The sequence below is a fragment of the Cyprinus carpio genome, chromosome B8, assembly GCF_018340385.1.
Source record: "Cyprinus carpio isolate SPL01 chromosome B8, ASM1834038v1, whole genome shotgun sequence".
Lineage (NCBI taxonomy): Eukaryota > Metazoa > Chordata > Actinopteri > Cypriniformes > Cyprinidae > Cyprinus > Cyprinus carpio.
In genome coordinates this window covers 6,694,046-6,942,669 of record NC_056604.1, presented here as the reverse complement: position 1 = coordinate 6,942,669, position 248,624 = coordinate 6,694,046, and the positions used below count along the sequence as shown (strand labels likewise).

The 248,624-nt window shown below is 34.9% G+C and overlaps 8 protein-coding genes and 1 long non-coding RNA gene across 23 annotated transcripts in view; 5 read left to right on the top strand and 4 right to left on the bottom strand.

The window, feature by feature from the left end:
* Positions 1-10,127: 10,127 nt before the first annotated feature.
* On the top strand, positions 10,128-38,845 carry LOC109063390 (rap guanine nucleotide exchange factor 1-like). The gene is made up of 25 exons (XM_042729423.1): positions 10,128-10,300; positions 14,284-14,429; positions 14,566-14,744; positions 14,846-15,002; positions 15,150-15,238; positions 15,428-15,580; positions 20,321-20,441; positions 21,452-21,621; positions 21,755-22,149; positions 23,994-24,178; positions 26,001-26,165; positions 28,500-28,592; positions 30,234-30,310; positions 30,416-30,521; positions 31,219-31,294; positions 32,025-32,109; positions 32,207-32,299; positions 32,665-32,850; positions 32,930-33,014; positions 33,099-33,193; positions 35,696-35,774; positions 35,847-35,948; positions 36,518-36,615; positions 36,718-36,846; positions 37,061-38,845. Exons 1-25 carry the CDS (start codon positions 10,273-10,275, stop codon positions 37,209-37,211), a joined length of 3,243 nt encoding a protein of 1,080 aa, XP_042585357.1. The 5' UTR covers positions 10,128-10,272; the 3' UTR covers positions 37,212-38,845.
* A 2,852-nt stretch (positions 38,846-41,697) lies between these two features.
* LOC109062117 (anaphase-promoting complex subunit 7-like) lies at positions 41,698-48,485 on the top strand. Its single transcript, XM_042729422.1, has 11 exons — positions 41,698-41,892; positions 42,060-42,249; positions 43,189-43,308; positions 43,399-43,510; positions 43,615-43,768; positions 44,654-44,796; positions 44,887-45,004; positions 45,083-45,279; positions 45,517-45,741; positions 46,616-46,766; positions 46,846-48,485. The coding sequence occupies exons 1-11, from the start codon at positions 41,792-41,794 to the stop codon at positions 47,033-47,035; spliced, it is 1,701 nt and encodes a 566-aa protein (XP_042585356.1). The 5' UTR covers positions 41,698-41,791; the 3' UTR covers positions 47,036-48,485.
* Positions 47,869-82,360, bottom strand: LOC109062062 (sarcoplasmic/endoplasmic reticulum calcium ATPase 2-like). 3 transcript variants are annotated; one of them, XM_042729421.1, is made up of 22 exons: positions 82,155-82,360; positions 81,887-82,041; positions 78,052-78,069; positions 77,843-77,925; positions 75,020-75,124; positions 74,682-74,820; positions 64,979-65,059; positions 64,808-64,893; positions 64,259-64,723; positions 60,878-60,966; positions 60,647-60,749; positions 59,760-59,891; positions 59,557-59,676; positions 59,253-59,471; positions 57,704-58,039; positions 54,204-54,424; positions 53,927-54,129; positions 53,714-53,799; positions 52,447-52,580; positions 52,221-52,338; positions 50,241-50,361; positions 47,869-48,464 (listed from the first exon to the last, which is right to left on the bottom strand). In XM_042729421.1, exons 2-22 carry the CDS (start codon positions 82,002-82,004, stop codon positions 48,451-48,453), a joined length of 2,991 nt encoding a protein of 996 aa, XP_042585355.1. In that variant the 5' UTR covers positions 82,005-82,041; positions 82,155-82,360; the 3' UTR covers positions 47,869-48,450. The 3 variants fall into 3 exon arrangements, with proteins under 3 accessions (XP_042585355.1, XP_042585354.1, XP_042585353.1); XM_042729420.1 differs by lacking the exon at positions 47,869-48,464 and having other exon boundaries at positions 49,890-50,361; positions 81,887-82,037; XM_042729419.1 differs by lacking the exon at positions 47,869-48,464 and having other exon boundaries at positions 49,891-50,361.
* Positions 82,361-98,228: 15,868 nt separating this feature from the next.
* LOC109073306 (intraflagellar transport protein 81 homolog) lies at positions 98,229-102,844 on the bottom strand. The gene is made up of 11 exons (XM_042729418.1): positions 102,701-102,844; positions 102,333-102,436; positions 101,945-102,125; positions 101,012-101,101; positions 100,864-100,929; positions 100,324-100,434; positions 100,104-100,188; positions 99,521-99,684; positions 99,001-99,096; positions 98,665-98,811; positions 98,229-98,318 (listed from the first exon to the last, which is right to left on the bottom strand). The coding sequence occupies exons 1-11, from the start codon at positions 102,842-102,844 to the stop codon at positions 98,244-98,246; spliced, it is 1,263 nt and encodes a 420-aa protein (XP_042585352.1). The 3' UTR covers positions 98,229-98,243.
* Positions 102,845-104,053: 1,209 nt separating this feature from the next.
* Positions 104,054-127,205, top strand: LOC109073301 (formin-binding protein 1-like). 7 transcript variants are annotated; one of them, XM_042729413.1, is made up of 18 exons: positions 104,055-104,364; positions 105,943-106,058; positions 108,136-108,192; positions 111,268-111,415; positions 113,312-113,374; positions 113,747-113,851; positions 114,593-114,607; positions 116,762-116,890; positions 117,002-117,148; positions 120,670-120,849; positions 121,633-121,815; positions 122,049-122,063; positions 122,320-122,429; positions 122,684-122,816; positions 122,932-123,059; positions 123,271-123,428; positions 124,740-124,898; positions 126,259-127,205. In XM_042729413.1, the coding sequence occupies exons 1-18, from the start codon at positions 104,290-104,292 to the stop codon at positions 126,264-126,266; spliced, it is 1,929 nt and encodes a 642-aa protein (XP_042585347.1). In that variant the 5' UTR covers positions 104,055-104,289; the 3' UTR covers positions 126,267-127,205. The 7 variants fall into 7 exon arrangements, with proteins under 7 accessions (XP_042585351.1, XP_042585350.1, XP_042585347.1 ...); XM_042729412.1 differs by having other exon boundaries at positions 124,740-127,205; XM_042729414.1 differs by having other exon boundaries at positions 104,058-104,364; positions 123,286-123,428; positions 124,740-127,205.
* Positions 127,206-134,733: 7,528 nt separating this feature from the next.
* On the top strand, positions 134,734-136,339 carry LOC109073302. Its single transcript, XR_002014843.2, has 3 exons — positions 134,734-134,889; positions 135,604-135,692; positions 136,059-136,339. It is a non-coding gene; the product is annotated as an uncharacterized LOC109073302 (long non-coding RNA).
* A 1,660-nt stretch (positions 136,340-137,999) lies between these two features.
* On the bottom strand, positions 138,000-216,886 carry LOC109107960 (tight junction protein ZO-2-like). Of its 7 annotated transcripts, XM_042729411.1 has the most exons (23): positions 206,046-206,064; positions 169,393-169,446; positions 167,213-167,337; positions 166,462-166,564; positions 165,281-165,902; positions 163,517-163,620; positions 162,303-162,456; positions 156,358-156,469; positions 155,951-156,069; positions 155,215-155,278; positions 153,624-153,774; positions 153,134-153,242; positions 150,075-150,294; positions 149,666-149,847; positions 147,885-147,980; positions 147,014-147,093; positions 146,696-146,906; positions 146,170-146,270; positions 144,901-145,136; positions 142,906-142,909; positions 141,184-141,492; positions 140,435-140,520; positions 138,000-139,142 (listed from the first exon to the last, which is right to left on the bottom strand). In XM_042729411.1, the coding sequence occupies exons 2-23, from the start codon at positions 169,435-169,437 to the stop codon at positions 138,971-138,973; spliced, it is 3,405 nt and encodes a 1,134-aa protein (XP_042585345.1). In that variant the 5' UTR covers positions 169,438-169,446; positions 206,046-206,064; the 3' UTR covers positions 138,000-138,970. The 7 variants fall into 7 exon arrangements, with proteins under 7 accessions (XP_042585345.1, XP_042585340.1, XP_042585342.1 ...); XM_042729406.1 differs by lacking the exons at positions 138,000-139,142; positions 140,435-140,520; positions 141,184-141,492; positions 142,906-142,909; positions 206,046-206,064 and adding an exon at positions 216,726-216,886 and having other exon boundaries at positions 144,299-145,136; XM_042729408.1 differs by lacking the exons at positions 138,000-139,142; positions 140,435-140,520; positions 141,184-141,492; positions 142,906-142,909; positions 206,046-206,064 and adding an exon at positions 186,304-186,412 and having other exon boundaries at positions 144,299-145,136.
* A 13,457-nt stretch (positions 216,887-230,343) lies between these two features.
* Positions 230,344-234,547, bottom strand: LOC109069647 (frataxin, mitochondrial). The gene is made up of 6 exons (XM_019086267.2): positions 234,379-234,547; positions 233,894-233,980; positions 233,423-233,499; positions 232,757-232,877; positions 231,626-231,723; positions 230,344-231,386 (listed from the first exon to the last, which is right to left on the bottom strand). The coding sequence occupies exons 1-6, from the start codon at positions 234,487-234,489 to the stop codon at positions 231,248-231,250; spliced, it is 633 nt and encodes a 210-aa protein (XP_018941812.1). The 5' UTR covers positions 234,490-234,547; the 3' UTR covers positions 230,344-231,247.
* Positions 234,548-234,989: 442 nt separating this feature from the next.
* The window catches only part of LOC109084662 (phosphatidylinositol 4-phosphate 5-kinase type-1 beta-like), a 38,065-nt gene continuing 24,430 nt past the window's right edge, over positions 234,990-248,624 (top strand). The window contains exons 1-4 of the mRNA XM_042729404.1: positions 234,990-235,168; positions 246,453-246,562; positions 246,772-246,840; positions 247,777-247,907. Of these exons, the coding sequence (XP_042585338.1) occupies positions 246,772-246,840; positions 247,777-247,907 (200 nt within the window). The 5' untranslated portion in view covers positions 234,990-235,168; positions 246,453-246,562. The remainder of the gene's footprint in view (positions 235,169-246,452; positions 246,563-246,771; positions 246,841-247,776; positions 247,908-248,624) is intronic.

Sequence of the window (248,624 nt, the reverse complement as noted above, 5' to 3'; positions counted from 1 at the left end):
CCTTGTTTGGAAATGTTTCAGTTGGAAACGTTCGTCCAACATTTTTTAAAACATTTTCCAATATTTAACATATTAAGATTCCCACAATACTTGCAAAAATATAAAATGGAATGTTCCCTTTGTATAACCAACAAAAACACTTTTAAAACATTCAAAAACAGATATTTTGAACATTCAAAAAACATTTAGAAATTACATTTCATAGCTTAATGTGAACATTAGCAAAACATTCTTAAAACATAGTTTTTACTAGATAGTAAACTATACCACCATTAGCTATTATCGACCGGATGGTTCAAGTGATTTTGTCTTAATAAAAGGGTTGTAGGTTTCAAAGCACTAGTGCAGTAAAATAAAGTGAAAAGAGTGCACATTGTGTGTAACTGATGCTTTATCTACAGTAAATATTTTTTATTCTTTTGTGCCTGCAGAGAATTGTGGGATTTGTAGTGTTGTCGCACAAGAGTCCTGCCACAAAAGATGGCTAAGTGAGTTCTATTTTTGGACAATATTTGTTGCTATTCTTCTCAATCACTTTTCTTTCACTACAGTTCTTTATTTACACACCCCTAATTCAGAAAACTAGGAATAAATATAATCCCACTGCTATACTGGTGTCCATCCACTTTTACTGGGTCACTGACAAGACTTGAAGGAAGCATTTAACCTCTGTTTGTAACTTGTAACTTTCTTTCGACCTCCAGGTTGTAGTTTACGATTCATTTTCCCAGTTTCACATTCTTTGAATTCCTCATCATTTATTTTTTTTTCTTTATTTTTTTCGTTTTTTGTAAAACATCAATCTGTACTTCCATTCAACCACATGTTTATCGATTGTAGTTGAAACATTAATCCTTGCTTTAAAAACTCTCAGAAAAATGATGTAACCCACTCCATTTTCCACCAAGCTCTTGTGGCTGAAAGCACATTTCCTTGAAAAGGAAAAGAAGACAAATGCAAGAACCCACACGCACACAAAACAAGAACTAATCCCTGACCTGACAGGAGGGAGAGGAAAAGCTATGAATTAATCTTAGAGAAAGATCCCAAATAAAATCAGCCTAGTGGTGACCGTTCACTGGCAGGCAACTGTTTCCCATATGTCTCTCTTCCTTTGAAGAAACGGAATGAAATTGCAGAGCGCTATTGAATGTAATCATACATTTGTTAAAGAGTGTGAGAGAGGCAGTCACATCCCATAACAGACTCATCTATATCCCTTAAACGCTGCCCGGCTGTCAAGAAAAAGAGGAAACGGGGCCGTTTAGGAAGTTGTGCTGAGTCAAGTGATTTCCTCCATAAAAGATCCACGCTGAAGAGCTGACAGCGATGACCTCCACCTGTCACCTGTTATGACAACCAGAAACAGAGTGTTTCTTATTTTGCAGCTGTTTGAAAACGAGTCATGCACTGATTGAAAGCACTAATGTGAAAAAAATCAACCGTGATTCTTTTGTTGTTTCACCAGCACATAAAGTATCATCTTGGACCTTTTTACCTTACACTAGCTAGTTTACCAGTGTGAATTAAAAAAGTGTTACTGGTGCTAATAATGTTGATCTGTTCTTCACACAAAGCCATCAAATTCATAAAAAAATAAAAATCAAGTATTACAGAAGGGCATGTTTGCTAAAGTTGTTTTATAAGAAATAATGTACTTATTAGGAAAAGTTAGTGATGAATATTAATGTAGTCATAGTCATTAAATGTAGTCATTTTTAATGTAATTTTAATGTAGTCATTAAAAAGAAAAAAATAAAATAAAATGAAAATATATATTAGTATCCATCCATATCTACTGGCAGGTCTCCCTCATGCAGTCCCTAATAACTTGTTACATTGTATTTAAAGGGTTCACTGAAAAATAAAAAATTCTGTCCTCATTTACTCACCCTCATGTCATTTCAAAAGACTTTCTTTCTTCTGTCGAACACAAAGGAAGATATTTTGAAGAATGTTGGTACCTAAACAGTTTCGGTTCCCATAGACTTCTATTGTATACAGGTTTGGAACGACATGAGGATGACAGAATTATCCTTTTGAAGCATATGATTTAAACATTGAAACATTATGACATTGAAAACACTTGAAGTGTAAATCGTCATAGATCAGATAAACACAAAAAAAAAAAAAAATCACAATTAATTACAAAGAAACGGCATAACATAAAATTCTATAAATAGAAAGATTAACAAAATATTTTCTTTTAAAATGTATTTTGATCATCTTTGTTTTATTTACAACTTTGAAAAGTAATTTTTACAGTGTGTGATGGAAAGGACACATTACAAAGCCCTATAGAGAGTTTTTACATAGAATGTGAGTTGTGTTAGTGTACAAACTGTTCATTCGGCCAAAAGCGCTGCCTCATAATTGTACTTTTTAAAGGTGAAAATGTTTCAATGTTCCTCTGCACTATGATTACAACATGTTCTCCATCATATCCGTACTGAACAGTGAGCGGGGAGTGAAACCAGCCCTGCAGAGACGGCATTCTGATAAGGGGGAGTCATTACAAATTCTTTTTGATAGGAAATATATTTGAATATCTTTCAAGCTGTCCCACTCACACCCCACACCTTTTATTTTTTCGCATATTATTTAATCATAAGTTTGTCGTTGCAGGGTTTGATTTTGCAGTATACAAAGAATTCACGCTAAACAAGCATTTTCCAAAAAGAAAAATTACCTCTTGGCCTCATATACATTGGAATGTGGTTATGATCTGAAAGCAGCCGCCCACACTGTCTCCGACTGTGATTTTAAACTTCAGGAGATGAAATGTGGGATTGTGGGTGTTTGGATTGAATCCCTGTCCATGTGTCTAATCTTGTCATTTTTAGCTCTGTTTTGTTTTGTTTTTTTTATAAAACACAATCAACTAAATGATGCCATCAAAGAAACATTAGGTAGCATTTAACACTAAGAATAAATACCTGAAAGTAAAACAGTATTAGCAAGTTTGTGTGATATTTACATCACATGACATCAGCCAAGCTGAAGTTTTTGCATTATTTTAACTTCAACTAGCTGTGTAGATTAATAAAAAATTGATGAAAGAATTAACAAAATTACAAATAGCGAGTTATTTAGGCCTACAGTGGGGTGCAAAAGTGACCTTTTTATGTACCTCAGAGTTAGATGTATTGCCTTTACATGACAAATACAGATGATTTATTTAAAATGCAATAACTGATATGCAATATCATATTTTAATTATGGTTTTATTACTTTTTTGGCACACAAAAACAATATTTTAGCAGAAATTATATTTTTTATTAGTGTTATTTGTGCTTTTATATTTATGTAATTTAAAAAGTATTTTTATTATATCTAAATAACATTGTGGGCTGTTTTTCTTTGGAGAACCACTAAATAGTTGAATAGATATTACAGAAAAAAAATTTAGATAACTAGGTAAATTATTTTAAAAAGGTAAATGTCAAACTACTATACTTTTAATGGTCTGCCTCTACTTGAAATAAATAGAAATATTTCAAACAAAGATTTATGATGTGTCATGAAGAAAGAAATATAAAAATAAAACAAAAAATAAAATATAAATATTGAAATAATAAACAACTGTTTTAGATGTTTTTATATGTAAAATGAAGAAATATTAAAATAAAACAAAAAATAAATATAAATTTGAAAATATGAAACTAAAATATAAATATCTGCACTATTTTTATGTCACTAATTCTACTTGAAATAAATATAAAAAATAAAATATGAAACTAAAATTAAATATCTGCACTATTTTTTTGTCACTACCTCTACTGGACATAAAAATAAACCATAACATATGAAACTAAAGTATAAATATCTGCACTACTTTAGGTCACTATCACTACTTGACATAAATATAAAATTATTGAAATAATACAAAGATTTATGATGTGAAATTAAGAAATATATAAATAATTATATAAAATCTGAAACTAAAATATAAATATGTGCACCATTTTTAGGTTACTACTAATAAAGCAATAATAATAAAGCAAGTATGTTGCACTGACAAAAAAGGGGACAAAACCAAGAAATTCTAAAATGTGTCTTAGGTAAATACTGTAGGAGACAATTCCTTGTATGTGAAAGCATACTTAGCAATAAAGCTCATTCTGATTCTGATTCTAATGGTTTCTAACTATGTACTTGAAATGACAACAAACATTCACTTTTAGACATGCTATTTCAGAAAAGAAATACAGCACATAGAAATCAGGTAAGTTTTATATAAGTCAGCCAGGTAAACGTGTTTGCAGTGGTGAGACACAATAGACATAGAACTATATCTAGATGTAATTTTTGGGGGGCTCGTCATTATTATCAGTATCCAAAAAGCTAAAGTAGGAGCAGCCTAGACCTTCAATCTTGCCCTGCGTGCTTCTCTGTAAATGAGCTGCCCCGTGGATCTGCTCTCTGTCTTTCCCAGAGTTGCTAAAGGAGAACTGTTCTGCTCTGTCTATCAAATCCTGTTTAATCTCTCTTTAAGAACACAGCCTTTCATCTCTCTAGCCCCTCATGGGAAAAGCCCATTTAGGACCATCACCACAGGGTCATTCCTTAAGGTCAAAGAAGACGTGCTGTTCGATGCACACCGCTCTCGACAAAGTGACAGTAAGGACGGCGTGTGTCCTGGTTTTAACCCGGGACAAAGGACACCTGAAGTGCCATCGGTCTGTGTTCTGATGGGAAGTAAAGGTCTTTTCTGTGCATTTCAGCAATGTGCATCTGAAAGCTGTTGTAGATTTATATATTTAGATGTGGTTGACAAACACAATCTGATTTTAAACGGTTTCCGCTGGTCTTAAAAAGTCTTCGTTTGCACTTCCACAAATTACACCTTGAAGGGATAGTTCACCCAAAAATCTAAATTCTGTAATCATTTATTCAAGGCTGTATGAATTTTTTTCTTCTGTTGAACATGAAATATATATTTTGAAGAATGTGGGCAACCAAACAGTTGTTGGTCCCCATTGACTTCCATAGTATGAAAAAAAATATTATGGAAGTCAATGAGGATTAGAAACAGGTAACCCAAATTTAAAAAAAATATTAAAAATATAATTTTTTGTGTTCAGCAGAAGAAAGTTACAGCAATAATGAATATCTTTATCCATATTTTTGTCTTACCGTAAAAACACCCAAAAAAAAATACAAAAAAAACAACATATAAACTCTTTTTTTTTAGAAATAAAATGAATACAGTTAAGTGAATTTATGCTTAAAACAATAACAAATATCTGTCAATGGGATATGAAAACTTGTTTTCCATTTGAATAAGGTTGATTTTTCTTAGCCTATTGGGAGATATTAGATTTTTTTTTAATTGTAAATTCACTTAAATAATAAATAATGAAATCATGTCAGTGTATCACATAAATACACTTTTTATAAATCATGTAATTTTGCCATCTATCTTAATTTAAGAATTTTTTAATCCATTTGCACTTGAAAACTATTCAAAAATACAGAGGAAGAACATTACTATTGTGTAGTTTGATCAGAAGGTACAATAAAAGTTATTTCCATATTTTAATGAAGCAATATTTTTTTATGGAAATTGAAATTTGTTGGAAGTTGTATTTTTAAAATTTGCTCTTAACTCATTATGTTCTGTTTCAACATCTACATGTAGAGAACATATTGTGTTCCCTTTGATTTATTCATTTTATTTATTTATTTATTTTTATTATTTTTTATTTTATTTTTATTTTATTTTTAAAAGGTCCTAAAAGTCTTAAATTTACCTTCATAAAACTTGCATAAACTGTGTTTTAAGACATTTAAGATCCCTTTCTCATAGGTAGCTCACTGATCATGCGTCAAAAACTGCATTAATTAAAAATGCACTGGAATTTCTCCATCTGAAAGGGTGTTTTTACATTCTACGGATTTGCAAGAAAGTACCTGAGGGACGCCATAGAAAACGGAAGCAGAGAGAACGGGCTCTTCATTCATTTTCATCACCAATCAGCACTCCGCCTCTTAAATAATGCATTGATCTCTGGGCTTGCTGTTAATTCCCACGTTATCAAGATGTGCAAAATGGACGTGGCAGCGCTTGATGGATGAGAGGTACAGGCCAGCTGTCTATTTGCTTTGACAGACATATTCCCACTGCAGTGGAAGCACAGGCAACCTTTGAGTATCAACGCCTTATCTGTCTTTCAAAGTGGAGCAGAGGACAGTGCCTCATTAAACCACAAGCAGTGCTTTTCAAAAACAACTTACAAGTTATAATAGCAATTTAAAGCTCTTTCCTGGCAGATGCAAAGTTACTGAACTCTGAGCTTTATGCAGAAGGGGAGTATGCATATTCAGTTATCTGTATAGACAGCTGTATTTTGTACACATCTGCCCACAAATGAGATGATCATGAGAAGTAATGACTGTGTGAGCATTATGGTTGAGACTAATGAATACTGAGATTCTTTAGTGTGCAACCAATGAACACTTTTCTGTCCCATGAGGCGAAGAACTGAGGAGTGTCAGATTCAAAGATAGAATAATGAAACATTCAGAAAGTTTTGAGGGTGGTATGAATTTTGGTAGCATTTTTGAAAGAGGTCTCTTATGCTCACCAAGGCTGCATTTATTTGTTTAAAAACACAGTAAAACAATATTATTGTGAAATGTTATTACAATTTAAAATGACTGATTTGTATTGCAATATATTTTATGTTTTTTTTTCTTGTGATGGCAAAGCTGAATTATTGGCATCATTACTCCAGTCTTCAGTGTCACATGATCCTTCAGAAATAAATATGTGATTTGGTGTTCAAGTGAAAGTGAAAGTCGTGACATTTGCCAAGTATGGTAACCCATACTCAGAACTGGTGCTCTGCATTAAACCCATTCAAGTGCACACACACAGCAGTGAGAAGTGAACACACCGTGAACACAAACCCGGAGCAGTGGGCAGCTATATCCAGCGCCCGGGGAGCAACTGGGGGTTCAGTGCCTTGCTCAAGGGCACTTCAGCCATGGGTATTGAGGGTGGAAGAAAGCGCTGTTCATTCACTCCCCACCCACCTACATACAACTCCTGCCAGCACCGGGACTTAAACCTGCAACCCTCTGGTTACAAGTCCAATTCTCTAACCATTAGGCCACAGCTGCCCCTCAAGAAACATTTCTTAGCGGTGTTACATTAGTAGCGGTGTTAAAGTGGCATTCTTTGCATTAATTTGAGATATTAACTTGAATAGATTTATTTTTTGAAACAATGTATAAGTCTTTACTGTCTCTTTTGATCAATTTAATGCATCCTTGCTAAATAAAAGTATTAATTTCTTCCAAAAAAGACTCCAAATTGAAACGTAAAAAATAAATTATGATGGAGAGCTGTGAGGCATTTTAAAGTGTAAAAGTGCTTATATGTGGTTGAACTGTACTTATTTAACAACACTAACCAATTAATATTATTATATTATTATTATTTTTGCGTTTTTTGTTAGTAGGCTGTCACAAGCCAAAGAACATACAGGATAACGGGACAATACATTGCATAACGATGACCTGAGAGATAACAGACTTGGACTAAAAACAAAAAAAACTTTAATTTGATTTTCATGGGGTCATAACATTTTTCAGATCATCCCTACATCCCTAAACATGAAAGAAAGATAACTACACACAATATACAGAGACAAATGAAAACAACTGGTTTAGTGCCTCATTTGATTACAGGTATGACATCAATACAATCTTTTGTTTTGTGTATATATATATCAGATTAAAAGACACCAGAAACTGACATCTCAAACCCTTCCATAATTTTGCATTCAGTATTACTTCATGTTCTGTGTGCACACAATAGGATGAATATGATGCTGATGATGTCATTATTCAAGAGAGCTCAGATGTGGTGAAGTTGCGTCCTCTGCTGGCCACAGACTGAAGCTACAACTTCTGTTTCTGTTGATTTTTAATTTTTTTCTCTCAGTTTTATTGATTCACATTCGAGATTCTTACAACAGTTATCAAACAATTATCAGGAATTATATCTTCTAATATCTCAGCTGGTTTCTTAGACAGCAATTATATTAGGAGGGAGATCAAATGGAGACTTTTGCTTAAGTCTCAGTGCTTCTTAAACTTTTTGCCTTAGAAAATAAATAAATAAATAGTTAATAATGGGAGAAACAATAAAATCAATTATTCCACAGAAGTCCTCAAGAGTTTCAGAAAAGAAGTCAAAAACAGTTCAGATTTGTCAAGATACCAAATTCAGTTTCATGTCAACAGTTGACTTATTTGTGTTTATATTTTGAGGAGTTTTATGAGAAACAAAATAACATCAAGAACACTTCCCTCAAGTCTCTTGTGCTATGAAAGAGCAACCTCTAATAATAAGATTGTCTTCTGGCATTTCGTCTTCATTTGTTTACTGTGAAAGACATTAATAGGCCTTTATATGCTCACAATGATAATGCATATATCTAAAAATGTATCAGTTTATTTGTAAATATCACTGTTTGTTATATCTTTCTAAATCCCAGTAATTCAAAAAAATATATTTCACATAATTATTATAATTTAATTTAATTTAATTTAATTTAATTTAATTTAATTTAATTTAATTTAATTTAATTTAATTTTATGTTATTTTATGATATATTAAATAAAATATAAGGGGATTTATGTAAGATAAGATAAGATAAGATAAGATAAGATAAGATAAGATAAGATAAGATAAGATAAGGTAATGTCAAAAAATTTAAATGTCTGACAAAAAATCTAAACCTTTGTTTCAGTCGCTTATTTCACAAAATTGTGTAAATATCACTGTTTTTTTTTTTATTCTTTTTAAAGCCCATTAATACAAAAAATATATTTTCACATAATTATTATATGTTATGTTATGTTATGTTATGTTATGTTATGTTATGTTATGTTATGTTATGTTATGTTATATGTTATGTTATGTTATGTTATATGTTATGTTATGTTATGTTATATGTTATGTTATGTTATGTTATGTTATGTTATGTTATGTTATGTTATGTTATGTTATGTTATGTTATGTTATGTTATGTTTGTTATGTCATGTTATGTTATGTTATGTCATGTTATATGTTATGTTATGTTTGTTATGTTGTTATGTTATGTTATGTTATGTTATGTTATGTTATGTTATGTTTGTTATGTTTTGTTATGCTATGTTATGTTATGTTATGTTATGTTATGTTATGTCATGTCATGTTATGTTTGTTATGTTATATGTTATGTTATGTTATGTTTGTTATGTTATGTTATGTTATGTTATGTTATGTTATGTTATGTTATGTTTGTTATGTTATGTCATGTCATGTCATGTCATGTCATGTCATGTTATGTTATGTTATGCTATGTTTGTTATGTTATGTTATGTTATGTTATGTTATGTTATGTTATTTTTGTGGGGATTTAGATAGAAGGTAAGATGATGATAATGTCAAAAATATAAATGTCTGACAAAAAATCTAAACCTTTGTTTCAGTCACTTATTTCACAAAATGATATTATATTATATCTGTGGGGATTTATATAATATAATATAATATAATATAATATAATATAATATAATATAATATAATATAATATAATATAATTAGGGCTGTCAAATGATTAATCACGATTAAACACATCCAAAATAAAAGTTTTGTTTACATAATATATGTATGTGTACAGGGTATATTTATTATGTATATATAAATACACACACATAAATTATATATTTAGAAAATATTTACATGTATATACATTTAAATATTTATATTCTTATATTTTATATTATATATAAATATATTTAATATATAAATGTAACATATTTTTCTTAAATATATACATGCATGTGAGTGTCTTTATATATACATAATAAATATACACAGTATACACACATATATTATGTAAACAAAACTTTTATTTTGGATGTGATTAATAGTGATTAATCATTTGACAGCCCTAAATATAATACAATATAATTGTATTCTTTCCACTTTTGCTTACATTGTCAATGTGTTGTTTTCACCGTATGGAGGCGACAGTACTGCAGAAATCACACACTTCCACTCACCATCATCATCTATTGCTGTCCTGTCTGTGTGTGAGTGTGTGAGTGTGAGGATGGAGGAGGCAGAGCCAAACACACACACACACACACACACACAGACACACAGACCAGGACCACACCGACCGGTCTGCCTCCTTAAGATGCTGGAATAACGGCGAGAAACGAATATCTTTCGATTGCTAATCGTGACCAGCACACTTACTGTCACCAAAATGTCTGGAAAAATAGACAGTAAGCAAGGTAAGTGTTTGTATTTGTTTACATTTATTAATAATGTGAAGATGAACTTCAGTTAGCCGCGTTAGCATTAGCGGCAGACGAGGGTTCAAGGCCACTGACACGATTAAAGCATCTTATCATTATCTTATTTTTAATAACGAAACGCGATATATAAATGCCTTAGATGATATATTAGGGTCTTTAAATACATTTATAAGATAATCTGGTATTAATGTCTACACGAGTTTGTCTCAGACAGCTGTATTTGGGTGTGGACGGCGCTCTCATAGCGCTGTTGTTGACTTTAGCTAGCTGTCAGACTTCTCGTTTTCATCCGTTTTCTCCTATATGCTGTTTATTTTAATATTTAGTTTGCGTTATGTGGCGCTAGTTATCTATATAGAGTTTGTGTTACAGTTTTTGTACTGCTGTCTGGCCCTTTCTGACCGTGTTTTGGTGTGTTGTGATGGTCTGTTGTTCACAAAATGTACTATTCTGTGTATTTAAACGTAAGTTACTCAAATTAATAATCTGAACTGTTTATATGACATATTTCCTTATATATGTTGTATAAGTGCTCGTATAGTTTAAACGAGCCTGTGACAAATTATATAGATAGAGTTAAGTAACGTTACAGTCGAATCTATATGGGGTAACGTTATACGTTATACAAAACTATACTGTTAACTTCAAGATTTCTACTCATGTTTTTGTGACTTGATGAAAGAAGTTACACTGACAAGTCAGGACTACTACTGTCACTTCCTTTCTCGGAGGTTTTAGAGAAGTTTAAATCATTTACTATAGGTTGACAGTTCACTTAGAGAGCTTCAGATAGATAAACGATTTGGATGTTGCGTTATATTTCATGCGCAAAATACTCTTGAGATGCATTATGCCATTGCATCATCTTATCATAAATAAATAAATATATCTGCAGTTTATGTTTTTATTTTTTTTTTTTTTTTTTTTGTGCAAGGGCAATACTTGTAACAAAATGTTAAAGCTGTAATTTAAATAAAGCTGTTTGGGCTCTCATTCAGACGGCACCCATTCACTGCAGTGCATCCAATGGTGAGCAAGTGATGTAATGCAAAATTTCTGCAGATCTGTTCCAATGATAAAACAAACTCGTCTATATCCTGGATGGCCTTTGGATGAGTCATTTTCAGCAAATTTTCACTACTCCTTTAATAAGTTTTGAATCCCTTGAGTCATGTCAGGCTAGATTAGAGAGAGTGGTGCAGAAACTGTTCAGTGCAAGTTTTTTGTTTTACTTTTCTGCACTCAGTCAGTGTACGTGTGACTTTTTATGAATAAGGCTAAATGTCTGTTAACTACTCTGTGAGGTTGCTAGCATTGTCACTTCCTTTCTCTGAGGGTTCAGAGAAATTTGAATTACTTGTGTGTAACTTCTTGTTATTCTTCTTCTTGTTCGTTTGTTCATCTGTATGGCCCTGCGATGTAGATGCTGGTTTGTGTAGGAGGATGTTGGCCAGTGTCTTCTGCTTTCAGACATCTCTCTCGAACCGTTCTCGTTTTAGCTGGTAGAGGTGTTTGCATTATTTTAGTAACAAAAGAGTCAGAGACTGAAAAGAGAAGTTTCTTTGCGCTTTTCAAGTTTATCAGGTCATGCCGACAATTTTTTTTATCTTCAGTTTTCTTTGTTACTTTGCCATTTTTATGATTTAAATATAGCCTAGAGCTTATTGTGAGATGCAATGTTGCACAAATCTGATTGAGAGTGATAAAACACAAAGGATCAGTCAAAATCAATGCAAAATTCAGTGCAAATTCTCATCTAAAAACAAGTTTTTGTTTAACAGACAACTTTACTTTAATGAAGCTTTCGTGGATTGATGTTTTAAACCCAGACTCCGTGTTTGGTAGCAGCTCATCTTGTTGGTGGAAACTTTAGGTAAAGATGTGGCCAGAGGTTGAGGACGGTTCTTGAAAGCGTGAAAGGGGGGCGGGGGGTAACTCAGTTCAGAGGTTGTGGTCAACTACTTTGTTTCAGAAGAGGATATGCAAAAAAAAGAGGATCTGAATTAGTAGACTGCACTTCCCACTGCGTGAGGATCAAGAAGCGGATGGAAAGATCACGTCCTCTGAAAGCACATGCACACCTTATTAGTTTGCCGTGTTTTTATTAGCAGTGCGTTTTCTTAGACAGTGTTTCGGGAAGTTGGCTCTCATTTGCAATTTAACCTGTTTAGATTAGCAGTCACATCAGTTACTGTGAGATAAGACAGATTAGACTTCCATCGTCCTGGGTAATTCCAGTCCTGCGCAATTTTAAATGCATTTATTTTCAGTAACCGCTGAATCTGCTGTTGTCTTTTTTTTAATTTTTTTATTACAGGTCAGATTACCAATAACAAATTTAAATGTACATTTACAATCTTTTTGTTCCAGGAAATTGGTCCTAAAATATTAACAGCGACTCACCCAATTCCAGATTTTTTGTTTTAAATCAGAATGTCTTTCATGCTTAAACCAGCTGGTTCTGACTAGCTAGTAATTAGTAAATCATGTTTGCGCATAAGATGTAAACTAAAACCCATCGACTTTGAAACCCATAGATCACAGAATTCTCACAAATTTCAAAACTGTAGACTTAGTATTTTTCAGAAAGTTGTTTCGTCAGCCTAAATAATGCACACCCAACTTTCAAAGCTAATATCCACATGAGTCAATCCTGACAAATCTCCATTAAACTCACTTGTCGGATTCTTTCTTGCTTTTTCTGTACCATATTCACAGAGGGCCCTCGCAAACCCCGAGCACTTCATTTCTTTAATGTGTGTGAGGATAAATTGCCCCTAAATGGTTTTGTGGCCTGCACAATAGTGTCATCACCAGAATTCGTTCCAGAGCGGCACGCTCCAAGAGAGCGGTAAGTCCCACTGTGACCAATTCAGTTTGTAGTCGAAGAGGATTTCACTGTACACAAAGGCCTGCGTCTCATCTCACATATTCCCAAGATAAAGAATAAGGTTGATGTCTCATAGAGCAGTGAACTGGAAAGCTGCTGCCTAAATTACTGCAAGATGACATGAATACTTTGAGTTAGTGTAGTTATGTTTAGCTAACAATAAAATTATTAAAAAAAATAACGAAATCATTAAAAGTTTTTGCTAATTAAAATATAAAACAAATAAAGTGTAAATATTAGATAACAAAAATTACAAATGTTGCTTAACTGAAATAACATAACTTTAAGTTGAAGTTAGGGCTGCACAATTAATAGAATTTCTAATCGCGATTACAATTATGGATGCCACAATTACGTAATCGTTCAAAGCTGCAATTAATTGTTCACTTATGTTATTCTGTGTGCTTAAGATGAGTTTTTTTTCTTACTTATTATCTTAAGGGTTTTTCCCATTATTTTAATTTTAGTTTTAGTATAACATTATAATACCATTAATATTTTACATTTTTTATAATTTAAAGAAGAAACCAATCCCATGTATAGTCGACTTTTGAGGCTTAATACTATAGAAAAGAACTAAGGGTTTTTCAGTTAGAGTGTTTTCAGCTTGTTTATTTTCATATAAAAATACGGCATGCAGTTGCATCAAACCATGGTAGAAACATCATTCAATCTAAATTGTGATAATCGTAATTAATAATCGCAATTACAATTTCAAGGGAATAATCGACAATTACATTTTTTTGTCATAATCGTGCAGCCCTAGTTGAAGTTATAAAATGACTAAAACCAAAAAAACTAAAAATAAAAAAAAAAGAATGAAAATGACAAACCACGTTAAAAAATAATTACTAAAACTTAATTCAAAGCTAATTCAAACTGTCAATAATATATAAATTTTAAGTGTCTATCACAGAGTTGTGTATCACAAAATAAGTCACTTTATATTTTGGTAACAGTGTGTAAAATAAATAAAAACAAAATATATATATCTGTATATATGTATGAGCAAATTAACTTTTTTGAGCTAATTCACCTGATAATAATGTGTGTTTTTGTCTTCTTTCAGAATCCCAGCGTTCTCACTTGACATCATTTACAATGAAACTAAAGGACAAATTCCACTCACCCAAAATCAAGCGGACACCATCAAACAGAAAGTCCAAACCACCACCAGAACAGCCCGTGAAGTCCCCAGAGAAGACCGTGACCAAGGTAGATGATGTCAGCTTTATAAACAAAGCTTTTGGTCTGAAAACAAGGGTGATCTGAAGGCAAATAAGCACGTTTTTATTATCTTTGGATGCATTGAAGACATTGGTTTTGGTGACTCTCTGTTTACCACATTTAGAGTCTGAGTCGATTAGAGGAGCATGAGAAAGACGTGGTCAGTGCTTTGCGGTACTTTAAAACGATTATCGACAAGATGGCGGTGGACAAGAAGGTCTTGGAAATGCTTCCTGGTTCTGCTAGCAAAGTTCTGGAGGCCATCATGGGCTTGGTACAACTTGATGGCAAGATACTGAGCAGGTAAAAATGTTGAGAGAATTAGTTTATTGTTCAGCTTTCAAACAACATGTTTTCTGCCTGAACTGTATAAATATTTTATTCCCCCGTCCATCTGTCACCAGTTCAAAAGTGTCCTCCTGTCTCAGTCGACTCTATCAAAGTCTTGCAAACCTCATTCGCTGGTCGGACCAAGTGATGCTGGAGGGGGTGAATTTGGAAGATAAAGAAACAGTTACAACTGTCACCACTGTGATCAAAGCAGTGCTGGATGGTGTTAAGGTATTAATAGTCTATAGAACTCTGTCATGACTTGTCTTCTGTCTGACAGCTATTTTCTGCCCATATTCCAGCTGTATTTAGCCATGGGTTTTGTTCTTAGTTGATAGTTTTGTGTGTAAAGCCGACTTTGCCTGTGGTTTCCTGTAGGAGCTGGTTAAAGTCGCCATTGAGAAACAGGAGCACCCCTCCCCTACGACACCTGTCAAAACCTTGCCTCCTGTCGCCAGTCCACAACGGTAAATGGAAACCTTTTTGAAAAACATTATGCCTTGAGAAATTCTTTAAGATTGAGGTGGGTGATGTTGAAAGCCACCTTCAAATTCAGTACAAGTCACCAGCTGGGCTGTCGACCTACAGTATAATACAATGTTGTGTGTCAGCGCTGAAATGCTATGTCATTCATTTCTACCACTTTATTATGGCAGTGTTCCAGAGCCCCCTGTCATTGAGTTGAAAGAAACCGTCTTGAATGATACTCCTACCCCAGCCGAAGTCACAGAGACCCCAAAAAATGTCCCTGATGAGGAAGTGGCCCCTCCTAAACCTCCTCTACCTGGACTCAAAGTGCCTGAACATTGGTATGAAAATGTCCAATTAATTCTTTATGGCATTTAGATATAAAAAAAAAATAAAAATACACATTGTTTTAAAGTTATTATATTTTGAAAATTAAATATAATTTTCACATTTTATATTATATATATATATGTGTATATGTGTATATATATATATATATATATATGTGTGTGTGTGTGTATATGTATATGTATATATGTGTATATATATATATATATGATATATATATATATATATATATATATATAATATATATATATATATATATTTATATTTATATATGAAAAAGTCTCAAACTATATCTGCTCCTATTGTTACAAATTGTTAAAAAAAAAAAAAGACGTCAGGGTATTAAACTGCTTTAAGATATATCCTACATTTTGGGGTTTAAAAATGGCAAACCCTATAGAAAAAGAAAAAAAAATCTACATAAAATGTCATGCCCTGTTGTGTACTGTGCTCCTGGAAATTGCTGTTTATTTAGTATTACAAGCTTTATGCAGTGAAAAAAGTTAGTGCACGTCTGTACCCCACAAGGTGAGCAGTTTACAAGAGGAAATATGAAGTATGCTGTGTTGTCTTATCATGCTATCTTATCTGGATTACATGCAGTAAACATTTAGAGATCACAGGTGTGATATGGTTTGCAGCAGCATGTCGTGTATGTTTTAAGTGCTGGTCTTGGCTACAGATGATTGCACAAACCCATCTCGGTTTGTGGGATGCCTAAAAAGAAAAGGTGTGAAAGAGAGATATAAATAGTGGTATTCTTGAGAAATCAGGTTTTTTTTAGGGTGCAGCAAGTGAAGGCTCGGCTTCCTCTAGCAGAGAGTCATTGACATATGGGCTGTTTTCAGAGAAATGAACTTAACAGTGTCAGCTCTCCACTAAAGACTGAGAGAGACAAGAAAGAGAGATAGAAACAGCAAGAAGGGACATTCTGATACCAAGTCTAGACAGGAGAGGATTAGGTTATGCCGCTGGCATAAAAGAAAGTTTGCTTTGTACTCTGAATTATTTGCTGGCATTTCCATGTTTTTGGCATGTTTCCAGCCTTCCGACAAGTCTGTCTCCGAAATATAAGCTTTTTGTTTGAGATTATTTTGTTGCCAGGCTTAGCCTACCACCTGGTTTGTTCACTCAGCACAGCAGCAAGATTTTTTGGTCTATAATTTAAAGCCAGCTTGATTCTTAAAGGCACAGTATGTAAGATTTTTTGATTAAAATATCCAAAAATCAAAAAAACATATATATATCTTACTTACTTACTTACATAAACCAAAACAAATGTTTCGAAGCATGTTTAAATCCTGAGATATTTTAAAAAGTGCCTCATCCCTGGTCATTGCATTGCCTGCCAATGACATTATACACCCTCAATTTCTGGTTTTGTTTTGTAAAAAACATGGAAACACCAATTCTTTGATGCTTTAATATGCTAATCGTTTTATTAGACAGGAGATGACCACACAGAATATCATTATAACGCTAGCCGCACCGCTTTTTTCTTCTTTTAAAAAAAGTGCTCGGTAGCTTGCGCTCCAATTGCATCTTCTGTTGCTAAGCGACCATGACCTGCACTCTCCATGATGACGCGGAAGTTTCAGCAAAAAGGGTAAATGGATTTCCAGCACTGAAAATCGCTTGCAGTAGCTCTGCTACTAAATTTACACTAAATTTATTTAAAAATGGCTATCCATGTACAGCTATGATCAGCTGTTCCTCCGTCTTGGCTGAACTTTCAATGTTGTTATAGAAAGGGTGAAGGTGATTGGTTGGTTCTTATCATATGACCTGCGGTGCGTTTGCAGCATTCTGAAAAGTTGAAATTTTTTTATCTCGCTGCGGTGCTGACGCACCTGGAAAAAAAGAAGCGCGTCGCAACAACGCCGCTCTCTATTTCCTTGAAGTGCATCTACATTTGAAATAACAAACTTGTGCGCACAAAAGATGCGATATGTGAACGGCCCCTAACAGAACTTTCAGATGTATCTAGTATGATAAAACAACTCTGCTTCACCTGAAGGTGGCACGATCGGAAGGAGCGGAAGGGGTCATCTGTGGCATAATAAAAGCTCCGCTGCTTTTGAGCCGTGTGTCACGCTCGTTCAGTGGCCTCATTTCGCTTTGACGGCTTTCAGCCTCACCCTGCTTCATACTACGACGTTAATAAATCTTTAAAACATTAGCTGATCCATGAACATGATTTCGGACCGAAACCCGTTGGATTGCATCAGCTGTGGGGATGAAGACGACAACTCCCATGATTCCAGACTCTGTGACGGCGTCATCAAACTACATCTTTGTTTTTTTGTTTTTTTTTGAATATGCGCCCTCTAGCAGCGAAAACTTACATATAGTGCCTTTAATAGGGTTAATTCACATAAAATGTAAATCTGCATAAGTGCAAATGTTATTTTGATTTGTGCTATTTAGATTTAGATGCAGCATTGTACATTTCAATTATTTGAAACCTAAATTTTGATGTACAGCATTATCAAAATGATTACACTCTCTTTCACAGGGTTAGTCTCTTTTCACAGTCTTTCACAGTCTTAAAAAAGTCTTTAAAAGTCTTAAAGGGTTAGTTCACCCAAATATTACAATTATGTCATTAATGACTCACCCTCATGTTGTTCCAAACCCGTGAGACCTCCGTTCATCTTCGGAACACAGTTTAAGATATTTTAGATTTAGTCCGAGAGCTTTCAGTCCCTCCATTGAAAATGTATGTACGGTATACTGTCCATGTCCAGAAAAGTAATAAAAACATCATCAAAGTAGTCCATGTGACATCAGAGGGTCCGTTAGAATTTGTTGAAGCATCGAATATACATTTTGGTCCAAAAATAACAAAAATTAAGACTTTATTCAGGATTGTCTTCTATTCCGGGTCTGTTGTGAACGCGACTGCTGTGACTGTTGACGTACGACGCTGCTGATGTGTTCTCTGGTGCGCCCAATAACAAAGAAAACACGTCAGCGGCGTCACTGCAGTGTTGTGAAACGCACTCACAACAGACCCGGAAGAGAAGACTCAATGGAGGGACAGAAAGCTCTCGGACATTATACCACAAAAACATACTCAATATACTTAAACAAATCCCAACGAACCCTCTGATGTCACATGGACTACTTTGATGATGCAAATGCAAGAATTAGACTCTAAAGATGGTGCACACTTTTAGAAAAAATGGCTTAAAAGTAAAAATGGCCATTAAACTTGTTGGAAATTATTCATTTCTATTATTGCTGTGAACTTACCACACAGAAGATGAAGAATATCAAAAAATTCAGGAGTCAGTTGTTAGCCCAATTAGAGATAAGATATCAGCACAATAACACACTCTATAGCAAAATATTATCTAATTACCGTTATTGATAAAATCCCAGAAAATTATTGAGATATAATTTTTTGTTGATATCGCACACCCCTAATTTATGTTATTTAATTGATACAATATTTTATTGATAATAATTGTTTAAATTATTATAATAATCAATAATTTTGACATCCATTTCCCTGAAATGTAAAGTTTAGCATTTTGTAAAACATTTTGTTTTTGTGAAAACTTGTATCTGAACTGTAAATTAGGCTTTTTACAGTAATTTTACAGTTTAATATGGTACTATAGACATTGTCCTACCCAGCTCATATGGTGTTCATTTTATTTGTGCAGGTCTTAAAAAGGTCTTCAATTTGAGCTTAAAAATACTGCAGAAACCCTGCTTTCAGTAACAAACAAGTATTTGCACAGTTTATCAAGTATTTGACATTGAACAAGACTGCAACATTTAAATGCATACTGGAAATACTGGAAATTGGAAATATTCACATTTATAAGAATATAACCATAAAGTTGTGTTGTGGTGAAAAACCACATTGTTCACATTGCTCACATAACGATATGAAACTATATAAATTCAGCATGCTCACATGCCTCAGACAACTTGCATCAAACACTTTTTTTCCCCACTGCAGCTCACTGTTTTTAATTAAAACAAGTTTTTTAAAATGGCAAATTACATCTCTGATGAAAAATCTGCATGCGCAGTGCAACACCCTGATTAATAATGAAATTTGTTGTTGTCTGTTTTCAGTCGTTGTTGCAGCCCTAATATCCCAAATGCACTGTGAAGCACAGTTAGCTCACTGAAATGGCATGTAGATGCTTTCATGGCCAACAGTCTGTCGGCTCACAGCCGAAAATGAGTTTACATCAGTCAGACTGTTAAAATAAATGACCGTGTTAGAACTAAGATGGATCCTCCAGGTATTTTATAGTTTCCCTTCATAGCGAGAAGCTTATTTAATCTCCATTCGAGCCTCTCATCTGGTGAAACAATTTAATACTTCAAGAAAATCTGTCTGACCTGGTATGCTGAGACTGCTTATTCAAATATTAATCGGTATTTGTAAATGTCAGCCAGACATACTCTACATACACTATGAGTCAGTTCTTCTGCTGGTCGCTCTGCTGTATGACTTCACAGTTAGCAGCTGTTTTGGGGCAACTGAGCAACTAACCAGACTGAGTGAATGACTGATTTATGAAGTTGTGGTTTGTGGTTCCAGAGCTGGATTCCACTTTTCCTTTGCAAAAATGTTCCTGGTCGCATAGGATTGGTTGCAGATTTTCTTAACACATAATTTGTCTGTAGGTTTCTTGATTGACATCTTACCTGTCAATATGACATCTGTTTGGATGCTAGTATTGGCTAAACAAACTCTTCCTTTGCAGTCCACCGGCTCTTCCCCCAAAGAAGCGTCAGTCGGCACCATCTCCCACAAGAATTGCTGTGGTTGCGCCAATGAGTCGTACCACAAGTGGATCAAGTCTTCCTATTGGTATCTGTCGACAGGTGAGATTTTGGTGTTCCCTTGATGCTCCAATCTGCAACTTAAGAGCCTAATGTGGGCCTTAAATGACAGTGTTGTGGCTCACAAGACTTCTTCCCCTAAAACTGATCGTTAGTGACCTCTCAGAATTAATCTGCTTTAGTGCAATGAAGGGTTACTGGGTTATGATGTCTAAAGATAGCCACAGATAGTTCATCCAAAAATAAATAATTTACTCATCCTAATGTCTGTTGTTGTCAATAAAAAGAAAGTCATTTTGGTCCAAAACAAGATTGCACTACACTGACATATATTATATAGATAAAAAATAAATAATAATAAAGTCAGTCAAAAGTTTATTGGTAATTACCAACCAACATTCAGTCCAAAACTAGCATACTCTATATATATATATATATATATATATATATATATATATATATATATATATATATATATATATATATATATAAATATAAAAACACATATAAACAAATAAATAAACAATTGGTAAGTTGTTATACCCCATGTGAGCACCATGGTCTGTCTGAATACTGGACTCATATTCTCTCACATATACACAAAAAACCCTTAAAACACACATATATCCAAAAAACATTAAAAACACCTCCACAATAATAATCTCCTCCAACAAATGAACAACACTATCCAACCCACATCATTCGCACACACACACACAGAGAGAGAGAGAGAGATCGCAGATTGCACTGCACACACACATAAACAAGTTTTTAACACTTCCCCGCGATTTTTATTTATAATACTAGTTTATTTATAATATTTATAATACTAGATTGCTACATTATATTCCTCAACAACGATGGGAAAATGGCTGTTTTTGAAGTAATTATTTGTAGAGAGAGATGCACAGATGCAGCATGCAGGTACACACAACTTTAAAAATGTTTTGGTACCGAAGAGAGAAAGTCATACCGGTTTGAAACATTAAGGTGAATAAATATTTAATGTTTGATTGTTTCTTGAGGTTAACTGTTCTTAATTTCATCTAAAGGAATATGAGGCAGATGCCTTACAGAGGCGTTTTTCAGGAGGCAGTCACTCCTATGGAGGGGAATCGCCACGACTGTCCCCATGTGGCAGCATCGGCATATTGAGCAAGTCAGATGAACAACTTTCATCTTTGGAGCAACACAGCTCACATAACACCAGCAACAACACCCTAGATAATCTATTAAATCATTTAAAACAAAGCTAATAAAAAATAATATCAAAGGATAGCTTGTCAAACAGGCCCAAGAGTGGTTTAAATATATCGATGAGTTTTATCTTCTCTATTCTGTTCCCTGCTTTACTCAGACACAGCAGAGAGCTACGACCCCGACTATGACTTCCTGCATCAGGACCTGTCTAGCATTGACCAGATCCCTCCCGCACACACAGGGGGTTGTCTGAGCCCGCTCCCTGAGTCTCATAATGAATCATCCTCCTTCCCTGTTCAGCTTCAATCGATACCGCCTGCTCTCCCGAAGAAGGAACGGCGACCCCCTCCGCCTCAGGTGGAACGACTGTACTCTCAATATGACAATGTTCCTGATGAGGACATGCAGGCCCCAGCATTCCCCCTATTTCCTTCAATGCCACCCTCGAACCCTGGAGAATTTATGGGACGCTTTGGCAATGCTGAGAATGCACAGATCCCTCAGAGCCCTCAGAGCCCTCCACCCCTGCCGGAGAAGAAGAGTCGCCATAGTGAGTATGAGGAATTCAAATGTTGATTGTAGGATAGCAAGTCAGAGTAAGAAACGCTTGTCTAGTTAGCTCTGACAATGTAGTGCTGTTGCACTTTGGGAAAATCGAGTTAAGACCCATTCACCACAAGAACTATAACTAAAACTATATTAGTGTACATCAATGCATGATATTGTTGCTGTTAATTATAAGCAGTTTATCATAAGCAACTGTACTGCAGTTTTGTCGTCTGTCATTTTAAATGTTCTAGCTCTTCAAAGTAGGATGAATAATGGTTTATTGTTCATCATCTGGAAAAATTCATTCTAAAAGTGATTCCAACGTTTCTTACAGTTATGGTGTAGACTTCCATATAGAATTCCTTCGTTCATAGAATTAGAATGATTAGTAAAACTTTTAAGTTATCATTCCCAATCACGTGCCCGCCTCTCTTTTGCTTCCTGTAAAATCTCTATATTGTCCTGTCCCAGTAAAGGCAAAAATATAAAAAAAAAGAAAGAAAGAAAAGTTTGTGTGTGAATTAGCAAATGTGTCCTAAATTGTAGTGAAAAGGTTACATAAATTGTGAACCTCTTTTACAATTTGTTGAAAGTAAATTGGCACATAATGTATTTAATTTGATTTTCTGAGGTGCTGGGGGGGAAAAAAATCATTTTTCGGTTGTTAAGGAATAGTTCATCAAAAAGTGAAAAAAAACTACAAATAGTAAAAGTTCAAACTTAAAAGTTGCCGGTGCCGGTATTTAAATATTTGAATTCCTGACGAATTTTAAGGTCTTTTCATCCATTGTGATATACATCGAAGTAAAACAGATTATTAAAAAATAAAGAAATGTAGGGCGGGACTTGGTTCTATCCATCGGTTGTTGATTAAATGGAGGTGACATTTTGATTTAAAAATCAATTTAACTACATGCACCGAATCGTTCACAATAAGATCAATAACATGCATTTAGAAAATAGGGTGAATTTTAATTTCATGCCAACTTTATAAGCAGCAGCATTTAATCTTCGATTGCAATGACCAAACAAGTAGTTCAAGCCCTGGCTTTTGTCTTCAGACTGAGCTGCTTGCACAGTTCACTTAATTTCTTGTGTAATGTGTGACGCAGTATGGCAAAGCCAGTTTTTCACCAGTTTTTCTCTGCAAAGCCCCTCAACTGTAGGGTAGGGGTTGGGAAACAGTGATGTCAGCTTCAGTGTGAGGTCAGATGGAATAATGCCTTTGTTGGAGAAATCTCTGACTGAATACAGTTCAAGGCCTCACCCAAGCCAGCAGGAAATGAGCTCTTGCTGAAAGACTCTTGTTTGGAGGGAGGGACGATTGAATCATGTCGTAATTTGCACATGAGCTGTGTGTGGCTTGATAGATGAGATTATGAGAGGCCTAACAGAGGATGCTGTACTGTTTTTCTCTTTTAAAATTGATTAACTCAGAATTACAGACCATTGCAGACCTGTTCAAGTTGTGGGATGGAATGAATTTAAAAATATAGGCAAAAATGCTTTTGTCATCTCTGCATGATTTAAAATATAAATAAATATTCAATAAACAGATTTTACAAATAACAATTTCTGGAAATTGTATACTAATACATTTGTATGCCAGCTGATTCATTCTAGTTAGCAGGATATTGAAAATAAGTATTCATTTACACACAAAATGGAAATATGACCAAATTCTGCTTAATTTCATAAATAAACCAAATAAAATGTTAAATTCACACAGTCTCAGAGCCTCTTGGCATTATAACCTTTATCCTCTCTATGCATGTGCCAGTGTTCACCACCTGTCTGCCTGTGTCTTGATTTAACCTATTTACGTTTTGCCCTGTTTACCCACAGTTCTGAAGTACATGCAGTTTATGGAGGACTATTCTGAGCCACTGCCTTCCGTTTTCTACCAGACACCTCAGAGCGAAAGCATTTACGAGCAGCGCAATAGGAAGCGTTTTCAGGAAGTGTACGGTCTCAGCAGCAGCGATGGGACCCTCCCACCGCCAGCGCTGCCACCCAAACAGAGACAAATGGTGAGAGCTAGATCACTGCCGTCAGTGCTGCGCCCACACACACTGTACACACTTTCTGTCTGTCTCATTCTCACCCTCCCTAAATGTTGATGCAATGTTTTTCATCCTACTGAGAGTCACCATTAATCATAATGGTAGCGGTATTATATTTCCCGTAGAGTCAGATTATTGCTTATATTAAGTTGCTTGAAGCAAAACATTCCTTCTCTGTTGGTCTTACTGAAGTTCAAGTGTTGCCTTGGGCCTTCAGTGTCATATTATACCAGTAAAAGTACGTCTTCATCTTACATCATCCATTTTCTCATTGCATGTTGTGTGAACATGTCTGATGTTTTTTCAGCTAATGCCTATGAGAAACAGCTCAAATAAAGATAATATGTGGTAACATCCTTTAAATCTTGTGCTATTCGTGGATGCGTGTAGCACCTGCCACTCTGCACATTTTTTGTGGCATCCAAATGTTAGAAACTAGCGACTGATGTTTATTTTTAACAAGGTTCTTGGTTATTTTTGTGACATTTTAGAACAGAGACATTTTGTGATTTTCTAATGCAGATTTACAAAGATATTATGTGTAATAAATTATTAAATGCATATTGGACCCAGAGGGAAGTCTGACAACCAAACAGTCTTAAGACTCTGTATCTTATTTGACATGTAAAAAGAAAATTTACATAGAAGTCTTGAAGGCACAATGCAAGTGTTAGAAATATAGTTTGTTATATTATACTTATAAGTTTATAAGTGGGCACCAAGGGAGAAAAATATATATAATTAGGAATATAATGCTATATATTTATATGGGGTGACTTTAAACTTGAAACAGTACAGCAGCTGTTTCAATCACAGATATAGGCGATATGTAGATGCCTCATTAGCGAATGTTTCTATAAGGGATGCATGATTTAATGCGCATCTCATCAGTAAAGCCGGTTCTGTAATCAGCTGTAAATCTCTTCACGTGGAGCAGCATGTACTACACAGAGCTGTTGTTCACTGACAAGCTGCGCAAAACCACGATCATATTTTGTGCATGTTTTTTGCGCAGCTTGTCAGTGTGCGTCTACAGCAGCAAGTTATATGCTTGTATATCTTTGAATATTCATTGATTTTTATGGTGAATGACATCAAGTTGACCGTTCCAAGATGGCTGATGCATCAACGTATCTGGAGCGGTCGAATAAGGCGTCTGTACATATCTATGGTTTCAGTGCTTTGCTGTTCTTGCTTTTGTCCTCATTCTTGTCTTGCTAACCCATCTACCTCATTTCATTTGTCTTGGTTTCCACTGTTTTCTCTCCCATTCCACGTGACTGAGCAGAAGGATTCACTGAGGTGTGTTGCTTAGTTTTAAGCTCAGGTATAAAGTAACCTTATGTGCTAGTAGCTGTATTACCCACAAGTTTAACCATTTGTTTCTGCTTTTAGTTTTAGTGATTTCCTGTTTTTGTTCCCACGCTCTGACTAGCAAGCACAAGCAGTTACCAGGCAAAAAATAGAAACTTTTGTCTCTCAGTATTTTACACAATTCATTCACTTAACGTTGTTCTTTCATGCTGCACAGTCTTCAGTCTGAATAGACGTCATATTTAACTGGATGTGATTAAAAATAGCATCCAGATAGGGCTTTTATGGTCTGAGATCATGTCTAATTTTTACAAACCATGATTAAAAATATTTCATTTGCGTCACATTTAATATGCCGTCTACTCTGACTAAGGTCTATTTCTCCATTCAGCTCACATCTGCTCGATAATCTACACTGTGCATGAATCTCTGGCCTTTCTTCTCTTCCTTCCTCTGCTCTTCTCCTCCCTCCTAGGCTTCCTCACACTCTGCGTCTCCTTCCTCCTCCTCTTCCTCCTCTCTGTCATGTCAGCTGCAGCAGTGTGCATCTGGGCCTGGCCCTGGTGAGACAGAAACCGCTCTCAGCCTTTCTGCATCTTACTCCTCTCTGAACCGCCAGGGCTCCCTGCCTGTCCCTACGGTGAGTCCCACTTGGCTTTCGCTGGCCTCTAACGCATTTTTCTTGTCTTTTTGGACTAATAAATTAATATCTTAATATCTTCTTTAAAGCCTAATTTAACAGCAGTGCTTGCATGTTGTAGTGGTTAAGAGTAATAGTTCACCCAAAAATTAAAATCTTGATAATGAAATTTTTTTTTAACCTTCAATCCGTCCATGATTTAGATGGGTTTGTTTCTTCATCAAAACAGATTTGGAGAAATTTAGCATTACATTGCTTGCTCCTCTGCAGTGAATGGGTGCCGTCAGAATGAGAGGCTAAACAGCTTATAAAAATCGCAACAATACACACGACTCCAGTCCACCAATAAAGCGCTGTTTAAAAGCTGAAACAGCCCAAACAGCAAATTTTCACTCCTTTAATACTATGGTGCAGCGTTTCAAACATTGCAGTTATGATTCTGTAGTTTTTCAATTCGTCTTCACATGCTGAGAAGTAGCACAAACATGCAAACACTGCTGATTGTCTAATTATTGACTCTGTGTAGGTGTGTGTGCCAGCGGCTACAAGAGGAAACATGTTCATAATAGCTCACATGAATCACCGGTTCTGTAGCCTGTAGGCAACAAATAGTTCACAACCTCAATTAACGGCGGCACTGCCTTGTTAGGGTTCAGTGATTTTTTTTTTTCTCCCGCACACGCCTCGGAGATCTAAAGATTTAAAGAGTCAAAAGCATGTACCACACAGGGGTCCTGCAACTGTGACCTGCTGAAAAGCTCAGGTTAAACATGCATCATCCCACAGGGACTCGTCGGCTCCCTGCTGTTAGGTGACTGAGCTGCCTGTTATGATGTTATGTCTGCTGAGCTGTATCTTCTGACTAAGTATACTGAATCACAGGGAACTCTTTTTGATACCTCATATTGGGAAAGTGACTACTAAATATAGGTGATCTGTCTCAGAGTTAGTAGCTGGTACTTTGTGTCCCATTTCTATATATATATATATATATATATATATATATATATATATATATATATATATATGGGACACAAAGTACCAAAGTAGTGGCAGTAATTCAGTGGATCAGCTTTGGGATTTAATGTCTATATTTATTTAATTATGGTGATACTACATTTTTATTATAGTTTTTTTGTTGTTGTTGTTGGTTTATTATTCTTTTAATCATAATCATGGATAATTATTTTTAATGTCTTATTAACTTTTTAACTTATTTTTATTATTTTTAATTATAATCTGAAAATATAATAAATAATATCACAGTTGGAATAGTCATACCCAATACATTTTCATTCAATACACAAAATGCAATTATTTATAATAAAAAAATAAAAAAAGTTCATTTTATACGAGTATTGCACCTCAAAGTGGCTTACAAAAAATGTGATCTAGATTGTTAAAGATTGTTACAGAACAAATCTCATCATTAATATGACATACAGTAAGATTAAAGATGAAACCCACAATAATAAAAGATGAAATTAGCCTGCATAAAATGATAAAAATAAGTAATACTAAAAGAAAGCATAATGCATACAGTGCTTCAGAGAAATTATCGCTAGTTAAAAGCCAAAGTAAAAAGATATGTTTTAGCTTTTGTTTAATTTTTTTTTTCCTTCACCATATCAAAACAAAATTAAAAATCATCCAGTCATACCACAATAATCAAATAGAATTAAACGGACTTGGACTGAATTAAATGTAATAAAAACCCATTGCAATCTACTCTAAATTGGCAGAGAAACAGTTACTTCCTATTACATTAGTCTGCACTGGAAGCACACAGCTTATTGCGACTGCTCACATTGTAATCAATGAAGCTGTCTGCTCCAGAGTCTGACGTCAATACACTTGTAATGTAGACAGCTATGTTGATTAGAATGGGAGCAAAAAAGTTTTATTACATGATAAATGATGCTTGCTTCCTGTTTAGAGACTGTTAATGATCTTATTTGTTGAAGGAATTGTTTATTGTTATAGTTATGAATAAATATAATCATGTATTGAACATTTGATGGCCTTTATTGTATTTCTTCTTCTGCTGCAGTTGAGCAGGGAGTCACCTTGCATTACATTGATTCTACCACAATTAAGAATGTTTTAGGCAGTAAGTAAACTCACTCTAATGCACAACGTCTTGCCAAGTTTCCAGAGGCTGGTCGTGCTATATCTTGCTTTGCTACCAAATGTCCTTGGATTTCAGGGCCACCAGAGGAATAGATTCCTTCTGCCAAGTTTAATTCTTCATCTTTGTGGGCATCAGCTCCAAACCACACCTTTACTCCGACGCCTATCAATGCTTGTGCTGTCCTCCCTCTTGTTTTCCTGTAGAGTGAAAGTGCTAATGATGAAAGTGGGGAGGGTGAATATGTCAATCTGTATTCATCCAACCAAGCCAATGGAGATGTGACTCTCTCCAATGGAGTAAGTAACAGCATGTCAGCGTTTGCAGCCGACATGTCAGTGCCCTCACATTCTGCACTTGTGCTGTTTGTCACTGTAATGCTTGGCTTTGCATCATGCCACTGGTTAATTGCAAATTTTGCTTAGCACCTGCCATTATGAAGTGACACATTATGAAGTGTCCCAAAGAAACAAACAAGAAATCTCTTGCATGCTAATCTGAGCTTTTGTCATAACCAGCCGTGACTCAGTATTGTTGCATAAGAAATTTTGCCGTTCCATGCTGGGTTGCTCTGCCCACAGTAAACTCAGTTGGTTCAAAATCCTTCTCTGTGTTGTTGGACATATGTTTAGTATGGATTTTTGTGCAAGATTTTGCATGCAGTGTGGCCAGAAAAACTACCTGGGCAAAAAAAGAGGCCTGTAGTTTTTCAATGACTTTGTGCAGACTTTGTTGTGAAATCGAGTTGCTCTTATAGAATTCGAGAACTGAAAAGAGGAATTGTTGATTTGATGATTGTGTGGTTTCCAAACAATAAAACCTGCAGTTGCAGCAGTAATTATTAAAACTCTTGAACAGATCATCACATTTGTCCCAATATGGTATAAAGTCATGTCAACATTACATTTTTGCAAAATTTCATTTGACATTAGCTTTAAAATATGGCATGACTAAAAAACGTTATTTGGTGAAACAGTAAATGTGCAGTCTAATATTTTGGTGTTTGCATGTATGTATCTGTAATTATCTGCTACAGTGAGTGTATATACATATTTACTATGTATAGACAAAAACTGTGATTGGAAGTCACATAAGCATATTTGATTATATTGATTGTAAATTAACAGCTTTGCGCCAATGATTTATCTAACCTCATGTTTGATAATCATCGATAATCACTTATTGATGCATGTCATGGGTATTAAGGCACTTTCTGTGAAGCTGATATATATACTACAATTTAAATGTATGGGGTCAGTAATTTTTTAAACAATAAATTAATACTTTTATTTAGCAAGGATGATCAAAAGTGACATGAAAAACTTTTACATTTCAGACGTGTTCTATTTTAAATACTTATCTTTTGACGTTTCTATTCATCAAATAATGCTGAAAAATGTATCACGATTTCCACTGAAATATAAAGCAACACATAATAATAAGAAGAAATGTTTCTTGAGCACCAAATCATATTAGAATCATTTCTGAAGGATCATGTGACACTGAAGACTGGAGTGATGGCTGCTGGCAGCTTTACCATCCCAGGAATAAATCACAATATTACAGTTTTTACTGTTTTTTTTTTCTTTTCTTTTTTTTATCAAATAAATGCAGCCTTGGTGAGCATAAGAGACTTCTTTAAAACAAAAACAAAAACTTTCTGACCTCAAACTTTTTCACAGTAGTGTATATAGTTATTCAGTGGCTATACTAAATTGTGATGTGTTATCAATGTGCCCCAATCCTTTGTTGAATATTTTGTGAAATGCAGAACTATCACCTTGTGCTCTTCCCTGTATTTTGCATTTTATTAAAATGTAAAATCCTGCTGTCCTGTTACTGTGAAGCATTTTGCCAGATACCTATCTTTTTCGCCCCATTCTGCTCTGGATGGAATCATGGTCCTAATAGTCCTTAAAGATTTTTTCTGTCATTGCCAGGACTCTTCTTGTGGTGCTGAGGACTCACTCCAGGACTCAGCTTCAGAGCACAGCAAAGATCCGGCTGACAGAGAGGGGTAACATTCATTGCTTTAAAGAAACACCTCAGAAATCTTTTTATGATATTGTGTTTATTTTCTTCCATGTTTTGTACTTTTGATAACCTGTCCTCTTATTCACAGCTGGAAGCAGAAGTGTGTGGACTCAGAGTTGACCTCAGAAGAAGTGGATGAGCTCTACCTGATAGACCACGACGAGATAATGTCTCGGTTAACACTAAAGCAAGAGGTAAAACTTGTGAGAAACAGAAATGACCATCTTTAATTTTAGAAGCTTGTATCTTGATTTGCATGATGATAAGAGCGCTAGTGTGCTCTCTGCTGCCCTCTGGCTGTGAATTAAAGCCGCTGCAGTGAACCCCAGTGTTGAAGTACATGTGAAATATTTACATTTATGCATTTAGCAGACGCTTTTATCCAAAGCGACTTACAGTGCATTCAGGCTAACATTTTTTTTTACCTAACATGTGTTCCCTGGAAATCAAACCCACAACCTTTTGCGCTGCTAACGCAATGCTCTACCACTGAGCCACAGGAAATACTGCTGTTCACACTGCAAGGTCAGACCTACTGCAGAGAGCATCTCCGCTGAATGAATACATGAGAGAGTTAATAAGTGGACCACTTGTATTGTGCAGTAAGACAGGAAATATGACTCTAGTGAGCAGACAGGCTGCTTCCTGTTCCATTCTGCTTTTGAAAACAAGAACGTGTCTTGAAATGATTCATCCTGACATCTCAACATGTGTTGGGGTTCAGCTGACCCTAAATATATAGTGCTTCCTGAGGACCAACTGGTTGTTCAATTAATACATTTTAAAAATCACATGCCTCTAAGAAGTTTTATTTAGGAGCTGATTACATGAAAAGCTTTAACTTTGACCTGCTTGTGAAAAAACTGCATAATCCTAATCTGTGTTTCTCAGAACGATGACGGCCCTGATGTCAGATCTGGATCAGGCGATATTTTATTAGTTCATGCCACCGAAACAGATCGCAAAGGTAAGAATAAAATGTAGAATAAGAATAAAACGCATCATCCAGGTAGATGCTGCTCACTGGTGGTGGTTGAGGAGAGACCTCCTCATATGATTGTAAAGCGCTTTGGGTGTACAGCAATACACAATAAAGCGCTATATAAATGCCTCATTCATTTATTCAAGAATAATCTTTTCTAATAATAAGGTGTCCATAATTTTGTGTTAAATGTTTATTTATTTAATAACACATGGATTAAAAAAAATGTAGCATTTCAACTACCGTTCAAAAGTTTGAGGTCAGTCAAATTTTTTTAAAGAAATTAATACTTTTATTTAGGATATATTTAAATGACCAAATGTGACCATAATGATTTTACATTGTTAAAATCCGTTTCATTTAATGTATCACGGTTTCCACAAAAATAATAAGCAGCACAATTTAATGTTTTCAATATTGATAAAATTAAGTAATGTTTCTTGAGCAGCAAATCATCTTATCAGAATGATTTCTAAAGGATCATGTGACACTGAAGTCTGGAGTAATGATGCTAAAAAATTCAGAGGAATAAATTACATTTTTAAATATATTAAAATGTATAATATTGCAATAGTATTTTAAAATATTACTGTTTTGAATGTAGTTTTTGAGCCCAAATTTTGAACGGTGGTGTCATTTATTTCTATTTCTCATTTTTAAATCTTAACCTATAATTATGATTAAATAAATGTATCTTATATGTTCTCTTTTGTAGATCGAGTTTTATACTGTGAAGCTTTTTTGACCACATACCGAACATTTCTAGCCCCAGAGGACCTCATTAAAAAGCTCCGCTATAGATATCCTTTCTGAAGGTGCATGAGGGCACTTTATAGATCTTTGCATTGCTAACCTTTTTTACACTCCAAGCTTCCTTTCACCCTTAACTCTGAACACATTTACCAGATTTTCTCTCAGCTCTGACATAATCAAACAACGAGCTAGTAAAGACACCTTCTTCGTGCTGGTGCGTGTCGTGGATGAGCTTTGGTGAGCTGGAACTCTGATTTTCCTTGATGATATGCTGTTTTGCCATAACGTTAACAATCTGGCCACATACAAGGTTGGAATACCATCATATAAGAAGATTACAGCTCAAGTTCTGAAGGCACTTACGCAGTTACTCCACACTATTTACTCGTAGGCCCATGTGATCACACAAGAAACTGTAAACACATAAGATGTAAACATTTACCACAAAAATGTAGTAGATGTAAACAACATTTCAAATATTGTTCTACAAATAATTGTGCCTCACTATTTTTTAAGCTAGTAGTTGTTTATGGTTTCATATGTGAAGTTGTTGTTGCTTGTGAAGCATATTTGAATATGAACTCTTCTTTGTATGTCATCAGTTTGGTGGAGCTGACAGAAGACATCCTGAAGCAGCTGATGGAGCTTGTGTTCAATCTGTTGTGTAACGGTGAGCTCACCCTGGCCCGGGTTCTGCGCAAGAACATCCTAGATAAAGTCCAGCAGAAGAAGTTGCTGCAGTACACTAATTCCCTCAAAACGCTGGCTGCACGAGGTGTGGCCGCCAGGTAATGCTCGCCTAAATCATCTTTCTTTTAAAAATGGATCATTTAGAGTGAAGTTAACTGATTTGGACTTTGTTAACAGGCCTGGCACTCTGCACGACTTCCGTAGCCATGAGATCGCAGACCAGCTGACTCTCCTCGATGCAGAGCTGTTTTATACGATAGAGGTACGACTTCTTAAATGTCATTCATCATGCTTTCTATCTTGAACGATTCAAGAATTTCCAACATGTTTTTCCTGTCGTCTGCAGATCCCAGAGGTGTTACTTTGGGCAAAGGAACAGAATGAGGAAAAGAGCCCCAATCTGACCCAGTTCACAGAGCACTTCAACAACATGTCATACTGGTATGATGCTCTGATTCTCAAGCTGCTGTAAAACTTTCAGCGTTTAAGAAAAGAAACGTCAGGTGCCACAGCATAGCTAGAAAACTAGTCTTACGAAGCTAGTCCATATTACAGCTTATTCTGCAAGAGCCTCGCTTAGACACTGTCTATTTTGTATATTTGTGTTTTTAAAAATTAATTGCTCCAGTCAAAAAAAAAAAAAAGGTGACAACTTCCCTATATGATAAAATTTTTTTTTTCATTGCATTCATATAAATCTCAGACTAAAATCTTATGTTGTGTGTTAAGTGTTTATGGACATACACTGCCAGATCAGTAAGACTTAAGAGTAATGATTTTTAAAGGCGTCTCTTATGCTTATCAAGACTGCATTTATTTGATCAAAAATACAGAAAAAAAAAAACATAATCTTGCAAAATGTTATTACAATATAAAATAATGGTTTCTATTTAATATCCTTTAGAATATTATTTATTTCTGCGATGCAAAGCTGAATTTCCATCAGCCATTACTCCACTATAAAGTATCACATGATCCTTAAGAAGTCATTGTAATATTCTGATTTAATAACACACTCTCCCCGCGGTCTCAAAAAAAAATTAAAAAAAAATAAATAAATCAATATAAAAAAAATTAACTTAAAAAAAAAATATTAAAAAGTCTTAAATGCCATTTACCAAAGTATTCAATTTTGGATCATTTTTTCATTATGTATATTTTTCCGAATAGTGGGGTTCTGTGTAGTTTTACGGAATCCCGCAAGATTTGACGTCATCTGTTATGGTGCTCACTGAATGCTCGGCTGCGTGATAGCACAGGGCTTGTTGATCCCGCTCTCGCTGAATTTCTGACCATTACCGCATGCTCCCAGTCCCATCCGCTCCCACAAAAATTCTAATATTGTATATAATTTTAGAACATCATGGCGCCGCTATCAATCTGTGGGGTATTTCAATCCCTTTTTAAATAAGCGCTGGCAGTTCACTTTTGATTTCGCGATCGTGCATGCACTGTGTAAAGGGAGCACATCTGTATGTCAATGAGCTCACGATCTGTTGAGGAGAAAATCCTCCAACATCTTGTCAGTCATCTCTCCTTACTTTTGACCTGTGATCAGTCAATCTGACTTCTGCAGCTCATGTTGTTTTTTTTCCATGAAATTGGACTGCTTTTAAACTGTTGCAGTGGGTTGATTTTTCCCCAGTGGGGTTTGAAATTTTGCATAAATTACATTTAGTTGAAATGCTTGCACTGAAACATTTTGCATTCTACCTGTAATAAAACTGTGCTAAATGTTTTGGGCCACACTAGCAGGAAGCATTTGAGCTGTGTTTTTGATAAATAATAAAATAATAGTGACTGTAAATTATGTATTTTAGGGATGGAAATTACCTTTTTATTTTTGGGACGTGGTAATTGCGCTACTTTGGGGTTTTTTTTTTACTGGCATGGGCTTGGGATGCACAATTAAAAGGATGTAATAGTTGTGATTATTATTTTACCTTCCATGATCATTCACACTTGATCAGGTGCAGTACTGACACTATCAAATCAAGCACTCCGTAATCACAGGTAAACTGTCTGATCAGTCAGATCTTTGTCATGAGAAGTGTTCCACAAAACAGCTATGGTTTGCAGACAGTTATAAGAGCTGATGTTACAAATACATATTTTGAATATGATGTATGAACTCATTGTCCCGTCAGCTTGGAAAGCTTTATTTTCCCTCCTCAATAAGTTTTGTCAGTTATTTTGTTTATTGGTCTAATTCTTGTTTCTTGGTTTGCATCGGTTAGTCACTCAGTTAATTATCTTGTGCTTCATTCCCACCCTTCTGAATTATGTTGTATTGATAAGGAGTTATCACAAAGTCGGTCTGTTTAGTTGTGCCATCTTACAATCAATATAGGCCAATAGTAAATGTAAGTTAAAGTGTCGTCGGTGTAACTGGTTAAAACTTGGAGTGACGATGAGGTCTTAAAATGTATGGAAAGAGTCTTGAAAAAAATCTTAAAAGGTATTACATTTTACTCCATGATTCCTGTATATACCCTGTATGAGAATTATCAATGTTGGCAACAGTTGCACTGCCAAATATTTTTTTGGAAACTGTGATACTTTTTTCAGAATTCTTTGATGAATAAAAAGTTATTATTTATTAAAAATATAAATCTTTGCTATCACTTCTTAACAATTTAACACATCTTCGCTGAATAAAAGTTTGAATTTCTTTCAAAAAATTACAATTTAAAATTCAGCTTTTCATCACAGGAATAAATTTGATTTCAATGTATAGTAAAGTAGAAAAAGGTTATTTTACATCATAATAATATTTCACAATATTAAAATTTTTCCTGTATTTTTGATCAAATAAATGCAGCCTTGATGAGCATAAGAAACTCCTGTAAAAACATTAAAAATCATTCTGATCCCAAACCTTTAACCAGTAGTGTACATTAATAAGTATACAGTACATTATATATTTTTAATCTCTCTTTTTAAGGTTCGATCCTTAATAATCCAGCAAGAGAAAGCCCAGGATCGGGAAAAACTACTTCTAAAGTTTATCAAAATAATGAAGGTACAAACTAATTTCATTCTTCCAAACTTAAACTAATGAATGATAACTAATGAGTGTCTCTTTGTAATTTAGCACTTAAGAAAACTCAATAACTTCAACTCCTACTTGGCAATATTATCAGCGCTGGATTCAGCGCCTATCAGAAGACTGGAATGGCAGAAGCAAACATCAGAGGTAAATCCCATACTCCAGAGCTGGCTAGATTACTTACAAATTGTAGTTCATTAATAATTACAGATCACATGATGAAAACTCTAGTTAGTAATGTCTATCTAGTTTATTCAGTTTAGGTAATGTATTCAGACTACTTTTTAGATTACTTTTTTTTTATTAAACTTGTTTTAATTTACCATTAAAAGTACCATACTGATATTAAAAAAAAGCAAAGAGAGAGAAAATATATTCCTAAAAAATTAAGAAATATGTCTATACTGTCTTTGTGAATGTAGTCAAAGCTGAATGGGATTTTTTAACAGAAAATTTAAGACAAAAAAATAAGAATTAGGGAGAATCAATCAATTATGAATAATTTACTGCCATTGTGGGAATAATATGTAATCATGTAATCCATTAAAAAAGTAACTAATCGGATTATGAGCGTTTTAAAATGTAATATACTCGAATTACAAGTACTTAATTTTTGGACTCTGATTATGTAATCCAGATAACATGTAATCAGTTACTACCCAGCACTGCCTGTCTCAGCCGATCGTCACAGGAACTGATATCTGTTATCTTCACAGGGTTTGGAGGAATATTGCACTTTAATTGACAGTTCCTCCTCCTTCCGGGCGTACAGAGCAGCTTTGGCGGATGTGGAGCCTCCATGCATACCGTATCTGTAAGAACGGATGTTAAGCATTAAAAAGCACATTTTGTATTGGTTGTAAAATTTCATATACATCTTTAACGACTCTTTCCCCTATTTTGCCACAAAATACAGAGGTCTCATCCTCCAGGACTTAACTTTCGTTCATCTTGGGAATCCTGACCTCATTGATGGAAAGATCAACTTTTCCAAACGCTGGCAGCAGTTCAATATCCTGGACACTATGAGGCGCTTCCAGCAAGTGTGAGTACTTGGACGACATTGGACAACCCCTTTGACATTCATAATCAAGTGAAAACAAAATATTCAGGACTTGATTTTATCTATTCAAATTGTATTAGATTGTGAAAATGTGGCTGGGACATTGTTGTCTTTTTAATAGATGTCTCGTCACATTTTATATTTTCTCAGCTTCAAATGAAGCTTTTTGCATGACTTCTACCTCTCTTTCTTCCAGGCACTATGACCTCAAACACAACGACGACATTGTGTCATTCTTCAACGACTTCAGTGACCATCTAGCTGAAGAGGCATTGTGGGAGCTCTCTTTAAAGATCAAACCTCGCAACATCACTCGCCGGAAAACAGAACGAGAGGAAAGGACGTAGCGCGCTCGGCTAGAACAAACTGCTTTTAAAAGCCACTCTCCTCTGAAGTTGCAAGACACAGCAATCACAAGTTACTGTAATGGCAGCTAAGAGACTGGAAACGATACTGTATTTCTGTTACAGTTTACTGAAACCGATTTGATTTGATTTTGTAATTGCACTGCGTCTGAACCTGTGTGTAAATTTGAAGTGGAACAGTGGCAGGTGAGAAGACAGAAAACATAACTCTGATTACAGGGTTTGAGATCGTAACCTGGGATTTACGGTGATATTCCAGGACCGTCTCGCCATCTGGATGAATCTGGACAAACAATTGCGGCCCCAACTGCAAACTAATACCACGATGCCTCAGTGGGCACTTTGTATGTGGAAGCTTCTTGAAGACTGATATTTTTATTTATTTATTTTGTATGTTACAAATGCACATAAAGACTCTTTAGGTTTAGGTGGATTGCTGTAAATTCAGCTGCTGGATTGAACAGCTTGAAGCATGTATGATAGTAGATCATTATGAGGAGACGCAGTCTCTGTTATTAATAGCACTATCAGGATTTTGTTGCTTATTTTCTGCAAGATTAACACAGGATTCAGCTGAACTCAAAAAGGAGCTTTTCTGGATTTGAGTTTCTAAATTTTGTTACTAAAATTCAGTTTGAGTGTGCCAATTTTAATGTGTATCAAGTTCCCGTTTCCCACATGGGATAATTCAGACTCTTTATCCCATGATTTGGACTTTGAAAAGTCAGAAATGCGAGAAAAAAAAATAAAAATCTGAATTCTGTTTATATATTAAAATTCTAACTTTTTTTTCTTAGGATTCTGAGTTCTTTGTTTTTCCCTCGGAATAAAAAATTTAAAAAAGCTAACTGTGACTTTTATCTCACAGTTATGAATTAAAAATAATTACAACCAAAAAACCATTTCCCCCATAAACAAGTACATTTTAATGTTTCTGTTTATATATTAAACTCATTCATATTAAAAATAAGGCCTATTTAAAATCAGTTGTCTTCCGATTACAAATAATTGTTAATCAGGGAACTCATTATTTTGTTAATCATGCATGTTATTTATTTGTGTATTTATGTGCGTAGATAAAGAAAGGTGTGTGGTTTTTGCAGAATTGTTACAACTGTTTGTAAGGTACATTTCAGTTCTTTTCACTTTGCACCACATTTTTGTAGATCTCGCAGAGCCATCGCAGTGATCAAAGACCTACTATCAAGTGCTCGAAGCTGTTCATAAAGTAGTGTCGGTGTGATTTATTTTATATAATGCCGTTTTCCTTTTGTTTTTGAAAAGGATTTTACTTGGACGTTTGCAGAGAGATTTACTCTGTTGTTGTGAGATGTGATCAAATGTGCACTTTGAAGTTGATTGTAGGAAGCAAAGATTAAAAACTGTTAGGTAACAGTTTGAAGTGGACATGCGTATGAGCCTGAACCCCTGCAACGACGCTTACACGGAAACCTTTTCTTACCTGCGAATTGGACTGAGGTTGGTTTCAAAATTCCAAAGACCCCGGACCATATGTCATCACTGTTTGATGATGATTCAGTTGCATATAACATACAACTGACATGTACCTCTGTACACATAACCCTGTGAAACCTGGTAAAATAATATACATATCATCAGTGTCTTTGTTTTGTGTGTGAGTGATTGGGGGGGGGGGGGGGGTGATTTGTTTTGGTTAGGGGACACATAGAATTTAAAGCTGTGACAAAAAATCTGTGCATGAATAATTAAATATGTATGTAAGGTATATAAAAAGATTTATTTTGCAAGTAGTTTGTTGTATAAGTGAACACAATTACGTAGATAGCATTACCTAATCGAGAATTTCTCAGATAATTAACAACTTAATAAAGAGTCCGACCTTATCCCCTAAGCCAATACACAATGAATAATCAAGTTATTAGATGTTTCTTACAAGCTGAAATAAATAAATATTGATTGTTCATATGAGTGCATTTAATTATATTGATCTTAAGATAACTAATTACAATAAAAAAAATTATAGATATTTTTTGTAAACTAGTGTAGATTTATACATTTAATGTATAAAAAATTGTAGGTAACAGCTAAGATCATTTGTTATTGTTTCATTCAAATTCATATTGTGATATCTGACTTAATATTGCAGACTTGACTATCTTGGCACATATTTAAGATTACTTCTGAAACTTTACATTAGACATGCGATTACTATTTTTATTGATTTATCTATCTCAAGAAAACATGTTGAGGTAGGAGAGTAAGTGTCCAAAGGGAAAGTCTACATTATCTCTCTGTTTCATTGAGTATAAGATAAAAAGTCTCAGTGATTTTCTATGGTTCTGAAAGCATTAATTCAAACACAAGTATAGACTATTATCAAAGGCCGATATATCTGCCGATATTTGGCTTTTTTCAAATATTGGCATCGGCTGATTAGTTTTTCTGCTTGGCGGATGTGTTCGAGGCGGGACTTTTATTTTTTCCCTCTTGTTTACTGTTCTTAACAGTTCTGTCTAATACGGATATAATCAGATAGAATGGTTAAACAAAAGAATTAATGTATACAAAAAGTATTATAACGATTGCTTTTATATTATTAGTAATAGAAAGGCAAACATTACAATACTTTATCATTTGCCGTCAGCATTAAGCAAATACGCATTTATATCATTTAAACAAATCTTTGAATGCCTATAATGAACATTTAATTTAGCAAACTTAGTCGAATCCAGCTGTGAGATCTTGTGAAGTGTGCAGTTTTATCCAGCAAGATCGCGTGTTCTTTGTGATGGTCGGTCCGTGCGAATTGAATGCGTTAAACTTTAAATTTGTGATTTCAAATTATGCTGCGCTTTATGCATTTGCCCACTGTCATATTCATGTCATTTTCTCTGTGTGCTGTTTGTAAAATGAGTGTTACCTTGGCTTTATTTAAAAATATGATTCCCAATGCACACAAACTTCCCAGAATACTCTTTTGGTTACAGTGTGTACTTCCTTTTTAATTATATATTTTTTTTAATTAAATATAGCCTATATATATATATATATATATATAATATATATATATATATATATATATATATATATATATATATACAGTACAGGTCAAAAGTTTGGAAACATTACTATTTTTAATGTTCTTGAAAGAAGTTTCTTCTGCTCATCAAGCCTGCATTTATTTGAACAAAAATACAGAAAAAAATGTAATATTGTGATATATTATTAAAATTTAAAATAATTGTTTTTAAATTTATTATAATTTATTTCTGTGATGCAAAGCTGAATTTTAAGGATCATTATCACATGATCCTTTAGAAATCATTCTAATATGATGATTCATTATCAAAGATGGAAACAGTTCTGCTGCGTAATATTTTTTCAGAACATGTGATACTTTTTTAGGATACTTTGATGAATAAAAAGTAAAAAAAAAAAAAAAAGAAGCTATGTTTTTAAAATATAAATATTTTGTAATAACAATATACACTACTGGTCAGTAATTTGGGGTCAGTAATTTTTTTTCTTTCTTTTTTTTAAATAAAATCAATACTTTTATTCAGCAAGGATGTGTTAAATTAATAAAAAGTGATAGTAAAGAAAATATATTATTAGAATATACATTATTAGAATTTTTTTTTTATTTTGAATAAATGCAGTTCTTTTTAACCTTTTATTCATCAAATATATTAGACAGCAGAACTGTTTCCAACACTCATAATAAATCAGAATATTAGAATGATTTCTAAATGATCATGTGATAGACTGGATGTTACATGTGACACTGAAGGCTGGAGTAGTGATGCTGAAAATTCAGCTGTGCATCACAGGAATAAATTATTTTTTTTAAAGTATATTCAAATAGAAAACTATTATTTTAAGTTGTAATAATATTTCACAATATTACTGTTTTTTTTCCTGTATTTTTGATCAAATAAATGCAGGCTTGATGAGCAGAAGAGACTTCTTTTCAAAAACATTAAAAATAGTAATGTTTCCAAACTTTTGGTCTGTACTGTATATATAAATACTTGTCATCTAAAGTATAAGTATGTTTATTTTACAATTTTTTTTTAATCCATTGTCAAATGATTTCAAATTTCTTAAATATTAATTAAAATTTTTAAAAAAAAAAAAAAAAAAAAAAATATATATATATATATATATAAAATAAAAAACTTATATCGGCTTTATATCAGACCCCCTACTTCCCAACATATTGGCATCGGTTGTCAAAAAAACAATATCGGTCGTCCACTAGTATTCTAACGTATGTACATAATCTTTTAATTCACTGTTAAAACTATCATACTGCTAAATCTATTTTTTACAGTCTCCGTTTAAAACCACAGCTGTCAATATGTATATATTAATGTCCAGCAAAAGCAGACTTAAACAATACTAATGTATAATAATTAACGAGACTTTTCGTCTGGCGATTGAGTTGTCCCCAATCCGACTTTTATTTTGAAATCGCACAATTTCCTGCCGTCACTGTAGCACTGCTGCATCTTCCGCTGTGTCGCAGCGCGGTTATTAACCAGAGCTGTGTTTTGAAGTTGAAAGCTGGTCGACTGAAGATGAATGTGATCGATCATGTGCGGGATCTGGCCGCGGCCGGGCTGCACTCTAATGTCCGGATCATCAGTAGTTTACTCCTGACCATGAGCACCAACAACCCGTGAGTGTCTCCGAGTTAAACACATTTGGAAGCTGAAGTGTGTGACAGTCCAGTCATGATATTAAAATCCAGCGGTTTATTTATTATGTGCACAACAAGTCATGCAGAAATACAGAAATGTGTTGTTCTGTAAAATCGACCGAGGTAACTATAGTTTTGTTTTTCAGGGAGCTTTTCTCGCCGTCTCAGAAGTACCAGCTGCTGGTGTATCACGCTGATGCTATTTTCCATGATAAAGAGTACAGGAACGCAGCCTGTAAGTACAACATGGCTTTACAGCAGAAGAAAGTGATCAGCAAAACATCTAAAGTGCGTCCATCCAGCACAGGCTGCACAACATCTGCTCTGCAGGCGCAGGTGAGCTGCAGTGAGGGGCTACACTTCCACAGCCTGCTGCATTAACACTAGCTTTCTTTGAATTGTTTTTGCCTTCGTTTAGTCAGGTTGTGTTCTTAGGTAAGTGCATGCTAAATTAACGTTGTTGTTGTTTTTTGTGATTTCTTTTTATCAGCCACCACTGTCATTAAAAAGTATATTATATTAAAATACAGAATTTTGGTCGGTACGATTTTTATTTATTTATTTATTTATTTATTTATTAAAGACGTCTCATGCTTTCCAAGGCTCTGTAGTATTATGAAATATTATTACAATATAGAATAACTGTTTTTAATATACTTTAAAATGTAATTAATGTATAATGTAGTGTAATCTCAGCATCATTACTCCACTCTTCAGTGTCACATGATGTTCAGAAATCATTCTCATTTGATGATTTGCTGCTCAATAAACATTTCTAATTATTATCAATGTTGAAAACAGCTGTGCTGCTTAATATTTTTTTGTGGAAATCATGGTGCATGTTTTCTAGATTCTTCCGAAGCAAATGCAAAAAAAACAAAAAAACACCATTTATTAAAAAAAAAAAAAAAAAAAAAAAAAATTCAAGTCACTTTTGATCAATTTAATAGAAGTATTCAAAATTATTTAAATTAAAAAAAATGTACTGACACCAAATTTATGAAACCTAGTGTACATAATGTAATATCTAAAATAATTTATATTTAATTTTTATTTTTGTCAGAAAATATAAAGATCATGAGCAATAGTAATAGTGATACTTGTCTATGCAAACACTAATTATTATGATTTTACAAAATTGATCAGATTTGTAGTTGCTGGAGGAAACTGTGGTTAACATGGTGATTTTTGTTATGACAGTCTGCCATATTTCTCATGTTCCTGTTTGAGTGAATTTTTAATGTCGTTAACCAACTCTTCGATCATCACCTACAGAACTTGCCATCAGAGATTGAAGTGAAATATAAAATCGCTGAGTGTTACACTATTCTGAAGCTGGATAAAGATGCCATATCAGTGCTGGAGGGGATTCCTTCACGCCAGAGAACGCCAAAGGTGTGTTTTCACACACTGTCATTGGGTTCACAAGTGTGTGAATTCTAAACATCTAAAACTGACGTAAAAGAGCACTTTGTTGAATTCCAGATCAACATGATGCTGGCGAATCTTTACAGAAAGGCCGGTCAGGAGCGCTCAGCTGTAACCAGCTATAAGGAAGTGTTGAGACAGTGTCCTCTGGCTCTGGATGCTATTATTGGTCAGTAAGAATACTGCGGTGTTCCTGTGATGCTGCTTATTGAGCTTTTTTTTTTTGTCGTCTGAACCCAACATTAAAGCTCGGTCCTGTCTGGTCCACTGCAGGGCTTCTGTCTCTGTCGGTGAAGGGGGCAGAGGTCGCTTCCATGACGATGGACGTGATTCAGAGCATCCCGAATCTTGATTGGCTGGCTGTCTGGATTAAAGCACATGCTTTCATACATGGAGGAGACAATCAGAGAGCCATCAACACTATCTGGTGAGGATAGGACACTATCAATAAAAATATGTTTGTAGTAATCTTTATATTAATACATGTTTTATATATTTGTTTAATAAATTGTTTTTCTGTTACTTCATTATTAGCCGCCACTGTCATCAATAAAGATCAGATCCAGTGTTACTGTATTATTTATATGCATTTGTAATATTTATTAGTATTTTTAATTAGCTTTTATTTATATATTTTTTTTTCTTTCTAATTTTAGGTTTAAGTAATATTCTGCGCTTTTATCATTTCATTAGTAGTATTCTTTATATTTCTATTTCTGTCTCCGTCTAGCTTTAATTTTCAGTCATTTCAGTACCTAAATGTATTTTCTGTTAGTTGCCAATGCTACATTTTTAATTTTTAAAGTTTTCATCTAATATATATATATATTTTATATCAGCTTTATTTCGATTTCCGATTTTGTAATATATTTATTTAATAGTACCAATGATTAGAAATTTCTTGTATTATTTATATTAATTAATATTAATATTTATTAATATTTTGATTTGCCTTTTATTTTAATTTTTTTTTGGTTTTCTTAGAAATTTTTGCTTATAGTAATTTTATGCCTTTTTTCTTTCTTTTTTTATATATATATTTCAGTTATTTGCCAAGGCAATATTTCATTTTCATATGAGTTTTTTTTTTTTTTTTTTTTTTTAAATTTTAATCTAATGTATTATTTTATTTTATTTTTTATTTCAGCTTTATTTCCATGAACTATTACTTATATTATATTAGATTAGGTTACATTATTTTCTATTATATTATATTTATTATGTTGATAAAATAGCAACAAAAAATAGTTGGCCACCTCTGCACAGTGTGAGGAATCACTGATGTCTATAGTCTTTGTATATCTCTCCTCAGCTCTTTGGAGAAGAAGTCACTCTTGAGGGATAACGTTGATCTTCTAGTCACTCTGGCGGATGTGTACTTCAGGGCTGGAGACACCAAGAACTCCATCTTGAAGTTTGAGCAGGCACAGATGCTTGACCCCTACCTGATCAAAGGTACATGGCATCAACCAATCCTTCAGCAATCTAGATGCATTGCTTTATGATTCTTGTTGCTTTGAATGAAATGATCTTGCTGTTTTGCAGGTATGGATGTATACGGCTATCTGATGGCCAGGGAGGGTCATCTGGAAGATGTGGAGGTTCTCGGAGGACGGCTGTTCAACATATCGGACCAGCATGCTGAGCCCTGGGTCATATCTGGGTGAGTTTGACCTTCACCTAATGTGTCTCAAACCTTTTCAGAATCAAAAGCATCTGAAAGCTCTCATGTTGTCCACAGATGTCACAGTTTCTACAGTAAGCGTTACTCTCGTGCCCTGTATCTGGGAGCTAAAGCCATCCAGCTGAACAGCAACAGCGTGCAGGCGCTGCTCCTGAAGGGGGTGGCGCTGAGGAACATGGGCCGAGTGCAGGAAGCCATCATACACTTCAGAGAAGCCATGAGACTGGCGCCCTGTCGTCTGGACTGCTATGAAGGTAAGAAAGACTTTCATGATAATAGAAATAATCATTTCCAGCTATTATGCGTGTTTTGTAGGTTTTTAGGAAGGTTGTGATATTTTTGTGCAATAAAAGATTAGAGATATTTATTTGCTGAACAGCTGTTAGTTACTCTGGTGTGTTCTTGTATTCAGTCTGTCCTGTTTTCTAAAGGTTAGACGAAGCCCTTAATCATTTTCTGTTGTCTCTGAGTGATGCGTCCTTTGTTTTCAGGTCTGATTGACTGCTATCTTGCCTCTAATGGTATCCGGGAGGCTATGGGAATGGCCAACAATATTTACAAGACCCTGGGAGCGAACGCCCAAACTCTCACCATCCTGGCCACAGTGTGTCTGGAAGATCCCATGACCCAGGAGAAGGCCAAGACACTGCTGGACAAAGCCCTCGCTCAGAGGCCCGACTTTATCAAAGCTGTCGTCAAGAAAGCAGAGCTCCTCAGTATGTCACAAATTCACACTCCTTTCTTTGTTAATTGTAAACTGTGCCCATAATATATTATTTTATTATGATTTATTTTATATTTTTCTATATTTTTATTATTATCATTATTATTGTTGTCGTTAATTTATTATGATTCAGTAATTTAATATAACTAATGTATTATAAATAATAATATTAATTATTTATATTATTATTTTTATTTTAATTATTTAATTTATTATTATTATAAAATTATCATTATTTTTTTTATTAAATTATTATTATATTATTATTAAATTATTATATTATCACATTATTTAATATTTTTAGTTTTATTCATTGTTTTATTTTATTATTTTAATTATTATTTATTTTTCTATTTCATGTTATTATTACTTATGTTTATTTAGTAATTAAATTGTTTTTTTTTTGTATTATTTGTTTTATTCCGTAATTATTAATTATATTCTTATTTTATATTTTTCTAGTTGTTATTACTTATTTATTCTTAATCTTTATTATTTAAAATTTTTAATAAACAATAATTTGTTATTATTATAATTTTATTTTTAAATGCTATAATTATTATACATTTAATTGTTTTTCTATTTATGAACTAGTAGTAGTAGTAGCAAATTTTTGTTTTTCCATTAATCATTATTATAAATTGTTTTATTTTTTAAATAATATTATTATACATTTTATTTATTATTAGTAGTAGTAATTTATTTTTATGTATTTGTTTTTCTTTTCATTATATCGTTTATTATTTTTGTTGTTGTTCATTAACTGTTATGAAAGTTTGTTATGAAATAAAACAAATTGTTATTCTCTTGACTTAAGCTTCAGAAGCATATATTTTGGTGTAATGCCTAAATCATTTTCATTACAGATCGAGAACAGAAGTATGAGGAAGGAATAGCACTTCTACGGAACACATTAACCAATCAGAGCGACTGCGTGCTGCACAGGATGCTGGGGGATTTTCTTGTGGCTGTTAATGACTATCAGGAGGCCATGGACCAGTACAGTATAGCGCTAAGGTAACGTCATCCACACTGTACGGTAAAATCTTAAACATGAGAGTCGAGCAGACTTGACTGTTCTATTCCTCTTCTGTAGCCTTGATCCGAATGACCAGAAGTCTCTGGAGGGCATGCAGAAGATGGAGAAGGAGGAGAGTCCCACGGACGCCACGGTGGAGCTGGACGGTGACGATATGGAGGGCAGCGGGGAGGAGGGAGATCTGGAGGGCAGTGACAGCGAGGCAGCGCAGTGGGCCGATCAGGAGCAGTGGTTCGGCATGCAGTGACCCTCAGCACTCGCTAAGAGACTCTGGAGCTTCAGCACTAATACACACGATTCACACTTAATGTGTTTTCCAACAGTAGTTAAACATCATGGGTTTCATGTTTTTTTTTTTTTTTTCTGTTTTGGGCCAAATACAGGACTAGGTAACTATGCTACTTATTTTTTTTTTTTATAAAGGTGTCAAACCTGTCATTTATTTTGCATGCTCTGAGCTTTTTTTTTCCCCCCCAGTAAAAGTGATGATTGTTAAAGAGGCATCTTTTAATGAACCACAATCCCACAAAATCTGATCTTGTGTGTAATAAACATGTCAAAGTCATATTTCACACCAAAATCGAAAAGAAAATTTGTTCCTGTTAGGAATTTTCCACATTAGCACGTTTCAGCCATTTTCTTTACTGCAATGTTATTTTTACATTTGTTTAACACTTATTCAAAGTGGGGATTTCCATAAAAGGTAGCACTGCATTATCTTATTTAATAAAAAATAATATAAATACATTATATATAAATAATATTTGTTGTATTATTATGCAAGTGGTTTTATGCCTTTTTTTCTCATTTATTTTGATTTGGTCTGAATATAAACCAGACACGTTCTTGAGCATGTAAGCGACGCAGTCATCAATTTCTGTAGCCATATGTGCATTTTTTTTTCTTTCAGTGTTTGTCTTTTAATGTTTCTATATTGTTGTAAATAAGACTATTTTTAAAGGTTTTGGAAATAAAATCATGGCATGAAAAATGTTGACGTATTCACTTTTACTAAACAGAATATCTCTTTTCCAAATACAAAATAACTCCAGCATTGACAGGGTGAAGAAAGAGCAGTAAAACCATGTAATATCATTTTATTAACCACAAGTCATTGTGATAATTACAACACTGATTCAGCAGCACCCGCCCTCCGTTGTCATGGGAACTGCTGGAAAAGACCGCCTGTCTCGCAATGTCACACATACACACCTAACACCTGAAATGAGCCTCTGCTTTAAACCATATTGCACATCCCTGTGCAAAGCAACAAGAACAATCAGTTTTGGTTAATTTACATATCTCACAAAAGATCTGAGAAAAACGATGCCTTTTCTCACTAATGACATTTTTTTTTCCAACTACTGCAGTGCTATACAAAAGTTTCTAACATAAGGGGACATGCACCATGAGAACTGCTGTAATGTTACATTTTAAGAGTATTTTCAAATTTCACTGGGTTTGACCTGAGCGATCTGGTCTCAAATCATTTTTTTCCACTCCTAATGCTTGAGCTTCTTCTAAACTAATGACGCAAATGCTTCGGTTTAGCACAGTTGACATGCAGGCCTAGAAAGATGTGTGGAGCTGCTGAAAACAACACATGCACTAAAGTCACGAAAACCTCACAGCTTCTGCAAGGAATACAGAGAGCAGAGCAGCTTAATCATCCCGAGCTGGAGAGAGAGAGAGAGAGAGAAAATAAGGACACGTTTGATCAAACAAATAAAGAAAACGGAAAGATATTTTATACATACAGAGATGTGACGTCATGCAACTGTGGTTAGACATGATTAAAAGCATCTTTAGAGAGTTACATACAGTTCCTGTAGAAGCAAATGCACATAATTGTGTGTATTACATCAATCAAACAAACACCAGGTTGTGATGCTGTATTATGTGAGCGGTACTCACTCGCTGATGCACACAGGACTAAATTAGTTTCAATACAGCAAATTCAATCATGCATGTCTGTTGGTCACCTGAAAGAAGACACTCTAAAAAAGGAAGAAAAAAATGACCCCCAAGAGAATAAATTGTGCCATTCATAGACTCAAAGATATCATGTGTATTAATGTCAGAGTTTAATCCCCGAAGATATTATAATACAAAAAAGGGATCATTTGTACTCAGTTCATTTACTCAGAACCTAGTTATGTACATATACACATTACAGTAAAAAATAATTTGTCTATAATATTAGAATCACTACGCTGTCCCTATAAATACATCCAGGACATGAAAAAGTAAACATCTTCAGAGAATTCGCACAAATCAAATCCTAAACACACTGTCAGTTTCATGTTTTTTACTTAAGCATTAATAAAATAAAACTTTGAACAGCTAAGGTTTCTGTACGAGGGAACTAGTGCATTTGGCTAGTCATCTATGGAGCAAAAATAAAAAATTAAAGTCAGGAAATCGATACTAAGAAAGCAACCGACGGAACTGAGGTAGCTGCAATCTACTTAACGCAGAGAGGAAATCATTTTGCTTCAAGCGAGGAAAGGAAACAGAAACGGCACGGCTGACGTTACAGTGGAAAACATCTAAATATAACCCAAATGCACATTCGCTCTTTTTGGCCCAGCGGATTCAAAAGGCTATAAAGACAATCTCAGAGCTTTGAGCCAAAAATATCCAAAGCAATCTGATAAATATTGCATCTCCTCACTTTAAGCTTCTAAAAAAGGCCATAAGGGGACCTGAGAAAATATACAACTTTAATAAGAAAAAAAGTATTTAAAATGGAATGATTAAAAAAAGGAACATACTATTTTTTGACAACAATATGCCATATATGAAGATAAACATTATGTGTGACCCTGGAGCACAAAACCAGTCTTAAGTCGCTGGGGTATATTTGTAGCAATAGCCAAAAATCATTAGGATATTAAGTAAAGATTATGTTCCATGAAGATATTTTGTAGATTTCCTTCTGTAAATATATTAAAACTTAATTTTTGATTAGTAATATGCATTGCTAAGAACTTCATTTGGACAGCTTTAAAGGCGATTTTCTCAGTATTTTGATTTTTTTGCACCACAAATAATACAACATCTTGCAAACATATCACAAACCAAACAAAAAAAACATCAATGGAAAGCTTATTTATTCAGCTTTCATGTGTTGTTTAAATCACAATTTCGAAAAATTGACCCTTATGACTGGTTTTGTGGTCCAGGGTAACATACATACACATTTAAAAAATATAATTAAATGCATGTGCAAATGTGAACTGGTGACTGTTGTTCCTTGTTAATGTTGTGTTAGCTTGACGCCAGCTCTGGGATCAGTCAGGAGGACCAGAGCTGCTGGGTTATGTTAGTGTCTGTGCTGTACAGCCACACCACTAGAGGGAGTGTCAGAGCTACGAAGGGCCAGGAGACGCCCTCAGTGCATGCAGAGAGGGACCAGCCTCTCTTGTCGGGCTCCTCGTCCAGGTCTTTACCGGGCTCCAGGTAGTTCCTTGCGATGAATTTGAGCAGCTCGTCCAGGAGGATGACAGGCAATGAGATCTTCAGCACTATCAACCACTGGGTCACGTTCAGAGCGGTGATCTGGAAGATGACCTGAGGAACAACAGAGGGTGAAGCAAAGAAGAGGAGTGACACAAGGCTTTCACACACACCAGTGCACCACAGCCTATGGCCTTCAATTAAATATCATTTAAAATAAAAAGTAACTGTATTTTACTGAATAAATAACAATCAATAAACTATTTATTAAATATGAAACATTTTATAATATAAATAACATAAAAGTAAAGCAATAACATGTCCACACTAGGGATGCACCAAAATGAAAATTCTTGGCCGAAGCCGAACAAAATGAAACACTGGGATGAGGGCCGAATACCAAACACAGTGTCACAGTTACTTTAAAAAAAAGTTTTTAAATTGATTTCTCTGGGTAAAAATTGCTTTATTCAAATAGATTTATTGTAAAATATTTATAAAAAATATAATAATAATAATAATAATAATAATAAGTAATAAATAACTTATTTTATTATATAGATATTTCTAAGTGAACAGCCTAAATATTTAAATAAAGAAATCAGTTTTTATTCATTTATATATAAAAATAACAAATTCAGAAGTAAAAAAAAAAAGATGAAAAATATAAAAATAAATGAAACTATAATTTATTATTCAAAAATAAAAATAAAAACAAATAAATATGAAAAAAAGTTAAAAAGTATTTTAGGTATAATATATATATATATATATATATATATATATAATATATATATATATATATATATGATATATATATATATATATATATATATATATACACACACACACACACACACACACACACACACACACACATATATGCCTAAAATACATACCTATAAATGTATGCCTACAATAATTTTTCACTTAGAAAAAAAACAATAATTAAAAATATAAAACTCAAAAATACTCAAAGTAGTTTTAGTAGTAGTATCAGAAATTAATGTCTGTCACTTATTTACATAATATTTATTTTTATAATTTTATCATTTTTATGCAGTACACACACACACAACCTATCTTGAATAGAAAAAAAGTATATCTATATCTATATCTATATCTATATATATATATATATATTTATATATATATATACACAGTACAGACCAAAAGTTTGGAAACATTACTATTTTTAATGTTTTTTAAAGAAGTCTCTTCTGCTCATCAAGCCTCCATTTATTTGATCAAAAATACAGAAAAAACAGTAATATTGTGAAATATTATTACAACTTAAAATAATAGTTTTCTATTTGAATATACTTTAAAAAAAAAATTATTTATTCCTGTGATGCAAAGATGAATTTTCAGCATCACTACTCCAGCCTTCAGTGTCACATGTAACATCCAGTCTATCACATGATCATTTAGAAATCATTCTAATATTCTGATTTATTATGAGTGTTGGAAACAGTTCTGCTGTCTAATATATTTGATGAATAAAAGGTTAAAAAGAACTGCATTTATTCAAAATAAAAATAAAAATTCTAATAATATATATTCTAATAATATATTTTCTTTACTATCACTTTTTATCAATTTAACACATCCTTGCTGAATAAAAGTATTGATTTTATTTAAAAGAAAGAAAAAAAAAATTACTGACCCCAAATTACTGACCAGTAGTGTATATTGTTATTACATATATATATATAGTCTATAGTCTATCAACTCTGTCCACAAAACTGTTAATCGAACCATTTAGAATTGTATTATAACTCGTTGATGTTTGGATTCATGTAAAAAGTGAACCTGGAGTGCAGTCTGGGTCTACATTCAGAGTTTGTGTGGAGCAGTAGTGGAGAAATAAACGTTCCATTACAGATATAATTCTTTTCTGGGCCCCAAGGTTATTTTTGACATCCTCATCTACATTGAGCACTTAATGATCTGTAGTGTTTAGGGTCCCGTACCGGCAGCGGGTCTACATAGAGGATGAGGAAATGCAGAGACATGGAGAGGCAGATGGCTCCCAGCAGCCAGACGTTCTCCCAGGGAGGCATGCGCAGCAGAGACTGATTCTCTGACAGACTGCAGGAAGAAGAAAAAGAAACCATGTTTACTTGGGTTCAGCACCAACACAACGCTATTTTATCACTGCCATGCATGAGTCTGGATGTGAGGGGGATGCTGGCTGACCTGTTGAGGGCGTTACACATCTCGATGGTGACCAGCACAGACAGGGCCATGGTCATGGGGTAGGGAGACTCAAACACGTGGCACTCCAGATCCTGGAAGTCAGGATTATCAGGAGAACACTGCAGGAAATGACTCTGAGAGGACAAGAGAGAATGCATGCTTAGTTACTACTACTATAACAACAAAATAATCAAATTAAAAATAAATATGACTTACATAATTATGTGAATCAATTACACTTAACAAAAACAATTCTCATTATATAATAAAACTGTATTAAACATTATTTACATAAAATCATATACACGTTATTATATACATTTTGTTACTATAAATACCTTAAACGAATTAATAGATTAATACATTATTATTATTAAATACAAAGTTATACATACAAAATTACATTTCTTTATTAAAAATATTTACAAAAATATATAATAACTAATTATTATATTCTAGTTCATATAGATTCTAAGTGAAATTCAAATATATACAAAGAAATCTAGATTTATTATTCATTTATATATAAAAACAATAATAAAAGCTATTATTGTTGTTATATTTTTTATATAGATTTTTAGAAAATCATACACATACATACATATATACACACACAAACACACATACATCCATGCATACATATACATATACGCACACACACACACACAGACATATATGTATATAGTACACACACACACACACACACACACACACACACACACACACACATATATATAACACACACACACACACACACACATATATATATAAATATATTTAAAAGAAATCTCTATTTTTATTCATTTATATAAAAAAATAAATGAAATAAATAAGTAAAACATTATGAAAAATACAAAAATAAATATGAAATACATCACAGACATGATAAATGACTCATTTTAAACTAATTTTGAAATAACATTAATTTCTATGATATTACTACATCTCTCTCTCTCTCTCTCTATATATATATATATATATATCCATATTCAAAGGGACAGTTAAGACTTTTACATAGTTACAATAAAATAAATATATTATATAGAAATGTTGTTCTTTTAGAACTTTTTTTTTTTCTATTCCAGAAAAGCAGAAGCTGCAATCTGTCAAAGATAGGTCAGTTGTTTAATTGTCAAACAATTAATTTAAATATGAAAAAAGTCTAGTTTTGATGTGAAAAACTGAGCATTTATATGCTATTGCATCAGACCTAGGGCTATAGATTTAGTCACACACATGACATTTATTTAAAAACAGAGATGTATACCAGCTGGTAAAATGTGATCATTGGACCATCATCAGCAGAAATGAACCACCAGGCTGCAGCTCCTACAGTCGCAGCACCCACATAACCTGAGAAACACAACACACATGAGATAACACAACACTTAACAGACCAGCAAGACTGGATACGTTAATAGACGACAAGCTTTTTTTTATTTACAGCCACTATGCTACATTAATCATGTTTGTGACTCACAGCCGATGGCCAAGTATCTGAAAAAGAGCCATCCAGAGATGAGCGGCTCTTTGGCGTTGCGGGGGGGCTTGTTCATGATGTCCAGGTCAGGAGGGTTGAAGCCCAGAGCGGTGGCGGGAAGACCATCAGTCACCAGGTTCACCCACAGCAGCTGGACGGGGATCAGGGCCTCAGGGAAACCCAACGCAGCGGTGAGGAAGATACTGCAGAGGAGACCAATATATCAGTAACAGACAAAACCAAATGAAACAGAATTGAAAACCACAACCGGACTGACCAGACGACCTCGCCCACGTTGGAGGAGATGAGGTAGCGGATGAACTGCTTCATGTTGTTGTAGATAGCTCTGCCTTCCTCAACGGCGGCCACAATAGTGGCAAAGTTGTCATCAGCAAGAACCATCTCCGAGGCTGTCTTGGCCACGGCAGTGCCAGAGCCCATGGCGATGCCAATCTCCGCCTTCTTCAGGGCAGGGGCATCGTTCACGCCATCTCCTGTCTGCAGAGACACAACCGCTCAGCCAATCAGGACAATCAAACGCAGTTGTGCTGCATCCGTTAAAGGGATAGTTCATTTAAAAATTTTAATTCTGTCATTAAAGGGATAGTTCACCCAAAAATGAAAATTATGTCATTAATGACTCACCCTCATGTCGTTCCAAACCCGTGAGACCTCCGTTCATCTTCGGAACAGAGTTTAAGATATTTTAGATTTAGTCCGAGAGCTTTTCTGTCCCTCCATTGAGAATGTATGTACGGTATACTGTCCACGTCCAGAAAGGTAATAAAAACATCTTCAAAGTAGTCCATGTGACATCAGAGGGTCCGTTAGAATTTTTTTAAACATCGAAAATACATTTTGGTCCAAAAATATCAAAAACTACGACTTCATTCAGCATTGACTTCTCTCCCGGGTCTGTTATGAGCGCGTTCACAACACTGCAGTTTAGTGATATATCCACAAATAACTAAACACTCTAACTAACCTAACATTCCTGAACCAGTTCACCAAATCAAACTGAATCGTTTGAAACGGTTCGCATCAACAATAAGCATTAATCCACAAATGACTTAAGCTGTTAACTTTTTTAACATGGCTGACACTCCCTCTGAGTTCAAATAAACCAATATCCCGGAGTAATTCATTAACTCAAACAGTACACTGACTGAACTGCTGTGAAGAGAGAACTGAAGATGAACACCGAGCCGAGCCAGATAACGAACGAAACATTGACTCGTTCTCAAGTGGATGCTGCAGTGTGCAGCATCCACTTGGATATATTATATATATATATAATGATAAAAATAATAAAAGCCTTATATGCACATATATTACATAAAAAGACACGATCAACGGACTGTGGGATGGATAAAAATATTTGATCAATCTCTGATAATCTCAGGTTGCTATGGTCACGCCGGTTTGTTTATGCATTAAACTCGTGGCAAAATTAAACCAAAAAAGATTCGAGCTTCATTTTTTTTTTTTTATCTTACAATGACAGTCATTTATTAATTTATGCCAGGAGTTAGGTAAATGAAAAACGAAGACGAGATCGATATAAAACTTGAGTTGTAGACCTCTTTAATGATGTACGTTATAGTTTTATGAAGTAAATTGCATAATTTTACATTAAAACTAGCAGTAACTCTGAACTAATGTGAACAAAGAACGCTTCTGTGTGCTGGTGTCCTCCCACTGGTTAGATCTTAAACAAACACTGTTAATACACATGCAGTTAACCAAATGAAACAATACACATTTTAATGCTATAAAAGTGTGTGACTGGCATAAAGTTGGCTTGACGTTGGACGTTCAATATTCGCAAATCTAGGGACCGTCTCTAAAGTTACATGCGAAACTACTATACACTTCTCTAACGTGCAAGGAGAATGACTAACAGTCATGAAAACAACTGTTAACTGTTCATCTTTCACCTTTTATATTTTTTGATAATTATTAAAATAAACTGTAAATCATATGTAAAATATTGCTATTTTTCATTTGAGCTTTAAATTAGTGTTTACGTCCATTTGGTAATGAAAAGTAGCAATGTTTTACATATGATTTACAGTTTATTTTAATAATTATAAAAAAATATAAAAGAACAGCATTATACATGACACCTAGACAAACAGTTAACAGTTGTTTTCATGACTGTTAGTCATTCTCCTTGCATGCTATTGACGTTAGAGAAGTGTATAGAAGTTTCGCATGTAACTTTAGAGACGGTCCCTAGATTTGCGAATATCGAATGTCCAACGTCAAGCCAACTTTATGCCGGTAAAAGTGTGCACATCGAGAGAAATAAACAGCAGATGTGCATGGTAACAACTTCTTTAACTTGAGCAAACGCTGCTAATACACATATACATTTGTTAATAAAGTTAATAAAACGAAACCATGCATGTTTTAATGCTAGTGAATAAAAGGAAGCGATCCACTCGTATGCATCTGCTCATCATGACAGTACCTGGATCAGTGAGCTGCGTCTCGGGCCGATGACGTCACTTCCAGGGAGGCATGTTGTACACGCCCCTGCCCCTTGACTCCACCCCCACGTCAAAAAATAGACACAAACCCAAAATAAAATAAAATGAAGCGCACAGGAAAAACTGCAGCGCAAGCTCAAACTAGACCGACACGCAAAATAAAATCAGTGTTGCAAATAAAATAATAGATATGACCATGGAAAATATGTATTGCAAAATCATTTCTTTCGCGCGGGTATCATTTATGTTTAGCAATTATTTATTTTTGTTTGCAAAAAGCAAAATTATTTTCCTCAATACTTTAATTTTTGTTTGCAAAAACTTTATTTTCTTTTGCAAAACTTTATTTTTTTGCGTATATATATGATATTACTTTGACTCCATAGATATCACTAAACTGCAGTGTTGTGAACGCACTCACAACAGACCCGGGAGAGAAGACAACGCTGAATAAAGTCGTAGTTTTTGATATTTTTGGACCAAAATGTATTTTCGATGCTTCAAAAAATTCTAACGGACCCTCTGATGTCACATGGACTAATTTGATGATGTTTTTATTACCTTTCTGGACGTGGACAGTATACCGTACATACATTCTCAATGGAGGGACAGAAAGCTCTCGGACTAAATCTAAAATATCTTATACTGTGTTCCGAAGATGAACGGAGGTCTTAAGGGTTTGGAACGACATGAGGGTGAGTCATTAATGACATAATTTTCATTTTTGGGTGAACTATCCCTTTAATTACTCACCCTCATTCCGTTCCACAGACCTTGGTTCATGTTCAGGACGCAAATAAAGGTCTTTTTTGATAAAATCCAAGTTTTCTGACACTGCATAGACAGCAACAGAACTGCCACGTTCAAGGCCCAGCAAGGTAGTAAGGACATCGGTAAAAAGGTCCATGTGGCATCAGTGGTTCAATCGTAAGTTAATGAAGCTACAAGAATTTTTGTGGGAAAAGAAAAGAAAAATAACGACTTCATTCAACAATTTCTTCTCTTCCATGTCAGTCTTCGACACATTGTTGAATAAAGTTCATTATTTTTGATTTATTTCTCATAGCTTCATAAAAATTAAGGTTGAACCACTGATGTCACATGGACTATTTTAACGATGTCCTTACTTCCTTTCTGGTCCTAGATCATGCAGGGTCAGAAATATCTTCACTTGTGTCCTGAAGATGAACCAAGGTCTTATGGGTTTGGAAAGACATGAGGGTGACTTTATTGACTATTTTTATTTTTGGAGCAACTATCCCTTTAACACCATATGGCCTCTTACCATGGCAGTGATCTCGTCAAAGCCCTGCAGGAACTCCACAATCTTGGACTTGTGTGAAGGCTCGACACGTGCAAAGCAGCGAGCACCCATGACGGCTTCGCGCTGGTCGTGAGGTGAAAGGTCGTCAAATTCACGGCCAGTGAAGGCCATGCGGTTGACGTCATCTTCCTCTGAGAAGATGCCGATGCGTCTGCAGATGGCCACAGCCGTGCCTTTGTTGTCGCCAGTGATCATGATGACCCGGATGCCGGCGTGGCGGCAGAGCTTGATGGAAGCAGCTACTTCCGTACGAGGAGGATCCAGCATGCCCACGCAACCCACGAAGGTCAGATCCGACTGGCAGATTGGGAGGAGAGGAAAGTTAAGGAAAAAAATAAAAATAAAATAAAAACTTTAGTGGGTTTCTTTCAATTCCACAGTGGATAACCGTTAGCTAGAGAGACACAAAGATGCTTTATTAGATACCGTAGATAATTACATTTCTATATAGCTAGATAGTTAAATACTTCACTAGATAGCTAACTAGCTAAATAAATTTTGTACTTTATAGAAAGCTAGTCAGACACACAAAAATTATATTAGATGCTGGATGTAATTACCTAATTAGATACTTTATTAGACTTCTAACTAGCAGGATCAACATGATTTTATTAGACAGCTAACTAGCAAGACAGTAAAAGGTTTATTAGACAATATTTTGTTAGACAGAAAGCTAGCAAAACAAAAAGATAATCAGATACCTATATGCATTACTGACGAAAATGAACCATGGGTTTATTGTAGTAAATGTGTAATAACCATTTTTTGGCGTACTGATTACCATTTGTATAACCACAGTTTTACTACAAATACCATGGTTAAACTATGGTTAGTGCATCAAAATCATGATTAATTTGTGGTTACCATTAATCTGAAAAACTTGACAGTTTAACTATAGCAATCATGGTTCTTTGGTTTTATTTGTGGTAAAACCATGGTTCATTTTCGTAAGGGTGAATTGTTTAATGAACAGTTAGTTAACTAAATGGATTAAAACTTTCAATCTAGCTACAACTTTAACAATCTGATAGTTTATTAGATGGCAAGCTACCAAAAAAAAAAAAAAAATACAGGTGCATCTTAATAAATTAGAATGTCGTGGAAAAGTTAATTTATTTCAGTAATTCAGCTCAAATTGTGAAACTCGTATATTAAATAAATTCAATGCACACAGACTTAAGTAGTTTAAGTCTTTGGTTCTTTTAATTGTGATGATTTTGGCTCACATTTAACAAAAACCCACCAATTCACTTTCTCAACAAATTAGAATACTACATAAGACCAATAAAAGAAAAAAACATTTTTAGTGAATTGTTGGCCTGCTGGAAAGTATGTTCATGTATATGAATAAATAGTTATGAAACAGCAAACAAGTTAGTGGGACACAAAGACATTTCGTTAGATACTAGATAGCTATTTAACTATTTGGATAAACACTTTATTCTATAGCTGTGAGCATGACAAAAGATTGGCATAGGACAGTATTGTATAAGTTCAGTAACTCAGTCACCTCATACTGTGCAAAGCTGGCCGTATCTGACAGGATCATCTCATCTTTCTTCAGCGGGCTATCACGGGTGGCCAGTGCCAGGCAGCGCAGGGTATCGCGGCCAGTGCCGTACTCTTTGATCACAGACATGATCTTATCCTTGATGCCTTGAGTCAGGGGAACCCTGGATCCACCCACTCGCACATATGTGCACCTGTCAATCACTCCCTCTGGAGCTCCCTGTAGAAGACAACCCAAATTATCAATCTGAAAAACTTGCCAATACAACAACTCCGTAAACAACAAACCAGTATCCAGTTATCACCTTGACAAACATCTTAGCAGAAGAGGATCTGGCCTTGTTTGGGGAACAGTACACAGACATGGACTTCCTGTCTCTGGAGAACTCCAGGGTAAACTCCTTTTTCATCAGCTGTTTGATCACCTGCACACACACACATATTGAGTTATTAAATTATGTTTAAACAAGTGCTCGCATAACGTTTTATTAATTGTATAATTTTTTACTGAGTTGCAGGCGTTGGCTCTCTCGATCTTAGACAGGCTCCTGACATCAGTGTCAAAAACGTTCATCTTTTCCACCAGGCAGGTCAGAGCTGTCTCTGTGGCCTCTCCAACCTTCTCATAAACACCTTTAGTCTGAAAGAGAGTTGGCATTTATAATTTATGTGCATCCTCCATGCGTGGAACTGAACTTCTGCTAAAGCTTTTCATCATGACTGTTCTACTGCCAGCAATCGAATTAAGATCATTATCCAAGAATGATTCAGTAATATCTTCATATTAAATTGCATTAAAACATGACACTGGCCAGAGACATTCACGATGAGGACATCTCACACTAGTGTCCAAAATTTAAAAAAACATATTTTTTAAGAAATTAAATACTTTTTATATAGCATAGATGCATTAAATAGAGTGAAAGTATGAATAGTCACAACAAAATTATATTTGAAATAAATGCTGTTCTTTTGAATTCTGAAAAAAGTTTTCCATAAAAATATTAAGCAGCACAATGGTTATTAATATTGATAATAATTAGAAATGTTTCTGAGCAGCAAATCAGCATATTAGAATTACTTCTGAAGGATCATGTGACACTGAAGACTGGAGTAATGATGCTGAAAATTCAGATTTGCATCACAGGAATAAATAATATTTTAAAATATATTACAATAGAAAACAGTTCTTTAAATTGTAGTAATATTCCACAGTATTGCTTTGCCAATTGTTCTGCTTTGAATGCATTTTTTATATATAATCAACCTATATAGAGACAGACAGATAGATAGATTGATGAGAATTTCAGTTTCATTTTGAATTTTCTACATTTAAAGTAATGGACATCATTGCTTATATCATCCAAGTTAAGAAAGGACAGTTAGTAAACATACCTCATTAAAATCCAGGGAGGAATCATTACACAAGGCACAGATGGTCGCCAGCTCCACCAGCCCGTCATACTGGGAGCTTTTCACTACTCTGTTATCAAGGAATCTGAGCAACCAAACAGAATGATCAATAAACCACCTACTAAAACAGACGCTGACAAAAATGTGAAATCATGGGCATCAGTTTGACTGCAGTACTACAAGTAAACATGAGAGCAAAGACAGAAAACTCACACATCTCCTTCAGGAGCGTATGTGGAGCCAGAGATGGTGAATTCAGTCAGTGAGCAGTTTTCTCCCTCAGCTTTCTCCATGATGAACATCTGAAAGACAGACACAATGTTAAAGGGGTGCTATTATGCTTTTTCACTTTTTCAACTTTAGTTAGTCTGTAATGTTGCTGTTTGAGCATAAAAAAAGATCTGCAAAGTTACAAAGCTCAAAGTCCAATTCAAAAGGAGATATTTTATTTAACAGAAATCACTTTTAAAAAACTACAACGAATGACTCGTTTGGACTACAACGCATATTTGTGATATCACAAATATCGACGAATAGGATGAGACCTGTTTGAGCTGCACTAGAGAAGGCAAAGAGTGTTATCATTATGTCGGAGACATGCTAGCTTTCTCAAGGCAGATGAACTTAGAGTGGTTACAATCATCCGGGTTTAAATCACACTCAAATTGATTTGATTTTGACGCAATATTTACACTGAAGCTCAAAGGCGTGGTTGGTAAGGGGCATTACATTTCCCGACCAGGCGCCGAGTGCTGCCAATCACAGCACACACTGGCCCAGCTAACCAATCACAGCACAATTCATATTTCAGAAGACAGGCCTTCATTTGATACAGGAACTATTCGAGCCCTTAATGTCAGACTGGGGAGAGAGGTGTTGTAATAATGTAAAATATGTGAAAAATAATGTGTTTCTCAAACAAGCTAGTATGAGAGCCTGTTCTAGTACACCCCCAAAACAAAATCAAGACCTTGTAAAAGAGCATAAAGACCCCTTTAAAGAAACAGTTTGACATTTATTTTCTACAATGCAGTTCCAAACTGGTGTATTTACAAAACCTATAAGTAACAGAATTTTGGGTGAACTGTTCCTTTAAGAAACCAGTTGTTAACTAGATGCGTCAGTGTGCTGTCAGTTTTGAAGGAATTTGTTGGAAAGCTAACTGACAGAAGATGGCAGCATAAGCAAGTATTGGCCTAAGAAGATTATATGTATGCAATGACTCAGGGTGCTGTAATTCTGTCCTGTGTGCTATTATGTTTAAGTAAATACAGAAACTGGCAGAACAGCAGATGGGGGGGGGGGGGGTGCTGAAAGAGACAGAGAGATGAAACACTGCTTATTCTGCCTTTGTGTCACATACTTTAAGTTCAAAATACTCTAACATCCGATGGAGAGAAAAAAAAAAAAAAGTAATTCGGACACTACAGCTATCCATCACTGAGCTCATTCCTGCATTTCTGCAGAGCGAAGCAGCCCGGTCCGATGACAGAGATCTTTATCGGTGCAGTTCAGGAAGCTTCACCAAAACACTTCATTTCCACAGAATGGCAGAGGATTTTTAACTGACCAAAAAAACCCCTCAGAATAAACAGATCTCCTGACTGAGTACTGTGGGAAATATGCAGGAGGACAAAGATGGAGTGCAATCAGCATGTGTTTACCAATGTATTCAAAGTCTCAGTGACAAGCAATTTTTCCATCCACATTGAGCTTTAATAAAGGGTTCAATGTTTATTTAAAATTTATACTGTGATATTGCTTTTATTAAATCATATCAGGCTGCAATTTAATTAAATAAGTATATGTGCAGCACGTTTCAGAGCAAAGTTTTCTGGTGTTTTCAGTGTCAACAATTTGAAAAATGACCAACAAATGAGAAGCTTAAGGGCTTCATACAGGTTTCCATAGCCTTACTATAACAATATAATAGTATTATTATATTTATTGTAATAAAATACAGAACTGGGTAGTAGCTGATTACATGTAATCTGGTTAACGTAATCAGATTCCAAAAATTAAGTACTTGTAATTAGATTAAATTGCATTTTAAAATAATTGTAATCAGACTACAGTTACTTTATGGATTACATGATTACATTTACTCAATAGCAATAACTTATTCATAATTTATCGATACTCCCTAATTACTCTTTTGCATCTTTTAAATTTTCCTTTCTAAAATAGAATACCGCTTGTATACACTCAGAAAGTTTTCCAGTTTTGTGGACGTTCACACAGAGAGCAGTCACTAGTCCGGTGGCTACGCAGCATTTGACCATTTCCAAAACATTAAAATGCACAAATTCACCAACTTTTTTCTCCATCGGATCCTTCTTTCATCAAATATATTATAATTTGAAGTACCCCTGAGATTTGATAATTAATATTTTAATAATGAAGTATCACATTTGCATGTTCACGGTTCCCTGACGTTGGTTATAGTCACATGCAGGTAAATCTTTCAGTATTTTATTTTATTCATTTTAAAATATTTTACATTTTTCATCAAACTCATACACCCCCTGCAGCACCTTCAAAAACCCAGTTTTATGTCATATAAAGTTTATTGCACTATATATGCATATATATGGAATATATTTTCTTCCTCTTTGTATTTTTATACAAATATGGTACAAGATTATACTATTTAAATCAATGTGATAAATTTAGTTAGTTTGATTATATAACCTAAAATGTGTAATGTATTGATTACATTATGAACTACAATTTGTCGTCAAGTAATTTGGAATCAGTAATGGATTACAATTTGTAAGTAATCTACCCTGATCTGAATAAAAATAGTATTATTACAGTAGTAATATATCTTGTATTGTTTCATATTTTTGTGATTATCATTTATATGTAATTTGGTGTATTTTAGATTATATGTGACCCTGGAGCACAAAACAAGTCACTGGGGTATATTTGTAGCAATAGCCAAAAATACATTTTATGGGTCAAAATGATTGAGTTTTCTTTTATGCCAAAAATCATTAGGATATTAAGTAAAGATCATATTCCATGAAGATATTTTTTTAATTTCCTACTGTAAATATATTCTTAATTTTTGATTAGGAATATGCACTACTAAGAACTTCATTTGAACAACTTTAAAGGCGATTTTCTCAATATTTAGATTTTTTTTTGAACCCTCAGATTCCAGATTTTCAAATAGTTGTATCTCGGCCAAATATTGTCCGGTCCTAATAAACCATACAGCAATGGAAAGATTATTTATTCAGACTGACGTATAAATCTCAATTTATGACTGGTTTTGTGGTCCAGGGTCACATATACAGTACTATATACACAGGCTCGCCTATTTAAATTCCCAAATGAAATGTAAATTTGATTTTATGTGGCTTTTAGTGCATGTTTATTAGTTTTTGAGGTCATCTATGTGCTAGTGTACTCCTAAAAGTTGATAAAAGTCACTTATATGCCTGATATATGCTATTAAATTTTTTTAATACTTTTTCTTCCTGAAAACAGGGTTGTGTGCAAATTTGTGCATGTTTAATGGAGCTATTAAGTGCACTTAACCTTCTGTACAAAGCCTAGGAAGACTAAACTGCAAAAGAAAGGGCTCACCCTGCAGACGGACATCTGGTTGGTTGTGAGGGTGCCAGTTTTGTCAGAACAGATGACGGAAGTGCAACCCAGCGTCTCCACAGAGGGCAGGGAGCGGACTATGGCGTTTTTCTTGGCCATACGGCGGGTGCCGAGAGCCAAGCAGGTGGTGATGACAGCAGGAAGACCTTCAGGGATGGCGGCCACGGCCAGAGCAACGGCAATCTTGAAGTAGTAAATGGCTCCACGGATCCAGGAGCCGCCGTGGACGGGGTCGTTGAAGTGGCCGATGTTGATGATCCACACGGCAATGCAGATGAGAGAGATGACTTTGGAGAGCTGCTCACCGAACTCATCCAGCTTCTGCTGCAGGGGAGTCCTCTCCTGCTCGGTGGAGGCCATCTCGTCACGGATTTTACCGATCTCTGTGTTCACACCTGTGGCCACCACCACACCTATTGCTTTTCCCGCAGCAATGTTGGTTCCCTGAAATGCACGCATTTAAATGTACAGTCTTTTGCACCAATAAGATTTGTGAATTAAAGTTCAGCTGAAGTCTAATTTTCTTACTGAGAATAACATGTTCTTCTTGTCCTGATTGACAGCACGGGGATCTGGCACAGGGTCGGTGTGCTTAATGACAGAGACAGACTCGCCTGCAACATGAACGAATTAATAGTAAAACAGCTAAGATACCTGACATTTAAAAAACACATACAAGTGAACCAAATCTTTTGTTACCTGTCAGAATAGACTGGTCCACTCTGAGCGTGGTGGACCTAATGGCACAGAGACGGATATCAGCAGGTACCTTGTCGCCCACTACGAGGAGGAGAAGAAAAAAAACTAGGTACTTAGAATAAATAAGTCAAATCCTCAGTTTCAGAACACAGTTAAAATTGAAAATAAATGCACAAACTAAAAAAATACTCCTCAGTGGGGTCCAATGTTGTTTCGAACAATAATGACCATCAATAATGACCGCCAAAAACAATTAAAAAGTTTCCAGTGACAAGCAACGAATTTTTCCATCCACATTGAGCTTTAATAAAGGACTTAACATTTACTCTAAATAAAATTGATATTGTGTCTATTATATATAATGATCCACGACCTATGATATTGTGATATTGTTTGAAATGTCTTCTGAAATCTTTTCCTGACTGATGAATATGCTATGCAAGATGAACCATGGAAAACCCAAATCAAATTATGATCTTTAATTAATCAAATCCACTAGTCCCTTTTGTACAGTCATAAAAAAGAATTAAAGGACTTAAAAAGAGAACCAGCGAGAGAAAGAGAGAGCGTGTTCACCCATCAAGAACAAAGTAGTCATGTAAGCTCATCTGCGCCTTTGAGGGTGAGAGAAGAAAATAGCATGGGGAGCAACAATACACCACGCCAAAAATGGAGAAACTATTTTGATATGTTCGGTGATGTGCTGATCAGGTTTAAACACAGTGGCATGACAGCAGCTGCCCCGCGCTCGACAGGAAGAGTGATGATGTCAATCAACCGGGAGGTGTTACACTCATTACTTATAACAATGGTATTCAAGAGCACCTCTAAGGAGCACGTTTGAGAAGCTTTCTTAGGTCACACTTTGCAGGATAACGTGTCTATTTGCTGATCTGTCCATGTTAAACATTAACATTTCCATCAGTGAAAGTCTGGGGAATCTGCTCGGCCAGCATGTGGAGTGTGGCAGCATGAGAAATGGCAGGGCATGATAACAATGGATGCTGCTTGGCCTTGGCACCGATCATCACATGTGCGTGCAACAGAATCTCTGCACTGTGGATTAACAAGCTGTGCTTTCGCCGCGATCTGTGAGGAGCTACGGCGACAAGGTCACACACGAGACAATGACGGCTTTTCTCAGAAAGACTTAATGGAGCTCAATTGCAACTTTTAGCCACCTAAATCGGGAACGAATGTCCACAATGAAGTCCAGTTCCCAGAAGGTTACCCAGCACTGTTCGCTGGCAACAAGAAAACGAACAAGATCAGCCAACAAGTACTCTCTTGTAGGAATGAACACCACTAAAAGGTTGTCTTATGGACAAACCATGTTTTGTAGGAGGAAAAGTGTAGATAATGCTATAGATTATTGTTCACAAATTGGTGTTAATGCAAACAGGGTTGGGCAAAAGTCAGAATTAAAGAATTGTCTGCTTTTCAATTTATGAGTGTGAATTTAGCCACACCGCAAAGGAAGATTAATTAAAATTTGAATCAGGAAGAAGAATTTAGTGAATTGCAATTCAAAGAAATTTCAACACAGAAGATAGTTTATTGAATATAAATATGAGTAAATAAATACACAATTACATCAATTACAGCAAAAATCATGCATTTATGTAAATTATGTAATTATTTAAATATTCATTTAATTAAATAACTATAAATAAATAAACAAACAAACAATAAGAAATACATGTATATTAATGCATGTAATATTTAATAATTTAATTATATAAAAATAAATACAAACAAATAAAAGACAAAAAGTTACACATAAATGTTTTTCTGTAATTTAAATGTTTAATAACATAAAATGAAAGTGCATAATTTGTCATTTATTAGTAATGATGTATTTATTTATTTTATGCAATTAAATATTTAAATTACATATACACAAATAAGTTACATAAACATTTATTTTGTTTAACAATTTTTGTAATTTATTTGCATTTATTTTTATTCAATTAAATAAATATACAATGAACATAAATATATGTATTTATGCAATTTGTGCATATGTAAATAAATAAATAAATAAACAAAGTAGCATTACAAGCCTCCATCCACGACTTATAAACCATTTTTAATGTATTTTTTGTAAACTGCTTTTAAACCTTTTTCAAAACTTTCAAATAAGACCTTATAAAAACAACTTTTCCTTAAACTTGGCTGTTTTAGTAAAAAAAAAAAAAAAAAAAAAAAAAAGGTCAGTTAAATGAATATTAGTTATTTTTAGAATTTTAATTTTACCTACTTTTCAAATTTGAATTATCTTCATCTTGTTTACTACCTCATCTCAAATTCAGTTCAAATTCAGGAATTAAAACTAAATAAAAGGCTTCTCGATGCGGTTTTGAACGCTTCACAATGCACACCCCTGAATGAAACAGTGGATTAGATGGAGAGGAGCTTAAGAATTTTTCTTTTTTTTTTTTAATTAAAGGTCCATACTTCAAATTACATGGACACGTTTCAATGAGATGCTTAATTGTGCTGCTGACTAACGCAGACCTGTACCACAAGGTGAGAATGACGTGTCTATTCAATTTGCTCTAGCTGAGAGCTGATTCATGACTTAAGAGAGGCCCGATGGCACAATTCACAAGTGCGTCAATGCTTTCCAGAACATAGCAGCATTTATCAGTGGGCACATACAAAAAGCCCCAGCGATGAGCTATTTCAGGCGTATCTGGCCTCCAGGTAGAAGAGTGACCTCCAAACCCCTGAGTTGTTGGAGTTATCTATCCACCCACTGTACGAACACCGCCTCCTCATCGGCCCTCGAAGAGCACGGAGAGCCCAGAACAAACCCAGCAAAAAGGCCCTACACAACACCCACACAAGAACTCACCACATATTCAGCTCAATACTGAACTACTAATGAAACGTTCAAGTTCAAGAAAGAACACATTGGAAACGAAGATGCAGCATATACATGTATTTCAGCTGTCATATCATAAAGCACTTTAGTATCTTAAAATGCCTTCAGCATGCATCAATCAGCAGGGTAAGATAGCTCTCACCTAACTCTCTGCAGGAGGATGCTGGAGGACGGAAAGTGGAATGGTTTCGTTTAAAGGTTTATGCTTCCATCAGTCCCCCAGCAACAGAGTCACAGCTTTCATTCCTCTGCTCTTTATAGCGATGCAGGACGCAGGGGTCAAACAGACATGCCTGCTCTTTACTTGCCACATGTCATCACAGTATAGCCATCAGATTGGCAGGGAAATTTTGGATCGTGAGGGTCTCGAGGTTATTGGATCAAACTTAAAAATGGCTAGTGGTTGATCGATATATTGCCAAGGCCGATATATCGGCCGATATTTGACATTTTTTTAAATATCGCATCAGCGATACGTTTTTCTGCTTGGCCGAAGTGTTCGAGGTGGGACTTTTATTTTGACTGTGCACCAGATTTATATTTTGAAAGTGCTGAGAATAGCAGCGCCTGAAAACCCAGTGTTCACATTCTCCCTTCTTTATTGTTTGCCGTTACAGTTTAACAGTTCTTTCTAACAGGGATAGAAGTTTATCTAATAGTCAGATTAAAAGTTTAACAAAGGAATTGAAAGTTTAACAAAGGACTTAAAAGGTATACAAAAAATTATTATAATGATTGCTTTTATATTAATAGTAATAGAAAGGCAAATAATACTTTCTCGTTTACTATCAGCATTCAGCAATTTAAACAGATCTTTGAATGTCTAATTAACATTTAATTTCACAAACCCTGCAGACTAAGTCAGATCCAGCTGCAAGGTCTTATAAAGTGTGTATTTGTATCCTGCATGATCGCGTGTTATCTGTGTGAATTGAATGCTGAAAGGAGGAGAGTTCAGCTTCACTGGAGATGCATGATCGACAAACTTTAAACTCATGATTTCAAACTATGCTGCGCTTTATCCATTTGCCCACTGTCACGTTCATGTCATTTTCACTGTGTGCTATATGTAAAATATATGCATGTAAAAAAATTATTCCCAATGCACACAAACTTCCCAGATTACTGTGAGTCCTGTTGGTTACAGTGTTTACTTCTTTTTATTTATATATTTTTTTATATTTATTTGTGAAAAGTATTGTAATAGGATTATATTTATTTTACACATTTATCATTTTCAAATTACTTCAAATTTCTTAAATATTAATAAGAACAAATATATAATGAAATATATAATGATTGCCATATATATTACATATTGTTAAATGTTCTTTTTAATGTTTCAGTCCCTTTTGAAACTTGTACTGTATTTCTCTGCCAACATTATGTAAATTTCGTAAAATATTTTCTTTGGCCCATGCCAATTTTATTACAGCTTTTGAGGATGCAAGCATGTCGACATCACTTGATTCTCCATTCCATTTGTTAAATTCTGAAGAACATTTAAAATATATAATATTTAGTAATATTTGTTCAAATGTTATGGACTCAGTTGCTCTATTGATATCCAAATCCATAAAATCAAACCCTCATCCCTGGATTAATAATAGTAACATTCACGCTCTTCGTCAGATCTGTAGGAGGGCAGAAAGAAAATGGAAAAAGGACAAGCTTCAGATCTCTTACAAGCTCTTAAAGATTTGTTGGCCAACTATCAGAAAGCTGTAAGAGTAGCTAGGCATAAATATTTTTCTAATGTCATTGCCAAAAGCCAGCATAAACCTGCTGTTCTTTTTGCGACTATCAATGACGTGACTATCTTTTTGCGACTATCAATGACGTTCAATAGAGTCCAGCACAGTACAGAAACAGCTCTTCTTAAAGTACTAAATGACATTCTTTCGATTCTGTGGCTCTAGTACTTCTCGATCTAACAGCAGTGTTTGATATTATTAATCACACTATTCCCGCCTAGAACATTTTGGTCTGCAGGGAAATGTTCTAAAATGGTTTATATCTTATTTGACTAACCGATCTTTATCAGTTAATATTGCTAATTTCATTTCTTCTACAGCGCACCTCGCTTATGGAGTTCTGCAGGGATCCATTTTAGCTCCAATCTTATTCTCTTTATATATGCTCCCATTATGTGATATCCTTGAGAAACATGGTGTATCCTTCCATTGTTATGTCGACGACATGCAAATATACATGCCGATCAAAAAAGGAAATGCAAAGGCTCTAGAAACCTTGACATCCTGTCTTCGAGATCTTACAAAGTGGATGTCTTTAAATTTCCTTCTTCTTAATGAATCCAAGAATATGAGATTGTGAGTCAAAAATTGGGGCATCTGAATTGACAATGAGCTTAAATGGATGAACAAATTAATTCTGTGGTTTGGTCATCTACGTCAAATCAACAAAGTTAAGCAGTTTTTAAATTTTTCAGATACTCAAATCATTAATGCGTTGATATTTTCCCACCTAGACTACTGCAACTCACTCTACTACGGTATTAAAAAGTCAACTCTGGATCAACTGCAACTAGTCCAGAATGTTGCTGCTAAACTCTTGACCCGGACACGAAAATATGAATGTATATACACACACACATATATAAAATCACTTGTTATTATGTTATTATTATTATATATGTAATAAATATATGTAAAAAGTGGTTTTATATGTGTGTGTGTGTGTGTGTGTATATCAAAATAACCTTTATCAGTCATAAAAAGGCAATTTCCTCAATCTCTAATCTACAAATCATTGGTTTTGGGCATGCTTGGCCACATGCTTGGTTAGGATTACTGGACACCTGTTCCACCTATTTATCATGATATATAGCAATAGCTAGTATCTCTTTTACTCTCATTCATATTAACTCAGCCATTCCTGTATCTTTGCTGGCAGGCTAGGGGCATCAAACACCTGCCGTGGCCCTGCCACTTGCCGTAAGGCTCCTCGGTGATAGGCGATGGTTACAAAGTCCAGCAGAATGTTGCATGCCACCCTGGGTGCTTGAATTCCCAAAGCATGCATTGTGCTGATGGGTAAGGCCAATGTGAAAGCGGCTGCATGAGGGGGAAGAGGGGTGGGACACCATGGGCACTTCCCTATAAGGTCATCTCTCTGAGTGAACAATAGAAACAGCTGTTAGAGCTGGACCCCTTCCACTTGACAATACGGCTGCACCATACACACTTCAAACAAACTGCATTGGTTTCAAGCATTGTTCTTTCCTCAGACGATCAGCAATACATAAAAATTACTGATTTTTGATGAGTGGAACAATGTTTAAAAAAAACATGTTTGGCTAGACAAGGTCTTTCTGTTTCAAGTGGCTTGATGGGTGTTTGGGCAGAATAAAATAATTAATAAAACCTCTAAAAAATAGGGATGTAATGATTAACCGCGAGCTGGTTGAAAATCAATTCAAATATGTGACGATTCAAATCGGTTGAGATCCTAAACAAATTGTGATTCATTTAGGGGAACTTACTGTCTTTAGAAAAGTTTAGATGGTATTTTTTCTTTTCATCTTGCCTCTGTATAATGCATATTAAAGTTAAAGGGATAGTTCACCCAAAAATGAAAATTATGTCATTAATGACTCACCCTCATGTCGTTCCAAACCCGTGAGACCTCCGTTCATCTTCGGAACACAGTATAAGATATTTTAGATTTAGTCCGAGAACATTCTGTCCTTCCATTGAGAATGTATGTACGGTATACTGTCCACGTCCAGAAAGGTATTAAAAACATCTTCAAAGTAGTCCATGTGACATCAGAGGGTCCGTTAGAATTTTTTGAAGCATCGAAAATACATTTTGGTCCAAAAATATCAAAAACTACGACTTTATTCAGCATTGACTGCTCTCCCGGGTCTGTTATGAGCGCGTTCACAACACTGCAGTTTAGTGATATCCGGTTTCGTGAACGAATCACTCGATGTAACCGGATCCTTCTTGAACCAGTTCACCAAATCGAACTGAATCGTTTGAAACGGTTCGCGTCAACAATAAGCATTAATCCACAATGACTTAAGCTGTTAACTTTTTTAACATGGCTGACACTCCCCTCTGAGTTCAAATAAACCAATATCCCGGAGTAATTCATTTACTCAAACAGTACACTGACTGAACTGCTGTGAAGAGAGAACTGAAGATGAACACCGAGCCGAGCCAGATAACGAACGAAACATTGACTCGTTCTCGACAAAAGAGCAATAACATGCAAGTGCTAAATTAGTATATTATTATAGTGTTATATTTAAATTTCACAAAGAAATGTGCAGCATTTTGTCCAAGCAATTAAAATGACACATTTAATTTATAATTTGTCTTAAATCTCATTTTGTAAAAAATAAAATAAAATAATAATAATAATAAATATCATGTAATATATTAAATAATGAATAAATAAAATAAATAAATAATGTAAAAAAAAAAAGGTAATAAAAAAAAATAAAATATAAAGTAATAAATAAACCGAGATGCAACTATGCACACCGAGCGGGCTGAAATTTGATACAAATATGTGATGATTCAAATTGATTAAGATGTTAAATTAATTACGATACAATTAGGGATAGAAGTTTATATGAATGCATCTCTTAAGGGAACTGACTGTCTTTCGAAAAGTTTAAATGGTATTTTCTTTTTATCTTGTCTCTGTATAATGCATATTAAAATAATTTAACTATGTGTCGCTGCTGTTCTACAAGCGCCACCTGCTGGCAGAGAGTGAATCTACATTCTCATTCAGCAAGTCTGTGGTTTTGGTTTCGTTCAGATATGTTTTATGTAGTATAGTTTCAAAAAGCTAAAGTCAAACCATTATGTTTTTGCTTCAAATTTTGAAATTATACAGTCTAATTTAGATTAAAAACAGCTCAAGTTGCATGTAAGCACATCTTTGTTTGAACTGTGGTTAAAACGCAGTGGTTGCCACTAATTATGAATGCAAAGAGCACAGATAAAGCCTTAGTTTGTTTAAATTAAGAGATTTCTTTAATTTGTGTTATTTATTTGATTTGGGGTTTGTTTTTAAAATTTCAGTGTAGTTTTGTTATTTGACATATTTCAATTTCACAAAGAAATGCACTTTTGAAAATCAGTATCATGAACTGTATCACATTGTGAGTTGAGTGAATTGTTACATCCCTATAAATAAATCATGCATAAAAATAGAAAAAGTATAAGTAAAAAAAATAATAATAATAAATGCATTAATAAACAAAACTATGAATACAGTGAAAAATAAAGAAATCTATCTATTTGGGGGAAAATGGTTACACAGAATTTATTTTTCCCACAATATTGGGGGAAAAAAATATTGTAAAATATTGGGGGGGGGGGGGGTTGCACAATTATATAAAATAATAAATAAAACAATTAAAAAAAAATAATACCGCCAAAAGAAAAAAAATCCACCTTTAGAAGTACACAATAGCATGTGGATGGTCTTAAAGCTATAAAGCTGTTTTTTTTTTACATTTCTCATAAGTCAAATTTTGATTTCTTAAAGGAGATTCTTGCAAGGCTAATGAAATTGCTGCGTTTATCATTGAACAACCATTGCATTTAAAATGCCCGAATACCATATCCTTACATCAGGCATTCCTCAAAGATTACACCTGACGTTGTCTTATACACCAAAGCACCTTGGTTTGGAATATGAAAGAGTGTTGTAAGTTATGCTAATTAAAGCATCAGATGTGCGCTGAGAGGACTGTGAGGTGGCCCACATGCTGAGCTCGCCCCTGTGCGGAACTGATAGGCTGTCAGGGTGCTGCTGGCAGCATTTGTAATTCTGTTCACGACTAAACCGGTTACAGTCCCAGAGTCCTCTGCAGCGGGTGTGCCGAGCCGAGGCACGGACTGCGTCATGCTCACAACCCACAGCAGGAGCAGAGACAGAGATTCAGAGACAGAGAGAAAGACCACAGGAAAGCACTTTAAACGATCGGCGCAGATGTCACACTATGAAATGCTTTCCAGATTCAGCCAAAATGCTCTAGGTGACCCGCTCTTCCTAAATTAATCGCATCCAGTGTCGGTCGAGCAAATGTTATCACATCCCTATCTGCAAGAATGCATTGTGCAAAATTACAGGACTTCAAAACAAATGCATTAGTGGACAATTTACCCATGTTCAGTCCCAAGCACCAACCCCAAAACAGCACTATTCCACAAATGACCTCTCCAAGGTGACATTGCAGTCTGTCTGGATCATATCTGACGTCACAGGCTGCAATTCTGTGGGTAGCTGCAGAAGGGATGGGCGGTGGGCCCAGGGCCGACACCTGTCATCTGCACCATTGTCAGTGTGAGTTATAATTAAACCATTCCATAATTTGAAGAGCCTATCAGTGCTAAATATAACATCAACCACTATGCACAAAACATACAGCACTGGCTCTACTGCAAAGATTCAAAGGTTCTGTCAGACATTCTGTCAGTTCTTTCATGTATCAAATGACCACATCCATCCCAAAAAGATGACCCATGAAGATGCTTTCACGCTTTAACATCACAGGTTTCATCTTCAGAAACACTTATTAATTCTAGAAACCAGGGGCCTCATCTATAAAACAAGCATATGATTAGATTTGATCCTAAATCTGAGCGTGAAAAAAATGTAGTCAAAGATTCTCAATGACATACACAGTCCATTAAGAATCAACAGGTGCAACCAAAAATACCTATGCTCCTATAGCGGCGCCGTATAGGGTCCATACAGGGACTGGAGAGCTGAGAGGCTGTAATTACCTCATAAAAACAACCCATAAGTGCATATAAACGCAGCACTTACCAGCGACCTCCACAATGTCTCCAGGCACAATGTCTTTGGCTTTGATTCTCTGGACGCTCTTCCTGTCCTGACGGTACACCTTGCCCATCTCTGGCTCGTACTCCTTAAGGGCTTCAATGGCATTTTCTGCATTACGTTCCTGAGATGGAGAGAATCAAATGTGAAAAAAGTAGATTGTATTCACTTGCAAATTCAGCATTTGAGATTAGGATGGGATTTTCTGTTCGACAGATGTGAGAAACCTGTTTGATAACAGTCATTATTTTCCCCAATTGTGCAGAAATTACACACTTCCCCTGTAATTATTCAAAATTCATAACTTTTCATGCTCTACTGACCTGCCAAACACCTACGATGGCATTAGCTATAAGAATCAGTAAGATTACAAAAGGTTCCACGAAGGCAGTGATTGTTTCCTCTCCCTCCTCGAACCAGGCTAATACCTGCAATAAAAAAACAAAAAAAAAAACAAGTCAAGTCACGACACATCCCGTTAGATCTAATCAAGCATTTCAAATTCAAAACACCCTGTGGATATTTCAAGACCAGTAGATCAAGATTCTAGATGAGACACGCCAGTGACATTTGCCTTCTCATAACAGATTCAACACAGCCTGTTTGGATTCCATAATCTGCATGATTTTAAACAAAAGGTTTAAACACAGGAAAAAAAACTGAACAAGCGGCATGATGAAAGCCAAACGCAGCAGTATGTTTTAATGACTGGAAATAAAACTCCTACAGCTCACTGCAGCCGCAGCACGACATCTGTTATTTCCCTCATTTAGATGCATTATTACTGATGAACTCCTCCTAAAATAAGAAGCAGCAACATTATTTACTTTCCATCACATCAAGCACAGACTTTCTTATCAACTTGGAGAACAGTTCTGCTTTGCACCTTTAAAAATGGAGTTGCATAATCATTCTCAGACACAAAGTCCTTAGATGCACTGCTTGAAGGTCAAATGCAGAGATTGAAGCCCTCCAATCAACATTTTGGTGGAGTTCTCACGAGACACTGGAGTTGCTGGTCTGTCTGTGGTAATGAGAAGCCTGCAACTGAAGGTCAGAGGCCCAATTTGGCCTGCAGAGATGCCCTCTTACACAGCCAACTACGAGACAGCTGTCAAACCACAGACTCCAACACCTCAGTATCACTCCGCTGGGTGATGCTGGCATGCCTCTCTCCTTCCACCCAACCAGCCAGTTCAATCTCTTCAGCTATGCAGATGCATTGTTAGTGATGATTTTGGACAGCCAAAGCATAAAGATCCTTACTTTTTTATCTATATTTTAAAAAATTTATATTAATACAATATTAAAATGAATTGCTATATATACACACATAGTCTATACACACACACACACACACACACACACTTATATATATGGCTTTTTACTGGCTGGGATTTGACAAATTTTACGATTCAATTTGATTACCAATTTAATTCGATTCGATTCAATATCGATTATTTGGATATATATCAGGTACAGTTCATGACAAATTTTCTCAAGGAAAAAAAATTATTATAAATATGTTATATAGACCTAGTGCATATATTTAGCAAAATGCCCCTCTCTTGGGTTTATTTTTCTGGCTGAATACAATGGACAGAATTTGAAATCTGATACTTTGTTTCATATTAAAGTACCAAAGCAAAATGCTTTTTGCGATTTATTGGATAGGAAGTACCCTTTAATGTTCCATCCATTACCTGAAAACAGGCTAGACTAATCGATTCTTGGGATTTAAGAATCAATATCATTTCGTAAAAATGAGAATCGATTAAAATCGAGATTGATATTTTTTACCCAGTGTGTGTGTGTGTGCGTGTGTGTGTACATATATATATATTAGTGCTGTCAAATGATTAATCGCGATTAATCGCATCCAAAATAAAAGTTTTTGTTTACATACTATATGCATGTGTACTGTGTATATATAAATACATACACATACAGTAAATATTTTGAAAATATTTACATGTATATACATTTATATATTTATATTCTTATATTTTATATTATATATAAATATATTTAATATATAAACATAACATATTTTTTCTTAAATGTATACATGCATGTGTTTGTAATCATATATATAATAATAAATATACACAGCATACACGCATATATTATGTAAACAAAAACTTTTATTTTGGATGTGATTAATCGTGATTAATCATTTGACAGCACTAATATATATATATATGTATGTTATATATATATATATATATATATATATACACACACACACATATACACACACACACTTTATCATATATTTTGTGAATAGAAATAAAAAAACAGCTCTTTAATTAAAATGCTTTAATTTATAGCAATTCAACATAACTCAAATTAAATATTGATTATAAAAGCTTTATTCCATTTTATTTTAACTTTCTTAATAATTTACAGTAAATTTTAATAGTATTTTTTAATAATTTGATGAAATATAGAAGATATTAAATTAAATGTTTGAATGTTAAATTATATATTTAATTAATACATAATTGAATTGACATTTAATATAATATCTTCTGTCATTCATATAGGATATGAATTACTATACAGACAAAAGTATAGTTCATAAATTAACCCATGTGCCGTTTGTACCAACAACCTATACTAGCTAGGCTAAACAACCACTATACTAATCACTGATCCCATACATAAATGTGACTGACAGCCTAACTACACAACCCTTTTCATTCGGTGGTAAACTATCTAGGCTAATTAATCAAGAGGTCTTTAAACCACGACTGTAAAACAGCAGTGCACTAAAACATCTTATTTGGCAGCTAGTGTCAGACACTCAATCTCATTGAATGCTGTTGTCACCATTCCTAAGGAGTTCCGCTTCCTCAGCTGTTTAGCCCTTCTAATCTGTGAGTAACCCAAGATAAAGCATGCAAGACTCAAGGAGCTAACAAGACATCTTCACTTTCACAGCCCTTCCGGATAGCAGTCGGTGTTTATTTCAGTGCATGTATCGCTGTGGTTGGTTCTAGTGTAAAGCAATTAACACCTGTCATAAATCTGTGCTGTATCATGTCTGAGAAATGCCTATACTGACCCTATTTGTACTCAAGGAATATTGCACAATAACAATAACTGCAGAAACATGCCAGAACATGCTACCAAAATGTACTTACAAAAGATATACAAGCTGCCAGAAGAAGAATCCGTACTAGTAAATCTTCAAACTGCTCAAAGACAAGTTCCCATATAGATTTTCCTGTCAAATATCAAAATTAAATCTATCAGAATCACATGAGGAGTACAATGATAACATCATGTTTTTTTTTTTTTTTTTTTTTTTGTTTAAAACAAAAATACACCGTCAAAACATTCGTTATATTACCTTCCTCAGCAGGCAACTCTGTGTGGTTTATTGAAGGATATGAAAAAGACAAAGTATAAGGTTACAAAAATACACCGTCAAAACATTCCCAAGCAGAGATTTGAAAAATTGACATTGACTAAATCACAATAATCCACTACATCAAGACCTGTGACCTTGTAAGAAACAAAGATTAAATTTGTCTTAGCTTAAAAAAAACAATGCATAATGTTACTCTTCAGATGCCATATAATATTTCAGCAGAGATTTTATGCAGTAACTATCTTAATGTATAAGCAGCACCACCCACTCTGAGAGGAAAACTAAAAATGTGAATGAATATTTGGTTTTAATCCAAATTAGTGAATATTTGGCCCCTTCTTTGAGTACATGCTGTGAAACATTTACAAGCTGTTTCTGAGCCGGGTGCTGACAGGAATGTTTTCATCTTGTCTTCATGAAAACATGATTCTGTATAGCTGAAGAAAGTGGAAGACTGGAGACCAGCCTTAGCTATGCTCGCTTTGATTGTCCAACAACATAATAAAGCGGAAGGGATGTAACCAGCTCTTTCAGCTTATTTCTGGCCTGTGTGTGCCTGTCTTCCACCTTGTCAAAGTCTTATGAAAATGTGTATGGCAAGCTGTTTTAACATTTCTCCCTTAAAACTAAGCAGCATCCATTTTTATGGTTTCGGCACTTACTAATCCAACTGTGAGTAGCATCATAGGTGGAGCATGTGTAAGGCTTGTGAAGGTGACTTGGAGCAAAAAGGCCACTAAATTGGACAAAAATGCCCCTGCACAAATAAATTAAATCTATTACATCTGTTGCTAACAAAGTGTAAATGAATGGAAAGTGTCAATTGCGACATTAAATTAAGATCTGTTTTAAGCGTTTTTACAGTGTTGCGAATTGTAAGCAGTCACACACAATTCTGTTGAGCTAAGGAATGCAATGGCCAATCAGAGGCGCTCAGATGAGTCATCGCTGAAACTCAGTTTTATTTAAAAAATATTTGATTAGCCTACATGACACCCATATTTGGTTCTTGCATAAAAAATGGGTTTATGATGTTCGTAGTTAATAACTGATTAGGCTTTAAACTACTTTAAACCTAGGCTTTAAACTGCTTTAAACCTTACCCTGTAGATGGTTCACCCTCCGCTTATGACAAGCATTTTTCAGTTTCACTAGAAACTAATCATTAGAGTGGTTACTAGTGAAATAGTCACTTATCTGTATTCAGTTAATCACGCATACATATTCTTTGGCAGTAAAGACAAGTAACAATTCCACTATTACTGGGAACTATTTAAAAATTTTTGCCATTAATTTCATTGGAATCTGTGGTTCTGACTAGTTTGTAGTCCAGATGTTGCTGGAACCTATTCTTGTTTTACTAGTAGCTATTCATTAGTGGTTAAACCGATTGTAGTTGATCCGTGATCCGTACGGACCAAGCCCCACGGTTCGGCATGCATGTGATCTCCGGATTAATTGCAAAATTGAACCATAATAAAGTATAAGTTTATCATTTGTTCGTATTTACACAAGCAAGTGAATTTTATACAATTCCAGAGAGAAAAGGCGTAAGGGAACTCGATTCGTTACTCACACACACGCACAGCCTGTAACATGCGTTTCAGACAGCGTGCAAACAATGAACTGAATCCTCTTCTGAATCCTCTAAACAGACACATACACATAAAATTATGACAAAATACCCATCTTGATAATCTTTCAGGTAAACGCAGCCAGTTATGTCTCAAGTGAATGAAAACAGCTGAGAAAGAAATCGGATGTGATGTGTATCATTAGATCGGATCCATGCATCAGTTCTTAAAGGGACATCGGCCTGTAAATACTGCTGCTGTCATTAAAGATCATCAAAAAACAAAACAGCTGTGATAAAAATCTATATTTACACTCTGCGGTGTTATTTTCCCTAATTATTACATTTCTGTATTTGAATACTACCAACCTTATTTTTAATTTGTAACATATTCTGTTGTATTTATCTATGCTTGTAATTTGTGTATTTGTTCTTATTTTTTACTGGCTGTTATCTTGTCTCTTTAATCATTTTTAAACTTTCTTAGTTAATCTAGTAGTATTTACTGTGGTGTCAAAGAAGTACTTCGCTTTAAGTAATAAATGGAAAGCAAGTTAAATTGAAATATTTTTCTTGCTGATCCGAAAAATGATCCGATCCGTGGGTCAAAAACCATAATGTGATCCGAACCGTGAGATTTGTGATCCGTTGAACCACTACTATTAATAAGGTGCTAATACTTTTTTTCTATCCCAGTAATTGCTTCTAGGCATATTCAAGCTTTACTTGTACATATTTATTAGATTGTAATATCTAATAAATCCCAGTTGTTACTGCACTGTAAAAAATTAATCATGGGTCTTGTAATTTTCATTAAAGAAATTAAGGTGATAATTAAAAATAATGTGTGGATTTCATTAAAAAAAAATTGTGATTCAGTGTTGCATAGAAAATAATGAGGACTTTTTACTAATAAAACCAAGAGATAAGTTTTCCTCAATTTTTTAAGGAGACTTTTTCAGTTTGGTGCTTGAATTGGGGAACTGATTAAACTAAAATAATTAGAAGGCTGCCTATTTATTTTAAGAGAATTAGCTCAATTTTGCCGTTTTATTTTAGAGGTTATTGTTAGTTCCCAGCATGCTTTGCATGTGGCTGGAAATAGAGAGTAAATTTTGAAATGAAATGCTACTTTATGTTTTTTTTGAGTGAAGGGAAGCATCTATTAATGTTTAATGTTCAGTTACGTTTGACATTTGTAAGAGTTTCTTTTACATTTAAGTTTCCATTGCACAGTGCAATCATTACCACTGTGCAGAAGAGTAGAGCTTGTGGTTATGGATACCACTCCTCTAAGGCATTATGCCTTGCTTAATGAGCAGTAGCTTTGCTAGTGCAAGTGCAAGTACTTTCCAGCATTTCCCAAGTAGTTTCCTACTTGAGCTGATTGGCTGTATACAGTCTTGTAAATGTATAAAATAACAGAATACAAACAGACCTCATTTAAAATCACAGACTTTTGAGAATAAACTTAAAATAAATGAGCACATTTCCCTAATAATATTAAATTCATTGTGTCATAGATTAATTAATTTAGAAGATTTCACATAATTTATTCAGGTAGATTCCATTATAAAATTAAGCCTGAAAAACTACTCAAAAAAATTATGTGTAATATTGTTACCTTAATTTTTTATAAAAAAACACATCATAATATTTTTAGGAGATTTCACATGATTTATTCAGGTAGATTCCATTATAAAATCAAGCCTGAAAAACTACTCAAAAAAATTATGTGTAATATTGTTACCTTAATTTTTTTAAGTAAATAGCTTATTAGATTTTTTACAGTGTGGCATCATTTCTATAGTTTATCTCACTAGCTGCAATTGCTACTTTACTTGTCAATGACTAGTCAGAATGACAACTATTAACTATCTTTACCAATACACATAAAAACACTGAAAGTAACAGCTGGAATTCACAACTAGTGTCTATTAATTTAGGAAAACTGAAAGCAAAATAGTCAAAGCAAAACAAGCACTACTACACATAAATAAGAAATAAACTATACAATACACTACTGTATACTTTACATTTAAATAAAATAAATACTAACCGATACTAGTTTGATTTACTAAAATGAATGTTATAGCGGCTTGCCATAAAAACATGTTTCATGACGTCAGCTGTTTCGAACGCTCCAGCCGGCTGATTGCAACAAATGTAACAATTTCATATCAACTTCAAAGCGTCTGTCGAGCGTCGCTGGCCGTGAAGAACAGAAAGTATCAGACGTACCGTTCGGACCCCATTTCTCTCTCTGCCGTTTCACCTGGTCTAAAGTCAGTCCCGTGCTCTCGTTGACGTTCAAATAACTATAAACTTCTTCCACACTCTTGATGTGAGCGTTCTCCATGGTTAGATGGGAAGAGAATCCCGCTCAAGAAATCTGCCTTTGTCAAAAAAATAAAAAATAAAAAAATTTGATACGAATATGCCTATGAGTGACACATGCATTGACATCCAATGAAGAACATATGTAGAAAGTTGAGACGGACAAATGCACCTTCCAGGAGTTTTATCCAAACACAGGAATTCTTGTATCTTCTTCTTGTTCCCCAAAGAACTGGGAGTCAGCAGAAGCCAAAAGAAAAGATCCTTGCTTAGTACATCACATTCACCCCCCGTCCAAGCCTCTGCCTGCCTGGAAATGTGACGGTCGAACCCGTCCTACTCTCCCGTTTAGTGGTGAATGATGGAAGCGGCGTTTACTCTTGTTTTATCGCAGGAGACTCACTACTGCCTCTCTGCCGCATGTGGAGGACGCTGATTGGGCAGCGCGTGTCCAGGGTGGCCATCGACATCCAATCAATCGTCTTGGCCTCGAGCAGCACTGACGAAGATTGAGCAGCCGTTTGCTAATTGGTATAACAGACTGTCACTCAATGCAGCTGATATAACTTTTGTCCCGCCTCTTCAGTCTTCAACGCAGGTAGACGCTGAACCCACAGGTAAACGTGTTCTTGGAAAGCTGTCTGCACGTGTATTTATACGAAATGACTGTAGTATATATATATATATATATAATATATATATATATATATATATATATATATATATATATATATATATATATATATATATATAAAGAAATTTTAGCATAGGTTTAAGCTTTTATTGAACTTTGAAAATATAGCCTATATCTACAGGTCCTTCTCAAAAAATTAGCATATTGGATAAAAGTTCATTATTTTCCATAATGTAATGATAAAAATTAAACTTTCATATATTTTAGATTCATTGCACACCAACTGAAATATTTCAGGTCTTTTATTGTTTTAATACTGATGATTTTGGCATACAGCTCATGAAAACCCCCAAATTCCTATCTCAAAAATTAGCATATTTCATCCGACCACTAAAGAAAAGTGTTTTTTTAATACAATAAAGTCAACCTTCAAATAATTATGTTCAGTTATGCACTCAATACTTGGTCGGGAAATCCTTTTTGCAGAAATGACTGCTTCAATGCGGCGTGGCATGGAGGCAATCAGCCTGTGGCACTGCCTGAGGTGTTATGGAGGCCCAGGATGCTTCGATAGCGACCTTAAGCTCATCCAGAGTGTTGGGTCTTGCGTCTCTCAACTTTCTCTTCACAATATCCCACAGATTCTCTATGGGGTTCAGGTCAGGAGAGTTGGCAGGCCAATTGAGCACAGTAATACCATGGTCAGTAAACCGTTTACCAGTGGTTGTGGCACTGTGAGCAGGTGCCAGGTCGTGCTGAAAAACGAAATCTTCATCTCCATAAAGCTTTTCAGCAGATGGAAGCATGAAGTGCTCCAAAATCTCCTGATAGCTAGCTGCATTGACCCTGCCCTTGATAAAACACAGTGGACCAACACCAGCAGACTGACATGGCACCCCAGACCATCACTGACTGTGGGTACTTGACACTGGACACAGTGCATGGCATTTCCCTTCTCCCCCAGTCTTCCTCCAGACTCTGGCACCTTGATTTCCGAATGACATGCATAATTTGCTTTCATTCCGAAAAAAGAAGTACTTTGGACCACTGAGCAACAGGCGCTTCTGCCGCTGTTTTCTGGTTCAAAAGTGGCTTGACCTGGGGAAATGCGGCACCTGTAGCCCATTTCCAATGCACACGCCTGTGCACGGTGGCTCTGGATGTTTCTACTCCAGACTCAGTCCACTGCTTCCGCAGGTCCCCCAAGGTCTGGAATCGGTCCTTCTCCACAATCTTCCTCAGGGTCCGGTCACCTCTTCTCGTTGTGCAGCGTTTTTTGCCACACTTTTTCCTTCCCACAGACTTCCCACTGAGGTGCCTTGATACAGCACTCTGGGAACAGCCTATTCGTTCAGAAATTTCTTTCTGTGTCTTACCCTCTCGCTTGAGGGTGTCAATGATGGCCTTGTGGACAGCAGTCAGGTCGGCAGTCCTTACCCCATGATTGCGGTTTTGAGTAATGAACCAGGCTGGGAGTTTTTAAAAAGCCTCAGGAATCTTTTGCAGGTGTTTAGAGTTAATTATTTGATTTAGATGATTAGTTTAAATAGCTCGTTTAGAGAACCTTTTCATGATATGCTAATTTTTTGAGATAGGAATTTTGGCTTTTCATGAGCTGTATGCCAAAATCATCAGTATTAAAACAATAAAAGACCTGAAATATTTCAGTTGGTGTGCAATGAATCTAAAATATATGAAAGTTTAATTTTTATCATTACATTATGGAAAATAATGAACTTTTATCCAATATGCTAATTTTTTGAGAAGGACCTGTATATATATATATATATATATATATATCATTCAAATATTTTTATTTTATTTTATATTACACACACACACACACACACACACACACACACACATATATATATGTGTGTGTGTGTGTGTGTGTGTGTGTGTGTGTGTGTGTGTGTGTGTGTGTGTATATATATATACAGTACAGACCAAAAGTTTGGAAACATTACTATTTTTAATGTTTTTGAAAGAAAGTCTTCTCTGCTCATCAAGCCTGCATTATTTGATCAAAAATACAGAAAAAACAGTAATATTGTGAAATATTATTAAAACTTAAAACAAAATTTTCATAATCAAAAATACATCAAAAAAATAATTTATTCCTGTGATGCAAAGCTGAATTTTCAGCATCACTACTACAGCCTTCAGTGTCACATGTAACATCCAGTCTATCACATGATCATTTAGAAATCATTCTAATATTCTGATTTATTATGAGTGTTGGAAACAGTTCTGCTGTCTAATATATTTGATGAATAAAAGGTTAAAAAGAACTGCATTTATTCAAAATAAAATTTTTTTTCTAATAATATATATTCTAATAATATATTTTCTTTACTATCACTTTTAATCAATTTAACACATCCTTGCTGAATAAAAGTATTGTTTTTGTTTAAAAAGAAAGAAAAAAAAATTACTGACCCCAAATTACTGACCAGTGTATATTGTTATTACAAAATATTTATATTTTAAAAACATAAGCTTCTTTTTTTTTTTTTTTTTTTTTTTCACATGTTTTTTTTTTTTTTTACTTTTTATTCATCAAAGTATCCTTAAAAAAGTATCACATGTTCTGAAAAAAAATATTAAGCAGCAGAACTGTTTCCAACTTTGGTAATGAATCATCATATTAGAATGATTTCTAAAGGATCATGTGATAATGATCCTAAAAATTCAGCTTTGCATCACAGAAATAAATGATAATTTAATATATAATAAATTTAAAAACAATTATTTTAAATTGTAATAATATATCACAATATTACATTTTTTTCTGTATTTTTGATCAAATAAATGCATATGTATATATATATTATATACACACACACACATATATATACACACACACACACACACACACACACATATATATTTATATTAATGTGACAAGAAAATAGAATAGAAATAACCCCCTTAGTCTTTTGGCACTGTCATCAAAAATATCACAGATTTTTTAATGCATTATTCAGATATGTAAATTATTTTTTGCATTTAAATATCAATGTTACTCAAATGTGTGAATTTTTATAAACCTTGCAAATAATGATTAATGTTCACTCACATGTATTCAACTAAAGCATTTTAGTACTTTTTTTTAATCAAAAGTAGAAAACGGTATACAAATGAAATCAGAGTGAATGTGAATATTACATTTTTTATACCTTGTCCCCAAATGACTACAGTCCCACTGACTCCCTCTGCCAATGTATTGATGAAAGTAACAGGATTTGCCAAAACTTTCTTCAGTTAAACAAGGAGAAAACTGAAGTCATCACATTTGGAAACAAAGATGAAGTTCTCAAGGTGAATGCATACCTTGACTCTAGGGGACAAACAACTAAAAATCAAGTCAAGAATCTTGGAATCTGCTTTTAGCTATTATGCTGCCCGCAGTTGGAATCAACTTCTAGAGGAGATCATATGTGCTAAAACATTAGCCACATTTAAATCCAGACTCAAAACTCATCTGTTTAGCTGTGCATTTATTGAATGAGCACTGTGCTACATCCAAACTGACAGTACTGTATTTTATGTATAATCATTTTCTATTCTTAACTGTTTTAATTAATTTTAAATCAAATTTTAAATCATTTAAAAAGCTTTTAAATTCCTTGTTTATATTGTTGTGATTATTTTTATTATTTTATTATTCTTTTAATTTATTTTTATGTAAAGCACTTCGAATAACCATTGTGTATGAAATGTGCTATATAAATAAACTTGCCTTGCCTTTTAAGAACTTCAAATTTTTTAAAAACTAGATTTTAAAAGATATATTCTATTTATCACCTAATACATACTTTTGGAATGTAAAACTAATAAAACTTTAGCAATTCTGTTCTAACTGCTAATAAAATCAAATCTAATTGTGAATATGATGAGACCATTTTGAATGAGACTGACTCAGTATTAAATCATTTTGGTTGCCAGATGTCCATTATAATGCAGACGCACTGCTACGCAACAGTATGCCAGGATGCAGTGCTTACACCTACTCAGGTTGATCTATGCATATTATTATATTATTAATATATGAATAAATGAATGAATTACTACCCTGGAGCTCTAGCATATCCATTTTTATAGAAAGGATCCATTTATATGTGCTTATGGGTATGCTGTGGTCAAACTGATTCTCATCCAAACATTCTGGATGAATGGATGCACCAGGCAGAGAAAGAAAGAGAAAAAGTTCTACTGGATATATAAAAGTATCACCAGAATGGCACCTGTAGCTGCAGGATCAATATACAGGATCCAACTGCTAAATATTCCACATTAGAATGTTAAAAATCAATACAACGACTACCTAACTGTTTAAATCTTTAATTTACAAGATGTATGACTTTGATACATTTTGTATAACTTTCAAAAAAAGTTGCCTAGCAGACTTCTCACTTGTCCATACAGTGCAAAAATAAAGAAGGTTAATAAGCTACTCACGCATGATAATTAGACAAGTCAGTCTGTTTACTACTGTAGCACTACCCTGACAGAGCAACAAAAGGAGATCCAACTGAATTCCTAAATTGGACAGCTCTTCTGCCCAAGGTCATGGCTGTTGTTTCCCAAAATAACCTGGAGCGCAGACACATCTAAAGTGTAGCACTTTGTAGGGCATTATCTTTGGACACATAGACTGGAGCTCTGTTCTTAAAGATGTGTCAAACCCGAGACTAGGGACTTGTTGGATGTTAGCAGACAACCCTAAGGATTCTTTCACTGAAGTTCTTTCACTTCAGAATACATTTATATGCACTAATATATGGTTTTAAAGGAACAGTTCACCCACAAATGAAAATTTGGATCTGCAGTGAATAGGTGCCGACAGAATGAGAGTCCAAAATGCTGATAAAAACATCACAATAATCCACACGACTAATTAACTTCTTGTGAAGCAAAAAGATGCTTGTTTGTTAGAAACAAAAACAACATTAAGACGTTTTTAACTTTCTGATTAAAATACTAGTCCTTTATTGATAGTTTAGTGATCTTTTTATCAGCTGATAAACTGCAGAGTATCCATTGGTGAGCAAGAGATATAATGCTAATTTTCTCCAAATCATCTTGGATGGCCTGAGGGTATGTAATTTTTCAGCAAATTTTCATTTTTGGGTGAACTATATACAAATTAACATACACACAACTTTACATACTAAATAATGTATACAGTAATTTATATAATCCATATAATAATGACCAGAAAAACAACTTTTACAAGGGAAATGGCTTCACAGAACCAGCATATCCTTGCCAACATCCTGGATGATGTGCCCAATAGGGGCCTGGCTCTGAGCCTTGAGGTAGCACTGTTTCTTGCACTCCAACAAAGTCTCCAGGTCCTTCCACATATCCATCTCTATAATATTCTCCTCCTTCTCCCCCACCTCACCCACCTCACCACCTAAAGTAGAACCTGCAAGCCCACAGTGACACAATGTTCCTCAGCTTTGTAAAAAAACACGTCTAGTGCTATATGTTCCAATGCTAATTGGAGATAAAAGCAATTATTTACATATATTCAAAGCATGGCTGGTGCAATAAAACTGACCCATGATACCTGATCTGAATTTCAAATTCTTGCTGAGACATTAAAATTATTGTACCCATATGCCGGCCCGGCAGTCAATGTTGTTGCCGTAATTCTTGGATTCAGAAAGCTTGTAAAGTAGCAGCAGTAAACAGTTAAAGGGCAGGACGGGGAGTTATGGGAGAGTTTGGCAAGCTGTCGTCTCTCCTTCCACTGTGCTGAGAGGGTGGTGCACTGGATGTACATCAGGGCAATGATTACACAAGCTTTGTTCTAACACTGGCACGATGTGGCGTGACACTGGTCGCATGCTCCGCACGGTTTGGCAGAAATATCGGAGACCAGGCCCCCGCTCTTAACTAACACTAATTTGACCCCGGCAGATGAGATAAAGACAAGTAAACAACCTGATGGAACTAAGTCATTTTTTTCATTTACTTTGTTTCATTTACTGTGTTTTTTTACCATGGTAAATACATGCTGAAGTGGCGTTTGTTCTCACGTTTGCCTATCGCGGGACTCCCCAGTTTCGGTCTGCTAAATAGTAAGACGTGGCCAAAGCCAGTGAAAGTACTTAATTACCTGTTTTGGAAGTCCTTGTTGGAAGAAACAGTCGAGCAACAGAAAAGGACAGCAGTTTGTAAGTGTTTTACCTTGTTTTATCATTAGACTACAGTGCGGGTCGTCGTTGCTAGGAAACTTTGTTTCATTAACTGTGTTTTTTACTGTGGTAAATACGTGCTGAAGTGGCGTTTGTTCTCGTGTTTGCCTATCGTGGGACTCCCTAGTTTCGGTCTGCTAAATAGTAAGGCGTGGCCAACTGACTTCAATAACAGGTACTCAGACAAATATAAAAGTGCGGCAGCCCTCGTGTGAAGCCTCCTCGTGTGAAGCCTCCTCGTGTGAAGACCGATGAGTGTAAAGACCATCGACTCTACCTGCGCGACTCCACCGAGCAAGGAAACCGACAAGGCACTTGAGTATAGCTTTTCTTCCCTTTCTTTTCTTTTTGTATAGCTTGTTCTCACTATGTGCTTTCAGATCTCCACTATTACTACTAACACTCGGAGAGCACGCACTGTACGTCGGAGGCAGGCCTATCCCAAAAATCTACGGCCTGTACCTCTGACCTCTACTACTTTACTCTTTATTCCAGTTGGTCTCTGGAACTGCCAGTCTGCTGTTAACAAAGCAGATTTCATTTCTTCTATTGCTACTCATTCCGGTCTCAACCTCATGGCCCTAACTGAGACTTGGATCAAACCTGAAGGCACTGCCACTACCGCAGCCCTCTCCACTAATTTCACTTGTTCCCACACCCCTCGTATGATCAGGAGGGGTGGCGGTACTGGTCTCCTTATCTCAAAAGAATGGAAATTTGATCTTCAGCCGTCTCTTACAGGTAACAGTTCATTTGAATCACATGCAATTACTATGGTTCTTGTCTTATTTGTAAAGAAAACTGCAAAGTCGTCGGTTGTAAGAGTCGATGAAGGAGGAGGTGGAGGCGGACTAAGAAGAGAAGAGAAAGTTTTGAAAAGTGTGCGAGAATCAGGACAGTTGTTCATTTTGTTGTGGTAGTATGATGTTTTAGCAGTGAAGACATTTGCAGAGAAGGAAGAGAGGAGAGACTGATACACACTGAGGTCGGTAGAGTTTCTTGATTTATGCCATTTCCTCTCTGCAGCCCTGAGTTTAGAGAGATGTTCACGGAGAACATCGGACAGCCAGGGGGCAGATGGGGTGGTGCGTGCTGGTGGAATGACCTCCCAATCTCAATTCGAACATCCAAGTCTTTACTCATTTTCAAAAAACATCTAAAGACTCATCTTTTTCACCAGCACTTAACCAACTAATACTAGCACTTACCTTTTCTTGTCTATCCTATTCTTAAAAAAAAAAAAAAAAAAACAAAAAAACCTTGCTACGAGTTCTGTGCTAGACTAATTGAGACTTGCCATGGCACTTGTATACTGTTGTTGTTCTCTCGTTGGTCTGATTGCTTCTAATGTTCTCATTTGTAAGTCACTGTGGATAAAAGCGTCTGCTAAATGATAAAATGTAAATGTAGATGTAAGTCATTAACCATACACAATTAACACATCTCCAAAGACAGTCTCCTCACCTTGCCCAAGGACTCCTGCTCTGCCGTGTTCGCGATGTACTTCTCTCTGTAAGAGATGGATATACAGTGATTCCTTAAAGGAATACTTGTTTTCTTTCTCATGTTTTTCCAAACCTGTTTCAATTTTTTATGTCCAAGCTGCTCTTTTCCATCACTAAAACCATATAGTGGCTACTTTTCATACAGTAAAGCCATATAGTCAAGCTCTAAAAAAAGTTTTAATAAACATAAAAGTACCATAAAAAGTCCACATGCCTTGTGCACTATTTCTCAAGTCTTTCAAAGCCTTATTGAATGTGCATATGCGAATGATATTTATAGCAGGAAATTAAATCAATCAGTGAATAACAACTCATTATTAGTCTGTTACTCACACAAAACTATTGTATAATTTCTAAAGAGTTGGAATGTAGTGCATGAGTCATATTGTCAACTTTAATATATATATTTTTTTTTTTTTTTTTTTTTGAAGAGTAGGGGCCCCTGTTCAGTGTATGCTTTTCATTGCATGCAAAATAGCAGCATAAACGTTCTGAGTATCACATCTGAACAGCAGAATAAACATCATTCTGTCCTTAGTAATTATTAATATTGTGAATTAGTTTTTATTTTGCCTTGAGTAATTTTGCCTTGTCATTTTTTTAATTTAAAGTTGATTTTTTTTTGCATTTTAATTTAAGTTTCAGTTTTAATACATTTTAGTACTTCAACATAAATTAAATGGAAAACTAAAAATGGTCTCTTTGAAACTGAAAGAGTTCAGTTATAGCTATTTACATAGTTTTTTTGCAACTATTTTACAAGCTATTTTTTAAATTTCGGGTAACATTTAATTCATTTAATATTTTTTTTTTCTTTTACATTTTTAGTTTTAGTTTACTACACTGGTTTGGACGACTTTAGGGTGAATGAATGACAGCATTCGTTCATTAATTTGACATTTAGTAAATTAATGACATTTAGTAACATTCTATTGAACAGTTACCCAAATAAACTTTTATTGCATTGCTTGGAAGAAAAAATAATCTAATCTGACAATAGTAAAGTAACTTATGACTTATGATTATAGCAAGTTCTCCAATTCCTGAGTCACTCCTACTAAAGATTGAACCTGCAACCTTTGTGTTAACAGCTTAAATCCTTAACCACAAGGCTATCGCCCGCCTCCACATTTAGCAGAAATTCTGCTAAACTTTTCGAATGTGTAGGCTGCATGGATCAGGAATGGGTGAATAGATACTTGAAGCATAACTGAAACAAAAGACATGACAAAAACAACCATTCTGAGCAGCAGGCAGGCAGGCGTGCTGAGAGCTGCCAGCTCAAAAGAGCCTCTCGGGAATCATTTGTTTGTCAGTTATGAAGCATGAATTCATGTGTTGTGTACACGTCTGTCTTTTCACTGGAGCTTTTAGGTTTATCTAGAGCAGATATATCTTCAGTTTCTTACCTGAGAGCCGTCCTCCGCACCTGTATATCCATTGACTGATTAATCTTACTCTGATCTGCCGCCCTCTCCATTTGACTTTCAGTAATCTGTAAAAAGAAAGGTAGGGGAGGAGAGAGTGAAAGAAAACCACAGGACTAGAAATCTCTGATGTCTAAGAGGAAGATGGTTTTTACCTCTCTCATGCAGTTAATGTGATGATATCGGCTTTCTTCCTGTGCCGTCTCTTCCCTGAGCATCCTCACTTCCTGCATAACATCAGGACATTAAATCACTGTCCGCTCTTGTATATTCAATATTATTTCATAAGATGCTAAAACAGTCAAGTTGAGACCAAGGTTGGCTGTCTTTGAATATGAGTTAGAATTTGAACATCCACAGAATGCTAAAATTGAATCTGAAGAATAATTGAGGTTCACATAAATTCAGCAAATTTGAGTCATAAGCCTGCTTAATATTGTTTGTATATCTATATACAAAAATCACAAAGGACTATATATTTAATTTTTCTAATATATTTATGTGTGTGTTTGTTATTTATTTATTCATAATGTAATATTATTTATTAATTAAATATAATTGTATGCTTTAATGTTGTTTGGCTCCATTTTTAAAACAAGAAAAAATATCTCATTTAAATTTTTATTTAAAAAAAAAAACTTAAAATTAAAGATATTTTTTAAATATAATAAAATACAGTTATTTTATTACAATGAAATTATGTAAGATTATAGAGAATTAAATTTACATCTATTTATAATATAATCTAATATAATCTAATCTAATATAATATAATATAATATAATATAATATAATATAATATAATATAATATAATATAATATAATAATTTAAATAAATAAATAAATAAATATATATTTAAAATATATAAATTTAAAGAAACTCTCAATTCAGTATCAATGTTATAAAACCCTGGTAGAGCCCCATAATACCTGTTCCAACTTGGACCGATTGCTCTCCAGTCCTGCAGCACAGGTGTCATACTGAGCCTTCTTCTGCTCAAACTCTGGAGCGAGCTCCTGTTTTAACAAGCAAAACAAAAGAGAACACAATTCTGACAGATCTGATATGCTGATCGGCTCTTGGTAGTTGATAGTGATTCTCAGTATGGGGGAAAGAAACAAATGGCTTTGTATCTTCAGTATCTTGCTTGACGTGAAACAGTCACTCACTGCGTGTTCCTGTCTCAGAGCTCTCAGGTCCTTTATCAGAGGAGACAGAGCAGACTTCTTCTCTGCTATCACTGAATTCAGCTTCTTTACCTGAAATAAACACAAATCTTCATGACAGATGATGACCCGAGAGAGAATCAACCAAATGCATACAAATGAGTGAGTTAAAGAAACTCATCCACAAAAAAGTTTTAGTATTTTGTTAATATATGGTATTTTAATCATAAAAAGCATGTTTGGGAAAAATGGTAACACTTTATTTTAAGGTCAAATTTTAGCCATTAACTATGACTTTTGGCTCAATAAACACCTAATTTGCTGCTTATTATTAGTTAGTATGATAGATGTTAAGTTTAGGTATTGGATAGGATTAGGGATGTAGAATATCATTCTCCAAATCTGCTTGGCCCAGCTCACCATTTCAGACATATCGTCCAGCGTTCGTCCCTTCATCTCGTCCAGCTCGCTCTTGATAGCGGAGACTCTCTCCAGCTCTTCCTGAGTATCGCTGTAGCCCGAGATCCCCCGCTGAGCCTCCAGAGATTCCTGAACACCAGAACACAAACAAAGCATAAATAGAACAAATGTTTATTCGCCTTGTCAATTTGATTAGATTACATACTGAAATGTTTGATTTTTTGCACACAGTAAACAATCAATGTTACTGAAAAACTGCCAGCTGCATAATTTCAGCCCACAAATCAAACAAGATCTGAACCATATTAGCCAACGTTTGTAGCGACAATCTTATAATGAAATCAAAACTGACCCTATTTACTTCCATAATAAATATCCCTGGTCAATGTGCATGATTCATCGGAACATGTTGTTCCAAAATAAAAGCTTTTCATTATATTTCATCAAAATGTCATAATGGTCTCTGCCTCTTAAATGACTTTTCATGTCTGCTTTTGTGACTAAAATTACATTAACCGATGATATCACAGGCAGCCAATAGCAATACGATCAAATCTACAGTAGATGGATAAAAACAAATACCATCTTACATTATATGCTAATGAATATTCTGATTATTGCATTGGAAAGTAATGAATGCATTTTGATTTTCTAAAATATGAAATAATTGTTTTTTCTGGAATTCTGTGTTTATATGTAAAAACAATCATCCAAATTATGAGATCTAAACCTAGAATTCTTTATCCCGTGGTGGAAACATGCTTCCATAGGATGTATCTGCAGTGACAGTGTGATGTTCAAACAGAATCCAAAGCCATAAATCGCAGTGCAAAGCACTTTATTTTCTTTGTACAGAGGGAACTTCACAGGTCAAGCTGAAACTAACGGCTATGGGTTTTATAATTGGACAAAAATGTGCTGAGCATTATTTCTGGGGAGATTACATAACTAATCACATTTTGACACTTCAGTACGGCTCAACTCAACTTAGCTTCATCTAGACATTTTGGACTAGTCAGGGAAAATGAGGAACTTTGCAAATATTATGGGTAAGGCTGAAGTGGTACAACCCTTTCACAATTCAATTTGTTTAGGCTCTGTGGTCAGTTTCAGTTTGGTAAATCTATTGAAGGTGCACAGATTAGTAAATTACCAATACTGATAACTTTTTTTTTAATCACTGTAATCGATATCACTGTAATTCTACCTATATCATCTTAATCCTTCATTTCAAGACGTAAGGACATATTTTATAGGCGGATGCATTTGTAATGCTCTTGATACTGATGCACTTTGCACATGACACGACATGTGGAACGAGTGCGTTGGCAGGGGTTTGACTGATGCCCAGGCCGTTTGAGAAGATCAGGTGCCAAAAGGAGGGGTGGCCCAGGCTCGTGCAACCAGACACAAAATGGAGGAGGAAAATTCCCCTACTCAAAAAATAATAGCATAGGATGCAGACAGGGAGCAAATGCCGGGATCATAAATAGCCCAAGCTCAGCCTTTCTGCGTCAAATGGGCTATCAGCAGTCAGAGACAGGGAGGGTTCAGAGGTGTGAAGTCATTTCCAGGAAGGTGCTGTTACTTCAGCGTTAATGCAATTTGAATAGACGGGGACGGGTACAGGGAAGGTAGATTATGTCCCAGTGCGTATAAGATGGTGAAATGATACGCTAAAACACCAGTGATGTTTGAAGAACAAAGGTAGCCGTTAAGCAGTGCACTATAACAGGATGCAAAATTGCAGTTTGGATTTGAATGCAAGGAGGTGGAATTAAAATAAATTGAAATAAAAAACAAACAAACATTTGAGTATGAAGCAAGTTGTAAAGTTTGGCTTGAAAAACACATTTGAAAGTTTTGAAAAACATTTGAACAAAATATCAACGTTAACAGACAGAGAACGACAGAATGATGGATAAATGTGTGTTTACCAGCTGCTGTTGTCCAGCTGTGTGTCGCTCTCTCAGGATCTCTTCAGTCCTCTGTAGAACACCATACTCCACCTTCAGCTCAGCGATCTCCTGCCGTTTCTTCTTGTAAGTGCTGCTCTTGCCACGCATCTTGGCCACATATCGCTTAAACTAAAACAAACAGGATAAAAACACAAAAAATCTTAAGACATGAAAAAAGTACATTAAAAACTGAAAAGAAAACCCAACAATAATAAAATGAAAAGGATAATAAAGTAAAAAGGGACAATTAAAAAAATCTTTAAAAAAAAAGCAAATAAATAAAATTCAGAAAATATCTAGGAAAAATACTCATGGGTATACTCTTTTTTTGCGAGTTTCATGCAAGTTTTCACTATTTGAATCTCCTTTTTTCCTTCACTAGCACTCAAGTAGTTTTGCAATTAATCATAGATTCATTTTAGATCATCAAATCCACATGCATAATAATTATTAAAAACATGTGAAATGCTGTTTAAAATTGTTTTATGTCAAGTCACCATTATTTATATAGCGCTTTTTACAATGCAGATTGTGTCAAAGCAGCTTTACAGTATTAAACAGGGAAACAGTGTATCAAAATAGTTTTCAATTCAATTCAAGTTTATTTGTAAAGTGCTTTTCACGATGCAAATCATTGCAAAGTAGCTTTACAGAAAATTGAAGTTTCCACATTATAGTTTAGTGCGTGTGCCGTTCTCCTCTGGCCAGACGAGACCAGCTGTTTAATTCTAGGTTGCGACAAAGTCAGATTGTGCAGAGGACTCATCTTGAAGTATGTATGAAGTATAACGTCACACAGCAGGATATTACCAAAAAGTACATCTATTTTATGTCAACTACTCATTAAATATTAAAAAAAAACATGAAAACTTAATTAACAGTAAGTACTTAGAAATTATGGACAGTAAATACTTGTATGTAGACAATAACATGGACGCTCAATAAGTAAAAAAGGAACTGCAATGAGACAAAGTCAGGTGAACATTGTGGCCTTGGCTCCATCTCCGGTAAGGTGAGAGTCTCTAGGAGAAAACAGCTCTAAGGAATAAAGGGATGTGAAGAAGGGGCAAACCAGGGTGCCGCTGGGACATCTCAGTGGATCTCCACAAAAGAAACCTGAGACTGCAGGCATGCAGAAAGGGACGAAAAACATCTTATTCTGGCAGCTTGTTCGCTCAGGCTATTCTTCTGTCAGTACTGCCAATGGCTATAAACGTTGAGGGGCACCGGAGAGCAAACTCAGAAATCACACAATGTGCCGTATGTCACTTGGGGCATGCAGAGATTGTGTGTGAGAGTTTATGCTTTGTGTATTTTGGGACAGCAAGGGCAGACAAGGTTGGTGCGGTTTGGGAGGGGAGCAGCACTAATGCCTCGCTGTGTTCTCGAGTTCCTTCACTGCAAACAACTGAAACAGGAACACATGAGCATTTTACATGCTTTCTTATGGGTTCAATTTTATTAAGCTCAACAGACAGCATTTGTTGCATAATGCTGATTAACCTACTAATAATGTTACTTTTTCGCTTATATTAATTATTCAGTTTAGGCTGAGTCATTTTATAGTTTTTAAGCAGCGGTCACATTAGACTATTTTGATACTGCAACATTTTATGATATGAAGTCATGCTCTGTGTTGTCTTTTTTAAAACTGTATATTCAACATTTAACAAATATATCAATATAAATACACACAAATGCATATATATATTTCCGGAAAAAAAAAAGTTTACATATGAAATATATTTATTTATAATATAAATTATATGAATATAAATATAGACATGTAAATATTTTCAAAATATATACTGTATGTGTGTGTGTTTATACAGTATATACATAATAAATGTACAGAGAACACACACATATACAGTATAATGCAAACAAAAACTTTTATCTTTTAATCGCGAATAAGTGCTGTCAACTGAGCTGAATTTGTATTGAACTGCCTCCAACTTATCTAACGCTGTTGCTTTCAAATATTGTAATAAAAAAAAAATCATCTTCTGAATTCCTTTTAAAATTTTTGTTAAAATAATTCATTTTATTTATTTATTTTTTATTAATTTTAGAAATCACATTTAGAAATCATAACCCTAACCCTAGGAACTCTGTTCCCTCTCCCCATTATCTGTGTTTAAGTTAATTTTATGTCATATCAGTGTCTCCCACTGCACCAAAAGTTCTTCTGCTTCCTTCTACATTGTGCCACAAGTTGCCCATACTTGGTTATTGTCTATTTCTGAGGCTCAGGCTTGCACATCCCTATCACATCTATAGACACACACTCTCTCTATAGTTTCAGCTATCCATCACTTGGCTGCTGCTGTTCACGGTTGGATGAGCCATGGACAAAAGTGAATGTTATCATGGAGAGGCTGATAAAATCGCAGGAAGTCCAGAATTGGGGGAGGAATGGTGGCTATTTTAGCCAGGGTGCCACTCTATCTGCTGGGCCTGCCAATATCTCTGCCCAAGGCCAGCCAGGGAATGGAACGTCTGCTTGTTAAAAAAAACAAAAAATGCAGACAGACAGCAAAAAGTGAGGACAGGATAGTTCGCAGGTCTCAGAAACAGACAGGCCTGTTCATCACTGACAGTTACTCCGGGAAATCTCCTGGGAAAAAACATTACAGCTCTGGCTCCGGGGCCAGTGTGAGAAAGTTCGTGCCAGATGACATAACTGTCACCTGCCCTTCTGGAGCAGTGCTGCATAAAGGGGTAATTCACCGCTGGCAAGATGGGCTTTTAATAAAAACTTGCCTGTCTATGAAATAGAAACCTGAAAAATGGTTTAAAATAGAATACAATAAAAACATGACCAGAAAAAAAAGAAAGAATGACATTGGTGTTCTCTTTTGACAAAAACTTTTAATTTTGGAGCCATTTTTCTGTCCATCCAGATACGAATAAACAAAATGCAGAAGTTTGATCTATAGTTTTAAAATAAAATCTGCAAAATTCCACCTGATGGTGCAAAACGTGCATCTGGCAGACTTTTCCTGACAAATAAATGCTACACATAAAACAAAGAAGTACACATTATTCATTTACATATGCAAACTGCCATTGAAACAATACAAAACTGGTTGAAAATCTGCAAACGTATCCTTTAAGTGTACATACTGTATGTTTTTATGCCTTGCATATTTGGTTTTCTATGATGCACAAAACAAGCAAATTCTGATAATTTAGGAATACATTTCAAAAAGTAAAGTGATCTAACTGGTTATTATAGTAGTTTTAACACAACAAATGTTGTAATATTTCTAAATAGAACAGGATGAATTAGTGAGCCAACCCTGAAGCACTTGCAGCTGTGCTTCTATGTGTTGTGGATAGTGACTGAGTGTTTTCAGTACCTCATCTCCACGGATCAGCTTTGCTCCACCCCGCTCTTGTGCCTGACTGCTCTTCATGTTCAGTTCTCTCTCCACAGCCGCCAACTCCTCACGGGCCTCCTGCAACTCCTCCACCTTGGTTTCCTTTTTACGGACTATAATAGCAGCCTAAACACACAAATGTACTTTTTACACAAATGTATTTATTTTTTAATAACTTTTTGCTGGTTTATTGACTCCCACATTTTCTTAATTCAACAGAAATCTCCCTGCCCAAAATAAACTTGACCTCTCAGGTAAAAAGAACAACACCTGTTCAAGCAAAGTCAAGTAAGTGATGAAGTCATGACACCTTACCTGCTGTCTGAACAAAGAGAGTTTATCATCCATTGGGTCGTTACGCATCATCTTCTTCTCAATCAGATGGTTGATCTCTGTGTTGGTTTCTCTGATCTAATAAACAAAAGACAGTTCATTACTACAGTGGTGGCTAAAATTATTAGAACACTAGTATTTTCACCAGCTAAAAATGGTTTGAAGTCAGTTATTTCTATCTTTTGCTGTAGTGCGTCAGTAGGAGATATCAGTTTACATTAAGATCCAAATAATAATTCAGATCCAAAAATGTTCTATTCTAAATAAATGCTGTTCTTTTAAACATTCTATTCATCAAAGAATAACAAAAAAAAGCTGTTTAGCCGTTTTCACACTTTTTTCTTTAAACAGCACAACTGTTTTCAACACTGATAATAATAAGAAATGTTTCTTAAGCAAAGGATCAGCATATTAAAATCATTTCTGAAGGATCCCGCCTACACGACTTTATACTGTTCTTTGTTCAGACTTTAACATTAAGAGTCCATGTACACGGACTGACCTTGTCCTCCAGCTCCCTCAGTTCTGCTTGGCCCAAAGCAGGCTCAGACGCCACCTTCTGTAAGTACTTTACCACCTTTCTCGTGTTCTCCAGCTCTCTGGGCAGCTTCTCAGACACCATGTAGGAGTTGAACTTAATGTCCTCTTCGAGTCTCTTCATAAGGCCTGTGATTAGGTTGCATTTTATCTTTACAAATAAAAGTACTAAATTGATCGTGCTCTGTGCCACAACACGTGTATATTGCAGTGAGAGTGTTATAAGATTCAGTGGACATCATAAAGAAAGTGCTCTGAAAGAGTTCTGAAACTTGCAATGTGAGAACACAAGAAATAAATGCACTATGAATAATTCCTTGAAAGATGAGTAAAAGGTGCAAAGAGGTCACAAAACAATCAAAATCACCATTACGTATACATAACATATACTTGAAATATACAGTACATCTTTTATTTAAAAATAATGTTAAGGTATCACTCACATACATATTTTTTTCAGTATGGGTGTGCACTGGGACTTGAACCCATGATCCATGCTTAAACTCTGAGTGATTCTGGGACAGGTGTCTTTAAGTATAGTAACTTACTCTCTGGCTTTTCATCTGCAGCGGCCTGCTGCAAGTCTCTAAGCTGGATCTGACATCTCTGCAGTCTCTGCTCTGCCTGGAAGAGCTACACCAGAGATGAAACACAGCCTGAGCAATCAGAATATCCAGGAGACAATAACTGATTCAATAACTGGTCATAGAGCTCCAGTGAGGTTCTTCAGATATGATGTATTTGTGCAGGTATACAGACGGTCTCTACCTGGTTCTTCTGCTCCTGTTTCTGATGAGCAAGAGATTCTTCTCTTTCTTTTTCCACTCTTAGCTGTCTGGCCAGTTCCAGCATGCGTTGATGGTTTGACACTGCCTCCACCTAGTGGAGAAGAATAGTATCACAAAAACCACGAAACCAGAATAAGTAGAGCTGTTTCTCATTTACTATGCTAAATAAGTGAATTGTCTGGAGTGGGTTTAAATATGGTTAAAACTGGGACTTGCAAGGAGTTACGATCATGTGCGTATATGGAATTTTCAGATCCAATTTGAGCTTCAGAACTTTTGTAATTATTTTATAATTGTTAAATAATTAATTAACCTAAACCTGTTTTGTTTTTATTTCACATGCCGTGGTGGTCCTTTATTTTGTAGATTTAATTGCATTCATTATTCCATTTAAGCATTTTAAACTGTGACCTTTGCATTTCAGTTTGATAGTTCTCTGCAAATATGTGTGTTTGCTGGTGCGATTCCATCATTTTATTTAGTTTCACAAAAATATTCTATAGGATTCTGTCTTTCTTACCCTCTTTTTAAGCCGCTCCACCCTTTTTATGAGTTGATCCTTCTCCTCCTCCATTGCAACAATGTCCTGCAGCGACACATTGTTATTGTGTATATAATGCAAAACTCTGCATGACCAGATGGGACTTCAGCAACACTGGCTTTCTTACCCGTCGAATCTCAGCAGTGGAGAAACCTGAGCTCTTCAGCTGCTCACACTCTTTGTGGATGTTCTTGAATCCCCCCACCAGCTCCTCATACTATGAAATCAATAGAAAGAAAACATTAGAATAAAGCACAAGAAAAATAAACATCAATTAATCTAAAATGATGCACAAACAGAATCTAAAGTAGGTACACAAACGGTGCTAAAAAAAGGCGTTAAAGTTCACAACAAGTAATGAAAGGTTTTTTTAAAAGAAAATAGTAAGCAACCATGATTATGTGCACACAATTTATCATTTAAAAATACAACTTCATTCATCTACCTCTAAATATTATATAAGCTCTTTTTACTTAGAATTTCATTATTTACCAGAAATAAACATTTCAATTAAATGTTATTTAATTTCGGATATATATGTAAACTTATAAAAGACACCACTCCACACTCTCTTTGTGTAAAGTACCAGAATGCGTGTTATAGAAAACAAAACAAAATAGAATAGAATCTAAAAAACAATGTTTTTTTTAAGACTTAAAAGAATAGTTCATTCAAAAAATGTAATTTGCTAAACATTTCCTCATCCTCAGTCCATATAAGATGTATGAATTTGTTTTTTCATCAGAGCATACTTGGAGAAATTTAGCATTAAGGTACATCACTTGCTCTGCAGTTAATGGGTGCCGTCAGAATGAAAGTTTGAACAGCTTTTCACTTCACAAGTTATTATCTGATAGTTGTGTTGCGGATTATTGTGATGTTTTTATCAGCTGTTTGGACTCTGATGTTCTGACGGCACCCATTCACTGCAGAGGATCCATTGGTGAGCAAGTGATGCAATGCTAAATTTCTCCAAATCTGTTCTGATGAAGAAACAAACGCATCTGAATCTATTAAGCTTAAGCTATTCCTTTAAGCCATATGTTCAGTATAGTAATACCTGGTGGAAGGTCTCAGCAATGACATCATCTTGGAGAAACTCAGCAGGAACCTCTAGTTTGACGAGGAACCTGGCCAGGTACGCTCTCTTCTTCAGCTCTGGAATCCTCTGTAACAGCCAGTGCAAGATGGGGTGCACCACGGGCTTACTGCCTATCACCAAACCCTGACGAAAACTGCTTCTGTCGAGGTATACACATTTCAAAGCTGATTAGACATTTAAAACTTAAAAAGTGCAAGAGCAAAAATAAATCTTTTGAATCCATTTCATCTCACTGTTTCTTTCTTCAGAAAACAAACCTGGCTGGCACCCAGCTAAGCTACTGTATGATACCCATGTGACCACTATTTGACATATTCTGTACAGTTTTTCACTATTTCTATCTTACACTTCAGACATTCCTCCAGGAGGTTTGTATTTCAGCATCCCCAGAAGAGTAAACATTCTCTTGGCTGTCTGCTCAGGCATTTCCTCACGTATATCAATGGCTTGCTGAAAGAAAAGATGTGGATCGAGACAAGATAAAGTGTAAACAGCCGATTAGAGGGAACACACAACATAAAAATAAACCTGACAGATAGGGTCTGTATAACACACCAGTTTATGAAATACAAATGTAATGTAATATGAAATAAATAAATAAATAAAACTGTTCACAGGGACACAAAGAATACTGTTATTTAAGGTTACTTATTTTACTTTGTATTTGGATTAATAAAGATGTAATTTGTATTAAAAGATCCTTTCTTCACTCACCTTTGGATCAATTTCAGCCAGAGCATCATTTAAAGTCTGCAGTAACTGCATTGGCTCCAGAGAGTCGAATGTAATGAGATTGAAGTTTTTCTTAAAAGGCTCTCTGTTCAGCTGTACGACAAAAAATATCAGCTCCCCCATCATCTAGAATATTTTGTTTTCAAACAAAAAAAAAACAACACTTGATTGCGATGTTTAGAATTTCTTTTTATACTAACGTTAGGTAATTGTCGAGCTGATTATCGAATTTATTCGAAATTTTATCGAATTATTATCCGAGCGCTGTCACAGAACGTCGTTTTTATATGACTTTAGCAAAATGAAAATGATAAATACCTGTATACGCTGTGTAGCTGTGTGTACCGCTAACACATCAACAAATTCTGCCTAGGAACCGTTGTCACGCAAGGCCTGGTTGCTAACAGGAAGTTGGTCAGCTGAAGAGCTTTCTTGTTTTTTAAAATAAAAGTCTTTTAATGGTTTCTGCACTGCAAAAGAAAAAAAAAGGTTTAGTACTTGTTTGAAAGAAAATATCATAAAGGATCATAATATATAAAAAAAACAATTATAGGGCATTTTTTTTTAAACTCTTCAAAGGTGATATATAATATCAATTATCTGTGAATGACAGAAATTCGTCAGTGGATAGTTATGCATTTTATTTCTTTATTTATTTTATTTATTTAGGGTGTTATTTTCAGTTAGTTCCAAATATCCACAGATTACTAAATAAACAGACTGACCTTATATATACTTAACTTAACTTAGACTTAATAAGACTTAACTTACTTCAGGCGGTCCATGGAATATATATTAAATTCAAGTAAACACTACATAATGATCTGATCTGAATGTTAAAATGTTAGTTTTTTAATAAAAACGTTTGCCTATTATATTATAGAGGAAAGCTATCTTTTTACGTTGTCTCAATTTTTATTATCATCATAATCATCATCATTATTAATATATTTATGTAATATTATAATAATACTAAGTATTATTATTATTAACTTGTTATAAGTTACACATTATTATACAACTGTTAAAACTGTTTCAATCTAAAACCTAAGTACTGCTAATCTTTATAAGTACCTTTTCTTGATTTTTTTCTTGAACCTTTGTTTTTCTTTATTTTCCAAGAGCAAATTGTACACTAGATAAACTAGAAATGACTAGAAAACAGATAGTAAAATAGTACTTGAGTATTATTACAGCTGGAATGGAAGAAATGAAATGAAAAAAAATGAAATAAAACATTTGAAAATATCCTTTCCCATTAATGTGTTGGAATGTGTCGCATGAATCCACTGACACGCATCTTAGCAGTTTATCTGTGAGTAACTGGTGTTGTGAGGTGGATTTGGTGCTGCTTGCTGCTCTGCGCGTGGCCGAGCTCAGTCTGAGGCGCGTGAATGCACGAGTACATAGGCATTATCTTCATTTCAGTTCCATCGGCAGTTTACAGAATGCGGAGGTGAAAACGGACGTTCTCGCCGATCGAGGCACAAATCCTTGACGGTATATGCTGGTCTTACACCAGTTAGTATTATTTTTCTTATCGGAAAGCTGTTCCTGGGCGAGAACCACGCATGCATTCAAACAGAGGATTATCGCGGAGGAACTGCCTTGAAACCATGAGCTGCAGTTGGGGGACGGAGCTGTGGGTGAGTACAGCCGCGAGACACAGAGGCGAATGCATCTGCAAGATATTAAGCAATATAGTGCACGAAATGTTTAGGCTCTCCATTAGTAACATGCATATGCCCATTAGTGACTGATAAATAGCCCACCGCACCACCCATTTTACAGTGATGCAGCCCGCAAATTCCAGCTACTGTTACAGAAATCTTTCATATAGCACCGAATCTTTTGCATGCACGTCCAAATATTTTAATGCAAGTAAATGCATGCTCTCTAAATCTCGTTAAAGGCAATTATTAGCCGTCAGCATTGACTAAATACCCTGGATGGCAATAATCCTGGGCTAATACTGTCCCTAACCACATGCGAGGGAATGGAGCAGGTGCACAGGTTTTCCCATGCATGTCCTTTTTTCAGCTTTGATGTTGCAATGTGTATGTAATCAAGTAATAGTGTAATATTGTTGCACTGCACTTCTATTAAGATCTTAAATATGTAATAGTTTCAAGACTGTCCATTGCTGGCTGTAACATCATGCAACCTTAACCTAGTAACAGCACCTTAATGTAGGATAAAATATTTAAGGTTGTGTAAGGCTGTGATTAAACATCTGGGCTGGTAACCAAAAAGTTTAGACTTTGCAAGCTTCCACTTAATCTTAATTTGTTGTAATATGTGTAGAAGAGACCAGGGAATGTGGTAATATGGGGTAAATTGTAAGATCAGCAGTTTAACCAGTTAGAAATAAGTTGGCCACCACCCTCTTCAGGTGACAGTAGAAGCTTGTAAGCCTTTGTAAAATATTATGATGGTAATATTTTAAAAGGATTTATAGGACTAAAACCAAGTTTATAATTTGATTTGTGGTCGTGTTAATGGATGTTAAGTGACAGAACTTGTATCATCCGAATCAGCAAGTTTTCATTTAATTAAATTAAAAGCCTTCCATCATCATATTTAATATATATATCTGGATTGGTATGGGATGAGATACATCTTAACTGTATAAAAGTTTAAGACATTGTGCATTAAACACAAAGTTACAGACATTAAAAATGTTGCTGACTGGATAAAATAGTTAAATGAGTAATAATAAGTAATAGACTGATCATTATTCAGATTGACTATTTATAAATGGTCAAATGCTCTAAAAGCTATATTATGGATGCCACAGGAGATTCAGATCAATATGTTTTGTAACAGAAACCTAGTGGTTAATAGGTTTCAAAACAAGTTAAATGCTCTGTGATGGATGAAGTTTGTACTGTGTATATAGCGATAAGCACTAGGCATGTTACGGCTGGAGGGCCAGCAGTGCTGAATAATGGATCTGACACGTTGCCAATGTCAGAGAATACTGCAAACTCGTGAAATTATATGATTCTGAGGGTATTTTGATATCTCTCCTTTGGGCCCTCTTTCACAGTTATATCAAATCCATCGAAGCAAAATCTATAATTTTTATCTCCTAAAGTGTTCTGTTGGCACTCTACCTTCATTGCAATTTCATATTTTGTCAATGTTACATGAACGTGAGATGCTCTAAATGGTTAGTTGTTCATATGTTAATTTTCGGTCTGATGTTTTTCTGTCTTTTGCAGGATCAGTTTGATAATTTAGAGAAACACACTCAGTGGGGCATTGAGTTTTTGGAACGCTACACCAAGTTTGTGAAGGAACGGTCTGAAATTGAACTGAGCTATGCTAAACAGATCAGGTAAGATAAAGACAGATTTCTGGCTCATATTTGTAGTTCTTAAAGTGATAAGGTAATGTTATCATGAATTAGATGCTAATTTTTTGTCAGTTGAAGTTGTCTATACTAGTGCTTTATGCAGTACACATTGTTTTAAAGCAGCTTCACAGTAATAAACAGAAAAGTAACTGTTAATGTTTCAAAATGCATCAATTATGAAACAGCTTCGGAAAACAATAGTGTTATTAGCCAGCTCAATTCAGTTCAAGTTTTTTGTTGTAATATAATCAATAATATTTTCTGAATGTAATAAAATATTAATAAATAATATAATTTTGTAGAGGTGTAACACCAGTAATTATGTATATAATAATTATTTTTGGTGGAAATTCAATAAAAAAATGGAGAGAAAAAAATGAATGAACCATGTGGCAATTGCTATTTTTAGATAATCCAGTGAATTAAATACTATTTTTGATCCTCACAGATTTGTGTGTCACTGTATCAGCAGAGTACTTAACTGTCAGTAATGTATCAGTTTAATGTATCAGAGAATACAAATATTCAAAAAGATGGTGTTTTATGAGGGCAAGGTATTATGTCAGTGAGGACAAACATAAACCGGGTCACATGTCCGACGTGTATTACCATGGATACTGGGTTTCCATGGCTCTGACCCACATTCTGTTATCTACCACTGATTCTGTAATATTTCTTGCTGGCTGTATTTTGGAAGTTTATTAAGCAGCAGTTTCCACTGGAGATGTTGACCCTGAGGACACCGGATGACTTACCAGCATCCTCCGCTTAAAGAAACCTCAGCGTTTATAATAAACCCCACAGCTGGAGCTCAACAAACAGGCCCTTTCAGTTTGTATTTTCTGATCACATAAGAGAAAATCCTCTTTTCGTAGCCGTTCGCTCAATCCGTGCATTGTTGTTATTTTTAAGAACTGTGTCAGACTGTATTTTGCTCTCAAGAACGAGTCTTTAATTCACAACATCTCCCAGAGGCTTTTTTTTTGTTGTTCAGATCGCAGCCATGGGTGAAAGATTTATTAAGTGCTAAGCACATGTTAGCAGATAAACGGCATCGACATGGATCTGTCTGACCGAAGAATTATAGTCCTTTAAAAACCGCTGGGTTGGGTTATTCTAATGAGGATTTATTTATGGATTTATCAACCTTTTTCCCATTTGCCATTGCGTATTGACGCATAGGGCGGCCCATTTAAGCCAATCGTAGGGAAACCAGCAGATGATAAAGCAACTGCATCGGTGTGGTCTTGTCAAGAAGCTGCAAGATGGTGATCTGCCTAGCAACACGTCAGACTCCTGGGAGGTACCGTTGGGTGTGTGCAGAGAGAGAGGGAGAGATAGAGTGAAGGAAAGCTGCAGGAAAAAGCATCGAGGGGGCGGCACCATCAGCATGCGCTCTCACCATCGTAATTGATTTTAAGCCATTTATAGGCCCTCTTGAAATTAATCATATTCGTATGAAAAAATCATATTCATGTATAAAGCAATGGTTTTCTCAGTTTCACTGTGTCAGTTTTCGTATTCATGTACTCAGTTTTCCATTCTGATTGAAAAGGTCAGCCTCATGAATTGGACGCCTTATTCAGTGGGACGGTACGATTATTCTGATGGTGACAGTATTAGCTTTTGTTTGCACTGGAGTCCGTGTTGCGCCACAAGCACCATTAGATCTTATTTGTCACTGACGTGCACAATTTCACTCATTCAAATTATTGGGAAACAAAGACACCTTTGAAATCAGTGAAATGGTTTGCTTTGCTTTTTTGATGGGAGAAATGTTTGCTAAATTGCTGTTTTTTATGTTAGAGTAACTATTTATTAATTCAAATTTAAATTGCAATTTATGCACCACTACTTTCCAAACGTAATTGCAAAAATAATGACCAAATACTCTCTCTATCTGCCATTGTTTGAACAAACAGATAAAACTCACACCATTGGTTCAGCCAATATTGTGCTGGTTTAATCAAACATAATTTACATATTACTTGTTTATAGTTGCTTTATAGAATAAAGTGTTTTAACATTTTAATAAAGTGTCTTATCTTTCTTCCTATAGGAATCTGTCCAAGAAGTATCAGCTCAAGAAGAACTCTAAAGAGGACGAGGAATTCAAGTGAGTGAGAACAGTTTGGCATATATAAATCATACACGTGTATTTTAATATCTTAATGTAGCCGTTTACTTATGATATTTTAAATTTACCTACACAAAACAGTTCAACAAGGTTTCATTTATTTGATAAAAAATGCAGTAAAACAGGAATATAGTGAAATATTATTACAATTTAAAATACATTTTAAAATATATTAAAGGGTTAGTTCACCTAAAAATGAAAATTAGCCCATAAATTACTCACCCTCAAGGCATCCTAGGTGTATATGACTTTCTTCTTTCAGACGAATCCAGTCAGAGTTATATTAAAAACCGTCTTTGATCTTTCAAGCTGTTTCATGCCACTCAGCAGGTGTTGCATTGCTTCAGTCCAAAAGAAGTTAAATAAAAATCGCCAATCCATTAAAAAAAGTGTCTCACACAGCTCCGGGGGGTGAACAAAGGCCTTCTGTAGTGAATCGATGTGTTTTTGTAAGAAAAATATCCATATTCAAAACGTAATAATCACTTTAATGTAGCTTGCGTTCAGTGTTGTACATGGAAGCAGCTCCGGGCGGATGACGTATGAGTCAAAAAAAGATCAAAGACATCTTTTAATATAACTCCAACTGGATTTGTGTGAAAGAAGGAAGTCATATACACCTAGAATGCCTTGAGGGTGAGTAATTTATGGGCTAATTTTCATTTTTGGGTGAACTTACCCTTTAACATAAAACAATTAATTTATTTCTGTGATGCAAAGCTGAATTTACAGCAGCATTAATTTAGTCTCTAGTGTCACACGATTCTTCAGAAATCATTCTAATATGCTGATGTACTGCTCGAGAAACTTTTCTCATTATTATCAGTGTTGTTGATATTAATTTTATGCACACTTGCTGAGGAAAAATATTAATTTCTAACCCAATTCAACCCAAACTTTTGACTGGTAGTGTATATGGGTCAAAGACGAAAAAGTGTTTAAGCATAAAAAAAGTGTAATACTGCTTTAAACTGTTGTAGTTTTTCACCCAAAAAATGCAAAACTTTTCTGTTTTATTTAATTGCAATTTTGTTTTTTGTTTTTTTTTTTAGAAAAAAATAAATATCATACATTTCCCCCTGATTTACAGAAGACACCCAGTAAAATGTCATTCAGTGTAACAATCTTGTCAGGCAAATTTACAACAAAAATCAATTTATGACATATTAAAAGACTAATTACTTTCACCCCAAATACTAATGAGTTGTAATTTTACATTTTTAACATTTGCCACTATCCTAGGTTTTGCCCAATTTTTACTAATTTAAAACACAATAAAATTTAGTATGCTCCATTATTCTTTTAGATATTTTAATATGTACACGTCAGAATAAGCATGTTGTTTGAATTTTTGTTTAAATATTGTGTTACACTGAATGTAACATTATTTCAACCAAATTTTGACATTTTATTCTCCAAAAACTTATTTGAAACCTTAAAAGTAGACATTTTGACTTACATTTAATGTGCTTTCTATGGACACAAAATCACTTTTGTACATTTCTTTTGATGCGGACATCTTAACGTCTTTGACCCGTATACTAGTGCCATCAAACAATTAATTGTGATTAATCACATCCAAAATAAAAGTTTTGGTTAACATAATATATGTGTTTGTACTGTTTATTATGTATAAATACACACACAGTATATATTTTGAAAATATTAATATGTATTTACATGTATATATTTATATGCATGTAATTTGTATTATATGTAAATATATTTAATATATAATCATAACATATTTTCCTTAAAAATATATACATTCTTTTATAAACATAATACATAGTAAATATACAAAAACAAAAACATTTATTTTGAATGCGATTAATCGTTTGACAGCACTAGTATATACACAAATTAGTTTTTGTTTAGATATAATCAAAGTTGTTTGATTTAATTAAGTTAATTTTAAGGATCTATTGTGTGAAAAATGTTTTGCTGTCATAAAATTTCATTATTCAGTGGCCCTAAAAGTATTTAGACACTTAAGCCACACTTGCTTGAATGCAAAATATCAAACTAAAGAATAACACACTTTTCAAGATAAATCTTTCCCAAAATGAAATTGTTGATGTTACGAGTTGACACCAGTGGGGTAAAAGTGACTTTCAGACATGTAACTTAAAGGGATCGTTCACCCAAAAATGAAAATACTGTCATTAATTACTCACCCTCATGTCGTTCCAAACCTGTAAGACCTTTGTTCATTTTTGGAACACAAATTAAGATATTTTAAATGAAATCCGTGAGTTCTTTGACCCTCCTATAGACAGCAAGGGTACTACCACGATCAAGGTCCAGAAACGTAGTAAGGACATCGGTAAAATAGCAAAAATAACATAGAGGTCTCAACCGTAATTTTACAAAGCTACGAGAATACTTTTTGTGCGCAAAGAAAACAAAAATAACGACTTTATTCAACAATTCTTCTCCTCCTCATCCAGCCTGCTGTGTCACGTGTCTATTGTGGAGAGTATCACGATGCACGCACTTCCTGTAAACAATGTATGCGCTTTGCTCTGCTGCTTACGTGAATAAAGTCGTTATTTTTGTTTTGTTTGTGCACAAAAAGTATTCTCTTTGCTTTGAAAAATTATGGTTGAACTACTGATGTCACATGGATTATTTTACTGATGTCCTTGCCACGTTTCTGGACATTGATCGTGGTAGTACCCTTGCTGTCTATGGGAGGGTCAAAGAGCTATCGGATTTCATTAAAAATATCTAAATTTGTGTTCCAAAGATTAACAAAGGTCTTACGGGTTTGGAACGACATGAGGGTTAGTAATTAATGACAGTATTTTTATTAATTACTATCCCTTTTAAGGTCCAAAATGTTCATATTTATGTATTTTTTTCATTATATCGGTCAGTATTGATATCAACACCAGTATCAGCCATTGAAAAACCTGACCACTATTGTGTTGATTTTGCTTTTGAATTTATTTTATTTTTCTAATTAAGCAAGAGGAATTACTTTTTGCCACATCTACGATGTTTCATCTTGCTTTTTTTGTCATGTATTAACGTTTTCACATTTGCCATCAGGTACTCCACATGTAGAGCGTTTCTAATGACTTTAAATGAGCTGAACGACTACGCGGGTCAACACGAGGTCATCGCCGAAAACCTGTCCACTCAGATAACCGCAGAGTTGAGCCGCTACACTCAAGAACTGAAGGCTGAACGGAAATCGGTACGAACATGTCTTTTCCACACTTTCGTTATGATGACGATAACCAAAAAATCCTGCTCTCAGCTTTCTAGAGATCATTTAAAGACATCATCTTCCGAAAAAAGCATCAAATCCCTCAATAACGTAAATCGCCCGTTAAAGAGATGTGCAAAACCACAAAAATAATTCCTTCTCTGCTCTCCAGCACAGCACTCACCTGTTACAAATCCAGGGTTAATCGCATAGGAATATGGTATTATTTTGTTTATGATTTCTCCCAGCTCCGTGGAATGAAGCCAGAACCAATGTGGGTCATGTATTCAGGTCAGAGGAGTTTGAGAAGGTCGCCCTCCCCCCACTCTCGGCCTCTATTGTCTAAAGGTTCTCGCGCGGGTTCAGGAGGCCTCTGTCTGAGGCTGCTGGCTGGAAGTAATATGACAGCGGAGTAAAACGCCACCACGCTCGAGCTGAGGGAGGCTTCTTTCGCCTCCGACCTCCGTTGATGCATTTTGTCTGTCTTTTGTGTTCAAATGTCACGCCGAGAGAAAGTGGTCTTTATGTATTTTTCATAAAGAGAGTCGTGGTATGCCGTGAGTGGGTAGACACAAGCGAACGCCTGTGCTGGGTTGTCAGTGACGTGTACACTAATGAGAGCCCCTAAATAAATGATTTGTGTTCCAGTGAGGAACTCTGCAGTTAATTAATATTTATTGTACATGAGTACGTCTTTGCTTCCGTAATTGAATTCTTTATGGAATGACGAGGGATTTGGATTCAGCAATAGCTCTGGAATATAATCTTTCTAGCAGCTGCTGTCTGGCTTGATTGTCTCACATTTCATTTAATCAGCTAAAATTTCAATTAAATGTCTCTTCAGCGTAATATGTTAAAAGGACATGTCAGTAACACAATAATAAGTCAAAATGTGATAGCTGTCATGACTCTGCAAGAACTGAAATAGAATTTCTTAAACTGAAACGGAGGGCCTTATTTGTTAAAAATACAATCTCTCATGGTTTGTTTCCAGTAGGAAAAGCCAAATATTTAACAGCAATGATGAAAAAATAATTTTCAAAATTAATAATAACCAGATTAATCTCTTTTACCACCAAGAAATGCAGTTAATTAATCTACTTGGTGCTTTAAAGGAATAAAAAATGCAGTTCACCCAAAAATGAACATTTTGGAATATAATGAACAAGTGGTATGAACTACTTTTATAACGCTTTTTTTGCTCATGGTCCAGTTTGGATGGAAAATAACTGCTTTGCTTTATATCTCCTTTTAGCGATAATCTGTTTCATGAAAAAAAGAAAATAATGGGGTTAGGAACAACATTGGAATTAGATAAAATGTTCATTTTTGGATGAGCTGTTAATGTAATTGCTGTCAAATGTGCAGTAACTATTTGTTTTCTAACAAATATTAACCTAATGTATCCATTGTTATGTTCTGTTCTGTTTTTATTAACCCTTTTTGTTAAGAGGTACAGACTCCATTGCAACTTTGTTTTATGTGCTTGTTTTTACAACGAGTTGTGCACATTTTCCTTACATTTTCTTCAGAGAAATGAAAAATGTAAATATGCAAAACTTTCTAGTTCCACAAAAATATTAAGCAGCACAGCTATTTTTAACATCAATAATAGTAAGAAATGTGTCTAGAGCAGCAAATCAGTATATTAGAATGATTTCTAAAGGATCATGTGACAGTGAAGACTGGAGTAATGATGCTGAAAATTCAGATTTGCATCACAGGAATAAATTACATTTTAAAATATATTCACATTTTACAATATCACTATATTTGCATCATATAAATGCACGCTTGGTGAGCAAAAGAGATTTAAAAGAAATCCCAAATTCTGAACAGTAGTGTTCTAAATTTTAGATCTATTTCTTGTCTTTTCTTTCCTCACATTTCCATGATGGCCGCAGAGCGCAACAATACATTGAGAATTCCTGGAAGCAGCTGGAATCGGTGAGTCAGTTTAACTGAACAGAACAAAGTGTGAATATCCAAATTTTTCCTGATACTGGCCTCTCTTTCATCACCTGTCTAAGATATGAGCTAGAACTGGGCAGCATTGTACAAATAAACACTTGTGCCAAATGAGCCACAGGTGCCTGTAAAAGACAAGTCACTGCTATAGGTTTTAATACATAAAAAAAATATATATATATATATTAAAACTAATGGTAAATATAGAATAGGGAACTAAAAGTAGCACTGCTACATTTTTCAGTCATGTGACAGTGGCATACTTTTTTTTTTCAGCAATATGTTTCGGTATAAAATCTAAAATTTTAATTTCTCATTTTAATGTAAGGTTTTTTTTTTTTGTCTTTTCAGAGTAAGAGAAGATTTGAGCGAGACTGTAAGGAAGCGGATCGCGCTCAGCATTACTTTGACAAGATGGACGCAGACATTAACGTGACTAAAGCAGATGTGGAAAAGGTATGGGTCACGTGTGTGCGTGAGAAGAGACAGATCCTATCACAAACCCTTCATTCTCCATGACTGCTTTCATCCTTTTCTGTGAGTCTGTGTGGATGATACCTCTTTGGAATGGGGCGGTGGTGACGGATGCTGATAAAACCAGTGTCGAGTTCGACTTTCTGAAAGTTAAAGTGAATCTGCCCTCCTCATGTCTTATACCTCACCTGCTCCTACCTTGCAGTACCTTCCCAGTATTGCAGAAAATTACCTTTTTCTTTTCTTTTTTCCAAAGGGAAGTCGGACAGTAAGCCCCAAAAAAATCTGTGATTATATTGGAACCTGCTAATTTTGATTTTTTTTTTTTTTTGGCATTTGGGTGATTAGGCAGATGTTTAAAGTGTAGAAAAGCGCTATATTATTATTATTACTTACAATTTATTAAGCCATCTTAAAATTCTATAATTATAAATACTTAAAAAATATAAAAAAGCAATTTCTGAATCATTTAAATCAGGAAGTTAATATTTAAATGTTCATTATTGAAAGTAATAAGCTCACACGCCGCAAAAACAAAGGCAGCTTTGACAATAGGAAACAAAGACAACTAATATGGCAGCAGCCATTTGTTTTGAATCTAAGGCCAAATGAACAGATTTGGATTTGGTTTTGCCCATGTGTAGATGTCTTCTTAAGTACCTTCTGTTATTAGTGTGTCTGTGACACTAATCGACTCTCTTTGTTTTTTAACATGTCTTAAAGCGGTGTTCTCTCAAGGTAGGTTTGATCCAAGAGTCGTCTTTGTCGGTGGGGAGTTTGTTAACTTGTTCGGTGTATTACCCATATCAGCAAAGAGTGTTTGTCGTAATTTTGGTTGTTTTTCGTTTTTAGCTTTTGTTACGTTCACGTCTATGCTTGCAGCGAATCTTTCCTGTATACACCATGTACAAATGTACAGAATAAGACTTGTCATGGAAGACGTTAAAATGCATTACGATTGCGAAAATGGGCTACGTTGTAAGGGTTACAGCGGAGACTGATTTCACAAAATCAATAGCTATTACCACACTATTTACTGTCAGCCACAAAAAGTCCTGAGTCTGAGAGTCTGTGCACACTGTCTGGTTCATGTACATGCAGTTGTTTATGTACAGTGGCCCCAAAAAGCATTTTGACACTTAAAAATCAATGAATTTCATTGCATTAAATTAAGTGGCAGAAGCACAATTTTCAAGCAAAGATTTCAGTTTATTGAGTTTTAAATAATTAACTATATTTAAGTTGTTCACAATGAATACAATAAATATTGTGACACTTTGTGGTTGTAAAATTTTACTAGAGCGTGTTCATAATTAATGTGATGAGCTATGTCTGTGGTTACTTGATGAGAACTTTAGATTAGTTAAATAAAGCAATAATGGTTTAGTAAGTTAAGTTAGTTCTGAGAAAAGCTCTCAACTATTTTGCATATGCAACTTGAATTTATATTTTGTGTTTAATGCAATGACGTTCACAAATTTATGCGCTTTACTTAAGTGTCCATATACTTTTTTGGTCTGCTGTATGTGTTTAGTTAGTATGCATGATGAATGGATGTCTGGTGTGGTTCATTTGGACCATTTTGTCTTTTGTTTTGGAACAATGTTGAACATTCATTGTCATTCTTGTGTGTGTATGCGTGTTTGTTTTCTCACACACTGTTGGTACACAACCATGTTCCTCTTGTCAAAGTCTTCTTCATACTACCATACTACTCATACTATTTGTTTTTATGTAATGGAGTACCCAACCTACATTACCCAAAGTGTGCCATATACAATCAGAGCACAATAAGTGCGATATCCCACAATGCAATGCATTCAACTTGACCTTCCATTTCTACAGAGCCTGCACATGAATGGACAAAAAAATATTTATCGAGTCCTCATTTTAGTAAATCGTGGTCATGTTGTACTATTTTGTTTCCTCGTTTTGATTTCATTAAAATTAGTACAACATGGCCACTGTTTACTAAAACGTGGGAACGAATTTTACACTTAAATTTTTTTTTTTTTAACCAACCGTATTACAGTTGCTATGTCAGATATAAGTTGAACCGCGGTGCAAGTGCATGCACAGTACGGTTCGATTTTTTACCGAGTTGTTACATCCATTGTGTGTATATATGAAAAATATACAATTACTAAATTACTATTTTATTTTGTATTTTTTTACATTAGAAATGCATTTTTATAAGTGTAAAGATTTATGTAGCTGCCTCACAGCTAGACAGTCATAGTCATAGCTAGTCAGGTTAGTCATAGACAATACAGTAAATCACCATTCTGTGATTAACGCATCATTTGATAATTTCTTCTTCTTACAGTATGTAAATAAATGTACTAACACCACCATATATCAGTACAGCAGTAAAATAACCGACAACCTTGTTATTGGATAAGGCACATTTTCTGTTTCCATGTATTGTTGAGTGGACACTTACTAAACATTATGTAAAGTAAATTATTTACATCTCATACTAATATCTGGATGAAATTGTCTACTAAAAAAATCACTCACATATCAGTTAAACTGTATAAGATACTATGACTCACAAATCTGCTGAATAAATTATTGAAAAAATAGGTCTTCAGTTGTGTTATTTTCCCTGAGTACATCATTTGATTATATTTCTGTGTTTGATTTGTGATGTTTGCGTTGTTTGTCCTCTCTCACTCTTGCACAGAGTGTGTAGATCACTGACTGTATCGATCTGAAGTTGACACCAGGCTACGCTTATATCTTTCTGTAATCTGCTAATTGACTCTGTGTTGTTGACTTGTGTCATGTCATAAAGGTGGTCGTTTTATTTGTCAGTCCTTGCCCTTTACGTTCTGAAATGATCTCGATGTCTTTTTTGCTTTCTGTCTCTTGTGTTTTTTGTCTATCTAGGCAAAACAGCAAGCTCAGATGAGGCATCAGGTAGCAGAGGACAGTAAAAATGAGTACCTGACCTACCTGCAGAAGTTCAACAAGGACCAACATGAGCACTATTACACGCTTATACCACATATCTTTCAGGTGAGAGTCTCTCTTGGTCAAAGTAAAATATTCTAATCTTGATAAATGTTCATTTCTGTGCTAGATGGACCATACTGAGTGTTCATAATGTTTTTAAAATTTGTCTTGCAGAGGATACAGGAGATGGAGGAGAGGCGGGTGGGCAGGGTGAGGGAGAGCATGCGGGTGTACACCGAGGTCGAGCATAAAGTATTGCCCATCGTCAGCAAGTGTCTGGACGGCATGACCAAGGCAGCTGAATCCATCGAGCCTAAAATGGTACGTTAAGTGCTGCGACTCTTTTGTGCTGAAAATGCACTGTGGTTCTGGATTACACAGCCATCTGTTGATCAGCCTACTGCCCAAAAATCCCATTCAGCCAAAATCTTTTAGAAAGCCATAAAATACTTTTATTTTTTTAATCAGAGTGGATGAGAATCAAGGTTATTGTTAAGAATTGTTTTTTATTTAAAACACACACACATGTACTCAATGCCCAATCAGTGATCATCTGAGCTCATTAACTAATGACTCTTTTGAGTTAAGGAATCTGTCAAAAAGGTTTGCAATTCAGTCTTAGACTCAGATTACTACTTAAATCTGAAGTGTAATATTTGTGCTACAAATTCCTGTCCATAAAAATCAGCAGTTGCTAAGAAGCTGTAATAATTCATTTGGTTTGTTCAAGTCCTTTTTATACACTACTGTTCAAAATGTTTTTTATTATTATTATTTTATGCTCACCAAAACTGCATTTGCTTGATCAAAAGTACAGTAATACTGTGAAATATTACTACAATTTAAAATAACTTTTCTGTTTTAATATATTTTAAAATATAATTTATTCCTATGATGCAAAGTTGAATTTTTAGTATCATTACTCCAGTCTTCAGTGTCACATGATCCTTCAGAAATCATTCTAATATGCTGATTTGCTGGATGTTGGATAAAAATATGAATAATTTTCTGGAAACCATGATACATTTTATTCAGGATTCTTTGATTTATTTTAAACAAATATTTTTTAAAATTATAAATGTCTTTATGATGCATTCATTAATGCATTCTTGCTGAATAAAAGTGATAATAATAAAAAAAAAAAAAAAAAAAATCTTTTGAACGGTAGTATACTTAATTTTTTTGAAAAAGTGAAAAATGAAAAAAAATAGTGGGAAAATAATAAAAATTCAGTGCAATGACTTATGGATGCACTGCGTCACAGATAGGACTATGATTTGTAAAAGCAGAGTTTTCCAGCTGCGGGGTGAATGAACTTTTCCAAATGAAGCCAGCAGATGAATAATATACCAGTTCAAAATGCTGACTGGATTTCTGTGATTATTGCTGGCCCACTTACAAGCTAACGAGTGGTGGTCGTCATGGAGCGACGTCGTCCAGGTTACCATCAATGATTTACAGCTGCGGGGGAATCGCTGGCAGCTAACGGGGCAGATGTGTTTGTTGTTTATCTCATCTCCTAAATCCCAATCCAGCGCTCATGTGGCCATCGCCATCATGTCCAAATATGGCAGATGGGGAGTCTAATTTCCACCGCAGCACTAATTGACTCATACGAGCTGGGTTTTGCAGCAGATTTGAAGTGGCTTAGCAACAAAGACTTAAGCCTCTCTGTGGCTTCTGGACTGTGTGTGTGTGTGTGTGTGTGTGTGTGTGTGTGTGTGTGTGTGTGTGTGTGCGTGTGTGCTTTCAGAGATAGTGTGCTGGCCATATGAAGTGGACCAGTGGATGTGTGTGTGTATATATATATATATATATATATATATATAGATTCTAAAAATAGTTTCTTTTTCTGAACTGAACAGCAGCAGTGGGATTAGATGGAGGTGATTTACAGCAATCTTATTTCTATAGTGGATGTGCATTTTATTGTCTGTACTACATAATTGCTGCAATTATGATGTCAGTTTGAAGGTGGGGTCTGAATTTCCACACTATATTAAGTGCTTTTAAACTAGTTTAATAACTAGATAGATAATGATACTTTTACTTTTATTTATAAATATTTTATTTAGAATATAATAATATTATTAATTTAATTCTTTATAAATCTTTAAACCGTTCGGTACGAGGCTTTCGCATTTGTTTTTGCAATACAAACCGAATGATTCGTTGGACTAATCCTATTACATTTTGAAAATAAAACAGCATAAAGTGTGTAAAATATAATGTTCTCCGTGCCACTGCACTCAACAAGACAGCACAAATGATGTAACAGGCAACACGTTGTCTGGCCCGCCATAACCTCCCCTTGCTGGGGTGCGTCAAAACAAGATGATCTTGTATCGACGATAGCCAGAGATATTGTCAAAAACATCAATTGTTGGCAATATTAAGATATTTGGCATTTACAATTAATGTAGGCCTGTTACATTCTTATTTTTATTAGGCCTATTATTATTATTGTGAAGTTACTTTTATTAGGCTTATTAAATTAAAATTACAATTAATTTGTCCCACAATAATTATCAAATAACTGACATGCTGCGAGGATAACAAACGATTAGGCTATATATGTACTCCTCAATTAAAATGTTTTTTTTTTTTTTTTAAATGGTATTTTAATACAGGTCTATTATACAATGATTTATAGGCCTACAATTAAAATATTAACAATGCAGTTATCAATAAAAATCAATGAAATAACAAGCTTTTATTTCAAGCACCGACTTTCAAAATCAACCTGTTCAACACAAAATATTTTTCTTATAGGGATGTGCCAGTACGAGTATCAGTACCGAACGGTTCACAGGGCAAATTCCAAATGGAACTGATCATCCCTATCCCCTTGGAGTGGGGACTTTGGAGTGAGCAGGGCATGTGTATGCCATTATGTAGTCGTTAGGAATGCACTTGGCAAAAGAGCCACATAATTTCCTCATTATCTTCAGCTGGCATGTTCCCGTGACAACGCAGCATAGTGTCCGTCAGCAGATGCCGCTGTTTTACTGTCATAAATGTCTTTTTATTGTTGTATAACTAATTAGAATAAACTTTAAAAAAAGATAGAATAGAATAGAATAGAATAGAATAGAATAGAGATTTAAGTAACATTGAATTAAAAAAGTAGACAAAGTAGGGCTAGGATTTAATTTAATTGAAATTTTAATAATGTATTTTTAACAGTTATTTTAAGATTAAAAAGAAAAAGCCAATTAAATACATGATGTTTCCAAAGTCAGTGAGTCATCGTGTTAAATAATCATGATCTCAGTATTGAACAGAAAAATCTTGATTATGATTTTTGTGATAATCGAGCAGCCTTATAACAAAGTAGGGGGCCATTTACACAGAACAGGTTTTTCCATTCCAATGTGCTACTTTTCCATTGTTTTTCTATGTAATGGTGCTAGATGGACGTGTATGACCATTGCGCGTGCTCGCTTCTTTTCTACTCGCACTTTGTCTTTTAACTTGACGGCATGTCAAAAAATTCAACGTTTACACGCAGCACCGCTTATCAATGTCAGTTCCAAACAGTGGACCAATCAGAAGACCCCGGAGGCAGGGCAAGCGTTGCAAGCTTTTGTTTACATTAACAAGTTGGCATGGCTACTGTTTTATTTGATGGAAACATGGGGAGGAGGCATTTTGCGCTGAACTTTTATACAATTTTATAGCTTATTCAAATGTATCTTGTAAAAGGTGTACATTACAATGAACAGAATGAGCTAAGTGACATCTATCTTACATACAACAGTGTCAGTAAATACAGTTATTCATTTGGGTTCAGGTTTCATCCTAAAAAGCCTGACATTTTTTATTACTGTTTTTAATCTCAGGACAGTAAGCAAGTTGTAGAATCATACAAGTCGGGCTTTGAGCCGCCGGGAGATGTGGAGTTTGAGGACTACAGCGTGTCGATGAAGAGGGCGGTGTCAGAATCGAGCTTCCTGAACGCTCGCGGAGAGAGCAGACGCCGGAGCAGGAGCAAACTGTGGCCTTTACTCAAGAGAAATAAGGTACGGGATCAGACAGATCACCTGCTTATGTCACAAATAAGCAAATAAAAGAACAAAAATCTACACTATTTATATTTATCCATGCTATTTATATTCAAGTAGTTTTATTGCTATTACAGAGTGTTTGCAGTGGCTATTTTATACAACTAGTTTCATGCAGCTTGTTATGGAATCTTGTAGTTTTGATGATATTATTCATTATCTGTTTATGCATTAGGAAAGCAGTTGTTTTAATAGTCCAACTGTATTTAAGCTTGTAAATATTAAGACGGGATAGGAAATTGCATGTATAGGATGGATCTGTGGATTGTGAACACCTGATAAAGTCACAAATAAGCACTTAAAAGAATAGAAAACTATGTTGCTCATTTAAGCTCATTGCGATGCAGTCATGTAGATTTAATGGCCAAATATAAATCATGTTATTTATATTCAAGTAGTTTTATTGCTATTAAGGAGTGTTTACAATGGCAGTTTCATGCAGCTTGTAATGGAATCTTGTTATTCTGATGATTATGAAGATTAATAATCTGTTTTATATGTTAGTGATTGTTTTGATGGCACCAGTCTTAAAACTTGGAAATACTAAGATTGGATAAAAGAAAGTCATTTTTCAAAAAACTGACATGCATTCCCTTTAATAAAGTTTGCAGTAAGTTTTTTGTAATGCAAGAATTTCTGAACATTTTCATTGCCCTTGAAATTTTGTCTCGCCTCATCTTCTCTCTTTCTGTCTTCCTCCATTCCATTTCTCAATGTGCTCCATCACACCTTCATCTGTAGCTTATGTCTTTGTTAGCGTCGCCCCGCCAGCCCCCTCCCCCTCCCCCCACATCCCCGTCCCCGGACACCCTCCTCAACGGCCCCCAGTCCCAACAGCAACCCAAGGAGCCCCTCAGCCAGCGGCTCAATGACTTCATGGGCACCAAACACAAAATGCACTGCCTGCGAAGCCTGAAACGTGGGGTAAGTTCACGAGCCGCCACGACACCGCCACGTTTCGTGTGGATCTGATTGGACGACACTAAAGGATAGAGCACAATCAGCTCAGTTTGGTTATAAAGTGATGTGTGGATGTGTAACGTTTCTTGTTTTCATGCTTTTTATCCACACCATCCTAAACACGTCTGTCTTAACAGCTACATAACTGTGTATTAACTGTTTCCCCTAACACGTCTTTCTTGTCTTAACATTCACAGCTTTCTCTAAAGCTGGTAAGTCTGACTTGCTATAAAATCCACAAGACTTTGGCTTTAACTATTTTCAAAATAAATATTTAAGAAATTAAATTTTATTTTAATTTGAGAATTTTTCCAATTTTAATCGCTTGAAGACAATTTACCATTTTTTGAATCTAATATGTCTATCTAATAGGTTATATAGTATTTATTTAATGTTTTTAATGCAATATTTGACTCTGTTTGTGTTTGATTTGTTATTTTAGACTCTCAACTTTCTGTCTGTCTGCAGGGAACAGGTCAGGAGGACTACAGTCATCTGCCCCCTGAGCAGAGGAGGAAGAAACTACAAGCCAAGCTCAATGACATAAACAAGGACATCCAGAAAGAGATGGATCAGAGGTAAATCATCCAGCAGCTGCCATGCTGGTAATAGCATCAGCCTTTATTTCTGCTAAATACCTCATCATCATGCACCAAATTGTTAATACAATATACTACAGCTCAAGAGTTTGGGGTCAGTAATGATTTTTAAAAAGAAATTAATACCTTTATTCAGCAAGGATACCTTAAATTGATCGAAAATGACATTTAATGCAGTTCTTATACACATGCCTCTTGTTTTCACTAACTCTTCTTCTTGTAATTATTTGTAGGGACGCCCTGACTAAAATGAAAGATGTTTACATTAAGAATCCTCACTTGGGGGATCCAGACAGTATAGATCCACGGTTAGAAGAAATCACACAAAGCTTGGAAAAACTGCAGCTTGAGGCACATAAATTTGAGGTGAGGCCCCCACAAATTCAGTCCTCAGATACCTTCAAAAGTTGGTTTAAATCATGCTATTTGATCATTAATGATTACAAATTAACAGAAGGATCTGCTGGATGTCTCTTTTCAGGGCTGGTTGACGGAGGTGGAGAGGAAGTTACTTGAAAAGGGATCCGAGTCTCAGAGAACACAGAGCAGTCATTTTGACTCGCAGGGCAACACGCCTCTTACAAACAACTACGGTCAAAACCGAGAGAGGTACTTCAGTCCCTAGACAGCAGGGCTACCGAACATGATGCACTGAATGGGATTATATAAATATGACTGACACTGTTACATCGCTCTTCATGCTGTTTAATGCTATTAATACTTAATCTTATTTTGATAACCTCATATGAGAGGGTCTAACATTAACTGTATAATCTGACTATAACGTCAAAGTTAATTTAGTCTGTTTTACGTATTGCATGTCTTCTGCACATAGTCCGGATGGCAGCTACACGGAAGACCCCAGCACAGAGACGACGATGCAGTTCAAATCTCGCAGTACTGAGTTCGATGACGAATTTGATGACGAGGAGCCTTTACCCACCATTGGAACATGCAAAGCACTTTATCCATTTGAAGGTAACAGAAAAACACTAACTGGATCATCTTCCAGAAAGAAAATTAGTTAAAAAAAAATGGTCAGGAATTTATGGTTCTGGAGCATATTTGCAATTCTTGGGAAAATAAGTTTAGCTTATAAGTTTTTGGTCTACTAAACCGAAATGTTTTTTTTCTTCACTTCTATTTAAATTACAAAACTAACTTTTGACTGGCGCTAAATTTATGTAGAAAATGTATTATGGATAAATGGCACAAATATAAAAAATTAAAAGCTGAAAATAAATGAATAAAAAAACTATAAAAATTAAAAATTGTAAACAATTTAACTGAAAATAAAATAACTTACTAAAATAACTTTTTTTTTTTTTTAAATGTTACAATGAGTAAAAACACCTTTTTTAACATTATTATTTACTTTTTGAAAGACATTTAGGATGAAAGTAACTACTAAATTAATGTACTCAACATTAACTAAAACAAATGCAAAAATGTTGCATTCAAATTTTAGGTGTGCGTCAGACAGCTGCCTTATCAGCGGCAAACGAGATGCGATGATGATGAAGTTGTCATTGCATTTTTAATGGGTTTTTTTAAGCCTATCCAGTTAAACCCACTAGATGCAGCGCTGCTACATTGTTCATTCAAAATATTGCAGAAAAAGAGAACAATGCGGAGAAAATGTTGTTAGCATCAAAACTGAAACCAAACCATTCACACAGAACGCATAATATTGCATTTACTAGAGGGACATCTATCAGCATTGCACCCGTGTCTTGCACAAGAGAGCCACATGTTTAGAAAGCCATGTAAAATTAATGCAAGTTCAACTTTGAAAAAACATATCTCAACACTTTATGGCAGTTTTTCCCCATCCCACTTCATCTCATGTTTTTAAATAAAAAAAGTACTATTTGTGAGTGGTTTTCGATCATGCCGTTTTGTTTCTAATTGTTTAAGCAACTTAATTAATTATATACGGTTTATAAACATTATTTTAAAAATTATGCACTTTTTTTCAAGGATAGTCGTGTTATTTTATTGCTTTGAAGAAACGTGCATTAGTAATATTTTGCTCGATGCGCCCTCTTGTGGCCTCGAGAGAAGCTAAAAGATTTTTTTTCCGCTTACTGAAATTATGCCTTTTAAATTCGAACATAGATAATATTTAAGTACAAAATTCGAATTTCATTTTTCAGCCATTTAGACAGCCCTACAAGGCTGGTCGAATAATAAAAGTTAGAATTACAAAATAATAACATTTTTATTGTAATTTTTATAAGTTGGCATGCTTGTTTTGGAAACCCACATTGCCAGTTTTTGTGTCTGTAGGTCAGAATGAAGGTACCATATCCATGGCCGAGAGTGAGATGTTATACGTAATCGAGGAGGATAAAGGTGACGGTTGGACCCGTGTCCGCAGAAACGAGGACGAGGAAGGATACGTGCCCACATCCTACATCAAACTCTTTTTGGACATGAATGCCAAAGGTGCTAAGACATACATATAATCCCACATCACTGAACACCCAGAACGCTGTTTAACTTTACATACAGTAGAGCATCATGAAAACGGCAGCGCACTTCCTGTTTTTACAAGTTCAAGATGCCATGTGTCATTTCTCTCTTTTTGGTCCTTATTTACGTTTTTAATTATTACTCCCTTAGACCTTATCAGTGTTAAACAAGTTCTGCATCCTTAAGGGTACAGTGAATTAGGCAATAAAGACAGCTGCTGTGTCATTTTGATATATCTGATGTAAATGATTGCTTTACCAACATATCATGTTCATGTTTATATTTTGGTATTATGGTGGTTTTCTGCTATAACCAAGATATGTAGATACTCATGTTCATATTTTAAATGATCTACAAGCAATCAGATACTTTTAGATTAAGAAAGAAATGATTAGAAAATGTCAAAAGCAAATATTCTAAAACCTTCTGGCAATAAAAAGTAATTACTTACTAACATTTTGACCTCAAAGCTACAGAATAAGTAGCAATCCTGCATTTTAAATATAGTTAAAATGTGTTACTAATTATAATAATTTTTTAAGTCTTCAAAATGAGAGAATCTTTTGCTTTTGAGAGATGGAATAGAATATTTTCTCAGGTACGTTTACTTTGGTGTACATCCTTGTACCTCAAAAACTCCTGAATAAACAGGATTTGTTTTCTTTCCCCACATTTAATTTCAATGCAAATCATTAAATGTGAAGAGATTAAGTAATTAATGCATGCATCTTCAAGACTTCTGCTAGCTTTGCATTTACTGCTTTAAAAAAAAAAGATCAACTTTAGAAGTAAAAAATATACTCATGAACCCATAGTTAACACGATGCCTTTCAGTGTAGTGAGCGTTGAAGCAATAATTCAAAAGATGCATGTTATTCGTAGACTGACCAGCATGGAAAACTAACAGTTAACGTGAAGTTAAATAAAAAAAATTCCAGGTGGTCATCGCAGTGTGTATTAGAAATGCTTACAGCAGGAATACCGCTTTATGTGCATGCTCTAAAACCAGACAGGCTATTTATTGCTGCTTATCAAATTCATCATTTATCCATAGCTTTATCAGCAGCTGTTAAATATGCTTGATAATGTCGCAAGCTAAATATATGAAGAATTTTGTATGGTTTTATACTGTCCCTGTCTTTAATTCACACTTCATAGTGGGGCTGCGCTCTGACGCTGAGCTTCCGTGGTTTACTGAACGTTTTTAACCCATTGCTGTCTGTGAATCAACGATTGTACAGGAGTTCTTGTGCAACATCTCTAACATTTCCTGTGTGATTTTTTTTTTTATTTGTTTCTTTTTTGCTTTTTGTTTCTGTTCCTTTCTTTGCAGATCCCTAAAAGTGTTTGGCTGGCACAGGAGTGGCAGGGCAAGCGTCCTTGCGTGAAACGTCCTCCTCTTGTAACTGTAAATGGGGGACTAACTGAAAGGATATTCCATTTTTAACGCAACCACTTTCACTGAACCCTCTCGTCTGCCATAAGAATGCAAACTGATCTTTTTCATGACTAGCGTGCTGATTATTTGCAAAAGCTTGCTTCTCGTATGGACCTAGAGTATTTAGCCTCGTGCCGTAGCTGCTTGCCGTCAGAGCCGAGCCTTTAGGTTAGTTTGCTGAGGCACAGAGTAAGTGCCGTGTACAGTACATGTCTTGTTATTGCCTGGCTTGCTTCAAAGCCAAGAGGAGTTTCTCATGAAGACATTAGACTTAATGAATATTTGTCAGTGCAGACTGTTCAGTTATATGAAAAATGGGACTCATTTTATACATCATACGCTAGCATTGTTTTTATGTTTTTTTTTCAGGTATTATTACAGTGTTTGCAAGGTGGCAGTGTATTTAAATCCTGCTTTTTCTTCTTCTGCCACAGTTTTCACGTAGATTAGTTCATTGAAATATAAGATTAAGATTTTTTCAAAAAGTATAAAGATATCTTAAAATGGATTGATAAATGCAGTTTTCTTTGCTATGATGATGTATTTCCTGTTTAAGTCAGGGATGGACATATCAAAAGGCTTGTCTTTTTGCAATTAGGTATGCTACTATTCAAAAGATTGGGGTCGGTAAGATTGAAAAACAAATAAAAAGTAATAATTTATTCAGAAAGCATTAAAGCAATGCTTTGAATTGATGAAAAGCGACAGTAAAGGCGAAATAGAAATGTTTAAAAAAAAATCTAATTTTAAATAAATGTTGTTCTTTTGAAATTTAAAGAAAATGTACCATGGTTTTAAAATAATAAATGTTTCTCAAGCAGCAAATAATTATATTAGAATGATTTCTGAAGGAGCATGTGACACTGAAGACTGGAGTAATGATGCTAAAAATTAAGCTTTGCATCATAGGAATAAATGACATTTAAAAAAAAAAATGAAATTGTAAAAATATTTCACAGTATTACAGTTTTTTAATCAAATAATGCAGCCTTTGAGAGCATATGAGACTTTTTTCAAAAACACTAAAAAAATCTTACAAACCCTAAATGACGATAGAATGTTAAAAAAAAAAAAAAAAAATAGACGAATGTGATTAGAATATTTGCACAGTGAATTATTTCTTTTCAAGCTATAATTTTACTTTAACACTTTTGCTGCCTTGCAAGCGCTGGTATTTCCATCATTATTATTAATATGATGATGAATGCATAATCATCCCCTACATTTTGTGTGAGGTGCTGTTGTAGATGAATAGTTCTCTATGGCAGGTGAAGCGGTAAGCATCTTTTCTGGTTCTCTTACCTCACTCACTCACTCACACTTTCTTCCTGCGATGTGCACACACGCCACAGCTGCTCTCTTTCTCACCTCCTCTTCTGTTTCTCTCACTGTCGCTGTCTCAATCTCACTCATTTTGCCTCTTCTCTCTCAGGCATATTTTCTCTTTCTCCTCTTTGTCTTTTCTCTTTAACCTGTTTTGACAGGCTGAGATTAGTGTTTCACAGATTCATTTAATCACATCTGAATAAAATCTTTTTTTCCATTCAACCACAGTAAAATTTCCAGAAACTGTTTGTCAGCTAATTTAGTAAATCTAATCTAATCCGGATACAATATATTATTTTACAAATAACCTAACTGTCCCATATACTCCACTGCACCCCCTTGTTGTAAATGTAAACTTTTAGTCAACTTTGTAGCTAAACAGTGTGTAAGCTGATTCAAATTTGTAATAGTTAATGCTTGCTAGAAAAACCATGAAAGAAAAGAAAATGCCACCCACTTTCACTGCAAACAAAAATTATGTAGGATTCATTTGACTTAGAATTTCTAGTAAATATCAGAGTTAATTACAAAGAAATGGCAAATAACATTGAGATTTAAAAAAAAAAAAAAACTCTGTACTCTGGTCTAAAAGCAAAGACACAACCATGCAAAGAATAAATTTAAAAAATATATATATATATATATCTTGAGGAATTAAGTAAAGGATTAAAATGGATTTAAAGGAAAGGAACAATAACAAATAACTTTTTGAAATTAATTTGAACTATTTTGAACTAATTGCATTTTAAAATACAAAATAGTAGTGCATGTGTGCATAATATGTTGAAAACAAAATGTTTCTCGTCTCGCCACATTCAGCTACGAGTTTCATGAATCATGTAAATGTTTCATCCAATATTCAAACCAAAAACAGTGTAGTTTGCATCACAGGATATTACTGTTGTTTGTTCTACATTTCTATCATAAAACATAAAACAGTCAAGATATGAAATATTTAGCTACTTGGATCTTTAGCCTTATTTAGCTGGTTACTTAACTCACACTCTTTCAGGCATAAAACTGAAGCGTCACACTGTAAATCTCACTGTGAAACTAAAAAATTAAAGCCTTCATTCTATAATATAATACTAAACTTCTTAATCCTTTCTCCTTTCATTCTCTCTCTCTCTCTCTCTCTCGGCGCGGTGGATGTGGCTGTGTATGGTGTAGCTGTAGTGGTGCAGTCCAGTAGATGTTGATGGTGGTCCTCAGCTGGTGCTGTGTTTCGACGCATGCATGCTTGCCCTGTCTCTGTGTGTGTGCCAGTCTTAGGGGGTCCAATTCTCCATAAAGTTCAAGCCTTCGGTTTCTGACGGTTGAACTTAAGCTTTTTAAATTGTGTTTGTGCCTGTTTTTTTTTTTTTCTTCTCTACTTTTATCTTCTTAAGTGTTTTATTTCTTTTGGAAAATATATGCATGGTCTTGTGTCTACACATCCCCCCTAAGCTATTCTTTTCAATTGTTTACACTGTTTTAGATTATTTTGTTGAGTCTCTGAATGATTGCTATCCAGGGTCCAATATTAACAATCACCAAGGCCACATGCAGGAAAAAAAACTGGCTTTGGTGAGTGAATAAGGTTACTTGCCTGTTGGCTGGTAATTAATGGGTTAAGTTCATAAAACATGCTGGATTTAAGTTATTTATTTGTGATTCAAAGACAAATAAATGCTTATGTAACCCATATTACTAAGATTTCTCTTTTTTTCTAGTACTATCTGTTTTATACATCTTGCACCAAAATAAAAGAAACCAAATCACAACTGTTCTTTGTAGTTTTTACAATGATCTGCCCTTTCTGTCAATATAAAATTGGGGGGGGTGGCGGGGAGGATAGCTCAATAATTCCATTGTCATAGGAAGGAAAATGTATTTTGAATAAAAATATCACAAAATAGAGTCAGTTGTTAATTTTGGACCCTGTCAATATCATTCTGATTTCATTTTTGATGTTAAACACAAGTATTTACCTCATTCAGGATAAATTTGGGCTGCTCTTCAATAATAGGTTCTGAATGTGACGAATATCGTCATGTCGGTTCATGAAGAAACACTACAGCAGAGCTGAAATGTCTGTGTTTTTCTGTATATTGTGCTTTTGAACTTGCTGGATCCCTTCCTTCGAAGACCTCATTAACATAAAACTGCCAAATCGAGTGTGAAAGGCTTGTGACTTTTTTGCAAATGCTAACCTGTATAATAGACATTGAGTTGAGTTTTATTTCAGTTCAATGCAAATCATTCATATTGTAAAAGTCAAAATTGTATGTCTGTCAAACTGGGCAGTTTTTATGTAGAAGTTTAACAAATTAAAGGTCATTTTAAAATGGTTCTATCTGTCCTGTTTATCGTCTTAATTTGCATGTTACTTAACCTGTGTATGTACTTCTACTACTGTATATCATAGTTTGATTCACCCTGTGAACAGTGTTTTTTTCTTTTATTTATTTTGCTATCTTAACTGTTATATGTGTTTTATTATTTGTATTAGCCAGTGGTGTTAACTAAAACTATTGAAAAATGTTTGAATATTAACTATATATTGAACCGTTAAAAATTGTAATTGAAATAAATCTGAAATAGATATAAGATGGTAAAATTTTAATGAAAATTAGAAATTTTTATGAAGTGGAATAACTTTGAGCACTAAAATTACTAAAACCAAAAATGAAAGTAAGCTAAATAAAAATATTTAAAAAAACGACTTGAATGAATGGACTTAAAATTACTAAAATTCAATCTATAATAAAAACTAACAATATAAATTAAAGAAAAAATAAAATATTATAAAAGTATAAAATAACAAACATAAATAATACTAATTGACTCTTGAAAATAAAGGTGCTTAAAAGGTTCTTCACAGTGATGCCATAGAAGAACCATTTTTGGCTCCACAAAGAATCATTCAGTTAAAGAGCACCTCTTTCTTACCTTTTTATAATCTGAAGAACCTTATTTCACCACAAAGAACCTTTTGTGTAACAGAAATGTTCTTCAGATGTTAAAGGTTCTTTATAGAACCATTTACACAAAAAGGTTCTTCTATGGCAGCTGTATTTTTAAGAGTGTACAAGCATTATTTTTAGCCTACTGTCTGCAATCCTTTCAAAAACAGACCTGCTACTCATTTTCAGGTCATGACCCACCAGTTTAGAACTGCTGTTGGCAAATGTGACCACAAGGGGGCGTCAGATCCCAAATCAAGTTTAATCAAATTCCTAAATGTGTTACTGTTTATTGTAAAATGTGACATTTGACTGGAAATGTGGCGTCAAATTGCAGATACAAGGATGGCTGATGCTATTTTCCTTTCTGAATTTCTTCAGAAAATGTCATTTTGAGCTCTTCAAGTGAACGCATTGCTAAAGTCTAGGAATGTTAACTTGTTTTAAAACGTACAAATAATGAATGCTAAAACATGACAAATGCCACAATACGTTCCATATAAGCAAGAACAGAGATAATAGATGAGTAGATGAGATGTTGTGGGACAACAGCAAGAATGTACACTCTTAAAAATGCTAGGTTAAAAACAACCCAGCGCTGGGTAAAATATGGACAAACCCAGCGACTGGGTTGTTTTGACCCAGCGGTTGGGTTACTGCCCAGAAGGCTGAGTTAAACATTTAACCCAGCTGTTGGTTGAAAACAACCCAATCACTGGGTTTGTCCATATTTTACCCAGCACTGGGTTTTTTTTAACCCAGCATTTTTTAGGGTTTTTTTAAGGGTCTGTTCTGATGGTCTGTTAGATTATTGCACCAATGCAAGGTTTAAAAAAAAAAACAGTATGCATGTTATCCAGTATGGCGACTGTGCTGGAAGTACAACTGAAGATGGAAGAACAACTTAAACTGAGAGCAAGAAGAGCTGTGTGATAAAACAGCCATTAATTTGATTGGATTGGTTGCAAAACACATAACATAAAATCTCAGGAGATCTCAGCCTCTTCTCACAGTTGTGAAGAAACCCTTGTACACTGTGTAACAGGTCATATCCTCAATCATCCAGCGCGGGAACGTAGCTTGCTAAGCAGTGTTTTGCCTGAGCGCTCTAACAGGAACCCAGAGCTTCAGAAGAATGGCTTCCTCTCACTACTAAAAACGTACTCGGCCGGTGGTCAAAGCTCAAAGTAGAGGGGGCTTCAGGGGGAAGAGGGGGTGTGATTGGTTCAGCAGGTGAGGGCTGGGAATGCCAGATAAAGAACAGAATTTCTTGCATCACTTCCGCTGTTTGTTCTTCTCTCTATTTCTAAGCGATGGAATGCTTTGCCATTCAGGAGGCGAGGAATTCAAAACAAGTTCATTAAGTTTGAATAGCGTCTTCTTTTTAAAGCCGAGTTTGAGCACCCCACCCAAATATCACAAAGGCCTTTCCACAATACACATCCTTCAGTGTCCAGGAACTGACTTCCTGTCCTGAAACCCCTCTTCATTTGAACATATCTGCAGCAGACTGTTTGTCAGTGATGTGTTGGTGCCATACCGACGGGAAGAACTAATGCTTGTTCTTGTTGTGGGATTTTTTCACATCTACTGTAAATAGGTGGGGTGGGTAACAGCAAATGGCACTGCCAAGTGGCCAAATCCAAACTTATAGTAGCCATATTGAGGATAAATATATAGATACTCGGCGCCCCCTGCTGTTAGGGAGGAAAAAGTACTATTTTGTAATGAAATACTAGCATTTCTAATGAATTATTTAATTTTTTTAATTGAAAAAAAAAAATACTATGTGAAAGAGTATTGTTAATTAAAGATTGTCAGTTAAAACTATTAAAAATTGTTTTTGTTGATTAAAACTGTAGATGAAAAACTATTACTGAATAACTGAATATAATAATTCTATTCTATTTTATTCTATAACTGAATAAAATAAGTTTAAACTGAATTACTAAAATTGAAACTGAAATAAAAAACCTCAATAGAAATATTTAAACTAAAATGAAAATATTAAACTAAAAGCTCACTGAAAATGTTAATACAATAGTAAATAAATCATACTAAAATTCTCAATATCACCAGGTAACAAATAACTCATAAATTAAGGAATTATTAATTAACATTAAATTAACTAATATAAGTGTATCCAGCTTTATATAGTAGCATATTTCAGCTGCTTGATGTATCATCATAAAATGTGAATTACAGGCTTACTATACAGTAGCCCAGCTCTAACCGGCTAAATGACTATAAGGCATGAAGATATTATAAACAAATGAATATGATTTTCTGTAAAGCTACTTTGAAACAGTGTGTATTGTGACTATTTAAATAAATAAAAAGATTGATGTGAACCAGTGTGCTTTACAGTAAACATTCCAAACAGTAACACTCTTTATTCTTGTCATTACATGCATGTTTAATTTCATGATTGGCATATCTGAAATACAAAAGGTTATTTTACATTTTGAATCCAATTTCATCTTAACTCTTGTCAGTCTGACTGAATAATTCAAAAACTGAAGATGGTTAAAAGATTAAAAGATAGTTAAAAGCATGAATTATACTACTTATGATTCATTTCTCACAATGGAAATGAAAAACCGAATACAATGCATTGTGGGATATGGTACCCAGCACAGAGTGCTCTTTTTTAGTTATAGGTCGTCCAGGTATATGCACACAGAACATTTGCAGAGGCCTGCTACACACATTATAGCTATTCTATAGCCTACTGTACTAAGTATGGCAGCATGCTATTCCATAAAGATAAAATAATAACTGACAGATGTTCCAACCGAAATGACAAGTCAGAATTCTTTGTTTTTATTTGTTTTCTTCCTTTTCAGTGTCTGGGGTCTTAAGTGTTGCTGTGTTTTGTTTTAGCTGCTGTTTGTGTCATATTTATTTTTTAGTACTTTGGGTCTAGTTTTAAGTGCTTTATAAATAAATGCATTATCTTTTCTCAGAACTAACTTTACTTTTCCGTGTCCTTTTTTTAATGTTTAATCAGCAGGTTCACACGTGATGACTGACAACTATAAAGTGTTCAAATACTTGCCTTCATTATGTACGGGATTGTTGATGAAAAAACGAACAAACTAACTTGCAAAATGTTTCGCTATAAAAATAGTTTGATATTTTGTTATCTATTGCATGGAAGTCTATTTTAAGCCTAATTTAAGTGTCCACATACTTTGGGCGCCTATTTAGGGTGTTAAAAGTTTTAAGGAAAGGGTTTGTATTTGAGAAATAATGTTCGACCCTGCCCACGGAAGTGTTTCAGAACAGCCATTCCAGAGCAATGTGGGATCTACTTTCGATGAAATGTAAGGAACATGCCATTGTGCTTTAGAGGTCTTTAAGTGAAACACTGATTTTTCTCCCGCCACTTTGGTTTTGGCACCATTTTGTCTTTCTAAAATCTGTCACTCACTGCTGACGCAGATCCTTTTCCTGAGCAGCTGAGATTTTTATTGTTCGGATGAAGCAGACCCTGCTATCTTCATCCACCAGCAGCTTCCTGTTTCCTCCAGAACTGGAAATGCTGCATTTCTCTGCTAACCTTCAGGCATAAATTAAAACCCTTTGGCCACTTGTTTTTACTTTATTTACAATGGGTTTCTTTGTGTTCATGTTTTGTGGTATTTTATTAAATGGATATATACCATCCTGACTTCTGATTTAAAACTGAATATAAAAATAAAGCTAAATATAAATAAAGCAAATTTAAAATGAACATTGAAAATATAAAAATAAAACCAATTCAAAAAATTAATAAATACTATAATGTGCATTTGTTTTTGGAGGACGGCTTTTCGTTTTCCATATTTTAACAGACCCAAGCATAAAATGTGCTTTGTAAAATTCATAGCTTATTTTTCTTAAGTGTGCCTAATTTTCCACTTCAAAAGCATGCTAAATTCTTCTCAGAGTTCACTGACAGACTCCAGCGGTTCTAGAAGGATGGAGTTTGTTCTTTACAGCAGTTTTATCAGCTCCAAACACACACAGGAATTCCGGTTTGGGGAATGACCATCCTGATTCCTCACTTCCACAGGAAGGTTCAATAAAAAGAACCTCTAACACGACAAAAGCATTTCATTTCTCACTCGTCCAGACAGAGCTGTATAGGCAACAATGACCACATCACTGAAGTCCTGTTCCTGGAGCTCAAACCTTCATCTATGGACCTCCTCGTGTCTCAGGCTCACCAGCTGGACCAGCACATATTCGGAAACAGATCCATAATTTTCAGGTAGAGTTTATAGAACTATAGAACTTTTTTTTTTCAAGGATTTTGGGTCACACTTTACATTACATGCTACTTTGGGATTCTAATGAATTGGAATGAATTAATTACACCAAGTTATTGGTGATATTTTAGTTAATTACAGTAATATTTAATATATATACTGACACTGCAATGATAAATATTGTGGTATTTTTCAGTTGGCCATTGGCTTTACTCCCAAAGTTGTCCTAATGCATAATCTAGATGTCTTGTTGGCAGTATAATGCTATCATTATGTGAGACTTTCCCTTTTTCATTAGATCACATGATTGATCGAATGAAATCACATGATCACATTAATAAATCATTTTTTTTTATAAATTATACAAAAAAAATAGAGCATATTTATTAAAAAAAAATAAAAATTTAACCTTTTAGAAACAGTTTTTTGTCATTTTTAATCCCACTACGTCAGCTGACCACGCTATATAAAACTGCGCCCTCTATTGGCAAATTGTAGTATTAAGCAGGGCGTTGAACTGTTTAATGATTTGTTTCCTGATTGTGTTTATCTTCGTATAGAATGGTTTGTGTGCTGCACGTTTAAAATCGTTTTGTGACCTTTATTAGACTGGAACTTTTCGATGTCATTTCTGAGAGAGAAGTCTCTGTTAATTAGTCTAACAATACTGCATTGTTTGAAGTATTACATCATGTTTTTCTACTCCATCACTGCAGCAATGGATGGATTTAACCTCTCATGATTAATGGGGCACCTCTGAGGGCCACTTATGAAGAAAAGTGAAGACTTCTTAAGTCTGCAGAAGGTAAAGTATGCAAAATAGTAGCAAATCACAAATATGTTCACATTCTGCATGTTTTAAAACCAGATACTCCGTTTAATTTTACAAAATCGTGCCTTGATGAGAAGAAAGGAGCCCTTTTTATCTGCTTCACAGTCCATTATTACTTTTGGTACGCGCTAGGCCAGACTCAAACTCGTACCGTGAGTAATAATGCACTGTGGCAGTGTGTTTATCAGCGTGGAGAAACTCAAAACAGGTTTGGAAGCAAATGAACGAATAGGAAACATTTCAATATGTTTCCCTTGCATAAATGCACACTTTACACTTGCATAAAAACCCAACCATGAGGGGCCCTCTGATCTGACATCTGTATTGTTTTCATTTTAGGTTTGAAATGAAATAAACTGCATACAATCCAAGGAGTGGAAATTCTGGATGACAACTGTTCATTACATTTCTGTATGCAGCATTTAAAACAGTCAAGTGGTTGGAAAATTGCTGAAATTAAGAGTTTGCCTGGCTGTAAATCTGGGTTTTACTATTATTTTCTATATATATAAGACAACTGCTCTTGTAGAAGTGGTTGCATGATGTACAGTATAGGCCTACTGATAAATAAATAAATTTATGAATAATTTATTTTGTAAAGAATAAAAATGGTTGAATCAGTTGTTCTTTCATTGTCTATGGTGGACGTCTGACAAACATGCTCAAACTTCAGTGTGCATTGAAATCTATTTGCTTTTGTAATAAAAATAATTTCATCAGTGCAATACAGTTGGGGGTAATGCAAGTAACACAAGTTAGGTAATCAAATTACTTTTGACAAGTGACTCAAGTAACATATTACATTTTAATTTAAAAGAAAATATCAGTTACTTTTTCAAATAAGTATGCCAGTTACTCTTTGTTTTCCCATTTAGGCTGTTGACTGACAGCTCTGGTGTTGCCAGGTTGAGAGAAGTCAGGAGTAAGTGCAGAGGCGCTGTGTGAACATGATGTTACTGTATTCTAGACATTTACTTTTCTCACTTGCACAAAAACAGATTCAGTATTCCTCAAAATTAATAAAAGCAGTGAAATGCAAACTCAGACTATGACACAAACCTGCGATAGGTGTTAAATAAAACAAATATCCTTTATGTACAGGCTATCTCATTTTATTAAGCTGTGTCTTTGCAATGGACCTTTGATGATCCAATTCAACCGTGCTAATAAGCAGAAATGACTTTAGATAAACAACGTATTTCATTTTTAAAAATGCGTTTATCTATTTTTTTTTTATCTACTGTACTGTGAATTTGCCATAAAAATTGAATTTGTAGGCCTATATAAAAAAAAAAAAAAAAAAAATAGCCCAGCCCACATTACTTTCAATAAAAAGTAGCCTAAAAAAGTAACACAATTACTTACTTTTTTATGGAGTTACACAATATTGTGAAATATTACCTTTTTTTGTATTATTATTAAAAAACTTTCCCTACAGCTGGTGCAATTCTATGCAATTGATGCAGATATATTAAGAAAATGTAATGCGTAAATCATGTTTTAATGTGTTTATTATTATTATTACTATTAATGTAGTTCAGGTATTGGATTCAGTCTTGAACTTGGTGTATTTTCTTATGAAACGGTAAGTTTAAACTGTAATGACACTATAGATATATATAGGCCTACGTAGATGCCTCATTAGCAACTGTTTTTATGGGCCACGATATGTAAGGCGCCATCCGCCATTTTTGGAACGTCCTGCTTGGAAGTTGCTGATTTTTCAAAGAACCTTTAACAGAAGTCATCGGAAGTTTTCCGAGCATCTTCTGAAAAGTGGTATGTACAAGGAATAATGGCTTTAACACGGCGCTGAACAAGAGTCGACTCACTGGACCCAATGAAACCACTGCGTTTCACCACAGTTTTCATTATTTATACCACACGGATGGGAAATCGCAGTAAAATTACATCTCTTTTTTTGTATATAATAAACCAGTCAAGCTAATACTAATAAAGTTTTGATTGTCAGGGCTTTGTTATTGGGTTGTTACAAGGATAGTTACTTTACCCTCATGTTGTTTCAAATTCAAACGTGTATGCCTTCTGCGAAACAAGACATATTTTGACCATTGTCCATACAAAATCAGTGGGCTCCAATGTTGTTTGGTTCCCAACCGTCTTTGTAAATGACATTAGGGTGAGTAAATGGTAACCAAATTTAAATTTGTGGGTGAACTATCCTTTATATTTGAGAAAAATTGATACCTTCAGCCCCTATAGACCACTGGATGATGGATTCCAACCTGTTGGATTAATAAAAGCACACAACTAAGTCAGTAATGTCAATATAGTTTATTTTATTTGGTGTAGTAGAGTGAAATTCCACAGTAGACCTGAACGTAAATGTCCAGGGAATATTCTCTGGGCTTGTGACCCTCACACACAGTGGAAGCCATTAAAATATAATCCACAAGTTTTAGAAGCACTTTGAACCAATATGTGGAGGTAAAGCGGACCAATGTACAATCAAGCTCGTTAAAAACATAATGCGGTGGGGTTGAAATAAGACAAACCGTGACCACAGCAATTTCAATCACTCAAACCAATCAGCATCAACCTGATTGGTGAAGCGTCCCTTTGGAAACTCGTCAGTCGTTGCTGTCGCTACACTGAGGATACGGGCGGACGGTATTAAGGGTTTTGGTGTTGACGTTTCCCTGTTTTTCCTTGGAGCTGTAAGCAGCAAAAATATTGTCCAGAGGGCTGGATTGTCAAGTCCACAAACCTCCAACGTTATTCGGAAAGTAAAAGGCACTTCAAAACGTTGTAACAAAATCCAGTGTATTGTCTCACATCATATACACACATGATCAGAAATGAAGGAATGCAAAGATAGTATAAACCTTGAAGAGAGTGACATTTCAAAAGAGTTTTGCTTCATCAGGCTTATAAAAAGAAAGTAACAAAAAGCTGGTCTGTAGCACATGACAGGTTTAAGGTTTTCATGGAGCGAAGAGAGAGAGAGAGAAGTTTCTGTTGCGTTGCAAAAACTTAAAAAATTGCATAGGCAAGAAAACATGATTCTCTGATCACAAGAAGGGAAACAAAACTAATGCAGATATATATAAATAAAATAATAAGATTCTATCCTCGTGGACAGAATGTTGAACTTCTCTGAAGTGAAAAAGACAAATATATGCATGGGAAACTTAAAAGCAAATGGGACTTCCAAGTCAGCAGCAGTTTTGGTGCAGGGCGGCGCCCCGGTGGAATGGTGAAGCTGTGCGGTGAGCCGAAGCAGAGCAACTCTACAGCTCAGTGTCCTGATACTTTTGTGTGGTGGTGTAATAGCCGCGCTTGGTCTGCTCCGCCAGCTGATGTCGAAACTCCTCTCCGGGCTCCTCGCTGAGGCCGAGCGGGCGGCTCTCTGAGTATGGCAGCTTGCAAGGAGGCGTCTGGGGCTCTGGTCGCGCACTGGAGCTGGACGCAAAGCAAACGCAGCAAGATCAGGGAAAGATTGTGTGCACATTTATCCTGCTAATTTTTGCGGATAAAATCCAGACAGTTCAATAGGAATGCACATGATTGGGATTTTCACATAACAGCGTGTCCTAACTACACGCGACGCAATGCCGCAACACGCGAGAAAAGGTATCTTTTCCATGTTAATCAGAGTTTTTGTCCTAACTAGCTGCGACGGCCACACACAAAATTTCTAATTTAGAGATGCTTTCTATTTCGCGACGTTGCAGCTGATACAACAACATACAGTAGAAACTATATGACAGTAGATAATCTCAGGTTATGTGCTTTATTCAAAGTTAAACGTCTCTAAATTTAAATATAATTCTAAAACGGATAGTTCCGGTCCTTGATTCTGATTGGTTGAACCGGGTCGAAGCTGTTGTAAATTACACTACAAACATACACCTTTGTTTACTTCTGTGTGTTGCTAGCGCAAACACTTTGTTGGAACCACAACTGTTACTGAGGAACTACATTGTTTGGTGGAAGAATACCGTTTATATTTAGATCTTTACTCTTTATTTGCTCCGTTTTATTCTGTGAAACCTTACTACGTATATGGAATAACCGTTTTATTAAAGCAATAAGCCCTGTGAAGCTGTGATTTACAGTGAATTTATAACAGCTAAAGGGGTTTAAGGGGCTAAGGGGCTTTGCATCGTGCCTAACAATGCCCCTTAGCTGTTATAAATTAGATGTAAACCACAGCTTCTTGGGGCTTATTGCTTTATTTTGTGCAACTTAATAGCCATACTGAAAGCAACAATAGATAGTTTACCTCAGATCTTAAAGACTGAAATTAAAGCAAAGATGACTGTTAAAACTGTGGACTTACTGAGAACCAACGAGTGTATTCCATGACCAAGATGTTATCAGTCACTCAGTATGTACATTTAATGATGTTAAAAAGGTTTAATATTTATGAATTAGATTATAAACGTATCCATTTCGTTGCAAGAGCAGTGTGCTTGAACAGAGAGCACGCCCACACATGCTTCTGACTGGCTGTGATATTTGATTGATTCTGTCACTTCGCAGTGTTTGTCACTTCCAAATTGCTTGTCGCTGGAATCTTGTCGCGTCGTGTGTGGTTAGAACACTGTGTAAGATTTCACAAGTCTGAGTTGTGAAAAGCTGCTTGGTTTGAAAGTAACTTCTGTGTGAGCTGTGCTTCATACATCACTACATTATTGACAAAATACCTTTGTTTATGTGACCACACCTTCAGATCAAATCCAGACTCTTACCCGATAGGTTGTGGCCTACTGTGGTCCAGTTTCTGAGATTTCATGGGGACGGCATAAATGTCTGGATGTTTCTGTGCAATCTCCAACTGAAAACAGACAGATCAAACACATTAGAATTGCACAAATATTTAGGGTTAGGATTAGGATTAGGACTAGAAAATGAAATAATCAGAACTATGATTTGCCACATACAACTGGTATTTATAATGTGAAATTAGTAATAATTATTAGTAAATATTCAAGAATAAAAATATTGTAAATATTAAAAAAAAGAAATATTATAAATATTAAAAAAATTTTATAATATAAAATTTATAAATACAATAAAAATATTGTACCATAAAGATCAACATTCCAATTTTCCAGTTGTAAATAAAATGACTTCTTAAATTGAAATGAATTTTTACAATAAAAAAGTTTTACAGTACATAAATATATTGTTCCAAAGCATCTACAGACAACAGAAAAATATAGAGGATAAAAGGAAATAATCAATGAAACAATGAATTCAAATAAAATAATCTACCTCTACTGACTTTTTCACAAAAAATGAAAAACAAATTTATGATGTGCTTCTTTTGCAGTAAATGTAGATCAAATTTATTTCTGACTGATTAGAAAACATGTAGGTCAAGTACATTTCAGATAGGGACAAGTTACTGGTTGACAAATACAAGGGAGGAAGAGTTATGAATTGTCATTTTGTTGTGTCATTGTTCATGCAAAGCCTAAAGATGGTGAACACTCACCCTGGCGTTCTGGGCCTCTTGGATCTCCAGGACTCTCTGTGTCCGGGCCAAGTGATCCATCTGCTCAAATGCCTTCACTTTGCCCAGGAAAGTCCTCTGAGAGGGATCGTCAGGGCTGTGCTCCAGAGGTTTGCTGTCCCGTGCCGGGGGGCTGTTTACGAGGCCTCTGGAGCTGCGGGACACGCAGGTAGGTTTGAGAGCTTTGGGGGGAGGCAGGGGTTTGGTTTTTGCAGGAGAGTCCTGGCTGCGCGGGTGCTCGCTGCTCACGGGACTGCTTGAACGAGAGTCGTAGTTTCGAGAGGGGTCGTACTGCCCCCGCGACGCCTCCACTTGAGACAGCATTTTTACCTGAAAGACAAATGAATATGAAGGAGAACAGCACTACCGAACTGAATCACAGGGTTTCCTACTACACTTCTCTTCCTAAAACACAGGTAAAGGCCAGCCCTGGATTATATCATCACCACTGCATTTTTCACACTGAGCTCCATGATTCCAAACACAACACTACCTACTAGTAAAATCTCAAACACTAACTAATTGCTCCAGTTTTTCTATAAACACTGACAAAATACTAAAAACTACCAGAAACACTTTATAAATAAGGTGCATTTCTTTGACATACATTAATGCATCAGGAAGCATGAAACAGTTATACTACACTAAAACTAACCTATTAAACTTTTAATTGCAATAAAGTGGAAATAAAATAAAATATAAATATTACTTGAAAAACCAAAATGTAAAAAATAAATTTTAAAATGTTTCCTTGGCAATTAACTGAAAAAAATAAATAAATAAGTTTAATTAACTAAAATTACTAAAACTGATATAAAAATGAGAGCTAAATAGAAATAGAAATAGAAATGTTTAAAAACATAAAAAAAAAAAATTAAGGTAACAAAAGCACATAATGATTAAAATTTAAATTAAAATCAAAACGAAAAAGTATAAAAATAAATCTAATTACAAATTTAAAAAAAATACCACATTAATATGTAAATAATACTAAATATCCTTAAATTCAACAATAAGCAACAATTATTTATCTAGGTTATCTATGCTGTTAATTTCTACATATATTAATACATTTTTAACATATTTGAAGTTAAATCAGGAGTTAAGGCCTGTTCACACCAAGGACGATAACTATAAAGATAACGGTAAAGATATAGTTCTAAAAATTGTTCTCAATATTTAAGAACAGCAGAGACCGCAATAAGGAGAAAGGCACAAAGAAACTATATCATTGAAATCACTTTCAGAACAATTTTTGACACCCAATCAGAATCCATCCTGCTATAACGAGCTTGAGAATTTAAAGCAGCCGACGAGTGTGCCCTTTCAATAAACAAACAACGGGTGTGAACGCTAATATCGTTATAACTACATTTATAGTTATCCCTCTTAGTGTGAATGGGCTTTAATGTATTTTGAAAATATATGAATTAATAATAATATAATAAATATATAATAGGCCTATAATAAAAATTGACACTAAACTAGATTTAAAAAGAACCTTCTAAAAATACATTTTAAATTAACTCTTGTAACTTATTGTAAAAGCTTAACTACCTCCATTTAAGGTTTTTTTTTTTTTTTTTTTTTTACATGGTCACAGTGTATGTGACTGGTAAAATTAGTTCAAAATCATCTAGATGCTGACAGTGGTTTTCTAGTACACTATACTAGTTATTTAGCCAACTCGGTACAACAGTGAACACGGCTCTACAGCGTACCAAAATGTGTCACTGAGCTGCTGCGAGAGGATTCTGAGCTGCTGGAAAAATGGTTGTGCAAAATCAGGCCGTTCTTCTGCATGAATGAGGGTGCGGTCAGGAGAAGAGTTGTGTTAGTCAGAGTCAGTTTACAGTCTTTACTGCAAACAGTATTTGTAAACTTAAAAATGGATGCATGTCACATAATAAAATATCAATGCATTTCATACTTTTAAAGTGTGGCATAAGTGTCCACTGTATATGCAAATCTCTAGTCTCTTTTTAACACTATTCAGATATCTTGATGAATGGTGTTTTTAAGAAAGGAAAGCCATTGGGGATCGTGACACAAGCTCACCTTTGCGGGGTCAGGCAGGAAGGTGGACATTAAGGGGGGACTAGCCCATCACATCACCACCCCCCACCCCACCCAACCGACCCCGAATCTAATCACTAGACTACACGACCATATGATCAGAAAAAAAAAAAACAAAAAAATGATACAGATAGAACATTAGGCAGGGGAATGCCTTTATGCATACACACACTACAGAAAACAATGCGTTCGTCTTGGGCCAACAGTATAGTATGCTTCTGATTTAACATTAACGTCCATCCACTTTTGTTTTGACCAATTAATTTTCTTTACTTTTCCAGCTCTTTATGATTACTTTAAAAAGCTTTTTAAACAAGTTATTTTATTTTTTATTTTATTACCATTTTTAACAATTGATTAATTATATTTATAAGGCCTTTTAAATCACAATTTTCCTAATAGTATACAAACTTTTAGGATTATTTATATACGGTTTTAGTATATATTTTTGTTCTAATATCTATTATAATATTTATTACTATAAAAGCTCATTTTGAATTAACCTTTATTTTTTATATTTTGAAATTTTCATTTTAATTTTAGTTAAAGTTAAAGTCACTATTATGTGCCTTTGTCATTATAAGTCACTCTTTTTCACTTTTATTATTATTATTTTTAAAATTATAAATTATAAATTAACAATTTCTATTTAGTTTTAATTTGTTTTTATTTGAATAAGCTTTTATTTCTATTTTTACTTTTAATTTTAGTAATTTTGTTATGTGCTTTTGTAATTTTTGTTAAAATTAAAAATATATATTTATAAATAAAATGTAATCATTTTTGAAAAAAATATTTATATTTAGCTTTAATTTTTACTTCAGTTTTAATTTTAGTAATTTTAGTACTTCAGTTTAAAAAAAATTTTTTTTTTTCAAATAGTTGCCATTTCTAACATTTCTAATTTTTCATTAGGGTTTTCAAGTCTTCATCTTATATATAACATTATATATTGATGTACATAGCTTTTTATTACATTTATAACACTTCATTTAACAAAAACATTTTAGTTTAAATGATCACAACACTGATTCCCTGTTATTTCCAGTTTTTTCATAACCATCGAAACGCTGTTAATGATATTTGCTAGAATAACCATCATTTATGTTAACTCTATTCAATACATTTTTAGTGATCAAGAATGTTGTAGTTCCAACATCTAACAGAAGGGGGCAGAAGTGGCTGCATTTTGCATTTACAGATGCACTTAATATTCATCTGTTTTTGGAAAGCATTGCCATGTAAACTCATTACCATGCACTTCCTGCATATACAGCATGTAATGCTCACATGACAAGTGTGTGCTAATGTCTTGTTCTCAATGTGGAAATGTATTTCCCTGCTGGCTGGACCTCTGCTGTCTTTCCTTGAGCTGGCGTTGTGCTGATCTAGGCAACTGTGAGGGATGCCATTGCAGCAAGCATATTTAAGTGTGTAGATGTCAGTGCATGTGCAAGCAGTTCACCCATCACTGTGAAAGATGTATTATCCATATGTGTCTTCAGGCATAACAAATGTTTTGGAATTAGCATGCATGCGTGTGTGTGGAACTATGCACATCCTCTCTGATATCTCCAGGTTATCCATGGCAGTGGGAACCCTGTAGAAATGTTAAACGTATACATGTGTGCTCTAACCTCCTCTGGCATGACTGGCTCAGAGGAGCGGCTAATGGCCGACACCAGCTGGCGATCGAGTGGCTCGTCCGTTTCGTTATCTGTGTAAGTCCCGGCCTCATCCGCCGTGTCGTCATAGTCGCTGGTCAGCCGGCTGTCCATGCTGAGATAGTCAGCACTCATGGCCGAGAGATATGACATGCGATCGCCATGAACGTCAAGGTCCCCCTCCGTCCCGTCCAGCTAAAAGAGACACATGATGGATCTTGTGTACAGAGAGGAGCGAAAACAAAAAAACACAAAAACAAAACAGAACGAAAGCTGTAGAGCACCACCGAAGAATGATGAACAGTAAAAGCACAGAAAAACAGGAGGAATGAATATCATGACTTTCAGAAAAGGAAAGCATGCATTAGTAGGTTTAATTCAGGAATACTGGGAAAGATAAAGTGGGAAAATGTGAATGAAGGAGTCTTAAAGTAAAGAGATGTAATATGTTGCATTAAAGTCAACATGAAATCAAAATGGATTTCTTCTGAATGCACATTCCTGATATTAATGTACTGTACATGATTCATCGTGTTAATGTTTTAGATAAATTTGATTATACTGTCATGAAAACAAATGTTTTTTTGTTTGTTTTATCTTAAGATCATAATTTAGTAATCATGGAATACATTTTAAATAATTTTACTGTTGTCTTGAGGGGATGTTGCTAGGTGTGAAATATTGCATATATTTTCTTATTTAGTCTGTTTCTAACTTTAGCTCTTCATTTTCATCTTTTACATAATAGCAAAAAAATTACTTTTTTTTTTACTACTACTACTACTATTATTATAAGCTATAATTTTTAAGCTATTTATGTATTATTCATTTATTTAATATTATTACTATAAGCTGTATTTGAATATATATTTTAATATATCCATATTATACTTTTTATACAAACAAACTTATATAATAGCAATATTATTATATGTTTAATTAATATTAGAAAAATCTTGAAAATGTAAAACCGTGCTGCATCTCTATTTTTAATTATTTACATTTAGATTTATTCAATTAGCATATGCTTTTATCCAGTGTGATACACAATTGGGGAATACAGCCATTTAAATAATGTCCCAGCATGCATTTCTTCTCATTTTAGACTCGGTTTGTCTCAGAAACACATTAGATGCCAGAAACAAAATGGTTTGTAAACAGTGTTTCATGTTGACTTTAACAGAGTGGATAGAAGGTGGTGGAGAACTATATGGACTGTTGTTTTTACCTTCCCCTCTGAGACCCACACAGCATGGGTCTGCTGGTCTCGTATGGTCTCCTTCAAACTGCCGTACCAGGCATCATTAGCTGAGTTCAGATCGATAACAGCTATCAGACCGATGGGGGAGGGACAGAGAGAGAGGAAATCAAAACATTTCCATTTGGGTCAGCTGTTCTCTAGGTTCAACTTGACCTATTTATCTCACAGTGTTTCAATCAGCTGCTTTAATCACTTGGAGATTTTCGAATTGGAATCTGTGTCAAAGTCAGTTTATATTGATATGTGCCAATTATGATATATGGTAGCTTCTCTTTACTGCACTTCCCCATAATTCAGTTTCTAAGCTTTCAATTAACAGAATCATTTTATAATCTATTTTTTAACCCACCCAAGCAAAACTTGCTTCTATAATGCTAGGATCTTTAATTAAAATGAGCAAACAATCAAATAATGTGAATTTAGACTTTAATGATCCAGAACAATATAGGGTTGAGAAGATAATGACTGAGGTGTTTGGACCCCCAGGACCGACCGGTAAACAGGTGTGAGCAGGTTTTCCTGAGCTTCAGAGCCTGGTCGTAGAGTTTGCGGGCACTGCGGTTAGAGCTGGGGATGATCCTCTGTCTCATCGCCTTCACCCCATGTTTGCTGTCCGGGCTGAAGAGGATGACTATGGGGTACCACTGCGTGTAGTTTAGGGTGTCCACCGCTTTAGGGGTAACATCCAGGAGAGCGTGCTTGTCCTGCATCAATTACAGAATCGGTCACTGTTCAATACTGGTAAAATGTTTATGTCAAACAAAAGAATGTAATACGCTTTGATTATTAATTTGTGTGCATACACAATTACCTGTTCAATGATCTGTCGGATAGTGTTGAGACGAACCACTCCTGAGGATTTCTCTGACCCAGCATCTTTGGGTTCTGTTTCTGATGTGCCATCGAACAAAAACAGTAAGTATAATCAAACTTCAAATAAGAATACTTACTAAACATAAACAATGCAATACAAAAGACACATTTTTATTCAATGTTAGCTAAAGCTCTGGATGTTATTAAACTATAGACTTTATCATCCATTTGCCTCTATTGATATGCATGGAATGTTTTGGAACATGGAAAAGCAGGTATGCAAAAATATGCATTCAAATATTATTATTATGATGATCTTTTTTTTTGTATTTCGAATATATATTTTTATATATAATATCAGCTATTTTTTATATAAAAAATTATAGAAGTACTTCATAAGGATTGACCCCCCCCCAAAAAAACAATCCTTTATATAAAGATGTAAATATATAAATAGAATTTTAGAAAATACCTTTTATATGAAAGCAGTAATATGCATTATTAGGATTATATTTATTATTAGAATAATTTTGAAAATGCTCCATCTCTACTTTTGACGATTTATATTTAAATGTATTAATTTAGCAGACGGCAAAAATGTTAACTTGGCTGTCTGAAACTCTCATTCACATGACTACGAGTTTAAAATATGCAAACTTAATATGTGGTTATAATATTTATATACTTATAAATTATTTATTCATGTAAAATTAAATTTTTTATATTTTTATAAAATGAATAGCATGACATGATATTGTCTCGATAATATTAATTAGAGAGTTTTGCACAATTTTGCATGCTTAAAATCCAGTGTGAGCATCCCTTTGGACATTATTGATGATATGGCAGAGACAGCAGCATCAACTCACTGGCAATAACAAACTCGTCTGGAAGCTCCGTGACCAGTTTTTCACTGGCAGCATCAGCGATTGGTCCAAACAGCACAACCGGCCTTCGGAATCCCGCTATGGGAGAAGACAAGGCTTATAATCAGGATTTCACAGCAGAGTTTATCTGTTTTAGCCTGACTAAATTACAAAACGGTTTATATTAATGGTAATAAATGCTCTTTTAGCTATGTAAAAAGGGTTTAAAGAAGAGTCAGAGGAGTCTTGAATGATGATTCTTTTTCAAATTCTCGACTGGTTTTTGTCACATAAATCATGATTTTATTGGGTGATTTTTCTTGAACAGTGTGTAGGGAGCAATCTCCTTCTGTGATGATGAGCCCATTTTTCATACATATTAAAACTTTCTCAGCTGTATGTGTGGGTATGCAGAGACTCTTATTGGCGGTATTAGGCCGGTCCGCTCCAAGATGTGACTAATGTTGTGTGCAAGCAGCCATCACGTTATTAAAACTGTTTATTGTGTAAATGACACAGGTACCATGATGAGTAAATTACGATCTTTGCCCTTCTATTGCATCAGATGTTTGGGATGTGTTTACCTTAAAGTTTCTTTTTCTGGCTGCTTTCTGATTACACACACATGTTGGTATGTTTTTTTTAAGCCTTTTGAATTACGGGGACATAGGCAGTGTCCTCATAAACGCCTTCATATTGTAATACGTCTGTCATACCCATGTCATTATACAAATTTGTGTCCCCATGAACCACCCAAACCATTGCACACACACACACACACACACACACACACACACACACACACACACACACACACACACACACACACACACACACACACACACACACACACACACACACACACACACACACACACACACACTACTAGTCAAAGGTTTGGAATTATTAAGACTTTTTAATTATCTTGTTATTTTATTATCAAACTATTATCTTCTTATTATCAGTTGAAAGCAGTTTTGCTATAATATTTAGATTGTGGTACATTACCGTTCAAAAGTTTGCAGTAAGATTTACAAAGAAGTAGAAATTAATAATTTATTTTAGCAAGGACGCTTAATTTAAATGGATTATAGGAGACAGTGAAGACATTTATTAAAAAAGTTTTTTTTTTTTTCAAATAACTGTTGTTCTTTTGAATTTTCTGTTCATCAGAGAATCCTGAAAAACGTGTAACGATTTCAACAAAACTATTAAGCAGCAAAAATGTTTTTCAACATTAATTATAATTAGAACAATTATTAATAACCATGTGCCAATAATAATTAAGCTCTAAATCAGCATATTAGAATGATTTCTGAAGAATCATGTGACACTGAAGAGTGGAGTAATGATGCTGAAAATTCAGCTTTGCCTCAATTATAAATGATACATTATAAAACATATTCAAATAAAATACTTTAAACAGTAATAATGGTTCACTGTATTCATTTTTTTATTAAATACATGCTATTGTTAGCATAAAAGACTTTCAAAATCATCATCAAAAAAAAAAAAAAAAAAAAAAACATTTGATCTGATCTAATATTTAAAAATACATAATTTGTGTGTATTTAACTGAACAAATATTTAATTTGTTAAACTCAACCCCCCTAAAATGTAATAATAAATGACTAATGTTTACTACTATTTGGTTAATACACAGTATCTTTTTTGGACTTCGTAACTGTTAATAATCTTGATTCACACTGCCTATAATGAGAAAACCACACTGAATTGTTGAATAACCTTTAAAGTACACTTTCGGTTTTGTTTGTAGCACCCACCTTCTCTCAGCACCACCCTCTCATAGGCAGGGAAGCGGGTGGAGACGGCCGCAGAACTTTCCTCTCGGCTCTTCCGCACATCTTTCTTCTTGGCCGCCCTCTGACCACGTAGCCTCCAGAAGTCGGCCCTGTCACTTCCTGAGCCCTTATGCGTGTTCTGGACATTTGCCATCTGCTCGGCTCTGATCAGCACGGGACCAGGGGTTATGCAGCAGCAGGGTTATGCAAAGAAAGCGATATACAGTATGATTATAGAGCAGTGGTACATAGAAGCAGAATCCGCTTGCTCTCCAATATAAATACGGATTCATATTCTATTTGATGTTTGCGCTGTTTCCGACTTAAAGGATTAAATACTATTTATCTTTTAATCTCATGCAAAAATTGTCCGCCCCCTCTATGTTCTCACCTGCTCTTGCTGGGAATGATGCCCTTCTCCAGCAGCTTGTTGTCTTTGCCCATGCGGATGGCCAGCCAGTTTCCCAGCTTGCCGTCATATAAGGTGTCCACCACTTTGAAGATCTCTCCCCGGGAGAAGGCGAGACAGTGAGGCAGCTCCTTCTCATACTCAAAATGAGTTCGGATGAAAAATGAGTCCCCTCGACCGGACACCAAGATGTCTTCATAAACTAGGACACAAAACAGAAACATAAGCCCCCAAACATGTCTCAGGCTTAACTGGTAGAGCATGATGCAAGCAATGCCAGGGTTTTATCAATGTGGTCAACTCAAAAATGCATTATATTTTGTGTTCAATATGCATCTCAGAAGGCTGAGACTGAGATGTGAAACAAGACTCAAATTAATAGTGCTATTATAAAAATAAAAATAAAAAAAAAGCTTTATATAAATAAAAAAATTAAAATATATAATAATAGAACAATAAATAATAGGTAAATAAATGAAATCAATAAATATAAAATACAAATAAATAAAATGCATAATTACAATGAAATAATCTAAAGGGACTGTAAATGTAAAAATAAATTAAAATAAATAAATAAAAATAAACAGATAAAATAAAAAATAAGTAGACAAGAATAAAAATATAAAAATAGATATAATAATTATACTACAACTCAAAAGGTTGTGTAAATGCAAATATAGATAAAAATGAACATAATAAAATAAATAGTTAAAATAAAATATAAATATACCAATAAATAAAATACATAATTACAATAAAAAAAATTAATCAAAATTCTTCCAAATCTTTAAAAGATTCTTTAAAAAGTAAAGAAATGCATAAAAAATCAAATAAGAGTAAATAAATAAACATAATAAATTGTGTATATATATATATATATATATATATATATATATATATATGTGTGTGTGTGTGTGTGTGTGTATGTATATTTATTTATTTATTAATTGCTGTGATTTTCTGTCTATCAAACTATTAAATAGTTGTATTATTTTATTTATTTATTTCATTTTAGATGTAAAAATTTAATTCACCACTCTAATTCAATAATTTATCACAATATGATGCAAGTTTTCCTTGGTTGATGTCATTTAATCATTTGTGAAGTGCTAAACCTGTCAATGAATAGACAACTTCAGTGCTATTTGACTTAGGATTCACAGTGTCAAGGATAAAAGTTTCAGCGGTCAGATTTCCTGCAGCGGTGCCGTCACCCTCTTGATTAAAGCTCTGACACCACATCTGTCTCGGCTCAGACCAAATGAGCTTCAACCCCTGACAGCGCCAGACCTCGCTTTCCCACGAGACACCCACACCGAGAGGAGATGGAGTATGAGAAATAGAGATGAAGACAGGTAGAGAGAGTGATAGAGGGATGGAATGACAGCAGAAAAAGAGGGATAGAGCAGAGAGAGTCTTGTGTTGGGGTTAGGAACTTGTTTTTGGTTTCTGGACTCCAAATCCAATAGACTCGACAGAAGTTTCTTTATCAGGATTGAACCAATTAATATCAGCATGGGGTTTTCATGAGGCATTTAGTTCTTCAAATAACAGGCAAGAGAAAGCAAAGCTCACAAACATGAAAATCTGGATTTTGGCATGTTTGCGCATGTAAGCACATGACCACACTTGACATGGCAGTCCCTGGAAGAGCCAAAACTGGCTACAACTGGTTTTGTAGTGATGAGCAAGAAGCCGAGGCCTCTCGACAGGCTCTGTGTGTACAGGGGGAGGGGAAGAGCAGAGACACAGTGCTTCTGGGCCCATTCACACATACACTGATGTAATACTGGTCACTAGTTCTCCCAATGGATGCTATAATGTAGGGCTTTTCAGGACCCCCAAAATATCCTATTGCAAAGGACCCTCCTCCTAAAATAATGTTAGCTATATATTTTAAGACTCATTTATACTGTGTGAGAAAACATAGTGAGATATAACAATTTGTTTTATAAGAATAAAATAACCAGAATTTACATGTACTGGAGATTGTACTAAATTCAATATAATTATTAATATTATTATTATTAAAAAAGGTGCCTAAATAAAAAATAAACAAATAAATAGAAAAAAAAAACATTATGTAATTAAAATAAAAACAAAAGGTGTTGTAAAAACACACACATAAAAAAAAGATACAAATAAATAAATAAAATATAAATAATACAAAACAATATATTGTAAACAAATAAAAATTAAATAGATAAAAAATGAACAAATAAATACGTAGTAAATTATTTAATATATATTATTAAAATGTGTTGTAAATAAATTAACAATAAATAAATAGATAAAAATCAATAAATAGAAATAAATAAAAATAGTATGTAATTATAAAAATGTGTTTTGTAAAAAAATTCACAGATTAAAAAATAGATAAATAAATATATAAATACATTATTATGTAATATAATAAAAACAAATGATGTTGTAAACAAATAAAGAATAAATAAAAAGATAGATAAAAAGTAATAAATGGATATATAATACAATATATAAAATATGTAATTATAATGAAAACAAAAGGTGTTGTAAATAATTAAATAAAATAAATAAATAATAAATACAAAACAATATATAGTAAACAAATAAAAATTAAACAGATAAAAATTAACAGATGCATAATAAATTAATATGTAATTATAATGACAAATGTGTTGTAAACCAATAAACAAATAGATAGATAAAAATCAATTGATAGAAAATAAATAAATAAAAATAAAATGTAATTATAATAAAAAGCAGGTGTTGTAAAAAATACACAGATTTAAAAGATAGATAAATAAATAAATTATTATGCAATATCATAAAAACAAAAGGTGTTGTAAACAAACAATAAATAAATAGATAAGTAATAATAAATGTATAATACATAAATAAATAAAATGTAATTATAATGAAAACAAAAGGTGTTGTAAATAAGTAGTATAAATAACTAATAAATAAATAATTTAGTGTTTTTGTGTGTCCTGAGGTGAAGCGAGGGGCAGTTTTGTGTGTTTAATGTGTGTGGGGTGAGCAAGGCTCGTGTTCGCTCTCACCCTCAGTTTTATTCTGTGCCAAAATGGTCACGACCTCACCCCGTGGGATCTCCAGCAGGAACAGCACGGCCTCCTCTCGCACAATGCCCCGAAAGTCAACGTTATTCACCTTTAGGGAGAGAAAGATAACAAACAAATACAGTTGAAAAGGAAATGTGGCAAATGCAAATCAAATTCAAAGCATTTTCTCTCCTCATAAAGGGGTCATTACATGGAAAACTGTACTAATATGTATACGTAATGTTGACTTAAAGCTCCCTCCCTCTCCAGTCCACCCAGGCTATTTCTGAAAACTATGAAGACTACATAATAAGCATAATAAGGTTACATAATCGTAAGAGTGGTCATTTACATACAGAAGATTTAAAGATACAGTAACAAAAACAGCTTGTATATTATTATAAAGTCAAAAACAAGTGACCCAAAATGATAAGAACACGAACATTAGGACATCATTCAGCTAAAGTCAACAGAGCTGTTATTTTTGTACCTTCATAATCTGATCCCCAACACGGAGACCTTCTTCTTCAGCCGGACTGCCCTCCTGAACTCCTGCTATGAATATTCCCACATCATTTCCTCCAGCCAACCTCAAGCCAACACTCTCTCCTTTCTGAAAGCTCACCATCACTGTGTTGGGCCTTAAAAAGAGAGGCAGAGAGTTAGGAATTTGCTAACATCTTATCTGTAAAACTGGGAGACCGTTTTCCTGTGACATCACTTCAGGAAGCACAACACACCAATCATAAAAATGACAATATAGGCCTTAAAAAAAAAAAAAAAAAACATATATTCTATAAATATAATTATAAAATATACCATTGCATTATGTGTGCATATAAATATAGAATAAATTTGAAATTAAATATTGAAGTTAAATAAATGCATTAAAAGAGGATAATTTATCTGTGATCTTTGATTAGTGAATTTATAGGAATTAAAGCTGCCATTTCCCATCAGACTCAAAATATTAATTTTTATTAGCTTAGCTGAAATGGTATTTTGAATTAGATTTTATTTTCACAATTTCAAGTTTTAAAATTAAATTTTAGTTAAAGTTTTAGTAATTTTGCCATGTGTTTTTGTCCTTTCTAATTATGTTTTTAAAGTCTATCTTTGATTTATTAGTTTTAACTTGTTTATTTATTTTAGAAATTAAGTTGAACGAAATGAAAAAAAATGTAACTATAATAAATTTTAATATTTCAATTTATATATAGATATATATATAGTTTCAGTTTTTGTTTACTATAATAATGGATGGTTACAGTGCTAGTTATTAGCATTTAAGTCATACTTTAATTTCTAATAATTTTGCCTAAAAAAAAGGTTAATTTCGGAAAATATTATTTTCCAAAACGCAACAAACGCATTTAAAAAAATGACGCCCATATAATATATTTGGAGAAAAACAGGCTTTTTTTCTGTCCCACTTCTATTTATCCTTTCCAGATGCACCAAAAGCCAAATGCATCCTCATGGCTTGTGATTTTTCAGCAGGGTTTCCCTGCTCTCCAGCTGAAAGCACACTGGAGCTCTGGTCTTAAAGCAGAGTGGCTCTGTAAGCAAGAGCAGGACACAAAAATAACCTCTCCCAGTGGATACGAGCAGCAGCAGACTGCCTCTTCCTCATGAATATGGAGGAGCTGACAGAGAGGATGATTAAGGGGGGAGGGGATTTCAGAGGTATCCAGCCCGCCTGTGAGGCTGTGATGCAGATGACCCTCCACCTCTCTTCCTCTATCTCAATTTCATTTCCTGTGAGCTCATCCTCCAGTGAGAGAGTTTAAACAGACAGTTCACCACAAAATTAAAATTCTATCATTATTTACTCATGCTTATGCTTTGTTTGGAAAAGATCAATCACTGAAACATGAGGGTAAGCAAATAATTACTTTTTTTTTTTTTTAGTTGAACTATTAATTTAAAAAACAAAGTGTGTGTGACGAGCTCTGTCTCCAGATCGTAACTCAGCCCTCAGTGAGTCCTCAGGTTTAGTTGGTGAATAAGATCTTAGTTCAGTGAATAGGATCATGTGTGAGGAGGGCTGAACCTGCGGGATATTAACAGCATCCACTCACCCATAAATGGCCTCGTCCTCTGGGCTCGGTCTGAGCAGGATCTTGGGTGTTGTCTTTATTGCTGCTGCACATTGAATAAAAAAATGATCTAACATCAGTTTCAGTCTGAAACAACTGAAAGCAGACAAATTTTATTTTAATCACACATCCCACAGGCAAGTCAACAGAGAAATATACTGATCAAATGTTTGGGGTCAGCACATTTTTTTTTTTTTTTTTTAAGAAATTCTGCCTCGTGGGCAGTGTGCTGACATATATTGCTGTTGTGCCATGGCCGAAGTATTCCTGTGTGCCATGGGCGAAGTATTCCTGTGACACTGAATAAATGATCCCAGGAATATATTACATTTTAAAAAATATAAAAAAAAGCAAACAGATGTTTTAAATTATAATAATTTTTCACAATATTACTGCATTTTTTTATCAAATAAATGCAACCTTTGTGAGCACAAGAGACTTTCAGAAAAAATATAAAAATCTTACCAACCCCAAACTTTCAAATGTTTCAAATATATATAAAAATGTGTTCTGTGATTTTTAACCTATGTAATGTTGCTGTTTCTTACTAAAGTTTCTAAGTAACTTCTTTTCTGATTTAATTAGTCAGCAAAGCCGCTTTTTACTCTTATTTCATGCTTGACAAGCATTGCCAGTCCTCTGATGCCTTATTAATAAACCAGAGGTTTGTGTCTTTATCTACTATCAAACTACAAGGTATGCAGAATCTTGTTCTTACGTGGTGGTTCTTCTTCCTGTGGTTCTACTCTCTCCTCGTGGGCTGGAAGTGGCTCCTCTGGAGTTTTGTAAGGAGATGATGAAACAGCAGTCTTTGCCAGTCTACTTTGAGGATCCTCCCTGAAAATACAACAACAGTGTATTGCTAACACAGTTTCTGACTGAGAATATACATCTGACAACCAGAAATTGCTTGATAGTCATACAGATCATTGGTTTCCAAACACTGGTTCACACTTACTTTCATTACATAGACAAAACACACTTTTGTGCAGACAATTTCCTTTTTTTTTTTGATGAACTATCCATTTAAATGTCAAAAGACTTTTTGGAGCCATTGTATTATTATTATTATTATTATTATTATGTGTTGAACATATCAGGAGCTGATCTTCAAGCGGTCCTCACCTGGCGTTTTCTCGTGCTACATCATTGGAAGAGTGTGAGGAGAGGTCAGACTGGCGTGACCTTTGGTCATCTTGAGGTGAGTAGGAATGGTACGACTCCATCTCAGAAATATCTGAAAGAAAGAAAAGTCTACGATGAGAAGCAATGGACTTTGCTTCAACTCCTAGGACAAGAAAGAGATGAGGCCCAGGAGAGACAGAATTAAATGGACCCACAACCACAGAAAACAGACCACCGTGTTACTGTTGACTTGGTGTTAATTGGCCAAGATCTGCCCCGTTATAACAGTCACTTCTGCTTATACTGTATATACTGTGGTTTTATTTGATCACAGCATATCCATGCTTTTTTGACCAAAGACACAATCCAAATCATAGAGATTTACAATGCCTACGTGACTCAAAAGCCCAGAATTTCATAAGCTGTTGTGGAGACACTAATAGCAGCGTTATACAGAGGCAGAAGGTGTGTCGGACAGGAGTGATTAATCTTTAGGAACAGAACTCCCTGAGAGAGGCAGAGAAAAAGGACAGATGAAAGTGACATCTATAGAAACTGTCTTGAAAGCAGAGATGTGTGTAAAAGCAGCTAGTGCTTGCTTACATTGACACTATATTGATAGTTAAAAGAATAGTTCACCAAAAACAAAAAGGTCACCATACAGATGCCATCCTCATGTCATTCCAAACCTGACTTTTTTCTTCTGTGAAACATAAAATTGGAAGGATCTGAAGACTTTACGGATTCATTTTTAAACCAAAAATCATTAAAATTCACAGAGTCAGTCAAACAGATGAGAACCTAATCAGTCTGTTGTGAACAAATCATGCAGTCTGATTTTGAATGATCAGCTCAAAAGAATGACTTACTCTTGAATCAGACATTCTCAAGTTCAACTCAGTGAATCAATGACTCAATTTCAGCATTTCTTGAGTTAGCAGCTCATATATATTTACTACTTTTCTTATGTTTGTGTCATGTTCATATAGAAAGTTTTTCCTACACAAAAGAGAGTATCACAGGTTTTGTAACAACATGAGGGCAAACTATTCCTTTAATTTGCCATTCTAGAACTCTACTTTGTCCAGGATAGTTGGGAATTATTTGATTACAAGTAAAACCAACAAGAAGCAGAGCAAGGAAAATGAAGTATCTCCCTGAAAGAGAAAGCAGGACAGAAGTAGTGACGGCCGGGGAGAAAGAAAAGAGTTACTGTGTGGTCTGCTGGTGATCTAAGTGCATGTCCAGTGCATGGCCGCTGGTGGGCGGAACCCCACGACTGTCCTCCAAATCTACAACACACTCCATCCATAACAGAGCAAAAGCACACTGCCGCCCACCTGCTTCAGAGCTTGGTGGGCTTAATGCTCAGTGCTAACAGAGTAAACACAGACAAATATGCTCAAAGCACTGTCTGCAGATAAACAGAATTTAATGCACAAAATTGGTAACATTTTTGACTGTAAGTGATGCATGTTTAATCGTTTAGATCTTATTCGATTCGAAAGAATGCTTATATATATATATATATATATATATATATATATATATACACACACACACACACACACACACACACACACACACACACATTTGATAAAATAATTATATATTATATAATATAGAATTCTGCACTATTTAAAATATAAATACATTTTAAAAAATGCATTAAATAAGACAATGCAAAACAGAAGACTTTTATCCTCTATGTTTACATGCACAAATTTCCCTTCCTCCAAATTAAATTCCATCTAACTGCAGATTCCATATGTTATGTTTATGCACCCTAAAATCCAAAATATGATGAAAACATCTGTTTACATGTGATAAATGTGATCTAGGTCCACAAAACCAGTCATAAGGGGAAATTTTTTGAAATTGAGATTTAAACATCATCTGAAAGCTGAATAAGTACGCTTTCCATTGATGTATGGTTTGTAAGGATAGAACGAATATTTGAAAACCCGGAATCTGAGGGTGCAAAAAATTGAATTATTGAGAAAACTGCTTTTAAAGTTGTCCCAATGAAGTTCTTAGCAATGCATATTACTAATCAAAAATGAAGTTTTGAAATATTTTATGGTAGGAAATTTACAAAATATCTTCATGATTTTTGCCATAAAAGAAAAATCAATAATTTTGACCCATACCATGTGTTTTTGGCTGTTGCTACAAATATATCCGTGCTACTTAAGACTGGTTTTGTCACAAATATATTCAAAACTAAATCTCTGAGCATGTCGTGCAAGAGCGGCATTAAGTATCATGATATCATAATAGCAAGAAGCTTGTAAGTCCTGTAAAGAAGATTCAGCATCACTTTAGTGCGTAACTGGAATTTTTGCTTTTCTAAAATGATCCCAAGAAAGCTTTTTTCTCATGTTGCTAAATTTATTTAAAAGGAAAATCAGAAGCAGCATCCAAATATATATTAATAATTTATTCAGATGAAGAAATTTGATCTTTTTCTCTAACTGTTTACTTAAAGGCTTTTCATTTTGATTAGGCTATCATTCAAATTTTTTATAGATTATTAGGTTGCATGTAAATGTAGTGTCTGAGGAGTATCAGGGAGGAGCAGGGAGCTGGTGTTTTCCAGGCTGTGGGGGAGAGAGGCGTGTTTCCATCTGTTGGGTGGGGATGAAATTACAGTCTGTCTCTTAAGAGGGGGAGGACAAACCACAGAGAAGAGACAGCTGTGTGTACATTCCCTGAATACAACCCAAAACAGCATGGCCAGCACCTCTGCTCAAGCTATACAACCACCATCACTGATGTAGTTCACAGAGCTACTGTGACAACACACACACAAGCAACATAATGAAGAGAATGACAGAGCATATGACACACACACACACACACACACATACGAAAAAGGCAAGAGACCAGGACTGGGTGAAAAAACAATAATAATAATAAAAAGGTTCTGATATCTCAATATTTGTGTATTTGCTTTAATTTTCACCTTTCCCCCCAGAGAAATTACATAAAAAAAAAAAAAAAACATAAATAAAAAATAATTTATAAAAAAGGGAGGTTTCATGAAAAAAATTATTGCAAAAATTAACACACACAATAAAACTGTTACATAATATTTTAACATTACATAAATATAACATTAAATTCAACAAATATATAAATACTAAGATAACATAATACTTACTAATACTAAATACTTAGTAATTATATTTAATTTAAAATATAAAGGAATATCTAAATTATTTTTTTCATAACACCAACAAATATTATTAGTTATTAAAAGCATTATTTAAAACATTTACTGGTATAATAATATTGATATATATTGTGAATAATTCTTATTTCGCTCCGACTTAGCAGTGACTAAGAATAAATATGCCACATACAGTGTGTTTAAAAGACAACATGAAATCATAATTGACCTATTCAATTTTATAACACCTATCCCTGGTCTTATTTTATTTCCTTAAAATAAACCACATTTTTATTACTTAAATAGCATAGCATACTTCATAGCAGTCAAATCAAATCCAACACCACACACCCACCCTACATTTATTTCTCACTGAATATACTGTTTTACACATAAATATGCTGCATTACGGAAGTTAAATGTGTTGTGAATGCGTGTTGACTTTAGACACAATCATCTGAATTTCCATAGAACTATGAAAGACGTGAACATACTGGAGTGAATGCCAAATAAATGAGGATAAAGACACAAGGGACAGCGCTGATGTCCAACAGTAAGCCTTCAACCTATCCAAGCGGGTTATGCTAGCAAAGTCACGGCTTCTTGAATACGCTGAACAATAAAAATGAAGAAATAGCTGAAAGCCGGCTATCACATCATCTAGTCAAAATGAAAAATCGTGCACAATGGGCCGTACGAGGCAATGAACAGGACGTGCTGCATTTTTATGGCAGGGTGTAAATTGCATCGTGATTCTACTTCTCCAACCGCACACAATGCCTACAGTGACTCATTTTCCAACGCCGTTGAATACATACATGAAGTGGGAATGCATGCTTTTTCTGTACTGGAATGTACTTCCTTCCACCTGCATTTAATACCTCGAGGATGGTAGATCTGAAAAAGCCATACGATATCCAGCTGTCCCACCCTAACAACAGCTGAAGAGTATGAAATAGCATCTGAGAGACTGTGACACCCTTCCGGACAGAGTTTCTTCGCCAAGATTAAATAAGTCACCACCACACAGACATACCATTGAGTAGACTTATTTATTGATTAAAGAAGGTATTAAAAAGGAAGGTTAGCATAAAAATATAAGAGCACAGTGTGAAAGCTTTACAGGTTTGTTGAGGCATAGTCATGATTAAAGATTAAAGGCAACCAGACTTTATGTTGTGTCTCTGCAGTCCGTCAGCTAAAAGTATGACATATCTGTATTATCTGTAAAAAGAGAACACAAAAATAGCATTTCTGTTGTAAGCATGCGGTTTGCTTTTTCTCATTTAAGCGCATCTTTCTGGTGTTAAAATATTCTTTGTGTTCAAGTGTAAACAAGGGTGTCTGTCTATGTATCTGAAAGCAGAGTTAAGATACCTGCTATTAACATCCATATGTGCATGCATTTTTCAAAACAATTAGAATAAATAAAATACATGAATAACAAAAAAAAAAAATGTATATTATAGTTAGCTAAAACTGAAACTAAAACCATAAAAAGCATTTATTGCTTGAAATAAAAAATGTGACCTGAAAAAAAAAAAAAAAAAAAAAAACTTCCATTCTTCCAAAAACATTCCAGCTACATTTCTCATTTTAATTTTATGTGCCAAAATAACTAAAACTGAATTAAAAAGCAACAAAACTATATAAACATAAATAAAAACTAGTAAAAATGAAAAAAATAAAATGATTTAACTACATTTTTTTATTTAAACCAATTTACATTTAATTTATTCATTTATTTTCATTTTTTTATTTACATTGTTTAAAAAATATTTGAAAATTAATCATATATATTACATAATATAATAATAATACATATTTAAATATAATATAAAATAAAATCATATACTTAAAATATTATTTTAAAAATAAAAAAAACACATTTTTAATGTATTAGAATTTATACAATTTGAATCCATTTAGATGATGAGAATTGTAATATATTATGGCTTCTGCTTTTTGATCTGACTGACATTTTCTTTAAAAGCTGCATCTATCAATTGAAGTTTAAAAAAAAAAAAAAAGATTTTAAAATTGTATGGATTGTCTGGAATAAAAATATGTGGAGCCGCTATAAAAAAATGCAACTGGATCTTTTAACTGAAAAGTAAGGCTTTTTTTAAACACAGCTGCTATATTGAGTGTTGTGATTCCTCCCATTCGTTTTTCTATAAATGGTTTGTCCCACTGTACTGTCTCTGATGTGGTCCACTAGTGGGCAGATCACCCGAGACGGATGTTAATAGCAGATATAAATGGGGGCTGTAAATCTCAGCTCTTTGCTAAAAAGCCACAGTCTGTATCTGACAATACAGTCTTGTAATTTCTAAATGACTATGTGTTCCTGTTAAATATACTATCAATCTATACTGAAACTATACAGCCAGAGTACGTTTTATTACCCGTGTCCAACTACATTAACACTGCATCACCTCTATAGAGGACCAGACTCATTAAATCCATGGCATATAGCTGAAATTATGCCACTGGATGATAACCCTGCTCTGATACAGACGGTGACAAATTGGGTTTTGTGCTTCAATACTCATTTCGACTCTATTAATAGTAATTCACATAATTAACGGTAATTTATTACAGCCTCAGCGCCTAGCAAATGTGCACATGATATTACTAATCTGATTTATCTGAGCCAATTTACGCTACCTGCTTTTAATTAAAGTGTGGTGTTGGAGAGCAAACAGCCAGAGGGTGAGCACCACGGCTCAGGAAGCACTGAAATGAAGACTAGTTCATAGGAGGAGCTTACCGTCAGGCTCCGAGTCGCTGTCTGCCAGGGCAGGAATGCGCACCAGGATCTGTCGGTGGTCTCTCTGGACCACCAGTTGCAGCCTGCCCCGTGATTTCTCAATCAGCTTGCCAGCGTCACTCAGAGAGAGGTTCTCAGTCACCGTCCCGTTGATCTAAAAAAAAAAACAGAGACAGAGACATATCAGTATTGGTTTAAGTCTGATGACTGTCTGGAGTTTGAGTGGAGCTGTGTGAATGATTGATGGATATATACATACTAATAAATCACTATTTTCTGTGATTAGAACAAAATAAATTGTAATTATTGATTACTTCCCCAATACTGTATTTGCTAATAATATTAATTTCAATTAGTAGGCTATATTAAAATATAATATACTTTTTAATGTACTTTTCAAAACTATTTGAATAAATTAAATAAATAAATGTAAAATAAAAAGCAGGAATATTATAGCTAACTAAGACTGAAACCATAAAACAGTAAAAAAAAAAAAAGTTACTTTAAATACAATGGATGTAAACTGAAATAAAATATTTAAAAAAACAGTTCTCAACATTTCTAAAAAAAATTATTATATTAAAATATATTATTTAGAAATTAAACATTTATATTTATTATATTTTATTACTTTTATTTGATCTTATATCACCTATTTACATAATAAAACATGTATTGCAAAATAATGTAAATTTACTGTATTGTTTATGTCATTAACTCTCTTTAAACTGTGTGAAATCATGTATAGAGCCTTTTTATACAGCTTTATTTTGTTTATTATATGCCATTATAGTATGTATTAATATTTTGAATTTGATTTCATTTTTAGTTTAAAGCAGTTAGTTTTTTTCTACTTCAGTTTTAGTTTTACTCATTTAGTACTTTAACTCTAGTTGTCAAGGCAAGATTTCTAATATTCATTTACGTTTAAGCCTTTTAATCTAATACTTATTAAATAAATATATAACATTTACATATATTTTCTGTTATTTATATATAACACTGACATTTTTATTTTTTTCTAATATTTATAGTTTTTATTTCAGCTGTATTTCATTTAACAAAAATGAGTCTTAATAGTGCTCTAGATATTGTCATCAGCCACATCAGTCGACCATTAGTGAATATGTACTGAACACAGAAAGCAATTTAACAGATTAATGTGTGAACATTACTAACAGCTATTGTGTGAACTTGAAAGGTCTGATAGGTACCTTAAGAATGATGTCGCCCTCCTGGAGATTTCCATCTCTGGCAGCCAATCCAGTGCTGGTCATCTCTTTGATGAAGATCTGGCTGCCCAGCCGGAGGCCGTACTCTACAGCAAATCAGAATGAAACATTGGTTCTGTGCAGCAACGCTAACATGATCCTAACATGAACCTAACAACCATGATGACCTTGACCCTTTTAAGTACACAGCCATCCCTCCAGCTGTTAGTTTAGTGGCCAGCTGAACACCACAAACTAGTCAAATGGAAACTGAAAATGTGGAGTATTGATCCGACGGGCAGAATCACAGCTCTCTGCTCTCGCCAATATTGTTCTAAAACTAAAGCCAGTTCTAAAAAAACAGCTGGTTCCCATTTAACAACTCTAGGCAAGAAAACTAGGGTAATAAACAGCGCTACCCACTTTGCCTTTCTGGGCTGTGGGTTATGAAGGGCTGGTGAGGAAATCGAAAGAGTGAAGAGCTTTATGTGAAGTTACAAGAACATATATATATATATAAATATAAATAAGGCCATCATAAATAAATCCGATTTAAATATCATCAAAATCCAAGGAGGACAAACTGTCTTAGGATGGATGTGTGGAGCTCCAAAGGACACAGCGTGAAAGGACATGAGAGAGAGTGATAAAAAAAGAAATGGGAAAAAGATCAGATGGTTTTTTTATGTTGTGTATTATTTCCACAGCATCTGATCTGAACTCTACTGCAGGAATAAAAGCTCTGCTTCTGTAAATGGGTCATATCAAATCATAATTACACTTTTGAGATAAAAAACGACAGATGTTCATAGTATGGGAGTATGCTGTAACGTCCAATGGAAGTTCCTAGCTATGCTTTGCATATTCTTCTAAGACATGGCAACGTTTGAAACAAATGGTTTAAGATTATTTTTAGGTCCCTGCTCATTTCAGTTTGATCTTAACGGTTGTGCAGCACATTTTAGCACAGACTGTTTAGTAACCCAGGCAGAATATAATGCAGTTATAGCACCAACTATACATGACCTTAAAGACCTATTATCCAAGTTGAAAACAGTAGTGCTGCTTAAAATGTTTGTGGAAACAGTGATACATTTTTTTGTAGGATTCTGCAATTAATACAAAGTGTAATAGTTCAACATTTATTTGAAATGTCACTTTTGATCAATTTAATGCATCCTCGCTGAATACTTCAAAAAGTATACACTTAAAAAAAAAAAAATTATGAACCCTAAACTTTGGAATAGTAGTGTATTCATTAATGTTTTGTATAGTGTAATGCTGCCATTTTGCACTTTTAATTAATCACATATCCTTAAATTTTATATCTAAAAAAACAAACATTCAACTGCTTGCTGAGAAATTTTCCACAAGCAATTGTCACAAAGCTCATTTGCATAAGAAAATATGAACGTGCAGCAAATTTATGCCAATTTTTGTCATAAACATTGATCCAACTTCAAGTCTTTCCTGTAATAATGCCCATAAATTATAAACTTGTTATTGGGAGTGAGATATTTATATCTGGCTGTCAAGAAATCAAATTTTAATATGGATAAGGCAATAAGATTGCCATCAAAATAATTATTAAATTAAATGACATCAAAGGTTCTGGAAAGGGTGCAAGAAACCTTGGCCCTCAGTGGATAGAAAGCAGTAATAAAGAAATTAAAAATACGACCCTTCTAAACTGTTTTAATCATTTTTCAATCACTAATATAAATTAAAAATTTGCGATTAGTGACAAGGTAATCCTGCAGCTCTCACCTTCATTGGGCCTGTTTTTCACCAGCATGACATTTATGGGCGGCTCCAGGGGCTCATAGTTGAACCGGTCTCTTCCTCTGTCTCTCTCTCTGGTGGGTGACGGGGAGTGATCCTGCAGCCGGTCCCTGCTGTGACTCCTGATCATCTTGTCATCCGGACGTGTGTCATACTTTCGCGTGTCGTAGCCTTTGTCCCTCCCATAGCTTCCAGCAGGGCTTCCTCCTCCGCCGCGGCCTCTACTGTGCTGCCTGTTATAGCGAGGCTCCGGGCTAGATCCGCGCTCCAGCGTCCGGCCCCGGCTGCCGTCCCTGCGGTAGCCGCTGTCAGAGCTGGGCGACCTCTCCGCGCTCCTGCCTCTGCTCCATTCCCGCCGGGAGTCGTAGTCCTGGCTGCGGTAATCCGGCTCCAGGTAGTCTATCCGGCCCTTTTCGAGACTGCGGTCAGGCTCTCTGTCACGAGGGTAGCCCAGGCCACCGTTTCCCCGAGGGTAATCAGAGTCTGGGTCAGTGTGAACACTGCGGTTGTCCTCGGGATAATAGCTGGATAAGTTGTAATCGCGGCTATCCCCACTCGGGGACGGCGGGCGCTTCAGGACAGCCACCTTGCGAGGCCTCTTTACAGTCTGTGAGGAGCGATGAATATAATTAGTCTTTATACATTAAGCCCACTGTTATCAAAAGGACCATATCTAAAAGTAGACATTTATCATAAATACCCTGTATAATAGTAACGTAATAATTTACTATTAATAGTTTTGCATATTTTCAGTTTAGTAAAAATTAAATTTTAAGTTTTAGTTTCTTCAGTGAGTTTGATCAGTAATAAATTTGTCAATTTATTAGTTTTTGTTTTGTTAAAACTTTCATTTCTGTTTCAGTTTTTCAAGTAACTTTAAGTAAGTTTCTCATCTAATATGTATATTTTTTCAGCTTTATTTCAATTACCATAAATATTCATATTAATTTACTTAACTAAACTATTTGACATAAATGAAGGGTTAGAAATATGTTGAAAAAAATGTCCTCAAAGGTTAAAAATTACCCTAAGAAAATCATTTCCATGAGGCAAATACTGGCCCTTTATTAAGTTAATATCTGACACTGCTAACCTATACTAATATCCAAAGTAAGTAAACTTATTCTAGAAGGCCTTTCGTAAAGGTCAACTTGACAAATGCTTACTATTTTGGCCACTTTCCCACATTTTCGGAGTGACTGCACAGCAAATGAATGAGGCACATTATCCATAGCGATGGTGTTGACCAGTACCACGCGGTCATTCTCACTGTCCACAACAAAACAAAACAAATGTTAAGTCTACAACAAAACAGAGACATTCCATACTATATTATTATGCTGAAACACTTGGCATTTGCAATGCATTTCACCTCCATAATGTAGTATATGATGCATTTCTGAAAATTTATATTCAGTGGGAAATAATGTAGGACTGGTCTTAATTGAATCAGCCAGTATTACACTGGAATGTAAAAAATAGTCTCAGATATAAAGTCCTACAGGGATAATATATTTTTGCAGGCTAAAACCAGCTGTTTTATATGTTAGGTTATAGCCTACATTTAGCTTTTTAATTCTGATGATTGTATTTAGGCTTCAAAATTCATAAAAAGTTAAAGATTCATTAACAATGCAAACTTCAGGGTTGACCTACAAAAATATGCCATGATTGCAATGCTCTATTAATAGATAATATAATTTCACCCAGCCTTGATTACTTTACAACAACATGCACTAATAAAACATGCACAATAACACCAAAGACATTTATTAGGACAGTAAGCATGATAATATTTGATTTCATGTCATTTTGTAGAGAAAACCCAATACTTATCAACCTGCCTAAGCTGGTGTAAAATAATGGTTTACCAATACGCTAAAACACGCATGCATTAGTAAGGTGAGTGAAGCGTACAAGAGCAGTCCATCGGCCGGTCCTCCTGGCAGCACGTCTGACACAATGATGGACGTCTCTCCGGTCTCCACGTTTGGATTGTCCCGGCCCCCAGACACAGCAATTCCAAAGCCCATCTTAGAGTCCTGCGAGAGAAAGACAGAGAAATCGCTTTCAGTGTGAAAACCCCACTAACGCATTTCCTCAGTCATATATCACAGCCAGCGTGCCCAGAGCAGGAGTGTTTAATATCGCTTCATAGAAACGTGCAAATAGCCAGCGGTGTTACACAATCACGTTTGTGCTTATATGATGAATCTTTCATAAACTGTGGCTGTGTGCCGCCACAGTGTGGTTTTGCAGAAAGCCACAGCAAGCCAAAGCTAATGGAGACATGGTTCCACCTCAGTGCTTGGCCAAATAACAACCTGCTGTACCTGCCTCAGAGGAACGCTGAATAAATAGAGTCTAATGAGTGGGTGCAGTGGGCTTGATGCAATCTGCTCCAAATACATTCAGGCTCAATTAAAGCCAGAGATAAAACCTGACAGCACCGAGTAAAACTGAGATTTCAGAGTGTTACAGTGTTGGAGGGATTCATCTAGAGATACACAAGTCAACTGGACCTCAATCACAACAATTTTTTGAGGGTATTTATGGATGATCTATGCTCTGGGAGTGCACCAATGCAAACAAAATTCATTGGAAACACAGGCCAAAATGTCATCTGTATGGAAAATTACAAAGTCTGTAAACCGGGCGTTAAGTTTGCAAACTGTTGCAGATTGTGAAGGAACTACAAAGATGTTTGGCATGAGATTTTTGAACTGACAATCAGAATCGGCTGTGAAAATTCATGAATGGTGCTGAACAGACTGCCAGTGACCCTAAAGGTGGGCGGTAACCATATAATGGTTTGAGTAAGTGAGTATCACAGTAGTGATAAAGATCATGATATGCCACATAAACTTCTAAGTACCCTTTTTTCCCCAAACTTTCCAAAGCTTATATCTTTGCTTTTATGTTGCAGTGATAAATGAGTCTATTCTTATCTGAACTCAGCAATCTGACATCCCAAAGTGCTGAGATGTTTTCCCAGGGTGAGTGTGATGTGGAGATGGTGGTGATAGCGTCAGTGTGTTTGGATAGCGAGTGTGAACCCTTGCGATCTGTCATGTGCGAGATAAAAGATGCACATCCTGTTGTGCTTGATGTTGGAGGAAGGAAGAATAGGAGGAAAGAAGGAGAAGATGGGAAGAGAGGGGGAGGGGGTAACTTCTGATGGGCTAAAGCACTTGTACAAAGTAAACACAAGCATGAGTTGTTGGTAAAATGACCATCTAGCTTTGTCCCAATTCAAAGGCTGCATCCTTTGTTGTGCATGTCCCAATAGAGGAACAGGATGTGAAATTTTAAGATAAATGATCATTGTATATGTTTTGGTTGCATTTGTGAGTTAATAAAAATTTAGATGGTTGTTTAAAATAGGTGTATAATATAATAATATCGATATATCGATCGAAATTCTCCTGTATCGAATCGCATCGTAGAATTTTTTTTTAAGTATCCGCAAATATCATATCGTTAGGTATGAGAATCGTTATCCTATATTATCGTGACAAACCATCCAATTTACACCCCTACTATAATGTAACAGAAGATTTCTATTTCATATAAGTTCTTTTGAACTTTCTTTTCATTAAAGAATCCTGGAAAAAAAAATCACCATATAGAGCCTATATATAATATAGAGTACAATAAAGCAGCACAACTGTTTTGCAATATTGATAATAATTAGAAATGTTTCTTGAGCTGCAAATCAGCATATTAAAATGGTTTCTGCTGGATCATGTGACACTGAATGCTAGAGTAATGGTGCTGAAAACTCTTGCACCAAAAGCCTTGCATCACATAATCTTAAAGAATATATTCTCCTAGATCCAGCACATCAGTGACGGTGAGTTTCAGATATTGTTGTGTGTTAGAGAGGCTGGTAGAGTGTTTAGCCTGGGTACCGCAGGAGGTTCTAGCCTGTTTGTTAAGAGGGCCATCCATCTGTGCAGCATGTGTTCAGTGGCCCCTTTGGCTACAAGCATGAAACTTCTGGTTCAAAGCCCTGCCGCTCTTCTACAGCACATTTCTAAACATGTAACTCTTAAACCTGTATTGAGTAAGTTAGTTAATATAAAAGAGTTTCATACCCGCTGTACAGTCACAGTGTACTGCTCCCAAACCGTCTCCTCCATTCCTGAGCCCTGTGTGGAAAAGAGAAAGAAACCATCATTAATCACCAGTCATGCATCACTAATGTTAGTATGCTGTGTGATGTGATGTGGGGTTGAGTGGCTCATACACAAATTGGTCCTAAATGTCCTGAACTAATTATTTCATAATTACATGGATGCACACATAACATTAAAGGAATATTTCTGGTCAAGTACAACTTAAACGAGACAGCATCTGTGGCAATTACACTGGACACACATAATCAGTCGGTTCTCCTCCTACAACAATAAACCCACCTCAAAAACAATTTTTTAAACAAAATTTAAATGACTTTTACAAACAAAGTTCAATCTTGTAATTTTCTCTTATTCTACAGAATACCACAGATTCTATCTAGACACTTTAAAGGTAAAGTGTGTCATTTTTTAAGGTTAAAATACTGTCTTTATATACCAGTTTGGGAATAAAGAAATGGAAATGTGTTGGGAAAAGTACTTTATATACATAAGTATATATAGTGTACTATATATATATATATATATATATATATATATATATATATATATATATATATATATATATATATATATATATATATATATATATATATATATATATACAGTATATATGTTTTTTTTTCAGTTTTTACTGAAACTACCATTTTTACTTAAACTTTTGGGGTCAGTATATTTTTTTTATTGAAGAAGTCAATTCAGCAAGGATGCATTAAATTGATGTGTAAAGATATTTATGATATGTTACAAAGATTTCCATTTTAAATAAATGCTGTTCGACTTTTATATTCATCAAATAATCCTCCACAATGCCTTACAATTTCCACAAAAATACTAAGTAGCACAACTTAATAATAATAATAAAAAAAAAGAGTCATTTTAAACTCTAATAATATTTCCCAATATTGCTGTTTTTACCATTTAAAAAAAATAAAAAATAAATACAGCTTTGGTGTGCCTAATACACTTTCAAAAATTTTGAAAAATATATCCAACCCCAAATTTTGAACAACAGTATAATTTAGATTTTTATCATGCTATTTCATTTTACACACTTCACCGTAAAGTTGTAAATAACCAAGAATATTCCTTAACATGAGATAATGAAAATGAATATGTCAATACATGAAGACCCTCCCCCTCCCCAGCTATATGGTATCATCCAGAAATACCTGTGAACGCCTCATTATTTGGTACGACTCATTATGTCACTGCATCAAACTGAGGGTCTACCGCATATGGCAGAAGAGTGTGTATGAAGGATGGGCCTGTCATTTCCACAGCTCACAAGGGCGAAAGCACCATTTTTTATTTTTAAGAATAATAAAGACATATGAGGACTGAATCCATGTCAACTCACAGATCTATGCAAGTCAATGTCATTAAACTTGACACCAGGGTCTGTATATCCCTCTTTAGGACACATATAAACAACCGACCCAACAAACTCTCACACACACACACACAGCTCAAGGGTGTGTTTGTTCCAAAGAACAGACAGACATACCCATCAATATTGATGATTAACTGGAAACAGTCACAGTACAACCCAATCTCAACTAAACCATGACGACACAAGGTTAAACCATGGTGACTTTGACAACAAAGTTAAGAATAGTTAAGAATAGAAGTCTTTAATTAAATAAGATTCTGTTTAATCTAAACAACTGCACATCATTTGAAAGCAGCTGCAAAGACAAATAATGATGTTAATATTTATAATATTTTATTATTTTCATTCCATAAATTTTGTTTTTCATTTTCTGCACTTCCCTTTAGCTTTTCTTCACAAACACACACTTCCCCTCGTCCCTGTTGGTGTGCGGCTCTAATTGGAGGATTCTGCCTGCAGATATCTGCCCTCGGACTACAACGGAAGCGTACAATTAGTGTGGACATGTGCATTTGTTTGGCTCTCCACAAGCGCTCGGATAGTGCGCTATGCAGCAAATAAAACTAATCCACAGAGATAAAGTGAATAAAGGGCCGGATGCTGATAAGCTTAGACAGCTCTCCTCCTCTCCTACTGTGTGTGGCTAGTGGAGATATTCTTCATAAGACTGTGATGAGAAAGACGGATAGCGAGAGAGCTAAAGATGCTGCATCATTTGAAGGCAGTTCTGGCTGCTTCTACAAAACACTCGCCTCCTTATTCTGGAAAAATGATGGAAAGTTCCATAGCTTAATGGAGAATTACAAAGCTGCTTGCTTCATAAATCAAAGAACGCCATAGGAATGTCCCTGAGGGGTTTCCAAATATTAAAAGGAACAACAATTACAAACATTTTCTCTTAATCTACTTTGCCTGACCAAGTTACTAAACAAAAATGCATTTATGAGCATACTGCATAAAGCATACCCTCATGTTGTTCCAAACCTGTATGACTATCTGGTTTGATGTCAATGAAAATCATGAAATATTGGATGATCGTCACTGACATCAAAACTAATCTGAACTCACATGACAGGATTAAAGAACTATGAATGTGAGGAAGGGTTTCAGCATACAAAACTTTTACTATTTCACTATTGCATTGCTTCAGAGAAGTTATTTAGAGGAATGTAATCATATCTGTTTTTATGACATTTATAAAGTCATTGTTAAAGCTGAAGCAGGCCCATCCCTATAGACAGCTGCAGGGATGAAGTATTTTTGTAGGCCAAAACCATAAATGAGAGTATTTTTAGCAGGTCTATCGTCCTGAAATCAATGGGTTTTTTGAACAGGTTTTTATTAAAATGCCTAAAATAAGGTCTGTGGTGAACAAGTTCAAGATATTTTCATGTTTTATTCTACAAAATAAAATTCATCAGTAATACCCCCTTGAGATTTTTAAAAGCATTTACTTGTCTTGAAAAAGGCGGTTGCTATCAAGTGGCTAAATGGGAATACAGTGTCTGTGACATTAACTGTCATTTCCGCTTCCACAGCTCCAATGTCTTTATAATCATACTCTTGCAAATTATACTCCAAACTTTAAGGTAAAATGTTTTCTTTAAATAAATAAAGAGTTGTGAGAAGCTTAGTGATGGTGATGTTGAAGTCATGCAACTGCGGGTGCAGTTCGTTTATACTCTACTTTTAGCTTTTAACTTATGGCAATTGTATTGAGACATCAAAATTCATAGAAGTTCATTTAGGAAGATTATCTTGATGAACAAAACATACAAGAATCATAAATCTTTGCTGGTTGCAGAGCTATTTTCTGCAAAAAAATTTCCTGTCTAAATTTCCATGGTCCAGATGTAGGGCCCTATGAAATCCGTTTTATTTTTTCCTAAATTCCGTTTTTTTTTTTCCAAATTCCAAAGTTTTCCAAAGTTTTTTTCCGTTTAAATTTTTCTGGATTCTGTTTTTTCCTGTTTTAATTTTTCTTGACTCCTTTTTAATAGTTAAATTAAAGTTTATTAATCAAAAAAGCATGTCTTAGTAATTAAAACCATGAAATGTATACATTTTCACATCAATAGGGCCCTTTGAAATGTTTTATTTTTTCTCACCATATTTTTTATTGTTACCAGATTCTGTGTTTTAGCATGTCTAATTATTTGAATGCATAAAACAACTTAATTTATTTATTTATATTTTTATTTTTATTTTTTTTTAGTAAAGTAGCCTTGTGATTTTTTTTTTCTTCAGAAATTCTGTGTTGTCTATTTAAATTTTTCTGGTTATCAAATGAAGGCATAAAACATTAATTTAATTTATCTTTTAATTACTGAAAATTAAGCAAACTTTATTTCTTGGCAAATAAAGGGGATTTACTATTAAAATTAAAACATGGAAGAAATGTTGTGTGATTATTCCTTAAAAAATGTTTGTTTCATAGGCTATTTTAGTAGTAGTAGATTCTTAGTAGATGTACATTCTACTGAAAAATATACTTCAAATCAAACCGGACTTTTATCTCAAATCATTGCCGTGAATACCTTTACAGTTCTGTGTATGTGATATGACGCTAGTTTTACTCAAATCAAACAGTCAAATTCTCATGAAGTGACTCTCAGAGAAGTTCTGGAGATGTTGTACATGTATTTACATCCTCATTTAGTGAGACAGCAGACGCTGAAATCACCGCGAGCATCACGAGCGCTTCAGTGTTTGTGTAGTAAATGGAACCGCGCGTCTGCGTCATTCATTGACAGAGATGCGCAGAACATGCAGGATTCATAATTAAATAGACTTTTCCGGCTTAATAGTTACAGATATTAGTCCATATCGCGATTTGATTTAAGTGTAATGACCTACTTTTGATTAATTCATTGAAAATTTGACAAATTCTGTGACATTCCGCATTAAACTGTAAATTCCATTTTTATGACTGGATTCCGCGATTCAGTCCACATTTTCCGCATCATGGAAATCACAGGGCCCTACAGATGTGTTAAGCCTTGGTTATCATGCTGGTGAGACAGGTTCAAGTCTGATCATTTTACACATACACACTATGGCTGTGTGGGGAAAAAAAAATTAATAAAATAAAATAATGAAAATCTATTATGAAAATCTATTATGTGTGTGTATATATATATATATATATATATATATATATATATATATATATATATATATATATATATATATATATATATATATATATATATATATATATATATACACACATACAAAGTCCTATACTTAAAATGTCTCAGCAGGAAACATCACTCATCCCTCCTGAGAAGTAACCTAAAATCCCTCCATTTCTTTCTCCATACTTATTTAGTAAACTCTTTACAACAAGGTCACGACTTCCCATCTCTTCCTGGCTAGGCTCAGTCTCAGAGGGACAGGACCCAGTGAGCAGCCTGAGAGGAGGACCCTGCTGGTCCCAATACGCTGAGATGTGTCTGCAACACTGTTTCCTGTCGACAGGCCCATCAGCACGAAGCCGTCCACACCACACAGAACTGAGAGAGCAGGGCCGCCGGGACAGCATGTAAACTCAACCTGCAGACCGCAGCCCGTCACGTTAACATGTCTGAACAGCCTGTCCACACAGCAGATACAACAGGTTAGATGTGTGACAAGGAGGGAGGTATGTGACGCACACAAACACACACACACACACACACACACACACTACACCCACTAGAGCAGTAAATCGCCTGCCACACTTGTCAACAGAACACCTGAGCAAAAATAAAAGCACAACTGTATAGTAAAAATGCCCCTCCATATGATAGAGAAGTCCTGGTTGATATTTATTAGCGGTCAACCACTATGTTTTTTTTATTTATCTACTCTATAAAGCAGGGTGGTCAATTATTATACTTTTACAATTACAAAACTAAATGATGACAAATGCAACGTTTACAAAATTGTAAAATCAAACGTTATTTATTTTATTTTACACAAAAATAGCTGAAAATGTTTTCTTTTTATTTGACAAAGCTATAAATTGCTATTCACTAGCAAATTAAAATTAATTAAAAGGATAGTTCACTCAAAAATTCTGTCATTAATTACTCGCCCTCATATCATTCCAAACCCCTAAAGCCTGTGTTTTACTTTCTGTGTCCGCGAGTCCGCTAGGGTCTGCTATAGGCGTAGGCATGACGTAAAAATCGACAACAGAGAGTGTGTGCGGAGGCTCTGAGCGGACGACCGCGTGCCCACCAACTATTCTGAAAAAGCACAAAATTATTTGCGGTCAGTAGGCTTCAAAAGCACCATTGCACATGCGCAGGCTGTGTGAAGAAGCCCACTGCTACTCAAACCGGTACAATCCGTCAATAAAAGAATATAAACACAGCCAGATGTGCAATAATTCCGGGCAACTGTTTGTTCACATGTTTGTTGCGGAGCGGACCATCAGCGTACTCTTTCGATATAAATGCAAGAAGTCTGCATCCGCACTGTCCGTGTACACGTCCGGATTGCTCATGCGGAAAGTATAACACAGGCTTAAGGCCTTTGTCCATCTTCGGAACACAAATTAAGATATTTTTAATGAAATCCAAGACTTTTTGCACACAAAAAGTACTCTTGTAGCTTCATAAAATTACGGTGGAAACACTGATATCACATAGACTATTTTATGTCCTTATTACCTTTCTGTGCCTTGATCATGGTAGTTCCCTTGCTGTCTATGCATGGTCAGAAAGCTCTCGGATTTCATCAAAAATATCTTAATTTGTGTTCCGAAGATGAACAAAGGTTTTATAGGTTTGGAATGACATGAGGGTGAGTAATTAATGACAGAATTTTCATTTTTGGATGGACCATCCCTTTAAATGCTACATTTAAACAAATCTATTTAAAAATAATGAAGGCATATTTTCTTAACTAAATGAACACAAGAAATATTAAATATACTTATTTTCATTTATACAAACCAGTACAACAATCCCTAGTTATAAACAGTGATGTTTACATGTATTTTATTCAAATATTTCAAAACATGAAAAAACACTTAAAGTGATGTGCAAATGAATCATTGAGGTAAAGTTTTAATTCAAACAGTTTGGTCAGAATCACAAAGTCACCTTAACTCACAAACTCTATGGCCAATTTTGCCACTTAAGTTTAAAAGAGTTTAAGAACAAAAGATGCTGAAACATCTGTCCTAACTCTCTCCTATATGCAAGGTGTGAAACAATCAGTGAAATTAATCTAATGACTTACTAGCAAACTTACTTGGAAAATGCATTAAAATAATTGCGATATTCATAATGTAGCATAACTTCATTGCTAATATGTGTGTATATACTTATTGCCCAGCCCAAATGCACACACACATACACATCAATCCACAAACACTCTAAAAATACTCCTCACACCTGAGGGATACAGAGACCCAAACACCTGCTTCCCTCTGCCTCTCACGGTAATGACCGAAGCAGAAAATCCAGACAGAGAAAGAGTTTAAACAGCACGGCAGATGGATCAACAGAGACAGCGCAGCCGCAGCCGCTGCCAGCAAAAGCTACGCTATGCGACAGGAGCCAGTGAAGTCCACACGCACAGCTCGCACCTGCATTACTGGCTCATGCATGCCAACTAGGATGCTTCATTCAAACCTTCAATCTGCGGTTTACGAACCACTCGTTATCATTAGTTCGCAAAGTTTAATTTCAACAAGCAACATCAGACTGACACAACACAAAACCACAACTTTCCCCAAGCACAAACGATTCACAAACGCTTCGCTGATATACAGTACAACACGACACGTCACGAAACTTTGCACACAATCACAAAACACGCCCACTAACGCCATACAAACCAACTCCATACAAATCGAGCCTACTGCGGGATCTAGGAAAGGGGGGTAGAAACACAACAATCTTCTCTCTAAAGTGGCAGCTGATAGAAGGGTTTATCCCCGGAGGATCAAGCCACCGCGAGCGCCTTTTTTCCGTCCCCACCAGCAGTCTGAGCAGGCATGACGCATGCCTGGGTGAGAAGAGGATGATGAAGCTGTTCCTTAGCTCCTCGGTCTCCCCCCGCACCTCGATTCGTGCCCCTCCGCGCCGCCTCCATCTCTGGGCTCTCTGCAGGCGCACGCAGCAACCAAAGGGGAGCCAGTTCACACTCATCTCTCCCCATGGCCACCCGACCTCCAATCTAATTAAGCTCTGAGGCGGAGAAGATTAGGCACCCGGAGAGAAAGGGCGAGGGAGAAAGAGAGAGAGAGGGACTATAAATAAGACTCACGGAGCCACGGCGAGTCCTGAACGACTGCACAGCGCTTGCCCACTTTCGGCACAGCACCGTTTTCATGTCTGCGCTCTCTCTCTCTCTCTCTTTCGTTCTCTCGCTGTGATTCTGCCGGCTCCTCTTCTGATGGAGTCCTAATACACAACTGGCCTACATTAACACACACACGCACAGATCAATACCTACATTTTTATGTGTGTACTGACGGAGTGCATACAATATTAGCCCATGCACACATACACACACACTCCCAAGAAATCCCAAGAGACTGCAGCGATCCGCAGGACAACGGTGTTCACTTTAATATTTCAACATAGCGCACTGCTGAGGAAACTTCACAACGTTTTTAAAAAAGCTTTAGGAGGGTGGCTTCCACTTCCATATGTATTTGTAGCATATGTAAGTCTTTTAGTGGTATGCATTTATCAGTGATGCATTTTTTTACTAAAACAAAGTCTTAATTTACTGAAACTGAAAATAACTGATTTAATACTCAGTTATTTTATTACATTTCTTTAATAATCAACACTCAAACAAAAACTGAGGTGTAAATAAATATTTAAGGCAGCTTTTATATAAACTTTTTAAATGATATAATAAACAGAGTGGCAGTAACAAAAACTTGTTTCAACATTTTTTTATTTCAAACATGACAACTTTTAAGTAAAAATATAATGTAATATAGTGCATATATATTTTAGCTAAATAATCTTCCTCTTCAAATAGGTTAAAATTGCTTAATGTAGCAACTAATACACATTACAAAACTATTACAAGACAAGTTTAGATAAGTTTTGTTCATGCATCACCTGAAAACAGCAAAGACTAAAGGCCAATGTATACTTTGTATTTTACGCATACGCAAGGGTCCACGTACAGTGTGTGACACAAATTACACCACCAGAATAGTATGTGAAGGATGTACATGCACATTGACTTGGTTTTGCACTAATCAGTTGTTCCACAAGGTGGCAGCACTGGGCCGGGCCGCTGTTTCACAGTAGAAAACAAAACTAAAAAGACAGAACAGCAACTACTACAAAATAGTGGAGACTGCAACAATAAACAGACGTCTGCAATTGACAAGCACTTGTGTGAAGGGTTTATATGATAGCAGCAACTTTAGTTAAAAAGAGTACAAAGATATTTTTATCTTCTGGAGCAAAATAGAGCAGACGCCGGACAAAGATGAAAGTATCTAGAGTGCATGTGTTGACCACCTGCGCTCGTGTACACCTCAAATGAGGTATACTTTGAAAGGCTGCGCATTCAGCTATATGCATATGCTAGTGTATGCATACAAAAAACAAAGTATTCCACGCAAGACAATAAGAGATCATGGGTCATGAACCAGGCACTCACAACACTGCCTCTGTTAGCAGTGAAAAGAAGATTAGAGGGTTTTACACCCACTAACAATCTCCTGCCATCACTGTCCATATTAGCAAGACCCCTAGTCCTTAACAAGTACCTATAAGATGATTATAAGATGATGACGACCCGCTGATGCACCCAGCAGCTCTAATATGCTTGACCTGACTCGTAAGATCTTCATTTCAATTACTGTACAATTTAATTATACAGGCCTAGGCATTTTAAAATCAAACAGATATAATTACTGATGATTATGAATTTTCACATTACCTGAAAAAAGTTACCAAAAAATAAATCCATCCATCTATCTTACCATTCAAAGGTTCAGTGTTGGTAAGATTTTTTTATATTTTTAATTAGTCTTTTATGCTCACCAAAGATGCATTTATTTAATTAAAAATACAATGAAAACAGTAATATTGTGAAATATTACTACAGTTTAAAAAGCATAGTAAAGCTGAAAAAATTCGGATTTGCTGCTCAACAAATGTCTTATCAATGCTGAAATCAGTTGTGAGGCTTTTTTAACATTTTTTTGATTGATGAACAGAAAATTTAAAAGAACATATTTAAAATAAAAATCTTTTGTTACATTATGAATGTCTTTACTGTCACTTTTAAAAAGTTTAATGCATCCTTTCCGAATGAAGATATTAATTTCTTTAAAAAAAAAAAAAAAAAATGACTGATTCCAAAGTTTTGATTTATTGATTATTTAATAAAAAAGTAATTTTTCACAGTAAGGTTTTTTTTTTTTTTTTAAATCAATCACTATATTGTACCCTTTATACATTTGTAACTTGGGACATCATTTTTATGGCCAGATGTCAAATATCTGATTAATTAATAGAATAATCAATAGATTAATCAATTATCAGAATAGTTGTTTTCTAATATAATATATTACACAATATAATTACATTTAAATTTGCACAATGGAACAAACATTGAACATTTTAAGTTAATTTCCTTTAAACCCATGACACTGATATCACTACAGGAATGTCATAATGTCGTACAATAATAGCAACAATGTGTATTTAAAAGCTGTTCCATGGCAAACATGATACAAGTGGTCGATTTGTGTTACTCAGTACTGACACTAAAATAGGCAGTAATTTAACAAGTAACAAAAAAGCAAAGAGGTCTTGACATCATTCCTATGAGAAAACAATGAATCCCCAACAGAAAAAAACTTACTGGAGCACAGTCACTCTTTCCTCAGAACACTGGGGTGTAAAAATAGAGCGAGTAAACACTTACACAGAAAGCAGCACAGGGACAGACATCCCCAGACTGATGCTCTTTGTTTGCTCCACTGGACAGCCAGTCCTCCAAAATAAAGCACTAACTGTCTCAGAAAACAACTCCAACAATGGATGGAGAAAGAACATCTTTGTCATCTAGACTGTTGAACAAGCATCTCTGGGGAGTGAGGCTGAAAAGTGTTCTACAGAAATCAAAATGTAATCCTTTAATACTTTAAAGGGGTCCTATTATGCTCTTTTACAAGGTCTTGATTTTGTTTTGGGGGTGTACTAGAACAGGCTCTCTTACTAGCTTGTTTGAAAAACACAGTATTTTTCACATATTTTACATTATTACAACACTTCTCTCCCCAGTCTGGCATGAAGGGCTCAAATAGTTCCTGTATCAAATGAAGGCCCGTCTTCTGAAATACGAAATGCACTGTGATTGGTTAGCTGGGCCAGTGTGTGCTGTGATTGGCAGCACTCGGCGCCTGGTCGGGAAATGTCCTGCCTCTTACCATAGCTGCCTGCTGTGAGCTTCAGTGTAAATATTGCGTCAAAATCAAATCAATTTGAGCACGATTTAAACCTGGATGATTGTAACCACTCTAAGCTCGTCTGTCTTGGGAACACTAGCGTGTCTCCAACACAGTAATAACACTCGTTGCCTTCTCTAGTGCAGCTCAACCAGGTCTCATTCGTCGATCTTTGTGATATCACAAATCACGGAAAATATGCATTATAGTCCAAACGAGCCATTCGTCGTAATTTTTGAAAAGTGATTTCTGTTAAATAAAATATCTCCTTTTGAATTGGACTTTGAGCTTTGCAACTTTGCAGATCTTTTTTATGCTCAAACAGCAACATTACAGACAAACTAAAGTTGAAAAAGTGAAAAAGCATAATAGCACCCCTTTAAGAATGTTATATTTTTTATAAAAGTTTGCAAAAACCCTGCACAATTACAATCAAAATTCATGTCACAACAACACTATGTTCAAATCAATTTAATGTGGTATTAAAAAAAATTAAATATAAAAATTTTAATAAAATTAAAAACTGTAAATTAATTGCTATATATTTCTGATAAAGTTTCATAGATTTTTAAATGACATTAAAGTTGCTGTGGTCAGCCATTCAAATCAATCAATTCAGCTGTTTGGCAAACTTCCCATCACAAGACAGCTTCTCTCCAAAGCCCTGCCTCCAAAGATATTTCAGCCAATCCAATGTTAGCATGCCAAATAACAGGCAGAGGCTGTATATAGAGTCTATGACACAGACAAGTGTGATTTGTGAAGACACCAATTTCAGTGACATCTGTCAGAAAGAAGGACGTTTCATGTGTGGTTAAAAAAAGCTTTAAATGAAGATAAATCATGATGTAATTGTCTGTAAATATCCTTCACATCTCTACCATCCAATTTAACAAATACATTTTCAACACCACACACAGTCCTCTCTGCATACACCATGACGTTCCTCTATGAATTCAGAGCACTTCTGCTCGAGCTGTGAGCGGACTATTAGCACATGATTAAGAGTCTCCTTGCAATTCATTGTCACTTTCCATATGGTTCCTCCTGTAATAAAACATTTCCCCCTTTCTGCATGAGTTTCCTTAAATAAAAGACACTTCCTATTTTAGACCATAACAAATTAATTTTACAATTAATGCTTAAAACAGTTATGGCACATTGTGATAAATCTAACAGCATTCATCTATAGCAAAAACCAGCTAGCTTAAAATCATACACTGCCATTCAAAAGTTTGAGATTAGTTCCCTTTTTTTTTTAAAAGAAATTACTTTGATTCAGCATAGAATGCATTAAACTGATCAAAAATGACAGTAAATATACTGATAACATTACAAAAGATATCAAATCTATATCAAATAAATGTTTTCATCTGAACTTTCTATTAATAAAAAAAATACAGACAAAATGCATTACAGCTTTAACAAAAATATTAAGCAGACTAACTGTTTTCAGGATCGATAATAATGATAATAAGGATGATAATGATGTTTCTTGAGCAGCAAATCATTTTATTAGAATGATTTCTGAAGGATCACGTGACACTGAAGACTGGAGTAATGATGCTGAAAATTCAGCTTTGCATCACAGGAATAAATTACATTTTAAAATATATTTAGATAGAAAACAGTTAATTTAAAGTGTTGTAATATTTCACAATTTCACTGTATTTTTGATCAAATAAATGCAGCCTTGGTGAACGTAAGACATTAAAACATTTTTTAAAAATCATACCAACCCACAAACTTTTGAATAGCAGTGTATTTATATACTGCTACAAAAAAAAAGATGAGAATACATAAATAAAAAAAAAAACTGCACATAAAACTTAAATAAGAGTTGGATCAGTTGACATGAAGTGAATAAGCACTGTTCTGAGAAACTAACGCATCAAATCTACGCCATGTTCATGTCTTATTAAAACTTGTCTCTAACCACTCTCAAATATTAAACATAGTTCTGTTAACCACAAATTAAAAAATCATGCAGTCAGAAAGTATGGAAAAGTGTCAGCATTTTTACTTCAACGTCATCAAAGTAAAGCTTAAAAAATTGATAGAAAAACTGTCCGGATGCTTTGGCATGTTCTTAAGAGACACTTCTCAAAGTCCCGATTCCCAGTGACACTTCTATTAGACAATAAATCAAGATCAAAGCATAGATACACAAGCGCATTACCCAAGTCCACATCCTCTTCCTGCGTCCTAAATCAGATGACCCTGTTCTGTTCCGACTCATTTGAAACGCCGCTTCATCTTCAAAGAGAAACAAATGATGCCGTTTCACCGAGCAGCTGCCCAACTATTTCCCATCCTGTTATGAGGCTTTAACAGTGTCGTCTACGTCTAATAAACGCTCGTAAAGAGGTTCAGCGTCCATCTCAGACAAGGATCCGGTGTTCTGTAGTGGGGCAGGAGACGGCAGGCACATTTAATACAGTACGTGTTGTGGGATAAATCTTTATTTGGATGTGTGGATGGCCCAGGCTCGTCTGTATGTCACATTGAATTTCTTCAAGTGGCTGGTTGAGGGGTGTTGGACATAAAAACACGTTCAAACGGCTACGAGAGATGAGGAGAATTCTTCAAGCACCACTCCTTCCGCTAATAATACAACAGCTACCGAAGCCATCCCAGCTTCCGTGTCATTACCAAAGGGATGACACCTCACTTAGCCACGCACACTCCTGCTATGTGATGTAAACGATACCATGAACAGGTTTCTGGCATTGGATGTTGAAACGTAATACACACACATACAGTATAGAGAAAGAGAGAGACTTAGCATCTCAGAATAGCAACTCCACTACCCCTGATAATTGCCTACTATGCAGCCGGAGGCATGTTAAATGGCGGTCATTGAAAAAAAAAAAGGCATGTAAAGTGGGTAAAATGTAAATCAGCCCATGCAGGGGGAGCTTTTCCTGGCCGTTTATCAGTCGTGTCCTCATGCATCTCATCTGAGTCCAGGTTAAAGCCTCTGAGCAGAATTGTTACAGTGAAGACTGGAAACTGGGCCGAACGCCTATCGCGAGTGTTTGTTATCTGTGCTTGCTATCCTCTCTTGTGCTGTGTCCTGCAGCGTGCTGGTATGAATGTGAAGGGCTGAAAGTGAAAGTTTGAGGTGTCTCATGTAGTACATTTGTGGGTACAGATGTACTTGTGCAGCCAATAATTAGTCTGAGGGTCATTTTGAGGTCGGTGTGTTCTGTTTTCTGCACATCATAAGAGTGTGTGTCAATCTCTGTTTGGAGTTTTTGTTTCGAGTCAATATTATATTGATCAATGACATTCACAACTGCACTGTTAGTTCTACAGTATGCAGCTGCCGATTTATTTACACAATATTTCAAAAACTGATAGAGCCTGCGTTATTTTAGAGCCACAGTTAAAGGATGCAAGGGTACTCAAAAAATAAATAAATAACATGAATACCACTAAATTGAACCAATAGTTTTGTATGCATCTTTTGAGTATTTCCAGTCAAGCAATTATTCAAGTTAACAGATAACACATGCAAACAGTCAGATGAGGGTTATTCACAAACTAAAACTAATATCACACACACACAAAAAGAATATTATGAATGAATATTAACTGAAAATAAAATATTAAAAATGTAATTTTTTTTACAAAATTCATTCAAAACTTTTTCAAAAGTTATTTTTTCAAAGAGATTTTTTTTAATCTCATTTTCATTTCATGGAGTTCTTTACACTTTTTTTTTATTAAATTTAAAATGTTAGACAACTAATGAAAATAAAATCAATTTAAGTTGAAATATTATATTTATTAAAATTGCTAATAATTAAATAAAATAATTAATATGAAAAATTAAAAACATAAAATTACTAAAAGTAAAATTTAAATGAAAAAAAAAATTATATATATATATATATATATATATATATATATATATATATATATATATATATATATATATATATATATATATATATATATAAATAAAAAAAAAATTGTCCTGGGTTGTAGTAAAATTTTACTAAAAACATAAGATCGGCACTGCTTTTTCTGCTGTTCAGCTTACAGGAATCACACCCTTTGCATGCAACCCTAACTTTGACTTCTTGTGATCAAGTATATAAAAGCATTCTTAAACAAGAGTCATCAGCATTTCATAGAAACAGAGATAGACAGGAGGCATGAAGCTCAAGGAGTTCTGGTATTTTTAGGGTAGGTCAGGGTTACAGCGAAGGCTGGTGGTGACACAATCACAGCGACCCTGCATGCCAAATATCCAAAACCCACAAACATCACAGCAATTCTGACACTAAAGAACATACTGTAAGGAGATCTGAAGGTCACAGTGTCGTCTCCTTGAGGGTTTCCAACCTCGCCGCCTTATATAGAGCATTCATGCTGTGCAATCTGACGCTACTCACTAAAACTTTCAAAAGAAAATGCCTGGACAAGTGCGGAGAGCGGCGCCGGTTATTCTGCCACAGTGATTTTACATCCCTGGAATGAGGAGGCATCTAATCCAGAATAGAGGCATGTTTCTCATGGTCTCGGCATGGGATTGGAGGGTTCATGTAAACTGATGCTCACATGATCTTATTATGATGGGTTTTACACTGATGCATACTTTGTGGAGCCTTTAGTAAAATAGCACTGAGAAAGAGGTCACGCTTGCACTGTACACAATGATAGTAAAACAATAGTTGTCTAACTATGACGTGCAGATAAAGAGCAAAGAGAATATGCAAAGCTTGCTCATCCTGAAAACAGAGGTCATTAGAAAGCCACTATTAACACACACCCAAACATCTATTCAACGAGACAAACTCCCAGGCATGTGCACAGCACAGACTAATTTTACCCACTTCACATTCGACCTGACCCTACATTCCACAAACATGTATGTGTCAGACTTTTCTTAGTCATTAGGCAAAGGCCTAAACTACAGAAATCTTCAGATATTTTCATGTGCATCCTGTTTGGCTACAGCTAAATTTCTGAAGCACAGTCATTAAAGTAAACAGATTGTATCATGTGCTGTTATAATTGTGTATAAGTGAGTCAGAATACCATGTGACACTCGTTTTTAATGGCAGTGTGTTACTAAAACAATCCACCGGAATTTTATCATGGTACTTCCAGAGTTTTCTGAACATTCCAATGTGCCAACACGTTTGCTAATGCCAGAAGAAAAGCTCTAGTTCAAAATAACACCAAAAAAGAAAAAGAAAAAAAAGAAAATGCAAACAACAGAATTTGTTTGTCCAAACATTTGCTGTTTATGGTTCTCTGTGATGCATGCAATCTTGTTATTCAATCAGCTGAAGGTAGTGCAAGTAAAAAAAAAAAAAAATTAATAAAAAATAAAAAAACCAAACAATCAATCAAAAACCATAAAATAAGCCCAAACATCAATGTGTTATCAAAGATAAATGCCGTTCTAAATAAATAATGCCATCTGTTATTTATTACCAATATCTGAAACTTTATTTTTTAAATATTTAATATAATTGTTAAAGGGGTAAAGAACAAAAGATACAACGTTTTCTAAAGGATAGAATAAAAGACAGACACAGAATGACTGATAGAATGATAGAATGACAGAAAGATAGAGAGAACGATACAGAGCGACAGATAGATAGACAGATAGATAGACAGATAGACAGACAGACAGACAGACAGACAGACAGACAGATAGATAGAATTACAATAATCTATAATCCATCTATCTATTTATCGTAAAAACTCAAAAAAATAAATTCCTAATCAGACTAGTAAAGTTTTTGCAGATGCAGTAGATTCTAGTAGATTCAGGTTTTAACTCAAGTTCTTATTTTGCTTCATGTGATTCAGTATTTTCAGTAATTAATGTCCCACACCAGTATCAGCCATGAACGCCTGCACATTATACAGCTCAGGCCGAGCTTCCTACAGGTCAAAAGTCCAGCTATGAAAAAGCACCATCTCACAACAGCGTTCAGACAGCTCAAAACGAGCCTGTGCTCCATCAGCCGGTGTACTGTATGCTTTTCCTTCAGGTATCAGGTGCACACCTACAGCCATTACCAGTTACCTGATGCAGAAACCTAACAGCCATTCTGTGCAGTGCTTCTCAAGTCGAGCCGAGATCCTCAACTATCCACATTCCTTTGCTCTGCCCAGTCAACGCATTAAAACAAAACAAACAGATGATGAAAGATAAGAAGGTAGCAGATTACACCTGTATACTTCCCACAATGCTTTGCATAACAAAAAAAAAAAAACCCACACAAAAAAAAAACCCAGATCTGCCCTGAGGGACATATAAGGGCACGGGACTCTGCCCACACTGCAGGTTTCAGCCAATCAGGTCAATGCTTTCTGATGACGAGCTGAAAGGTAATATGATGAACACAGGATACTGTCTTGCTTGCAGCAGTCAGCCGACACAAACCTGCTGCTTACGAAACCAACACTCCCTCCCTCGGTTTTCCATGAGGGATACCAAGATGTTTCCGAATGATTGAGTAGAGCTCCGCTGGGAAATCGAGAGCAGTCACTAAATAAAAAGAAACCTCAAAACCCAAGCATGTCGAATGTCACCAGTGGGTGGAGTAGGGAACATTCATGTCATTTTTAGGGACAATGGATTCTTATTGACATTTCAAACCTTGTGGTCTTATTCTGGTAAAAGAAGAGGTTGTTTTCTCCCAGCTAATGTGCTGATGACTCAATGCTTTTTTTGAGAAAGAGCGGTGTCTGAGCTTAGGGTGTAGGAATCTATGAGCACCAAAGCAATTTCATGTTCAGATAATGTGAGTTTAGGGACAACAGCGATGTCGCAAAGAACCAGCACTTCAACACTACAATAAAAATATATAATTATAGTTTCAAAATAATACAAGACAAAGTAATAGATTCAAATCAAATATAAAATATATATATTAGTAACAAATTAAATATTAATATATTAAATTAAATTAAAAATAATAATAAAGTACAATAAAAATAATTTCATTAATGAATTAAAATATAATAATGATATAAAATATATTCTAACTAAGAAACCATGGTAAATATGTCCAAAGTGCAATAATGTAAAAAGAATTGAAAGGCATTTTGGCCTGATTTATTTTGGGTGCAACCTTTTAAAAGGACATATTGTGGAAAACCCTGGACCACAAAACCAACCATAAGGGTCTTTTTTTTTTTTTTTAATGGAGATTTGTACATCATTTGAAAGCTGAATAAATAAATTATTAGGATATAACAATATTTGGCTGAGATACAGCTATTTGAAAATCTGGAATCTGAGGGTGCAAAAATATCAAAATATTGAGAAAAATCACATTTAATAATGATTTTTGGCATAAAAGAAAAAATGATCATTTTGACCCAAACAATGTATTGTTGACTACTGCTACAAATATACCCGTGCTATATGACTGGTTTTGTGGTCCAGGGTCACATTTGATAATCAATATAATAATATATATTAATAATTGATAAAGTAATTAATTACATTAATTCATATTTATAGTGAGTGCAAGATGTATAACAGTGTTCAAAGGCATATTATTTTCTGAAATGATATCAAAAATAGCATTGAGAAATGTAAACTTTCAACATTATCAGTAATGAATCAAACAAAATGTAGTAAACAAATAAATAAATATATATAAAACAAGATTCTTTATTTCTAGTAGTCCAAAAAGCAATGACAATAACATAGCACTCTTGGTCCAGCTGCATTAAATGACAAAATACAGCTAATGTTTGAAGTAACACCCTATGCACACAAGAGCACCAGGAACAGGATCACCTCAAGGTTTCTTCCCACACAAGTGGAAATTTAGATCTTGGATCATCTTGATATTAGTTCCATCACATATTGTATAAGCAGACTTAACAGATCTCCAGTCCTCAAACTTCCCCTGTTCCTCTGAGGGTCTCTCCAGCATGAGAGCTTCATTGTTTCGGAGAGCGTTTATGGAGGAACAATGCTCTGCTTTCACTGCCAGTGTCTCGCTGCACTAGTGTAAACAACTCTTTTATTCATCCACCATCCCACGTTCTCCACCGGCCCGCTCCTGTCCTCCCCTCTTCTGCTGTCTGTCTGAGGTCACATCTCTGACACACTCTAATTGCTCATTGATTGGATTTTTGCAAATGTTTGTAATTCACAAACCATTAGTGTTTTTTTTCACAGATAAATACAAAGGATGTTGTAGGTTTAATTGAGGTTGAAAAATATTTTATTTAATATATATATATATATATATACACACTTTTGATTTTTTTTATATTATTTTATTTTTATTTTTTTACATTTTCTTTAAACTTTAGTTCATTTCTTCAGTGGACTTCACTGTAATTTTAGTCATAGACACAACTCTAGTTTGTTTTTATACATTTTGGTTTTAGTAATTCTACTTTAAGTCACAATGACACAGAAGTAACAGACTAAATAACTGGAGAAGTCCAGCATACATAACCAAAAAGAGGTCATTTTTGCCATCAAGGTTATTATAGTTGACTAAAAATTAATAATAAACAAAAATAACCATACATAACCATTTAAAAAAAAAAAACATTTTCGTCACTTGAAAAACATTTGTTAGCTGAAATAATAATAAATAAAAAAAAATTGTCTTCTTACCAGAGCAACATCTGACTAAATTAAAATGAACATGGTATTAAAATACCTAAAACTTAAATAAAAATTAATAAAAACTATACAGACATATGTTAAAAAGGACATAAAAAAGACAAACACCAAATTACTAAAGATTTAACTAAAATGAAGATCAAAAAGGACATTTCAAATTGTGAAAACTGAGTTATGACATTTCGATTAAACAGTATAAAGTAAAATTATTTTTTTTTAAAATGAAATGTAACAAATGGATGAAATTAAATGGATGATTCACAATAAGATCCATTATATCCATTCAGAAAATGTCGTGGTGACTTTAAGCCAGTATTTTACTTACAAATGAAAATAATAAATTGTCATAAAACGCAACTGAAAGGCTAAAAAGAATAGATAAATTATTGTCCTTTATGATTGTTTTTACAAAAACAATTACGTGCCATTGTCCCTGTTAAGTAATCTCACCTAGCTTTCACTAATGAACCATATTCTCAAGGGAAATCAAAATAGGCCTTCTAAACAACAAATCTGCCCTCCAGCTAAAAGAAGCATCTTTTTATGACCAAGTAATTGCAGAAACCTGAAAACGAACTGATGCACATCTGCTTCAAATTGACACCAAGGTATATTCAATTAAACCATAAATTAAAACAACACCCCAAACTGATGAAACCCTTAATGGGAGGGGAAAAAAAACTTTCCATCACAAGGTTATGAAACTTAAATTAGAGGCAGTATGACCTGGAATTACAAAACGTTCAATGCATCCACAACACATGACTCATGTCAAACATGATAGAGGAGGACAGAGATGCACTTCACTGTCATCAACGGGTGATTAGGGCAACGTCTGGAGAGCCATATGGATCTAATGAGTTTTCTCTGTGCACAGGGTCGGCAAACTTTAGGGTGTGGTACAGTTCAAAAAGGAAAAGCAATGCAGCAGAGGAAGCAAGCTGTAAACTGTCCTCATCCTGGCCATTCCTAGATAAGCCCAATCTAATTCCTTGCGGCCAGGAAGGAAATAACAACTTCTGGAAAAATCATAAGACTTTGTATAAGAAGTCACTCTAAAAGAAAACAAGTGGACCTTTTTTTCTTTTAAACTAAATTTTGATGAGAAGACAGGAAACCGCAGTACATGAGAACTGATCTTGACATCACTCTGTGTGTCCAACTGAGATCAAACGATCACACAGCTTGCATGAACCCAACTACTGATAAATGCGCATGTACACAGGATGCACACCCTGGTGAGAGGGGCAAAGGCCCAAAATATCCAGTGCAGAGGCTCAAACTGTTCCATGTAATTTAGAAGCATTATCCTGGCACAAACTACAAAGAAAAACATGACTATTTCAGGCTAAAATGTTTAAAAATTGCCTCAGCTCTTAAGATCCGTTCACATGCACCAAGAGCGATAACTATATTAATGTTTACACCAATGCATGATAACATTCTGTTTATTATAAACGTGCACAGCAGTTTTGCCATCTGTTGATTTAAAGAGCACCTATCATGGAATCTTGAAATTTACCTTTCATGTAGTGTGTAACATAGATCTAAGTGAACAAAAACATCCTGCAAAGTTTGAAATATGACAGTGCACCGTATATAAAGTTATTGTCTTTCAAAAGTAAGAGTCGACTCTGAGTCATTTTTATGAATCGTTAGAAGACCGAAGCTTTTTCTCTGACTAGATGACGTCAACTTGTCAAGTTATTTGAATACGATACGCCCACTTTTTGCGCTCCAAGACGCCAGTGAAAACTAGAAAACATCATGGCGACGAGACGCTGTGTTCTGAAGTGCGACTCAAAAGCAAACTTTTTTCATCTGCCCAAGGATGAGCATTTGAAGACTAAGTGGCTACAATTCATATATACAACTGTACCACAGAAGTATAGTCCGAGCCTTGTGCTTTGTTCACGCCATTTTGAAGACGATTGCTTTACCAACTTAAATGCAATCAAACTTGGATTCGCGAGCCGGCTGATATTGAAGGAAGGTTCAGTTCCAAGTGTATTTGCATCAGCTTCCTCCTCCGTATCACAACCTGTAAGTGTTATTAATAATTGTTGCTTTTACGTTTTATGTAGCATGCTTAATAATTGTTTGGTTTGTTGTGTAATCACCGTTTAGCTTCTAGGTCTTCAATGACAACTGTATTGAGATATGTGAATTGTTTGTCGTTGTGTTGTCTGATCAGTATTTTAAAGTTGCAAATTATTTCTGTGTAGTTGTAGCCCCAGTTAAATAACTATTACTATGTTAATTTTTTTATATATGCTTTCTATCTTTTCAAAGTACATATAATGTGTTTCCAGGTAAAGCACAATATTACTGTCTTACTGAAGTAGTTCTAAAAATTCGCAGTGAACCTAAGAATATGTCGATTATTGTAGACTGACGTCGTACTAATTACTTTCTTTAATAATAAAGAATGTAGTGTAGCACACAGACTTTATAATAATTGTGAAACTGCTGTTTATTGTGCTGCACTGGCAGTTACAGGGTTAATGCGGGAGAGATGAGTGATTTCGGCTGGTGCTCCTGTGAGCGTCTTTTGTCTGTCGTTCTTCAAACATTACAGTAGACATATTTTGGTTTACAAACTGTATTGTTTAATCAGTTAGTCACGTTAACACTCGGCTAACGTATCCACCTAGTGTTCACAGTTTAGCAGCTAAACTTTAGCTGTGGGCACGATTCGCTTGCATAAGTGTTTTTGTATTTTATGTCATTATAAGAACGGATTGATTATATTATTGTTTTATGTAAAGGTGCTTTGTCAATGGTAGCGCTGGCTAACTGGCTCAAGGACTCATCTCTGTGCCAATCACAACAGGTTTGGCCAGCTGACCAATCAGAGCAGAGTAGACTTGAGGAAGGGAGGGGCTTGCTCCGAACTTGCTTGAAACGAATAATTTCCTAATCATTGGCAAATGACTCTAATATTAAATGTATATTCTGAGAAAATTACAATGTTTTCTGATCTTAGATGCATTTAAACCTGTTGTAGGGCACTCCAACACAATATTAGGACACTTTAAAATACCATATGACCTGCTCTTTAAATACATGAGTGCTTTAAAAGCAGGATGGATTTTGATTGGTTTTCCATGTTTTTAATCACTCATCATCAGGTAACAAATATTTTTGAAAGTGATTCCAACAATATTTCTCCTCTGTGTTGTTAATGTTATAGTTTTGGTATGATCGCTGCTATTCTTATACATTTAGAAAGATTTTTTAAACTATATCGTTATCGTTATTTCATCCTTGGTGTGAACAACACTGAGGGTCACAAATCATCCCCAATAATCAGAAATGGCCACATTGTCCACTTCAATATTTGATATCCTTGATGCTGCTCTATTTGATAGTAAGATGACAAAAAGTTTTAAAAAGTTAGATTTTTAGGCTGGTCATTGGTCTAACAGAATTCATCAATGTCAAAATGTCTGAGATCAAATCAAAGTAGGCAGGCTTTACTGTTATCAAACAGTAACATTCAGTTTGTAACATTCGATGAGTGTGAAATAAGTTCAAGTTTAATATCTGAAAACTGTTAAATGACCAACTTTAGTATCCTGTGATATAAACTACTTCCACCAGCTGAATCATTTATGTAATTCATGTTATTCATGACTGAATTTGATAAAACTGGCATATGAATAAGAATAAATGTGTGCATATCTAAATAATTTTAACAACTTGTTCTTTTACTGGTCTTCTTTCTGTTTCTTTATTGTTAATATTCTTAATCATTTAAAACTCTTTAATTATTGAATTCCTTTTAATAAACAGACCATTACAACCACCCCTCCCTTCCCCCCCCCAAAAAAAAAAAAAAAAAAAAAAAAAAAAAAAAAACAATCGCTCCACCCCCAGTGTTGCATGAACCAAAAAAAAAAAAAAAAAGATATTATATTACATTATTACAAAATTACAGTTTGTCTTCATGCAGATGTAAATTACAGCTCTTGCCCTTCAAGGAAAAAAATTGAGACAATCACTGTTTGCCACACACTCCATTCAGACTTTAAAGTGAGGTGGCAATTTAGTTGTCAAAACAGATTATTAACACATACTAGCAGTTCAATTAGTTTAATCCTTTGAAGAGAATGTGAGCGACAGGTGGAACCATTGTTTCGTTCGAACCACTAGCGCAGCCTGTGCAGGAGGAATGTAAACCGAGTGCCTTTGTGCCTGGCAAAAAGCATTTGCAATAAACCAGCTTGCACTGGTCTATGTGCAGACGTAACACTGCCTCAAAACATCAGGATGTCTTTCAAAATATACCGCACCAAAACAACAAGACTACCTTCAGTGTTGTCTTAGTCCTCGTTCAGGACGTGCACGTCTATTATCAGAGGAAATTATGTCCGAATATGAATCCGCAAACAGAGAATCCTAATTAAAAGGTGTGATTGAAGCGGAAAAACCAAAGCCAAGCAGCCTCGCGGGAGATTAAAGGCAACTAGCCAGAATTAAAAGCCTTCTAGTGGATTAGGCCGGATTCGAGGATGTTGCTCCACGTGTTTGGTCAGGGGGAGCAGGCGGCCCCTAGACGAGCCTGATTAGACACAACAGTACAATGCTAAAAACAATACGGTAACAGTAATCAGGACTCTATAATGTGAGCTTTGAACTCGCATTTGCAACTAAAATGTTCAAACCTAATAAAATAAATAAGAGTGTTGCATGTTTTAATGTAACAATGTGTTAATCAGTCAATAAATGCTACATATTTGCTGTTGATAAATTATACCAATTATTGATCAATTATGACAATGTTTAGTGTTTATATTGTACTATGTTGTAGAAGGCAATAGTAAAGCATTGACATTTTAAAATAAGAGTCCTAGTGTATTTCAGGCCGGCTTATAATTAAATGTCCTGCATTATGCATAAAGTTATTTTATTCCTGTTATTATTGGTATTTTGGTTACGCAATACACTGGATCTGGCATCAGTGTAAACTCTTTCAGCTATTTAATATAAAGATTTTAATATAAAGCATTGGAACAATAATCTGTTTATACACAGACAAAGCATACACAGAGTTTATAGTTTAAAGTAGGCCAAAAAAAATTACATAATTATTAAATACAGTTTGAAGCTGAAACATTTAAAAACGTAGTGTACGTTTTGCTTTTAAATATCTCCTTGTATCCATTTATTAAGGGAAAAACACATCATTAGATATGTTTTTTTTCTGTGTTTACAATTTTTTTTCATGTGCTCCTATTTTTATTTTGCTCCCATTTTACATGTGCTCCTTGGGGAAAAAGTAAGTGTCAAGCCCTAAATAAGATTGTATCTAAACTTTCACCCAACAGTAACTATTTAGTCATCAGTTTTTCTCACTTTTTCTTTTCCAGGAATAGCAGTTCATGGTTACCATAGCTGTTTAGTTTAAAAAATAATTAAAAACACTATTAAAAAAGATGAAAGTGGTTAAAATGCCACATGCACTGTATTGAGAGTATTCTGAAGTCATTTGACAAACATGCAGAAATGATTTCCCTATGCAGCAACTCTCAAATCTCATTTGGCAAGTCACGTTCAGCTACAGCACATGAAATAATCAATAACCATTTAGAATCAATGACACCAAACTTGGTGTCAATATGTCGTCATGTCTCTTTTTAATCTGAACAAGGATGCAAATGAGGTGGATGTGTTTGTCATAACTGAATGAGTCACCTCAGTTTAAATGTGCAGAATGACAAATGAGATTTCCATTGAATGGTCTGCTCCTTGCACGAAGCTATAAAGAAATTCAGAAGACTTAGAATATAGCAGACTAGTCACATGATTTTTTTGGTCCTTTTGGAGCTTGAAAGGTCATTATAAATGGTCACATTGCGGAAAAGAGCTTCGTGAAGATTAATCAAAAAATCATCTTTTGCATTCCACTGGAAAAACAGCATATACATTTGGGAACAACATGAGGGTAGGTAACAGATTTTCATTTTTAGAATGCATAGTTGCATTTGTGCATATTCTACACACAAACTAGTCCTCAAACTTTCATTAAGTTAACCTGAATGCACTGAATATTGCTCACAAAAGTAGTAAAGACTTTAAATCAGTTTTGTGAGTGTGAGTATAAGAAGATTGGCTCTTGAGAAGCTATAAGTCTGGGTGTGATTATAACAGCTCTTCTCATCCTAACATCAGAATCAGGCCTCTTCTCTCCTGAATAATGAGGTCTGATAATCTGCAGCCCAAGCTGCTCTCCCGCTGGGCCAAACCAGACAGAAAATACCAAGCCAAATGAGGAGGCCACTGGGGTGAACACAACACCTCCACACTGAGGCGACAACATCAGCCGTCCATTCGGATGAGGCAACAAGAGGCAACATAGGTTGAGTTGTAAAATGTAGTGAGCTGCCTACCTAGACTGCATTTTTGGGCAACATAAGCTCGGCTGGTTCAGATTCAGAACCTGCCTAGAATGCCCCAAAATGCATTCTATGTAGGCAGCTCACTATAGGTAATGAGACACAGCCATAGTTTCACTCAAACAGAGTCAAGGTGACCTGGTCCCAGCATTTACAGAGAGCTCCAGGAATAGTTTCTGCATCACTAACAGTTTAAATAAGTTATTTTCTGATGCAACAGTAGTTGAGCTGATATGAAATCATAAATAGTAGAGCTGATGAAAAGATTGAGATATAGGAAAGTTCACTGGCAGTCAAACGTTTGGACAGACTTGACTGAAATAATGATTTAAAGATTATCCTGATAATATTTTTTTTTAATGTAAATATTTGAAAGATTAATTTTGTAGACAAATATAAATCTCACATGAATTATTATTATTATTATTATTATTATTATTATTATTATTATTATTATTATTGACTAGATAATAGCAGCCATATGCTTGTGCTAATTTTGCTGAGAATATAAAATAGGATTTTATTGTACCTTTTGTGCTCATTTCATTGAAAGTAGTAAGTGGTCACTATATCTAAATTATTATTTTTATAACAATATTGATTTTGCTGTAGACCATTTTTTTGTAAATATTTAAAATAATTCATTTTGTAGACGAATATAAATCTCACATGATTTTTTTTTTTGACTAGATAATAGCAGCCATATGCTTTTGTTAATTTTGCTGACAATATAAAATAGGATTTTATTGTACCTTCTGTGTTCATTTCATTAAAAGTAATAAGTGGTCACTATATCTAAATTATTATTTTTATAACCATATTGATTTTGCTGTAGACCATTTGTATGTACTTACTTAGTAACAGCTATTCATCATGCCTTTTTTTCATGTAGAAAAAAAAATTAAAATAAGCAATCAATAAGTGTCTAGCATACTTGCAAACTCCTTCAATTTTGTTTAAAAAGCATCCTAGGATGACAAGCGAAGAAATTAAGATCATTTCCATTCCATTTGTGGTCACTGGGTGGGGGGAGTGCATGTACAGTTCTCTCTCCACCTTCAATACCATGACTTAGGTGCCCTTGAGCAAGGCATCGAACCCCCAACTGCTCCCCGGGCGCCGCAGCATAAAATGGCTGCCCACTGCTCCGGGTGTGTGTTCACAGTGTGTGTGTGTGTTCACTGCTCTGTGTGTGTGCACTTCGGATGGGTTAAATGCAGAGCACGAATTCTGAGTATGGGTCACCATACTTGGCTGAATGTCACGTCACTTTCACTTTCACTTTCACTATATAATTCATTTTCTTCCTTGTGAGTTATTTCATAATTTAACTTTACTGTTTTGTAAACGTAAATAATAATAAAAATACTGTAGGTGTGTCCAAACTTTTGCCTCACACTGTCCAAAATCAAATATTAAAAAAGTATGTACTGGTACTTTACAGCTTTCTTTTACAATAAATTAATTAAGATTTTACTGTATACACTCAGTACCAACTTGTGCTGTTTGAAACAGACTAGAAATTAACCAATACATTCAAAAGCTGGAATTAGGGAGATTATTTTGACAGCACCTGTGCCTGTAGAGTTTCTGGTTTATATCAAAAATCTTAAATCTTCCCAGGAATACAAGAAACCAAACGACAAAGTGTCAAACTTCAGTCCTGACTTTTCAGGCCAAACATGTCAGCAACTCCCAAAAGCGAAAGCACAACATCAATCCCTGTTTTGTTTCTATGAAATTGTATTTAGACGTGGGCGTCTCTAAATGACAAGGAAACAGAGCTTTAGATAATTTCTGACCATTAGAAATATATATATATTCGGCACTCAAAGTAAATTATTTGGGATAAAGTTGACAGGAGAGTGCTGATACAGTAGCGTCCGCCTGAGGAAAACTCAACAGGTGAGGTTCACACTGCAGCATTCCAGTGGCTGAAGCAACATTATTATCATAAACAAAATTAACATACACTGTGTCGGATCAAAATGACTTATATTCTAACGCTTAGGATTTATTTTCCCATATAAACATAAAACTATTCCGGAGAAACTGTACATGACATTCCTTCAGCGGCGATACTTACAACATTGTCGCTTTTATTCGGATAAGCAACTCTTCCTCCACCTTTCACGGGCATCCTGATTTTTTTGTTTAAAAACTACTTCAACGCTGGAATAATGGCGATTTTTTTCTTATCTGTCGTTGTCGTCAGCCTCTTGGATTCACCATGGCTTTGAGCAAGAGATCCTTGTGAAATCGTTCCTGGCGGAGCGATCAGCGTCTGAGTACGCGAAGGCAGACCCTGGGAAACATTTTTGCTGCGAGCGACTTTCAACCCAAGCCAACCTACTTCACGATTGTACCAACAACAAAAAAGGGGTGTGTGATGTGCCTGCGCGCAGCATATGTATAAACCCCGCGTTGTAATTTAAAAATACGTATGTAATATAAACAATATGCTTATAATGTATTAAAAAACAACTCATGTTTAGTGTTTTAGCGTAATATAATCTTTAATGTACTCGTTTGTTAATTAATTATCCTTCCGCGCTTGTCGAATGGTTGCGCCCAGCGGGCAAACATTGATTTAACTGTTCCCTGAGAGAGTTGCATGATAACACACTAAACCATGTTTACTGTCAAGGGTAGATAACAACTTTAGATATATCACGAAAGAGAAGCTTTACTATGTGTTAACACTGTGAGAAAGTATGTCATGTTTAATATAAACATGGTTTATTACAGAAACTAAAGTTTAGTGATCCTGATATGATAGTTGTTTATTTCAGATAGGCCTATAGTATGTATTTTAAAACAAGTCAGATATTGATGATAGTCATTAAAATCCTAATAAAAATGATAAATCATCATGTGCAAGACAAATTGCCGGGGGAAAATGTTTTTTCTTTGAAAGATTATGAATCAAAATCAATGTTCCATAACTTAGTTCTATATATAAGCACTGTTTATCTTTTCAGAAGTCTTGCTAGTAGTGTACACATGAGTATGCATACTTTATGTCAGTACATGTGTTCTTTTGGAATTAACCCCATGACCTTATGCAATGCTCTGCCAACTATATAAGAAGTTGTAGGCATACACTTCTGTCTTTTTTTACTTTCTTATAATCAACATCAACCTGTGCTCTATAAAACAAAACAGAAAACAACCAATATTTCCAAAACTAAATTAAGGAACATTAATAATAAATGTGCATGGTCTATCTAAAGTCCTCGCTGAAACACGACGGACCAAATGACAACGTGTCAAAACTCCAGTCTTGATTTTCAGAGCAAACATGTCAACTCTCTCAAAGCCAAAGCACTACAACAATTCCCTTAAGCCTTTTCATGAGATATTTTCATGAGGATCTAAATTTATCTGTTCAGATCTAAATTTAAAACATCTAAATTACAAAAGGAGACTCTGGAACATGCAGAAGCTTCTGGTAGCTATAACTAATATCTGAGTGTAAATAAACTGCTATAATTAAAAAGTGCTTAAAGCAACAGAACATAAAACAATAGAAACATAATACATTTTATGTGCAGTATATGAGCAACACCCTGTCTGAGATACAATTATGACCTCAATGGTCCCACTCAGAGCTGCGTAACAGAAACACCCAGTGAGCTTGTTTACTCATACATGAACTCTGTCACAGAAGTCTTTTGTCATCTCCCAGCATCCTCTCTTACGGACGATGTCACCACAAGGGGTGGAGCTCCAGCGTGGCTGTGTTGGGCAACAGCATTACGGATCATACCACTAAGTATCTGTGTGAGTGATTTCATGATGTGTGTTTAGGGAAGTATATCATGTTTCACATGCATTAGCATGAATCATTTATGTCATAATGTGTGGTCAAACATGCGCTTCTTCTATCTGCTCTGCAGTATTTGTTGTGGGTGTGTGCACATGTGATGGAGTGTGTTGTTGTGTTAAGTGATATTCTGGTGACTGACCTTGCTGTAATCATGACAGTGAGTTGCTGAACCAGTCTGATTCAGTGACTGGCCTCTTTATCACAAGTGGCTTTACAGATCACAGCTGTCTCAAGGAGTATTGGCTACTGGGGTTGTGTGCCATCCAGAATTGAATTGAGAAGGCCTTTTTGATTCAGTTTCAAATGCTGAATTTAAACAAATAGAACACAGAACTGTAATTTAAATTTGAATTTAAAAATGTAGTTTTAACTACTCTAGTTTTTACAGTGAACATGAAATAAATCTAGTCTTAAAAAATAAGTCCTTTATTGGCATCTATAGTTCCATGAAATAATCGTTAACATCCATTGAATGTTTTCATTGCACAAAAGGTTCTTCATAGTGAAAAAATGATTTTTAAATGTTCTTCCATCTAAGAAAATTTTTTTTTTTTAGAGCTGTTCAATGGAAGGTTCTTTTATGTTTTTCTGAAATGATTTTCCTTGACTGCTGATTTCAATTTTGCCCACATGGGCTATCTGATAATGTTTACTAAAAGCTCTTTTCTTTATATAACACCCACTTTTAAATGATAATGGATTAAATTAAGTCCTATATTTTTTAGCTGAATATCCTGGAAGGTAAAATATGTTGCAAATGGCAAAGTTTTCATTAATATATTTCATTATGAATAACCGATAAATATGATATTTTTGTGGCACTTTACCAAAAGTGGATTTTTGCAGAGATGCCATAGAAAAACCATTTTGCATTCCTCAAATAATTTTTTCTTAGTGTAAAAACACTTTATTGATCTAAAGAACCTTTTTCTACTATGAATAACCTTTCTGTGGAATGAAAAGTTTCCTAGGATGTTAAAGTTTCTTCATGGAGCAATATGGCAACATTTGAACATGTTTTGTTCATATTTTGTTCATATTTTCAATCAATCTGACACTATTGAACTTACAGTAGTTTAGAGGAATATATCTAATAAAAATGCATTCTACATATCAGAGAAAAATACAGTTTCAACTTATGAATTAAAATGAATTAAAATGCCGATCGCTATTCTGTTGGCAACACAACATCTCTAAACCAGACTGCCATGAATTTATAATTAATAAAACCCTTAGATGTGTGGAATAGAAGCAAGAATGCAAACGTGTACAGGGACCTTTTGTGCAGCACAGGTGCATCAAGTGTGAACTCAGCAGAGCACAAAAGCCTGTTTCTGTGGCCTGGATTGGGTCTGTCACTGAAATGAAAGGGTACTAGAGCTTCTCTATCCCTCGGCACATTCACGTTAGGTGTGAGGAAAGGTGAGAAAAAAACAAGAGTTCAATAAAATCTGGCATATGGACCTAATTAGCACCTACAGGAAAAGCATGTCAGAAGAGCAGCATAAAATTGCGTCAAAAACTCTGAAGTGAAGATGCAGCTCAGAATGAAGACTAAAACAAATTGTGATCCAGTGGCCTAGCGGGCATGTTTTGATTCAGCTGTCTTGCACATACTAATTAGAAAAGATTAACAGGCTGTTGAGTTCATGCAGTGGAGATGAAGTACAATGTGGTGGCTTTGCAGTTATCTCTAGTTTCCTAAAGCCCTTATTTTATTTTAATCAGAAAATGGGCATGCTTCTCACCACAATCAACATAGAATTTTTTTTAAAAAGTAATGACGGTTCATCAGAGGAGGCAAATAAATACCAAAGAATCGAAATTATCTGTTATTCATCAGTTAACTTAGGGACAATTTACACGACGTTTTCAGCCAAAAAACGGGAAGCTTTTTATGTGTTTTGCCTGTTCGTTTACACAACAATGGCATTTTAGGGACTGAAAATGCATATTTTTGAAAACGGGTTTCAAAGTGCACGTTTTTAAAAACGCCACTGCTATCGTTTCCGTGTAAACACCCAATAAGGGAATCTTTGAAAACGGTGACGTCATGCGTAGTACGTGTTAGGAATGTAGACATGCACAGTACGTTTCGATTTTAAAGGCAAGCGCGAACAAACATACACAACAGTGGCGGAGTACATGGTACTGTTGTTGCTGCTCAAGAGTTTGCTAACGCTTCTTCAGCAAAGTGTAGATTAGTCTCACGTAGCCAGACCTTCAGACTGAAGGTCTGGAATTCATGGCAGCTTTCTTTGGCCAAGGCCCGCCCATGAGGCCGTTAGACCGACATGTCAAACAACCAATCATAGTTTGTTTTGTTCATCGTCACGTTTCGAGGCATGGAAATATCGCCACAATAACAGACCAGTGTGTAAAACTCTCGGACATACTGTATTTTAAAGATTCTATGCTGCGAACTTTAAATATTTCACATACTTTTGAAAATCAAGCATTATCTGATCTTGATAAGCGCTCGTCGTCACAGTTTGGCAGCACAGCATCTTTGTTTCCAGACAATTCAACCAATCCGATGATGACTTCGACAGTCCTGAAGTGTTTCCACTTTTGTGTCCCATATGCATCAGACGTTTAGCCAACAGTGAAAGTGAAAAAAAAGTGAAAGTCATGACATTTGCGAAGTATGGTAACCCATACTCGGAATTGGTGCTCTGCATTTAACCCATCCAAGTGCACACACACAGCAGTGAGAAGTGAACACACCGTGAACACACACCCGGAGCTATATCCAGCGCCCGGGGAGCAACTGGGGGTTCAGTGCCTTGCTCAAGGACACTTCAGCCATGGGTATTGAGCACTGTTTATTCACTCCCCACCCACCTACAACTCCTGCCAGCACCGAGACTTGAACCTGCGACCTTCTGGTTACAAATCCAATTCTCTAACCATTAGGCCACAGCAACAACATATAATCATCACTTCCCTACAGGTACTGTTTACTAACAAGGTGACAGCCCCAACTACTGGCCTGGCATACATAATACAGCATTTTTGGTCGGATATGTGTAAACGCAAATCATTTTGAAAGCGCTGTTGTGTATATGTGAAACTTTTTAAAAACGCAAGTGAAAAACTTTTCAATTTTTGACTACATCATTGTCATGTAAACGTAGCCTTAGTAGTGTGCATAACCTAAATGGATATTATGCAAACACATTTGTTTTGTAGTAGCCCAGGTGATTTTTAACCCTGTAAAGCCTACTGTGTCATATTTGATGTGCAAATGTTAACATCATGATAAAAACTTTGCTAAAAAAAATCCCACTCTACACTATCTACTACATGCCTTCTGTCATCTGATTAAAAGTTTAGTCTTTTTCAGCAAGTAAAAAATCCATTTAGTAACTGTGAAATTAAAATAATTGTAAAAATGGCCCCCCTCAGGTCAGGTTCATGTGTTTTGTTTTTGTTTGTTTGTTTTTTTTGCTGTGTAAGAATAACTTTTATATTTTTTGTAATATTTCAAGATCAACACCCTGTACTGAAGCAATTTCGGTTTACTTAATTTTCCATACTCCATTAAAAAATGTTAAAGTGTGATTAAAATCTAATCTAATCTAATCTAAAAGAAGGCTTTTGAGGAATGATTATTTGAAATATTATTGGGAATTAGCATAAACTGACATTTATATGCATTTTATGTAAGTAGTCTGTTATACCGATCCTGTTAAGTTACATTGAGCTTGAGTTTCATCCTACTTTTTGGCCATATAAATATCAGCAACTGCACCAAATTGTATATTTTTGCTCAGTTTGGGGCACTTAATAAAACTGAGGTGTTTTTTCCCTACTCAAGCTCCATATTCTCATCATATTAGCAAAAACATAAACACGATATTTCAAATATGACACTTAACAAAAACAAATATGCAAACTTATTTTTAAAGAATTTGTAAAAAGTTTCCACAAACCGTTTAAAAAACCCCCCACTATTTTTTGACTATTATGTAACAAGTCAGGCTTTACAGAGGAGGCTGATAGCATAAAGGCTCCTTTGATTGTAAACCGACCAATCAGAATGCACATGCAACAACATTGCTCCTTAAGAAAGGCATTATAAATAAAAGTCCACCCTCTGGATATCACACATGATCATAGGTCAAAGGTCAGTAATAATGTTTCATCCTGCACAGCACTGGCTTGACTCTGATGTACATACATGCTGCTCACATATTATTGTAGCACAGTTTGTGCTGATTACAGTGTTATTAGACTTTAGCCATTTATATGTTTATAAGCAACTGAGAAAAGCCCAAATGTCAGTGCATGTCAAAACTTCTCCGGGGCCCCAAAACACCCTCAGACCCCAGAGGGTTAAGACTGGTATTGCTGCTGAAATATGCATTGACATGAAGTATGAAGGGTGTGGCCTCTAGATTACAGTGCCTACAGCTACGCTTGAATTAATAATACATCTCAAAAGTGTGAGGCCAGCTCGACCGGGACAGAAAAAACTAAGATGAATGAATGAATAAATAAATAAGTCCACATAAGGTACATCCATTTGAGTCGATGTCCAGTTCCTGCAGGAGAACATGTCAGCTGGAACACAGAGGATCTGACATGGTCTAAACGTCATCACATTAAGCATACTTATATTTATGTACAGCATGTGAAGCTGTCTTAACTTACGGTTTAGGTTACCATCATTATGAATAAAAGTAAAGCTGAATGGGCCTGAATCTCTATTCTCAGCTGGTAATAATTGTTCATGTAATACCACTTGTAAACACAAGAGGGGCACTTTTCACACGAGTAGATCTCATTCATTTGATTAAGAAGTGATGTGTAACTTCACAAAACCAGAATGACTTACAGAACATGATTTGCACAAAGAAATCTGTCAAAATCATATAACAGGGTAGGTATGGGCCTCTGTAGTTCTATGCAGTGCTTTCTGATCTGTAAAACCTAAAAAATAATAAGCTTGTGCTGTAATTTATAAAAATTCTTCAAAATATTGCAAAAATAAATAAATAAATAAAAATATATATTGCATCCTTAAAAAAGAGACAAACAACACATGAAGTTATTAAGGACAACCAACTACTGTAGACTATAAAATTATTTGGAATTTACTCATGATCACTTAACTGGAATATTGTGATAAAAGAAAACTAACAAGTTTTTCATCTTTAAAACTGTGAGTTTATTTTTTTGTAATCCAATATATTCAAGATATTAAATGATTTCAAAATGTACTGAATAGTCTCATCTGACTGAAAAAATCATTAATTATTTAACAAATGTTTTAAAAGCCAACTATCTGAACACTTATCTTGTCAATAACTGCTGAATAGCAGTGATATTTGTATTTGCACAGACCCTAACGATTCATTAATAAACAAAGCTTTCTGAAGTTTGTTTAGACCCCTTATGCGCCTGCCTGTGATGAAAATAATTGATTAGTTCATACAGTACACAGAAAGACTATAAGACACATCCTCCGTGGCTGGACAGAAAGCAATGGATGGATGAAGGTCACCCTGACCATCTCCTTTATGTTTCTCCCTCTGAGTCAGAGCATAAATCAGAGTTCTCAAATGCCAGCTTCAGTGAAAAGTCTAAATCAGCAGATGAATTAAAAGGCCAGCCCAGCTATTGTGTCCAGGCAGAGATGACACAGGTCATATCTGTACTATTATGTCAGCTTCAGTGGTTTGAGTTGTTCTAATGCAAGACTTCTTTACATGCATTATGCATGAAAATAAAGGTTGTTGCAGCCTATTAATGTAACGAGAGGAACAAGAGATAAAATATGAACAGACTATCTGAATAGTAGTTGACCTAATTTAAAAAGTATGTGAAATTAAAATATTTTCTCCTGTTCGTTCTTAATTTTTCCTTCATGCAGCATTGGTTGAGCCTTAAATTGATATTATGAGACATTATTAAAATGGTTTCATTATCGCATTAAATCAATGCAACTGGAAAAAACAACATTTAAAAAAATGCACACTTCACCTTTGATATCTAAATGAATTTGGATGTAAGCAACCACCAACTTTGCATTGGAATTAATGGGAATTATGCTAATATCTATAGAGCAGTTAAATAATGAAGATACCCAAGAGAGATGCACAACACAAACAATTACATTACACCTCTGTCTGGACATATAAATGAACCCACAGGGTCTGTTATTTCAATCTACACTTTCTAAATTAATTTGCCAGATGTATTAAACCATCAAACCCTTCCTGGCTCTGCTCATTGAATAGAGATTGAGTAAAATGTCACACGAAGGACACAAAGGTGGATTGTGTTAAATGCTTATTGAAGGATTAGGTTAAGGATTACCTTAAGTCAAAGGCAAGATTTCCATGCAGTCTGCAGGATTTCATCTGTTTGTATGATTATGATAATGTCAAACTGACCTATATATGTTGTCCTATTACGGAAAACTTTTAATCTGAAAGAGATATCGACTAAATACACAGAGAAGACTTTCACAAAAATTATGTGGTTTTAAAACAATATTTCTGCAAGGACTTTGGTGCTGTGACCCTTAATGTGGACCCTGTGGCCCTGTTGTTCATCATGTAAGATCTGTGACACAACAAATGGAAATGCTCTTGGGTGAAAAACAATTGTGCTGAAATAATAGCATGATAACTATGTCTAAGCTGCAAGAATGTCAAAAGAATAAAAAGCTTTTGGGTGAGATTTATTTCAGTCCAGAGTTTACAGGACCAGAGTGAAGGCGGATGGTTATATAAAAACTAAATTATAGCTATTTTCGGTGCAAGAAACATTGCAAACATTATAAGTATAGCCTAGGGAGCCATAATGCTATGGAAGGGTGGAACATGTCCACTATAAAGTTTTCAGTGTAAATGAAAAAATATCAGGTGACATGATTATGTGAATTCCAAGAAGCATTAAAAAGAAACAAAATGAATGGAAACATGAAATACCTGCCACGATGGTGTTAAACTGCGTACAGATGCGCGTCGTAACTCTGCGAGGTACATATATTGTGGTTCGCTGGTCCAGTAATTGTTCTCCCTGGAGTAGCTGGAGAGGAACAACTCTGAGGCGTACTGGTCCCTATAATAGAACATGCAGATTAGCACACATGCTAGCTAAAGCCTAACCTGGATGACTGCAACTATCAATTCAGTTGACTTCCATTCATTTAGCTCATTGATTGATTGGAGATTGTTAAAGCAATTATGGCTGCCATGACAAGAAAAAGTTATGTTAAAACAATAGCCTTTATAGTAATACAATAGTCCAGAAACAATAACAGCTGCTGCAATCCAAACATATCAAAATTATCCTGATGTCATTTGTTCTGTGTAGATAGATGACAGACAGACAGACAGGGAGGCAGGTGGGCAGATAGATAGATGGATAGATGGATGGATGGATGGATGGATGGACAAATGGACGGACGGACGGACGGACGGACGGACAGACAAAACATCAGATAGACAGACATACAGACAGACAGACAGACAGACAGATATAGATAGATAGACAGACAGATAGACAGAACATCAGACAGACAGACAGACAGATAGACAAATAGACAGACAGACAGACAGATAGACAGACAAAACATCAGATAGACAGATGGACAGACAGGCAGGCAGATAGACAGACAGACAGACAGACAGACAGACAGACAGACAGACAGAACATCAGATGGACAGACAGACAGTCAGTCAGACAGACAGACAGACAGACAGACAGACAGACAGATAGATAGATAGATAGATAGATAGATAGATAGATAGATAGATAGATAGATAGATAGATAGATCACTGAGTTGTTGATAATTTCAGAAGGCCAGTGTCCCTTTCCAAAGCTCATATAATTTCCCACACACAGCAGTGCATTATGTGATGTATGTGGGCTCTGGCCTGAGGCATTGCCATCCAGGGCCTCGTTAGTAAAACCGCAGAGTTCAGTCCATCAATCCAGAGGCAAACGAGCCGCTGCTTCCAGACAGACTCATTTGACACTGGACCACCACAGATAACCCGGGTGGTCAGGCAAACATAAACACACTTACACACTCTTGAACTGTATTTTGCCACACATGTGAACACAAAAAAGACCTCTGACTGACACACCTGATGTCAAAAATCATAGAAAACACAGTATGTAAAGAGAGGGACACACACGTATGGGTGTTCGATGAGGGCCATAGGCCTCGTCTAGCAGCAGTCAGACTCCTGGCCCCGGGCAGCAGGTCTAAGACACAGGGGACCGTTGCCACAAGCTGTGCAGACACACCGAGAGCCCGGTCTGCTGTAATAGGATGTGACAGCAAAAGTGGAGATATGGGCTGGAGCTGCCCCGGTGAGAGGGGTGTAGGGGGCTGGTTTGCAGTGCTAGCAGTCACACAGTCTGTGTCTTATAATGGAAGAAACAGAATAGACAGGACAAAACAGCCCACAACACAAACTGTCATCCCAAAAGAGACAGAAGGAGTGGAGAGAAAAACACACGTCTAGGGAGAATGGCCTTTTCACACCACAGATGACTCAAGCGGAGATTCATGAAAGCGTCTGGCATTTTATTATCGTTGGCCAATGCTGATGCTGATACTTAAGGAGCAAAGAGATAGATGATAAAATGATTAAATAGTACTGTATCTTGGTGATAGCATTTTATATTAACTGAGAACATAAACAATGGATGAACATACATCTTCTGTAAAGCTGCTTTGAAACAATATGTATCGTAAAAAAATGCTACATAAATAAATGTGAACTGAATTGAATTAACACTTGACCAACACAAATTGTCACAATACTTTTTGTCATTATTTTGAACAGCATTGTTTTATCATTTTAAACCTAACAAACTTGTTTTTTTTTTAATTTTGCAAACTATTGCTAGAAAAGTGTGCTTGTGCTCTTTCTTCAAAATAAAAGTCACTTGGTTTGATATTTTGTAATTGCATTGCAATGTATAAGTTTGTAGATGATTTTAGCAGTGTGTGTATTTAAGTTTGTGTGTTTCTTGTGCTGAAGAAACATTTCTAATTATTATCAAGGTTCAAAAGAGTCCATGATACCATTCAAAACTTCAGGATGAGAGACAAAAAAAAAATCTTTCATTTTATAATTTATAATGCGATAAAATATTTCTGTTATGTGACAAATAAACGCTGTTCTTTATACATCATAGAATCCTGAAAAAACTGTATGATGATTTCCTCAAAATTAACTATTTAACTATTTACAGTAATAATTTATAATAACTAAGCAACAAATAAGCACATTAGAATGATTTCTGACACTGAAGACTGAAGTATAATATATTCATATGGATTCAAAATATATTTAAATAGAAAAAAGTTATTTTAATTTGTAATAATATTTTATAACATTTCTATTTCTATAGATAAATACATAGAACATTAGATTTTATTTTATCTATCTAAAATAATTTATATGCGCCAGAAATATTATATAATATTAAACTAAATATATGTAATACAATTACAAAAAAAAGTCAATTAAAGTACATTTCAATAGAAATTAACATTTATATAAGTTAATATTTGTATTCAATATTGTTATTGAAATGTCTTTCAATAAAATATTGAAAAAAGTATCATTTATATAATGTATATATTACATGACATTCACAATCACATCCATACACCCTAAAGATGAAGGCAGAAAGAGACATACATCACATAATCATCAGATAAAATATACAGACCATACATTTCAAAAGAGGATTTCCTAAGGACAAAAATTAACCCTTATTTGACCTCTTGTCTGAGGAAAGAGAGAGAGTAAAAGACAAAAGTAGATTGTGTGACAGGAAATAGAAACAATGAAGGTGACAGATCCCTTAACCTCAAAAATCCATCCCAGAACTCATTGGTGGCAGTCTGTGATAAATACACAGTGCTGTCTCGTGTGTATTTTTGTGTTGCCGGATGCCAGCAGAGCTGCCTGTGAGAGGGGATTTTGAGTTGGCAATGTCACGGCCAGACATCAATCTCAAACTGACAGTGGAGATCAGACTCTGATGTGACACCTCCCTATTCAACTGACCCGCAGGGCTCACCCGAGCCTCATCTGCTCTGACTCATGAAAAACAGCCGCAAACACACACACACTCAAAACAGACGGCAGGGCAGACAGTCATAGTATGATAGAAAAACACCTCCAAGGTCCTGATTCAATAAGCCTACCAATGAAGCGCGGTGCTGATGATGGTGTTGTGGCATTGTGCCACTATGATGTAAAACATAATGTCAGCGATGCTTTATGCTTCATATAACATAAAACCGACTAACAACTTCAAATCACACAAAAAAATAACAATTCCACATTATTACAAAATAACTAAAACAACCACAACGTTTGTCAATCAGAAAGACCATATGAGTGCTACTGTGAGGATCATGGATTCCACAGGAAGTACTGGTAAGGTAGGAAAAGGTAAGCAAAAGATATCTAAGCCGACTATAGCAACTACCTTAGCAGGGTAGTTAACATGGAGAATAAAAACTGTAAAAATGTGTTGCTCATTATTATTAGATATAATGTTAGTTAATGCATTAACTAACGTTAACTAATCGGACCTTATTTTAAACTTTACCTTAATATATTTTCATTCTTGTCAATTACATTTATGCATTTTCAGTTGGTTTTATCCATAGCAATGTACTGGTACACATTTTATGTTTATGGTAACTGGTAATTGAATCTATGACATTGGCACAGCTATTTTATTTGTCATAATTGCTGCTTTAAATCTCACAATGTGACTTTATTTCAAAAATTGCACGTCTCAAAATAGTCACTAGATTTGTCAAAGTTTGCAAAGACTATTGAAATAATAGCAAGACACTAATCAATGTTGAAAACAGATATGCTGCTTAATACTTTTGTGGAAACTGTGATTTCAGGATTTTTTGATGAATAAAAATGTCAAGAGAACAACATTTATTTAAATCTTAGTGACAGTCTTCACTGCAACTGATCAATTTAATGCATCTTTGTGGAGTAAAAGTATTAATTCCTTAAAAGAAAAAAAAAAGAAATAAATCTTACTGATTCCAAAAAGTTGTGCACTTTCAAAGTTCTTCAAGAGTGAGATAAATTATGAGAATCTTTCACAGATTTCTCAAGTGTTTCTACACACATAAAAATGCTACACATTATACACACTGGGGTGCATAAATCAATGTAAGAGGACAGATGTCAGCATAACTCTGCTTCCTATCTGAATTTTAAACCCTGATTGTTAACGCATGAGCAGACTCACAGACTAAAGGGATTCACATGCCAGCTCTGTCAAAATAATACAAGCTTTCCTCTTTTTTCCCTCTTGAAGCCCAGCGCAATAATTGACAAGAAAGCCTCCACATGCTTTTAAGGGATAACTGAAGTCGGCCGTCACACAGACTTGCATATAACTTTTTATGCACAAAGGAAGCCATATCACATTCTCTTCTAGGCATTTACAGAGCTCAGACATTAAGAATGCAGTAAAACCAGGAAAAATGAATTTCTCAGGTGATACCACGATGGCACGTGTTTGTCCTTGAAATATACATCCAAAGTACAGTAACCTGCTGAGAAAGCCAGTCGTCTTCCGCTGGCACTGTAGTGCACCTGGGCAGTGGTTCACAGCCAAATGCCAGTCATGAATATCGGTGCCAGACTCCCCTGTGTCATTCCTCAGTGCAACTTGCCAACATTTCCAGCAATGTTTGCCCAGAGAGGGCCGTTTGATTGACAGTGTGGAGGACTCAAGTACTGCAGATAGTCTGCACTCATTTCATTTTGCGAGATTGGATATCATTCATCGTTTGTGGCATCTGCCATGAGAAAGTGTTGTGTCATCTCCGCGTGTATCCGCCGAGGTCTGACCCATAAGGTGATTATGTAATGATGGCCCACAGTGTTCTCAGTACAGCGGTTCAGAAAAGAGTAATTATGGGCATTGTGTCCCGTTTCCCTCCACCATCTGTCTGCAGTTAATTACCTCTCCTTTTCTCTGTGATCAAGACGAGAGCGGTGGGGGTGTTGAGAGAGCTGGAAAACATGAGGGAAGATACCAAGGGAGGATCCCATCTACAAAACTGATTTCATATTGAGTAGTGATAAACAAACAACTGAGTATCAGTTGTGGTGGTCAGTTTGAATCCAGCTAGCAGCATCGCATCACTTACACTACAGTATAAAGTACATTTTTAAATTTGGTTCACAAAACCTGTTTGAATAATTCGTTCACAAGCAGCTCTCAGGTTAATGACTCACTTAATCAAGAATAACTCGGACTGACTCATAATACAGTATACAGTAGAGTGCTGAATATATATCTGATTCACGAACAAACTGATATTCTGAATCAAATTTCAACAGTCATTTTTAATTCATCAGTTCATTTGGTTCACAAAACCAGATGTCTGAATGAACTGTTTGCAGTACTCAGGTAATCACTTAAGAATTGGCTCAAGTGATTCTCGAATTTGCTGACTCATTGAATAAAGAATCTATTTCGGATTGACTTACAGTAAAATATAAAGTGTCTTATAAATGTCATTTATTTTATTGTAATTTTTAATTTGTTTAATTCGGTTCAGAAAACCTGTTTGACTCTTTTTTTTTTTACAAGCAGGGTTAACAACTCTTGAGTTGTTCAAGTGATTTTTGAATTCACTGACTCATTGAATCAAGAATCTATTTTGAACGTAATTTGGGTAACACTTTAGAATAAGGTTCCATTAGTTAATGTTAGTTAACTACTTTAGTTGACATGAACTAAGCAAGAACAATCCTTCTACAGCATTTATTAATCTTAGTTAATGCTAATTTCAACATTTACTAATGCATTATTAAAAAAAAGTTGTGCTTGTTAACATTAGTTAATGCACTGTGAATAGGCATGAACTAACAATGAATAACTTTATTTTCATTAACTAACATTAACAAAGATGAATAAATACCGTAATAAATGTATTGTTCATTGTTTGTTCATGTTAATTAATACATTAACGAACATCAACTAATGGAACCTTATTCTAAAGTGTTACCGTAATCTGTTAACAGCACCCAAAATGAAAATGACTCATTGAACCAACTCTTTCTGACACATTCAGTTCATAATTAATGACCTACGTACATATGGAGCATTGTTAAATAATAATCAGCAGACTAAAGACCACAGAAGAACGCAAAAATTTCAGTCATGTTTTTATTACATTTATGATATTTTTTTAATAAACTAATATATTTTTATTCAATTATTAAACATGCTGGTTTAATAAAACTTTGAAAAAGACTAGTAGGCTTTACTACTAAGTGTCAGAAAGGAAAAAAGAAGTTAAAACTAACTGATTATTATGTCTACAGTCACAACAAACCTGTAGAACGTTACTGAGATTAAATTACACGAGACCTCAGTGAAATGAGGCGGATGCCTTCTCCTGACAGACATCGGACTGAATCACAGTTTAAACATCACATGGGGATCTCCAGAAGAGGGAAGGACAGAGCAGAGGGAAGAATGGAGGAAAGACAGAAGGCTCAGGAAGGATTAGAGGACAGAAGATGATGAGGAGAGGGGGCAGAGGAGGCCATGGGAAGAACGATAATGACCCTCTCGTGTTAAACTTCATCTGTGTTTCACTTATGTTTGTGTTGCAGTTCTTGTGGCTATGTATTTACCCTTGGAATTTCTCCTGGATTATTAAAAGTGAATTTCTGAGCATGTTTCGCTGATTGAAGTTCATGATATGTGGTCACAGTTTAATTTGCTGATTGAACATCCCTAGCAGGATGCAAATTTCCAGGAATGCATGTGCTAGCATGCCTTTGAAATGAATGGGAAAGCTAATAGATAAATTTTTCCAGTTATTATAGAGCATCTTGATCATAACAGCTAGAAGGAAGAGACTGCAGTCCACAGGGTTCATAGGTCAGACGCATTCAGCCCTGTCTGCTGCTGTTTGCTGCTCGGTGGGAAGACGCAGACACGGTGACGCACTTAAATCTCTTTAATCTTTCCCATAAAACACAGGAGAATGTCACATCCCCCACATGAATCTATTAAACATGCCCATCCACCACAAGTAATGTGACATATTTCTGGAAACTACAAATGACATTCCAGCATGCAGAATATGATTGACTGAGTATATAAGTATGAAAAATACCTTATTAAATATAAGTAAAATGTGAAAAAGTAAATATAACATAAATGTGATGCACCATCACTGTGTGTGCGTGTGTGTGGCCAAATGTGCAACCTTTACTTGTGCCCTTTAAATAAACAAAGGTTAAAGGGCACTGCGTGAATGTCATGGTAACAGGAGTTACACTATAGACTGTTAATGAGCAAATTCCAAAAAAATATTTTTTAGTATATGAATATACTATATAAGGTACAGTACATATTAGGAAGAAGGACTTTAATTCAAACAAGCATTTGATTCTGTGAAAATTTATGGCACAAGGTTAATCATGAATATTTTTCACCTTTCTACTTTTTCGCCAAAATACTGTTCTCCTAGAAGAAAAAAACATTCAATCCTACTGCCATTAAAACAATGTCACAATGAAAGAAAAAAAAATCTTAATGGTCCTAAAATGGTTTAATTTCATTTTATGCTAAATGTTTTACTTTTGATTTACTTTTTGCTTTTGATTTTTGGATGAAATATGGTCAGGACATGTTCTTGAGAGGAGGTTCAGTTTGCCACTACAACACTAATCATAAGCATATACATCTAAATAAATGCATACTCATACTTCCCAGTCCCAAAGTCCAAAGACATCCACCTGGAAGAAAGAAATCATGTGGTTGTCTTGTTTCAGCAATTCATTTCAAGGTCAAAATCATTTTCAAAATCTTGCTTGAAACAAACCATGACCTCACTGTGCACTTCACCCTATTTAACATTCATTACAATGACATTCATTATTTACAAGCTCATCAAAATTGAAGTAATGAAAACATGTTTAAGCTTGTCTGTTCCAAATGGGTTGGCTTTACTGGATACTGGCTGCTCACAGAACCACAGTGTCCTGACACATATTGACGCCTGCGGACAAACTCAGCATCCTAAAAATGGGACACATGATTGCTGTCCTGCAGGCTTCAAACATTTCAGCCTTGGGAGGAATGTCAGCAAAGATCAGCCATTCTGTTCAACACGGACATGCAACTAATGCAAATTTTTTTTTTTTTTGAGCTTTAAAAGTAGATGAACTAATGTTAAAAATCATCAGTAATGTCATGTAGCCAATTTACCGGGTTATAAGGGATCAATGCAAAGTCTCAATCGGCTCTAGGTTCATTTGCATTTTGCAGATGTTGCAATATTTTCCAAAAAAGAACAGTCTGTTTTGGTGTACCACTACACCTTTGGGATTTTAAACCTCCTCGAACCAAATTCTCAATAACCTTTCAGGCATTTTGACAGTATACATGGAAAACACAACATCTCAAACAGGGCAACAACCCCACAATTGGCTGGTTTTGTCATTTGATTTTACCCAGATTTGACAATTATGAGAAGAGGACAAGAATGGTGTGCCACCATTTCATCTGAACACCATTTGTGGCATTTCACAAAGGTCATTTACAAAATAAAAGTGCTTTCTTTCAAAACATGCCACTGTCAATCAAATATCTATGGATATGATAGGCAGAGATGGATGTAGCCATGGTTATGTGGCTCTTTTATGCAGAAGAACAGCTCTCTGGAGACAGAACAATCTATTGGACCTCTGGGAATAAACAGTGCTGGCCTGCTACATCACAGTTGTAGATCTACACGTCCAAATTGATCAATCAATACTGAAGCATTAATCTGGCCAAGTGATGTCGTAACACATCCAGAACAGACTGATTAGAAAATGAAATACGTCCTCCCACTCGCCTTGAGCTGGGAGATTCACAGCGTTTGGGATGGGAGGGAAAATGCCTCTGCTTAAACCCACTCACAAACATGTTTTACACATTAATGGAAACAACATTGTTTAAACAGAATTACTGGTGACACAGTTAGGCTGTGCTATTAAATGACTGACTCTGTAATTACAGCCCTTTAAAAGCAAAGTGCCAGGAAAGTAGGCTAGAAGAGTCATGTGAAAACATCAATTTTGCTCTTTATTTTATTTTTAATGACAGTTTTGCACCGCTAGGATCTTGTATGTAAGACTTCAAAGCAAATAAAAGCAAATGAATGTCTGTCGCTGGGTGGTCAGAGTGGATTTATCGCTTGTCAACACTTGCTGTTTTCTCCTCTAAGGTCACAAAGACACAGTGGCTTGTGAAAGAGGCACCAAACATATCTTTCCCATAATCCTTAGCAATTCTGAGCCGATACCCCACATAAAAAAATACAAAAATAACTGTCAATTATGAACAAACATACTGTACAATGAGTTTCCAAAGCTGTAAACACAACATTTAAAGGAACAGTTTACTCAAAAAGTAAAATGCACATAAATTCAGGTTTGGAATCAATGATGCAACATGCAAAATCAACTGATGTATCTAATATTAAAACTATTGCAATACTTACTGATGGATATTTGGATGTAAGTGAATAAGATAAGAACCACAATTTGCCACTTGCTATTACTGGTAAAAGCCATTAAAACTTAGTATCCGATTTCTTTTAATAAATGTGCATATCTAAATTAGTTTTGCCAACTCTAGCATATAGAACACTTCACAGCTAACAGACATTGACCAAAAACCACAAAACTCTAACTTTGAGGTCTGTAATTGTCATTAAAATCCAGATATAAGCAAAACAAATAAATAAATAAAAAGTGGTTCAAAATATCAAAATGTGGTAGTACATATTATATATAAATTTAATAATATACATAATAACATGTATACATTATAATTTAACATTAGATTAGAGTATATTTTAAATTAAAATGAATGCCATATTTAAAAAAAAAAACTTAAAATACAGAATGATTAGATAAATAAATAAACAAACAAATAATTAAATCATGCAAATATTAAATTAAAATTTAGACATTTATATCAAAGCACCAAATAATTTGACAAAACTTGACAAAACTGTGATACGACTTCAGAAGATTTGAAATACAGCACTCACATCGACTACTTTTTCATACTTTTTTTTTTTTTTTTTGTCTTGGCTTGGCAGTCTCAGAGCAGCATCAACATTTTGCTAAACTTCTCATACAGGTCTGAAAAAACATGAGGATGAGTAAATGATGACAGAACTATTATTTTTTTGGGTAAACTGTGCTTTAAAAACCAGGTGAGTGCAACACAACATCCTACAGAATAAACTCCATCTAGAGCTGTCAGTCTAGTTTCTAGCAAGTAGAAGTGTCATCAAGACATCTGCCTCAGAGTTATCTGTCATTAATCTAGAGGTTTCTCTCTCTGTCTCTTTGTCTTCCCACACTCAATGGCCACATGTTGTGACAGCGAGCGGCCGCCGCTCAACTCATCAAAAAAAACCCTGCTTGCCAAGAAACCCTCACACAAAGATGATTCCAGTAAAACCAGACAGTAAAACACCAAAGCAGCGCATTACAAAGAGAAAGACAAAGTATTAAAGAAGTTAAGTTCCTCTCCTGCTCTCCAGAGGAGAGGAGAGGGGTCGCTCTACCTTTCCCTCCGCCCAGCAGAAGCAGATGTTGCTGGAGGTGCTGAGGATATCCGTAATGAAGCCCGAAATTCCCAGACGCATGGTGACAGCTCAGGAGGGACAGATGGACGGAAGGAATGAAAGAGCTGAAGATGAGAGAAGAAGGGAGGAGAGGTTTGGTCCCTGGATGTTGTCAGAGTGGAGAGTGAGGCGCGAGTGGGAGAGACGAGGAGAATGAGAGAAAATGAGTGAAAGAGAGAGAGAAGGTTGTTGCCTCCACTCTCTAGCGCAGGACCCGTACGCTCCGTACACACACACACACACACACACACAACAGGTGCAGCCCCGAACCGGCCAACCAATGGCAACTGTCCTCCCCCTCCTCACACACACACACACACACACACACACACACACACAAACACACACAAACAGAGTCATAAGCCTTGATTCTAGCTGACATGGCCTCTCACACACATAAACATGCATCCAATAACACAGTCAGTCATCTGCACGCTGTAGGGTGTCTCTGTGTAAATTCTCCTCAGCATGTGGATGCGACATACAGGATCTAGAGCACATGCAATGCTCCTTCTAACAAACACATGCACTCAGAAAACAAGTTGTGAAAACTGATGGGATGTATGTTCACACACATTAACGTTCAAACATTTGGGCTCGGTAAGGATTTTAAAACTTTTTGAATATGCTCAGAAAACCTGCATTTATTTGATCAAAAATAATTGTGAATATTTTCACAGTTTTAATTTCTAAAATGTATTCCTGTGACAAAGCTGAATTTTCAGCATCATTACTCGAGGCTTCAGTGTCACATGATCTTTCAGAAATCATTCTAATATGCTGATTTGCTGCTCAAATATATAAATATACATTTACGTTTCAGTATTCATACAAACTTCAAAGGAAAATCAGTTTATGCAAACATATTTTGTAACAATGAATAAAAAACATAAAACTCAATTTAATACATCGTTGCGGAATAAAAGTATTCTTTTTTTTTTAAATCATACAGATTTCAAACTTTTCAGTTGTCATGCACTGTGATCAGCTTGTTGGATGGAGAAGTTCATGTTCCTGTGCGGGATGTCATTTTTTTTAATGATATAGGATGCATTCATCTGGCCATCATGATGATTAATAAACTATGCCAGAAACTGTCAACGTTCTGGAAAAGTTTGATTCATGCATTAATCTTTAATAATGATGTGATGCGTTACTACTGCAATGTATAATCAAACATTTTCCCTGTAGGATTTTCACTTTTAGTGACAACAAAATAGATTCCATCAACATAAAATTACTTTTTTCTTCTTCTAATTTTGTGACTGGTCTTTCAAAGGAATTGGTCAGTTGCATGTGATAAAGCAGGTAAAAATCCCCTAGACCAGTGGTTCTTAACCTTTTACTGTCTTGATGTTTTTTTTAGCATTTTAATTTAGATGAGTAAAATTATTTTTTCCTGGATGAAACCCACTGACTTAGACTTGAGGAATTATCCAAGTCATATAGAGACCAGAATTGTGGACTATTGTGACTTGGGACAATAAGCAACCACATAGAAAAATGCTCCTTAGCAGCCACATTGCAACACTGTCTCCTACTCACAAAACAACAAATGTTTTTGCAGAGTTAAGCACCACTCATATTTTCTTCATAAATGCAAATATGTAAGTGTTATAAATAAGTGTTTGCCTGCTGCTTGTTTTCCAGTCAGTGTCAGAGTGACAGGAGAAGGGTTTGCATTTGTCTCGAGGGACTCAGCGTGGGTAAACTGACCCCTGTGTGACATTTCCACTCAGAAAACCGAAACAAACCCTACATCCATGTCAAATGTCACATCGCTCAAGCCTCGAGTTACATTTGCTTAACTTTTATATCTACTGAATGTAGTATGGAGAAAAACAATCACACTTGGTTAAAAATATCTGAAGCCTGAAAGCAGGATCCTAAGCTGAAACCATTCACTACATGAGATGCTTTGTACAGTAGTTGTCACGACACTCAGTGGGCGTCCTTTTCTATCTGACAACTTTTATACATGGATAAAATATACCGACCACAATTCAGTATGCAAAAAATAAATAAATAAATAAAAGATCAGTCGCAATTTAGCATAAATATTTTTTTAAGTAAATAGGCACTCAAAAAAAATCTGTTTTCTCCAGAATTCTGAGCGCCAGGTTATAAGGCTTTTTAAAAAATACATGTTGAGATGCTTGCTTGTGCTTTGTACAATTTCATAGTGCTATGTTATTTTTAAATGAATAAGAATCTCCATTAATCCACCAAAAAAAAAAAAATTAAATTTGAGTTTGTATGTAAGTGGTGTCAAGCTTTTGATATAACTGACTAAAAATAATAAATATATTTAAAAAAGTATCATCTGTATTTCACACACACACACACACACACACACACACACACACACACACACACACACTGCCCATTTAAATGTCTTAATGAACTGCTCAACTGTGATGATACATTTCTCCAACAAATAATAAAATCAACCTAGATCCCCTGTTAACAAAAACCCAAAACACTATACTTTTGTATTCAATTCAATGAATGCTAACCGAAAATAAAATCAGCTTTGTATTTTCATGACTTCATTGTTCATTCCAAATGAAATACAGCAGTCCATTAGGACACATGATTCCATCTCATATAAAACAACAGCGATCTGGCGGGAAAACAGCATTTGATGGAGACTAGCTTGAGCTCATTATCATAAATAAATAAATAAATAAAATAAAATTAAAAAAAAAAAGACCGATGCTATAAATAGAGACCAAAAATGACCACATCAGCACTTCTCAGAGGTGTGACTCTCGGCATCAAGCCATCTTTTATTTTCCTTTGCGCTCACCTGCCCACTAAACACACACACAGACTGACACAAACACACACACTTACTCATGAGATTTCCAGAGTCTTCGAGGGGGAGGAAGGAATTCTCGTTTGTTGAGTGGCACGATGCCAACAGCCGCCTGCATCACGGTAAAAAACTTCTTGTACTTCATCTTGGACGCCCGTTCATGAGAAACAACAACCACGACACGCTCCTCTACAACTGTGGCTCAGTGGACCTTGTCCAAACATGTCTTTTGTCTTAAAAAAAGGAAAAAGACATTAATTTAGAGATTTGTGTGGCTGTTATCCTTACATAATTCAGGGAAGACCTTTATAACATTAGACAAATGAAAACGGTGCAGAGGGATAATTGTGTTACTAAGCCCGTGGAGATAATGCAGACTCTCCATTCTCTTTAATCCGTAACTGCGGCTCAAAATGTCCTTATGTGCGTTTAACACTGACCCCACAGGAAAACACACTGCCTCTCTTCTTGTCCCGACTCTTATGGCATTCAAGTGAACAGCCATGGACATGATGGATAGGGATGGACATGAGGCCTAGTTAAACCTAAATGAGTGAAGGCACATGTACGCACAGTCTCGGCTGCAAACACGTGTAACATGAAGTGGAAAAAAAAGCGTAGGATGAGTAATCACTTGTCAGGGTTGTAGGCACTGAGCCAGCGTGAGCTTTGGAAATGAAATTACTCGATGGCGGTCTGTGTGGACGGATTATGTTCGCGTTGGTTACAAGCACAAAGTGGGATTTTACTTTCAATCTATGAATAGCCTAGGTCTGTTTTGGCCGCACAGATGCATCGCAATGAGCCGCTGGCAATGAAAGGATTTGAAAGCATTTTCTCACGCACATAAAAACCCATAAAAGCTTATGATGTTGCAGATGTAATAGGCTATATGATTTAATAACCATAAGACGTTATCCTCTATGCATGGATGACTGCATTAGGTGCTAGAGACTATGGTGTGTAGCTCTGACCTATGTATTTGCTCAATATTGTTAATTATACTATTATATGCTCATACAGTATAATATCTACATATATGTTCTTCTCATACTGGATTAGTAGTTTTTCAGAAACCCACACATTTGGACATTTGGTGCAACGGATGAATGACCTCTAAAGGGATAGTCTAGCCAAAAATAGGAATTCTGTCATCATTTACTCAGCCTGATATCCTTCAAAGACTTTGTCTTCTGGGAATTATAAAAAAAAAGAAAGATATTTTGAGAAAATATTACATGGTGTAAACTAGAAACTGTGCTAATAGTTTAATAGTGAGAGTGAAACCGAAAAATTTGGTTAAAAATTTTTTTCTCACCCTCATGTCGTTCCAAACCTGACTTTATTTTTTTCACTAGAGCACAAAGGAGGATCACATGCAATGAAAGTCAGTGGTGTCCAGAGTTCTTTTTGGACCCCATTGACTTTCATTGTATGGACAGTAAAGTCTGAACAACACTACATTAGGATGGGTAAATGATGACATAATTTTTGTTTTTAGGTGAACCATCCCCATAACTTTGATTTACATATGAGTAATATCAAAAACGCCCAATGGCCCAAACACATAATAAAAACACTCTAAAAAACAACAACAATTCTCCTCAAAAGAAGGTTATCAGAAGCATTCAATGGCCTGAAAAGTGTTTCCAGCTTCATTCAGATCAATAACTAAACTGCATGATATGGAAAAAGGTTAGGAAGGGATAGATAGAGAGAAAGAAAGAAAGTGTGTGTGTGTTGGTGTGGGGATCATCCTCATTTGATTACAAGTCATGATCCTCTTGCTAGGAGTCAGCTGGTCTGGAGTCAGCAGTATTATGAGAGCATGGCTGTGCATTTGGCTCAGGTCTGCTCGCACATGTGCAACTCTGCTTCTGCTAAATCAGTCAACGCTGAGACACTTGGAAATATTAAGCACTTGCATTTACATGCAAATATGAAGCTTAAGCATTGACCAACTAGCTCCTGCTGCGACATTACAGATGCCCTGCTGTGTAACATTGGAGACCTTCATGCATAAGAGTCATTTCTCCACATGCACTAACTTAGATTAAAGTGAACTGAAATATACAGCATGAACTTGCATTAAGATTGAGAATTTGCAGTGACAGTATGCAAGTGGAGTGTTTCATCTTAGTAATAAAATCTGCCCTTTAAACATCCAAGCGTTGACTTATGCATAGCATTTCATCTCAAGAGAAATACAGCTCAATCAAAAAGCAATGAAAGCGAAACAAAAATAGTGTACAGTATATGATGACAGAGCTACTGTGTGTTTCATGATGGCAGTCACAGGAGTGAACTGTGTCTGTGTTGGTTCAGTGCCAGTGACAGAGGTGACCCTGTCACAACACTCTGCCTCTTTAATTAGTGTGAGCACCCTGAGGATGTGCTGATTACTTCTTTCATTACGACCGCTAAGAGCTGAATAGCAAATGGGTGACAATTATCCGCTTGTGTTGGTGTCAGGCTGTGAACTAATCACTGCTAAAATCAATTGATACAGCACAGATTGGCCAAAAATATGCAAAATATGCAAGTATGTGACTGCAAAATGCTTAACTTGATTTATTCAAGGGAAACGTGTTCCTGAATCAACATCTTCGTTAGTCTCATAATGACATTATGATCAGCCGATCAGATTTTTGAGTTCTGTTTAACGTAACTGTTAGGTCCAGGCAGAGAGTCAATTTTAGCTGGTTAGCATGGGCTAGTTAGTTTCTACTGGTAAATCCAGCCAAAAACTGAATTTTTCTTCATTGACGGCAATTCAGAAATCACATTTTTGCAAAAAAAAACAAAAAACAAAAAAAAACATATAGACTACAAGTCTGAAGTCATTAAGATTTTTTTCCAGCAAGGATGCAATAAATTGATCAAAAGTGGCAGCAAATATATTTATAATGTTACAAAATATTCATATTTCAATTAAATGCTGTTCTTTTGAACTTTCTATTCATATAAGAATCCTGGGGGAAAAATGTTGCTTTATCTTTTCAATAATAAGAAATGTTTCTTGAGCCCCAAATTAGTATATTAGAATGATTTCTGAAGGATCATGTGACACTGAAGACTGGAGTAACAATGCTAAAAAAATCTATGTTGCATCACAGAAAAAAATGATATTTTAAAATATATTAAAATAGAAAACAGTTATTTTTTTTTAAATTGCAAAAACATTTCACAATATTGCAGTTCTTACTGCATGATTGATCAAATAAATGCAGACATAGTGCGCATTAAGATTTCTGTCAAAAAAAAGTTTAATTCTTATTGACTTCAAATGTTTAAACGGGAGTGTAAATCCCAAATATTTCATGATATTAAAGCAGATGTTTGCTACTGACTGATGTTTGAAAGTTCTTGCATCACTGCAGCTCTTGCGTTAGGAAAACATACATCATGCCCAACAAACAATAAGTGAGTAGATGGTTCCCAGCAGCCTATACTACAAACGATGTTATTTCAGAACCAATAAAAGCTGTTGATCCAAGTACACATGGCTAAATGAACTACAGGAACGAGGCACAAGAGTTGAAGTTGGGTGGAGCACTAAATGTGAGGCACAACCTTCAGGTATGTGAACGAGACTAACACATCAGCTGGCTCCTCAGCGAGGGGGAGGAGTGTCAAGGACAAAATCTCCTGGAGAAAAAAAAAATCTATGGCCAATTTTTGGCCAATTAATGCAGCGCTTTGGCTTTACTCCAACACAGCTTACTGTACACTGCTGCTGTGAGCATCAGACTGTGGAATGTGTGTAGGGGTCATTCTGATGATGAAATATGGAATTCTGGGATTGAAGGGAACAGGTGACCTCTTATAAGCATTGCACTGGCCGACTGGACACGACCTCACTAGGAAGGGCACTGATCATATGAAATCAGCGTAATACAAGCTGCTTCACATGCACTTTCAGCAGAACACATATGTAAGCACAGTCATGACTTTAAACAAGGGGTATGTGCTCACTAGCTAGCTGTAGAGGAGACCGGGGCTAGTTGTCACAAGGGAAAAGTCCTTTTTTGAGTCAGTTAGAACAATGTTCTTCTTCTAGCAGTGGTCTTGTATGTTATAGAGTGTGACAGCTTGCCCCGATCTACCTTATATACAGTAAGAGTCAATGCACATTGCATTGCACATTCATTTGTTTTTATACATGTAAGTTTACATCAATAATCAGACCACACAGGATTTTTATCACCTGTGCTACCAATTTATTTCTCATGTCTAAATATAATTTAATATCACTATGTAAGAGTCACAAATGTGATTTATTTGCAACCTGCACCCAAATATGTGCATATAGTGCATGTGTGTCCTCACACCGTCATATTAGCCCAGTCTTTCACGCATCTTGAATGGAGAGCCAGTACTTCAAAATGATGTATTAAACCACAGAGCTGCTATACAGTAGTTTATAGCTGTAGCATAGTAGCATCTCTATTAAATATCAAAGGACACATGCCACCTGTCATACCACCAACAGCGCAGCAAATGATGTTAATGATGCCTATTAGACTTGGATTGGAAAACATTCATGGCAGCCATAAGCCTTCGAAAATAACTACTTCAGATGGGCCTTGGATAATAACCTTTTCAAAGGTTCATCTGATGGGCACCTCAGTTCGGACTAATCACTATAAATCTGCTCAAAGGTTTGCCAGATTTCAAATTACATACTTCCAGGGGGTCCAGAAACAGCTGAGCAACTGCCATTGAGATGAATGGGAATGCTAACAGATTGCTTTCTCCAGGTATCAAAAGACCTTCACTAGCGACTGTCGTGAGCTGATTCAAAAGGCAGCAGATGAGAAAATATAAGTCCATTTCAAGCTTTTAAGAGCCCTAAAAACATCTACTGTATCTAATGAATATAATTAGGGATGGACTAATATTAAAATTAAAGGGATACTCCACCCCAAAATGAAAATGTTGTCATTAATCACTTACCCCCATGTCGTTACAAACCCACAAAAGCTCCATTCATCTTTGGAACACAATTTAAGATATTTTGGATGAAAAACGATACTGTGTATGCTGTCCCATAGACTGCCAAGTAAATAACAGTGTCAAGGTCCAGAAAAGGTATGAAAGGTATGCGACGGGAACACTTTTTATAAGCGAGGAAGCACTGTTTCTACATGTATTTAGCTTTGATTTGAAAGAAAACAGCTTTGTGGCGCGGATGACACAGAAGAGCATACACAGCATACAGTGATGTGGAGAGACACAGAGGAGACCGTTGACAAAGGAATTGTCAAATAAGTCATTATCTTTGTTTTCTTCACTTACAAAAAGTGTTCCCGTCGCTTCATATAACCCAGATTGCAAGTCTGATGGCAGATGGAGTATTCTGAAGATGACTTTCATACTTTTTATGGACCTTGACACTGTTATTTATTTGGCAGTCTATGGAACAGTCACAGGCCTCCTGGTTTTCATCCAAAATACCTTAAATCATGTTCTGAAGATGAACGGAGCTTTTACAGGTTTGGAATGACATGGGGTAAAGTGATTAATGACAAAATTTTCATTTTGGGGTGGAATAAGGCAGATTTTATAATTCTTAATCTATTCTAAATCTAAAATCATCCAATTTTCAAGGGAAATTTTTGGCATTACAAAATTGTAATGTACAGTAAGAAAAATGGAAATGATTTAATGAATATATTAATGATGCACTAATATTACACTTGTAGCCAATACCAATAAACCTATCAATATTTTTATATCTACATTTTTAACAGATGGCCAATTTCATTATTGTGTATTACACACACACACAAAATCAAAGCAATCATTTTAAATGCTATAAGTGAATTTCAGCATCATACTGTAGCTCCACAATGTACAGTAGGGTATTAATTTAGAGATTTTATTAAAGATTTCATAAATATATAATTAGGAATGTACTAATATTAAAATTGTTGCTGATATATAACTGATACTTATAATCCAATGGAAATATTTCCATGTTATCTGCATTTTCAATAGATGGACATTTTCGCCGAAATAATTAAAAAATTAAATCAATACTTCTAATTGTTACAAATTAATTTCAGCATCACAACACTGTAATGTACAGTAAAAAAATAATATTCATTTTGAAATTTGCTCTGTTCATGTTTTATGTTATCAAAATAGTCAACAAATGGCCGATTTTAATCCTATAAGGTAAATAAATAGATACATAAATGTATAGCAAATATTTTTTTTTCTTTTTATATACTAAAAGTGAATTTGGCCATCAAAAAAGGCAATGTACAGTATGAAAATTGATTTTCATTTTAAGAGTTTGTCATTTTGTGTGATTTTCATTTGTCATTACATTACATTTGTCAGTGTTATAAAAATAGTGTTTTAAAAAAATAACTAATTTAAATAATCTAAATGTTAAGGGGGGGGTTGGGTGAGCATGCACAATTCGATATCAAATATCAACTGATACACAAAAAAATATGTATCTCTAATATCCACCAATAACTGATAGGTTCTTGCATGACTTTAGTGGGGTTTTAGTTGTTGTACTTAACGTTATTTCATCTCTGACCTTCAGGTGCTGACAGTGTCCCTATTTGACTTGGAGAAACACGAAACGGAAGATCATCTGTAATACAAGCACACAATAATCTACTCAAACAGTGTGACCTGCAATATACAAATACAAGATACAACAAGATAAAATACAAAGTAGAGAAACAAACATGCATCATATGGTAGACAGTACAACTATCAGTTTAGTGTCTCTTTATGTCTGCAAAGTGCATAATGTACTGTTTGCATTAAAACATTTACACATAATTTTCCCCTGGCTCCAAAATAATTAGTCACACTGCATTTGTCGCTCAGAAAAAAAAAAATCCTGCATCCAGAACTGAGTGGGATATCTATATAAATGTTGCTTTATCACAATGAATTGGCCAAAGTTTTGTTGGACTAGAGTTTCACTTGCCCTCAACTTCTTTGTGTCTCAGCAGATCCAGATCAATAAATAATCCTGCACTGAAATATCAAAAAGGTGTGACATACAAATCCCCTTGGTATTGATGTAGGTCAACAAAGCTCAGGAAATCATGCCTGACCATGTTCTCGGAATCATGTGTCATATTAACAGCTTCAGATCCAGAAGCTCATTCTTATTCCATGAAACCATATTGCTTTGCAGCCTTGAGAAGTGTCTGAAGCTAATACAGGAGTGTTTATTATTGAGAGCTACTGCTTAAGCTTTCATATATCAAGGTCAGTGCAGTGTCATCTTTGATATGCTTTATGTCTAGAGGCAGAAACTACAGAGCGGCAGTTAACAGGACATGTAATTTTGTAAAGCAATCTCTTGAGGATCCTTGAAAATATATTGTTAATCTGGACCTCAACATGGGCTTTTTAGGCATTTTAGTTAAGAAAGGAGAATGTTTTATTTCCTACTGTGAACTGTATTTGTGTTGGTTTATGCAGAGATATTTTCATGTTCAATTGCGCTGTGACCAGAGTCCAAAATTAACAATTGCCAAGAGTAACTGATGACTGATCTGAATCACTTTTAAATCAAGTACAATGCAAAAACTGTCTACTAAACAAAAATATTAGTTGTCTGGCTCATCTAAATGATGCTGCAAGTGACACAATGAAATAAGAGACAAAATATTTTATAAAATATAATAAAATATCAAATGTTTGTTATTTAAAAAATAATAATAATGCAAAATACAGTTTAATGGCTGGAAATATATATTTATACAAAGTGTACTTTCTTAATTTACCCACCATTGAAGTGGCAAAAATCATAATTCTGGACCCTGGAAGACATGTAATCACTAAAAAGAAAGAGTGATTTCAGCATTGATAAGCTTAAAATAAGTTAAATAACTAATATTTACTTTCTTCTGTGGATGCAGCATATTGCAGTCTAAATGTTGTAAATGGTGAATCAAAATACCTATAATATAGCTTTCAAATAGTAATTTGAAATGTCCTGTGATATGATCTGTCTGAAACGCCTTCTGAATTGACATTTAATGGTAAATTGTATTATTTTGCATGCATTTATGACTTATTTTTTACTTTCTAAAAGTTGTAAATGCCTCAGGACCAGTGAAATGAACAAAGGAAATCAAAAAGTTCATTAAAAATAGTGAAAACAGGAAATGGTGACCGGTTACAGCACTAACATACACTATACATGTATGTTATACATATTTGTTGATTTTATATTAATATCTGTTAAAATGTAAATTTCAGTTGGTCAGCAACCCACGTGAATTTTAAAATAAATTAAAAAGCTTTTTTTAATCACATTTCTATAATCAGATTTTTGATCATCTTAAAAACATTAATGTCTAATTTATTTTATTTTTTTTCCAGTATGTTTTTCTGAAGTCTACTAATTGGCTAATGGTATCTGTACCATGAGGCCTGTGGAGGAATTAAATCTTGAAAGTGGGGTCTAGTGCTGCCATAAACCTGAAGAAAATTTAGACCAACTGCTGCATTCGCCAGAAATCTTTGACATCGACTCCATTGCACTCGTATCGTCAAAGCAGAACAAATGTTTTTTGCTTCTTTTGTGAGACCTTCTTAAGATAATATCACCTGACTTGTCAAGGAATTTAGTTATTACTTTAAGCAGCTGCATTTTTTTGTACAATTTTTGACTCAAGCCATTTCTAGACCATAATAAAACAGTGACTTAAGGGTGAATCTTTTTTGACTTGGACCATTTAACAACAACCTAAATGGTAAATGGACTGCATTTATATAGCGCTTTCAACAGACCCATGGCCATCCAAAGCGCTTTACAAGTTGCCTCACATTCAGCCATTCACTCACTCATTCATACACCGACGGCAGCAACCAACCAGAACACCTTATTTGATATATAAAGTCTCAGTTGTGTGAAACAAAGTTACAATTACAGAAAATAAAGGGACAATTGTGATACGGTCACATTCTGAGACTATGTCCTATCATTTTGACTATATCTTAAGTGAGACTCAAAATGTGATTTATTGTGACATTAAGTCACAACTGTGAGAAATAAAAGCTGATTTATAACATCGCAATCACAAGAAGAAAGTCATAATGATCTTTTTTTTTTTTTTGAGACCACAGTACCTTTTTTGATATTGTAGAAATCCCTTTGATAGCTTTGCATAATCATGGGTTGCAACAACAAAGAAATGAGATTTACAGATTTTCAGATGAAGTTCAAACAATTTGTGCTAATTAACATGCAAGAAATTCCAATTAAGCGGTTTCTTTTAATGTGGAATTAATTTCAAATAGCCCACATGATCTCTTCACAGTACAGCTGAGTCATCTGAAGTGCATCGGGCCTTTTGTTTGATTCATGGCATTGGTGTTAACTGAGCAAAATAACAAGAAAGGACAAGACTCACCTGATCTGAAGAACAGTCCCTTTTTCTTCTTTGCAACATTAAATCCTCAATTAAAAAATATCATTATTGCATCATCATACAGGTGTTGTTTTGTTCATTTTCCCAGGTTGCATTGCATTTTTAGCTCAATGTTTTCATGGTATTCCTGAAAGTTTACATTAGACGGCATTCTTCTGAGAAACGCTCTGCTGAGGGCGATGACTGATGTCTGTCCAGCAACGGGGCGAGATGACAGCAAAGCATGCATGAGCTCGGGGAATCTTTCAGACTTCCTTGGCTTGTTTGGAGCAAAACCACTCAATTGACATCAGAGTTCAGTGATAAATCCATGTTCCCATGGAAACTTCATGCTATTTTTGGGCCTGCGAGTCGAGCTCTATAATAGACATTTGCATATTCATGTCTGGCCAGAGAGAGACAAGATGCTTGAAGCGTTTATCATCGGCCGTGAGCGCTGATTGAATAGCTGCTTGTACCATAATTAGGTGGCATTAGTACTGGGGACAATCTGGCATCTTAAAGGACCCTTTAGCTCAAAGACAAAGGGTTACAGTTTTCACAAAGATTTAAAAGCAGCTGGTGCAATTACCATGAGAGACTTATGCATTTACAACGCATGAGCAGATATGGAGTTAGAAGCAGCCCTTCACACAGATTCCCTTTGATTCTCAAACACCTTCTGAAATCAAACTTGCAGCTGAAAATACTGGCCTAAACATTTTCTTGCTAAATAAATTATTATTATTATTTTAAATAAATAATGACTATATGTATAATTATTTTAGCATGTATGATATTATTATTATTATACTTAATGTAATATTGTAACATTCTAAATTATGAAATATTATACTAATGTACAAAACTTAAATTACACTTAATTCATAAATCTTAAAACATTTTCTTGCAAAAAAAATTGTGACAAATTATTTTCAAATGCATTTATGATTATATATTAATAATAATAATAATACATATTTAATGTAATATTATAACATTATAAATTATTATACTTAAGTAAAAACCTTAAATTAAACTTACTTCATAAATCTAAATAAAAAACAAATACTAATGAAACTATTAATATTTAATGATTTGAAGTAATGTTTTAATGATTATTATCAATATATCTATACAAGCATTAATTATATTATTTGCAGCAGTATTAATAACTATTACAATGTATTATTTTGATTTATGACTAAGGAATTAAAATTACATTTTTAAGCATCATATTTTATAATTGCTAATGTTACATAATTCATTAATTTATAACAATTTCTTCTTCTTATTAAGATGCTAAAATCAACCATAAACCACAGTGTGTACACAATGAAAATAAGACAGCATTCTAATTTATTTCATATTATATTTACATATGCATCAATGGACAAGTACATCAGACATTAGCACGGCGGCAGATATGCTATTGTTTCATCGCATGCAACCCGAATAAAGACACCAAACGTATAACCGTAGTGCAATCCATCTCATATTTTAACATCTGCATGCACAGCGTGTCAAGTTAATGTTGCGATATATGGGCTATTAGATTAAGGAGCGTCTGGGGAGTAATGATTAACTACTGTGTGTTGTATCACCAAAGTTAATGACATGCTTTAACTGACGGGTGGCCTGATGCTAAATTGGGCTGGTATTTTTAAATCATCTGAGGGTGGCGGTAAAGCTCTGAGGAATATGATCAGATGTAATGCCGTTATTCACAGATAATACTTGAATAAAGGCTCTGGCTGGGGGCTTTTAGAGCAAAAACTTCTCCATCTGTCTGTCACAATCCCCTTCTTTTCCTGCATCTAGCCAGCAGCCTCTAGTTCAACCAGGGCCAGGCGAGCAGATAAACACATCTGTGTCCATTTGTCTTATTCAACTGGTTTAAGAGCCATTAAATGTGATCCCTTTCATCTGGTTTTAATCTAACCAGGTACAGGTTTACAGGGATTATGAGAGCACTTTCTGCTGTTCTGAGTGCATTTTAAGCTTATAATTGCGTACAGGTTTGATGTAGACAAATAAATAATCTCTACAGTTCATCCGAGGTCAGCTTGGCTGAATTTGTAGGTCTGCATGCAAAAAGAGGCATAAGCCATTACAATATTGTAATTCAGAAGGTCTTTTTGAGCACTAGCTACAGTTTTAAGGTCTTACCAAAAAGATCAAGAGAGTCACAAGAGAACTGCTGTGGCAAGGATCTATAACAGTGTCTGTTCTTCACATTGGTCTCATCATGAATGGATGAGATGCGACAGGTCTATATTTGATTTGAAGATGAGGGACAACTCTTTGGAGAGCAGATTATGCAATGCCACGCCGTCATGAGCGTACACCCATCGCTCCCCCGTCCAATCGTAGCGTTTCGGCCCACTGAGAAAGGAAACATTCAGAAATGTCTGATCAAGCTGAAAACTGAACATATTGTTCTCATCTCATCACAGTTAATACTTAATGCAAGAACTAGCATTTCAAAAGGCAAAAAATAATACTGGCCCTTTAAGAATTTACAAATGATAGCAAGAAATTTAGACTTTTTTTTAACAGTTTTTATTTAAAACTAATTAAACAGTTAAGCATAACATATGAACATTAAGAACTGAGTGTTTAACCTTGTCGGTGAGGAGAGCCAAATCTGTCGGTTGGGTGTCTGCTTGTTGATAACGTATGTACCATGGTCAGATCCCACTTTCACTGTCAGCACTCCACTCTGTTAAGAAATGTAACACTCATGTAATCATACGAGGGCTTCGGTCTGAGGCTTTAACATTTATCCAGCCAGAGGAGAGCAAGGGGCGTGAATGACCAATGAATCTATCAGCAGGGCCTCAAACTGAAATGAGTGCATGGACTCAATCATTCACTGGGTTTGAGAAAGAGATTTGCTAAATAAATTAATGAATAAATACATGTCTATGCTTGTGTGTGTGTGTGTGTGTGTGTGTGTGTGTGTGTGTGTGTGTGTGTGTGTGTGTGTGAAAAGACTGAAAGGGGCATTTCTCCAGTCTTACAATAACAAGCTAAAAGCTCTTGAGTGTTTACAGCCTTCATAAATCCTGCAGGAGACGTGCATTTCTCTGCATGGTGCTGCAACAAAGTCTGCTGTACAAATGGCTTTTTTTTTGCTGTGAACTCTTAACAGAAGACGTGCAGGAGCACTCAACAACAATAACACTCAGACAAACCTCTTTTCTTATAAAAGAAGAGAAAAGATACCATTGTAAAAGTTTTAGGACTCCTTTTTCATTCTACAGAGCAACAACTTAATTGCAATGTTCCACAAAAAGGCTGGGGATATCAAGTTTAGATAAATGGGTTACATGAAATGTGAAGTGTGCAACTTTAAGAAAAGATGGAAAACAGCAACTCCAGATCATGCCAAAAATTATTTAAATTAAATAATTATTGCAAGTTTTAAAATTGTAACATTTTTTAAAATCTTGCCAGTTCTAATTTTTGTTTACTTTTGTAACAGTAATGATCTATATCAATTAATCTAAGAATAATAACTATAATATCATATATTTGAAATCAATTTACACATCCATATGGCACTACTCTACATTTTTTCTAATTAAAGATCCTGGTTCATCCAAATAAATGGATTGCAAACAGCCTAACACAGACCAACATTGACCCCTACTGGACATTAAGGCACAACATATTTTTTATGTGGTTGAGATGTAAAAGCCCCACAGGCATTTAACATGCAAGGATGCGAAAACATGGGCATGTGCACTTACAGAGAAGACAACGTCATAGTCCATTCCAGTGAAGCTCTCATCTATGAGGTCTTCAAAATACTCTGCCAATGCATCCAGGGTCTCATCTGCTAGTCTCTCATATTCAGTCTCTGTTATATCTCTACACAAAACAATCACTGTGTAAGTTAAGAAAATAGTAGTTTCCATTCACTGCAAAATACTAGTGAATATGATGCTAATGTGTAAATAATAAATGAGAAAAATAAGTGGTTTATTATTAGTTGGTCATCTTAAATATGTCTGTTTGGTTTGTATGGTATGCTTTGGCTGGTTATTTACACTATTTAGATTTTTATTTCAATGTGAGCAATAAAAAAAAATTACAAGGCTGACATTGCTGGGATTTTTTTGGTATAAAAAACTATTTTTTTAACATACTAATAAAATACAACTTAGAAAATTACAATTATTTGAACAACAATCTTACAATAAACAAACCCTCACCAACACAAAGATAAATCTTAACCGATATAAATCAATATAAATTGATATATCGTATTGCATAATAAAAGTACAGGAATATTGATATGGTAAATGATAATGATAATTGTAAATCACAACTGGTTTGTCTTACTGCATAATTCATTTAAAAGGAATATTGCAAAATAAATGCTGTGCTCTGTCAAATTAAATTTTACTATTTACCTGAACTGAAGTGCCTTTTCTTCTCCAAGCGGTCTGCTTAAATGGACTTCCCTTCTCTTCAGAATCCAATCAAACCGCTTGAAAATATTTAAATAGTGGTTAATTTGGGTGAAAAAAGTTCATTTAAACTTTAAGACATTTTGAGACCTGATTTAAAAAGTTTACATTTATTAATTTTGCAGACACATCATCCAAAGTGACTTACAGTTAAGTGATTCATCATAAGATGGTAATAAGAAGTGCCAATAATACAAGCTTTCTGTCATCATTCAAAACAGCAGAAGCTAGAACAGAAAGTGCTTAAGGGATATAGAGAGTAAAGCTCTTTATGCTTTCACTTTAACTATGTCTATGCTCTCAATATTCCTTAATCCCTTCCTGTTCTAGTGTAGCTAAAATGTCATATGTTTTATGTAAATACTCAAGCTTTTACTAAAATGTAAAAAGGCACAGAAGAGCTGTGTTCGTTACCTGTGCATGTCCTGCACATCCATAGGTCCTTGTGACTGACTGTAGCTGTGCTGAAGAAATACTCCTAAATCTGCCACCACATACTGACTAAAACAAACGAGTCACAAACAAAACAGACCATCAAATCACGCAAATCCAGACAAACTATTCTGACAACTAAAACACAAACAGTAACACTAATTAAGGTAATCAAAATTAGACTACAACTCAGCGTAAAAGTGCAGATTCATGTAACGTTAACTAAGTGCTAAACTACAGCGGTTTGTTTAACAGACAACATTTTATGATGAGCACCTAAATAAAATAAAGCTAGCCAGTCTGTCCAGACCTTATATAATAGCTTTGTTCTCTATAATAAAAAAACAGCGAAAGACATTTAACTTTACGACAAATGAGAATCTATCATAACAGACACGTCTCATAATAAACCTGCCACGGCGCAGACTGACAATTCAATTCATGCTTAACGTTTGTTTACAACTCACTTCAAGTCCACTCCTCATTGTTGACAGTCTGGAGGCTTGTTGGTGACATTTCCACGTGGAGCTCAAGCTAAGTAAATAAAGACAAAGAGGCTTGTTAGTTAACCTTGACATAGCTTCTAAAAAGATGCGAGTCTGCGGCTAGGATGCGCCGCTATGACGGGTCTCGCGACTTTTCAAAATACAAGTATGTAACAAAATAAAAGTCCGCTTTATTCAGGAAGATTTTCGTTCCTGTTACAGTTTCTCGCAATCTTATATTCTTATAACAGTAATTTGCATGTAAACAAAATCTTTCACTTCTACAAGTGAAATGAGTAGAAGTGAGTTTTGGTTTTTGAAAAATGTATTTAAATTAGTATTTTATGTTATTTTAAACGTGTTATTTATTTAAGTGAAACGAACGGAGTTTTTATGAATTAAAAAAATTTTTTTTTTTTTTTTTAAAGATAGATAGATAGATAGATAGATAGATAGATAGATAGATATATAGATAGATACCACCTCAAACCACTAGGTGGCGTCAAAGAAAGCGCGTTGACATTATGGGACTGAAAGGTATTTCTCTGAAGCGCAGGAGGAGGCGGAGACTCGCTGCTGTATGACTTCAGTCGCCTTCATTAACGATTCCACAAAGTAGAGGGACACTGAGTACACTTACCTCTAGTGAGCGAAACACTACAAGTCTAGGAATATCAGTGTGTACTCAAATATCTCTCTCTCTCTCTCTCTCTCTCTCTCTCTCTCTGTTTGAAGGCAAGACAGACCCCCAACCTAAAAGACACATATACAGGTAAGACATTTTTTTTAAATTATGTTTATTGCGATGTAAACTGTGTGAACCTGTCAGATGGACGTACACCTGTACCAGTCTGCGGTGTGTTCTTCCGCTCTCAAATAGGCAAGACGTCATATTTGACATTTTTATGTGTTTAATTATGTTGCAGCTATGCATACTTCTATAAGTACGCATGTAGAAAAAAAACAAAAACTAAAATGAATTCAATTAAAAAAATAAATAAATAATATCAACTCAAATTTTATCGTTATATTTGGTGATTACATAATCATAACATAGGCTATTTTTACATTTTAAGAGTTTACTCTCTAAGAGTGGCAAATTACGTAATATTGCAGGGAAGTGTTTTCTTAGAATTATTACGAGGTCTACTGACCAGGGCCAGTGGTCACATGGGAAGTTGTCAGAAGGGTCATATCTCAGTAACTATGTTGGCACGAAAGATTAATACCTGTCTATCATTTGTTTCTGAGCAATAATATTGAAAATGTTAAATAGCGTTTTTTTTTTTTTTTTTTTCTTCTAGTCAGTATGTACATATACAGACAACAACTTCAGAAATGCTCATTAAAAAAGTGTGACAATTAGCCTCGGTCTCCCTTTTATTGATTGGACTTTTATGATGTCAGTGAGATAGAACAAAAGAATCAATGTATGTATGAAAAACTGCATATTAATTATTATGGATAATAATGGATATTATTTATTATATAGGCTGGTCTTATCACTGTAGGAAACATAGGTGTTGAGAACAACCATAAAGAACATATTGCATGTTCATAGTTGTTCACATGCAATTTAATAGATCAGATGAGGTTGTGAGAAAAGTCTCATAACTTTTACCCACGTTGGGAATAACCCAGACTGGACAGTTGTTTGGACAAGCTTTGTACCTGGAGGCACGAAATTGCATGACAGCAAAGAATGAGAGGAAGAAGAAATATTCCTCCAGTATCCAGTATTTGTGGTCGCGGCCTCTTTAATTGAAGCTCCGTGTCTCTTGCGCAGATCCTTTTCCCAGGTGGCTGTTCCCAAAAGCCTTCTGCAGCAGTACTAAACTGCATAATTCTGTATTAGAAGTTTGTCTGATGCTGGCGCTTTTGTGCTCTTATGTTGTGCAAAATACCCCAGTTGCAAGTTTTGCTTGTTTATGCAACAAAAATAAGAGGTATATTCAGAATATAGTATTAGCATAACAGTCTAGTGTCTACTATTTCTGCAGTATATAGTATGTATTGTATACTGTCCACATTTTCTGTATGCATTAAGATGTAAAGGTTTTTTTGGTAATATTTGATTATATTTTAGCAGATGTCTCTCTTTAGATTTCTTTGCAGAAAATTGAACTAAAAATAAAGAGTTGATTACTGCTTGCCACTCATGTGTAACCCGATGAGGCGATTATTAATGTGAAAAGTACTTCATGTTCTGTTTACAGACAAGTTTCATCTGTATCCCAGTCCTCTGTCAGAATCAGATTAATAAGCCACATCATTTCATTCCATTTTTAATCTTTCTGGAGCCTTTCAAAGCTGCAGCTGAATGATGAACAGCAGTCGTGACCAGCGGTCTCACTCCCATGCACATTTTTTTATTGCTCCCACAGTGGCATGCCACATTCCTCCCTAGAATTCAGACTGCAGACAGCAAATAGACAGCAGCTGACCCATACCAGATATCAGCATAAGAAAAAAGATTAGAGTTTACCTTAACTAAGCTGCTCTTAGATCAGCACAGAGGAGTTGGGATGGGGCGTGACATACTCTTTTCAGCTTGATGTGTAAAATACCATCTCTCTGGCTGCATTTTGCCACCATAATCATTATTATACCTATACAAGTGGTGACCTTTTCACTTATAGAACTACTTTTGGGACAGAAAATATTAAATAGAACACACTGAATTTTGTGTGTTATTTAAGGCACAAAATTCTGTATAAATATGTATAGCTGTATAAAAATCCTACTAATATACAGTATGTAGCTCTCTGCTAGTATAAGAGGCAGCTCTGATGCTGCTTTGGTTCTGTGTAAAAGAAATGCAGCATCAGTGCAGCTTTAAAATGTATTATTGTCACTAGTATTTTTTTTAAAAAATGTGTTGCGATAAATATTTTTTAAATTGTTTATTTAATTTTACATTTTCATTTCTTTTTTATGTTCATAATTTCTTATTTAAAATTATCTTAAATATTTTAATTAAATTATTTTTTTAATTATATATTTAAAAATCAAATTAAAAGTAATTAAAAACTTTATTTCTGCACTGATTTTTTTATGTATATGTATTTTATACTGCCTCTGTAACATTAAATAATGTAAATGCACTTTATTATAGTAAATAATATGCCACTTCAGATACTGCTTTTGTGCTAAGTTGGTATTAGGTGATCATTTTGCAGCAAAGCAAACTGTGTTACTTTATTCATCAGTGAAGGTTATATTATTTAATACAGAGAGAGCCGAAAGACAATGTTTTGAATAGGATTTTATGTTCTCTAGTCTTTCACTGCTGAAGGTTATTGAGCCAGTGCTTTTGAATGGGAAAGCAGATGCAAATGAGCGTCTGCAAAATCACATCCACTGCATCACTGTCAACTTTCCTTCTACACCTGTGTGTAACTCTCACTTAAAGAATTACATAATGAACCTTTGATGATGCATGGCTGAGCCAAAGGTTGACGAGACAAGAACCTCTTTCGTTTCAGCGACTGCAGGTCAATCAGTGTCACAATGTTCCTGAATATAAACGCAGATGATTCAGTTAATTGTGACTCTAATACTAGCTTGCATCAATAAAAGGCAAAGGACATTTCTCCCATTGACTCATAGAAAAATGTGCAGTTTTCATTTGACACGTTACATAACCATGTTCCCTGAGGTCGTTTCAGCCTGTAGGCTATTTAGCAGGCGGTCATGATCATTTGTGTCTTGTGACATTTGTAAAAGCATAATGAAATGCATTCTTGAACGTTGCTGACCCTGAATATGTCTTCTTTTATTTAGAATGTGACAATAATAGCTTGTTTGGAAATTGCTTTATGTTTTAATACCACTATATGTGGATACTTCACTTACTGGAAATGATAAAATAGGTGTGCCAAATAGTTTTTGATCCACCACAGACAAGATCAGAGAAATGTACTGCCTACATCAGATAACTGTCTATCCATTAAAAGCCAAACAGTATATAGTATATAAAACTTGCCTGTCCACTTTTCAGTGGTGTTGGTTCCAGAAGTATTTTTTTCTATAGCATTTTTTAAAAAGTCTTTGTTAAAGCTTTATGAACCATTATAACCAGCTACAAGGTGAATCACAAAAAAGTATGTGAAAATCAGACAAGAAGGCAATGGTCTTTATTGAGGAAGAGAACTACAGTTCCATAAAGCATGGCGAATGACAATCAAATTAAAAACAATGGTGAAATAGAAAACCAGAAAACATTTTTTTTTTAACAGTTCATTATTTAAAGTTGTTGATTTTATCTACAGAAATAATATATTTTAATATATACTCGCTGACTCTGTGATTGGTGCAATCTTCTGTACAGAATCATGGGTATTGTAGTTTTTCATCACAAATTACATTGTTTAACATGGTAAGTTAAAATAATGCAAACTGATATCTTCAAAAATATACCATTAACAACCTTGGAGCTCAAAACAGGCCTGTCTTTAAAGGTTTGGAAGTTATAGTAAAAAAAAACTCTATTGCACTCTATGCTAAGATGTTGTGTGTGGTTGCTATGAAGTTGCTAAGGCTTTCTGAGTTATTCAAACTCTTTATTGTCACAAATGGTCACATGACATGCCAATGCTGTTCGGATTCAAATCTGCAACTTTTCAGTGGCACCATTTTTTAATTGAATGCAACAAGGGATGTGATTTGAGAGCTATGATAAAAAATTTAATTTGAAGTGAAGTATGTCATTTTTTTGTTTAACTCTTTTACCTATTAGACTCATACAATTCTCTTTAGTGATGCAAATTGTGTGAAAATTATACACTTCAAGTTTTCCAAAAAGGATTTCTTTAGGGCTGATTCACCAAAACTATTTTTTTCCATTCCACAGAAACACACACTAGATGGGCATTTTTGACCAGTGCGCTCATGTCAAGTGTGAGCAGTCCCTAATTGCATTTGTAAGCACCACTATGTCTCAGTTAAAAGTGTAAATCGATTACTCAGACTAGATTGGGAGGGCAGACCCACCCTGTCCTTGAATGCCCATCAATGAGCTTGTTGTAGTGATTGGCTGCTTTATGTGTAGATTGATCCAACATTCTCACATTTAGTATTAAATGTCAGAGAGCAGTGCGTGTTAACTGCACTGTGGGGGAGAGACGAACGGAACTGCAGCCGATGTTGTTGATCTCACTGGTTTCATAATAACAATGGAATCTAGACATGCATATCCTGTTCTTTTGATTTTCCAAAAAAGCATCAATTGCCTCCAATGGTAACATGTCCCCAGCGGACAACAACAGGCTCCTGGAAAGGCTCTTATTGTCAAATACACTCTGAGGGAGTTATATGTCCCCTGCATGGACGGGGCTTTTTACAGGGGCTTTTTGTTTTAGTTACCATGCTATGAGTCTTATGATCAGGTTCAAACATCTCATATATGCCTTTCTATAAGCAAATGTCCCCGCAGCAACCTGAGAGAACTTGGAAATGTTTTCCACATGTCATATGCAATGGAAACTATGCACACCTGAAGTGTTTAATGTTGACCTACATCAGCAGCTGGATTATGACCAACATTATTTACTTGAAATCCCTCCTGAGAATTTACACCATGTTGACCTTTAAACTACATCTTGACAAATTGTTTTAACAAATACAAAACAACAATAAATGTAATCAGTTTCAATTATTATTATTTTATTAAGGTCAAAGTGCTATTACTATTTTAATAAATAAATCTGATTCCATTACTGTGAAATGATCTTATTCATTTAAAAGTTTGGGCTTGGTAATATTTTTGAAAAGAAGTCTCTTATGCTCACCAAGGCTGAATTTATTTGATTAAAAAACAGTAGCATAGTGAAATATTGTTATAAATTTAAATAACTTTTTTTTTATTTAATATATTTTATAATTAAATTTATTCTTGTGTTGCCAAGCTGAATTTTAAGCATCATTATTCCAGTCTTCAGTGTCACATGATCTTTCAGAAACCATTCTAATATGCTGATTTATTGGTATGAATGTTGAAAACAGTTCTGCTGTTTAATGCTTTTTTTTGTAAACCATGAATGATGCATTTTTTTTAGGATTCTTCAATTAATGCACATAGCATTTGTTTGAATTATAATATTTTGTAACATTATAATGTATTACTGTGACTTCTGATTCATGTGTCCTCGTTAATTAAAAGTATTAATTTATCCCAAAAATAAAATACTGACCCCAAAACTTTGTAAGGTAGTGTGCTGACTACTCCAGAAGATTTCATGAAATAGTTATGGCTGTATGTGCTGATTCAAGTATTACAGAGGTCATTTAATTCCATGGCTACTTCACAACTTCCTGTCTGCAGCATGCAATGACTTAACAGGCACAGTAAAGGGAAGTGCATACTGGTTTTCTTATCACAGGGCTGGACCTCAGCCAGAGTGAGAGTGGAACAGCGGGTCCAACTCCATCCTGGGTACATCATTATCAGATAGCAGTGTGATAAAAACACATAAAGAGGCTTATTATGTGCCTGGTAGACATCTACCTTTTATATCTTTCAGTTTTGGCTCACTGACTTTCAAAACATTTTAGATTTATACCTGAAAAGTGAATTGATTTTTTTTATTATTACTATTTTTTTTTTATATTTGTAATTCTGCAGAGGAATTTTTCTGTATATTTTAGTCAGTTACTATATGTGACCTTGTCTTTGAAATCTAGGCTAAAGTCTCAAAATCTAATTATGAGAAAACAAGCATCAGAGTTTGATTTCAGGCAGAGTCACATATGCAAGTGCATAGCATACAAAAATAGTTAGATAAATACATAACACATACGTGTTCCTGCAAGGGGCACTTTTTATTTGCATAATTGTTTTTATAGGAAAGTTGTGTCTGTGTGTGTTTAATTCACCAAAAAGAATGGAATCAAAAGAATCATTTGTTTTGGAATTGAAGTACTCTGGAAGCACTGTATGTGCTTGATTCACCTTAAAAAAACAGTTCACATGAGTAACTCTTTCTTAAATGCTCAGTATGTTTTTTGATTCACTTAAAAGGATTCATAAGAGTCATTAGTTGGAGATTTGGAATACACAGGATGTGCTGTATGTGTGTGATTCACTAAAAAGAACCAATTAAGAGTAATTTGTTTTAGAAACAGACTACACTGGATATGCTGCATGTGTTTGAGTCACTTAAAAGAGCCGGCTCAATAGAGTCATTCTTTGGAGAATCAGACTATACTGGTTGCGCTGTATGTTTTTGATTCACTAGAAACAAATTACTTATGATCAGGTCAGTAGCTCAGTAATCTTACTTCAGTGATTGCACTATGGATTCAGTACTGATGTTACGACGCTGTCGCTGGATAATCTTTCTGAGTGTTTTACTAGTATGCATTGGCTGAAGTGCTGTTAAAAAATATTAAATGGTTCTTTGTTCCCAAACCTAATTAGAACACAGTGTACCACTTTTGGTTGAATAGCACAGAGAAGGTAACTCTACTGCACCCTCGAGTACTGCAACCCTTGTGTTAATATTTGCAAAAAGTATGTTTGTGGCCTCTCTCTCATGCTGTTTCTTTTTTCTTCTCGTTTCTCTCCTTTGACTTCTACGGTTAATCGCGCTGCCCTTGCTATGAGTCAAGTCTTTCAGCAGTTGGTCTGCTTGATCACCTGGCTCACATTTCTGTGCTCATGCTGAGTTGAACTCGCCTGGAATAACAAATAGAAGTGTAGCCTGAATGTCATCCCTTCCGTTTACTCATTGCTCCTTTTCTTTATCTCGCACTTCCTCCTTCTGACACTACCCTGCTGCTCCTCATAGGTCTTAAGATAAGCTCCACAACACCGGCAAATATATATATATATATATATATATATATATATATATATATATATATATATATATATATATATATATATATATATATATATATATATATATATATATATATATATATATATATATATAATATATATATATATATTTATTTTTTGCTGAGAGGACTGGAACTGACAGAGAGGATCGCCTTAATGCAGGAGTTTTCAATCCTGCTTCTGGAGGGCAAGTGTCCTTCAGAGTTTAGCTCTAACCTGCCCCAAACACACTTGCATGGAAGTTTCTAGTAATCCTGAAGACCTTGAGTGCTTATTTTAAAGGGCAAAAATCTTTAAAAAAAAGTCTTTATTGGATATTTCTCTTAATTTTCTACATCTGGTAACCAGGATTTGATCTCTTCACTGACTGTATCTGTACAGCAATAATTAGTATTTACAGTTTCATTGTTCTCATGTGAAGCTATGCATATTGTCCAGGTTCAACTAATTTCTCTAAAATGCCTTTAATAACATCATATCCAATTACAGTTGTTAGCAGGAAACATTCACACAGTACACTCAGGCAGTTATGTAATGATTATCACTGTATCCAATTAGCGAACTGAAGAAAGAACCTCCAGTCAGAACAAAGAGTGCATCTGTGAGGCCTGTGGCTTGTTGGATATGCTCCTAATCCAGTTCTCTAGCTTTAAGCCCTCAATTAAAATGAACGGACATGGAATTTTGACCCTCTCACTCATAAATAATTATTTTATAAAGTTAAAAGTTAGGTTTTCACTTCAAAATAACATTTAATCAGAATTTGCATAACAGCACATTGTGCAACATTTGGGAGGGAAAATTGAGAATAAACATGCATTTAGGCTAAACTGTTAAAAATGTAGATTTTTTTTCTACTTAATGAGGACATGCTTATAATAAACTATTAGTAAACTAAACTATTATTATTTTTCTTTTCGGTAACATTGCTTACATATAATGTGTCAGATCTAAAGGTATAAAATAATTACTACAATATAGTACTAAAGACTTCAAAGGAATAGATATAACTTGCTCACCAATGGATCCTCTGCAGTGAATGGGTGCCATCACAAAGAGACTCAAAACAGCTGATGAAATCTTTACAGTAATCCACACGATTGCATGTTTGTGATGAACTAATCCATCATCAAGATATATAACAAGCTGTTGCTTCTATCTGAAATACAAGTCCATAATCCGTAATATTGCTTCTATAGTGATAAACTCATCTTGTCCAAATCAGGAGAGAAATATGCACAGATCAGTCACCTTTTATAACTGGAAACAGTCCAAAACAGTCCTAAATAAACATGTTTGTGGATTTTTGGTGGACTGGAGCTGTGTGGATTACTTGTGGATTATTGGGATGTTTTTATCAGCTGTTTGGACTCTCAATTTGATGGCACCCATTCACTGCAGAGGATCCATTGGTGAGCAAGTGATGAAATGTTAAATTTCTCCAAATCTGCTCCCATGTTTGCCATTCCATTAAAAACATTTAAGCTAAAATATACTTAGAAATTTGAAGGGTTGATGCCACTAAAATCTTTGAGATTCTGACCTCACAAATGCTAAGATCCTCCCCAATTAGTCTGCCAAACTAATTAAGTTTATTATTTGTACCATTCAAATCAATCGGAATAATCATTGCCTGTGGTGGACGTGGCCACTGTTTACAAGCACTAAACTTGTGCTCATAGCAAACACAAAGAGAAGAAATAGAGAAGACATAGATAGAGAGAGTGAGGACAAGTTTTAAAGTGTTATGGTGATGGAATCATAAGTGTTTTTCTGTTCTCTGTCCTCATAATGTCTGGCACATGCTCACATTTCTTTAATACCTTTAAAGGGCACTTGCTTCTTCTGAGAGCACTTCATGATCCATGTCTTTTCCACTGTCAGTGCAACATAATTTGTTTGTGCTTTTTTCAATGCGACTATTGTTCTTAACTGGATTATAGAAGCACGTCATATGCAGTATGTTAAACTTTAGGTTTATATTACAAGGGAAGGGAATAAGATGATTGGGGCCTCCAGTTCAGGAATACATTACCATAACTTGCACAAGTTGCTTTGCTAACTAAAACTGATTTTGGTTATTCATTTCTCAGACTCTTGTATCCATAAATCATCTTACTGTATATTGACACTGCTTATAATGATTTGGCTTTATCATAATAGCAGTTGATCATGTATATTTATAAAGACACACATCCGTTTAAAAGTTTGGGGTCAGTAGGATTCTTTTTAAGAATATTAAAATTAATACTTTTATTTAGCAAGGATGCATTAAATTGATCAAAAGTGACAGTAAAGACATTTATAATGTTATAAACGATTTCTGTTTCAAATAATTGTGAAGCAAATCAGCATATTAGAATCATTTCTGAAGGATCATGTGACACTGAAGAGTGGAGTAAAGATGCTGAAAAATTCAGCTTTGCATCACAGAAATCAATTAGATCTTAAAATATATTTAAATAGAAATCAGTTATTTTAAATTGTAAAAATATTACATAATATTACTGTTTTTACTGAATTTTTGGTCAAATAAATGAAGCCTTGATGAGCATAAAAGTTAACTTTTGCACGTCACTATGTAAAAATGAATTATATTATTTATATGAATTATATACTAGATATTAATTATATATCAGATGGCTTTGAATCTAATAAAAAAAAAATACAAATTAATGTGCCAAATCGCTTGCTTAGAAACTGTAAACAACTTGATTGTTAATTTATTTAAAAAAAATATATATATTGGTGACTTTTGCATTTGCATTTTATAAACTCCCTATGGTAATCATTGTACACCCCTTAACTATGGTAAAATCACTCTAATGCGTGGCCTCTTGTGTCATATTGCTTTTTTTGATCTTATTGTTCCATGATGTACCTGGCTAATATTTAAACACTGATCCATAAGCAAATGTTGTGACGTACGATGTGCCCTTTCTTACGTGTAATATTTTCTAACCTTTGTTTTGATTGTTCTTCAGTGCTGACGTGTAATTAATGACTGTATTGTGGTTAATGACTCAAGAAGAAAGTTGCCACTGGCTTGTTTTGCTCACAGTGGATTGTGTAATAGATCTGGAGAGCAGTCTTAGGGCAAACTGACACGCAGGTGTTAGACACTCCTCAGACAGCAGCTGGTTATCATGAGCAAACATCCACACTTTCCCTGTGTTTTACCCCTCTGCAGGCCCACCGATATCGATGTGCTGGCACAGAGCGAATGGCACGAACATTTTAGAGTCACAGGCTGCTCTTAACTCTGAATAAGGGCTTGCAATTTGTTTATGCAGACAGTCTGAAAGGCCATTATTTGTCATTTACACAGACTGTGAGGCCCTGCACTCTGTCTGCTGATTTTACGACGCACTGTTTATTCAGTGCTGTGGATGCAGACACACACTTAGGTGTTCACAAGATCAATTTAAAACAATTCTGCATTGCCTCATGAGAACACACCTGAAATCAATCTTTCATTAAAGGTGAAGTGTGGTTTATGCATCACTAGCTTTACAAACAAAACTGCAAAAATTAAAGTTTTAGTTCTCTCTTCTCTCTGTCATTTGAGCTTAGTCAACCTATAATGCACATTTGAAAATTAAAAATGTATATAAAAAAAATCAAACTATATGTTTAAATGTTTGAAAATTAAAATATTATTTAAATAACATTTAAAATAAAAATATTTTTCATATTTTGAAGAAAATATTGTAAAATAAAAAGTTTTAAAGTACACTACTGTTCAAAAGTCTGGCGTCGGTTAGACTTTAAAATATTCTTAAAAGAAGTCTCTTATAATCACCAAGAATACATTTATTTAAATAAAAATACAGCAAAAACAGTAATAAGATATTACTACAATAAAATACAATAACACAATAACAAAATAACTGTTTTTTATATATTGTAAAATTTTAATTTTAAAATGTAATTAATTCCTTTAATAACTTAAAAAATGCATTGATATTAATCTATAAAAATAATAAAATACAAATTGGCATAACAATAGCAATCAATAAAAATGAATAAAACAACTAAAAAATAATTTAACAGTACACAAAACATTAATGGTGAAAATAAAATGTTTTTTTTTTTTCAGATTTTGGGTTGAAATATAACCTTGACATGTTCTTGACAGATTTTATAAACTGTTTGGTTTTTCATCCACTACCACACACTAACTAGGACATACCCCTTCTTGTGCTCTGGCTGACAGGAAGAACATACATTCTGACCCTGACATCTGCTTTCCATCCAGTCCACATGACTGAGCCAAGCAGAAGCGCTGAACAGCAGACCAACACCTGTGTTCTCAGTTAAAACAAGGTAAACCCCAATTGCATCATATTTTATTTACAGAGCCACACATTTTCTGCATTTACAAGCCACTCAATTACTCTGGCAGGAAATCCTGTGGTCTGTGTCAGGCTCCTTTGCAAATCTGATGGTATACAGCTGGACAGAGCCTGAGGATGTTATTTACATATGCTCAGCTTATGGTTGTGAACTAGACTTTTAACTCTTTATTGCTTCAGATGTCATCAGCCAATGAGAATGGAGTCAGCGGGTCTAGCAATAACAGTAGAGAGAAAACATACAAAAAGGTAAATAGATTTTCATTAATATTTTCCTTATATTTACCATAACATTATAAAATATGATATTTTTGTATTTAAAAAGCACAGTTTTTGTGCCATTTTTTAGCATTGTGTTTCATGTGTTTATATATATATATATATATATGTATGTATATGTATATATATATATATATATATATATATAGATAGATAGATATAAATATACATAGATAGATAGATAGATAGATAGATAGATAGATAGATAGATAGATAGATAGATAGATAGATAGATATAATATAGACCAGGAAATAAACTAAATATACCAAATTACATAAAATAATAGTAAAACTGTAAACAAAGTACATACATTCTGACTTTGTTTACATTCTGTAAACAAAGTACATACATAGACATACACTAATAACAAAACTAAAAACACTTTGCTCACTTGTCAATGAATTTTCTAAAGCAGGACCTCTGATTCCAACAGATAGCAGTTATTACATGAGAGTGTCCCTGAATGTTGATAAAACAAAAAATGATCAACAAATTGTCCACCAACAACTCTGTTCAGTGAAGAATGAGCTACATTTTTTTCCAGCCACCTTATTTTCAGTTTCACCAGTGACGAGTGTAGTATGTTGATAATGTCCACCCTCCTAAATGCTGGTATCAACAGAGGCCTATCAATGAACTTTCCAAAATTCCAGGATTTTACAGTGTTGGCAGACACTACACACTTGTAGCCTACTTTTCACGCTAAGGCTGATCTAATATTTCCAGTGAACCTCGCTCAAGAGTTTTGACCCACAAATGTCATTTGTTTAACCAAAAGAGATTTAGGAGGCAAGTTCAGTGTTGCACGTCTAAAAAATGACCTCAGTAATCCCACATAAGAGCAGGTTTTGAAATTAGTCAAGTATTTTAATTTGTTTTGCTCTGTATTTCCGGTATTGTTACAGACTACTTCATCTGCCCTAAAAGGAGCTATCCAGCTTGGCATTGGTTACACCGTGGGGAATCTGACCTCAAAACCTGACCGAGATGTGCTCATGCAGGACTTCTATGTGGTGGAGAGTGTGTTTTTACCCAGGTATGAACAGAGGACAGTGATGCAGGAGACATTAGCTGCCTGTGCATGTTATTGTCAGAGTGGTCTGGAATGAAGACATTTTTTCACAATTTCTCACCCATTGCATTTAGTTTGGGTCATCTGCTCTTCGTTTCTTCTCAAACAAGGAAATCTTAAGATCAGGGCATCTTGCAGTGATTAATCACACACAAAAGGAAGTGTATCATGAGAACTAGAAACTTGAGCTCATGCCATATCCTACACTGTTGATTCTCGCGCAAATGATTCCCGAAAGGCTCTTTAGAGTGAGCAGAGAGTTTATACAAGATTCAAAGGGACAACACTGATCCACTAGCCTGACTTCCTTATTTATAGAGTCTGATTCTCCCAGTAGGGATTGCACTCCAGCTGCATGTGCTCACCCTCAGTTTGGACCAATTTGTCAGTCTGTGGCTGTGTTGGGAGATGGATTACTAGTGGACTAGTTACTGTGTATACTTTGTGATGCTTGCTATTTAAAAAAAAAAATGAAGCATTATGCAGAGTTTGAAGGAAATTTTGCATACTGTGTTTACTGCATACTAGGGATGTGCAGCAAAGACATTATCTGTATTCATATTGGGTATGACAAAAATTATTTGTTTTCATATTTGCTTTTGGCTTGAAGTGAAAGTGGGCATGACTTACAGTAAACTGGTTAAACTATCAAAGAGGTAAATTAATATTTTTTCTTAAAGC

Bases quoted from the DNA above. Each gene is read 5' to 3' on its own strand.
- LOC109062062 (XM_042729420.1), bottom strand. From the start codon at position 82,004: ATGGAGAACGCTCACATCAAGAGTGTGGAAGAAGTTTATAGTTATTTG. The intron at 59,472-59,556 runs GTGATAACTGGA...TGTCTTCTACAG, and splicing joins CTGCTAAGATGTTTGTCAAG to GGAGCTCCAGAGGGAGTGAT. The intron at 52,339-52,446 runs GTCAGCCAGCAT...TTCTTCCTGCAG, and splicing joins ATGTGTAACGCCCTCAACAG to TCTGTCAGAGAATCAGTCTC.
- LOC109073306 (XM_042729418.1), bottom strand. From the start codon at position 102,844: ATGATGGGGGAGCTGATATTTTTTGTCGTACAGCTGAACAGAGAGCCT. The intron at 99,097-99,520 runs GTCAGTCCGTGT...TTTGTTTATTAG, and splicing joins TGAGGGAGCTGGAGGACAAG to ATCAGAGAAACCAACACAGA. The intron at 98,812-99,000 runs GTAAGGTGTCAT...TTGTGTGTTTAG, and splicing joins TCTCTTTGTTCAGACAGCAG to GCTGCTATTATAGTCCGTAA.
- LOC109062117 (XM_042729422.1), top strand. From the start codon at position 41,792: ATGAATGTGATCGATCATGTGCGGGATCTGGCCGCGGCCGGGCTGCAC. The intron at 43,309-43,398 runs GTGTGTTTTCAC...GTTGAATTCCAG, and splicing joins CACGCCAGAGAACGCCAAAG to ATCAACATGATGCTGGCGAA. The intron at 45,742-46,615 runs GTATGTCACAAA...TTTTCATTACAG, and splicing joins CAAGAAAGCAGAGCTCCTCA to ATCGAGAACAGAAGTATGAG.
- LOC109069647 (XM_019086267.2), bottom strand. From the start codon at position 234,489: ATGTCAAGGTTAACTAACAAGCCTCTTTGTCTTTATTTACTTAGCTTG. The intron at 233,500-233,893 runs GTAACGAACACA...AATATTTTCAAG, and splicing joins GATGTGCAGGACATGCACAG to CGGTTTGATTGGATTCTGAA. The intron at 231,387-231,625 runs GTTAAACACTCA...TTCCTTTCTCAG, and splicing joins TGGCTCTCCTCACCGACAAG to TGGGCCGAAACGCTACGATT.
- LOC109107960 (XM_042729411.1), bottom strand. From the start codon at position 169,437: ATGGAGGAGACGGTTTGGGAGCAGTACACTGTGACTGTACAGCGG. The intron at 147,981-149,665 runs GTGGGTGCTACA...CTTCTCCCATAG, and splicing joins GAGGGTGGTGCTGAGAGAAG to CGGGATTCCGAAGGCCGGTT. The intron at 147,094-147,884 runs GTGAGTTGATGC...ATGGCACATCAG, and splicing joins AGACGAGTTTGTTATTGCCA to AAACAGAACCCAAAGATGCT.
- LOC109073301 (XM_042729412.1), top strand. From the start codon at position 104,290: ATGCATTCAAACAGAGGATTATCGCGGAGGAACTGCCTTGAAACCATG. The intron at 108,193-111,267 runs GTGAGTGAGAAC...ATTTGCCATCAG, and splicing joins AAAGAGGACGAGGAATTCAA to GTACTCCACATGTAGAGCGT. The intron at 123,429-124,739 runs GTAACAGAAAAA...TTGTGTCTGTAG, and splicing joins AGCACTTTATCCATTTGAAG to GTCAGAATGAAGGTACCATA.
- LOC109063390 (XM_042729423.1), top strand. From the start codon at position 10,273: ATGTCTGGAAAAATAGACAGTAAGCAAG. The intron at 35,775-35,846 runs GTACAAACTAAT...TTTGTAATTTAG, and splicing joins AGTTTATCAAAATAATGAAG to CACTTAAGAAAACTCAATAA. The intron at 36,847-37,060 runs GTGAGTACTTGG...TCTTTCTTCCAG, and splicing joins ATGAGGCGCTTCCAGCAAGT to GCACTATGACCTCAAACACA.